The 288,358-nt window shown below is 45.2% G+C and overlaps 1 protein-coding gene across 2 annotated transcripts; it reads left to right on the top strand.

Moving 5' to 3' along the window:
• Positions 1-62,569: 62,569 nt before the first annotated feature.
• LOC128782887 (Golgi phosphoprotein 3-like) lies at positions 62,570-236,799 on the top strand. Of its 2 annotated transcripts, none has more exons than XM_053933397.1 (4): positions 62,570-62,904; positions 125,505-125,636; positions 199,846-199,960; positions 234,078-236,799. In XM_053933397.1, the coding sequence occupies exons 1-4, from the start codon at positions 62,728-62,730 to the stop codon at positions 234,500-234,502; spliced, it is 849 nt and encodes a 282-aa protein (XP_053789372.1). In that variant the 5' UTR covers positions 62,570-62,727; the 3' UTR covers positions 234,503-236,799. The 2 variants fall into 2 exon arrangements, with proteins under 2 accessions (XP_053789372.1, XP_053789371.1); XM_053933396.1 differs by having other exon boundaries at positions 62,570-62,934.
• Positions 236,800-288,358: the final 51,559 nt, after the last annotated feature.

Genomic DNA, 288,358 nt, shown 5'->3' with positions numbered 1-288,358 from the left:
AGATTGGGACTCAAACCACAACTACAGGAATTGCCCCAGAAGGGAAAAATTGGAAAAGGACAACCAAGGAGGAATCCATATTACTGATTAGAAATGGAGGAAGAAAAAGAGTCAAATCAAGAAGCCAGTTCTTCAGCAGAGAAATTGGAGGAAGGAGTGAGAGTACTTAAAAGGGGAAAGGTTTTAAACTAAAAGATGAGAGATTCGAATTGCATGTTAAGAAGTGATTTACTTGGAGGGTAAATCAATCCCCAATGGTATCCTGGGGTGCATTAGGAAGAGCTTTTCCAGCAGGTCATGGGAGGTAATCCTGCCCCTCTACTCAGCCTTAGTGAGGCTGCATCTGGAGTACTGTGTCCAGTTCTGGGTTTCTCAATACAAGAGAGACATGGAGATCCTGGAGCGAGTCCATTGGAGGACAACAAAGATGATTAAGGTGATGCCTTTTTGGGGCTACCTAAAAACAGAGGCTAGAAAAAATTAGTAGAATAACAAGTGGGTATATTTATTGAAGGGCCTTCAGGCACACTTAGGGCAGACGAAGCCCACTCGGGGGCTACACCGAAAAAATGGATGACAGGTCACTGGTTTTCACACTTTTATAAGTTTGGTCCATTTGCATATTGGGGGTTAATCTTCTAATTACAGCTTCAGGTAATTAAGTAATTTACCCCAATTTTGCCCCCCCAACTCACTTTTATTTACATTTCTCAGAGCCTGAGACAGTAAGGTGTCCTTGATTCCCAGGCCTAGAGAGGAATTGTTTTGTCTGACTAAAATGGGAAAACAGTAGCTAACACTCTATATGGAGTTTAGAGTTATACACTAAAGTATTACAGGATTACAAATACATGAAAAATAGAAAAGCTAAAATCCTATGGCATCAAAGGGATTGGAGCATCTCTCTTATGAGGAAAGGTTGAGGGAGTTGGGCCTGTTCAGTCTCAAAAAGAGATGACTGAAAGGGGACCTCATCAATGTGTATAAGTATCTGAAGGAAGGGTGTCACCGTTGGGTCAGGAATGGATAAATGAGTGACACCCTCCATGCATTTTCAGAAGGCTAATAATAATTTTATTAGGAACCCATTCATTTTTATACTCTATTCTGACACAGGTGGACCTGATTGGTCCTTTAATCAACACACTGTCACTACTGGCTAATTAAGAAACCACCCTTCGGTAAACATCTTTCCATAACACATTCCACATGTTCACACAGACCAGGTGCAGAAACTTAAGAATTGTTTTCATTCTTTTCTCTGAGCTTCTCACAGCTTTTCCCAGAATGATGCCTGGGAAACTATCCATTTCTCTCTCTCAGCATTCACAGAAGGGTACCAAGAGGATGGAGCCAGGCTCTTCTCAGTGGTGCCAAGCAATAGTACAAGAGGCAATGGGAAGAAATTGATGCACAGAAAGTTCTACCTGAACATGAAGAACTTCTTTACTGTGCAGGTGACTGAGCACAAGAACAGCTTGACCAGGGAGGGTGTGGAGTCTCCCTCACTGGAGATATTCCTGAACAGTTGGACACAATCCTCTGCAATGTGCTCTAGGATGGCTCTGCTTGAGCAGGTAGGTTGAACCAGATGGGCCACTGTGGTCCATTCCAACCTGACCCATTCTGTTATTCCCTGGTAGTAAGGCACTGGAACAGGTTCCCCAGAGAAGTTGTGGATGGCCTATCCCTAGGGGTGTTCAAGGCCAGGTTGGAACCTGATCTATTGGGTGCCATCCCTGCTCATGGCAGAGGGGTTGGAACTAGATGATCTTTAAGGTCCCTTCCACCTCAAACCATTCTATGATTCTAAGATTCTATGAATTCAAACAGGAAGCAGAAATTACCCAATTCCTGACCTCATAAGAACTTTAACACGTGAAAATATTACAGCTGCCAGCCAGGTGAGTGGATTTCTGCCTGGCCTCTTATGTTGGCATAATGGGACCAATGATCAGCAGTTGTAAGGTAAGGAAGCCAAATAGCTGTGATTCCTTGCTAGAAATCAGAGAACTGAAAGAGGAATTGGAAAAGAGGCATCAATTTGCAGTCTCTGGAGATGACTACTCTGAAGTGTGAGGGCAAGATATTAATTTAAGGAAGATCTTGTGAACTCCCCAGGAAAGTGGACCGCTGTAGATGAAGGTATCGAGTACCTGAGAGAATTAGCAGTGCTGGAAGTCATCTATGGTGATCTAAATGATGATGAGGTCTCTAAAGATCCAGAGAATGTCCTGTGCACACAGGCTATGTGGAGGAAGATGATTCAAAATACCCCAGTGTCATATTCTAATAGCTTGACAGCAATGTATTGCCCAGATATGGATACAACAATTGTGGAGGGAGTGTCTTCTTGGCTCCAAATCTTTGAAGAAAATCTTTGTACCTCCACATCCCTACAGGCCAGTACCTCAGCTCTCAGGGGCAGCCCAAGACATCAGTCCTTTCCTGCCCTGATCAGAGGGAAAGGAAGCCCCAGGCATATGTCATGTGGTGCACTCTGGTTCTTTTTGTGTGACCAGGGGGAAGGACAGGAGGAAGTGGGATGGTGAACCCACCTTTAAGCTGGAAGCCCGTGTACATGAACTGATAGGGAAGAGAGCTGTTAAGAAGGGGCCAGAGAAGAAGGCTGTCAGTGTCGACAACTGAGAGATGGGACTCCACTTAGTGCAAGCAAGAAGTCGTTTATTGTTTCTAAAGCTTGGTTTATATACTCTTACAGCTTTAGAAAAAAATTTCCACTGCCAAGCAATAACCACATTATTAATGTTTCTTAGCAATATTGCTTAACCACAATCTTACACCTGCAGTCTTACATGACTTCCTTAAAACAAAGCACAACATTCCTTTTATTTCCTCCCTCAGATTTCTGTTTGATGTTCCCAGGGCTTTTGGCTCATCAAGGCCAAGATGTCCACATCATCCATTAACTCTGCAGTACTCTCTGCTCCATTGCCCAGCTGCGTCCCCCTTTCTGTTCAACCATCAAAATCCTTTTCATGGACTTATCTATTAATCTTTGAAGACATTGCAAAACACATGGCAAGCAAATCATCAAAAGCATTACTATAGCTCAAACATAAATCCCCATCTTTATCAAGTTTTTAAGTCAGCCAGTAAGCCTACATCCCCCAAGCATCTGCCCAAGCCAGTCCCCATTGCTAACAACCTGTAATTTAGTTACACTCTGTTGTAGGGCCTGTATGCTAGCATGGATAGACTGAGAATGGTCAGACAGGTTCATGCAGCAATAGTCTTCAAAGTCTTCACAGCCATGTTCATGTGCTAAAAACAAAAAATCTATGGCAGCTCTATATTGCAATGTTGTATGCCTTACATAATCAATATCCGTTAATAAGCCTGATAAAGCAGAGCTAGTAGCATTAGTTTGTTTTGCAAGCCAGTAACTATGCTCATTTAAATTTTTTAGTGAATGTGCTGTGCCAATAGATGGAATAATTGAGGCAAGTACTCGCGCCCCAGTGTCCCATGACTGTACGTTATCATCACAATCTGGGGTGTATGTATATGTGCTGCATTTCACCCGTCTTAGCTTATGCAAAGATGTTAAGTTTATCTGTGAGGAGTGAAACACAGTCGCCCAAAAGTGCAAGGGCCTCCTATTGCCTCTCCTGGTACTACTTTCCAAACTCTAGTTCCACAAATAAAAAATATATTGTCTAATAGTCTGATGGCAAATTCTCCTGGAATAACTTGGTGCGGTAAGGTGTGATGACACCAAGCAGAGGCATTGGCATAAATATCTGTACCTGAAACATCAAAGCCAGGGTTTATTTTTTCTCTGTTAATGTGAAAAAAAATGCATATTATATGATTGGCTCTTCGCAAATATTGAAATGAGTACTATATGTGTTATGTTGGAAAATTATGCTGTATTAATCTCTTTTAAGTAGTGTGGTAAATACAGTTTTTAGGCTATAGCATAATATTAAAATAGAAACTATGTGATGTAAGATACTTTTTGTAACTAGCTCAAGGAATGGATAAGATAATCAAGAAATTCTTCTCATAGAGATAACAGCAACAAGACGCTAAGATCTCAAGAGAAGAATTATTGCCTCCTTATCATGAAGACCCAGACTTCGAGGGACACAGAAAACGACTGATTTACAAGATGAGGTGGGGAGTTGAAATTAAGCAGAAACACCCTTAGTTTGAAAAGGAATGTTTGAGTCATGTATGAGATCTATGAATATGCAATAGGCTATTGCTTTTAAGGGTTGATCCTTTGTTAGCAAGGTGTACTTTGTGGCAGAGTGCAAGGCACCCGGCTGTCAGTAATTCTTTGCTTTTTATTGTCTCTTTTTATCCTAATTTTCATTACTATTTTCATTACTATTAAACTTCTAAAATTTTGACACAAGTGATTGGCGTTTTTTGCAATTAGTGCCGTGACTCGGATATAACACCTCGCTGCCGAAGTCTCAGAGGATTCCGAGTGAGGAAGGCACGCCCTGCCAAGTTTGGCAGCCTCGCTCTGTTTCTTCTGGCGTGATTGGCAAATGCAGGTTCCTACCCGGTGGACAAAAAGAGACAATAAAACAAAGAAAAAGGGAAAAGATTCCCTAAAACCGTGGTAATTGGCCCCCTAAGACTAATGTACACAAAGACCCGGAAAGGAAAAAGGACTGTAAGTACTTTTTTTTGGGGGGGGGGGGGAGGGGCAGGTACGGGGGAGATGAATGTGTGTGACTGAGAAGTGGGCTGGTTATTCCAGACCTGCGAAGTGGGACATGAGTCTCCCATGCTGCGGTTCTGTCTTTTCACGAGAAAAACAGTCAGTAAAGAGACAAAGCAAGAGATAAAAGGAGTGAGAGAATCCCCCCCAGGGAAACTGGGACTGGGTCTCAGGGAAGGGCTGGGACCCCTTCGAGAGAGGGAGCCGAAGGTTTTCCTGGCACAATCCACTGGGAAACCAGAATTTTAAAAAAAATTCTAAAATTCCCTAAAAATTTTGCTGGATTGAGGGATAAAAATGCCCAAGAGCATCTGAAACATGGATGAAAAATCAAAACCCCACAATTCCTATAAAGATTTGTAGGGACAGTATGTTTATTACAGTGCTGGATGCATGTGAGGGATCATTCCCCTTCAAAGGACATGAGTGCCCCTGAGGACTCTCAATCCCTTTTTTATTCCTCTTTACTAATTTACATATTCGTAGAATTTCACAATAGGTTTATGCATATTCATTCTGCTGATTTCCCGTTACACCTACAGCTAGTTACACTTCTACTAAGTTTTTTGTCAGAAAGTACAGAAATAACTCCTGGGTCATTCTGCCCTGTCTGTTTCAAGGTCCAAGGAGTTTTTCTTATCTCTTCCGCTTGGAGATTCACATTCTTTCTCCTCAGCTGGGGCAGTTTTACTAGTGTTGCAAAGTTACCACATTAAACAGCATATTTTACTTATGCTAGCAAGCTCAAAGCAGCACATTTCACCTAAATCGAAATGGATTTCTACCCTGTTAGATTTTCACTCTGTCTCATTCCCCCCTTTCCATAAGATGATAAGTAAATTCTTTTACTTAATGGAAATCCTTATGTTAATAAGTGTCCCTTAATGCTTTACTATGCACATTTGACCTACTAGACACAATTACAAAAGCACAAGGAGTTCTCAAGCATACACAATCTTTACTAGTATATACAAGCACAGTTTTCTGATCAGTTACTGGATGAATCTCGAAGTGGCAGATACTTTGTTTAGTGTCAATACACACATCTTGAGCATTAATAGTATTGCTTTCACAAATGTATCCTAGTTGTTCCCTAGTAGCACAAGACTGTAAGTTTACTGTTTTCCATTTTTCATTCACCTTTCATGCCCACACCTTATGTTCTAAAGGGTAGACCACCATTTTTCATTATTTAATCCTAGTGTGATGATGGGGTGGATAACATAAACAGTGGCATTGCGTACAGTAAGCACAAAGGCAGGGGCCACATTTGGAAGCAGGATCATAGGTCACAGATGCTTCTGAGATTTCTTTATATAATCATAAAATTTACCATCGTCTACCAGGATTGGAACTTTCTCTCAGAATCAATCGCATTATCCCAGACAATCCTTCGAATTTCAGCTGGAAAATTATTTTCACCTCCTCCCGTATGATCAAAGCTGCTGTTGCCTGCATCCAAAACTGTGCTTGTATAAAACTGAAAGCTAAAGACACGTTATCTTGAACCATACCAAGCGCTTCTACTATTAACTTGTGATCTTGGACCCCGGCCTTTTAGGGATAACTGTAGGGGTTGTTTTAAGTTTGCCAGTCCACCTGCTGCAGTGGCCAGCTCTCTCATAGATCCAGTGTACTGATTAGAATCTGGGACCAGGGCCATTCAGCATTGTTTTGGATAGAGGTATTCCAGGACTTCAATTTAAATTATACACAAAACAATTCTATAACTAAAATTGCAAACTACCCCCCCCCTCCCCAATACACTCATTTTGCCTGAATAAGTTTTAGTCTCAGTTCATTGTCTTCTCTGGGTGTCAATTTCCAAGGGGCTTCTGCGGCCTGCTTCATTCGAGTGTGGTGGATCCAGGCATTCTGCTTCTTAATCTTGATTGCGGTGAAGGTGGTGAGAAGCATCTGGAATGATCCTTCTCACTGTGGTTCCAAAGTCTTTTCTTGTTCTGGTTTGAAAGCAAAACCAGTGAGAGACTCCAAGTCAGAAATAAAATTTATTGGGAAAAGGGAAAACAAAAGACAAAAATACACACAATGATACAAAAGGAAGACCACTGGCAAAGTCAGAATACAACCTGACACCCGCTTTGGCCAGCGTGCTGGTAGCAGTCCAAATTGGAGTGGCTGCAGTCCTCTTGGAGTGGCAGATGTGGTTGCTGTGTCTTCTTGGAAACCTGTGGAAAGGCTGCCTTTCTGTCTAGAAATTCCTGGATTTATCCAGGTGGGAATGCCTAGCTTCTCCCCCTGGGCGGAGCATCTCACAATGGGCTGATGTTATTTTGAGTCACAAGGTGTGTTCTTAATCATCTGTTAAACAGAACTGGCTCTTGGAGAGTGTTATCTCTGAGTCATGAGGCAAGACATTGATGGGCCTATTAACAGGAGATAAGGAAAACTGTCCAGATGCAACTGCTACTCGGATGGTAATAGGAAACATCTTGGTGCTCAGTCTTGGACATTTCTGTAAGAGACTTAAGGTATACTTAATTCCCAGGCTGTATGTTATGTACTGGTTCACTTAGCTCCCTGCTCTGAGTTGCAGCCATGTCTTTTCATTTTCCTTGACCTGTCTACTTAAAGCCACCATATAGGTCTCTTGCACTATTCTGGAAATAAAATGTGATTCTTTGTCTGGGAATACTGTGATTGGAACTCCAAAAGTGGTATTATTTACTCTGGTCATCTTGACAGTTCTGGCGGGGAATGCTTCTAGCCAGCCTGAAAATACTGACACCCCCCTTTCCATAGGAGTTTTGAAAAGCCAATTTACCACTGCTGTCTGAGTCCATGGCCCCTCCCAATCTGACCAAGTTTTGGTCTGGGGGTATTCTTGGGGTTAGTCTGGAGGCAAGGATCACACTGCCAGTTCACCTGAGTGATAGTGGCATATAAATTCCTGGCAATGATCCTTTCAATCAGATATGTGTTCTAAAAAGCCTGTGGAAGCTACCACTTAAAAGTCAACACTTCATTTTGATGCACTCTGTAACACTGGCAACCTTGGTCATTCTGGGAAAGGAGCCACACTTTATAAAGGCTTTTAAGTAGTTAGGCCCCAGTGTGCTTTTTGGTGCTCCTCCCTTACTAGTGACCACACGTATGGGAAGGGATTATCAGCTCCCTTTCAATGGTAGACAAACCCCTCTTAGTTAGATGTCCCTTTTGATTAGTATTATTATTATATTCTGGCTTACCTTTAAGGGAAATCTGTCCATAATTACCTCACCTTTTGCCGCTTTCTTTGCCTTTCCATCCACCAGCTCACTTCTTTTTTTCCCAATTCTGAGCTCACTCTCTGGTGTGCTTTAATATGCATACTTCCAGCATCCAGATTATCTCTTCAGCAGTCCCCTCTCTCTCCAGATAGCTCTATGTGTGTGCACAGCAGTGAATACATTTCCAAGGCACGGGTCAGTGCAATAATCTCGGCCTTCTGCGCAGAGGTGCCTGTTGGTAAGGGTCCAGATTCTATTACCTCTCTGCAGGTAGTGACTGCATATCCAGCATGTCACTTTCCACTGGCAACGTAGCTACTCCTGTCGGTGAACCAGGTCTCTGCATCGTCCAAAGGAGTGTCCTTTAAGTCTGGGCAGCTGGAATAAGTAGCTTCAATAGTCTCCAGGCAATTGTGGTGTACTGCTTCTCCTTGATTTCCACTGAGAAAAGAAGCAGGGTTGACAATGTTAGTTACCACTCTCTCTATATCATCTTGTTCTACCATGATGGCCTGGTATTTCAGGAACCTCTGTGGTGAGAGACAGTGGTTGCCCTTTACTTCCAGTACTGTGGACACTGTGTGGGACACTAGTACAGTCAATTTCTGTCCCAGGGTAAATTTGCATGCTTCTTGTATATTCAGCACGACTGCTGCTACAGCTCTGAGGCAACCTGGCCATCTTTTGGCATTGCATCTAGTTGCTTGGAAAAGTAAGCAACTGCCCTCCAGTATGAATTCAAGTCCTGAGCCACATGGGAGAAGAGAAAGAATAGTTTACTTACATCTGGAAGCCCTAAAGCAGGAGTTGACATGAGGGCACTCTTTAGCTGGTGAAAGGCCCGTGTGACTTCTTTTGTTCATTGGAGATCTCTATCTGATGAACAGTCCATAATTACAAACCCACAGCCGGCACCACCCTGCCATGCCTGTGCCTTTTCTTTAATCTTCCTTCTTCCTGTGGAGTTTCCTAGGACTCTGGATCTTTGCAAGTTGTTTTCCAAACAGAGTGGGGGAATTTTTGAAGCCTTGAGGCACATGGACCATGTGAGCTGGGTTTCGCGCCCATTTTTAGGGCTTTTCTATTCAAATGTAAAAATTTTCTGGCTGGCTTCATGGAGAGGGAGGCAAAAGAAAGCATCTTTCAGATCTAAAACAGTAAACCAGGTTAGTTCATGTGTTAAACAAGTTAGTGAGGTGTATGAATTTGCTACCACAGGATATAAATCCTTTGTTATCTTACTGACAGCCCTCAATCCTGTACTATCAATTATTGGGCTGATTTCTTACCTGTCTTCTTTTTCAGGGGGTACTGCTTAATTCTCACTGGTTGTGTCCCTTCTTTAAGCTTAATTACTATAGGGAGGGTGTTCTTCGCCCTCCCTGGTACATCAGAGGCCCATACCCCTGAAAATACTTGTCTTAATATCTCTTCACTAATTTCCTCCTTATTTTCAATGGCTGTTAATGTTAAACTTAATAATTCTATGTACCTTTAATCATTTACCTCTAGAGTAACCTCCCCATTTTAGAATGTTTAGCGAATTGGGCATATACAAAAACTTGTAAATACCCCATTGTTACTTTAAAGGTTTGCAAAAGTATGCCTTCTCAGATTGGCTAGTTGTTCCCCACACTACAACATAATCCTTCTCCACAGGTACTAAAGCTTTATTTAAAACTGAATATATGGCCCCTGTATCAACCAAAATTCTACCCTTGTCCTTTCTTCTGGTCCCACTGCCTCTCGCAGAGGGGTCTGTTACCTCCTAGTTCTGGATGAGATTGGACTGCCAGGAGGGGGATGCGTCCGAGTGGGTATACCTTCGGTGCCTGAGTCCTGTTCCCTTTTGGGGAGGTCCTCCTCGTCCTCCGTTACCTTAGGAGGAGCCTTTAACAAATCATGTATTTCATTTTTGCGTTTCAGCATGATAAACTGTGTCTGATTTCATACATCTCTGCCTAATACAGGATGCTGAACAACACGTTTGATTTGCCTTCTCTTAGCTCTGATTTCGTTTTCAAGAGCTAACACCAGTGGATCAGAGGGAACTCTGAACCCACAGTTACTCTGCCATTCTGGGTGATTCTTTAAGGCAAAAAACATATGAGCATACAAGACCTCACCTTATTTGCTTTCCTGTCTTAAAACAGTATTGATTGCAATAAGGTATTATAAATCTTTTTATTTTCCGAGCCGCCCCTACTGGCGGCTTTCTCCCAGTGAGCTCCCCGCAAAGGGGCTAGTTCGGGAACCTCTTTGCTCTGGTTAGTTCTCATACTTTATACTATATTGTTTCCACCCATGCCTCACAGTCTTTTCTCAGTTTTTCTCACATGCAGACCTTCGGGTGGCAGATATCAGAAGCGATCCTTCACACACAAGCTTTAAGATCTCAGGTTCTGAATCGGCTTGATCAGGAACCTTCAATTTACACTTGGGGCATAGAACAGCAATACCAGCCCCTCTCACAAACTCTGCATTGCAATAGTACTCACGCAAGGTACCAGCTTCTCAATGCACCAAAAACTTCCGGGAATTGCCTGCAGGCTATTCTGTTTATCACTTCAGTGTTTATCACTTAACCTCTATGGCAGGTTGTTTTCAGTCCAGACTTACTATATTACCAGCTGAAGTCCTATAAAGCCCCTTTATATAAACTCATTTGTCTCCTTTATTTAAACTCTCTTTTACAAAATCTCAGTCTTTTCTAGTTCTCTTCCTTCACAATCTAATTAATGCATTTTTTCTACTGACACTCTGCTGCCTTGCAAAAGGCTGTGCCTGCTACAGCAAAAACTCTGATATGCCCACAAACACAGACCCCCCCTCCTTCTCTCAAATTCATGAGAGTCAGTGCTTAAGTTGCTGTGGGAGGGGAATTCCTGGAATTCCTTTAATTTGTTTGACCACAGTTAAACATAAATCATCATACTGTAGCTTTTCTGCAGAAAATGCTACACTTGTTGCAAACAAAATCCTAAAATCTCCACCAACACAACCCTACAATCCTGAGAATCAAATTACCACAATGTGGGGGAAGAACCACACAAACTCACTGGGAAAGGTGATACCTCTTAAAGTGCCCACTTTTCCAACACAACACAGCTGTCGTGGTTTGATATAGAAGTGAATTTTTTCTAGGAAGTTAGGTTAAACTAATCAGTAGTCAAGTTTAGATATTGGCACCTGGAGTGACCACTGAAAGTATAGACACGCCTCTGAGAACACAGGGGGTTAAAAGCAAGAACTCCCAGGAGAACTCTCTTCTTTAGTTCCGGCACCTAGAAATCTGCCAGCAGAGGAGAAAGAGAAGGGGGGGGAATGCCCAGCGTAAGAGGCGGAATGCCAGACTGAGATATCAGCCGTCCAGAGAGTCTGAACTTTTAACCCTTCCGAGAGAATGAGGGCTTTTTAAAAGTATTACTCCTCCTTAATTTGTAGTAAAAGAGAGATAGTCCGGGACCTAAGATGTTAGAAGAAGAAATATTTAAGTAGGAAGAAATGAAGAAGTAACTTTTAGCTAGACTTTTCTTGTTAACCATGGACTGAACCAAAATCTCCTGCAATAGAGACTGCATTTTAGGGAAATGCAGTAGTGACCCAGGGAGACCTGTTTCAGCTTCGAACAGCACAGGAATGGCGAGAAATGAAGAGAACTAAAGAGAGAATGGTGATACCCTCTGTCTTCGGAAAGAAGATAAGTCCTGTTTTTAGACCCCTCGGCCCCAGGGGAAAATGGGAGGGACTGTAGTCCCAGGATGAGAAACTGAACTGTTGTATCTTTAGGTCCGTAGCAAAGCATCCTTAAAGGAGCCCTATGAGCAGTCTGTCCATGCACGGTAGTGAGAGCACTGTGACATAGAAAAGAGAGTGTCACACTGGCAGATTTTTTTTCTTCCAGGCGGTTACCATGTGTGACAGGGAAACACAGAGAAGCAGCTGTGTTTCCTGGGGGGGCCTGTAGTGCAAGAAAGACTTCTCTCTCCCTTGATAGTTTAAGCATAAATTACCTGAAAGATAGTAATTTGATCAAGAATCCCGGGTAATGTTTCATGGCTAAGTGTGTTTAAAATTGAAAAAAAGAGAAGTAGTTTTAAAAGGTCTTCATCCTAGATTTAGTTTATGTGTTTTCTATATTAGTAGTAGTTTAATAAAGTTTTTTTTCCTTTGTTATTAAGCTTAAGCCTACTCTGCTCTGTCCCTGATAACATCTCACAACATTTATTTAGAAAAGGTACATTTTTATGAAAGTGCTAGCATTGCGCCAGTGTCAAACCATAACAACAGCATACAACACTTCAGCATCTACTCACATCAGCTTCCTCTGGTCCTCACACACTCTGGACACAATCAGAATAACAGCACACAGTAAAATTCCAGGAATCAAGTCCAAACCACTGGGGCAGAGGAACCCCCCTAAGTTTGTCTAGCCACGGTTAAAATGTGCACAGTCTACACAAATCACCACCTTTAAACACAATAAATGTCCTCACCCACATTTCTCCACTTGTTCCACTTCGCTGCGTGGCACTCCCTGCCCCCACAGCTTGTCCCAGCCGGTGCCTCGGGCTTCACCCGGCCACCTCAGATGCAAGTAGAACTTCGCCCCTGCGCCACGGGTACACTCACTCGTTCGCTTGTTCACTCTCTTTATACACCACGCACTGACATGAATACAAACACATTAACCACACAATGTCCGGACACCACAAGTACACAAACTTCGGGTTCACTCGTGTCGTGGTTTGACATGGAAGTGGAGTTTCTCAGGAAGTTGTGGTCAAACCAATCAGTGGTCAGGTTTGGATACTGGCACCTGGAGTGACCAATGAAGGCATGGACATGCCTCTGAGAACACAGGGGGTTAAAAGCAAGAACTCCCAGGGGAACTCTGTCTTTGGTTCCGGTCGTTGGAGAGTGCAGACTCTCCCCTGCCCAGCCACAGGCTGGGTGGGGAGGGGAAGCCATGTGGCCTGGTAGAGGTAGGCCAAGGGCTGAAGGACTGGAACCGGCCGGGCCCCCTGCGGACGGAAGGGTGGAGAAAAATGGAGATGCCTTTGTTCCCCCCACCACCAGAGGGAAAGAGACAGACAGCCTGATGGCACCTGGAATTTGCTGGCAGAGGAGAAGGAGAAGGGAGGGCAAGGTGCCCAGCCATGGGAGTTGGAGTTCTGGGCCGAGATTTCAGCCGTCCAGGGAGTCTGAGACTTTTAACCCTTTCCTGGGAAATGAAGGCTTTGTAAAATAATACTCCTCCTCGATTTGAAGTAGAAGAGAGACAGTCTGGGGTCTGAGATGTTAGAAGAAGGAATTTTTTGGTGGAAGGAGATAATGGAATCACTTGTGGCTGGACTTTTCTTGTTAGCCGTAGACTGAACCAATTTCTCCTGCAACAGAGACTGCATTTTTAGGGGGATGCAATGGTGAGCCAAGAGACCTGCTTCAGCAACTGCAAGCACAGGAATGGAGTGAACAGAGAAAAGCTGAGGAGGGTGTGGTGATGCCCTCTGTCTTCAGGAAGAAGATGATCTCTGTTCTTGAGACCCTCGGCCCCAGGGGAGGAAGAAAATGGGGGGGACTGTGGTCCCAAAATGAAAAGCTGAACTGTTGTTTCTTTTGGTCCTTGGCAAAGCATCCCTAAAGGAGCCCTATAGGCAGTCTGTCCATGCATGGTGGTGAGAGCACTGTGACATGGAAAGGAGAGTGTCACAATGGCAGGTTTTCTCTGGGCAGTTGCCATGTATAACATGGAAACACAGAAGGGTGGCAATTGTGTTTCCTGGAGGGGGGGGATCTATGGTGCAAGAGAGCCTCCTCTCTCCCTTGATGGACTGAGTATTGATTATCTGAAGGGTGGCAACTTGATCAGGAATCCTGGGTAGTGTCTCACTGTGTTTTGGTGGAAATTGGGTGGGGGGAGGAGGAGTGTTTTGAAGGGTTTTCATTCTGGATTTAGTGTGTGTGTCTTTTATATAGAAGTAGCTTAATAAAGTCTTTTTCCTTTATTTTTACGCTTGGGCCTGCTCTGCTCTGTTCCTGATCACATCTCACAGCATTTATTTTGGGAAGGTGTATTTTCATGGGGGGCACTGGCATTGCACCAGCATCAAACCATGACAACTCAACTCACCCCCAGAGTCGCTAGTGGTCGTTCTATCGAACAATGAACCCGTCTCCAGTCCAGTCGCCCTATCGGCTGGACTGCCTGCAGGCACAGGAACGAGGCTGCACACTCAGACGTCTCTTGAGGGACTTACCAGCAGTCCTGTTTCTCTCTCCCCCGGGGCCCTTTGATATACATACCGTTTATCCGCACACCAGCAGGTCACTGTCTGTCTCCACAGGTGGCAAGCCAAGGCAGAGCAGAGCCCCCTCCAGGGAAATTCCCCGGGGTGCGCCAAGGAGGTCCATTCTCCCCTCTGCCCCTGCCAGGACAGAAACCCTCCTGGCTGGCTTGCCATAATGAAACGCGGATGAAAAATCAAAACCCCACAATTCCTATAAAGATTTGTAGGGACGGTATGTTTATTACAGCGCTGGATGCATGTGAGGGATCATTCCCCTTCAAAGGACATGCATGCCCCTGAGGACTCCCGATCCTTTTTTTATTACTCCTTACTAATTTACGTATGTTTAGAATTTCACGACAGGTTTATGCATATTCATTCTGCTGATTTCCCATTACACCTACAGCTAGTTGCACTTCTACTCAGTTTTTTGTCAGAAAGTACAGAAAGAACTCCTGGGTCATTCTGCCGTGTCTGTTTCAAGGTCCGAGCAGTCTTTCTTATCTCTTATCTCTTCCGCTTGGAGATTCGCATTCTTTCTCCTCAGCTGGGGCAGTTTTACTAGTGTTGCAAAGTTACCAGATTAACAGCATATTTTACTTATGCTAGCAAGCTCAAAGCAGCACATTTCACCTAATTCCAAATGGATTTCTACCCTGTTAGATTTTCACTCTGTCTCACATCCAGGATTAAACCTGCTGTGTTGAGGGATCAATATGCCCAAGAGCATTCAGGATTAAGCAAAATTCTGCCAGATTGAGGATATGCCCAAGAGCATCCAGAGTTGGACAACACAGCTGTATTGAGGGATAAAAATGCTCAAGAACATCCAGGGTTGGACAACACAGCTGGATTGAGGGATACCCAAAAGAATCCGGGGCTGGCCAATAACATCTGAGATTGTAACAAGTAATTTGAAAGTAAAAGGTACCTTATTGTTGTCTTGTTGTATGTGAGAGTGAGTGAGAAATAAAAGTGAGTAAATGTAGATGAATGAAAGTATATGTAATGTTGATTGTTTATTTTAAGCTTCACTTTATCTCCTTGGTGGGAGGTGTATTGTATTAAATTGTATTGTGAGACAAAGGGGTTTTTTTCTGTGTGTCATGGTTTGACGCTGGCGCAATGCCTGCGCCCCCATGAAAATATACCTTCCTAAATAAATGCTGTGAGATGTGATCAGGAACAGAGCAGACCAGGCCCAAGCTTAATAACAAAGGAAAAAAAAACTTTATTAAACTACTACTACTATAAAAAACACACACACTAAATCCAGGATGAAAACCTTCCAAAACATTCCTCCTCCCCCCCCCCCATTCCAACAAAACCACAGTGAGACACAACTCGGACCCTCAATCAGGTTCCCACCCTTCAGTTAATCAGTACTCAGTCCATCAAGGGAGAGAGGAGGCTCTCCTGTGCCATAGACCCCCCAGGAAACACAGTTGCCACCCTTCTGTGTTTCCATGTCACACATGGCAACCGCCCAGAGAAAATCTGCCAGTGTGACACTCTCCTTTCCATGTCACAGTGCTCTCACCACCGTGCATGGACAGACTACCCATAGGGATCCTTTAAGGATGCTTTGCCAAGAACCGAAAGAACAACAGTTCAGTTTCTTGGTTCGGGACTACATTTCCCCCTCCCCATTTTTTCATCCCCTGGGGCCGAGGGTCTCAAGAACAGAGATCTTCTTCTCCACTCCTGCACTTGCAGCTGCTGAAGCAGGTCACTGCCACTTTCGCACTTTCTTGGCTCCAACCATTGCATCCCCCTAAAAATGCAGTCTTTGTTGCAAGAGAGATTGGTTCAGTCTATGGCTATACAAGAAAAGTCCAGCCAAAAGCCACTCCATCATCTCCTCCCACCTAGAATTCTTTTCCCCATCTTCTTCTGATATCTCAGTCCTAGACTGTCTCCTTTCTCTTCTACATTGAGGAGGAATAGTGTTTTGAAAAGCTTTCCCTTCCCAGGAAAGGGTTAAAAGTCTCAGGCTCCCAGGACTAGGACTGCTGAGATCTCACAGCAGGCTGCTGAACTCCCACACTCCAATGCTGGACAGTTGTCTCCCCCCACACCTCTGTCTTCTCTGCAGCGATTTCCAGGTGCCTCCAGGCTCTCTGTCTCTTCCTCTCCAGGGGGGCTGCCTGGGACATCTCAGTGTTCTTCCACCCTTCAGTCCTGGGCGGGGGGGGGCAGCCTGGTTTCCTTCCCTTCACCCCGCGCTCCCTTCTCCCTCTGGGGCTCCGGCCTACCTCTCCCAGGCCGCATGGCTTCCCCTCCGCCCAGCCTGGGCGGGGGAGGTCTGCACTGCACTCTGACCAGAACCAAAGAGACAGTTCCCCTGGGAGTTCTTGCTTTTAACCCCCTGTGTTCTCAGAGGCGTGTCCATGCCTTCAGTGGTCAGTCCAAAGGCCAATATCCAAACCTGACCACTGATTGGTTTGACTACCAACTTCCTGAAAAAATTCACTTCCATGTCAAACCACAACAGTGTGTAGTGGGAAGAAGGTGGTATTCAGGTTGTTAGAGAAAGTGGGAAGCAGAGGCAGGGGATGAATAGACGAGATCTTGAAAAATGGGACAGAAAACCAGTAAGATGGATAGAGGAAAGAAAAAAGGGAGTAAAAGGGTACCAGCAGAGATACCCCAAGATAGCCCTTTGGGAGTTATGTTAGCTAACTGGGATAAAAATCCTTGTACAAGGAGAAAGGACAAGGTAAAAACGATCCAATTTTGTATGATAGAATGGGCAAAGAAGGAAATAATATCTGACCATGTTTATTGGCCTAGATATGGCTCTTTTGAAGTTTGGATTTGTCAGGCTCTGAATTTATTTGTAAATTCAAAAGAGCCATTTAATCCAGAAGAAAGAGAATATGCCACATGCTGGACAGGAGATCTTAGGAGAATAAAAATCTTTAAAATATCAGAAGAAAAGAAAAAGGGGAAAGAAAAGTGTGATAAGTTAGAAGTTCATCAAGACAGAAAGGAGAAGCCTTGTGTAGATAACAGAAAACCAAAGGAGAAGCCTTGTGTAGATAACAGAAAACCGCCAGACAGAAACTAACTAGTATGTTGATTACTTAAGCTGGTTGTGTAATTAGAACTTAGGTGCATATAACATATAACCTTATATGGAAAAGACCATTACAGGGCCGTGGACTTTCACCAAGGAAGAAGAGAGGAGCCTTCGTCAAACGACCACCAGAGAGTAGAAGACGACCCCCTAGCAACAGAGGGCGCAAGCACAGAGTACACCCAGAGATACCGCGGACACGGAAGAACGAGAGTATAAAAAGACTGTGGGAAGGGGGAAACAGTGTGAGCCGTTTGCGGAGCGGGGATTCCCCGGCTGCACCCAGCGCTGTTTGCTTGCCATCACTTGCTGTAATCAATAAATTTCTGATTGACTCTTGAAAGGCTGAACAAATTATTCGCCTCTATTTATAACAAAAAGGGCTGGGAACAAGAGGTAAAAAAGAAAGAAAAACATTGGGATCTGAAATGAACAGGGCTAATGCCTTTATTAATGTTTAGCTCTTTATTAAAAAGATCAGCTGGGCAGGGGGCTCGATGCAGAGCTCGCCCCCGCGGTCATAACTTTCCCAGGCAGCCAAAAGGAAGGAGGCGTGCAGAGTCTGTCACTGGAGTCCAGAGCAGCAGCTGTCCTTTCTTGTTTCCTTGTGGCACACCGGTGGCCCGTGGATGAGGAGGCGTGGTGTGCAGAGTCTGTTGCTGAAGTCCAGAACAACAGCTGTCCCCGCTCCTTCCGTGGTGGCAGCACCAGGGCTCTCTGTCCCTATCTCCCTGCTTCTCAGAGCCTAATATAGTCTGTTCTTTCTTAGGTGATGGCGACGGTTAAAAGCCAGTCAGGGGATGTGTTTCCCTCTTCCTCAGCTAGGGCATTTGTCTAGACTCCTCTACTGTGTTCAGTTTTCGATTTTTATTCCTTTTTATCTCCTAAAAATACTCCCATGATCCTAAGGGGTTTTTATTTGCATGTTAGTCCCAGAATGGCAGCGTGGAGGGGTGGGAGGCCAGTTATCTCCAGGTAGTTTAGAGAAAACAAACAGGGCAATTATCTAATTAGCATTTCAGTATGGGTACTTAGCTAGAGTTAGTAGTTTCTGTTAGTGTTGCCATGGGAACTAGGAAGGCCCTGCCCGCGTCTCTGGGGAACACGTGGAAACTGTTCATAACAGGATCCTTTGCAAGTATTGCCTCCTCCGTTCACGTTTGCTCACCTGCCACTCGCAGCTGCATCGTCGGCCTCTGCCCCCGTCCCGCGTCTGGTCTCGCCCCTTGCAGCTCCACCATTGGCCCCCGCCCCTGTCCCAGCCCCGGCCGTACCGCTTGCGGCTGCACCACTTGATTCGGCCCCTGTGCCGGCTCTGGCCCCACCACTGATTTTGTCTGCCCCGGTCCCGGCCGCCTGGCCCGCGGCCACTCCCGCTTGCTGTGTGGTCTGCGGTCACTGCACCGGCTGTGTTGGGGGTCCTTTTTGTTCCAGCCGCTCCATCCCCGACTGCTTCTCCCATGGCTGTCCCCACTGCCGCACTTCCGGCTGCTTTGCCCGTGCTGACTGGACTGGGCGCCACCACTGATGCCGCCCCCACCCCACCTGCTTTGTCTACGCCAGCTGCGCTGGGAGCTGCCGACCTGGGCGCCATGAGCCATGTGCGGGCACTCCACGCCCTGGTTTTTTTTCCACCAGAAGACCCCCCTCCTTTGGGGGTTCTGGCAGCAGATCCGCCTAAGCCCTCCCCTTGGAGGACCAAGCCTCGGCACGGATCCCTCCCCTCACCCCCCTTCCTCCGACACTTCCATCCGTCACTACCCTGGGTCCCGTTCCCTTGGTAACGACAGCTCCTGCTGTTCAGGAAAATTTTCTCCCTGAAGAAGATGCACCTTATCGAAACACAAGAAGCTCAGTTAAAAAACAGCCCTCCCCTGATCCTTCCTCAAAACATGGGAGAAATGTTATAGAAGATAAAGAACAAAAAGAGTGGGATGAAGAAATTGGTTTATTCCCACTATGAGAGGTTCCAGTGGGAGGGGGAGGGACAGGGTTTGTAAACACCCCTTTGACTTCCTCTGAAGTCAGAAATTTAAAAAAAGATCTCATAGGCACAGCTGAGCAATTAGACCAATTCTTAGGTCTGAACATTTTTACTTGGGAAGAGATGCAATCTACAATGAAAATAGTTTATTTCTCAGGAGGATAGGCAAATAATCTGGGCTGCTGGAATAAAAATTTGGGAAAGGGAAAACCAGCAAGGCCCCCCAGGAGATCAGAAAATGCCAATAGCACCTCCTAATTGGGGTCAAAATGATGAGGAGGGGAGGAAACAGATGAACGATTATCATAATTTGATTATCAAGGGAATAAAAAAGGCGTCACCCTGAGGGCAAAATGCTAAAAAGGCTTTTAAGGGACAGCAGGGGAAAGAAGAAACTCCAACTGAATGGTTAGACAGACTTAAGAGAAATATGAAACAATATTCTGGAATAGACCCTGAGACTATGGTGGGACAAGCTCCATTAAGAATTAATTTTGTCACTAATGCCTGGCCAGATATTAGAAAAAAACTAGAAAAAAATGAGGACTGGCATAATAGATCGTCAGATGATTTATTAAAGGAGGCTCAAAAGATTTATGTCTGAAGAGATGAAGAAAAAGCTAAAGTGAAAGCAAAAATTATGGTAACCACAATGCGAGAAAGTAATTTCCAAAGGAATCTAAAACACCCAGGCACCACTCCTAGACATGAAGGTCATAGAGACAGGGGAAAGGAAAAGAACAGAACCCCAGTATAAACCAAATCTCAGGAGCATTCTAGAAATACCTCTTTCTACTGTGGCGTCAAAGAACATTATAGAAGAAATTGCCTGAATCAGATAAATATCTGAAAATCTTCCGAGAGATGGGCTCAGGGGAGGAATAGGGAAGTTATAGGGTCTATTTTTTAGGGGACAAATACCATCTGGAGCCTGTGATAACTTTAAAAGTGGGTCCCCAAGAAGAAAAATTAAAATTTGTGGTAGACACAGGGGCAGAAAGAACCTGCCTGTTAAATATTCCAAAAGGTTATAGTGTAAGCAAAGACACCATTGTTGGAGAAGATGAAACAAGAAAGTCTTATAAATATGATTGCCTGGCAAAAGATTTTGAGAATATGGAAACTATAAGTGAGATTGAAATGAAAGCAATCTTTGAGATACCAAGCCTTAGTTACTGAAAAACTGGAAAACAATGGTATGGCCAGCTGGAGGTAATCCCCTTTTGATGAAACAATACCCTCTGCTTGCAGACAGGTCCAAGGGTCAGAGCAGACCCTACTAGCTTGGCAGAAGGGGTCTAAAGAGTAGTTTTTAGGGTTTAAAATGTAACACAGTATGGTAATGTAATGATTCTTTTAGGCTGAAGGTAAATGCTATAGGATTCGTATCTTGAACTAGATTGGTTAGTGAAAATTAGAATATTCAGCACAGAAGAAGATTTATTGTATTGTAACAGGAACTTCCTTGTGACGCTGTTGAGGCAGGGACCAACGAAAAGACTCACTCGGTTCAGAAGGCAAAAGAATGTTTATTAGCAGGAAGTAGCATCTATTTATAACCAGGACTGCTAAGGTGAAATATGATTGGTCTCAAAGTGAAAACCTTTCACACCATTGGTGCACTATGAATAGCACACTGTGGTACAACATATCTATAAACAACATGAACAGAAAGAGAGATAATGATTGTTTTCATTCCTTCTCATAACTTTCGCTAGCTAGGCCTGGAAGAATTCTGTCTCATTTCTCTCTGACTGAACTGAGAATATCCACAATTCCCCCTTTTTGTTTAAAGGAGGAGGCGGTGTTTGTTGCCCTCCTGCAGGACCCCCTGCAGGAAGGAGAACAAACACAGCTCAGAGGTTTATTGTCGGGATCTGTGATATTTAAATGATCCTGAGATTGTAGAAAGTCTCTGTCTTTCAGCCCCGCTGCCAAAGAAGGAGTCGTAATTCATCTGTGCTGGTTTTCAAGGTTGTTTATTTCTTCTTATCTAAAATATTTTCTCTCTGACCTGCAGCAGGTCTGTCTCGCAGGACAGTGTGCGAGGCTCTGCCCCTCAGTGGGATGTTACAAACATTATATACTAGAAACTACGTGTGCTATATTTACAATAACGTGCCAATATCTATCACCCATGTTGAACAGTGTGTCCCCAGCCTAAACCAATAGAAAAATGCCAACACCACAGTGAAACATGGAGGGCATGAAGAAGAAGAAAAAGGACAAGGCACGCCCGATTTTCCTCCATCTTGCCCCCTTTGAACCCCTTATCTAGAATCCTAAAATTCTACTTTTGCACCTGTGCCACACTAATTACTAATTATATCCAAACACTCAGAGCTTGTAATTCATCCTGTAAGATTGAAAACTCTTTTCCATGGACAGAGATCAGAGACAGTGTTTCTCGGGGCTCTGTACAGGGGGGTTTCTGACCTCCTGCCAGGGTCCCAGACCTTCCAGGGCAGCCAGAGAGGGATGCCCTGGATTCCCACAGTTTATCAGCTATCAATCAAAACCTCAATCGGATATTGGCTCAGAACAGTCGAAGAGATCCCAAACTTATATATTCTCTACCATTACATTTCCTTTATAAACTTAACTATTAATTCTAAGAAATCCATCACCAACTCCAGTATAGTAACAAAACATTGTTAGTCTGCTCGTAACACAGGCAGTCTAACTCATCAACATTCTGTTTCCAGAAACAAAGAAAGATAAAATGTTCATTCCCCACTCATAGAGGGGCCAGCTGGCTAATGGTCGGTGTCTTGCTCTTTGTTCGAAGACTGTGATGGATGGTCGGCACCTTGGTCACCGTTTGAAGGTTGCCTGCCAGCCACATTCTGTTTCTGATGTCGCAAGTCAGGGTGAACACACCTTGCAGGTATCCATCATACCCCGGTACCTGTGGAGACACATGCATACCCACGGCCCCAAGTGATAAGGTCACACGGGCCCTCCCACTTATTGGTGGCAAGGTCCCGCACCCAGACCTTCGCTCGAGGCAGGTGCGTCTCACCTGCTGAGTGCAACAAAAGAAAGTGATTTAAAATCACAGGGGTTTCAGAATTCTGTGGCACCGTCAGATGGTTTATTGTGTATAAGGCTTTTTCCAACTGACTGTGTGGCGTCTCTCCAGGCATTCCCCTTTTTGGTCTCCCCAGAACACACGTCAAGGTGCCATGAGCCCGTTCAACAATAGCTTGACCCGCTGGCGAATGTGGAATACCAAGTTTGTTTGGGACTCCCCACAAGCGTAAAAACTGACGTGTCTTCTGTGAGACGTAGGCAGGGACATTGTCAGTTTTCACACTCGAAGGTATTCCCAAGACTGCAAAAGCCATCCTCCAACGGGCAATCATGTCATGACCCTTTTCCCCCTGTGAGCAGATGCCCACATGGCAGAGGAGAATGTGTCAATAGACACATGCACATACTTGAGTTGACCAAATTCGGCAATGTGTGTAACATCTGTTTGCCAAAGCTGCAAGGCCTTTAGACCTCTGGGGTTCACTCCCGCTGGTAAAGGTGCAGCAAGCCTGTGACAGTCAGCGCAAGAGCTGACAGTGTCACGAGCTTCAGTCGACGTTAATTCAAATTGCTTTTGCAGAGTATGTGCGCTTTGATGAAAAACATCGTGCGACGCTTTGGCCTGTGCGAACTTGTCAGGCTGAGGCGCCACCCATGCAGGGTTAGCCAACCTGTCAGCCCTGGCATTACCTTCAGTTATGAAACCTGGTAAAGTGGTGTGACTCCAAATGTGGAGGATGTAGTACAGATGAACCCGGGTTTGAATTGCACACCACAAGGCTTTCAACAACTGAAACACAACTGCGTTATTGACCTCCTTCAGATGTGAGCAATCCAACCGCTTGGTTATGTCTGTGACATAGGCAGAGTCAGTGACCAAACTCAGAGGTACCTGAGAAAATTTCTGGAACGCCATAGCAACAGCCTTCAGTTCAATCAATTGGGCTGAGTCAGACACGTGGCCTTCCAGCACTTGCCATCCAGACTCATCCTTCCAGGTCACAATGACCTTTCCTGTTTTTCCCGAGCCGTCAGTGAAGACGGTGGATGCACTGGCACTCGAGTATTTTTCGGTCATAAGGTCAGACTGGTTATTTTTGCCGGTTGGAGCAACTTGTGACTGGGCAGATTTGCTCTGAAAAGTTTTGCAGCGCGCTTTGCAAAGGAACGCTGCTAATGAAACCCCATTCAAAAGTGTCCCGCTCCACTGGAAGAACAATTCTCGTGGGATAAGCTGCCATCAATTGCAAACACTGCTGACAGCATTTGATTATCAAATGGGCAAACAAGTCAAGCAGCATTATCGCGTCCTGGAGTCCCGGGGGTCCGTCTGGCCCCCAGGGCAGCAGCCACCGTAGGTGTCCCGGATAGCACTGTGCTGATGAGGCGCAGCCTGTCTGGGCCCCCCAGCTAGCTCCGAGCTGCTGGCTACTTTAGCGAGCACTTGTGGAGTGATTTCAGCTCCAGTGATTTCAGCTCTTAGTGATTTCAGCTCTGTGCTCGCAAAGTGCCTCAGCAGACGCAGGGATGGAGAGAGGTGAAGGCTGTGTGGAGTTCTGCGGAGATGTCTTTATTGGCAGCTTCTGCAAAGGGTTCCAGTGACAGCTCTTCCGCTGAAGAGGGCAAAGGTATGGATTTAAGTAGGCTGTTGAGGGATCGGGAATTGTCCAATGGCTGGGGTCAAGGAGAATACGACCTATAGCCTTACAGAAAGATAACAGGGGTCTGAGTGCGGAAGAGGGGCAGCTCTGGTCCACTCATCATGACTCTGCATTTCTTATCTTAGGCTAGTGACCGCCATGGAGGCCTTGCAGGGCCTCTGACTGCTACACTCCTACACCCAGAAGATGCCCCACGGTTTGCCTTCTCGGTTCCTACCATCACTCGAGAAGCCCCGGTGAAGTGCTACCACTGGAAAGTATTGCCTCAGGGAATGAAGTGCAGTCCTTCCATCTGCCTTCATTGCTGTCCCTGGTGTGTTCCCAGAAAAGGGAAGCCATCATCCTACACTACATGGATGATGTGCTTGTGTGTGCCCCGATGACACTATACTCCAAGATACACGTGACCTAGTGGTTAAAGTTTTAACGTCTGCTGGATTCCAACTGCAGGAAGAGAAAGTTCAAAGGATGCCACCTTGGAAGTACCTGGGCTTGGAGATCACTGCGTGGACCGTTGTTCCGCAGAAATTGGAAATTGATAGTGATCCCAAAACCCTAGCAGATCTCCATTCCCTGTGTGGGTCTTTGAACTGGGTCAAGCCTTGGCTAGGCCTCACCAACGAGGACCTAGATCCCCTCCTCAATTTATTGAAGGGGGACAGAGAGCTAGATTCTCCCAGGGAACTTACCCCAGAGGCAAAATCCGCAATCCAAAAAGCACAAAAGGCTTTGGCCAAGAGGCAGGCTCATCGTTATCAGCCCAAGCTGCCTTTCAAATTCATTGTTCTGGGAAAGCTACCACACTTACATGGCTTGATATTCCAATGGATCGAAGGGCAGAAGGATTCACTCTTAATCATAGAATGGGTTTTCCTCTCCCACCAGCGATCTGAAACCATCACATAGCTACAAGAGCTGATAGCTCACCTCATCTGGAAGGCCAGGGTGAGACTGTGTGAGCTGTCTGGTTGTGACTTTAAGTGTATTCACCTCCCGGTCAGACTTTCAAAGGAAGGAAAGAACTCTCCCGAGAGGTTGACTAAAGAGATGTTCGAGCACCTGCTCCAGAGCAATGCCAATCTCCAGCTGTCTCTGGACAGCTACAGTGGACAAATCTCAGTCCACACCCTGTCACACAAATGGTTTAATGAGGAATTCCACCTCATTCCTCCTGAGAAAAGGAGTCGTAGGCCACTCAAAGCTCTTACAGTATTTACTGATGCATCTGGCACATCCCACAAGTCGGTGATGACTTGGAGAAATCCCCAGACTCAGCATTGGGAAGCTGATGTTGAGTTTGTGGAGGGGTCGCCCCAGGTCGCCAAACTGGCCGCAGTTGTGAGAGCCTTTAAGAAGTTCTCGGAGCCAATTAATTTGGTCACCGACTCAGCCTACGTGGCGGGAGTAGTGTCCAGGGCGGAGCAGGCAGTTTTCAAAGACATCGAGAACGAGCATCTCTTCAGGTTGCTCTCAAAACTAATTTATTTAGTTTCAGATCGGGATCATCCGTTTTATGTGATGCATGTGAGGTCACATACTGATTTGCCAGGCGAAATCGCAGAAGGTAATCGCAAAGCAGATTCCCTTGCCGCCCCAGCAGAAATGGCACGCCTTCTGGATGTCTTCCAACAGGCAAAGCTAAGTCACCAGCAATACCATCAGAATGTGCCAGGTCTGATCCGTCAGTTCCAACTAACATGGAGTCAGGCTCAAGCCATTGTGGCCACCTGTCCCAGTTGCCAGCTACAGGCCATGCCATCACTGGGTGTTGGGGTTAACCCCTGAGGCCTTGGAAACTGTGAAGTGTGGCAAACAGACATCACACACATTCCCAGTTTCAGTCGCCTAAAATATGTCCATGTAAGCATAGACACATATTCAGGTGCAGTTTATGCCTCTGCCCATGCAGGGGAAAGGGCTGTGCATGCCAAACAACACCTGGTGCAAGCCTTTTCAGTGTTGAGGATCCCTAGGGAAATTAAGACCGACAGTGGCCCAGCATGTGCCTCCAAGGAGTTCCTAGAGTTTGTCCAGCAGTGGGGGGTAGAGCATAAGACAGGCATTCCCCATTCTCCCACAGGTCAAGCTGTAATTGAGTGTGCCTACCAGACACTCAAACAAGTCCTGACTAGGCAGAGCAGTGTAGCAGCCAGAGGCCCTGCAAGGCCTCCCTGGCGGTCACTTGCCTAAGATAAGAAATGCCTAGTCATGATGACTGGACCAAAGAAGCCCCTCTTCTGCCTTCGGACCCTCGTTATCTCTCTGTAAGACTATAGGTCATATTCGCCTCGACCCTTACTATTGGACCATTTCCCAAAACCCCTACAACCCTATATAAACCCCCATTTCTGCCCAGTTTGGCAGAAGAGCTGTCACTGAAACCCTTCACAGAAGCTGCCAATAAAGACACATCTGTGGAACCTCACACAGCCTTCTCCTCTCTCTCTCCCCACGCGTCTGCCGAGGTACCTTAACAAGCAAAGAGCTGAAATCACTGAAGAGCTGAATTCACCAAAGAGCTGATCTCACTTAAGAGCTGAGCTGCTTGCTAAGATTGCTTGCGGCTGGAAGCTTGCCTGAGGGACCTGGACAGGTTGTGCTCAGCGCTATCCGGGACACCTATGGCAGCTGGGGTCGGATAAACCCCGAGAACCCCAGGCCGTAATAGAGCAGTTCTACAGTGCAGATGTCACCACAACAAAAGCTCTGCAAAGCCCTGTTTACAATCAACTTTCTGAATTGTTAATTTGAAAATATGAGTCCTTCAGTGGTACGTCATTTTCACAGTAATAATCACTTTAAATTGTCACAGCCTCCACCAGTCCTCATTAAGGACCCAGAAACTTGGGAAACCAAGGGTCCTTATGAGCTCGTTACCTGGGGGCGTGGCTACGTGTGCATGTCCACCCCTGCAGGCCCATGTTGGATACCCCAAAAGTGGGTAAAACCTTTCGTCCCCAAAAATCCAGCACCAGCAGAAGGGGATGAAAAGCAAGCAGCTGTGGCCTCAAAAAGAAGATGCCGCCAGAAAGAGGAAAGCCTTCTTACAGTCCCGCAGACCCCTGACTTTTAACATGCTTTAAAATGTTTGGTTTTCCTTTTAGAAAAGAAAATCTGCCTCCCATTCTACCTCACAATGAGTCCTGTCCAAATTATCATCCTGTTTGTGTTGAGCAGTCTGACAGCCACGTGGATCATCCCTCAGCCACGCCAAAACATCTGGGTGACCCTGGCACAGACTCTCTAACAAGAAAATATATGCCTGTCCACTGCAGCAGCAAAGACACCCTATGTCTATCAGCCTGGTAGGGATTCCATTGCAAGCTGGAGAGTATCCAGCCAGCTTTGACACACCTATGCCGGACCCAGGTCTAATTTGTGGAGATCAGGCATGGGCAGGAATCCCATCTCGGCTTTTAGAAGGGCCATGTACCATCAGGTGGTTGTCCCTGTTGGCACCCAACCAAACCTTGATTGACAAATGGACTCAAAAAAACACTTCAGCCCACAAAATCCAAAAGAGAAGTGCTGACAATTTGGACCCAAATTGCGATTCAGAAATTTTTCATTGGGCCAAGTCAAAAAAGAGTTGCTGTATCCCTGTTCCTTCCATGAGTCGCAGCAGCCAAAGCTCAAGGTGAACTGGGCCACCTAGAGTGATGGGTGGTCAAACAAGCGAATTTGACATCCACCGCCATCAGCTCCCTCCTAGAGGATGAGGAGATTACCAGGCAGGCCACACTCCAAAATCGTGCAGCCATAGACTTCCTCCTGCTGCTGCATGGACATGAGTGCCAGGAATTTGAAGGATTTTTTTGCTTGAACTTAACATCAAAAGCACCCAACGTCCACGCAGCTCTCCAAGAAGTGAAAAGCTTGATCGGACAAATGAAGCAAGAATCAGAGGACTGGTTCAGCAATCGGATGAAGACTGAGGACTCTCGGGGTGGTGGACCTCCATAGTTAAAACAATTCTGTTGGTTTTTTTTGTTGTTTTTCTAATTGTACTAGCGTTCGGAATTCTACGTGGCATAATTTTAAAAGCCATCAACAGTATAATCCTCACTACCTCAGAAGTCAACCGCACAGAGTTTGTGGACCAAAGGCAAACTAATAGGCCTGCAAATCATGAGTGGTGGACAAATTCACATTCTGTATCAGAATAAGTCCGACGCTTTTCTTTTAACTTTGTTTTAGCAGAAAAGGGGGAGGTGCTGTATTGCACTAAGTAGTTTATTTAGTTATTATTTTGCACTGGGTGACTGGAATAGTTTTTATATTGCACTAAGTGGTTTGTTTGTATCACATGGTTTGTTCCGCACACCCCTCCTCCTCCTAGGTCCTGTGGTGGTGGTCTTATCCCGGGTTACTTCCTCCCCTCGCCCCTCCCATCAATTGTATCCCATTGGCTGTGGTCCCTCTCCTCTGCCCCCCACCCCCTGGGTTTAAAATCCCCCACCACGAGACCCTTGATCTCTTTTTCCTCTGAGACGCCCCTTTACTCCTTGGAGGTGTTCCACAATAAAGTTGTGGGACGTTCGTCCTGAGAAGAAGAGCGCCTCACATCTTTTACCTTTGTTCTTGTCGGCGAAGCTGGGGTCCAGAGCTAGCCAGGGGACCCCACGAAGGCTTACCTAATGGCACTCACTGACTTAAGTTCAGCACTCCATACATTTCCCTTTATTTTATTGGACAGAGGAAGGAAACATTAGCAAACCTCTTAGACTTACACGAAGCGGACCCCTGTTGCCAGAGAATCACTGGTCTGTGTAGGCCCCCACCCTGACCCCTTCCACCTCCCCTGAGGTTTGGCTATCCCTCTTCCCTAGAGATAGCCTCAGAGTCAGGGGTTCAGACTTCCGCACCTTGCCCAAGCTGGACTTCCCACCCCCTGTACCTTGAGCAAATGGACTACACGACTACCCCTCGCAGTCGCGGTGCTAAAAAGTCCTATGATACTGTAGGCCCCCTTGCCTTGGGGTCAGCGTCTCTGGGCTTTAGTACCGCTGGGCCTCTGGGAAAGGCCCTGAATCTGCTCGCCTCTGGTGCCAGTTCTCTTATGAGTCTGTCTGCATGTGACTCTCTGTCTCCACAGTCCCCACACACCCGGGGAACAATGGCTTGTTTGCGGGTCACATACACCTTTTGCCACAGCCCCACACCTGCTGTGTTGTCCAACCCTGGATGTTCTTGGGCATTTTTATCCCTCAATCCAGCTGTGTTGTCCAACTCCGGATGCTCTTGGGCATATCCTCAATCCGGCAGAATTTTGCTTAACCCTGGATGCTCTTGGGCATATTGATACCTCAACCCAGCAGGTTTAATCCTGGATGTTCTTGGGCATTTTTATCCCTCAATCCAGCAGAATTTTTAGGGGCCCCCTCCACTTTTTTTTTATCCTGCTTTCCCAGTGGATTGTGCCAGGAAAACCCTCAGCTCCCTCTCAACAAGGGGTCCCACCCCGTCCCTGAGACCCAGTCCCAGTTTCCCTGGGGGATTTTCTCACTCTTTTTTTCTCTTGCTTCATCTCTTTAGTGGCTGTTTTTCTCGCAAAAAGACGGAACTGCAGTGTGGGAGGTTTCTCACTCACGTAGCAGGTCTGGGATAATCAGCCCGCTTCTCATACACACGCACATTCATCCTCCTGTACCTGCCCCCCCGAAAAGTACTTACAATCCTTTTTCCTTTCTGGGTCTTCATTTACACTTAGTCTTAGGGGGCCAATTACTGCAGTTTTAGGGAGCCTTTTCCCTTTTCTTTGTTTTACTGTCTCTTTTTGTCCACTGGTTGGAACCTGCGTCTGCCGATCACGCCAGAAGAAACAGCGAGGCTGCCAAACTTGGCAGGGCACCTCCCTCACTCGGAATCCTGTGAGGTTTTGGCAGCGAGGTGTATTGATTTGAGTCATGGCACCAAATTATGAAAAACGCCAATCACTTGTGTTAAAATTTTAGAAGTTTAAGAGTAATAAAATAGTAATAAAAATTAGGACAATAAGAATTTGGTCAATCAAGGTTAGGACAATAAAAGACAATAAAAAGCAAAGAATTATGGATGCTCTTGGGCACTAAACCACAAAAGCATGCCTTGCTAAGAAAGGATTAACCCTTAAAAGCAATAGCCTGTTGCATATTCATAGATCTCATACATGATTCAAAAATTGCTTTCAAAGAAAGAGTGTTTTCTGGTTATTGTCAACTTCCTCCCTCATCTTGTAAATCAATGTTTTGGCTTCTCGAAGTCTGGAAGAAGTCTGGTTCTTCCTGATAAGGAGGCAATAATTCTTCTCTTGAGATCTTAGTGTCTTGTTGCTGTTATCTCTATGTGAAGAATTTCTTTATTATCTTATCCGTTCCTTGAGCTAGTTATAAAAAGTATCTTACATTGCATAGTTTATATTTTAACATTATGTTATAGCCTAAAAACTATAATTACCACACTATTTAAAAGGATTAATACAGCACTACAAAAAATTAATACAACATAACTTTCCAACATAACACATATAGTATTCATTTCAATATTTGCAAAAAGCCAATCATATAATATGTATTGATAAGACCCTGGGTTCTGTGAATTTGGATTGTTGTGTTAATTTTAAATGCACAGGAAGAAATCAGTCTAAAGCTTGGGATGTTTCTCTCTATCACCCCGTGTATAAGAATCAAACCTTTTGGTGCAATTATAATTCTGGCAGCCTTTCTGTGGGAATCCAGGGCATCCCTCTGGCTTCCCTGGAAGGTCTGGGACCCTGGCAGGGGGTCAGGAGCCCCCCTGTACAGAGCCTTGAGAGACACTGTCCATGGAAAAGAGTTTTCAATCTTACAGGATGAATTACAAGCTCTGAGTGTTTGGATATAATTAGTAATTAGTGTGGCACAGGTGCAAAAGTAGAATTTTAGGATTCTAGATAAGGGGTTCAAAGGGGGCAAGATGGAGGAAAATCGGGCGTGCCTTGTCCTTTTTCTTCTTCTTCATGCCCTCCATGTTTCACTGTGGTGTTGGCATTTTTCTATTGGTTTAGGCTGGGGACACACTGTTCAACATGGGTGATAGATATTGGCACGTTACTGTAAATATAGCACACGTAGTTTCCAGTATATAATGTTTGTAACATCCCACTGAGGGCCAGAGGCCCACACGCTGTCCTGAGAGACAGACCTGCTGCAGGTCAGAGAGAAAATATTTTAGATAAGAAGAAATAAACAACCTTGAAAACCAGCACAGACGAATTACGACTCCTTCTTTGGCAGCAGGGCTGAAAGACAGAGACTTTGTACAATCTTGGGATCATTTAAATATCACAGATCCCAACACCTTTCTAAATCCAGGAATGTCCCCCCTGCAGATGCCATCAGGAATGTTTTTAGTTTATAAAGATCAAGTCTGAGCCTTTAGTGTCTGGAGTTTTTAGCTAAAAGATTCTTTTTAGGTTGAGTATTTATGTGATAATTTTGATAATAATTGTATTCATCATGATACCTTGCTTGTTTCAATGTGTGCAGATATTAATTAATAAGACCATTAAAGGAATGTTTTGGTTGAAAAGAGAAGGGGGAGATATTCGGACACACAAGACAGATGATGGACTTTGGACCTGGTTTGCATTAAAAATTTGATAATCATGATGTCTTGGCAAGAACAAACAGCTTTGAAGATTGCAAGAAGATTAAATCAGCCTGACTTACAGGAAAAGAAAATTACATCAAAACTTCTGCAAGCAAGAGATGTTGTAAAATGTATGTTTGTTAATGTGATTTTTAACCCAATAATTGTAGTAAAACATTACTCGCCTTCCTAAAATAGTATATAAGCATAGGTATTCCACAATAAAGTTGGATTCTTCTGACCATCTGACCGTTTCCCCGTCTCTCTCATCATCACCAATATATAAGCACCTTGTAACTTTGACCTAAGTTATATAGGCATCATCCTGCAAAATGAAAGAAGTCCTGCTGCAGGTTCTGGCCCTGACCGAGTTTCCAGCTGCCATCGGAGCGTTCCACTTGTTAGTAAACTGTTATTTTTTTTACTTACATTTACTCATTGCTTGGTTGATATAGTCTGCGATAACAGTTTATGTAAAGATAGAATCAGAGGTAGTGAGGATTATGTGGGATGTATATTTGCTGCTATTTGCCTGTCCTGGTCTCGTCTGCTACCTCTGGGGGTTTAGTAATAATCGCACCCAGTCAGTTGGGGGAAAAGTAGGGTATGATTTTTCCCAGCCTTTTACCTCCTTCTTGCCCTTCAGGTTTGACACATCACCTTCTGAGAATATTCATTTCCCTCTGAATGTTCAAGACACCCTATTTTTGTTGTTAATTCTGTTAACTCTCCTCTATATGGCCTACAGAACATTTAGAATCAAGGCCTGGACTTCCAGGGAGGTTGCCCAGAGATCTGCCACAGTGGTGGAAAATCCTGAGTGGCATAGCATGTGGGAGGATACAGGCCAGATCCTGAAGAAATACTCTGCCCCAGTAGTGTGGAATTTTCCCCCTGAACAAATTCAGAACCTAGCTGAGGTAGAGAAATATCTGAAAGAAAATTGCAATGACATCTCCAAAGAGAGGAAGCTCACTGCACTGTGCTGGGCCCTGGCTAAATGCTTTTCACACACTGCTCGATACTGTATAGCAGCAGCTACAGCCAGAGGGAAAGAAGAACAAATTGGCAGATGCCACAATCACTTAGGCTGCAGTTAAACCAGAAGGGCAGCCTAACCCAATAGCAGTCACCCCTGTCAAGAGGAGGATATATAAGACCAAATCCATTCACCCAGTGGATGACAATAGGGAGGTAGGACCCTCACAGCCAGCAGAGGAATCAGAACCAGAAATAATAACTGAATCTTTGTCTCTAGAAAATCTCCACAATCTGAGAAAAGACGTTACCTGACAACCCAATGAGTCTATATTGAGTTGGTTGATCAGATTCTGAGATGCTCCAAGTGATGGTACAATTTTGGACAGTACTGAAGCGAGGTACTTGGGATCTCTGTCACATGATGTGGGTATCAACTAGGGGATTGCCAGGAGGCCAGAACCTCTCAGCTTCTGGACGCAACTCTTAGCAAGTGTCAAGGAGAGATACTGATGCCCAGAAGATCTCCAACTGCAGCAAGGCCTTTGGAAGACCATGGAGCAAGGAATCCAGTGCTTGTGAGAACTGGCCGTGCTAGAGATGCTTTTCTCAAATGATGACCAAACCAATAAGAGTCCAGACCTGAGAAAATGTACAATACTGATGTGGCTCAAACTCTCACAATTTGGGACATATGCATACACCCATTTCCTAGCATTCCTGCAATGGAATGAGAAAAATTAGACACTGCATACTATGACAAGAAGGGTCTGGACATACAAAGGCACTGTCCACACCCCAACATGAGCCCAAATCTCAGCTGTGGAAACAGACTTGATTGAGTGTATGCGGAAATTGGAAGACAATATTGAAGAGATCCATCAGAAACTTGGCAACAAACTTAAAGAGGGCCTCTTTCAAGATTCATCAGTACAGACTAGAGCCCCTAATATCAGAAGCAGATGTCTCACAGCTAGGGAGAGAGGGTACATCCCACGAGCTGACCTGTGGTTCTTCCTGTGTGAGCATGGAGAAGACATGAGAAGATGGGATGGAATTCCCACTTCCATACTAGCAGCACAGGTGTGGGTGTATAAGCTAAAGGATGAAACTACTAACAAAGGGAGTTCCACAAGAATGAATGTAGCTCCAGTTTCCAGTGACTGAGCTCCTACACATAACAAAAGGGAGAATTATATGTCTGATCCCCTTAAATGGACCTGAAGAATGCATGCCTAGGGAGGGAACAACAACCAGAACTAGAGGGATCCTGCCTCTAGCCACGTAGAGGCCAGGGAAAATCAGATGTATTGGATTGTGTGGATCTGATGGCCTGGCATGTCAGAACCTCAAAAATACAGGGCTTTGGTCGACACTGGCATGCAATGTACTTTAATACCATTGGGACAAGTGGGGGCAGAACCTCTTTCCATTGCTGGGGTGATGGGGGGTCACAGCAGTTGACTCTGTTGGACGCTGAGGTGAGCTTAACTGGGAAGGAGTGGAGGAAACACCCTATTGTGACTGGTCCAGAGGCCACGTGTATTCTTGGCATAGATTTCCTCAGGAGTGGGTATTTCAAAGACCCAAAAGGACTCAGGTGGGCTTTTGGGACAGCTGCTGAGGAAAGAGAGGTCATTAGACAGTTGAACACCTCACCTGGTCTATCAGAGGACCCTTCTATCAGTATCAATAGGACTCCTGAGGGTGGAAGAACAGCAGGTACTGATTACCACCACTACGGTCCATTGTTGGCAATATCCCACAAACCAAGACTCCATGATTCCCATCCATAAGATGACCCATGAACTGGAGAACCAGGGAGTGCTCAGCAAGACTTGCTCACCCTTCAACAGCCCCATATGGTCTGTGCTTAAGTCTAATGGGGAGACTAACAATGGACTACCGTGGGCTGAATTAAATCACATAATCACTGAGTCCTGCCATGCTAGACATGCTGGAACTTTGGTACGAACTGGAGTCCAAGGCAGTGAAGTGGTATGCCACTATTGACATTGTTAATGGGTTTTTCTCCATTCCTCTAGCAGCAGAGTGCAGGCCAGGTTGCTTTTACCTGAAGGGGCATGTAGTATACTTGGAATTGACTACCCCAGGGGTGGAAGCACAGTCGGACCATTTGCCATGGACTAATGCAGACTGCATTGGAAAAGAGTGAGGGTCCAGAACATTTGCAGTACATCAATGACATCATTGTATGGGGGAACACAGCAGAGGAGGTTTTTGAGGAAGGGGAAAAAAGATCATGCAGTTTCTCCTGAAAGCAGGTTTTGCCATCAAACGAAGTCAAGGGACCTGCCCAGAAAATTCAGTTCCTAGGGGTGAAGTGGCAAGATGGATGCAGACAGATTGCAACAGAGGTAATTAATAAGATAGCTGTTATGTCCCCTCCAACCAACAAGAAAGAAACACAGGCTTTCTTAGGTGCCGGGGGTTTTTGGAGAGTGCACATCCCGAAATATAGCCAGATTGTAAGTCCTCTGTACCTCATGACACAAAAGAAAAATGATTTCAAGTAGGCTCCTGAACAACAGCAAGCCTTCGAGCAGATAAAGCGAGAGATTGCCCATGCAGTAGCCCTTGGGCCAGTCAGGACAGGACAGGATATGAAGAATGTACTCTACATTGCAGCTGGGGAGAATGGTCCGTCCTGGAGACTCTGACAGACGGTATCTGGGGAGACTCGAGGATGACCACCTGGTTCTGGAGTCGAGCATACAGAGGATCTAAGGCCACTTTAATTGTGAAAGAGATTCTTGCAGCCTATGAAGTGGTTTGAGCTGCCTCAGAAGTGATTGGCAATGAAACACAGCTTCTTTTGGCACTCTGACTACCAGTGCTGGGCTGGATGTTTAAAGGAAAAGTCCCTGCAACACATCATGCCACTGATGCTACCTGGAATAAGTAGATTGCTCTCATCACACAGCGAGCTCAAATAGGAAATCCAAATCACCCTGGGATCTTGGAAATCATCACAAATTGGCCCGAAGGTAAAAATTCTGGACTGTCATCTGAAGAGGAAGAAGAGCAGGTGATGTGCTGAGGAGGCTCCACCATATAACCAGCTACCGGAGAGTGAGAGGCGATATATTCTCTTCACTGATGGATCCTGCCGTATTGTTGGGACCAGTAGGAAATGGAAAGCAGTTGTATGGAGCCCAACACAGTGAATTGCTGAAGCTACTGAAGGACAAGATGGATTGAGTCAGATTGCAGAGCTGAAAGCTGTACAACTGGCTTTGGACATCACCAAGCAAGAGAAGTGGCCAACACTCTACACTGACTCCTGGATGGTAGCAAATGCTCTGTGGGGGTAGCTGGAAAGGTGGAAAAAGGCCAATTGGCAGTGGAAGGGTGTGCTGGTTTTGAATTAATTGACATTTGGTGAGGAGGGAAGAAGCTATCCATGGAAATTATTTTTCTGAGAGGAGCTGCTGAGAGCTTCCTCTGTCTCTAACTGAATCAAGGGTTTAAAGAAACTGAAAGAGTTAAAAGTTTAGCTAGATTTATTTAGGGGAATAGAAACAATTAAGAATATAGCAAGAAGAGTAGAAGTAATAAGGGATAGTTAATTATTAAAAGATAAAGTAGTTAAGACTAGGGTAATATATCACCTGCCTGTCTTTACTGTGTTTAAAGAAGTGGGATTGCATATGGAGCTATTGTGAAAATGAAGAAACAGTGACCTGCACTTGGGCCCCGAAACTTGAGCTATAGCCAAAGGGTCCAAAAGCCTGCCAACAAGGCAAAAGTAAAAGGTCACTTTGATCTCAGAAGACCACTGACCCATTTGAAGTGAAGGACTGCGCAAGTGTGAAGGAACTTTGAACTCAATTATAATATATTTTAATATGAAGCGGGGGTAGGCGGGGTTAGGTAATAAATATGTATTAGGCATTTTGGGTAATTATATGAATATGTAAGACTTTTTTTGATAAATAAGGGAGCTGGGGCTTCTGTGATTCACACATGCCTTTGGGAGATTACTCTCCATGTGCCTGATGCTGGCAATAAACAAACCACTTTCTAACTTTAACTAGTTGGAAAGTTCTATTGCAGGCTTCATAACAACACCAATCAGTGACTCGTTTTGAATACTGACACTGTTAAACCATTAGAAAGATGAACACATCTCTATCTGTTATAAATAGAGGCGAATAATTTGTTCAGCCTTTCAAGAGTCAATCAGAAATTTATTGATTACAGCAAGCGATGGCAAGCAAACAGCACTGGGTGCAGCCGGGGAGTCTCCACTCCGCCTACGGCTCACCCCGTTTCCCCCTTCCTGCAGTCTTTTTATACTCTCTTCCTTCCATGTCCGCGGTATCTCTGGGTGTACTCTGCGCTTGCGCCCTCTGTTGCTAGGGGGTCGTCTTCTACTCTCTGGTGGTCGTTTGAGGAAGGCTCCTCTCTTCTTCCTTGGTGAAAGTCCACGGCCCTGTAATGGTCTTTTCCATATAAGGTTATATGTTATATGCACCTAAGTTCTAATTACACAACTAGCTTAAGTAATCAACATATTAGCTAGTTTCTGTCTGGCAGTTTTCTGTTATCTACACAAGGCTTCTCCTTTGGCTCTCTGTTATCTTACACAAGGCTTCTCCTTTGATTTTCTGTTATCTACACAAGGCTTCTCCTTTCTGTCTTGATGAACAAAGAGTCTTCTCTAACTTATCACATATCAACATACATGTTAAAAATGAACAAGTCCTGGGAAAAGCTTTTTTTCTTCTGGCCTTGAACAGGTAACAAGATGCAGCCCAGGCCAGGCCCGCTCCACTGCAGCCTGCGCGGCCCAGTGGGAGGGAAGGCCGGGCTGGGCCCCAGTGGCTACCGGGCAGGGGGCAGGGGGAGGGGAGGCCATCGGCCACTGGGTCCTAGCTTGGCTGCTGAGATCTTGGCTCTTCCCCCAGGGTGGCCGCCAAAAAAACCCAGAGGCAGCTTGGCAGCCCACACAGAAAGCATCCCCACAGCTGGAATTGAATGCAGCAGGGGCCAGAAAACAGCCATGTGGCCAGAGTGGCTGCTGCTGTTCTGGCCCAGACCCCCTGAGATTCTAACACAGCACCCCCAGCACAGCCTGAAAATCCATCACCGGTGAGTGCTCTGGCCACCACCTGGCAGGGATCACATGACCATCTGCAGGCCCCAGGTGAGATATTAACTCTTTCAGTGCACAGATAAGACTTGAAGACCTTCAATCCTCCCTCGGATGAGAGAAAAGGACAGAGTGAAGACACATAGAGAACATGAGACATGAAGGTCAGTAAGAAGAAGTCAAGTCCCAGATGGGAGGGTTGAGGAGATGCCTCAAGTCCTGGGCTGAAAGCCTCTTGTAAGGCTATGGAGAAGATATAATTGATACATCAGACTCTTTTTCCCTGTAACTCATTGAAATTATGGGGGGGTGAAGTGTTCAAATTGTAGATATGAGCAAAGACATCCATGCTAAAGTAATCAGATGCTGAAGTAGCTGTGATCCCATGAGAAGTTTGAACAGAGAGAGAAGAGTGATGAAGACCCTTTGCCCCCAGGGAAAGAAGAAGAAGACCTCTGTTTCCAAAGATGAAGATGATCTCAGAGATAAAGAGAACCTTTGCTCTTGAACAGCTCATCCTCAAAATAGTACCTCATAAGTTGACATGTCCCATAAACGCAGCTGTGGGAAAGCTGTGAAAGGTGGGGGGGACTTCACGATTGCAGGTCCCCAGGCGGCTGCTATTCGTGGAAATTAAAAGCCATGAGAGAACTGTTTTCTTGTGGAGAAGTCTCCATAAAATGACAAGAGGGACTCCTCTCCTTAAGTGAATTGAAGAAAGACTATTCTGGACTGAATTGTTTCTGTACATTGCTAGTGAAAAACACAGGGTTGTAGGGGGGAGGAGGAGTGTTCTAAAGGTTTTATTCTGATTCCTATTATTCTTTCTTTTAGTTAATGTTAATAAACTCTTCTTTATACCCTTTTAAAGTTTTGAGCCTGCTTTGCCTTTCTCCTAATCCTATCTCACAGCAGGAAAGGAGTAAGTATATTTTAGTGGGTGTACTGGCATTTGGCCAGCACTGAGCCCACCACATTAATCACTGCGTTGGCTGGGAAATCTCAAATTGGCAAACCAAAACCACTACACAAAATTGGTGTTTCTACCCAGTCTGAACTGAAATTGCCACATCATCTGGTGGAGAATGCGGGCAATTGATGAAAGCTGGGAAAACCCATTTGGGCTGCTGAAGAGTAGCAAGACATTGCTTCCCATGTTGAGAAGCTGACAGTGAACGTCCATCATGTAGATGTGCATGTGCTTAAGAGTCAGGCTAATGAGGAGCAACATAACAAGAAACAGGCTGCCAAAATCAAAGTGTCTCAGGTAGATCTGGACTGGCAACATAAAGGAGAGTTATTTCTGGCTTGGTGGGCCCATGAAGCCTCAGGTCATCAGGGAAGAGATGCGACATACTGATGGGCTACCAGCAAATCAACCTCCTCTTCCTCTGTGGAAACATACTTTATACAACACTGCCCAATACTACAAACTGAGCAGCATTGCTTAGGCTTTTTTCTTGAACTTTCTCTAAAGCTAAAATCATAGGATCACTTGGTAATGTTACACTTTTATTTCTTTTCCTTCATGGATGATTTCACAGTGTGAAAAACAAATCTACATATGACACCTCATTCAATTTCTCTTACTCATGACAAAACAACATCAATTATTGTTGCCTTTTTTCCTTGTTTCCACTCGGCTTCTGTTTCCTGGGGTGCCGGCTAGCGGCTTCCGGGAGCGGCCGGTGGGAGCAACAAACACCTTTGTTGTTCGTTGTGATACGGACAGAGCTGTTCTGAGAGTGCTACTATGACCGAGACAAAGAGACCAGAGAGGAAACTTGTGTGCAGTTTGAAGAACGTTGTATTGCTCGAACGCCGCAGGGACAAGTGACCCCGGGCGGAGGTTTGGTTACAGTTTTTATAGGGAGTACATAGGTGATAAGGTAAAACCAATAGAAACAGTGTCCAGTCTGAATACATTTACAGGTCAAATCCAATGCGAATAGCTCCAGGGGGAGGAGTAAATATACAGAAAAATACAGAAATGAAACTCCAACTTCAGATTCACAAAGCTTTTTGCCCCTTTTGCGTAGCTATGCACCACCACATCTCCCTCTCCTTTTTTTAATAAGATGAACAGAGCTTTGGGGAAACATGAAACTGCGGCTATTAAACTGCAGTGTTGTCCTGTTCGTCATTTTCCCACCATTCTTCTCCAGTGGTGGCAGCAGCAACTACGACAGGTGTGGAGGTTGCAAACTTGGAGGAGGCAATGCTAGAAATGATTAGCTTAAGAATCCCAAATGATAGCAAAACTAAAAAAAATGCAACTAACAAATAACAAATGTCTTTTAGAAGGGACATCACCCACCCAGAAAGATTCCAGTCTTTAAACATGCCCTTAAACCAGTCTTCATTCTCCTGCTTCACGCTACTAATGAGGTTTCTCATTTCCCGGATGGATGAGTGAACACTTTGGCCTTTTGATGACAAATCAAAGCAACACAACCCCTCAAATTCCTTGCATCCATGCCCATATGCCAGCAGCAGGAAATCAATAGCTGCCCGATTTTGCAGGGTAGCCTTCCTGGTTATTTCCTCGTCTTCAAGGAGGTCACTCAAGGCTGCCGATGTTAAATTTGCCTGCTTCATCACCCAGCATTCTAGATTGCCTAATTCATTCAGTGCTTTGGCTGCTGCTACCCATGGTAAAAACACAGAGACGGCAACCCTTTTCGATTTTGCCCAATGGTAAATTTTGGCGTCACAATGTTTATCAAATTGACTTGCACTCCGTTTAGTAATTTTTGTTTCACCTTTTGTTTGCCCGATTGGAATTTGAGTCATGTTGGGGGAAGCAAGGGAAAGATGCCCCAGAGTGCATGGACCTCCAATAAGATGAGAAGGGATTCCTGGATATGCTCTATCCCCACAGATGAAAAACATTCCCTTGTCCAGCTTGCAGGGATAGAAATCCATGGTGGTAGGGAGCTCCAAAATAGAGACAGCTGTGCACTATTGGCCTGCTCTGAATTCTATCTTGTATTGTCTGACCTGCTCATATAGGTTTATTTCTTTAACTGGTGAGAAATTAAATTGAATGCAGAATTCAGCTTTTGTGGAGCCTAGTAGTTCTAATTCTTGGGGCTCCCCATCAGCAGTGGGCAGGTCTAGAACAAACTTCTGCCACAGGAGCAGGGGATTCTGAACAGGTATTTTAACACGTTCTACAACTCCCTGGTGCTTGTAGAACTGTGCCTAAATATTTGGTGGATTGTTTTCATTTAACTCTTTCTGCAAACGGACCAAGGACTTTGGGAATTCTTGCCCCTTACTCGGAATCCCTAACAAGCATGTGGACATCGGATTTTCTGCTGAGGTAGTAGCTAAACACAAGTGTTCTTGTTTCAAGGCTTGGGCAAGGGTGACCCACACATTTTTCCGGGGCTGAGGGATGATCCATGCGTCCACTGTGAACGGGTAGAGGGTCATTTTCTGGAGCCAAAAGAGGAGCAGGAACGTGGAAATTGACATCCTGCTAGTCTGAAAGAAAAATGAAACCATACAACAGGGTAAACCAACTATAAAAAAAGTCTGCCAGTATAAAGGAAAACAGGAATTAGGGGTCTCTTCCTCCCTTGTGGTGTTTCCTGTTTGACGCAACTGCGTCGTCTGTGGGGTCTTCTAAAGCATCGGGGGGGTACTCTGTGTTGGACTCCCTCCCCTTTCAGGAGTATAGGGTTTGACCCATTTCTTAGGGATCCACCTGAGTCCGGAGGGTGTGGACACTCACGCATACCCCTGTCCCCAAGTGATAAGCTGGTGTGGACCCTGGATTTCTCCAGAGTCTGGGTCCCTAATTAACACAGGCGGTCTCTCTTCGGGCCTTAGCTGTTGATGTTGCTTAAAATGACGCAGAACTGGCGGTTCAGGCCTATCAAAAGAACAGTTTTTAAAGTTAATAGTAAAAAGGGCTTTGCAGAGCCTGTGTTGTGGAGATAAAACTCGAATATCTCCCCGCTGGCAAAGGAGGACCTTTTTCAGGGTCTGATGTGTTCTTTCTATCACAGCCTGGCCTGTGGGGGCGTGTGGAATTCCAGTCTGATGATTCACCCTCCATTCCTGTAAAAACTCACCAAACACCTTTGAAGTATAAGCTGGGCCATTATCAGTTTTGATAGTGGTGGGGACCCCCAAGGTCGCGAATGCTTGCATGAGGTGTTTTTTTTGCATCTGCGGCTTTTTGTCCTCTGTGGGTTGAGGCGAAGACTGCTCCGGAGAAAGTATCTACTGAAACATGTACATGTTGAAATCTCCCGAACTCCTGTATATGTGTTATGTCAGTTTGCCACACTTCACAACTGCGGAGTCCCCTTGGGTTCACTCCAGAACTCAGAGTTGGTAAAGTGGACTCCTGACACTTGGGGCATGCAGCCACAATTGCCTTGGCTTGGTCACGCCACAGGTATAATTGGCGGACCAGACCTGGTGCATTCTGGTGGAACAATTGATGGCTTAGTTTGGCCTGTTGTAAGATGTTTGGTTGGCCAGCCAGCTGTAGAGGAGCGGCCAAAGCATCTGCCCTGCGGTTACCTTCTGCAATAAAACCTGGGAGGTCAGTGTGTGATCGCATGTGCATTACAAAAAAGGGCTGCTCTCGATGGGAAACTAGATGGATCAGTTTCAAGAGTAAGCTGAATATTGCTGGGTTGGAAACTTCCTTGAGCACTGCATGTTCTGCCCTGGACACAACACCTGCTACATATGCTGAATCTGTAACTATATTAATTGGTTCTGAAAACCTCTCAAAGGCCCTGACAACAGCGTCCAGCTCAGCAATTTGTGGGGAACCCTCCACAACCTTTACATCAGCTTCCCACTGCTGAGTCTGGGGGTCCTTCCATGTGATCACAGACTTGTGGGACCCTCCGGACGCGTTGGTAAAAATGGTCAATGCCTTCAGTGGTTCACTACTCTGAATACTATTTGGAATCAAATCAAACTGTGTTTCAAACAATTTGTGGCCTGGATGGTTAATGAAAATTTGTCCAGTGTAGCTGTCTAGAGAAAACTGCAAGTTTTCATTGGTCTGAAGCAGGTGCTCAAGTGTTTCCTTAGAGACTCTCCCTGTAGATATTCTAATAGGGAGATGAATGCACATGAAATCACACCCTGCCAACACTTGCAGGTGAGCCCTGGCCCACATGATCAGCTGGGCCATCAACTCTTGTGGCTTGGTGATACTTTTGGACAACTGATGACCCAGGAACACCCACTCTGTGATCAAGAGAGGATCCTGCTGGTCTGTGTCCCATTGGAAGATCAACCCATGGAGGTGTGGCAACTTACCAAGGATGATAAATCAAAAGGGCAAGCCCTCACAGCACCTGTGGGCTTGTCTGTCTGTTAGGGTGGACTGAATTTTCTCCAAAGCAGCCCTGGCCTCTTGGGTCAGAGCCCTTGGGGAGTCTAACTCTTCTCCCCCCTTCAATAAATTGAAGATGGGGGATAGATCTCCCGTGGTGAGCCCCAGCCAGGGTCTGATCCAGTTTAAAGACCCACACAGCTGATGGAGATCCCTTAATGTCTTTGGGTTGTCATTTATCATTGGCCTCTGGGGTATGATGGTCCTGTTGTTAATTTCAAGGCCCAGATATTTCCAAGGTGGCAGGTGTTGCACCTTTTCTTTCTGCAACTCAAATCCAACTGCCGACAAGGCTGGGATAGTGTCCTCCAACGCCTCTGCAAGTACATTGTCACTGTTAGCACGGACAAGGACATCATCCATATAATGATAAAAAATGCAGTTTTCCCACTTGGCACACACTGGGGACAAAACTCTGGGGACATACTACTGGCAGATGGTAGGAGAGCATTTGAGGCCCTGAGGTAGTACTTTCCAGTGGTAGCGTTTCATGGGAGCCTCTCTGTTGATGGAAGGTACAGAGAAGGCGAAGCATGGTGCATCATCTGGGTGCAGGGGAATTTGAAAGAAACAATCTTTGATGTCTATCACTGCCAATTTCCAATCTTGGGGGAGCATAGATGAAGAAGGCATCCCTGCCTGGAGAGCTCCTAAATCCTCGATTACATTATTAATTTTTCTGAGATCGTGGAGGAGTCGCCACTTGTCTTTCCCCGGTTTCTTAATAATGAAAACTGGTGAATTCCAAGGGCTGTTGGTTTCTACTATATGTCCTTTTGCCAATTCATCTTTCACAATCTGAGTGAGCGCTCTTAGCTTTTCTTTATTCAGCGGCCACTGCTCTACCCAAATGGGTGTATCTGTGAGCCACTTGAGTTTTTTGGTAGGGCGCTCTTCAGTGGCCGCACCTAAAAACCCTGGGGGGCTGGTAGTTCTAATTTTGCCCCCCACTGAGTCAAGGCATCTCTTCCCCAAAGAGTGAACTTTGAATCTAAAATGAACGGGCGTAGAGATGCTAATTGCCCATTCGGCCCCCTAATTTGGACTGTGTTCTTAGACTGTTGTGCCAATTGTGGACCCCCCACACCTAAAACTGGGTTGCCTACACTTTCCAGCTCCCACTGTTGCGGCCATTTGTGTGTGGGAATGACTGTTACATCTGCCCCTGTGTCCATCATCCCCTGAAGTTGAATGGAATGCCCCTCGCTCTTAAGGCCACACCATACGAGAGGCTTCTCCTCTCCCAGTGTCTCGGTGTAAAAGACTGACAGGTCTAGATCATCACATAAAAGCTCAGGCACTGGGATTGCCTGCGCAATGATCTGTCCCTGTGGCAGGAAGAGGGGGGGTGGACACAACGTGCCATGAGATAGAAGGTCCTAGGATCAAGTGAAAGGATGGCAGGAGGGATCTCTATCTCTTGTGGGGTGTACTTTGTGTCACCAATGACAAGGTACTTGCAGTTTAGTAGATCATTCCGTCTGCGAGTTTCACATTCCCGAATGCGGGGTAGCAGCTCTGCTGTTGCTATGATGAAATGCCAGTCCTGGTTAGAGAAATGAATAGGTTCAGTGAGTAGCAATTGGTAAGGTTCAGTCTTATCAGTGGTGTAAACTTGGCTGCTGACACTTGGCACAATGCAGTGTACAGCAGCTTTGGCAACAACGCCCTGACCCACCCCATTTGTATCATCATGCGGGGTAGATTTGCGCTCCCCAATTAGTTTTTTTGCTGGATGGAGAACTCTCCCGCCCCACCCTCCCCCCCTGAGGAGGCGCTGTCCCCTGAAAAGGGCATTGGCTACTGAGGTGGCCTTCCTGATTGAAGTAATAACACCTGCGTTTGGGTGGAGGAGGTCTCGATGCTGGAGTTTTTGGGGTTGCCGATATCGGAGCAACCACTTTTTCTCGAGGCCTTTTCACCAAGTCCTCTGCCATTAGTGTGGCTTTTCTTGTGCACTCCTCGATGAGCTGATCCAGCGTTGGTGGAGGGGATGCTGGAACAGCCATGATAAGTCGCCGACAGGCTTCATTTGCATTTGTGGTGACAATTTCTAACGTGATTTCGTCTCGTGCTTCTTGCCCTTCCACCCTCTTCTCGACAGTGTCTCTCACTCGATCAACGAAATCCATGAATGGCTCTGAAACAGATTGCTTGAGAGCAATATAAGGTATTACAGGTTCCTTAGAGGGCATACTAAGGAAAGCCCGCTCTTCTGCGTCTTTTGTCAGGTTTAACATTGGTTTGGGAATTCCTGCCGCCTGCCTCTGATCCTGGTTCCAATCACCCTCACCCACAAGATGTTCTAGGGTGATCTCTCCATCCTCTATATCTGTGGCATAATCGGCACTCTGCAAAATTTCTGGAAGAAGGTCTCCTGCCAACCTTTTCCAAGTTCTTTCCCACATTTTATATTCTGATTGAGGGAGCAAGCAACTGAACAAACGCTTTAAATCAGCAGGGACCAAGGTGTTAGAACTGAAAGTTGCTTTTAAAATGCTCTTAAAAAATTCACTTTTCTGCCCAAATTCACACTTTGTTTTGCAGAGTTCCCTTATGCATTCATAGGAAAGGGGTTCCCATCTGGGGTTTTGTCCTCTTGCATTGTAGGTTACCGGAGCCAGGAACAGAGAATCAGGATCCCTGCCTGTTTTCTGTTTCCCGGGCTTGGTTCCTCCGCCCTTCACGTTGCCATGGGAACCAGAGGCCAGGGCATGGGAAACAGGAGGGGGGGTGTAGGGTTCGGTGGATGGAGGGTGGGGACTTGTATGGGAGTGGCTGAGGCTGGTGATGCCGTGTGGAGCGGGGCGGGACCGGGTGATGCAACCTCGAGGGGTGGAGCTGTGGGTACAACCTGGAGGGGCGGTGCTGTGGGTGGAGCCATACAACAGCACCTGGGATGGGGTTCATTGTGTGCCGCAAGAGAGGAGGAGGACTCGGGACAAGGGAAAGGTGGGTCTGGGGTTGATGTGGGGGAGGGAATGAAGGGATTCTGGGAAGGAGAAGTCCCCTCAGTGCTGCTCTGGGCATCTTGAGATGGGACAAAGACCCCCGCCACGTGGCTGCCACCATCTTGTGGCGGGTCTTCCCATGGGGGGTGTGAGAAGGGGTTAGAAGGAGTACAGCATTTTTGGGAACAGCCAGAACTGTGAGCCGCGTGAGAAGGATCAGGAAAGGGGATAGAAACGGAGGTTTCAACAGAGCGATCAGCATTTTCAGACCAAGGAGATCGGGGAGGCACAAGAGGTAAAACAGATGGATTCCTTTCAGTTTCCCACGCTTCCCGACTGTCCGCACCATCTTTTACAATGTCATAAAGTAACAAAAAGATCCTCATAAAGCTTTCTTTGACTGAAGGATCTCCCTTCTCAGTGCCCTCAGTTAAAACTGCACCGACACACTTACAAAAATCCTTCTGTCTCACATCCTGGGCTGATACATTTGGGAAGCTTAAAACCAGCCACTTAATAAACTGTGACACAGAATTCTTAGAAAAACTTTCTCCTGACTCTCTCAGGGTTCCTTTTACTTGGTTATAAATCTCTTGCTGCTGCGTGGACATCTTACAAACCATTCTGATCACGAGCAACGTCCCACCCACTGACTGCAGGAAAAAAAAGCAAAAAAAACTCAAAAGGTCTAAAAACTGACAGCGGCACCGCCCATGCTGTGCGGCCCTTTCCCTCTCCGGGAACGCAGGTGCCTTCCCCAGTAAGTTCCTAGCTGTTATAAATTGAGGCGAATAATTTGTTCAGCCTTTCAAGAGTCAATCAGAAATTTATTGATTACAGCAAGCGATGGCAAGCAAACAGCGCTGGGTGCAGCCAGGGAGTCCCTGCTCCGCCTACGGCTCACCCCGTTTCCCCCTTCCTGCAGTCTTTTTATACTCTCTTCCTTCCGTGTCCGCAGTATCTCTGGGTGTACTCTGCACTTGCGCCCTCTGTTGCTAGGGGTCGTCTTCTACTCTCTGGTGGTCGCTGGAGGAAGGCTCCTCTCTTCTTCCTTGGTGAAAGGCCACGGCCCTGTAACGGTCTTTTCCATATAAGGTTGTATGTTATATGCACTTAAGTTCTAATTACACAACCAGCTTAAGTAATCAACATACTAGTTAGTTTCTGTCTGGCAGTTTTCTGTTATCTACACAAGGCTTCTCCTTTGGCTCTCTGTTATCTTACACAAGGCTTCTCCTTTGATTTTCTGTTATCTACACAAGGCTTCTCCTTTGGTTCTCTCTTATCTTACACAAGGCTTCTCCTTTGATTTTCTGTTATCTACACAAGGCTTCTCCTTTGTGTCTTGATGAACAAAGAGTCTTCTCTAACTTACCACATAGCCAGGTCCTTCCCGCGCTAGTATTGAAACTTACTAAACAGTCGACTTTTAGAAAACCAAACTGTAGCAGCAGTCCTCTGATTTGAAGCCGTCTTCCTGGGTGTGTGGAAGCTGCATCTTCCCCCGCTGATAGCAGCACCGGACAGAAATCGGCACTGTTTCTCAGCGGCGATAGTGCTGCCGAGCTGAACGGAAGGGGGCGTAAACCCCCCACGAACGGCGTGGTCCAAGGGCTTTTCCCCGCTGGGCTGACTCTGGCGCCAGCGGCTTTTCGGCGGTGGCGCCGGCGGCTGTGTCTCCCGCTGTGACGGAGGTGGGAAAGGCGTCTGGAAAAGCTCAAAGTCGGAGCACTATCTGTAGCACATTTAAAACAGCTGCCGTATCAGCCCCACAAGTTGGGTGCCACTTGTTGCCTTTGTTCCTTGTTTCCACTCGGCTTCTGTTTCCCGGGGTGCCGGCTAGCGGCTTCCGGGAGCGGCCGGTGGGAGCAACAAACACCTTTGTTGTTCGTTGTGATACAGACAGAGCTGTTCTGAGAGTGCTACTATGACCGAGACAAAGAGACCAGAGAGGAAACTTGTGTGCAGTTTGAAGAACGTTGTATTGCTCGAACGCCGCAGGGACAAGTGACCCCGGGCGGAGGTTTGGTTACAGTTTTTATAGGGAGTACATAGGTGATAAGGTAAAACCAATAGAAACAGTGTCCAGTCTGAATACATTTACAGGTCAAATCCAATGCGAATAGCTCCAGGGGGAGGAGTAAATATACAGAAAAATACAGAAATGAAACTCCAACTTCAGATTCACAAAGCTTTTTGCCCCTTTTGCGTAGCTATGCACCACCACAAATTATAACACTGTATTATAACTTAAAGTTCCATTCTTTGGCCATTTTTCACCATCTTCCAAAGAGCACAAAGATCACCAATTATTACAGTATTCAATTAACTGTTTTCTGGAGAGATAGCCTGCCATTGCACCTCCCATCTCCCTCCAATGTTTCAAAATACATTCTAGGGGTGATTTCTCTAATCCCCCACTTTTGATGATTGACTGGAACTCATCACAGAATGTAATAAAACATAATTAAATTTCCCTTTGATAGGGGTATGCAACACCTGTTCACACTTTTTAACCTTCCAAAGGGCTAGCACTTCAGGTGTCCCCATTGTAATGTGCAAACTAGACAAAAACCTAGTTTTTAAGTTCCCTTGACTTTAATCCAGGGAAATTTTCCAGCCTCATTATACCTCCTCCCCTCCAGTAATGCCTTAATAAACCCAGAGGCTGTGCCCTGAACTCACTGTATCAGGGGACTGGAGGATCTCCCCAAAAAACCTTTGGTGCACGCTGGAATCCTCTTGATCCTGTGAGTCTGTCAAGCATCAGATGCAGGGTCCCATCTAGGTTGCCAGAAATTGTCATTGAAAATGTCAGGAAAATAAAACTCTCTAACACTATAATTTCAGTATTAGAAAGCAGGCATTACTTTATTTTGGCACTGGGTGTGTAGGGGAATTGATCCTCCTAACATATGCACACCAATTATCAAAACGTTTAACTAATTATATATTTTAGCAAACAAAGAAATTTGTGTTCATTGGCTACAAGTGACATAGTTCTCTTATTAATTAGCAGTCTATCTTCTATGGGTTAATGGTTCTCTCACTTCTTATGCTACTTAGCCTGCATGCTCAGTTTCTCTCTTCTTTTGGGACAGTAGGTTTCTTGGGTTGTGGGTTGGCCTGTTGGTTGCTAATCGCAGATCTCCCCTTGCTGGAATTACATTTTTGCCAGTTGAAGCTGATTTCGGCAGTTGCTGAGTTTCTTCTGAAACAGAGTGGAAATTTAACAGGGTGGAAATCTATTTGGATTTAGATGAAATGTGCTGTTTTGAATTATTAGTAGCTTGCTAGCATAGGTAAAGTATGCTGTTTAGTCTGATAGCTCTGCTGCGCTCATAAAAACTGCTTTAGCCGAGGAGAAAAAATGTGAACTTCTAAGCTGAAGAGACAAGAGAGGCTCCTTGAACTTTGAAACAAAGGAAAAAAAAACAAAACAAAACAAAACAAAGTTGAGTCTGCAAGAGACAGACAAAGTGACCAGAGAGTTCGCTGTACAAAGACTGTTCTCTGTACAAGGACTAATTGCAAGTTGTAACATGAAACCAGTAAAATGAATATGCATGAACCTATTGTGAAACTCTATGCATATGAACTAGTAAGGGGAATAAAAAAGGATCAGGAGTTCTCGGGGGTACACATGTTCTTTAGGGGGGACGATCCCTACATGCATCCAGCACTGTAATAAACATACTGGCTTTACAACTTTTACAAGTTTTGGAGTTAGGTTTTTTTCCGCAAATCATTTTGGTGAGCCAGGCAGGAGACCGTCTCTGTCCTCAAAGGGGTGGAGGGGAGCGGACCTCCTAGGCACACCCCAAAATTTTCCCTGGAGGAGCTCCACTCTGTCTCGGCTTGCCTCCTGCAGAGACAGACAACGACCTGCTGGTGTGCAGATAAACAGTATGTATATCAAAGGGCCCCAAGGGAAAGAGTGATAGGGCTGCTGGTAGGCCGCTCAGAGACGTCTGAGTGCACAGCCTCGTCCTTGTGTTTGCAAGCAGCCATCGGCCGAGAGCACAGTCAGCGGCAAAAGTCCCCGGTTGATAGAGCGACTGAGGACGGGTTCATTGTTCAATAGAGCAACCGCTAGCAACACTAGGGGGTGAGTCGAGTGAACCTGAATTTTATGTGCTTGTGGTATCCAAACTTTTTGGTTAATGTTAATGCGTTTGTAATCGTGTAAGTGCATGGTGTATGAGAAAGCGAGCGAGTGAGTGTACCCGTGGCGCGGGGGAGTAGTTCTACCCACGTCTGAACTGCCCCTAGTGAGGCCCGGGGCACCAGCTGGGACAGGCTGTGGAGGCAGAGAGTGCCCCACAGAGAAGTGGAACGAATAGAGAAACGTAGGTGAAGACATTTATTGTGTTTAAAAGTAGTGATTTATGTAGATTGTGCACATTTTAACCGTATCTAGATGAACTCAGGGAGTTCCTCTGCCCCAAGAGTTTAGACTTGATCCCTAGGAGTTTGTGAATCCTGTAAACTATTAGATAGATAGAGGAGACAAATTAGTTCATTTAGAGGGACTCTGTCAGACTTCAACTAGTAATATAGTAAGCCTAGACTGAGAACAACCCGCCATAGAGGATTTAGAAATCCCCGAAGTAATAAACAGAATAGCCTGCCTTTGCAAGCAATTCCCGGGGAGCCTTTGGTGCATCGAGAGGCTAGCACCCTGCGTAGGTAGTATTGCAGTGCAGAGTTTGTGAGAGGCGCTAGTATTGCTGTTCTAGTAGGCGTCAAAGCATATGCCCCAAGTGTAAATTGAAGTTTCCTAATCAAGCTCATTCAGAACCTAAGGTCTTAAAGCTTGTGTGTAGAAGATCACATCTGATACCTGCCACCTGGGGGTGTGTGTGAGAGAAAAACTGAGAAAAGACTGTGAAGCTCTGTAAAGAGAAGTTTAGGTAGAAATGAGATAGGACAAGGAGATAATGAGAACTAACCAAAGCAAAAAAGTTCCTCGAATTAACCCCTTGGGGTGTATCTTAGCCCACTAGAAAGAAATCACCAGTAAGGGCAGCTCAAAAAATAAAAAAGATTTAATTCAATATTGCACACGCTAGTAGCCATTATACAAGTTAAAAGATAGAGCAGAGTAGCCACCCGCTATAACTTTAGATTATAATACCTTATTGCAGTTAATGCTGTTTTTAAGACAGGAAAGTAAATGAGATAAAGTTTCGTATGCTGATATGTTTTTTGCTTTAAGAAATCACTCAAAATGGCAGAAGGACTGTGGGCTCAGAACTCCCTCTGACCCACTGGTGTTAGCTCTTAAAAAGGAAAACAAAGCAAAGAGAAATCAAATCAAATGTTGTTGTTCAGCATACAGTATAGGACAGCGATATATGAGATCAAATAAAGTTTATCATACTGAAGCGCAAGAACGAGATATATCTGATTTGTTAAAAGGTCCTCCTAAGAAAAGGGAAGATGAAGATAAAAAAAAATCCCAAAAGGGAAGAAGATTTTCCCAAAAAAGAAGAAGGCTCAGACTCAGAAGACACATCCAGTCAAACCCATCCCCCTTTTGGCAATCCAATTTCATCCAGAACTAGGAGGCAAGCAGTGTTACAGGCCCCACTGTGAGAGGCAGTGAGACCAGAAAGAAGGAAATTAACAATTAAAGTGCCATTTACCACTCTTAATTTAAAAGCATAGGAAAAGATTGCTAAAAATTATCACATCAATCCAATACTTACTACCAAATGTCTACAATATGTTATCAAGCAACATAACCCAGATTAAGCTAACATGCAGTTACTACTAGATGCTTTCACTAAAACAGAAAAACATCTGATCTTAAAGACAGCAAGAACTTTAGCAGAAGATGATTGCAAGAACAAGCAAGTAGGTATAAAAAATATTTGCCCCTCCAAGACCCAAGATGAAATCCCAATGTATCAGCAGAAATAAAGATATTTAACAGATTATCAGGAGTAAATGACAACAAGAGTAGAAAGAGCTACTCAAAAGACCATAAATTAGTCTACCTTATATTCCCTTAAGTAGGGGCCTTCCAAGACTCCATCCAAGTTTCTAGAGCGTTTAAGAGATGCTATGTGTCACCATAAATCATTGGATCCAGGGTCTAAGATAGAGATGAGTCAGCTAGTTAATTCATTTTTGAGACAGTCAACTAAAGATATTAAGCGTAAACTTCAGGAAATCCGAGGGCCAGAAGAGAGAAACCTCAAAGTCTTGCTAGAAGAAACAAAGAATATTTAGTAACCAAGAAAAAAGATATAAACAAAGAATGAAAAAGCTAGTGGCAATCGTACAGGAGGAAAGACAAGAGAGACGCAAGCAAAGACCACCCAGACAAGGTCCACCTCAGCTAAGCAGAAACCAGTGTACAATCTATAAGTCACTAGGAAAACCAATACCCAGAATGAAGACAAAGTGACTGACAAGTAATTGCACATGTACAAAACAACTGAAGAAGACCGAGAGATTCCACCCAAGCGGATCCACTAGTTATAACAATTAAGCTAGGAGAAGGGAAAAGAAGAAAATTTTTAGTTGATACAAAAGCCACATATTCAGTTTTAAATAAAGCTTTAATACCTGTAGAGAATGATTATGTTGTAGTACAGAGAGCAACTAACGAGTCTAAAAAAGTATACTTTTGCAAACCTTTAAAGTATAAATTAAAGAAACAATGAAGTATTCATAAATTTTTGTATATATCCAATTCACCAAAGACACTTTTAGAGAGAGACTTATTAGAGCAGTTACAAGCAACCATTACATTAAAAAATAAGAAAGTTACTCTAAAAGAGAATAATCAAAAGTACATAAAAGTGTTAAGTTTAACATTAACAGCCACTGAAATTAAAAAAAAAAAATTAGTGAAGAAATATTAAGTCAAGTATTTCCTGGGGTATGGGCCTCTGATATACCAAGGAAAGTGAAAATTCTAATTTAAATACTTCCTTTTTACCCGTTCAGAAACCTAATGAGTCATATCAGATAGTACAAGATTTAAAAGTTGTCAATAAGATAGCAAAAGATTTAGATCCTGTAGTAGCAAATCCATACACTTTACTAACTGGTTTAACACCTGAACTAACCTAGTTTACCATTTTAGATCTGAAAGATATCTTATTTTACCTCCCTATCCACGAAGTCAACCAGAAAATTTTTGCATTCAAATAAGAAAGCCCTAAAAACAGGCACAAAACCCATCTCACATGGGCTGTGTTACCTCAAAACTTAAAAAATTCCCCCACTCTGTTTAGAAAACAACTTACAAAAAATCAAAAATCTTAAGAAGCTCCACAAGAAGAAAAAAAGCTATTACAGTATGTAGATAATCTTCTAATAACCACTCAGACAAAAGAAGCATGTATAGCCTAGACAGCAAGCCTTTTAAATTTCCTAGGGCTCCAAGGATACAAAGTACCAAAGAAAAAAGCACAAGTAGTACAACAAAAGATAATCTACCTAGAGTATGAAGTCAGTACTAGGCAAGAGACTTTAAAACAGATTCACAAAGAAATAATATGCCAAACCCCGAAACCCCAAACAATAAAAAAAACTCCGAACCTTTTTAAGCATGTTAAGGTAGTACCAGCTATAGATTTATAATTATAGACTACTCGTCAAACCCCTCTATACTCTTATTACCAATAGAAATAGAGATCTCCAATAGACAAAAGAAGCCACACGAGCTTTCACCAGCTAAAAAGTGCCCTCATGTCAGCTCCAGCTTTAAGACTTCCAAATGTAAGCAAACCATTATTTCTATTTTCCCATAAAAAAACAAGGAATTACCCTGAAAATATTAGCTCAAGACTTAAATCCATATCAGAAGGCAGTGACTTACTTTTCCAAGCAATTAAATGTAACAACCAAAAAATAACCAAGTTACCTCAGAGCTGTAGCAACAGTTGTGCTAAATAATCAAGAAGCATGCAAGTTTACCCTAAGACAGAAAATGACTATACTAGTGTCCCATACAATGTCCGCAGTACTAAAAGTAAAGGGCAGCCACTAGCTTTCACCACAGAAGTTCCTGAAATACCAGATCATCATAGTAGAACAAAATAATGTAAAAGTAGTAGTAACTAATATTGTCAACCCAGCTTATTTTCTCAGTAGAAATCAAAAAGAAGTACACCATGATTGCCTAGAGAATATTAAAGCTACTTACTCCAGCCGCCCAGACTTAAAAGACACTCCTTTAAACAATACAGAGACCTAGTTCACTAATGAAAGTAGCTATGTTACCAGTAGAAAGCGACATGCTAGATATGCAGTCACTACCTACAGAGAAATAATAAAATCTGGACCCTTACCAACAAGCACCTCTACGCAGAAAGCCAAAATAATTGCATTAACCCCTGCCTTAGAAATAACAAAAAGAAAAAGAATAAACATCTGTACAGACTCAAAGTATACATTCAAAGTTGTGCACACACATGGAACCATCTAGAGAGAGAGGGGACTACTGACCTCACAAAGAAAGAACATCAAACATGCACAAGAAATAATCCAGCTGCTAAAAGCAGTTCAACTACCTGAAAAAGTAGCAATTATGCATATTAAAGGACACCAGAGAGTGAGCTCAAAATTAGAAAAAAGAAATGAGCTAACAAATAAAAAGACAAAAGAAGCAGCAAAAGGTAATTATTAAAAGATCTCAAATTCCAAATAAACAAATTTCCCTTAAAAGCAAGCCAAAATATAATAAGAAAGACGGAAAACTAATCAAAGATTAAAAAAACCATACAACCAAGAGGGGTGTGCTAACATTAAAGAGAATCTAGTAATCCCTTCCCATTTGTTGTAATCACTAGTAAGAGAAAAACACCAAAAAACACACAAAAAATATAAATGCTCTAAACACCTATTTAATTAAAAAAATCGTTACCAAGAAATTATATACCATTATTACTCACATAACCCGACAGTATAATCTTTACCTCCAGACTAACACCAAAAATACCCCCAAACCAAAACTTAGATTAAGAAAAGCCATAGACCTAGACAGCAGTAACAAATTAACTTTTCAGAACTCCCAAGGAAAGGGGGGGGGTATCAGTATTTATTAGTATTAACAAATACATTTTCAAAATAACCAAAAGCACTCCCCACCAGCACTGTCAAAGCTCAAAAAGTGACCAAAGTATTATTACAAAAAATAATGCCATGCTTCAAAGTTCCAGCCACAATATCCTCAAATAAAAGATCACATTTCATTTTCAGAATAGTACAACAGATTAGTAGCCACCTGGGCCTAGATTGGGAACTTCATACTCCATACCACCCCCAATCAAACAACCAGGTAAAAAAAATAAACCATTTAATTAAGCAGCAAATCGCAAAACTAAGGCAAGAAGTTAATCTATCCTAGTCTCAAGCTCTTCCACTAACACTGTTACTAATTCAAACTAAACCTAAAGCTAAAGAAAAAGTCCCTTCAAAATGCTTTATAAAAGGCCATATAGAATACAAAAGAAAATGTCAACCCACATTAAAGAAGTAACATTAGCCACCTATATGGTGGCTTTAAGTAAACAGCTCAGAGAAATTAAAAAACATGTAGCTAGAAGTCAAAGCAAAGAACTAGATAGACCAATACATAACATACAGCCTAAATACTATATATATATTAAGTCTCTTACAGAAAAAACTTTAAAACCACAGTAAGAAAAAACATTCCAAGTACTTCTCACCACCTTCACTGCGATATAGGTCAAGGAGCAGAATACCTAGGTACACCACTCTCAAATAAAAAAAGCCCCAAAAGCCCCTTAAAAAGTGACACCAAGAGACAAAGAACTAAAACTAAAACTTACTCAAGCAAAATAAGTCTATTACAGCCAGGGGTAGTTTGTAATTTCATTTACAAAATTGTTTTGTGTATAATTATAATTAAAGTCTTAAAATTAAAGAGTACCTCTATCCAAACCAATGCTAAATAACCTTAGTCCCAAGCTTTTAATCAGCATGCTAAATCCATAAAAGAACATTCCAGGATAAAAGATTTAAACCTATCCACTGTAGTAATCCACGAGAAGAGATCTAACTAGAATATTAGAGACAAGATTAAGAGTTTTAAATATAATTAATTCAGAAATACTCATAAACAAGCTAGCCACTACAACAAGTAGTCTAACAAAATTAAAACAACCCTTACAATCATCTCTATTAGCATTAAGAACTAGCCAGTAGCAGATTTCAAAAATACTACCAAAGTGGGAGAAGGTCAAAGATCAAGACCACAAGTTAATAATAAACACACAATACAGTTCAAGATAATGTCTTTAGCTTTAAGTTGTATACAAATACAGTTATAAATACAAGCAACAACAGCTTTAATCATACGGAAAGGGGGTGAAAGTAATTTTCCAACTAAAATTCAAAAGATTGTCTAAGATAATACAATTTATTTTAAAAGAAAATTTCAATTCTAGTAAACTACAATAAATTTTGCCTATGATCCTACTTCTAATATAACCACTACCTTTGTACTTACCATACGCAATACCACTACTTATGTTATCCACCTCATCATCACACTAAAATTAAATCATAAAAAACCAGTACTCTACCCCTCAGAACATAGTGTGTAAGCTCGAAAAGTAAATGAAAAGTAGCAAACAGTAAACTTAAAAATCTTATGTTACTAAAAAAACCCTAAAATTCATTTGTAAAAACAATACTATTAATGATCAAGATGTGTGTCTTAACACTAAACAAAGTATTTACCACTTCGAAATTCATCCAGTCACTAATCAAAAAACTGTGCTTGTATATACTAGTAAAAGTTATATATACTTAGAAACTGCTTGTACTATTACAAAATCAATAACAACAATTTTGTTTTACCTAGTAAAAATCATTCTAATTTTTGTATTTGTAATTTTATTAAGGTTATCAAGTGTGAGTTTTCATATTTAGCCCCAGTGACATCCCACCAGCTAATTAAAACCAATTACACAATATATCATAAACTATCACCTACTACTATTAAAATAAACCTCACATTAATAAAACAATTAATTAAACACCAAGACCTATTAGAAACTTAAAGATTCCAAGGAAGACCAGGCCCATCTACACCACCACTGGATCTTCAGAGAAAGACTACACCCTTCTACAGGATCACTGCTTCAACAGAACCACATCTGCCACTCCAGGAGGACTGCAGCCACCATTTCAATTCGACTGCTACCAACACCCTGACCAACAGGGTGTCAGGTCGTATTCTGACTCTGATAGTGCTATTTTGTATTACTGCATTGTGTATGTTTTTTAAAATTTTATTTTCTTCTCTAATAAAGAACTATTATTCCTGCTCCCATATCTTTGCCTGAGAGCCCCTTAATTTCAAAATTATAATAATTTGGAGGGAGGGGGTTTACATTTTCCATTTCAGGGGAGGGTCCTGCCTTCCTTAAGCAGACACATGTCTTTTCAAACCAAGACACTTATTTGATAAAAATGAGAGTGATAGCTATATCCTTAAGCTTTGTTTTGACATTTGACCTGGTACAGTAAAACATTTGTGTTGGTTTGTGTGAAAAACACGTTCACCCTCCTGTGAAAATTTAAAAGGTTTAATAAAGGACAATAGGAGACAGACAGTAAAGCAAAGATTACGGCCCGCTACGTCTTGGTACTCAGGCAAGAGCATATCGTCACCTTTGGGGATACCCCTTAAATACCTTTTCTATTACATCAACCTGCTGCATGTTCATAGACGCTTATGCATATCCATAAACTAGTTTACATTTTCCAGGAAGTATTTTACATGGCCCCTCATTGGGTCTGCCTTTTTAGAGCATGCATGTTTCTTGGCTGTGGTTTTGGCTCCTTTTCCTTATCACTTCCAGTTTGGGCCTTGGTCCACACTGTCTTCAGATGGTAAGTGCTGATAGTTGGCATATCTGTAGCAGGGTCCACATTACACGTTCGCTGGATGTTATCCTGACCAAACAAACAGTTCACTCATAACTATCAGCTACCACTACTACTATGTCTAAGTTTTTGTTAATAGCAGAAAGAAAAGCAAAGTTATTTTAACATTATACATATAACATTCATTCTAGTATTTGGGAAAAGCCAACAACATAATATGTGTGAAAAACACCAATCACTTGTTTTAAAATTTTAAAAGTTTAATAGTAATAAAATAGTTATAAAAATAGTAATAAAAATTAGAGCAATAAGAATTTGGATAATCAGAGTTAGGACAATAAAGGACAATAAAAAGCAAAGAATTATGGATGTCTGGGTGTCTGGCACTCTGCCATAGAATCACACCTCAGTAACAAAGGATTAACACTTAAAAGTAATAGCCTGTTGCATATTCATATATCTCATACATGATGCAAACATTATTTTCAAACAAAGGATGTCTTCTGCTTAATTCCTGTGTCCCCCGTCCCCCGTCCCCCCCCCCCCCATCTTGTAAATAAATTTCTTGGTTCCTAGAAGTCTGGAAGAAGTCTGAATAGTCCCGATAAGGAGGCAATAATTCTTCTCTTGGAATCTTGGTGCCTTGTTGCTGTTATCTGTATGCGAAGAATTTCTTGGTTGTCTTATCCATTCCTTGAGCTAATTACAAAAAGTATCTTACATCACATAGTTTCTATTTTAATATTATGCTATAGCCTAAAAACTATATTTACCACACTACTTAAAAAGGATTAATACAGTACTACAAAGAAATTAACACAGTATAACTTTCCAACATAACACAAATAGTTTTAATATTTGCGAAGAGCCAATCATATAATATGCATTTTTCACAATATGTATTTATAACAGTTTGGCACGGCCTGGTTTTTTGGTAGCAGGAGGGCCACAGAGGTGGCTTCTATGAGAAGCTGCTAGAAGCTTCCACCATGTCCAGCAGAGCCAATCCCGGATGGCTCTGAAGATGGACATGCTACTGGCCAAAGCTGGGACAATTGGAGATGTTGGTAATGTCTCTATGATAACATATTTAAGAAGAAAATCAAAACAAAGTGAGGCACAGTTTTTTCTTTACCCAGAGAATAGGAGGAGGTGAGAACATGTGAGGGAAACTGTTGCATCCCGGGTTGCGTTCAGATTAGGGGTTTTATAATGTTAAGTTAGCCGGTTCTGTGTATCCCTTTGTACACCCCTGTTCCCCCCGCAATGGTTCGCTCCAGGCTGCCTGCCATTGGAGCTTCCCCACGTCACTCCAGTAACCACCCCCTGTTCTTTCCTGAAACTTCCTTGTCAGTTACCCCATCCCCGTGTCCCCATTCGTCCCAGAGCCCTGTGTCTGCCCCTGTTGCGTCCCCGTTGGTTGCCGTGGTCCACGTCACCCCCACAGTGCCTGTCCCCATTGGGCGGGAGGGCTTCTGCCCTCCTCGGCCTGTCCCCTATAAAATCCCATGCGCCCCCGGTCCCAGCGCCATTTTGTCCACGCGGCGCTAGGGAGCGAGCTTCACTTCTCCCTCGCAGCTCCACGCAACAATAAAAGCTCTCCAGCTAGCCATGCGGACAGACTGGACATTCCTTCCCTCTTTGTCTTGCCCCTCGCACTGGCAACAGAATGCAGCCAGCCCCACCCCGGTGCGCGGAACACAGCAGCGCCCGGGACAAGTGGCACCCCGGTCCCGCTGAGAAGCAGCGCCTTTGCCAGGCTCTCCAGAGCTGCCCAGGACCGGGGAAAACAAAGCAAAGCCGCAGGAAACAACATGGAAAAACCAAGGTCAGTTGAGGAGGGGGATAAGGTGCTCCAGGCACCAGAGCTGAGATCCCTCTGCAGGCCATGGTGATGACCATGGTGAAACAGGTTGTTGCCCTGAAGCCCATGGAGGTCCATGGGGGATGCAAAGACTCACCTGCAGCCTGTGGGGGAGGTGCCCATGCTGGAGCCAGTGGATGGCTGGAGGAGGCTGTAATCCTGTGGGAGACCTGGTGGAGGGAGGGGGCCCCTGCTTCCAGGCTGGAGCAGCCTGTCCTTGGAGGACTGCACCCCGTGGAAGAGTGATGCACGCCACAGCAGTTTTGGGAGGACTGTCTGCCTGTGGGAGGGACTCATGTTGCAGCAGTTTTGGGAAGACTCTGCTCATGAGATTGGAGCCATGTCGGAGAAGTTCTGGTGTACTGGCTCCCGTGGGAGGGACCCCACGGCACAGCAGGGGAAGGACTTCTCTCCCTGAGCAGTGGAAGAAAACCTTGGGCAACGAACTGGCCAAAACCTCCATGCCCTGTGTCCCTGAGCTGTTGGTGGGAAGGAGGGAGGGATTGGGGTAAGAAAAGGTGTTTTTGAGGACTTATTTTACTTCTCATTATCATCCTCTGACTTTGTTAGCAATAAATTCACTTTGTACCTCTAAGCTGAACCTGTTTTGCCCTTGGAGTGTTTTCTCCCAGTCCTTATCTCAACTAATGAACCCTTTGTTAAATTTTTTTATCTCTCCTCTGCCCAGCTGTGGCAGGGGAGGGTGAGCGAGTGACTTTTGTGGGTGTCTGGCATTTGGCCAGTGTCAAACTATGACATTTTAATTAAAAAAACTAGAAAGATAAAAAAATCAGAATGCCACACACTAAGTGAACTTTGAATAATTGGCAGGCCTCCAAACAGAAGAGGAACAATCAGCAAACATTTGTGTGAGTGATTCAGATTCTCTTGGGATCAGTTTTGTTGGTCTGCTATTCTTTTTTATCAATGGTCTTGAAGAAGCTATACTGAATTATCACCATGTCACATTAGCAGATTATGCAAGAATTGAGGGTGTGAGAAATAATGGAGTGACTTGCAAAGTGACCTGGAGCTCTTGGTAAAGAAGGTGCACCTAAATATATATTTATATTTATATAAATAGTTTATTTATATCTTAGATACATATTATACATATTATGTTTAAAAATCTATATGCCATCTTAAAATGGCCTATGGGTATTCTCAGTTCAGTCAGAGAGAAAGAGAGACATTTCTACCAGGCTGCACCTGGGAGAGAGCTGGAAAAGAATGTAAATAATTCACTATCTCTCTTGTTGTTCACATTGTTTACAGATATGTTTTGCCACTATGCGTCATCCAGAGCGCACCAATGGTGTGAGATATTTTTACTTTAAGACCAATGAAATTAGTCTGCACGATGTTCCCTATAAATAGAGCAGTGCATTTGAAATAAATCAGTAGAGTTCTCTTTGCCTTTTGATCTTGGAGTTCTTCTGTTCCCATCCTGCCTCAACAACGAAAATGGCCAAAGAAAATATCTTAATTGTAGACTGTGAAAATTGCATATTAAATGATTGGCTCTTTGCAAACATTAAATTGAATATTATACGTGTTATGTTGGAAAGTTATTTTCTAGTACTGTATGAATCCTTTTTAAGTAGTGTGGTAGATATAGTTTTAGGTTATAACATAATGTTAAAATAGAAACTATGTGATGTAAGATTTTTAACTAGCTCGAGAAAGGGATGAGATAATCAAGAAATTCTTCGCACAGAGATAACAGCAACAAGACACCTAAGAGTTACTGCCTCCTTATCGGAAAAGACAAACATTCTTCCACCTCCTCTCCGTCTTTAAGGAGCCACCAGGATTAAAGGGAAGAAGTTGACGATAACCAGAGAACACCCTTTGTTTGAAAAGAATTTATGCATCATGTATGAGATATATGAATGTGCAACATCCTATTGCTTTTAAGGGTTAATCCTTTGTTAGCGAGCCATACTTTCAAGAGGAAAGCATCCGAACATTCGTAATTCTTTGCTTTTTATTGTCCTAACTCTGACTGTCCAAATTCTTATTGCTCTAATTTTTATTACAATTTTTATAACTATGTTATTACTATTAAACTTTTAAAATTTTAAAACAAGTGATTGGCGTTTTTCACATAGACTAAAAAGTACAGGCAATCCTTGCATCTTAAGCATTTTTAATCTTTAATAAAATATGCTACCTAGAAACATATATAGGATTCAGCCTTGATAAGTAGTTTTCAGTTTTTGGCATGCCACACTCAAAAGGACTCAAGGTTTGAAAAGATGCCTCATTGACAGCAGAGACAAGGGACTCCATTTACTCAGTTTAAAGACAAGACTGTTGAGAGCTCTGTGTGCTCATCTAAATTTAGTTGCTGAGTTTGGATATATATATCTATATATATAAATATAGTCCTGGGGGCTGCACTAGCAATCAGACTTGGGGCTACAAGTGAAATCTAGCAGACTTAAGGTTGTAAATGAGAGTGTACTACCCAGCCCTCAGCTTATGCTGCGGCGGGCACCGGCTCTCCAGACCCCCTTCCCCTCCGCCCTGAGCGTTGGATTAATCGTCCTCCACAGCCCCGGCTAACGATTAGTAATAGTCAATAACAGCCGGCATCACCCGCACTCCCTGAGGCTGAGGGGGCCGCATCCCTGAGGCTCTCCGTCCACAGCTCCGGCCCTATGAGGGGCTCCTCCCGTCCACAGCACTTTCCGGTCATACCCCTCCGCCTGCCACTACCACATCCTCCGCTGACATCAGCCTACGCCGCCATATTGGAGGAAAAGTCACCTCCGCCAGCTCGGCCGCAGCAGGCGGGGAATGCCGGCTTCCACCGCCACTGCCTCGGCCGAATCCCGCTCCCTATGATTCTCCGCGGCCGGCCGCTGCCCCCGTGAGGATAGGGCGGAGGTAGGAGCGGCTGCCGTCTCTCCTTTCTCCCTCCCGATCTGTCGCCAATTTCCTCTCCCCGTGGCGGGCCTTTGACCTTCCACCGCCTCCAGCCATGACTTCCTTGACCCAGCGTAGCTCCGGGCTGGTGCAGCGCCGGACAGAGGCCTTCCGCAACGCCGCCAAGGAGCGGGAGGCGGGAGGCAGCTCTGAGGATGAAGGCCGCCGGGACGAGCCCGGCGACGATGAGAAGGGCGACTCCAAGGAAACACGCCTCACCCTCATGGAAGAGGTGCTGCTCCTGGGTCTCAAGGACCGTGAGGTGCGGCCGGGCGCGCTGAGTAGGGGGTGGCTGACGGGATACCGCTTATTCGGGGGCTTATGGAGGTTGTTGATGGGAAAGGGGAACGTAAGTGGCGCTAGGGCGCGGGTGGGATGGGATGGGAGCAAGGATGCTGCTGGGTGAGTGTTGCTGTAGGTTTGGGGCAGAAGCGTTGTGAGGGACGGTGGACTGTTATGTAGCTTAGGGGTAGGAGCGCATACTGGAACAGGCTTGGGTTTTAGGAGAGGTGGGGAAGGTGATTGGATGTTGAGCGGAAGGAAACCTGTAGGAGATTTTGGATTGCCCTTTGAATGCAGGGTTTGCAGAGAGGCTCTAATATTTGTAGCATCTCAAGGAAGGCAGAGTAGGGCTTGGAGGAGGAAGACGACCTGAAGCCTCTGATAGCGTTGGTAGTTGACTTAGAGGCCCTGGTTAGACCTCTAATATTTTTGTACTCTTGTACTTACCTGTAATTGTAATGTGGAAGGCTTATGTACTCCTATGTATTTTGTCAGACACAACTTTATACTGCTTATGGGGTTCTCAGGTGCTTTAGTATGTTTAGTGGCCCTTTTTAAAATAAGACTTTCCAGAGTACTGTTGTGTTAAAAATGTCTTCAACTTTGGGGAGATACATTTGACAAAAATGGGCCTTGAATAATGAGAAGTTTGTCAAAATGAGGAAATGGCATTATTATGCAATTCCTTTTTTTTTTTTTTTTTTTTTTTTTTTTTGCTGAATTTCTAGCTTAATTAGGTGACATGAAGCTGTTAATAACAGTCATTGAGGAAGGTATACTTCTACCAGTGTGCTGGATTTTTTGTTTGATTTGAAAGAGGTAATCAATATAAAAAGCATGCACACTACAGAAAATCCTGTCAGTTTAGTTTGATGCAATGTATGGTGAAGCATAAAATACATTTATTTATGTATTATGAATTTTACTAAGCGACCTGCTTTTTTTTTTTTTGGTGAGAAGTAAACTAATGAAGCAGTTCATTGATTCAGGTGGAAGTCTCCTAAAACCATGTTTGTGAGTGCAGAATAATGGGGGGAAAGCTCCTAAGTTATGTGTTCTTTGACTCTACACTGCATCTAAAATAGATTTGATGGTTGATAAAGAATTGGTTAAAGAGTAATTTTCCTAGTTAACATTTGTTTTTTAATGCGTGTTTGTATATCTGTATATATACTTGCCACAGTAGCATATTTTATTTCTCCTTTAGATTGTGTATTTTGGGCTATATTCCTGTAATCACTTTTTTTTTTCAGTTGGACCTTGCCACGGCATCCTAACAAAGTCAGTAGATATTCAGTGTTGTGTTCTTCCATCTGCTGAATCTGAAGGCATGTGTTTATGCACATTTCTCTTTCTACATACCTGAATAGCTGCATGAAAGTAAGTTAAGCATGACAAGACAGATATCTGTCAGGATTACCTAGGAGGTCTTGCCTTGAGGAAGGTAGGATAGACTGGATGATCATTCAGCCTTTTTTTTCGCCCCCTCATGAGTATGTGCTAAATCTTCTGAATTTTGCAGGCATTAGGTTGTAAAGATTTCAAGGCAAGGAACAATCTGTCTGCCTAGAAAGAATATATGGTGCAAGTATACCTAGTATATCAAACACTGGGCCTAAAAATCCAGCTTTGCATTGGTGTGCATCAAAATTATAAATCATCCAACATTGCTACGTGCAACAGTGGCAAACACTGCAGGTAATCTATTTATGTGCATGCAAAAAGTAACTAAGTGATTACAGTGGCACATATGTTCGTGACTCCCGTGAGATTTTGCAGTTGAGATGTCAGACAAAAGGGATGATAATGTCTCTAGGGTAGGGATCTTATGTGCACAAACCTCAGCATGCACCATTTCTGTGCTTTGTTAGACGTGACTCATTAGGGTTTGTATTTTGATTTTGCATCTGATTGTACTCTTTTTTTCTAACACTATGTAAACGGCTTTGTCTTCATGAGTTAAAATCTCCATGATTTAATTTTTTAAATAAAACTGTAGATTAATTTTCAAAGATTTTTATTTTGTTCTCTGTTGTTCTAATGATAAGTTAGCAAAACTTAGGTACTTCATGCATCTGGAAATGCTTTTAATAAAATTTTTACTACTGATAAAATTTATTTTCCATGACATTTGTGTGAGATTTTTGTCATGACAACAAGCAGAGAAAAGTAATATAAGGTCTGTAAAGTATAATTGTGAAACTTCATGAAGTGTAAGGGAAAGGCAAAGAAAAGCCAGTAAATTTAAAGCTGATAATGTCCTTCCTTTTTTGTACAACAGGATAAAATAATTAGTGTTGAGTTTAAAATAAATAAATAAATAAAATAGTCTGAATTACCTAAGAATGTTTCCCTAAAAATAGTTTTTTTTTCTCAGAAAAGTCACTGAGAACTGCATTGATAACTTAGTTTTGAGTGGTTTTTTTTTTTTTTTTTTTTTGTAATTTCACTTCTAATATTAAACACTGATGAATATGGCTTAATACTACATAAATTCTATTAAAGAAGCTTTGCATGTAAGGACCTGCCATTAATAATTTTAATTGTAAATTGCAGAACCTTTACTCATAGGAGAGAGAATTTCAGGCAGATTTAGATAGTGATGGATTGATTACTTTAGTGTTTCTAGGACACTTATATATTGATGTGAATCCTGTTTTCAGGATAGTGGAATGGCTGTAACAACCACAGACAAAAGTTTTGTGTTGTTGCTGCAGTATGGGTACAGTCATGCAGTCATGGGAATGTCCAGCTGCCCCAAAACAAACACAGCACACCTCAGTCCCATTCTCAATGCTTGAACAAAATTAACTTTTTTTTTTTTCATTTGGCCTAATTAAATGGTAGTTTATGTATATGGGCTGGTTGCTCTTTTTTTTATTTTCACCAATGGTTCTTCCATTTGTATATTCTGTGTATATTCTGTGTATCTATAACTATTTCTGTATTTCGAGATCAAGATAGGTTTTAAGGGATATGTGCTAAAATATGTTCATGACAGATCTGGTGTCCTTAGAGGAACAGGAGCACTGGAACAAAAGGAGCATCTATAATTTATTTGGAAACCCCTCAGAAACATGACTGGGAAAGGGAATCATGTTCCTCTATTTAGAATAGAGCAATAGCCTGTTGCTGTAGGAATAAAAAATACTGAAACAAAATACTTTGTTGTGTTAGGTTAAAAATAATATTGCAGTAGGACCGATCAAAGTCATAGCAAAAGGGAAGTTATTCTGTAGAACTACTGAAACTTCTGAGGTCACCTCTCCCAAAAGAAGGAAGTGGTAAATATTGTTAGCTGATTTAAAAACTACAACTGAGATGAGTACAGGTCACTCTTTTCATTACAGTTCTTTCAGACATCTTGTAACTCAGTCCCATTTAAAACTGAGAGATTGCTAGGTTCTTTGTAGCTGTCACTCCATTTAAGTTTATACATGTAGGGGGGTTTATGGTTTGTTTGTTGTTTGGTGTTTTGTGTGTTTGGTTTTTTTTTGTTTGGTTTTTTTTTTTTTTTTGAGTTCTCATTCAGTACAAGTTGGGAATCTATTAAAATGCAGTAATGCAAAGAGCTGATCTTGTCCTCTAAAAAATGTGCCACAACTAAGCAAATTGAAGCAGCTATAGAGACACAACACCTTCTGTAGTTCAGATAATTATATTTAGTAAGATAAAATACTTATTTGATCTGTAACTAATTCCTTATTTGCTGAAAGAAAACTCACATAATGTACACTGAAATAATTGTCATGTACTGCAGTCTGCTACAACAGTAAATATTTTTAGTTTTATTTACACTTTCATTGGTGAAAATTAAAATGTCCTTCGTGAGAGTGAAGTAATGTTAATTCACTTTGGTACAGAAATTGTCTTGGACCTTAGCTACTCATGTTTGGCTTTTAGAAACTTCATTTATTGCTGAAGATTTAGTGTTACAGCATAGTTTTTTGTCATGTGAAGGTCTCTAGTTTATGATACTTTTCATTGTATTGAAATATGTTATTAGGGAGCTAGTTTGCCTGCTTCAGATGTGCTGTATTGTGTTGATTAGATTAATTCTAAAATGTAGTTTCTTTATTCTTACAAAATCAGAGTAGCTGGATTTCTTACTGAGTTTTATATTTTAATCCTAAAGAGATTTTTTTGGAAAGGTGAAATAGGAATTTTGAAAACATTCAAAATATAAGTGGTATTTTCCCTGATTTTAAGATTTGCCTTTGTGAAATTCATATTAGGATTCAGAAGTCTGTGATTTTTTTTTGCCCATGTAACAAACGAGTTTTCAGAAGGCATCTTTGTATCTTTTTTTTTCTCTTCCTCCTCTCTTCCCTCCCTCCCCTTAAAAAAGTTTCGGCAACAGCCTGAATGTCAACTCAAAAGCTCCCACGTTTTTTAAAAATTTCTGAGACAAATGAGTGAAACATGAAGAGGCATCTACTGGGAATTTGCATTTCAGTTGAAGAATGATGTATGAATGTGTTGAAACTTTGACAAAGGCATGCTTTATCTCAAATCTTAAAATCATTTAGGTTGGAAAAGCCTTCTAAGATCATAGAGTCCAACCATTAAACTAACACTACCAAGTCCACCACTAAAGCATGTCCCTAAGTCCTGCATCTACATGTCTTTTAAATACCTCCAGGGATGGTGATTTGACCACCTCCCATGGCAAAATGTTCAGGGCCTAATAACAACAAAGTATGGAATGAATTTTTTTTTCTTTTATAGTATAGGCCTTTTTGGTCCTTTTTAAAATTTCATGTCCATACCTAAATTACAGGCTAGCAGAAGGTAGGAGGTATGTGCTACAAGATGCAGTGAAGTGCCTCTTTACTGTGATGCTGAGTAAATCCTGCTTTTGTGCTCTTTGGAGAACAACATGCTGATTTGGAAGCAGCACTTTGGATACAAGTTGACTTTGTGTTGAAATGGTGTTTATATTTCATGGTTCTGTATGCAGCTAATATGGTTATCTAGCATGGCTAATCTATAACCTATATTATCTATTCATGGATAACTGAGTATAGTGTAGTCCCTTCTTTCATGTCAAGCTGTCTAGTGTAGGACAAAGGCAAAAACAATATGTTACTACATGTCCTGGTTCAGGGCAAATTTGGGAGAGAACCCCCAAAGGGGTTCCTCTAGGAAGCAGATTCAATTGGCACCTCCCCCAACTGGTTCAGGAAAAAATACCTCCTTGGAGAAAAGTGGAAAAAACTGTTTATTAAACAAGAAAACCTAAACAATATTAAACAATAAAACCTCTTGCCGCTTCAAAAGAGAAACAAACTGAGAAAGTCCCCTCCATGGGTTGCAGCTCGGCTCACTCAGTCTCTTATCAGTCCCTCCGGCGCTGGAAATTCTGCGGCCCAGGCTCGGCCTGCTGGGCCACAGGTGCGAGCTGCTGCTGCTCTTCTGGGTGTTCAGTCCAGAGTAGTTTTAAACAGGTCCAAATAAAAGGAAAAAAAACCACAGTCCAGGGAACTTCTTTGCCTCGGCTAGCTAAAACTAACTAAAAAGCAAAGGAGAGCTCTGTCCTGCTGTCTGTCCATCTGCAGACAACACAGTCCAGGAGCAGGAATGTGGAAGGAGTGAGTGCAGTTTTCTGAAAACAAACTGCGCGCTTCTTCTCTCCCCCCTTCGCTATCGGAACAAGTCTTAAAGGTGCAAAACTTATTATTCAGCATAAACAGAACAGACAATTGGGGATAAAAGCATCATATAGTCAACCCAGGACATAAAGCCTTTCTAGTGATACTTCTCAGTATTTTTAAGCACTCTTTAAAAAACAAAACTGTAACCTTTTCCTCGCCTGTAGCAAGCTGTTTTTATAAAACATTTTACACAAAGTATAGCTGAGAAAGTATTGCTGTTAATTGCTAGAAGTTGAACTAAAAGTTAACATAATTTTATGTCAAAGAAAAAGTGATGTTATTTTAGGTGTTCTTTGATCCTAAAGTAGTCGAAGTACTGGAGCATTTATCTCAGTTACTTAAGCTTCACAGTAACTAGCCACCTTTGCAATGCTAAATTGACCAGGCTAAGTGTTACAGATAGTATATTCAAGAATGACTTTGGTACTCGAGGAGCAAATAATTACTAGAGCACATAATCATTTCTGTTTTGCATTACTGAGGAAATTATACAATGCTTTTAGTTGAAAGGGACATCTAAAAGTCATTTCATCCAACCCCCCTGCAATGAGCAGGGACATCTACAAGATCAGGTTGCTCAGAGCCCTGTCCAGTCTGACCTTGAATGTTTTCAAGGATGGGGCATCTATCATCTCTCTGGGCAACCTATGCCAGTGTTTCACCACTCTCATCATAAAAAAATTCCTATATCTAGTTTCTTATTTCTTCCTTATAGTCTTTCTTATATCTACCCTCTTTTAGTTTAAAACCATTAGCCCATGTCCTATTGCAACAGACCCTACTAAAGAGTTTGTCCCCATCTTTTTTATAAGATCCCTTTAACTACTGAAAGGTCACAATGAGGTCTTCCTGGAGTTTTCTCCAGGCTGAACAACCCAATCTCTCTCAGCCTGTCTTCACAGGAGAGGTGCTCCAGCCCTCTGATCATCTTCATGTCCCTCCTCTAGATCTGCTCCAACAGGCCCATGTCTTTCCGGGCGGACGACTCCAGATGGGGTCTCATGAAAAGAGATTATACGGGGAGAATCACCTCCCTCGACCTGCTGGACACACTGCTTTTGATGCAGCCCAAGTTTGGCTTTCTGGCCTGCCAGCACATACTGGCATCTCATGTTCAGTTTTTCATCCACTAAAAGGATGGGAAAGGAAAGCTAGTCTGGAGTAAATGTGTGGCTCAGTTTCCTCTGCATAGACAGCATTCTCAATCTGTTTTCTCATAACTTTTAATAAAGAAAGAAAAAAATAGTAGTCAGTTAATCATGTGCCACTTTTAACTGTGTTTTTTTACAGTTTGCAAACAGGTCTTGGATCAATTTCAGTAATTTATTTTCTTTCAGAAATATTCATAAAATGTTACTGCAGAATGATTTCACATACACATATTGACATTAAAACATTTTGTTTTCTGTTTGTGATGGATCATTAAGATAATAAAATAGTATGTCTTTTAAGCTCGATCTTTGTAATTGGAGAGCTGTTAAACACTCATAGGTCTTTTACTATTTGTGGCTGTTACAGGATTTATTCATCACAATAGGAAATTAAACTATCACGCTCTTTGCATATCTTTCTGTTCCTGATATTCTTTTAAGCACTTGTAAGTTACTGCCCTGGTTCTGGCCAGGACGCAGTTAATTTTTGCAGCAGCCAGGATGAACACAGCCAGGTCCTTCAGGTCATTTAATACCACCTCATGCCATTTGCAAGGGGGAAGGAGTGGGGTGGGTGTGGATATTCTCAGCTCAGTCAGAGAGAAAGAGAAAGGTTTTCTAACCAGGTGAGAGCCTGGGAAGCAGTTGGGAAAGAATGTAAATAATTCTCTAATCTATCTTGTTATTCACATTGTTTATAGATGTGTTCTGCCTCTGTGAGTCATTCACTGCCCGCCAATGGTGTGGGATGTTTTTACTCTAAGACCAATGAAATTAGTCTTCTCGATGTTCTCTATATATAGAGCGGTACATTTGAAATAAAGAGAGTTCATTTTCTTCGCCTTCTGATCTGGAGTTCTCTGTTCCCGTCCTGCTTAACGGCATCAGGTGGGTACCCTTCCAATTTGGCCAGGGTGTGTGGAGTGTGCAGTCCAGGTTCCCCAGTGAGCAATCGTGTGTGAATCGTTCACCTATCTTGTACACTCTGCTATTAGTATTGTTGCTGTTACTGTTGGTTTTCTTATCTCATTGCTGTTTCTGGTAAATTGTTCTTATCTCAACCTGTGATCTTTGCCTTTTTATGTCTCCAATTCTCCTCTGGGGGGGAGAGTGGAGAGTGAGTGAATGAGCCAGAATGGGTTGGAAACAAATTTGATCTAAGCATTTGTTGTATTAGGTATGGAGCCACTGGTCACAATGTTGCTTGATCTGTTCATGTGGGTGTGGTACCTAACCCTGTATATATTCCTGTATGTGCTCCTCATGGTGCTCTTTTTCAGAGCAGGGAGAGGAAACAGGATTACTTTGTTGCTGTACTGTGGGATATCAGTTTATGACATGATAACATCAAGGGCAATGGGGGTCATTTGTGATATGTATTCAGTGTTGTTCTTCTGCCCTTATTCAAGTGCTACCTCTGGGAATTCTTTAATAATTGTTCCCAGTGTGTGGGGGAACAGGGGAGGATGATTTTCCCCAGCTTTTCACTCCCTTTTCATTTTTCAGGCCTGTTACAGCAGCTTTTGAGAATTTTGAATTCCCTCTGGATGTTAAGGAAAGCATGTTCTTGTTGCTAAGTCTGCCAGGTATCCTCAGTGTGGTCCACACTGTGTTTAGAGTCAAGAAAGATTTCTAGGGAGGTTTTTCAGAGATCTGCCCCAAGGGTGGATAGTCATGAGTGGCATGGAATGTGAGAGGAAATGGGCCAGCTTTTGAAGGATTATTCTGCTCCAATGGTTTGGAGGTTCACCCCTGAAAAAATACAGAACCCTGATAAAGTGGAAGAATATTTCAAAGAAAATCACTGTGGCAGTTCCAGAGAGAGGCAACTTATTGCAGTGTGCTGGGCCCTGGCTACTACTTACTGGATACTGCTTGTCATTAGATGGCACCCTCAGGGGGAGAGGAAGGAAAGCAGATCAACAGGCACTGTGTCCACTCAAACTGCAACTGAACCAGAGGGACAACCCGTGCCGGCAGCAGTCACTCCTATAGAGAAGAAGAAATCCAAGACAAAATCAGTTAATGTAGTGAGTGATGAGGAGGAAATAGGGCCCTCACAACAGGAGGAAGAGGCAGGGCCAAAGAAAATCACCCAATCCTTATTCCTGGGTAAGCTGCAAGATATGTGAAAAGATTTCAACTGCCATCTGGGTGAGCCCCTGGTAACCTGGCTGCTCTGATGCTGGGATAGTGTAGCCCACAGTTGGAAACTATATGGTAATAAAGCCAAGCAACTGGGATCCCTGTCCAGGGATGCAGGCATTGACAAGGGGTTTGGGAAAAAGATAGAAATCTTCAGCCTCTGGAGGCAACTCCTGTCAAGTGTGAGGGAAAAGTATCTTTTCCAGGACAATCTATCAGTGCACCAAGGCAAGTGGAACACCATGAAGAAAGGTACCTGGTACTTGAAAGAATTAACTGTGTTGGACATACTCTATAAGGATTCAAGTAACGAGCAGTCCGCTATAGATCCAGATGAAGTCCAGTGTACATAAACCATGTGGTGGAAGTTCCTGTGGAGTAGAACACACTATCATCATATGCTAACTCATAGGCAGTGATGTCATGGAAAGAAGACCAAACAGTGGATAATTTGGTTGTCTAACTCCAGCAATATAAAGAAAGTCTATCTTTTCCCCTTTGGGCCTGTGTCTCGTCCATGGAAAGACTGTCCAAGGACCTCCAGCAATTTAAAGAGGAAATGTCCCATGCCCTGCCAGTACAGACCAATGTCTCTGCTATTGGGAGCAAGTTACTTCCTGCTCAAGAGAGGATTCACACGACAAGGTAACCTGTGATTTTTACCTGCATGACCATGGAGAGGGTATGAGGAAGTGGGATGGAAAACCCACCTGTGCCCTAGGAGCATGGATATGTGAGTTGAAAGGAACAACAACCACTGCAGGAAAATTCTTTAAGTATAAATGCTGCTTCAGTTTCCAGTGGGCAGGTCCTCAGACAAAATAGGAGGGCTGATGTTACTTCTGATTCTCTTGAAGGGACCTCCAGGTCATATTTACAAGAAGTGAGTAATGAGTACTATGACCAGGAATAGAGGGGTCCTGCCTCCATCCAGGTGGAGGAAGGGGACAATCGGATCTACTAGACTGTGTGGACCTGATGGTCTGGCACATCAGACCCATAAGAGTATAAGGCTTTAGTTGACACTGTCACACAATGTGTCCTGATGCCATTGAGATATATAGGGGCAGAATCCATCTCTGTTTCTGGGGTGACAGAGGGATACCAAGAGCTGACTGTACTGGAAGCCAAAGTGAGCTTGACTGGGAAGAAATGGCAAAATCACTCTATTGTGACTGGCCCAGAGGCCTCAGGCATCCATGGCATAGATTACCTCAGGAGAGGGTATTTCAAGGACCCAAAAGGGCACCATTGGGCTTTTGGGATAGCTGTTGTGGAGACAGAGGGAATTAGACAGCTTGCCTGGTCTCTCAGAGGACCCTTCTGCTATTGGACTGCTGAGGGTTGAAGAAAAACAGGTAGTGATCGCTACCACAACAGTGCACTGTCAACAATATCACACCAGCCAGGACTTGACTCAGGGATATTAATTGAATTTATTACCAATAAAATCAGAACAGGATAATGAGAAGTAAAACAAATCTTAAAAACCCCTTGCCCCAACTTCTCCTTCCTTCCTGGGCTTAACTTTATTCCTGATTCTCTACCTCCTCCCACCCCAGCAGTGCAGGGAGACAGGGAATGGGGGTTACAGTCAGTTCATAATCTGTTATTTCTGTCTCTGCTTCCTCTCCAGGGAGAGTCACAGAATCGTAGAATCAACTAGGCTGGAAAAGACCTTTGAGATCACGAAGTCCAACCTATGACCTAACACCACCTTGTCAACTAGACCATGGCACTAAGTGCCATATTCAGTCTTTTCTTAAACACCTTCTAGGGACAGTGACTGTACCACCTCCCTGGGCAGCCCATTCTGATGATCAGTTACTCTTTCTCTGAAGAACGTCTTCCTAATGTCAAACCTAAACTTCCCCAGGCACAGCTTAAGATTGTGTTCTCTTGTCCTGTTGCTGGTTGCCTGAGGAGAAGAGACTGACCCTCACCTGGCTACAACCTCCTTTCAGGGAGTTGTAGAGAGTGATAAGGTACTTCCCCTGCTCCAGCGTGCCGTCCCTCCCATGGGAAGCAGTCCTCCATTAGCTTCTCCAACATGAGTCATTCCCACGAACTACAGTTCTTCATGAACTGCTCTAACATGGGTCCCTTTCCACAGCACCATCCTTCAGGTACAACCTGCTCCAGCATGGGTCCTGCACAGGGTCACAAGTCCTGCCAGCACCCTGCTCCAGCACAGGCTTTCCATGGGGTCACAGTCTCCTTCAGGCATCCACCTGCTCTGGCATGGGTCTCCTCCATGGGCTGCAGGTGGATCTCTGCATCCCCATGGTCCTCCATGGGCTACAGGGTCACAGCTGCTTCACCATGGTCTTCACAACAGGCTGAAGGGGAATCTCAGCTCTTGTACCTGTAGCATCTCCTCCCCTTCTTTCTTCACTGACCTTGGTGTCTGCAGAGTTGTTCCTTTCTCATACACTCACTCTGCTCTTCTCTGGATGCAATTAATTCTGTGCAATCATTTTTTCACCTTCTTAAATATGTTATCATACAGGCATTGCTACCACCTCTGATGGGCTTGGCCTTGGCCAGTGGCAGATTTGTCTTGGAGCTGGCTGGCATTGGCTCTGTCAGACATGAAGGAAGCTTCCAGCAGCTTCTCATAGAAGCCACCCCTGTAGCCCCCCCTCTCCCAAAACCTGGCCACTCAATCCAGATGTTCTAATCTGTCATCGATGAGTGTTGCAGTGAAGGTTTTCCTTTTTCTCTTCCATCATTATTTTCTGTTGTCTGCATTTTCCTCAACTTCTTATGAGTATGTTTCGTTTTTCTGGTGAAAAGACTTTTAATTGACTCTTACTAGAGTTTAAGGTGCTTTATATGCTTGCAGTCTGTGATACACAAAGGGATGAGACCCACCAGCAGAGAGAGAGTGAATTTGATATTTTATTCAGAAGCATCAGTGTATATATCTTTACTCCTAAGAGCTTTTTTTTTGGTTACAGCTTACAGATGTAATCACAGTTCTACAAGAAATCTGTCCTCTTGACATTTTCCAGTGTTCTCTCCAAAGCCATGGTAAAGGAGGGTGAAGAGTGTATAGTTCTATGTCGATGTAGAAGTAGAAACTAGTTTGTCCAGTTCTGTCTCAGGTACAGCTGTCCAGAGATACGCTGCTGCTGCTGCTGGCATTGCTGCTGCTGCTCTCTGTTTAACTCTTTCCTTACACCAACACCTGTTACTCCAACAATTCCCCCTTTTCTATATTTTGGGGTCATGGACAAAGCAAGTGCAACCATGGCTTGTTTTTGTGTACCTTTAACAGCTCTGAATATGTTGGAAAGGACTAGACAAAATTTAAAAAGATATCACTGCCAGACAACCCAATCTAATAAAAACCCAGACTCGTAAATTTATTCCTGAAAACCAGTCTTTCAGATTTAACCAAGTAAGATCATTTTTTAAGTCTGTCAGCACCTTTTGCTTCTCCAGAGTTTGCAAATCTCTGAGTTGATCTTTTAATTGAGTGTGAAGTGAGTGGATATCTTGTATTAGGGTTTTATCAAAGGCTCCTTGGAGGTGGTTTTTGATTGTTTCCTAATTTTGTTCCATTTCATTCCATGAACAAGGAGTGACACATAAAGAGTTATGTATGTGTTCCCAATCGCAATGTAAAGATATGCGGGTTTTTTGAGCCTCAACTCTTTCGCCAATCCACAAAAGAGCACTTTTTAAGGCATCCTAATCTGGTCATTATTTCCTTGTCAATTTGCTCTCCTGTTTGTAACTCTTTCATAATACTGGTTAGAGCTTGTCCCACAGCGTGGGCAGTTTGAATGGGATTAGTTAAAGCTGCAACAGCTGCAGAGGCTGCAGTTAAAACTATTACAGCAGAAATGATGGCAAAGATCAGCCAACCGAGAAATTTGCGAACTCACTTCTTACTCTTTTGAATTTCCTCCTGGAATAGTCGAGCCAATTGTGAGAGTCTGCTTGTCCTTCCCAAGCCCTAGTCAGATTTACAAGTACCCAAATTTCTGGTCTTCTCTTAAATGTAAGAAGGACAGAAAAGTTATTCATATCTTCATTGGTTACACGATTTAAAAGCAAAAGAATTAGCATACAGAAAATACAAGCCATTCCTATAATCACTTGAAAAATCATTACCTAAAGCAAAAACATATGGGTGCCAAGTACAAGTCATTAGTGATTGTTTCTTTAGCACTGTCAAATTTGCGAGGGTGGCACTCTTGAACAAGTTCACCTGGTATATGGTATTACCAAAGGCAGGTAACAGCATTTTCCACAGATGCTTATGAACATGTGATTGATTACTACCTAGATAATATTGAATCAATGGTCTGGCCATTCCACCATCATGCCAAACAATGCTGTAGTTTGACTTTTAGAAGGGAAGAATGATTTTATTTGTTCCCTTTTCTCTAATGATACTGTGTGGTCCCCAGTCAATTATTTTCCCATACTGTAAGAACTGTTGTTATAGATGTTGTCCTAAACATGATGTCCATTCCAAACGTTGTAAATTGGAAATGGATGTAAAACAACATTTGGGATAATGAGGTGGAGTGGCATCCATAGGATTGTTGGAGATGAACAGAATGGTTGGTGATGTAATAGCAGTCAATTTTTTTCCTGAGGATTCGTATATCAAGTGGAATTGCATAGAAAAATTGGTACAAGGTAAAGGTGAAAAGGTACTCGTTTGATTCCACATAAAGTAAATAGGTGGTAAACTAGTAACATAAGAAGCATTGGTAGCATATGTATTTACAACATCCTGATCTAGGGAAGGGAGCCAAGTTCCTCCTACCCATTCTGTTCCATTGTTGCTGAGGGGAGGTTCTGGATCCCATCTGGTCAGAGGCTGAAACAGCAGTGTGTTGAAAATGTGTGCCCAGTAGGTTGTTCCTTCCACCATATTCTTCTGCAGTATAGCAGAAGAAAGATGACAAGACTCATTGTTGTCATCCTTGGCTGGTTTTGATGTATCTCGCTGGAATCCAATATGGTCCTATGGGCAAAAAACCCACATCCATAGCCTCTTCCCCAAGCTAACAGTGGAACTGGACCTTTCCACTCACCACTGTGTACATTCTTGTATGTAACTTCTGGGTGAACTCCTTCTCTATCAGTTGTCTGACCTGGGCACCTTTGATGTGCAGTGAGGTCATCCCTAGTGGAAAGATTCAAAAAATTTAAAACATAGGTTGCTTTATCAAGCTGCTCCTGAGGGAGCATGCCTATGGGATTCCCTCTTTTTTGTTTCAGTGGCATGTTTTTCAATGTGCAATGTGCCCTCGTCACTATGACCTGGCCTGTTGGAGAGTGGGCAATACCTGTAATGTGCTTGAGCCTTCAAGTGTGGAAAAAAATCTCGTGTTTTTCGAGATATATATGCAGGTCCGTTGTTTGTTTTTATGTGTTGAGGAATGCCCATAGTAGCAAAGGCATGTAGCCAATGTCGGGTGGCATCTCTTGATTTTTCACCTTTGTGAGCTGTTGCTACTATGAAACCTGAAAAAGCATGAATGGAAACATGCACATATTTAAAAATTCCAAAACTCGATATGTGGGTAACATCTCTTTGCCAAATATCATTAGGTTTTAACCCTCGTGGGTTTGTACCTAACGTTTGTGGTAAGGAAAAAGTTTGCTGGCATTGTGAACAAGCATTCACTATATCTCGAGCTTGTGGCAAGGTTAAGCCAAATTGTTTTGCCAGTGCTCAGGCATTTTGATGATAGAAATAATAAGAAAGTTTTGCCTGCCCTAATTTTTGTGGCATAGTGACTGCCATAGCAAGAGCATCTGCTCTTGCATTACCTTCCACTATACATCCAGGCAGAGTGATATGTGACCTAAGGTGCAGGATGTAGTATTCATGAGACCTGTGAAGTAAAAGGTTATACAGAGTGGTTAATAACACAAAAATATATTTGTTAGAGACTTCCTTCAGAAAGGAATGTTCTATTCTCTTGACAATTCCTGTAACATAAAGACAGCCAGAGACAATAGGTTCTTGTGAAAAAATACGAAATGCTTCTACCACAGCTGCCAGTTTGACTAGCTGGGTAGATCCAGGTTGGAAAGTTTTTGAGTGTTCCCATTGTCCTGTATAATTTTTCCAAAGGGTCACAGCTTTGTGTGTTTTCCCTGATCCATCAGTGAAAACAGTTTTTGCATCAGGAATAGTTGTTTTTGACTATAGACACCTTGGTTGGAAGGGAAGTTCTTTGAAGGACTGCAACAATGCATGTCGAGGCATCATATGAATAAACTGTCCATTGTAGTCTGCAAGGGCAATTTGAAATGACAGTGATTCCCTGAAAAGATTCTCTAATTCTGCTGCAGTAATAGGGAGATGTATCATTGCCAGATCGTATCCTGTTAGGCTCTAACATCGGAGTTGTCCCATCAACAGTGATTTGTGGAAAAAAAACTGACTCCACAACTTGTAAAAGTTGTAAAGCCGGTATGTTTATTACAGCACTGGATGCATGTGGGGATCGTCCCCCCTTAAAGAACATGCGCGCCCCTGAGAACTCCCGATCCTTTTTTATTCCCTTACTAGTACATATGCATAGAGTTTCACAATAGGTTCATGCATATTCATTTTACTGGTTTCGTGTTACAACTTGCAATTAGTCTTTGTACAGAAAACAGTCTTTGTACAGAGAACTCTCTGGTCACTTTGTCTGTCTCTTGCAGACTCAGCTTTGGTTTTTTTTTTTTTTTCTTTATTTCAAAGTTTAAGCTCTCTTATCTGTTCAGCTTGTAAATTCACATTCTTTCTCCTCGGCTGAGGCAGTTTTTATGAGTGCAGCAGAGCTACCAGACTAAACAGCATATTTTACCTATGCTAGCAAGCTACTAATAATTCAAAGTGGCACATTTCAACTAAATCCCAATGGATTTCCACCCTGTTAAATTTCCACTCTGTTTCAACAGCAGTCGAATAATCATTTCAAGTTGAGTTGTTATAGTTTTTGAAAAGGTGTGTGGCAAGAAAATACATTCTAGCAACCAGAGATGACGTTCTTGCACATCACATTGTCCAATAAGAGCATAGGGTTGGAAAGATTGCAAAATCAGGAACAGCCGAAAAGGCAAATCTGGGTTTCAACATGTGGTAAAGGATTTGTTGATTTTATCACTTAGAGTTTGCCTTTTGGGCAGTTTTTGTCAACTGCCTAGGGCAAGAGAGGTCTGGGTCCCCTTTTAACAATTGAAATGAAGGAGATAATTCTTCTGTTGTAATTCCCAACAAAGGGCGAATCCAATTAATGGTTCCCAGTAACTTTTGCAAGTAATTCAACATGTGTATGTTAGTTTTCAAAGGTACTGGCTGGGGAGTGACTGTTGTTTCAAGCAGTTTTAAGCCCAAGTATTTCTAAGGGGGTTCTGTTTGAATTTTGTCTGTGGCTATGCATAGACCTTTGCTGGTGAGTGTTATTTTTAAAGCTGCAAGGCAATCACCCAATAGTGTTGAGCTGTCAGAGGCAATTAAAATATTATCCATATAGTCATACAGCAAAACAGATGGATATTTGTGCCATATTGGCTGTATTGCTGAATGAACAACAAACTGACAAATAGTTGGACTGTTTTTCATACCCTGGGGTAGGACAACCCAGTGGTATAATTTCATGAGGGTTTCATGATTGACAGATGGTAAAGAAAAAGCAAATTTAGGTGCATCGTCAGGATGTAAAGGAATTGTGAAAAACCAGTCTTTTAAATCAATTATTGCCAATTCCCAATGTTTGGGAGTCATTGTGGAGTTAGATATTCCTGGTTGTAATGACCCCATAGGTGACATGACTGCATTGACTGCCCCGAGATCCTGTAAAAGTCTCCACTTTCCCAATTTCTTAGGAATAACGAAAATAGGAATATTCCTTGGGCTGGTGGAGGGGACTATGTGACCCAGTTGTAGTTGTTCTTGTACAAGGATTCAGGCTTGGTGAAGTCGCTTGCCTCTTAAGGGCCACTGGTCTTTCCATACAGGCTTATCAGTAAGCCAGGTAAGTTTCAGGAGCGGCATTTTGTCAATGGCCCCAATCAACAATGTGTTGAAATGATCAAGCCCCATTGAGTCAGTAGATCTGGCCCCCATAGAGTGCCCAGGATTGGGAGTACATACTCTTGCAAGGTGGCTGTCTTGCCTTCTGGTCCAACAATGTGTAGTTCTTTGGCCAATTGCCACGGTATCTGATGTCCACCGATTCCAGTGGCAATCGCTGTAGAGGGTGCCAAGGGGCAGTCAGGAGGCCACTCCTTCCACGCTATGATGGATACATCGGCTCCAGTATCACCCAATCCTGTAAAAGACAAGAGTCTACTTGGCAGGTAATGGCTGTTGTGTTCCAATTACTTCGGACCAAAAGATCTGAGGAACACCTGTGCTTCCACAGTTCCCATTGTTTTGTTGCCTCTGCAGTATTGGCACTGGACAAGCAATTGCTAGCAGTGGTATGAGTTGTGCCAAGCATGTCCCTTCAGGCACAGTGCAAGGGGGGTTAGGAGTCCAAGCCATAATTTTGATTTCCCCTCTATAATCTGCATCAATAATTCCCAGTAAAATAAACAGTCCAGTTTGAGTGGTAGAAGAATGACCCAATAATAAAGCATGAGTTTAAAATGGTAGTGGGCCAAAACCAGCAGTAGGTAATAGATGGACAGAAGCGTCTTTTAAGACTGTTGTAGAGCTGATTGCCAAGTCCAGGCCGGCAGAGCCTAGGATGCCCCTTGCCAGACCTGAGTTTGCATTGGGGGTTGGCTGAATTGGGCCCCATTGGGTTGAGGTGCACTGGCCTGCATGCCCCTGTTCAAGTTTCCCTGCTTTTGGAGTGCGTTGCCATCCTTGTCAAACTTAGAGTGGCATTGGTTACTCTAATGAAGGCCTTTTTTGCAGCGAGGACGGGGTTTATTTGTCTTTTTACTAGTTTTCTGTCCCTTTGGGCATTGTTTCCAAATATGCCCCTCATCTCCGCATGCAAAGCACTTAACAGCTACTTCAGCTGCCTGCAATTGCTGGGCAATTGTGGTAGCAATTAGTTCTTTTTTATATTGTTCTGAGCTGATATTAGCACATGCTTTGATGTAATCACCAAGTTCAACATCGGCACAGTTGTGTATTGAATCTAGGGCTTTTTTACAGTCATTATTAGCATTTTCATAAGCGAGGGATTTTAAAACAGCATCGTCTGCTGCTTGCATTTCAATTTGCCACCTGACCACTGATTGCAGTTGGTGGATGAAGGAGATATATGGTTCCTGGGCACCCTGATGAATGGCCGCAAATCCTGGCTCTAGGTTTTTTGTATCAGGTACTTTCCTTGGAGCACACAGCATAATAGCTGTGCTTTGGTCCCATACCTGGGGTTGTAATTGCAGCTTGGCACAGGCAGTGGCATACATGCCAGTCCCTGAGAGCTGGGATGCTGTAATATTAAGTGGCACATTTTGATTACCAGTATTTAATGCCTGGGTTTGAGCCAAATCTAAAAATTCCATCCACCACACAGAGTATTGCCCCCTGTTAAAACAGTTTTAAAAAGAGATTTCCAGTCCACTGGTAGCATGGTATGCAATTCAGCTATAGCATCTATTAAATTCACAGTAAAGGAGAAATGCAAGCTCTTTTCCTTCACTGATTTCCTTAGTTCTTTAACCATTTCATAGGACAATTGTTCATTATGTGGGTTTTTATTGCAATGTATTACAGGCATAGCTTGTAAAAATTCAGTATCTCCCTCTTGTAAAGCTCTTCTGCGGCAGCTATGTATAAGCCATTTTGGCTTGGGTTCAGCAGTTAACATGTCCTCATGATCATTAGCAAGGTGAGATGTGGCATAGGGAGGAGGATGAATGGGTGAAATGGTTGCAGCTGCTTTTCGGCGTGCTGTCTGTAATATTTCTTCTGCGCTAGGAGTGGTGGCTGCCATAATGTTTATTGGGGTCAGAGGAGGGTATAAATCTGGTTTTTGGTCAGGATCGACTGACCCTGGATCAAACGGGTCTTGGCATTCCAAATCATCATTCTCAGAAAGGATAGTGGTGCATCCGAGGGTAGATGATCCACTTCCTTAAATTGCTGCAAGGCAGAATAGATGACACGCCAAGTCACAATATCATCGGGGTGAACATCATCTATACCTTATTTCTTCCTCCAATTCTGAGCTCACTCTCTGCTGTGCCTTAATATGCATAATTGCTTCCGGCAGCCGGATTACCTCTTGCGCATGTTTCATGTTTTTTCCTTGTGAGGTCAGCAGTCCCCTCTCTCTCCAGATGGCTCCATGTGTGTGCACAACTCCGAAAGCATACCTCGAGTCTGTATAGAGGATTATTCTCTTTCCTTTTGCCATTTCTAAGGCACGGGTCAGTGCAATTATCTCGGCCTTCTGTGCAAAGGTGCCTGTTGGTAAGGGTCCAGATTCTATTACCTCTCTGCAGGTAGTGACTGCATATCCAGCATGTTGCTTTCCACTGGCAACGTAGCTACTCCCGTCAGTGAACCAGGTCTCTGCATCATCCAGAGGAGTGTCCTTTAAGTCTGGGCGGCTGAAGTAAGTAGCTTCAGTAGTCTCCAGGCAATTGTGGTGTACTGCTTCTCCTTGATTTCCACTGAGAAAAGAAGCTGGGTTGATAATATTAGTTACTACTATCTCTACATCATCTTGTTCTACTATGATGGCCTGGTATTTCAGGAACCTCTGTGGTGAGAGCCAGTGGCCACCCTTTACTTCCAGTACTGCGGACACTGTGTGGGACTCTAGGACAGTCATTTTCTGTCCCAGGGTAAACTCGTGTGCTTCTTGAATATTCAGCACGACTGCTGCTACAGCTGAGCCAACCTGGCCATCCTTTGGCTGTTGCATCTAGTTGCTTGGAAAAGTAAGCCACTGCCCTCCAATATGGACCCAAGTCCTGAACCAATATTCCCAAGTCAATTCCCTGTTTTTCAGGGGAAAATAGAAAGAATGGTTTACTTTCATTTGGAAGTCCCAAAGCTGGAGCTGACATGAGGGCACTCTTTAGCTGGTGAAAGGCCCATGTAGCTTCCTTTGTCCACTGGAGATCTCTATTTCCATTGGCAATAAGAGCATAGAGGGGTCTGACAAGCAGTCCATAATTATAAATCCACAGCCAGCACCACCCTGCCATGCCTAAGAAGGCTCGGAGTTCCTTTATCGTCTGGGGTTTCGGGGTTTGGCATATTGATTCCTTGCGAGCGTGCCCTAAAGTCTGTTGCCCAGCACTGACCTCGTACCCCAGGTAGATTACCTTCTGTTTCACTACCTGTGCCTTTTTCTTTCATATTCTGTATCCTTGGAGCCCTAGAAAATTCAAAAGGCTTACCGTCCAGGCCACACATGCTTCCCTCATCTGAGTGGCTCTTAGAAGATCATCCACATACTGCAATAGCCTTCCTTCTTCCTGTGGAGCTTCCCAGGACTCTAGATCTTTTGCAAGTTGTTCCCCAAACAGAGTGGGGGAATTTTTGAAGCCCTGAGGCAACATGGCCTACGTGAGCTGGGTTTTACGCCTGCTTTTAGGGCTTTTTCATTAGAATGCAAAAATTTTCTGGCTGGCTTCACGGATAGGGAGGCAAAAGAAGGCATCTTTCAGATCTAAAACGGCAAACCAGGTTAGCTCAGGTGTTAAACAAGTTAGTAAAGTGTATGGATTTGCTACCACAGGGTATAAATCTTCTGTTATCTTACTGACAGCCCTCAAATCCTGTGCTATCCGATATGACCCATCAGGTTTCTGAACAGGTAAAATGGGAGCATTGAAATCAGATTGGCATTCCTTCAATAACCCTAACCGCAGAAAATTTTCAATTATCAGGCTGATTCCTTCCCTGTCTTCTTTTTTCAGGGGGTACTGCTTAATTCTCGCTGAATATTTTGATGGTTTGCATTTCATCATCTTATTTCTAATATAAGAAATTTCTGCTCTGATAAAGGACGTGGTTGAAGTTTTTTAGTATTGGCTTGAAAAGTCTGGTATCAGATTTGTTGGACAAAGATTTTATAAAAGAGTCTCAAGGTAAGCATATATAGCATCAATCTTGATGACTTTCACTCCCTGCAAGAGATTCAGAAATTGTATTAGTTATTCCTTATAGAATGATGAAGTTTCTAAATAAAATACTAGCTTTTAAAAGTTTTTCTTATTTAAAGAACACATAAACTTATTACAGTAACAGTTATTGACTGATCTAACTGCTTATAGTTACATTATCACAGAGATTTATTAACCTACAACAATAGCAGGCAATTTTTCAATTTTTCTTTTTTCTAATCAGCAATTTTGCTTTCAGCTAAAAGGGTAGGAGCCATAGAATCATGTAAAAGTGTCAGAAGCTGATGTTCGCTTCTTCTTTGTCCTACCTATGTCTGATAGAACCTCCATTTCATTGTATGACTTGATGTGAATATTGAAGAGGATGTAGTGTTTCTGTTGTAAAGTAATACTGATCTATGAATTTGGAATTCATAAAGTGAAGCTTTTGGGTCAACAGAAAGGATTGAAATTCTATGCTAAAGCATAATTTATAATAAACCAGGTACTTTCATTATCCTTTATATAGGATGCTGCTTGTATTTTGTATTTTATCTCTTTGGATTTGGGAACAGTTTTAAGAAGATTTTTTTAGAAGTTCTTCAGGTGATCTCAGCTGCTTTCAAAAAATAAAAGAATATTAGTAACTGTAGAGAGACTACAAAAAGAAACAGTATATTAATACAGTTATCGTCTTTTGGGAATATGATAGTCCTATGCTCCTCAGTCTGCTAGTACTCTTCATTAAAATCAAAATACTTAAAAGCAGTGTTTGTCATCAATAATCATAGCTATGAAGCAGATTAAAGTTGTAAAGTTGCTTCCAGCAGATTCTTATGTTGGCCATAGGATGCAAGGGGAAGGAAACAGCCATCTTTGACATGAAAACTATGGCAGATCAAAATTCCTATTAATTTTTAACCTGGTACAATGTACTTGGACAGTATATGCTGTTATTCCTTTCCCCTCTACCCTCCCCAGCTGTCTTTCTATAGATCCAAAAATTACTACTTCAAACTGGAACTCCTTGACTAAAAACATGAGAGCTCTGTCACAATTATGGTCAAGTCCATTATGAAATACAACTTGCCACAGCTCATATTTTGAGAAAAATCATCTATGCCTGTCTTTTTAAGTAGGTTTCAAATGGGTGACAGATGATGATTTTGTATTATTATGTTCTGTCTTTTGTGCTACTAGTGCTGCCCTGTCAGATTTAATGAATAAAACTTCAAATTAATGTTGAATAAGGTAATCATTACTGAGGTCCAGAATAGGAAGCTCAAGGTAGCAATGAATATAGTGCATATCTTAAGCATTATGTCCTTTGTCTTTTCTGAGCAGATGGTGCTCATGTACGACTTCGGTATAGGTAGCCCAATATTTTTTTTTTTAGTAATTTTTTTGAGCTCTTTATCACAAAGACTAACTTAATAGTTCTATCTGTAACTATTCAGGTTGTGAAAACTATTCAGTTTTTGAAGTAGGTTTGTCCATTGAACTGTGGAGTTTCACAGAAGGGGATGCTTTTGCCTTTTGCTATCCCAACCGTGTTCCTTCCTTTTTCCATACTGCCTCTGCAATTTGCTCATCTTCTCACTGAATCAGGTGAAGAGACTGAACATTAGCTTTCAGGCAGGTCATGTTCTCATTTAGTTGAGTACATAAATGCTACTGAGGTGTCAAAAGGGATAGCAGCAGTGGGGTGAAAAAATAAATTATTTTCTTTAGAAGCAGTTCATGCTTTCTTGGACTTCATTGTTTGGTTTAGCCCTCAAATGACTAAAAATTAAGACATGAGGGAGGGAGGGTATACCTTCTCAAGTTACATGTTTTTTTACAATGTTAATATGAGATGTGCATCATCGATTTGAAAGGTCAATAAAACTGAAATTATTCTCTCAAAGAATAGTTGAAGTGGTGTGCACAGAAAGTAATGGTTCAAAAGAGATGCTTATACCTTGAAAGTAATTAAACACTGGGGTATCATTATGTCTTCAGTTCATTTTCCTGTTCCCCCTCCCCCTCATCATTTCTCTCTGCCACGTTAAGTATCTCTAAGAAAAGATATCTGAATTTATGTGTATACAAAACATGAGTCTTTTTCTCAGTATTGAGATAGATGCTCAGAGCAATCATTTGGGTATTCTCACTTCATGACACTGCTGTGTAAATGTTAGAAGCAAGCATATTTTTGCCAATGGTGCTATGCAACATGAAAATCATTGCATATATAATTTATACCAGCAGACTACTCAATTTGCTTTGCTTAATCCTACAAATGACCTAAACGGATTTTCAAAGTTTTTCCAAGTTCTGTATTTGTTTTAGTACGTCCATCTCAGGCTATGCATCTGTTGACAATTATTTCTTCTCATTTTAAAAGAAGAACTGAACCTTATATGTTTTACAGGTTTCAAGTTGTATTTTTATTATGCTGACACGTAAATTTTGTGAGGATGATTGATGAGACCTGGAGATAATTGCTCTCAATTGCAATACTTACCCCCACAGCCCCCTGGAGTTACAAGGCTAGCCCAGATCTGAGAGAGCTTTGGGGGGAAATATTTCAGGGTTAAGGCAAAAGATTCCAAAAGAGGCTCTAACCCCTGATGTGGTCCAAGACGTTTATTCCATAGGAGGAAGAGGGAAAGAGAGGGAAAGAGAGCGAAAAATGGAAGAGCATGGCCTTTTCTACCCTCCTGTTCAGGAAAGGACAATTGGCTCCCAGCCAATTGGGTCCAGAAAGGAAGGAAGGGTTAAACTAACATGGTTACAGCTACAGGGGTCTCTGGGGGGGGAGGGGGGGGAACCATTCCCCAGAGCGATGCAACACCTCCCCTTTTTTTGTTTAACAAGGTTACAAGAAAAACATCAGGTTCATTTTGACAATGAGTGTGGGTTTTCCCACCACCTACAATTGGTAGGGAAATCAGATTGCTTTAGGTTTGCCACCTCTATGTGGTTGACTTCTGAGGTAGAAGGTATGAGACCTTTTGATGCCGTTGAGCAGGATGGGAACAGAGAACTCCAGATCAGAAGGCTAAGAAAATGAACTCTGATTTATTTCAAATGTACCGCTCTATATATAGAGAACATCGAGAAGACTAATTTCATTGGTCTTAGAGTAAAAACATCTCACACCATTGGTGGGCAGTGAATGACGCACAGCGGCAGAACATATCTATAAACAATGTGAATAACAAGGTAGATTAGAGAATTATTTACATTCTTTCCCAACTGCTTCCCAGGCTCTCGCCTGGTTAGAAAATCCTTTTTCTCTCTGACTGAGCTGAGAATATCCACATTTCCCCCTTTTTGTTTAAAGAAGGAGGCGGTGCTTGTCATCCTCCTGCGGGGCCCCTTGCAGGAAAGAGGACAAACACAACTCTGAGGTTATCAGTTGACAATTGAAACCCCCAACGGACATTAGCTCAGTTCAGTCAAAGAGATTTTAACTTATTCTTATATTATAAACTCTCTATCAACTTAACTATTAATTTCAAGAAACCCACCACCAACTCCAAAACATTGTTAGTCTACGTGTTACACAGGCAGCCTAACTCGTCAACAGTCTGTTTCCAGAAACAAAACAAATGTTCACTCTCCACTCGTGGAGGGACCAGCTGCCTGATGGTCGGTATCTTGATCATCGTCTGAAGACTGTGATGGATGGTCGGCACCACGGCCACCGTCTGAAGGCTGTCTGCCGACCACCTTCTGTTTCTGCTGTCTCAGGTCAGGGTGAACACACTTCGCAGGTATCCATCGTACCTCTGTACCTGTGGAGACACATGCATACCCGTGGCCCCAAGTGATGAGGTCGCACGGGCCTTCCCACTTGTTTGTGGCAAGGTCCCCCACCCAGACCTTTGCTTGGGGCAGGTGCGTCTCACCCGCTGGGTGCAATGAGAGAAAATGATTCCAGATAACAGGAATCTCTGAATTTTTCGGCACTGTCAAATGGTTGATTGTATATACAGCTTTCTCCAGCCTACTGTGTGGGGTCTCCCCTGGCATTCCCCCTTTTTGTTTTTCCAGAATGCGCTTTAGAGTGCCATGAGCACGTTCAACAATGGCTTGACCAGTTGGCAAATGCGGAATGCCAAATTTGTGAGAGATTCCTCACAAGCGTAAAAACTGACACGTCTTCTGTGAGACATAGGCAGGGCCATTGTCAGTTTTCACACTTGAAGGTATTCCCAAAACTGCAAAAGACATCCTCCAATGGGCAATCACATCACGACCCTTCTCCCCCGTGTGAGCAGATGCCCACATGGCGGAGGAGAAGGTGTCAATGGACACATGCACATACTTGAGTCGACCGAACTCGGCAATGTGAGTGACATCCTTTTGCCAAAGCTGCAAGGCCTTTAGGCCTCTGGGGTTCACCCCTGCCAGTAAAGGTGCATCAAACCCATGACAGTCAGCACAAGAACTGACAATGTCATGAGCTTCGGTTGACGTCAGATCGAATTGCTTTTGCAAAGTATGTGCACTTTGATGAAAGAAATCATGTGACGCCTTGGCTTGCGCAGTTCTGTCAGGCTGAGGAGCCACCCATGCAGGGTTGGCCAACCTGTCAGCCCTGGCATTACCTTCTGTTATAAAACCTGGTAAAGTGGTATGACTCCGAATGTGCAGGATGTAGTACGGATAAACCCGGGCTTGAATTGCGCACCACAAGGCTCTCAACAATTGGAAGAAAACTGCATTGTTGACCTCTTTCAGCAGTGAGCAGTCCAACCGCTGGGTTATGTCTGCAACATAAGCAGTCAGTGACCAAATTCAAAGGCATCTGAGAAAATCTCTGAAATGCCATTGCAACAGCTTTCAGTTCAACCAATTGAGCTGAACCGGACACGTGGCCTTCCAACACTTGCCATCCAGACTCATCCTTCTAGGTCACAATGGCCTTTCCCGTTTTTCCCGAACCGTCAGTAAAGACGGTGGGTCCCCGCACTGGCACTCAACTGTTTTTCGGTCCTAAGGACAGACTGGTTGTTTTTGCCAGTTGCAGTAATTTATGACTGGGTAGATGGTGAACAATTTGCCCTGGGAAATTTTGCAGCGCACTTTGCAAGGGAGCGCTGTTAATGAAACACCATTCAAAAGTGTTCCGCTCCACTGGAAGAACGATCCTCGTGGGATCGGCTGCCATCAGTTACAAACACCGATAAACGGCATTTGATTATCAACTGGGCAAATAAATCAAGCAGCAAAGACGCCATCTTTTTCAGTTGATGGGGCAAAAAGACCCATTCCAAGATGTGCAAAGGATCAGGCCATTTGTCATTCCATTGGCCAATGACACCTGTGGGATGACCATCTGGACAGGTAATGAAAACAGTGATATCAATGGAAGGGTCTACTCTATAAAATTGACGAGCAGGCAAAGCCTGTTGGACCTCCTCCAATGCTTGTCGCGCTTCAGGAGTCAATTTCTGAGGTTAATTCAGATCTGGGTCCCCCTTTAAAAGGTTGAACAGCGGGGACATCCGCTCTGTGGTCAGTCCCAGATAGGGACGTAACCAATTGATGAGCCCAAGCAGTTTTTGAGCATCATTCAGGGTCGCAATAGACTTTGGGAATTGCACCTCTTGATGCTGAATAGTTCGTTCAAGAATTTTGACTCCTAAGTATTTCCAAGGAGGATGGCTTTGAACCTTTTCCGGAGCCACTTGCAGTCCATAAGAATGCAAGGCGGCTGTCCTAGTTTAGGGCAAAATTTGGGAGAAGACCTCCGGAAGGAGCCCCCAGAAAGCAAACCCCCCACGGCCCCTCCCCCACCTGGTTCGGGAAGGATTTCCTCAGAGAGAAATAGAAAAAACCTGTTTATTTAACAAGCAAAAACACTCCCCAATACAAAAAAAAAAAAAAATCAACACCAGATGACAAAACCCTTTCACCGTTCTGAAGAGATGACAAATTCAGAAAGTCTCTCCTGGGAGTGGTCGCCCAGCTATCAGTCTCCGGCGCTGGGGATGGCTGCTGCAGGTCACAAAATGCAGACTCTCGGTGTTTCTTGATGTTTCCCAGGTCCAGGTCCAGAGCAGGTTCAGATGATATTCAGGAAAAGGAAAGGGAAGGGAAAAAAGAAACAGTCCAGGGTAAAAATTGGACTGCCTAGCTAAAGTAACTAATAAGCAGAAGCAAAAGCAAAAGCAAGCAAGCCAGCAAGCAAGCAAGCAAGCAAGCCAGCAAGCAAGCAAGCCCAAGCCAGCCAAGTCTCTCCTAGACACAGACCATGGGGGGAGATGAGCCGGCTGATAACAAGACAAAACAATCCTTCACTTTCAGAATCAGTCCTGAAGGCACAGAACATAATATCAGGCATAAACAGAACACACGATTTGGGATACAAACACCATACCGTCACCCTAGGACATTCCACCCCTTATCTCCAAATCGTCAACATAACTACCAAACATCATGTAAAAACTTCATCAAGTAAAACTTCCATCTTTCACTGACTCAGACCTTCAACACTTACACATTTCCTTCTATCTCATGTCTGTGTGGTTTAATGTACAAACAATGGCAGTAACATCCAGCAAATTGAGATATTTGCATATGAGTCTCACCCCACAATCAGGTCTCCCTGAGGTACACATCGTGTTCTTCCACCTTTCTGCATTATCCACCACGTACAACCTGGTCCCTGAGCAAAGACAATCCCACAAATGGGTTTGTCTGTACTCGAGGCAGAATTGGTCCACACTGTCTTCCCTAACAAACCTCTGATATGTGCCACTGGGACTTTATCTCCGTCTACTATATTCAGGGACTCAGACTGGGCAGGACCTGCTCGATTGGTGGAACCTCGGGTGTTAACTAACCAGGTGGCCTTTGCCAAATGCTGCTCCCAGTTTTTGAAAGATCCCCCACCCAATGCTTTCAAGGTGGTTTTTAACAGTCCATTGTACCTCTCCACCTTGCCTGCAGCTGGTGCATGGTAGGGGATATGGTACACCCACTCAATGCCATGTTCCCTAGCCCAGGAGTTGATAAGGCTGTTCTTAAAATGAGTCCCGTTGTCTGACTCAATCCTCTCAGGGGTACCATGCCTCCAAAGGACCTGCTTTTCAAGGCCCAGGATGGTGTTACGAGCTGTAGCATGAGACACAGGGTAGGTTTCCAACCATCCCGTGGTGGCTTCCACCATTGTGAGCACGTAGCACTTGCCTTGGCGTGTCTGGGGCAGTGTGATGTAGTCAATCTGCCAGGCCTCCCCATACCTGTACTTGGACCACCGTCCCCCATACCATAGGGGCTTCACTCGCTTGGCCTGTTTTATGGCAGCACATGTCTCACAGTCATGGATAACCTGAGAAATACTGTCCATGGTTAAATCCAGCCCTCGGTCTCGTGCCCACTTATAGGTGGCATCTCTACCCTGATGGCTTGAGGCATCATGGGCCCATCAAGCTAGGAACAACTCCCCCTTATGTTGCCAATCTAAATCTATCTTTGACACACCTATCTTTGCAGCCTGATCTACCTCCTGATTGTTTTGCTGCTCTTCATTAGCTCTACTCTTGGGGACATGAGCATCTACATGGCGAACCTTCACAGGTAGTTTCTCTACCCGGGTAGCAATGTCTTTCCATTCTTCAGCAGCCCAAATTGGTTTTCCTCTACGCTGCCAGTTAGCCCCTTTCCATCTCTCCAGCCATCCCCACAGAGCATTGGCTACCATCCATGAATCAGTGTAGAGGTAGAGCTTTGGCCATTTCTCCCTTGCTGCAATGTCCAGGGCCAGTTGAACGGCTTTGAGTTCTGCAAGTTGACTTGATCCACCTTCTCCTTCAGTGGCCTCTGTGACCCGTCGTGTGGGGCTCCATACAGCTGCTTTCCACTTCCGATTCATCCCTACGACGCGACAGGAACCGTCAGTGAAAAGAGCATAGCGTGTTTCCTCTGCTGGCAATTGGTTGTAGGGTGGAGCTTCTTCAGCCCGTGTCACTGGTTCTTGTTCTTCATCTGTGACACCAAAGTTTTCACCTTCAGGCCAATTTGTAATTACTTCCAAAATCCCAGGGTGATTCAGTTTACCAATACGGGCGCACTGCGTGATGAGGGCAATCCACTTGCTCTATGTAGCACTGGTGGCATGGTGGGTAGTAGTAACCTTTCCTCTGAATATCCATCCCAGCACCAGTAGTCGGGGTGCCTGGAGGAGTTGTGCTTCTGTACCAATCACCTCTGAGGCGGCTTGGACTCCTTCGTAGGCAGCCAAAATTTCCTTCTCTGTTGGGGTGTAGTTGGCTTCAGACCCTCTGTAGCTCCGACTCCAAAATCCTAGTGGTCGGCCTCGAGTCTCATCAAGCACTTTCTGCCAAAGGCTCCAGGACAGACCATGGTTCCCGGCTGCAGAGTAGAGCACATTCTTGACCTCTGGTCCCGTCCTGACTGGGCCAAGGGCTACTGCATGAGCAATTTCCTGCTTAATCTGGGCAAAAGCTTGTTGCTGCTCAGGGCCCCAATGGAAATCATTCTTCTTGCGGGTGACCAGGTAAAGAGGGCTCACGATCTGACTGTACTCAGGAATGTGCATTCTCCAAAAGCCTATGGCGCCTAAGAAAGCTTGCGTTTCCTTCTTGTTGGTTGGTGGGGACATCGCTGTGATCTTGTTTATGACATCGGTGGGAATCTGACGCCGTCCATTTTGCCACTTCACTCCCAGGAACTGGATCTCTCGAGCAGGTCCCTTGACTTTGCCCTTCTTGATGGCAAAGCCAGCTTTCAGGAGAATCTGGATGATTTCCTCCCTTCTCAAACACTTCTGCTGCTGTCTTCCCCCACACAATGATGTCATCAATGTACTGCAGATGTTCTGGAGCCTCACCCTTTTCTAGTGCAGCCTGGATCAGTCCATGGCAGATGGTAGGACTGTGCTTCCACCCCTGGGGCAGTTGGTTCCAAGTGTATGGCACGCCCCTCCAGGTGAAAGCAAACTGAGGCCTGCATTCTGCTGCCAGAGGAATGGAGAAAAACATGTTAGCAATGTCAATAGTGGCGTACCACTTTGCTGCCTTGGACTCCAGCTCGTACTGGAGTTCCAGCATGTCCGGCACAGCAGCGCTCAGTGGTGGAGTCACTTCGTTCAGTGCACGGTAGTCCACAGTCAATCTCCATTCTCTGTCAGATTTACGCACAGGCCAAATAGGGCTGTTGAAGGGTGAGTGGGTTTTGCTGACCACCCCTTGGCTCTCCAGCTCTCGAATCATCTTATGGATGGGAACCACAGCATCTCGAGTTGTTCTGTATTGCCGGCGATGCACTGTTGAAGTGGCAATTGGTACCTTTTGCTCTTCTCCCTTCATAAGTCCTACTGTAGTTGGATTCTCAGACAGACCAGGCAAGGTGTTCAATTGCTGGATGCCCTCTGTCACTGCAGCTGCTATCCCAAATGCCCACCTGAGTCCTTTTGGGTCTTTAAAATACCCCCTTCGGAGGTAATCTATACCCAAAATGCATGGGGCCTCTGGGCCAGTCACAATAGGGTGTTTCTTCCACTCATTACCGGTCAGGCTCACCTCAGCTTCCCCCAAGGTAAAGTCCTGTGATCCCCCTGTCACGCCAGCGATGGAGACAGATTCTGCCCCTACATGTCTTGATGGAACCAATGTGCATTGCGCACCAGTGTCAACCAAAGCCTTATATTTCTGTGGTTCTGATGTGCCAGGCCAACGGATCCACACAGTCCAGAAAACTCGGTTTTCCCTTACCTCTACCTGGCTAGAGGCAGGGCGCCTCTAAGCCTGGCTATCCTTCTTTCCTTGGGCATATGTCTTAGAGGTTCCTTCCAGGGGATCGGACATGTCATCATCATACCTGGAGGCTTGGCTACGGGCAAGTGGGGCTGCTTTCCTTTTGGTGGAACTTCCTCTTTGAGTCTTACCTTCCTTCAATTCACGCACCCGTTGTGCCAGAGCAGCAGTAGATTTTCTGTCCCATCTCCTCATGTTTTCTCTGCAATCACGCAAGAAGAACCACAGCTCAGCTCGTGGTGTGTACCTTCTCTCCCCATCTGGGGAACGCCTGCGTTGGATACCAGGGCCTCTAATTTGTACTGCCGATATTTGGAGAAGGTCCTCTTTAATCTCCTCCCTGAGTTTCTGGTGATTCTCCTCTATCTTGTCTTCTAATTTCTGTAGACGTGTTTCCACTGCTGCGATTTTGGCATGTGTCGGGCCATGCACAGCATCTGCATATGCTCGGAGCTTCTTTGCCGTATCGAGCACGGTCTCATCCCTGTCATCCCGCTTCATTATTGCTAAAGCAGAAGGGTATTAATGTGGCCCAAGCCGTACAAGTTTTCGCCACATCACATATGTACATGGTACCATGTCTGGATTCCTAGTTGTTATTTCATCAGAGAAGATAATCTCTGCCACTGCCATTTCTCTCAGGCGTTGGATCCCTTGTTCTATAGTCTTCCACTGGGTCTGCTGCATGTAAAGATCATCTGCACACAGGTATCTTTGTGCTACACTTTCCAGGACCCGTGCCCAGAGGCTGTGAGGGTTAGCTCCCCTCATCATTCCTTGGTCGATGACAGGATCATGTGACAGGGATCCCAAATGCCTCACTTCAGTGCCATCCAGGATTGTGGCTTCATCTGCAGCATCCCAAAGACGGACCAACCAACTAATTATAGACTCATCAGGTCATCGAGTGTAATCCTTTCTCAGACCACGGAGGTCCTTTAGGGAAAAGGACTCAATATTGGCCTCTGACCTTGTACCAGTTGCTCTGACTCCTGATTTTATGTCAGGAGGCGTTGAGAGTCCTTCTCCTGCATCATAATCATCATTGTCATCCACTGGTTGATCAGTCTTCTCTGTGCACTTTCCACTTCTCGTGCTAGTAGCAACAGCCATTGGTTGAGGCTTACAGTCTGGTTTAGCTGCTGGCTTCGAGCCTGGGCTGTTGGCTGCAGCCTGAGTGACTGGGATAGCTGCTGGTTTATCTCCCTGTCCCCCTTCCTCCGTCTGCTGCCCTACAGTATCAAGCAGAGTGCGATAAGCATATGCCAGGGTCCAGCTCACTGCAATGATCTTTTTCTGCTTAGGGGTATCATGGCACTTCTCTTTCAGGTACTTTGCCACCTCAGCTGGGTTCTGAATTTGTTCACATGAAAAGTCCCAGACTATAGGGTCAGAAAACTCCTTTAAGATTTGGCCCATATCCTCCCATTTCCCACACCACTCAGGATTTCTCACACCTGGGTCTACTCCTGGGTCAGGGGTCTCATCAGCCCTTCTAGGAATCTCAGCCCTCATTCTAGAGAAGCTGCAGACTGTATAGAGAAAGCTTACCAAATTAAATACCAGAAAGATGGTCTCTTTAACATTCAGGGGAAACTGAACATTCTCCAATAGGGATGTAACAGATTCAGAGGAGAAGAAGGAAAGCAAAGGCTGAAAAGCCTCATCTCCTGCTTCTCCTCTAACAAACTGGGTGCACAACCATAACCACAAACCATACATTCCTGGAACAGACTCCAGCACCTTTATAAACCTCCTGCAAGCCATTACAACCAAACCCAGCCCGATGGATATTCTGGTCAGTGCCCCTCTACTGCAAAAACTACCTATTAGGGACAATACTGAAGCTACTTCTGGATAAGAAAATAAACCTAAGGACCATAGAGGTATTAAGACCTCAAAAAACCCTAGGGACCAGAAACACATGCAGGCCTGCACCCCAAGAGACATTATGAATTCAAACAACATAGCCAGTAACTGCTCTATACCAGCCCAGAGTAATTGCAACCAAAATATGATTAGAACAGGGTTTTTTCCACTCTCTCGAGCCACGAGTTGGGCGCCAAAATATTTGTCCTAGTTTGGGCAAAATTTGGGAGAAGACCTCCGGAAGGAGCCCCCAGAAAGCAAACCCCCCACGGCCCCTCCCCCATCTGGTTCGGGAAGGATTTCCTCAGAGAGAAATAGAAAAAAACTGTTTATTTAACAAGCAAAAACACTCCCCAATACAAAAAAAAAAAAAAATCAACACCAGATGACAAAACCCTTTCACCGTTCTGAAGAGATGACAAATTCAGAAAGTCTCTCCTGGGAGTGGTCGCCCAGCTATCAGTCTCCGGCGCTGGGGATGGCTGCTGCAGGTCACAAAATGCAGACTCTCGGTGTTTCTTGATGTTTCCCAGGTCCAGGTCCAGAGCAGGTTCAGATGATATTCAGGAAAAGGAAAGGGAAGGGAAAAAAGAAACAGTCCAGGGTAAAAATTGGACTGCCTAGCTAAACTAGCTAATAAGCAAAAGCAAAAGCAAGCAAGCCAGCAAGCAAGCAAGCAAGCCCAAGCCAGCCAAGCCTCTCCTAGACACAGACCATGGGGGAGGTGAGCCGGCTGATAACAAGACAAAACAATCCTTCACTTTCAGAGTCAGTCCTGAAAGCACAGAACATAATATCAGGCATAAACAGAACACACGATTTGGGATACAAACACCATACCGTCACCCTAGGACAGCGGTGAACAACTGAGGCTGTACCCTCAGCAGTTCCTCCTGACTGGGTGCCGCCACCAGGATGTCATCCATGTAATGGTAACAATACATGTCAGGGAACTGCTCGCGGACTCCGGACAAGGCCTGAGCCACATACCATTGACAAATAGTCATACTGTTCTTGCAGCCCTGTGGCAAAACTTTCCATTGATATCTCCGTACAGACTCAGCATTGTTGATGGCAGGCATGGTAAAGGCAAACTTTGGCCTGTCATCAGGATGCAATGGGATTGTAAAGAAACAAGCCTTTAGATCAATGATTAAAATTTTCCATCCTGCAGGAAGCATGGTAGGTGAGGGCATGCCAGGCTGCAATGCCCCCATACTCTCCATGACTGCATTAACTTTCCAGAGGTCTTGTAACAGCCTCCACTTCCCCGACTTTTTCTTAATTACAAAAACAGGAGTGTTCCAGGGACTGGTAAAAGGTTCAATGTGTCCCTGGCGAAGCTGATCCTGAACTAAATCATGAAGGGCGACTAATTTTTCATGTGGTAGGGGCCACTGGTTCTCCCAGACAGGTCTGGTCACCAGCCGCCATAAAGGCAGCATAGGATATTCTGCGCCCTTCTGCGCAGTGACCCCTATCAAAAACCTGTTCCGATCCGTACCCCCCAGGTCGCCAGCACATCCCGCCCCCAAAGAGTGATTGGAGCTGCAGTAACATAGGGCCGAACCTTAGCGGTCTGCCCTTCTGGATTTTTGATCAACACGGCCTGCCGGCTCAAAAATGTCTGCGCTGCACCCACCAACCCTTCAATGGCCGCTCCCACAGAGTCCAAAGGCCACTTAGGCCACGCAGAAGAGGAGACGACTGTCACGTCGGCTCCGGTGTCGATCAAACCTTGCAGCTGAATCTGAGGTGGACTGGCACCTGGTAAAATCATGGAGCACGTCATCTGCAGACGGTCGGCAGAAATGACCGCGGACCAGAAGATTTGCGGCAGTCCTGTGGATCCGAAACCACCATCCCCACGCGTCCACTGATGTGCCCTGGGAACACATGACTGGAAAGGCACAAGTTGAGCAATGCGGGTCCCTGCTGGAATAATGATGGGGGGGGGAGGGTGTGGAAACCATGGCACAAATTTGGCCCCTAAAATCAGAATCAATGACACCCGGGTGCACAAAGATTCCCAAAAGGGTAGCACTAGATCGTCCTACCAACAATGCACTCAATCCATGGCCTAAAGGCCCGAATGCATTCAGAGGAATCTTATGCACCTTACTAGAATCTAAGATGCCTGCTGCTGCGGTGCGTACATCCACCCCGGCAGAGCTGCGGGTGCTTGCACTGAGTTGGCTGAGACACCCTGTGCTGGTGCCGTGCCCTGGGGGACCACTTGTGTCGGCGCGCAGTACCCCTGTGCGCTCTTTTCCCCGTTTCCCTAGCCCGTCAAACGCTTACCGTTGGCATGGTAAGTAGACTTGCATTTGTTTGCAAAATGACCTGGATTACCACACCTGGAACACAAAAAGTTAGAGTCTGGCCCTTTCCTCACTTTTGCCCCCTGTACCTGCTTGCCCTTCTTTTTTTCCCTTCTTGCGTCGACCAGTCCCTGAGGATGGCAGGCCTGCCTGCAAGGTCACTGCCAGAACAGACATTTTATGGTCCACCATACCAACCCTGGAACAAGCCTCGACCATGTCTGTCAACTATGGGTCACCTGGCAGCGCATTTATAATTTTCCTGCAGTCCTCATTTGCATTGTCCCTTGCCAAAGTCTTGCACAAAACCTGCCTCAAATTTTCATCCTCGATCTGCTTTTCCAAAGCAGCTGCAAGCCTTTCAACAAATGGCAAGAACAATTCCTTGGCTCCCTGTATTATCTTCACATATCGTTGCTTGGGAGCGGCCGTCTCCATAGTTTTCATCAATGCAGCAAAGCCCACCTTCTGGCCCTGCTCAAGGATGATGGGGTGCCAAGTAGCCTGAACATCAGGATTGGCAAAGGCATTCTGCCCCATGAGCGCATCCACCCCCACACAGAAACTAGGGTCCGTCTGAGGGTAATGTGCATTCTCAATTGCAACCCTTTTGGCCAGCCTCCTCCAGTTGTTCATAAAAACGTCAAACTGCACAGGTTGGAACAACACAGAGGCCAGATGTTTAATATCATAGGGAGTCAGCAGGTCAGTGCTTATCACTCTGAGGACCTGTATCAGCGGAGCAGAGCCCAACCCATATTTTGCCACCTTATCCTGCAAATCCTGAACAACCTTCCAGGCCATCACCTCGTGCCTGTCCTGCTGTCCTGAATTCGGGACCACCTTGTGCATGGGAAAGGCCTGAAACTTAGGTTGCGGTGATGCCTCTTTGCCCTCATCCTCTTGTGCCACTTCCGGAGAGGCCAGAGGAACCGACTGACCAGTAGCTATGGTCTCCCCGCTCTATCAAATCCCAGTCACAAGCCTCCAAAGCCCGCTTTCTGACCGCTTCCCAGAAGCGGCGGGGGTTTTTCGGCCGCACAGACACTCAACAGGGAGGCAGCGTCCACAGATTTCTCTGAGACGCCTGTCCCCTCCGGCGGTGCCGACGTTCCGACATTTGGTCACGCCTCCTCGGCGGAGTGGGGCAGGACAAATCTTCACTGTTGCTGCCAGCCCCCTGGGACGGGGCCAAGCGGGACAGCCTGCGATCTGCATGAACAGGCGGGCTGACGGGAGGCAGTGAGGCCGGAGAAGCGGCTGTTGATCATGAAACAGAAGAACTGGGCACAGCTTCTGAGCCCGCAGCCCCAGAGAAGGAGGGCGCAGCCGCCGGTGACAGGGCGGGGACCGGAGCCATGACTGGCAGTTTGGTGGATCATCCAATCGCCGGCAGCAGCATGAAGGGATCAGCCGGAGTCTGCGACACAAGGGGTAGGGTGTGCGCCAAAGCTGCAGTCATTGGAGGCAAAAACGGCGCTGGCTGCTGGAACGCAGCAGGCAGCACAGGCACCGAAGTCGCAGCAGTCGAAGCAAGAGGCAGAGCTGCCGCTGCTGCTGGAGCGACAGGCGAAACGAGGGACAGAGGTGATGCTGTCGCTGCCACAGTGGGCGGGGCAGCGGGTGCGGCAGCGGGCGGAGCAACGAACCCTGCGGTTAGCAGGGGTGGCGCCATGGCTGGCGGGGCGGCGGTTGTTCCCTCCCCCAGTGCAGGAGCCAGTCCGACAGAGGGCAGAACAGAAAACGTCATGGTGGTCTCACCCAGCACATGCTGCTGCACAACTGACGCCAGCACCGCAAAAGAAATTAAGTCAGCCAGTGCACCTGGCGCGCCATGGGGCCAACCAAGAGGCAACTGCGCTTGCCCCGTTGGCAGAACCGGGGCCTCCACAGGCGGCGGGGGGCATGCCAGGGCCTGGGTCAAAGAGTCCATCACCGATCCCGGCGATGCTTGGGGGTGGGACCCATACATCTGCACAGGCTCCAAAGTTAACAGAGAAGGAGCCAGGGGGGCTGTAGCCCCTGCTGTGTCATGTGCTGCGGGCCGCACCACCCCTCCCCTCACCTGCAGTCCAGAAAGGGGGACCAGCAATGGCTGAATCAACGGAGCCGTCTGATCCACCACCGGCCGGGCTTCAGGCTGTTGCGGTGAAGGCGGCACAGCCCCTAGTAAGCCCGGCAGTGTCGGATGTGCCGAAACCGATGGTTGCGGCAAAGGCACCCCGCTGCTGCCTGAAAGGTGGCCGATGTCACCGGCACCGCGCCCACAGTAGAATGCGCTTGCATTGCTGGCCACGGCACAGACTGCTGCACAATCAGCGGCCGATCTGTCCGCAAAGAATATCTTGGCTGAATGTAGTCACAGGGATGGGAATACTTGGGCTTAGCATGAATTCCTGGCGACATGTAAAGTCTCTCGCTGCCCCACTCTGCGCCGTGGCGGGCCTGGGCACCGCCCCGCCCGCCTGCCACTCACTGATTTCTGAAACGCCGCTGCATACCGAAGCAGCATCCTCAGCTCCCAAGAATTCCCATTCAGAGTCACTGCTCCTCTGTGTCTCGCAACGCAAGGCCATATAAATGCGTCCCCAGACTGCAAACAGAGCAGACGCTGTAGCGTCCCCCTTCCTCTCTTGCTTCATGAGGCACCGGCCCAAATCATTCCAGACTCTACGATCAAAGGCGAGTCTAAGATCCGCAGGGAATCCATGGTCCAAAGCCCAACCCAAGAGCTTGGTGAAGTCATCATCCAAGACTTGGATACCCAATTGTGGGGCGCAGCCTTGCCAAGCGGTCAAGACTGCCCGTTCAGCCACAGATGACTGGTTCCCCATTGTTAGGAAACCCTCCCTTAGCAGACGTCCACTTCAAGAGACAGACAGTCCACTAGTTCAGGGAAAACCATCCCGCTCAGTTCTCGGCTTCTAAGAGCCGACCCGCGATCCAGACAGGACCAAGCCTTCTCCAGAAGGCACGCGGTTTCAGCATTACCTCTCTCAGGAGGCCAAAGGTGTCCGGCCAGAGCCTCCAGGCTACTGGCGTGGAGGCTGCCACAGAGCCCCCCCGCAAGATGCTGGGGTTCGGGGCTTCAGCCAAGGCTGCGATTCCACAAGGGGTCACCAGATGATGCCATTGAGCAGGACGGGAACAGAGAACTCCAGATCAGAAGGCTAAGAAAATGAACTCTGATTTATTTCAAATGTACCACTCTATATATAGAGAACATCGAGAAGACTAATTTCATTGGTCTTAGAGTAAAAACATCTCACACCATTGGTGGGCAGTGAATGACGCACAGTGGCAGAACATATCTATAAACAAGGTGAATAACAAGGTAGATTAGAGAATTATTTACATTCTTTCCCAACTGCTTCCCAGGCTCTCGCCTGGTTAGAAAACTTTTCTTTTTCTCTCTGACTGAGCTGAGAATATCCACAACCTTTGATAGCTTTAAAAATCAAACACCGTAGGATCCCGAACGCTATAGTTACAAGGAAAAGAATAACAAGAAATGACACAATTGTTTTAATTATAGAATTCGACCACCCTGTGAATCTCCAGCCCTTGAACAGTTCTTTGACCCAGTCCTCAGATTCTTGCTTCACTTGTCCAATCAGGTTGTTCATGCTTCGAAGGGCAACATGGATGTTTGGAGCTTTTGCGGTCAGGTTCATGCAACAGAGTCCTTCGAATTCCTGGCATTCATGTCCATGCAGTAACAAAAGGAAATATATAGCAGCACGGTTTTGAAGCGTGGCCTGTCTGGTAATTTCCTCATCTTCTAGGAGAGAGCTGATGGCGGTGGACGTCAAGTTTGCCTGTTTGACCACCCAGCACTATAGACGGCCCAATTCACCTAGAGCTTTGGCTGCTGCAACCCACGGAAGGAACAGGGACAGAACAACTCTTTTTGTCTTAGCCCAATGAAAAATTTCTGAATTACAATTTGGGTCCAAATTGTCCGTACTCCTCTTTTGAATTTTTCTTGCCGATTTGTTTTTGTGAGTCCATTCACCAATTAAAGTTTGGTTGGGTGTCAATACGGACAACCGCCCTATGGTACATGGCCCTCCTAAAAGCCAAGACAGAATTCCTGCCCATGCCCGATCCCCATAAATCAAGAACAATCGCTTAGGGAGGCTTTTGGGACTTGAGTGAGATGGATTGTCTGCCCCAATATGGCTTATATTATGACACCACCTCTTTGCAGTAAACTCCCCACAATATTGTCTTATGATGTGATACTCGTTAATGTTAGAAGGTTTTGGGAGAACGGAAAAATGTATGCAGTAAGATGCAGGGGAAGAACCCAATAACTCTAACTCTTGGGGTTCCTGAGCTATCTTGGGCAAACTCCGCAACCACTCCTCTAAGGGGTTCATGATCACCACAGCTTGCTTCTGATGATCTTTGTGTGGTCGGGGGGTGTGTGGTTCCAGAATTTCGTTGGACCTATATTTGTCCATACCTGCTAGAAACTCTCCAGCCTGCAATGGAATTCCTACCAGACAGGTAGACATAGGATTCTTTGCTGCTGCAGTGGACAGACATATGTTTTCCTGCTGAAGTGTCTGTGCCAGGGTCACCCAGATGTTTTGACGCGGCTGAGGGACAATCCATACAGCTGCCAGACTGTTCAGCATTAGCAAGATGACAACTTGGAAGGGGTTCATCACAGGGTTGAGTGGGAGGTAGGTTTTCTCTAGAAGGGAAAAACAAACATTTTTAAAACCTGTTAAAAGTTTCTATTTCTGCCGGAAGGAATTCACACCTAGGAAAATTCTCTTTCCTCCATCCGGCGGCGTCTTCTCTTCGAAGCATCGGCTACTTGCTTCTCATCCCCTTCTGCTTGAGCTGGATTTTTGGGGACAAAAGGATTTACCCACTTCTGGGGAATCCACTGAGGGCCTGAGGGAGTAGCCACGCAGGCATAGCCACGACCCCAGGTCACGAGATCATAGGGACCCTTGGTTTCCCAAGTTTCTGGATCCCTAATCAAGACCAGTGGACGCTGAGACAATTTGAACTGATTGCCACTGTTAAAATGATGGACCACTGGTGGACTCATGTTTTCAAATGAACAGTTCAGAAAATTGATAGTAAACATGGCTTTGCAGAGCTTCTGCTGTGGAGACATCCACACATTTGAGCTGCTCTGTCTATTCAATACCTGCTTGAGCGTCTGGTGTGCATGCTCAACCATAGCTTGACCTGTGGGGGAGTGAGGGATGCCAGCTTTATGTTCCACTCTCCACTGCTGGACAAATTCCAGAAACTCCTTGGATGCATACACTGGGCCGTTATCAGCTTTGATTGTTTTTGGGATTCCCAACACTGAAAAAGCTTGCACTAGGTGCTGTTTGGCATGCACAGCCCTTTCTTCTGCATGGGCCAAGACATACATTGCACCTGAGTATGTGTCAATGCTTACATGAACATATTTGAGGTGACCAAAACTAGCAATGTGTGTGATGTCTGTCTGCCACACCTCACAGCTGCCAAGGCCCCGGGGGTTAACCCCCATGCCCATCGATGGCATGGCTGGGAGCTGGCAGTTGGGACAGGTGGCCACAATGGCTCGAGTCTGACTCCGTGTTAGCTGGAACTGTCGGATCAGACCTGGCACATTTTGATGGTAATGTTGGTGACTCAGCTTTGCCTGTTGGAAGATGTCAGGGAGACGTTCTTTTTCGACAGGTGCAGCAAGGGAGTCTGCTTGGCGATTCCCCTCTGCTATCTCACCTGGCAAATCAGTGTGTGACCTCACATGCATCACATAAAACGGATGCTCTCGGTGAGAAATCAAATAAATTAGCTTTGAGAGCAATCTGAAGACATGTTCATTCTCTATTTCTCTGAGCACGGCCTGCTCCACTCTGGACACTACGCCCGCCACGTAGGCAGAGTCTGTTACCAAATTAATTGGTTCTGACAACCTCTCAAAAGCTCTTACCACTGCAGCCAGTTCAGCCACTTGGGGGGATCCCTCCACAAACTCAACATCAGCTTCCCAATGCCAAGTCTGTGGATTTCTCCAAGTCATCACCGACTTGTGGGAAGCCCCTGATGCATCTGTGAACACTGTGAGAGCCTTTAGTACTCTCCGACTTCTCTTCTCCTGAGGAATGAGGTGGAATTCCTCATTGAACAACTTGTGAGACGGGGCATGGACTGATATTTGTCCCCTGTAGCTGTCCAGAGATAACTGGAGACTGGCATTGCTCTGGAGCAAATGCTCCAACATCCCTTTGGTCAATCTCTCAGGAGAGTTCTTTCCCTCCCCAGAAAGTCTGACCAGAAGGTGAATACATGCAAAGTAGCAACCCGCCAATTCACACAATCTCACCCTGGCCTTCCGAATCAGCTGAGCTATTAGCTCTTGTGGCTCAGTGATGGTCTTGGATCTTTGATGGGAGAGGAAGACCCACTCTGTAATCAAGAGTGAATCCTTCTGCCCCTCGATCCATTGGAAAATCAAACCATGCAAATGTGGCAGTTTTCCTAGAACAATGAAATGGAATGGCACGTTTGGCTCACACCGATGAGCCTGCCTCTCTGACAAGGCCTTCTGTACCTTTTTGATTGCCATCTTTGCATCTGGGGTCAGTTCCCTGGGAGAGGCCAGCCCCCTCTCCCCCTTCAATAACTTGAAGAGAGGGTCTAGATCCTCATTTGTGAGGCCTAGCCGGGGTCTTACCCAATTCAAAGACCCACACAAAGAGTGGAGATCTGCTAGTGTTTTGGGATTGCAATCAATTTCCAATTTCTGCGGAACAATGGTCCTGGCAGTGATTTCCAAACCCAGGTATTTCCAAGGTGGCATCCTTTGAACTTTGTCTTCCTGCAATTGAAATCCAGCAGAGGTTAAAACCTTAACCACTAGGTCAAGTGTGTGTTGGAGTATAGAGTCATTGGGGGCACACACAAGCACATCATCCATGCAGTGAAGGATGATGGCATCCTTTCTCTCCACGCGTACCGGAGACAATAATGAGGCTATGTATTGTTGGCATATGAAAGGACTAGATTTAAGACCCAGAGGCAAGACCTTCCAGTGATAGTGCTTCATTGGGGCTTCCCGATTGATGGTGGGAACCGAGAATGCAAACCATGGGGCATCTTCGGGGTGCAATGGAATTTGGAAGAAACAGTCCTTGATATCTAGGACAGCCAATTGCCAATCTCGAGGGAGCATTGTTGGACTAGGCATCCCTGGTTGGAGTGGTCCCACGTCCTCTATAATTTCGTTTATTTCTCGGAGATCACGAAGCAACCTCCACTTGTCCTTTCCCGGTTTCTTTATTACAAAGGCTGGGAAATTCCAAGGGCTATCTGTCTCTTCTATGTGTCCTTGAGCCAATTATTCCTCCACAAGCTCCTCAAGCATCTTGAGCTTCTCTTTACTCAAAGGCCACTGTGCTACCCACCTTGGGGTGTTATCCAACCACTTTAACTTGTGGGTAGGACGCTCCACAGCGGCTATTTCTAAAAATCCTGGGGTGTCTTAGGAATGACCAATTGGACTCCCCACTGGGACATGGTGTCTCTCCCCCACAGGGGGGGCCTTATCGTCTGCAATGAATGGACAGACACTTGGCAATTTTCCATCGGGTCCCTCAATTTGCACAATGCTTTTTGAAATCTTTGCCAATGTGGTTCCTCCTATGCCCTGAAGTTTTCCAGCCACAGGTTGCAATTCCCACTGGTCTTAGGTATTACTGTGATGTCCGTGCTCGTGTCTAGAATCCCCTCCACATGGAGGCGGTCTGACCCACAGGCTAGGTTGCATGCCACTGAGGGTTTATTCTCTCCCACCACCTCTGCCCAGTAGACTTCCAGTGATTTTCCTTCTGCTGTGCTTTCTACTGTAACGGGAATAGCCTGGGCAAGAATTTGCCTCTTTTCTAGGTAAAATGGTGGGTGCATGCAACATGCCAACAACATAAGGCCTGTTATCTTTCCCTTAGTGGTCATGGGAGCTACCTCAATCTCCAAGGGTGTGTGTGCTGTGTCCCCAATAACAAAATACTTACTTTCCACTCCCTTGTGGTAAACAGTCAGGTCCTGTGAGGTGTTTGACAGGTTCACTATAATGACTTCCCAATCAGTAGATCTGAAAGGAAAACCTTTGGTAGTCACCAGCTGAAATCGGCCTAGCGGCTGCCAAACCTTGTTAGTTGAACATTTGACATTTTTATTTTTCTGGCCCCCCCCCACCGTGGGTCCCATCCTCCCCCTTTTTTGTTGAGAGAGAGGCGTTTGCCTGTGTGGGTCCCGCTATATTTGTATCTTTGCACGTGGTTGTATTAACAGCGGGTACGCACTGTAAAATCAGGTTTTTTTTTTTGTTGAACTTTTTCTGTTTCTGGTTTAGGGGCAGGTTCTGGCGAAATGTCCTGATTTCTTGCAACAGAGGCAGATTATGTGCTGTAGCTGGTCTGATGACATTGGTTGCCTCTTTGGACCTGGTACCGCAGCTGCCACAGACTGTGGGTATGGCGATCCTGTATTTCTGTCAGGAGTACTGAACAATTCTGCTTTCCTGGTACAGGCTTCTATCATCTGTGAGAGACTAGGTGATGGGTCAAGGGGAACGCTGAGAATTATTCTACAACAGGTCTCATTAGCATTCCTCTGAGCCATTTCTTTAATCAATTCTGCCTGCACCACTGGATCTTGTACTTGTCCCTCCATTTGTGTTCTCAGACGGTCCACAAACTGCAAGAAATTCTCTGAAGGAAACTGTTTAATGTTAACATAACTGCCCTTAACTTCAGTTGTTGGTAGCTGATAAAATGTTTTCTCTGCAACATTACAGATCTTATCTAAAACTGACTTAGATAACACTCGAGTTTGTTCTTCTGGGCAGTGCCAGTGCCCTTCACTACACAGGTGGTCTTGTGTAATAGAGTTACCATCACTGTCTTTTGCTTCGTCAAGAGTTTGTTGAATCTCCTGTAATAGTGCTCTTAAAGCCCTTTTCCACCTGCCTTCCCACAGATCATACTCTGAGGGAGTTAGCAAGCATCTAAACAAATCTTTGATATCACTGGGTACCATCTCATTTGAATTAAAGTTTGCCCTCATCATTCCTTGGAAAATCTCGCTCGATCTCCCGAATTCTCTCTGAATTTTGCAGATTTCTTTTTTATCTTGATAGGATAATGGCTGGTAAGCCCTGGTGCCGTTTCTCTTACCAAGATAAATGACAGGTGCTACTGAGGGTGTGTTTTCATCAACATTTTTCTGAGTTGCTAAAAATTCTGCTGCTCTTCCAGTGCCCAGGGAGGCAGGGGGTATGACTTCCCCCACCCCTTGGGGTCTGGCAAGAGGCAGCTCTGGTCCCCTTGCCGCGAGGAAATCACCCCCGCCGCCGGGGCAGTTGGCTGGGCTCACATAAATTTACGAACTCCTAAGGGTTCAATCCAAACTACTGGGAAGGAAAGAAAAGGAGAAAAGAAAAAAAAAATTGCCTTAGTTCTTCCTTTTAATGTTAAGGCTGTGCCACTCCTTTATCCTTTCTCAGTCTTCTTCAAACACGACTCAGGTTTCAGGGACTAGGTGGCTTTTCCCACAGATTAAATTCACTATTTCACACCTTGCTTGTTCAACCCCTGGGTTATAGTATCTCGGTACTTCAGGGGTACATGTACGGCATGTGGATCTCTGTCTATATGAAATACAATACCACCTCCTCTGATACTTCAAGCATCGGAGGAGAACCCAAGCTGTGTGCCAGTCTGGCTTCTAGCAAAAGGTTGTCAATCCACACACGAAGCAGGGGATTACCCCTTCCAGACTCCACTTCAAGGGGTTCTTAAGTGCCCATTCAACTGGCGGTTGTTCCCAGTCAAAGGCTAGATAGCAACTTGTTGAACTTTGCTATATCCCTCCCAAGAATACTCTGTCTCTCTCTGTCCTCCCGTTCTATGACTACCCAGTCCCCTGATGGATGAAGAGACTGACTTGGTTCAAACTGAAACCACCTGTGGAGAGCCTGTCTGGGAGGCCGGGCTCTCTCAGTCCGGGCTTGGAGTTCTGCAGCCACTGTGGACAGATCACCTCTCACTTGTAACAAGAACCAAACAGCAAACACTGTAATTCAAAGGATCTCCCAGTGACAGCTTTTAACACTAAAGGGCAGTGCTATCGCACAACAAACAGTTCACTCTTAGCCCAGCCGGGTTCGCTGGCTACTTTTGCAAGCCCTTTACTAACCAGCGATGCTTTTAAGTGGTGCTTGTAACTCCCAACTTGTACCACGCTCCCACTAGCTGCACTATTGGGAGCGGTGTTCAAAGCAGCTCCTCAAACCGCGGCTTGTGCCCATGCACCCGCTGCGCTATCAGCTAGGCTGCGCCTAAAGCACTTTTGCAAGCCCCGACTTAAGCCCCGCGCCGCACTCCCCCGCTCGCCAGAGCCAGCCCATGCCATGCATGCGCACCACCTGCTCCATCAGGTAGTGTGGGCTGAGAGCTGCCCCGCGCATGCGCACCACCTGCTCTATCAGGTAGTGTGGGCTGAGAGCTGCCCCGCGCATGCGCTCCCCAGCACCGCTGGGCCGCGTCTCTGTATCTTAGTAACACCGCACCGCGCTTCACACACACACACACACACACACACACACACAAGCACGCACGTCCGGATGTAACAGACACACCACACCGAAACTGGGACACACCACACTGCAATCGGGACATAACACACAACACACTGAAATCGCGATTTCTCCGTTCCTGAGCCGCGCTATCAGCTGGGCAGGTCCTCCCGCCTTTTCCTAGTCTGGCTTCTAGTTACCCGCTGGTTATTCCCCTGGAGCTCAACATTCAACTCATCCCCCTCCGAGTCATCTTGTACCGAGTCATCTTGTACCAGGGCAGAGGGTTCAGGATGTTGTGGTGAATGTGGAGTGGGGGGGGGGGGGGGGGTGGTGGTGGAGGAGGTGGTGGAGGGGTGAAATCGGGTAGGTCTGTATCCTCTTTCAATCTTTTCTTCTTCTCCCTAGTACTAAGTGCAAACAACTTAGTGCGAGTTTCCCGCACCATTGAGAGGGAGGTGTACTCGCTTTCCTCTAAGTTCAAGGGCTCTTTAGAATTCACATAAATATTTAAAGCCTGACATATCTAATCCTCAAATGAGCCAAACACTGCCCAGTACAAATGGTCCCTTCTTATTTGTTTCCCTCCTCAAACCTCAATGCAGTAGTGCACCATTTTCACCTTGTCCTTTCCTTTCCTGGAGGGGAAGGCATCCCAATTTTTAATCATTAGTCCTAAAGGACTATCTGGAGGAATTTGGGGAAGCTTTACAGGGGTTCCCCCACCCATGGGACCAGAGGGCTTGCTTTTCCTCTGTCCCATCTTCCGGAGTGCCTTCTTACACACACCTCTACGCTTCCCTCAATTCGTGGCCCAGCCCGTCGCCGGGTGTGGGAAACGCACTACTATGAGGTCCACATTCACGTCGTCTCAGGAGACGTCTCACTCATCACACTCCGGGATACCAACCCCAACCGAGCGGCCCCCGTTCCCTTTACACGGGGCAACCTCAGTAGCCCCGAAGGACCACTGAAAGGTACTTACACAATCCTGTGTCTTCGCCCGGGACTTCGTGCACAAAGATTAAGGGGTTGCCAGCTATTCTTTGCTTGCCACCGAATTTGGGTTCGTCGGTAAGGGTCCCAGAGAGAAGACTCCTGAGCGGGGCTCGCTGCCAAGGCAGCGAGGGCGCCTCCCCGTGAGAAGCTTCCAACGGATAGCCCTTATCCGAGTCACGGCACCAGATTGTTATAAATTGAGGCGAATAATTTGTTCAGCCTTTCGAGAGTCAATCAGAAATTTATTGATTACAGCAAGCAATGGCAAGCAAACAGCGCTGGGTGCAGCCGGGGTGTCAGCGCTCCGCCAATGGCTCACACCATTTCCCCCTTCCCAGAGTCTTTTTATACTCTCTTTTTTCCGTGTCCGCGGTATCTCTGGATGTACTCCGCGCTTGCGCCCTCTGTTGATAGGGGGTCGTCTTCTACTCTCTGGTGGTCGCTTGGGGGAGGCTCCTCTCTTCTTCCTTGGTGAAAGTCCCCGGCCCTGTAATGGTCTTTTCCATATAAGGTTATATGTTATATGCACCTAAATTCTAGTTACACAACCAGCTTAAGTCCTGTTATCTACACAAGGTTTCCCCTTTGGTTTTCTGTTATCTACACAAGGCTTCCCCTTTTTGTCTTGATGAACAAAGAGTCTTTTCTAACTTATCACAAAAATATTGTTAAGGTGTTTTAATGTACTCTTTTGGTGAACAGACAGCTTTGCACCCATGATACTGCTGTTTTAAAAGCTGTTTGTCCAATATCTACCGCTAGACACAACGCAGCATGAATCCCCGCTTGCACAGAGAGCACAGGGAGTGGCGGGCGGGGGGGTGGGAAGAAGCCGCGGCGCCGGGAAGCACGGCTCCCGCCGCTTTTTCTCGGCTCCCGGAGTCACGGGGGGGGCGGGGGGGGGCGGGGGTGGTGTCCCGCCATCTTCCTGCTTCCTGGCTTCAGGTACCTGTCCCGTGCCTTCCCCACCCCGAAACACGGGCTCACGGGCTCTGCTGGCTGGGGTGGCTCCACCCGCCCCCGGGCCCTGACCGGCAGAAAAAAAAAAACACAAGCCCACTTGTAACACAAACTGTGAGCGCTGGGTCCTAGCGCCCCCGGCAGGCACAGTTTCCACAGTGGCAATGGTAAAACTTTCCCCTCCCAGCTAGGCATTTTTTTCCCGGGATAACACGGAGGGATCTTACCGCTCCTATTGGATTGTGGTCCGCTCCTATTGGATCGTGGTCGCCCTGGGTCGGCTTGCCGCAGGCGCTGGCAAGGTCTGGACCTCACCCCCGTCACTTACGGCCACTCAAAAAGCCACTCAAAAAGCAGCTAATAAGTAACAGCGTAGTTGAACTTTCCAAAGAGCTTTTGAGACCCTCAGTTAAGGGCTCCAGCTTCTGCGTGGGCTTTTAATATTTCATAAAACATCCACGTTGGGGGCCAACTGCAATACTTATCCCCACAGCCCCCATGGAGTTACAAGGCTAGCCCAGATCTGAGAGAGCTTTGGGGAGAAATATTTCAGGGTTAAGGCAAAAGATTCCAAAAGAGGCTCTAACCCCCGATGTGGTCCAAGACGTTTATTCCATAGGAGGAAGAGGGAAAGAGAGGGAAAGAGAGCGAAAAATGGAAGAGCATGGCCTTTTCTACCCTCCTGTTCAGGAAAGGACAATTGGCTCCCAGCCAATTGGGTCCAGAAAGGAAGGAAGGGTTAAACTAACATGGTTACAGCTACAGGGGTCTCTGGGGGAGGGGGGGGAAACCATTCCCCAGAGCAATGCAACACTCAATAACTTCCCATGATGTCAGTAAGCACAAAGTATTTTTCAGTATGTCATTTGTAATTTCTGAGAACTGTGGTAGATTGACCCTGGCTGGATGCCAGGCACCCACCAAAACCGCTCTATCACTCCCCTGCTCAGCTGGACAGGGGAGAGAAAATATAACAAAAGGCCCATGGGGCAAGATAAGTACAGGGCGGGATCACTCACCAATTACCATCATGGTCAAAACAGACTCAACTTGGGGAATAAAAATTAATTTAATATCAATCAAATTGGAGTAGGATAATGAGAAATAAAAAAATCTTAAAAACAGTTTCCCCCACCCCTCCCTTCTTCCCAGGCTCAATTCCTGAATTGTCTACCTCTTCCTCACCCCAGCAGCATAGGGGAATGAGGAATGGAGGTTGTCATCAGTTCATCACATGTTCTTTCTGCTGCTCCTTCCTCCTCAGGAGGAGGACTCTTCACACTCTTCTGCTCCAGCATGGGGTTCCTCCCACAGAAAACAGTCCTTCACAAACTTCTCCAACATGAGTCCTTCCCACAGGGTTCAGCACGGGTCCCTCTAATGGGCTGCAATCCTTCAGGCACAGGCTGCTCCAGCATGGGCTCCCCCACAGGGTCACAAGTCCTGCCAGCAAGCCTGCTCCAGCAGGAGCTCCTCTTCCTGCCACGATCCTGCTCCAGGGCAAGCTTCCCACAGGGTCACAGCCTTCTTCAGGCATCCACCTGCTCTAGTGTGGGGTCCTGTATGGGCTGCAGGTGTATCTCTTCTCCCCTGCGGACCTCCATGGGATGCAGGGGGGCAACCTGTGTCTCCATGGTCTTCACCACGGGCTGCAGAGGAATCCGCTCCAGAACCTGGAACACCTCCTCCGCCTCCTTCTTCGCAGACTTTGGTGTCTGCAGAGTTGTTCCTCTCATATTCTCACTCTGCTCTTCTCTGGCTGCAATTGTTTCTCCACAATAGCTTATTTCCCTTTCTTAAATATGTTATCACAGAGGTGTTGCTACAACCATCACTGATTGACTTGGCCTTGGCCAGTGACGGGCTCGCCCCCAGATTGGGGTGACCCCGGGAGGTGGTAAAGTCTCTCCTCCAACCCGGGCCTTCAAAGAAGCACTCAGTAGTCTTCAGTCGTCCGGTCTCAAGGTAGTTTATTGCATGCTATCTCAAGGCACACACACTCCCTGACATTCTCTCTGACTCCTCCCTCTACGTCTCTCTCCGTCTCTCTCCGTCTCTGTCTCTCTTCGTCTCTCCGTCTCTCCCGCCCAAGGGGCTGGTGCCATCTTTTATATCACACATTACATATTAAATGTTTATAGTTTTTCCCCAATGCCTATCACCTATATTGAACAGTGACTTTCTACTCTAAACCAATCTGTGAGTGCCAACACCACCAAGAACATGGAGGATAGGAAGGAGAAAGAAGGAGGACAGGGCACGCCCAAATCCCTCCATCTTAGAACTTCTGACCCCCATGTACAAAACTCAGACCCCTCTGTACAAGGCCTAAAACCCCCCTGTACAGCACTCAAAAATCCTTCCTTTCACTTTGTGACTACTTCTATTATAATATCTAAACTTTTGTGATTTCTTGTTCTTCCTGCAAGGTTGGTAAATTGTTCCATGGGTCAAATTCAAAACCACAGGGGTTTCCGGCTGCCTGCCAGGGTCTCAAATGCTTCTGACCTGGGCCCAGAACATCCAAGAGTGTCTGAGGGACACCTTGGGTTCCGACAGGCCAGCGGTGGGTCCCTGTTGGAGCTGACTGGCACTGACTCTCTCTGACATGGGGGAAGCTTCCAGCAGCTTCTCACAGAAGCCACCCCTGTAGCCCACCACCCTAACCTTGCCATGCAAACCAAATGCAAGAACATATCATAAAAATAGTCTGCCACATATCAGAAAGAATAGATGGCAAGGAAGAAACCATTGTTTAAGAAAGTTAACTAGTTGTTTATGTATAAACAAAACAATAGTTTTATGTCTCACAACTTTTATATTGCTAACATTGACACAGTATTTGAATGCCATCCATGCAGAATTAATAAAAGTAAAATCAAACTCCAGCACAGTTCAGGAACTCTAGGTTTTCTATCTTTCAACATCCAAGTAGAGCTGGCTGAAATTTTTCCTCTGAAATATTCTTCTAAGGGAAAACAGTCTATCTGTATTTTCAGAATGTACTCTTTGCTGAAGCGAAAGCTTTCTCTAACATACTTTGTGCCTCCTAGCAGAGAAACCCTGAAGTTTCATGTCTTCTTGATAGACTGTCAGATAGATTGCCTTAGAACTAGGACTTTCAGATTCCTCAGGAGCTGTGATTGTCTATCTTGGCTTTCTGTTTCTTTCCAGACTGGCCACCTCACTTTCTGATGGGACTATCATGGCTAAAAAGGGTTAAAACATTTTATTTCTGCTCTCTAAATGACATTTCAGAAATTGCATTCATTACTAAATTTTGAAGTCTTTTTGTTTGTATCTTTCATAAAAGAAGAATTTGGAATTTCCTGAGAACAGGTTTTGGGTAACTCTGGTGATATTTCTCCTAGGAACAAGTATATATTTATCATGCCACAGCTGTAAGTTCGCTTGTGTGTTATCTGATTTAAAAAATTATTTTTATGCAAAGAGGCTATTTAACTGAAAATGGTAGAGTGTAGGAGTCTTTCTTTTTGTATATATTGCACACCATCTTGCATGTTTTTTGGCAAAGAAATGTCTGGTGCCAACCAAAATCTTAATTTACAGAATGGCTGACTTCTTTGAGAGTAAAAGCTACTTTCATATCAGCTCTGAGTTGACTTATCCAAATTCTTAAATGCCTTTCCAACCTTCTATTTATGGCCCTTAAAAAAAAAGTCTGTGACATATTTCAGTAATTACTTTCTAGAGATCCAGAGCTTTTTTATAACTTTCCAAAGTATTGGTCATCTATATAATCTATATTATATTCCTAGAAATATATATTTAATGACATACATGTGTGTTGTGCGCGGTGTTTCTGTTGGTTGGTAGGTTTTAGCATTTCTGGTAGTAATGGTTTGTATGCGATCCAAAACTGTAGTTAGTACGAGTGTATGTAATCAGATAGAACCCTCCAAAAAGGATGTGTCTGTTCAGACCCATTCCTGTGTGAACTGTTTGAGCTTATAGTAGTTTCAGGGGGCGTTGTGGAGGAAACCTGCCTGTGGTGTGAACAGGTGAACGATCTCCTTTTACTGGTGGCTGAGCTTAGAGAGGAAGTTGAAAGACTAAGGAGTATCAGGGAAAGTGAAAGGGAAATAGATTGGTGTAGTTCAGCCCTTCCATCCTTGAGGGAGGCCCACCAAAAGTCAGAGGAGTCCCATGCCTCTCACTGTCAGACAATAGGACACCTGGTAGATGAAGGGGAATGGGAGTGGGTACCTACTTGAGGAGGTAATAATAAAAATTCCTCCTGACCCCCACTCCCAAGCCAGGTGCCACTTCAGAATAGGTATGAACCCCTGGATCCAGAGAGAGTCAGCCAGATGATTTAGAAGAAAATTATCTGCACAGTGACCCTCCCAATTATGATTAATCTGTGAGAAGGATCACCACCTCTAACATCAAAAAGGAAAGAAGGGTAATTGTGGTGGGTGATTCCCTTCTGAGGGGAACAGAGGGCCCCATATGTTGACCGGACCCACCCCACAGAGAGGTCTGCTGCCTCCCTGGGGCCCGGGCACAGGATATTACTGAGAGACTTTCTGGGCTGATTCAGCCTTCTGATTATTACCCACTGCTGATACTCCAGGCTGGCAGTGAAGAGATTGAAAAGAGGAGTGTCAGGGCAATTAAAAGAGACTTTAGGGCACTGGGACAAGTAGTTGGTAGGACAGGGGTACAGATAGTCTTTTCCTCAGTCCTTTTGGTGGTTGAGAAAAACGGTGAAAGGAATAGGAGAGCTCACATTATCAATAAGTGGCTCAAGGGTTGGTGCCATCGTCAGAATTTTGGATTCTTTGATCATGGGGCAACTTTTACAGCACCTGGCCTACTGGAACCAGACAGACTCCGTCTCTCTGTTAAGGGTAGAAGGTTTTTAGCTTGTGAACTGGCAGAACTTGTTGAGAGGGCTTTAAACTAGATTTGAAGGGGATGCTGTTGGGCTGTCTGGAAGCAGGCCCAAGGGTGGTAAGCCTGAGATAGGAGTGAAATCAGCAGCCCAGCTGAGTTGCATGTATACTAATGCACGCAGTATGGGCAATAAACAAGAAGAGCTGGAGGCCATGATGCAACAGCAGAGCTATGATGTAATTGCCATCACAGAAACGTGGTGGAATGACTCACATGGCTGGAGTGCTGCACTGGATGGCTACAAGCTCTTCAGGAGAGATAGGAAAGGGAGAAGGGGTGGAGGGATGGCCTTTTATAATAAGGAGTGTCTTGGTTTCAAAAGACAGGTGTCTGCTTAAGGAAGGTAGGAGCCTCCCCTGAAATGGAAAATGTAATCCCCCTCCCTCCAAATTATTATAATTTTGAAATTAAGGGGCTCTCAGGCAAAGATATGGGAATAACAGTTCTTTATTAGGGAAGAAAAGGAAAAAAAAATAAACAATGCAGTAATACAAAACAACACTGTCAGAGTCAGAATAGGACCTGACACCCTGTGGGTCAGGGTATTGGTAGCAGTCCAATTGAAATGGTGGCTGCAGTCCTCCTGGAGTGACAGATGTGGTTCGGTTGAAGCAGTGATCCTGTAGAAGGGTGTAGTCTTTCTCTGAAGATCCAGTGGTGGTGTAGATGGGCCTGGTCTTCCTTGGAATCCAGTGGGAAAGGGCTGCTCCTCTGGGAATCCAGTAGAAAAGGCTGTCCTGGTGTCCCAAAATCTCAGATTATATCCAGTTAGGAATGATTGGCTCCTCCCCCTGGGCAGAGCATCTCACAATAGGATGATGTAATTTTTCATCAGTCATGCAGTGAGACTCAGTGGCCCATTAACAGAACATATTTCCCAGAGGGAGGATTGGTATGGAAGAGATAAAGAAAACTGCCCAATTAACAGAAGATAACTGCCACACCTCTAACAGATGGCAAATAGAAACACACTTATCTTGCAATCCAGGACAGGGAGGCTTTGGACGCCATAGGTATTGAAACTAATGATGACGAAGTTGAATGCCTATGGGTAAGAATTAGGGGGAAGGCCAATAAGGCTGACATCCTACTGAGAGTCTGTTATCCACCCAACCAGGAAGAAGTGGTGGACAATTCATTCTATAAGCATCTAGAGAATGTTTCTGGATCATCTGCTCTTGTTCTTGTTGGTGATTTCAACCTGCCGGACATTTGTTGGGAACTCAGTACAGCTGAAAAGAGGCAGTCCATTAAATTTTTTGAGTCTGTGGACGACAACTTTTTGTCGCAACTGGTGGGTGAGCCCACCAGGGGAGGGACTATGTTAGATTTGTTATTTGCAAATAGAGATGGGTTGGTGGGAGATGTGGTAGTTGGCGGCCTCTTGGGGCATAGTGATCATGAAATTATAAAATTCACAATATTTGGTGAAGTCTAGAGGAGCATTAATAAGACTTTTACATTGGACTTTCGGAGGACCGACTTTGGCCTATTCAAGACACTTATTCAGAGTTCCTTGGGAAGCAGTCCTTAAAAATAAAAGAGTTCAGGAAGGGTGGACATGCTTCAAAATTGAGATCTTGAGGGCACAGGGACAGACTGTCCCTGTGTGCTGAAAGACAAGTCGACGAGGCAAACATCCAGCCTGGATGGGCAAGGAGGTTTTGGAGGAACTCAGGAATAAAAAAAGGATCTATTATCTTTGGAAGGAAGGTCGGGTTTCTCAGGTAGTATTTAAGAGGGCTGCTAGAGTATGTAGAAAAAAAAATAGGGAGGCTAAAGCTCAGTTTGAACTTAAAATGGTGACTTTTGTAAAGGATAACAAAAAATGTTTTTATAAATATATTACTGGTAAAAGGAAGAATAAGACTGACCTTTGTTCTTTATTAGATGTAGAAAGGAACTTTGGTACTGCAGATGAGGAGAAGGCAGAGGTGCTTAATGCCTTCTTTGTCTCAGTTTTTAGTGAGAAGACTTGCCTTCAGGACAACTGTCGTTTTGGGTTTCTCAATGATATCAGGGAGCAGAATGGTCCCCCCATTATCCAAGAGGAGGCAGTCAGAGAACTGCTGAGCCACCTGGACATTCATAAATCTATTGAACCAGATGAAATCCATCCCAGGGTGATGAGGGAGCTGGCAGATGAGCTTGCAAAGCCACTCTCCATCATTTACCAGCAGTCCTGGCTCACTGGTGAGGTTCTGGATTACTGAAAGCTGGCCAATGTGACACCCATTCATAAAAAGGGTGGGAAGGAGGATCCTGGCAATTATAGGCTGGTTAGCCTGACCTCTGTACCAGGTAAGGTTATGGAACAGTTTATATTGAGTGCCATCACACAGAACTTACAGGATGACCAGGGTATTAGAACCAGTCAGCATGGGTTTAGGAGGGGTAGGTCTTGTTTGACCAACCTGATTTCCTTTTATGACCAAGTGGATGCAGGAAAGGCTGTTGATGTTGTGTACCTGGACTTCAGCAAGGCCTTTGACACTGTCTCCCACAGCATACTCCTGGAAAAGCTGGCAGCCCACGGCTTGGACAGGTGCACTCTTTACTGGGTTAAGAACTGGCCCAGAGAGTGGTGGTGAATGGTGCTGCATACAGCTGGTGGCCAGTCACCAGTGGTGTCCCTCAGGGGTCTGTGCTGGGTCCAGTTCTGTTTAATATCTTTATTGATGACATGGATGAGGGGATTGAGTCTTTCATTAGTAAGTTTACAGATGACACTAAGCTATGATCGTGTGTTGATCTGTTGGATGGTAGGAGGGCTCTGCAGAGGGACTTGAAACGGTTGAATGGATGGGCAGTCTCTAACAGGATGAAGTTTAATAAATCCAAGTGCCAAGGCCTGCATTTTGGCCACAATAACCCCCGGAACATTATAGGCTGAGGATGGTGTGGCTGGCCAGTGCTCAGGCAGAAAAGGACCTGGGGGTACTGGTCGGTAGCCAGCTGAACATGAGCCAGCAGTGTGCCCTGGTGGCCAAGAAGTCCAACGGCATCCTGGCTTGTATCGGGAACAGTGTGGCCAGCAGGAGCAGGGAGGTCATCCTTCCCCTATACTTGGCACTGTTGAGGCTGCACCTTGAGTGCTGTGTCCAGTTCTGGGCCCCTCATTTTGGGAAGGATGTTGAGACGCTTGAGTGCGTCCAGAGGAAGGCAACTAGGTTGGTGAGGGGCTTGGAACACAAGCCCCATGAGGAATGACTGAGAGAGCTGGGGTTGTTTAGCCTGGAGAAAAGGAGACTCAGAGGTGACCTTATCGCTCTCTACAGCTTCCTGAAAGGTGGTTGTAGTCAGGTGGGGGTTGGTCTCTTTCTCCAGGCAGCAACTGACAGAACCAGAGGACACAGTCTCAAGCTGCGTCAAGGGAAATATATGTTGGATATTAGAAAGAAGTTTTTTACAGAAAGGGTGATAAAGTTCTGGAATGGTCTGCCCGGGGATGTGGTGGAGTCACCATCCCTGGATGTGTTTAAGAAAAGACTGGATGTGGCACTCAGTGCCATGGTTTAGTTGAGGTGTTAGGGCATGGGTTGGACTTGATGATCTTTAAGGTCTCTTCCAACCTTGTCATTCTGTGAATTCTGGGATTTAGTGAGTGGATTGTGTTTAGCAGACTTCAGATGCATGCATCTGATATCTCTATACATTGACAGCTTTTATTTGCAAAAAGAATAAAATTATATTGCCCTTGATTTAAGTGAGCCTTTGCTACTGGTTAGGATAAATTTTATGAAAAGGAGTCTTTTTTTTCCCTGAATTTTTCTCTGAAGATGCACAAAGTAGATGCTTTCACAGAGATGCAACAACACGGGAGTTTTGGAAAGTGTGAGAAATGAACCTCACTCTTGAAAATTTTTGAAAGTTTAATAAGGGATAATAAGGGACAAAATAACAGTGCTGGGTGGTTGGTGATGGCTGGAGGCACATCGGCTAACCATAGCAACTCTTATATACTTTTTCTATAGTATTGGTCAAATACATATACATAAAGATTATACATATTCAAACATTTCTTTGAGCTCATTTACATGTTTCAGGAATTCTTTAGCTTAGTTTGAACCCTGACCCACCTTTTTAGAGTACATGCAGTAATCGTGGATGTGGTTTTGAAGGTCACGTGTCACTTCCTCACAATGATCCCCCTGTTCTGTGGTTTCAGCAGGCAACAGTTATTGATAGTCGAAGGGTCCTCATTACATTACAGTAGCAGGGGTCCTCATCACATCCATTCCTTAAATGTTATCTGATCATGCAGACAATTTTAGCTATTTCCATTATTGTAAGTTTACCACAAGTACTTTAAATCAACATCAGCTATTTCACAAATGTCTGAGTTATTTTCATTATTGTCAGTTAGTTACAAAAATAAAAGCATTAGTTATTATTTCACAACTACAGCTACTTCTGCAAAAGTTAACATTGTAATGCACAACACATAGCATCCACTTTAATATTTGGGAAAGCCAAAACTATAATATATGTTTATCACACTGTCCACAAACTAAAATATCATCCATAAATGATGTTCTGAGGATACGAGCTACACAGGGGCGAGGGCATTGGCCACAAAAAGCTGACAAATTATACTATATCAAAAGCAGTTATAAGTGATTAAAAACAACTATATCAAAATTGTTATGATTAATAATAAATTGCAAAAGCCAATACATAATAGTGAAAGCCAACAACTACACAGCTATTTATAACAAATTATTTCTGGATTGTAATGTGAGAAAAGACTGCTCACTTAAAAAAAATTAAAGGGTTGATTAAACCTCAACAAAAATACAACAAAAGGACTAAATAAGGAAAAGTAGGCCCTTGTGGCTGCCCACCACATGGCTGGCTCATCTCTTCACCTTTTATATCTCTAGCCCATCCTAGAGCCTTGTCAGTTAACTCCTTCCTTGCTGTCCAGTGGTAGAAGTCACTTTCTTACATTCTGATTGGAGGTCAGGTGATGCCTTAGTAACAAGACAACCTTCCCAAATCCCCGGATTACTAAGACTGTCCCATGATAACACATACTGGGGGGAGCACATTGCAGTAACATAACTATACATTTATAAAACTTGTTTTACCATACATATAAAGTTTACCCCTGAATTGTGAGAGCCAACCATTTACTCATCTATAACAAACCCCCCTTTTTTCTTTTTATAAGTAATTTGGCTTGAACAATTAACCCTTATCTTTAATTCTGATAATTTACTCTTACTTCTCAGAAATAAAAATTTGAATGAGTCATGCTAGCATCTGTTGATGTGGGTAAGGACAGAGGGAACACTGACAATCTCAGGTTCTCTTTAGGCCCACTTATTGGTGAATTGGTTGGAGCAGACAACAAGGAATCATAGAGGTTTGGTATGGCTTTTTACTCACATCTACCATGCCTATGGGGTTGCTACCCATAGCAGGTATATCTTAGTGGCGAGTAGAGAGGCCAATTTGGTCTTGCCCTCCAGTCCTTGTTGTTAATTACACCTGTAAGGAAAAGACAGCTGAGGAATGATAGAGGTCTGTTATGGCCTTTTTGCCCCCACCTTACCATGCCTACAGGATTGCTGCCTGCAGCAGGGCTATGGAATCTTCTCAGTGGCGAACACAGGGGTCAACCCAGTCTTGTCCTCTCTTTCTTGTCTTTCCAAGCATATCACCCCAGCATCTCTTAAGGTTCTCTGTGTACCTCCCCTCAACAGATGCTTGCAATCTCCATTTATTAAAGCAAGACAATTACATCAATGGCAGATATGGTTTAAACTCCCCAACTAAAGTGCAAAACAGTCCTTAGGCTGGCTGGTGGGACGATTGATTTCTTTTTTTTTTTCCTTCTTCAAAGTTCTTTGGTTATCTCTCCGTCTCTGCTCGAGAGTTGCACAGCCGATGCAGTGGTTGGCAGTACCTGGAAGGGACCTCCCCACAAGAATTTACATTCTTCTTCCTGAGGACTTATTTTATTAAGGGTTACTGATGATATTTTGTCCACAGAAGGTATAGCCCTTGACATCTCTAGTCTTCTACCTCCCCTCTTTGCTTGTTCTTAAAAATCTTCAGGTCCTCTTCCCTTTGGGGGCAATTTCTCTTGAAATGTCCATTTTCCTTACAATAAAAACAAATTTGTCCTTCTCTAATGGCAGTTAACATTACTTTGGCTTTTTCCTTTGCTTTCTCTTCATCCCTCCTGATGTATACTTTCTGTGCTTCTCTTAAGAGATCTTCTAATTCCCTTTCTTGCCAATTGTCTAATTTCTCCAATTTTCTCCATATATCTAGCCATGCATGGGTGACAAAATATTTTTAATAAGATCTGTCCAGCTGTTGTTTCAGGGTTGATACCTGAATATTGCCTCATATTTTTCCTCAATCTTTCTAGCCACTCTGTTGGGGTTTCCTCTCTCTTTTGTTGTTCATCAAATGCTTTGCGAGCATTTTGGCCCCATGGGGCCGCTTCTTTAATACTCCTTATAATTAATGTTCTATATTCCTCCATGTTTTGCCTTCCCCCAGTGCTGTTGTGGTCCCAACTAGAGTACACTGTGTGCATTTTCAGATCCCCAGGAGGTCCTTGCATGTGTTCCCTTTCCCATATCCATACCCCAGCTGCCTGGATCATCTGTCTTTCCTCTGGTGTAAATAACATGGCCATTATTGATTGCATTTCTTCCCATGTATAAATATTGGGGCCTAAAAATGGGTCCAATTGTTCTGCCAGTCCAATGGGGTCCTCTAGTAATCCTTTTAATTCCTTTTTGAACATTCTCACATCAGAGGAATTGAGAGGTACAGTTACAAATCAAATTCCTCCCTGCATCCCCCCTAGGGGTACTTCTCTCAGGAGATATAATCCCGCTGTTTGGTTCCCATCCCCTGATCTGCTTTCCTCCAATTGTGCCATTCTGTTTCTGGTGTTTTGGCTAGGCCCATCAGAGTGTAGAGGAGGCGCCGTTGGGGCTACTGGAGGTGGAGGGGGCAAGTGTTCTAATGAGTCCCATTCTTTATTTTCTGATACCTTAAACATGCTCACCCTTGAGGGTAAAATCTCCCCTTCCCAGCAGGCAGCATAGTCACTCTCTTCCTGATTGAATGGTTTCTTAGCTCCTTACATAGACATTTAATGCCTGACATAGCCATCCTTCATCTGATCCATATCTCAGCCAGTATACATGATCTCTCCTAATTTCCGTTCTGGTCCATTCTAACATGCAGTACTGAACCATTTTATTCTCATCCTTATCTCTAGTTTTGGGGTCATATTTCCACTGGGCAAATTTCCTTCCCAAAGGACTACCTGGGGGTATGCCCATTGGTACCTCTTCAATTTCTGCTTCTTCCTTTGGGGATTCACTACTCACCCATGATCCCATCCTGACTGGTGGATCAGAGATCTTCCCCCCACAGAGCCTGCCTTTCCAACCACAGGCTCTTCTGACAGAGCCCACCACCCCCAATCAGCCAATCTCACACTCTCCCAGCAGGGCCCGCCTCCCTAAGAAGGGAGAGGGAAAAAGAAACAAGAAAGGAGGCTAAAGAAGAAAAGGAAAGAGAGAGAAAAAAAGAAGAGAAAGAGAAGAAGAAAAAAAAGAGAAAAAGAAAAAAAATTTACCTCTCTTCCGAAAAGTAAAAAAAACTCGCCTACCATCCAGGGGCCTCCATATAACCGGATTGGTATGGCTCGTTGCTCTGGTCCCACAGCCTTATGCCAGCGAGTGTCAAAGGGGAGCTGGTCTGCAGCCAGTCAGGCCCATCCCCGGCTTGGTGAGTGGCAGCTCTGCCCCATTCCCCGGTCTGCGGCCGGCCCAACCTGCCCCCAGCTTGGTTAGAAAAAGAAAAAGAAAGTAAAAAGAGACAGAAGAAGAGAGAGAGAAAGAAGGAGAGAAAAAAAAAAACCTTGCTTTCCCTCTGGCAGGATGGAACAAATGAAAAAACACTCCACCTGCAGAAACCCGCTCCACATGACTGGATGTACCCTTCTACTCTTTTCCCAGCCAGGGTCTGACACCCCAGTGCTTTTCGGTGCATTAGGGCAACCGCAGAAAGACGTCCCTCATGTGGGCTTCCGCGGCACCCCGCCATGCCCCCAGCGCCGCTCATGGTCCCTGACCCCTGCTCCACCGGGCTCACACCAAACCCGAGCTGCGCCTGGAACCCGGCACCGCTGCCGCTCCTGGCAAACCTCCCTCATGTGGGCTCCCGCAGCACCGCCCCGTGCCTCCAGCGTTGCTCGCGGCCCCTGGCTCCACTCCGCCAGGCTGACACCAAACCCGAGCCGCACCTGGACCCCAGCGCCGCTCGCAGCCCCTGGTCCCCCTAACCTAAGCTGCGCCTGGACCCTGGCACTGCTGCCGCTCCCGGCGAGCCTCCCCCACGCGGCCCCACTCTGCTGACCTGGGCTGCGCCGGGACCCCGGAAAAAACTCCCCCAAATCCAATGGCTCTCAACCTGGCAACCCCAGGTGTTCTTGAGCACCCCAAGTCCAGCAACTCTTACACACACACTCCAAGCACACTCTCGGACTCTCACGCACATGCAAATACAATTTTCATCTGCTTTTTCTTCCCCCTTTTCTTTTTCATTATTTAGTCATCTATTGTCCCCAGTGCTGACCTGCAATCACTGATGGTCACAGGAGAACTTGATGGAGCTGCTGAACTTGCAGCAGAGTGCGCTTCTCCTTCGAGATCTCCTGCAGCCACAGAGACGAGGTGTTGATCGTGTATGAGCCCCCATTTGTGAGAAATGACTGCTCACTTAAAAAATTTAAAGGGTTTATTAAACCTTAACAAAAATACAACAGAAGGACTAAATAAGGAAAAGCAGGCCTGAGAACTGCCCTCGTAGCTGCCCACCACATGACTGGCTCATCTTCAAGATGGATGCTTTGCCTTTTATATCTCTAGCCCCTCCTAGAGCCTTGTCAGTCAACTCCTTCCTTGCTGTCCAGTAGTAGAAGTCACTTTCTTACATTCTGATTGGAGGTCAGGTGATGCCTTAGTAACAAGCCAACCTTCCCAAATCCCCAGATTACCAAGACTGTCCCATGATAACACATACTGGGGGGAGCACATTGCAGTAACATAACTATGCATTTATAAAACTTCTTTTACCATACATATGAAGTTTACCCCTGAATTGTGAGAGCCAACCATTTACTCATCTATAACAGTAACAAGTGTTTTCATAGTAATTTCTCAAAAAACAAATAATTTCTTAGAAATATTTTGTTTTGTCTTAGATACTGTTCTTGCATATTTTTTAATATTTAACTGTTGCTACTCTTTTGAGAGACTGTAATGTTATGGTTAATGGCTTAAACATTGTTATGAAGTACTTTTTGACCATTATGGCAAAACCGTATATAAAAATATAGTTGAAAAAGTGTGGTAGTGTGGTTCATACAACAAATGTAGCTTGAAGTTTGGCAGTCCATATTAGAACAACCGTATTGTGTTTGTGTGGCCAGGTTTTGGCAGCAGGGGACTACAGGGATGGCTTCTGTGAGAAGTGCTGAGAGCTTCCTCTATGTCCAGCAGAGCTAATGTCAGCTGGCTTCAGGACAGACTCGCTGCTGGCCAAGGCCGAGCCAATTAGAAATGGTGGTAACGCTTTTGTGATAACATATTTAAGAAGGGGGGAGGAAACTTCATAAGAGCAATTGCAGCCAGAGAGGAGTGAGAGTATGTGAGAAACAACTCTGCAGACAGCAAGGTCAGTGAAGGAAGGGGAGGAGGTGCTCCACATGGTGGAGCAGATTCCCTTGCAGCCTGTGCTAAAGACCATGGTGAAGCAGCCGTGCCCCTGCAGACCATGGAGGTCTTCTGACTACGTATAAACTGCACTTTATATCTCCAAGTTCTTGATATCTTGCTGGTTTGTTTTGCATCTCTTTCCTGAAGTTTCCCTTCTTTTTAAAGAGCAGAGACCATGTGTCAAAATTAATACTGGATGAGTCTGTTTTCTCTTTCATGTTTCAGTATAAGAATGGTAGTTGACTAGTGATGCTAGTGTATGAAGGCCAGACAACTATTTAGACAAAGCAGTAAGCCTCATTTTCTATTTGCTTTCAGGTGGAAATGGAAGTATCTTACTGCCTTTCATTCTTCACAGGGTTACACATCGTTTTGGAATGATTGCATCTCCTCGGGATTGCGTGGCTGTATGTTAATTGAATTGGCATTGCGAGGACGTCTTCAGTTAGAGGCTTGCGGAATGAGGCGTAAAAGTCTATTGACAAGAAGGGTAAGTGGAGGAAACTGGTCACATTTACTTTTGTGTCATGCTTCAGTCAATATAGTAGCTATAAATTAAGGGTGATTGTAACAAATACACTTTTTTTTTCTTTATATGGGTGTTGAAGGTTAGGATTTTTTCTTTTTTTTTTTTCTTGGTGTCATGGAATTTTGTCCTATTTGTTGCTAAGAGACAATAATGACCAGTACTTAAGAGAGACAAAATATGTAGCCAAGGGGGAGGGGGAGGAGTGCAGCTGGAGGCACTATCTTGGCTGGGGGGCTTTCTCTTGGGAAGGGCAGTGATATTGTGAGATTTTGGCTGGGGGGTGAGGGGATGAGCTTGGCTTGTCTCTTGCTCTCCGGATTGAAGGGGAGACAGGTCGCTGTAGGAAGAATTCGCCACCACTGCGGGGTTCCATCTCCTGCTGTCTTCTCCTACCGTGAGTGAAGCTCTGCTCATAAGAGCAGCCATTGGACTGGGACCTTATTAACACCCTACCTCACTGGAAAGGACCCTCACCATCTATTTGGGTGCCTCAGGGGAAAACCCAGTACCCCTCCCCCCTCCAAGGGAGCTTCTCCCGACCATGTTTGGGAGCCTGGCTGCTGCTGCCCAGCCCCACCCTTTCTCTGCCACTGCTCTGGGTTTTTTGCTACACTGTAACTCCTCAACTCCTGCCTGCTGGGACACTCTGTGGCTCCTGCTACAGCTGCAGAGTTTCTGTTACATTTTGTTAGCCACTCCAGGGTCTGCTCGCCTCTGCCATTCCAGCTTGCTGCTTCCAAGCTTCCTGTTACAGCTAATTTCGCTATCTGGAGGGGCACTTGGACTGGCTGCCCCTGTCAGATTGTAAAGGAAGCCCCTTTTCAGTATCTTCCACTGGCTGTGCCCACCATTACCCACATAAAGAAGCAACTGAGCTTGCACCACAGTGCCCCCTGCAGCCGCAGGAGAGTTATCACACCTGCCTGGCCAGGAGCCAACAGTGCCCCTGCCAGCTTTGATCATAACTACACCAAAGGGAAAAGTGCTTGACAGCTGAGAGAAGGCTATGGTTGGGTTTCTGTTCTTGTTTGTTGTTGCTGCCACTGTTGTTTGTTTGCCTTGTTATAAATATACCTACTAGCAAATAACTGTTATTCTTTTTCGCATATCTTTGCCTGAAAGCCCCTTAATTTGAAAGTTAGAATAATTTGGAAAAAGGGGCACATATTTTCCATTCCAAGGGAGGTTCCCACCTTCCTTGGCAGATACCTATCTTTCAAACCAAGACAATAGGGATAGGGATTCTGAGTAGTAACCTAAGGTAGGTGCAGAGTTATTACCTAAAAGGTTTTAATGGTGAGCTGAAGTACCTTGTAAAATCTTCTGCATTTGTTCTCTGTTCCTGTTTGTTCTCCTGATGTGTTCATGCTGCACACAATCAGTTGGTACTGGCTCTGGCCAGGGTGCTGTGGCAGCATTTGCTGCAGAGAAGCCAGTAGCACTAGTTGTAATCTGATGAAGGAACTGCATTTTGCAATGTTCATGAGATGTTGGTTGGGGCTGAGAGACTCAGGTGTATTCTGCAAGTCACCAGTTTAATACTGGTGTACACAGTATTGCAATTAGTGCTTGCAGTGCATGTGTTGGGGTTTAGGAGTTCTCCTTTTGTTTCTTTCTCTTTGAGAATTTTCTCCCATTTCTTGTTGCTAAGAGACAATAATGACTGAGTACTTAAGAGAGACACAAGAAGTTTCCCTGGGAAGGGTGCAGCTGGCTTCCCTCTTATCTGGGAGGTTTCTTGTGGAGGGGCAGAGATACCGGGATAATTGGGCTGGGGAAAAGGGGTTGGGTGCAGCTCCCACCTCTCTTTTGCTCTCGACTTTGAAGGAGGACAGTTGGAGCTGCTGCCTGGGGGGGAATTCGCTACCACTGCAGGAGCCCAGCCAGGTCCTCCTTCTTCTGCAGTGGGCTGAACTTTTGCTCATGAGAGCAACCACTGAACTTTGAGTTTATTAACACTCTACCTCACTAAAAAAAAAGGACTTTCACCATCTGCTCAGGTGCCTCAGGGAAAAACCCTGGGCTCCCCGAGCCCCCTCCCCCTCCAAGCAAGCCTCTCTCTCAGGGCCGTGTTCAGGAGCCAGGTGGCCACTGCCCAGCCCCTGCTGTTTTCTCTGCCACTGCTCCGAGGTTTCTTTGTTACACTGTAATTTGCACCCCTTGCCTGCCCAGGCGCCCTGCGGTTCCAGTTACAGCTGCTGAGTTTCTGATACATCTCATCTACCACTCTGGGACTTTGCTCATCCCTGCCTTCCCAGCTTGCTACTCCGAGATCCCTGCTACAGCTCCTTTTGCTATCCATAGGGGCCACTGGGATTGGCTGTCCCTGGGCGTTCATAGAAGCCCCTTCTCCATCCCTTTCTGCTGGCTGCATCCACCATTGTCCACGTGGAGAAAAGATGGCTGACTAGTGCCACAGCGCCCTCTGCAGCCATATGGGAATCATCACACCTGCCCAGACAGCACTCCTGCTGGCTGCAACCATAACTACACCAAAAAGCCTGCAGCTGAGAAGGCTGTTACTGGGTTTCTGGTTCTGTTTTTTGTTGCTACCATAGTCGCTGCTGTTTTTTTGCCTTATTATACATACTAGTAAAGAACTGTTATTCCTTTTCCCATATCTTTGCCTGAAAACCCCTTAATTTTGAAGTTATAATAATAATTTGGAGGGAGGGGGTCGTATTCTCCGTTCCAAGGGAAGTTCCTGCCTTCCTTAGCAGACACCTGTCTTTCAAACCAAGACAGCATGGAAAGGAAACAATCCTTGTTCCTTGGGCCCATGACAACACAAAACTAACTGTATCTAGTTTAAGCATGTGACCACTGTATTAACTTTCTTCTACTCACTGACCTTTAAGATGGGCAATTTTTTGAGGTTCTTTACTGAATTACACTGAATATTTGAGGCACCTTAGTTTATTACTTTTGGCACTGGATCTTTTTTCTTAGTACAAAATATGCAAAGTCACACTGAAGAATTTTTACTTTATCAGCATTAGAAGATTCTTGAGGTTCATAAGGAGCCTCAGGAAGAAATTTGATCCAACACCTCAACAGTCCACTGGATTCAAAATGAATTGTGACAGTTTCAAAGGGATATTTTCTGGAATTGGCCATTTGTCTACCGGTAAACCGACCAAACATGTTGAGAATGGCTTCCTCGGCCTTGAGTGAGTCAAGCAAATGGTGTCCAGACCTGACACATCGGCCAGAGTTTCCCAGACATTTTCCCTTGGTTGACTCATGAGCAAGGCCGCATTGCTTAAGGCAACCAGTGAGATGATAAGGCAGAAGCATAATATCTGACCGAGCTTCATGCTCATCTCTCGCAAAAATCCCCAAACCTCAACACAACCCTCCCTCACAAAAGCCAGTCCGCAAATTTTGCACGCAAGATGAAAAGATGACTGGTGTCTGTGATGTCAACCACAGTGTTGACACTGGTTCACGTCTGCGTACTTGCTTCTCTGTTTGCGGGGTCACCACCTGCTTGCTTCTGGACTCGATAGGGTTTCACGTGTTTTGCCGGAATCTATTTTGGTCCTGCACCTGTGGAGACACAAGCATACCCTTTGCCCCAGGTTATTAGTTGGAATGGGCCTTCAATCTGCCCTGTCTCTAGGTTTCTGATCAAAACTAAGGTATTTTCCCTTAGTTTCGCTTGGGTACTGTTCGAAAAATGCCTGACGATTGGCAGAGTGGGTTCTGTGAAGGAGCTGTTCAAGAAGTTCAAAACATACAGAGCTTTGTTCAACCGCATTGGAGGCATGGCCTCCACCTCCCCCCTTTTCTGTTTATCCAAAAGAGATTTCAAAGTGTGGTGCATCCTCTCAGTGATGGCCTGGCCCATAGGAGAATGAGGGATGCCGAAACTGACAAACACCCCAATTTTTTAAGAATGTGTCAAGGGTTTGTCCCCTGTAAGTTGGGACATTGTCTGTTTTGACTTCTTGAGGAACACCCAATGATGCAAAAGCCTGCAAAAAATGCTGACATGCATGCTTTGCTGTTTCACCTGTGTGCAGAGAGGCAAAGATGGCGCCTGAGAAGGTGTCCACTGGCACATGAACATTTTTGAATTTCCCGAAGGACGGATATTTTGTGACATCTATCTGCCACAACTGCAGACTCTGCAATCCTCTTGGATTGACTGCTCCTGTGGAAACAGGAGGGTGCATGAGCTGACAATCAGAGCAAGCACTTATGATGACCTTCGCTTGGTCTTTGGAAATGCGAAATGTGCGCATCAGTGCTTGTGCATTTTGATGAAAAAATGCATAACTCAGTTTTGCCTGCTCAAAAATGTTTGGCAAGGTGTTTGAAATGATCATGGTCAATTCATCTGCTCATACGTTTCCTTCTGCTAAGAATCCTGGAAGAGAAGAGTGTGCTCTGATGTGGGAGATTAAGTATTTGTGTTTTCTCTGCTGTAGCATTTTCTGCATGCTTACAAGATAACAATACAAATCCTCATTATCAACCTCTTTCAGAAGTGACCCTTCTATTCTTTTGACTATATTTGCTACATAGGCTGAATCTATAATTAGATTGAGAGGTTCTTGGAACAACTGAAATGCTCTGACCACTGCTGCTAATTCTACAATTTGAGGTGAGCCCTGTATTGTTTGGCTGTTTGATTCCCACTCTTTTGTGGTTGTATTTTGCCAAGTTATTACTGATTTATGTGTTCTCCTTGAACCGTCGGTGAATAATGTTATTGTGTCCAACGGTACTTTGCTTATCACGGGTTTTTCTCTAAGGCTTAATTTTGTTTGCAGCAGCTTGTGACTCGGGAAATGAATTGAACAAACACCTGAATAATTTAGCAATGCAATTTGCAAATCCTCTGATCTTTGCAATGCCTAATCAAAATATTCTTTTTTCAAAGGCAGGTAAATTATCGTGAAATCTTTGCCTGCCATTGCTAACAATCTGGCTCTGGCTCTGATTATAATCTAGGCTGTCATTTCTAATGTGGTAAAAATAATTTTGGGAGATCTGTAGGGTAAAAAAATCCATTCTATTATCAACAAAGGGTCTTTTTCTGACGAGTCCCATTGAAATATGAGACCATACAGTTGTATTTTTTCTCCCAAGACTGCAAGTTAAAAGGGTTGTGTCATTAGGAAACGATGGGCTTGTCTCTGTTGAAGAGCTTCAGCAATCTTCTCAAAGGCATCTTGAGCCTCAGGTGTGAGAGTTCTGGGGGATTTGATCTCACAGTCTCCTTTCAACAGATTGAAAAGTGATGAAAGTTCATTGTTCATGATCCCCAAAATGGACCTGATCCCATTGATCTCTCCCAAAAGTCGCTGTAGGTCCTGTAGATTGTTGACTTGAGTCCTAATTTGTCTCTTCTGTGGTCTTATTGTTTGTTCTGTGATTTTCCATCCCAAGAAGTTCCATGGTGAGACTTCCTGAATTTTTGAGGTGGAAACTTCCAACCCTGCATTCTGGACTTCCGCAATCACGCTGCCATGAGCCTCTCGCAACTCTTGATGTGTTGGCACTGCAATGAACAGATCATCCATATAATGAATGATTATCACCGGTGGATGTTTTTTCCATGCTGGAGACAAGGCTTGTGCCACAAACCATTGCCAAATTGTCAGCGAATTCTTGAGGCCTTGTGGAAGAACAACCCAATGATATCTTTGCAAAGGTTCCTGTCTATTGATGCTTGGGACAGAAAATGCAAACCGAGGAGCATCTTTTGGATGAAGTGAAATGTTGAAGAAACAAACCTTGAGATCGATGATCACAAGTGGCCAATCTCTCGGAATCATCAAGAGAGATGGGAGCCCAAGTTGAAGTGGTCCCATTTCTTCAATGACCTCATTGATTTTTCTGAGGTCATGGAGCAATCTCCATGAATCAGAGGATTTTTTGTGGGTCATGAACACTGGAGAGTTCCAGGGACTAGTTGTTGGTTTGATGTGACCTTTCTGCAATTGCTTTTCAATCAGTTTCTTGAGGGCACTCAGTTTCTTTTGTTCAAGGGGCCACTGATCCATCCATATGGGATCATCCATCTTCCAGGTCAACTTCAAGGTGGTGAGTGCCACAGTGACCCCCACTAAAAATCCATCTCTATCTTCACTCCCCATTGTGATAAAATGTCTTTTCCCCTACACTGTGATGGGTTTCTGCACAACAAAGGGACAAATGATGCCTGTCTTTCTTCCTGGCCCTGAGACGATGATGCGGTTCTCACTCTGCAGGCACAATGTGTTCCCTCCGATACCTGAGAGGGCGCCCAAGGGTGTCCTCAAGTTCCATTCTCTGGGCCAAAAGAGGTAGGAAATGACTGTGACATCTGCACCTGTGTCCAGCATGCCTGTGATTGAAATAATTTTGTCGCCGCACGTCAAGCTGCAGATGATCACGGGTCGATCATGATCTATTTGCTTCACCCAGGAGGCATGAATGTCCCCATCTTCGTTGACAGATAAAACCTGCCAACCCATCAGTGGCATGATCTGCTCTGTTGCATGAGGTGGTAAGGCAATGGCTTTGGCTATTGGAGTATTTTCTGGAATGATCAATGGAGGACGTAAAGGTAGAACCAAAACTGTTAATTCTTCATTTTGATCTGCCGAGACAATTGATGGATAAACAATGAGCCCTAAAATGCTACATCTGTCCTTGCCTATGATTAAAAAGTCTTGTCTCTTCCATGATGTTCCAATGATCCCCGTGGGAATCGCTGCATGATCGTCATTCAAAAAGCATACTAATTTGGATGCTGCCAATTCACATTGTGCACCTGGAGGTAATAATTCTGGGTCACTGGGGAACTGGCAGATGGTCCTGATGATGGAATCTGATTGACGTTCCCCAATGGTTGCGTTCCCACTGGGAACCCCTGTGGGGTTTCTGGCTGAGGCATCGCCATCACTTGTGTCGTGGCGTGTTGGCGTTATGCACTCTTCTTCAATTTTCCCGGAAGGGGTAGAGGTCTTCTGTCTACATTTGTTTTGGAGTAACACTGATTCGCATGATGTTTTCCTCTTCTGCATCTTGGACAAAGGCCTTGTGCTTTTGTGCTTTTTGCTGGTTCTGGGCAGTTCTTTTTCATGTGTCCATATCTTCCACATTTGAAGCGTGGTCCTCCGGCAATTGCTGTTGCCATCACTTCTGTGGAACCGGCTTGTTGAAGAGCTGGGTGAAGTGCTTCGAGAGTTTTTGAGAATTCTTCATGCTGCTCTTGAAGAATTTTCCCAACCTGTTCCATCCAAACGCCTGCTTGAATTGCTGTGATGTGCTGAGGTGTGCCTACCTTGCTGCATGCCTCTGTCATCTCAGTCATGGTTGGTTGACCAGGCTAATTATATGTTTGCACTCCGCATTGGCATTTGCAAAAGCAAGACTTCGAAGCAAATGTGGCTTCGCCGCTTCATCACTCACTTGTCAGTCCACCGCTTGTGTGAGACAATCAATGAATGAAGTGAAAGGCTTGGAGAGACCTTGCTTTACTTCTGTATAAATACCTTCTGGAATTCCAATTGGTTGAATTTGCAAAATTGCCCTTTGGGCTGCCTCTCTGATGTCTGCCATCACACCTCGGGGCAATTCCGCTGACTGGTCTTCAGGTTTATCATGAGGTTCATCTCCTGCCAATTGAGCCAATGTGAGACCTGCGTGTGACCCTCCTGCATATCTGTTTCTCAGTTGAGTGAGAGCCCTTTGCCATCTCACATCACACAGCAGGAGTTGTGAAGCTGTAAAAATTGTTGAGGCAATGTACCTACAGTCAAAAGGCACCAAGTCATAATTGTTGAAGATGCTTCTCAAAAGCTTCTTGAAATATGGTGAACCAAGTCCTTATTTTCTTGCAGCTTCTAATAAGTCTTTCAAGACCTGATGGTCCAAAGGTTCCCATCTGGGGTTTTCATTTCTTCTTCTGTACCTCACTAGCATTGCAGTGCTGTCTGTATCTAGTATATCATAGTCTCTTTCTTGCAGTGCTGTCCTTCTGACATTTGCCCAATTCGTGGATGATGCATCTTGCAGAATATTTCTGGGAATTGAAACCAAATCCATACCTGTATCCGGTGGATTTTTAATTCACCTAGATGCACCTTCTTCTGCTCTGAAGGGTGCATTCATCCCAGGCACCCCTCCCCCTTCTGTTTGAGGGGAGGTAAAAGGGGCTGTTGGCCGTGGCTGTTGGGGAACTGAAGAGGCAATAGTTGAATCTGCTGTCTGTGCTGACAATGAAGAGGGTGGAAGAAAGCGTGCATGGCGTTGCTGTGATTGGAATTGATGAGCACGTTCCTGAAGCTGGAGAAAAAGCTGCGTTACAAAGTCTTTAGAAAATGAAAATAATCATGGGTGGGTCAAGGAACTGGATTGTCATCCTGAAAGCCAAGTGTTTGGAGCAGGCATGTAAAAGGCTGAAGTGCCTGATGAAGTCTAAAAGCCAGGTGGGTCTTCAGATGACATAGGAATGCCTTGTCCTGCCGTGATGGATATAACATTTTCGCTGCTAACATCCTGGGCTTCAGGGAGTTGTTGTTCTGGATCATCCCTGGATTGAGCACTGTTCTCCTGCTCAGCGTGTGCTGTGTCTTGGTCAGACAGTCCCCATTTACCTGGGAATATGACTACTGTGTCATGGTCTTCTTCTGAAAGGGATGCTTTGAGGGCTTGGATTGACGGGGCGAGGCGGAGGGTCCTTCATTACAATAATCTTGTAACTCTTTTGGAGTTGTTGTAATGCTTGTTGTAATTTTGCTGTTGTCCCACAAGGTGGTAGTGTCGCCCCACAGATCGACCGCGAGCCGCTTTTTGCAGCGACAGTGGCAGAGGCTGCCACAGCTTGGGATGCTTTGAAAGCCTCCGCTTGGCGGGGACGGGATGGGGCAGGACGTGCCTCCTCGGGAGATGATGGCTCGCCGAGCTCGGCGATGCTTGACCGCATTGGCCGCTGGCGAGGCACAGCCGCCGCTGCAGTGGAGGAAGGGGGGGAAGCTGCGGCTCCGGTGGAGGAGGGAGGGGCAGCGGGTTGGCTTGGGGGTGCGCAGGGAGTATGCGCCGTCCCTGCGCGGACCGTCGGGAGGGGCGGGTGGTGACGTCGACCCATTTGCCGTGGGTCCCGCTCTTCGTGCCGCAGTCTGGGCCTCAGGGGCGGGCGGGGGTGGGACATGGATGACGTCGGCCGGCTCCGAGACCGCTCTTACCGAGCGAAGGGGCTGGGCGGGCCCTTTTGACGTCATTTTCAGAGTCTGGGCGGTGGCAGGGGCTGTAGGTGGCCCGCTAAAAACGGGAGGCGTTGCCACCGAAGTCTCGGGTGCCTGAGACGCCATCAAGGGTGGGGAATGGGGCAGCTCCTCAAACCCCCCCCCTTCCACCTCAGGAACACGCGCAGGTGTAAGGATTTCGAAAAACGACCTGTCATCTTCCTCCTCTTCACCGAGGAGTAGTTTAAACTTGGGAACTGGTTCCCTCTCGAGGTCTGCTTGAGCCGCAGTCTCCCGATGATCCTCCTCTCCCTCCGAGTCCCCCTCTGCCTCCCCCTCCTCGGGCAAATCCCCTTGCTCTTGCTCCTCAAAGGGAGTGGCTTCTTCCGGGACCTAGGGGGGCACGCGGGGGGTCACGAGCTTCAGGGGACATTTCCGGGGATCCGGGTGGGGGTGGGGGAGGGGGGCAGCGGGCTCCTGCCCTTCTGCCCCTGGGGAAAAGCCCTCAATCACTTGGGGGGGGGTCTGTAAGGGTGAGTGTGCAGCAGATTCTGGATATTTCGCATCGTATGTAGATTCGTAACGAACTCGGCAAGCAGACAAAAGCGCCCCTGCCTTGGGGTCCCGCAAGGTGGCACAATCATATAACTTCGAATTAGCATCCTCCCATAGACAGGGATCAAATAAATCTTTCTCTGTGAGAGTTGGGTAGGTTTTCCTCGCCCACAGCAGCAGGGATTCAAACTCCTTTTTGGGGACTTTAACTGGGTGCTGTTTTACTAAGATTTCTAATTTCTGGAAAGCGTCTGCCTCTTTTTTCGAGAGATTCCCTCCCATCCTGGTCCCTTTGAGAGCTTACTGAAGCCGTTGTCACCGGCTACCGGTCCTGAGATCCGACCTGCAGCTGACGGGAACCCGATCCTCTGGCCTTGAGGTGTCAGGATGTCTGATAGCAGAGTTTTTTCACCTCCGGAGGAATTTGCTGGCTTCTGGGTCTGCTCCACAGGACTCTTGGCAGGATCTCCTCGTAGTTGAGTCACACTGACACATGGGGCACCAGTTATGGGTGTTTGCCCCTCTTGTTGGGCCCCACAAGGGGGTCCCCTAATGGGGGAAACCCTCCTGTAGAAGTTCTGTGCCAGGAAAGAGAATGCACCGGACTTTTTCGGTCTTCAGCTTGTTGTTTATTGTTATCAAAACTTCAGCACACCGTCTGCACTAGACTTTGCACGCAGGAAAAGCACCGCAAAATGGCTATAAGATGTACAGTTTCAAGGTCTTTTAAAGCTGTTTCATCCAAACATGGTTTATTTCTACTTTTCTACCAATAACTCATCCTTTGTCTGTCCACGTAACCTAAGACTGCAGCTTTCCTTGACCAATCACCCTGTGCCACCAACACTGCAGAAAATGGAGTAGATGAAGAAGAAGCCTGAGACAGTGCCCAAAATCCTCCATCTTGCTTCCTATCTACATCCATACAAAAAAATCCTAAAACCTAAATCTCTCACCCAGTGACAAACTACACTATTCTCTATTATCTATTTCACACTCTGGTAGACTCTAGTCTATCTCAAAGTCTTGGAAGCTTTCTCCATGGGCGAAGGTCAAACTCAGTTCTTCTCTGGAGGCCAGGACCCCTCAGAGCAGACAGAGAAACATTCTCTGTGCCCTGGGATCCAACACTGTAAAATATGTTTATTGAAAACATGGTCAAATGTTGTCTATCCATTAGAAATAAATTCTCTTTTATGACACATTTCCCTTTTAATATTATCCCTTGCTAAATTCCCCAAGCTTCTCCCAGCTTCTTCCTCTTCTGAAGAATTGAACCTCTGTTCAGACAAACAGCTCCTAATTTTTTTAGCTTCATTTAAGCATATTCAGCATTGATTAGTGTCCTGGGGTGACTTTATGAGGCTGAATTGTATCCCCATTCGTCTGTTTAGCCCAGAAAAAAGTTTTGCACCTTTAAGACTGGATCCGAGAGTGAAGGGGGGGAGAAAAGAAGCATGGAGCTTGTTATCAGAAACTATGCTTGCTCCCCCACATCCTTCTCGTGGACAGTGTTGTCTGCAGCATGGATAGAAAGTGGGACACAGCTCTCCTTTATTTTTTTTTAGTTAGTTTTTAGCTAGCTGAGGCAGAGAAGTTCCCTGGACTGTGGTTTTATTTTTTTTTTTTTTTGGAACTGTTTAAACCTGCTCTGGTCTGAAAACCCAGAAGAGCACCGGCAGCTTGCATCTGTGGCCCACCAGGCCTGGCCTGGGCCTCAGCATTTCCAGCACCGGAGGTACTGGTAACAGACTGAGTGACCCAAGCTACAACCCAAGAAAAGGACTTACTGAGTTTGTCATCTCTTCAGAGTGGCGAGAGGTTTTGTTGTTAAATATTGTTCATGTTTTGTCCTGGTGAATGCTTTGCCTGTTAAATAAACAGGTTTTTTTCCACTTTTCTCCAAGGAAATCTTTTTCTGAACCACTTGGGGGAGGGACTACTTGAATTTGCTTTCTAGAAGAACCCCTTTGGAGGTTTTGGAGGTTTTCTCCCAAATTTGCCCTAAACCAGGACAAATACATTTTTTGGCACCCAATGTGAGGCTTGACAAAGTGGAAAAAAGCCTGTACTGATTGCATTTTAGTTGTACTTATTCTCTATTGGGATAAAGCAGTCAGTAGCCATGTTGCTTGAATTCATAATGTCTCTTGGGGTGGAGGCCTTCATGTGTTTCTGGTCCCTAGGCTTTTTTGAGGTTTTAATACTTTTCTGGTCTCTAGGCTTATTTTCTTATCTGGGAATAGATGCAAGAGATGCTTCATCTTTAGCATGGCTTAATTGCAAAGCTGTATTGTGGAAAATGAAAATTGAATATTCTGTATAATTGAAATGTCAGCAGTTGAATACAAGGCAAATGTAGTACATGCTAAATCACTGAAAAACTGGAATAAAGAAATATTAACTGCAGTAAGGCTAAGGACCATCATCTGAATAAACAGTATGGCGGCCTGGAATCCCGGGGGTCCATCTGGCCCCCTGGGCAGCAGCTGCCGTAGGTGTCCCGGATAGCACTGTGCTGATGAGGCACAGCCTGTCTGGGCTCTCCGGCTAGCTCCCAGCCGCAGGCAACTTTAGCGAGCACTTGTGGAGTGATTTCAGCTCTCGTGAGTTCAACTCTCAGTGATTTCAGCTCAGTGCTCGCAAAGTGCCTCGGCAGACGCAGGGATGGAGAGAGGTGAAGGCTGTGTGGAGTTCTGCGGAGATGTCTTTATTGGCAGCTTCTGCAAAGGGTTCCAGTGACAGCTCTTCCACTGAACTGGGCAGAGGTGAGGGTTTAAGTAGGCTACTGGGGGATTGGAAATCGTCCAATGGCTAGGGTCGAGGAGAATACGACCTATAGCCTTACAGAGAGATAACAGGGGTCTGAGTGCGGAAGAGGGGCAGCTCTGGTCCACTCATCATGACTCTGCATTTTTTTATCTTAGGCTAGTAACCGCCATGGAGGCCTTTCAGGGCCTCTGACTGCTACAACTCCACTTTCTGTATTTAGTAAAAAGGCGTGCCCTATAGTTCTTTTGAAACAGTGGACAAGGCATGAGAACATAGTTAACACAATGACAATAACAATGAAAATCCACAAAATTCCCTTAACCAAAGATGCAACCCATCCCATTAATCCCCATTGCTTTCTACTTTTAAGTCCTTCACAGGTTCCTTCAGTTTCTGGATGTTTGCGTGGATGGATTCCGAGCGTGAAGAGAGGTTGAACCAACACATCCCTTCAAAGTCTTCGCAGCCATGTCCGTGGGCTAGCAGTAGGAAGTCGATTGCTGCTCGATTTTGAAGTGATGCATGTCTCGTGGTTTCTTCTTCCTTTAAAAGATCGCTTAGGGCGGCAGAGGTAGCATTGGCTTGCTTGCTGAGCCAGCACCCTAAGTGATTTATTTCCCCAAGAGCTTTAGCTGCAGCTACCCAAGGTAGGAATAGGGAGACTGCTCTGAGTTCAGCTCTCAGTGATTTCAGCTCAGTGCTGAAGAAGTGCGGAAGAGGGGCAGCTCTGGTCCACTCATCATGACTCTGCATTTCTTATCTTAGGCTAGTAACCGCCATGGAGGCCTTTCAGGGCCTCTGACTGCTACAAAACAGGATCCTCTTTCTCTATATTAGCTCATTTATTAAAGAGAGAAAAGATATCCTCTTAAAGATGCTTAATCCTAGAATCATCATAGAATCATGGAATGGTTTGAGTTGAAAGGGACCTTAAAGATCGTCTCATTCCAAACCCCTGCCATGGGCAGGAACACCTTCCAACTGACCAGGTTGCTCAGGACCCCATCCAACTTGGCCTTGAACACTTCCTAGGATGGGTCATCTACAACCTTTCTGGGCAACCTGTTCCAGTGCCTCACCACCCTTACAGGAAATAATTTCTTCCTAATATCTAATCTAAATCTATCCTCTTTCAGTTAAATCCATGCCTCCTTGTCCTACCACTACATGCCCTTATAAAAAGTCCCTCTCTAGCTCTCTTGTAGGTCCTCTTCAGCTATTGAAAGGCTGTAATTAGGTCTCCCCAGAGCTGCCTCTTCTCCAGACCCAATTATTTCAGTCTCTCCTCATAGGAGAGGTGCTTCATCCCTCTAATCATCTTCATGGCCCTCCTCTGGCCTCACTTCAACAGGTCTATGTACTTCCTGTACTGAGGACTCTGTAGCTGGATGCAGTATACCAGGTGTGGTCTCATGATAGCGGAGTAGAGGGGCAGAATATCCTCCCTTGCCCTTCTGCCCACATTGCTTTTGGTGCAGCTCAGGATACATTTGGCTTTCTGGGCTGCCAGCCCCCACTGACAGCTCATGTTCAGCCTCTCATCCACCAACACCCCCAAGTCCTTCTTGGCAGGGCTGCCCGCAATCCCTTCATCCCTGACCCTGTATTGATACTGGGGGTTGCCCTAACACAGGTACAGCATCTTGCACTTGGTCTTGTTAAATCTCATGAGATTCCCATGGGCCCACTTCTTGAGCTTGTCCATGTCCCTCTGGATGGCATCCTATCCTTCAGGAATGTCAACTGCACCCTCATATTGGTGTCATCTGCAAACTTGCTGAGGGTGCACTTGATCCCTTTGTCTATGTCATTAATGAAGACATTGAATAGCATTTGGTCCCAATACAGACCCCTTGAGGGACACCACTTACCCCCAGTGCCCATTGTGACTCTGAGCTGTTGACCACTACCCCGTGGATGCAACCATCCAACGAATTCCTTATCCACCAAACAGTCCACCCATTGAATCCTTCTTTCTCCAATTTAGAGAGAAGGATATGGGGGACCATGTCAAAAGCTTTACAGAAGTCTAGATAAAGGACATCTATAGCTCTTTCCTTTTCCAGTGATGTAGTTACTCCATTGTAGAAGGCCACTGGGTTGGTCAGACAGGACTTCCCCTTGCTGAAGCCATGCTGATTGTCCTGAATCAGCTCCTTGTCCTCCACGTGCCTTAGCAGAGCTTCTAGGAAAATCAGTGGCATGATCTTCCTAGGCACAGAGGTGAGGCTGACAGGCTAGTAGTTTCCAGAGTTTTCCTTTCTACCCTTTTTAAAGATGGACACAATTCCTTTTTTCCTGTCACCTAGGACTTGTGGCCCAAGTCGTACAAGTTTTCGCCACATCACGGATGTACGTGGTACCAAGTCTGGATTTACAGTGGTTACATCATCTGAGAAGACAATCTCTGTCACTGCCATTTCCCTCAAGCGTTGAATGCCTTGTTCTATAGTCTTCCACCGGGTTTGCTGCATACAGAGCTCGTCTGCACACAGATATCTTTGTGCCACACTTCCCAGGACCCGTGCCCAGAGACTCTGAGAGTCAGCCCCCCTCATCATTCCTTGGTCAATAACCGGATCATGTGACAGGGACCCCAAATGCCTCACTTCACTACCATCCAAAATTGTAGCCTCGCCGGCAGCATCCCAAATACGGACTAACCAACTAACTATAGATTCATCAGGTCTTCGAGTGTAATCCTTTCTTAGGCCATGAAGGTCCTTCAGGGAATAGGACTCAATAGTGGCTTCTGATCTTGCATCAGTTGCTTTAAGTCCAGCTTTTGTGTCAGTAATTGGCTTCTCTCAGGTATTTCCCCACCTCATCTGGGTTCTGAATTTATTCACGTGGAAAATCCCACTCTACAGGGTCAGAAAATTCCTTCAGGGTTTGGCCCATATTTTCCCATTCTCCACACCACTCAGGAGTTTCCACACCTGGGTCAGGGGTGTCATCAGCTCCTCTGGACATCTCAGCCCTCACTCTAGAGAAGCTGCGGACTGTATAAAGGATGTTTACCAGAAAAGATACCAGAAAGATGGTCTCTTTAACATTCAGGGAAAACTGAACATTCTCACAAAGTGACATAACAGATTCAAAGGAGAAGAAGGAAAGGAGAGGCTGGAAAACCTCATAGCCTGCTCCTCCTCTAACAAACCGGGTATAATTACTAATAAACCCCCAAAACATACTACTGGAACTAGGACACAGGGTAGGATGAAAAAAACCATAAACCATACATATCTTGAACAGACTCCAGTATCTTTGTAAACGCCCTAAAAACCACTATCTCCAAGGCCAGCACAATAGCTATTTTAATCAGTGCTCCTCTACTGTAAAAACTACGTGCAAGAGACAATAATCCTAGTGACCAGAAAAGTACTAAAACCTCAAAGAACCCTAGAGACCAGAGCCACATGAAGGCCTCCACCCCAAGAGACATTACAAGTTCAAGCAACATGGCTACTGACTTCTGTAATCCACTACAGAGCAAGCACAGCCAAAATGCAATCAATAAAGGTTTTTTCCACTTTCTCAAGCCACGTTGGGTGCGAATAAATGTATTTGTCCTGGTTCAGGGCAAACTTGGGAGAGAACCCCCAAAGGGGTTCCTCTAGAAGGCAGATTCAATTGGCCCCTCCCCCCAACCAGTTCCAGGAAAAATACTTCCTTGGAGAAAAGTGGAAAAAACCTGTTTATTTAACAAGAAAACCTAAACAATATTAAACAATGAGACTTCTTGCCGCTCCAAAAGAGGGACAAACTCAGAAGAATCCCCCTCTGCCCAGGCTGCAGCTCGGCTCACTCAGTCTCTTATCAGTCCCTCCGGGGCTGGAAATTCCGCGGCCTAGGCCCAGCCCGCTGGGCCACAGGTGCGAGCTGCTGGTGTTCTTCTTGGTGTTCAGTCCAGAGCAGGTTTGAGCAGGTCCAAAGAAAAGGAAAAGCCACAGTCCAGGGAATGTCTTTGCCTCAGCTAGCTAAAACTAACTAAAAAGCAAAGGAGAGCTCTGTCTTGCTGTCTGTCCATCCGCAGACAACACAGTCCAGGAGAAGGAATGTGGAAGAACGAGTGCAGTTTCTGAAAACAAACTCCGAGCTTCTTCTCCCCCCCTTCACTCCTGGAACAAGTCTTAAAGGTGCAAAACTTATTATTCAGCATAAACAGAACAGACGATTGGGGATAAAAGCATCATACAGTCAACCTAGGACAACTTGGAATGGTTCTCTCCACTTGGCTTGTAGAGGATCACTGTCCTATTATGTTTAAATATCCACATGTTCTGTGGGGTCGGTGGTCGAAGACAGGGACAACACACACACACCAAAGCTCCATGCGACAAACGTGTTTTATTGTTGAGAGCTTTCTTTTATAGGGAGTTCAAAACTCCTGGGTCTCAACTGCTCATTGGTCTGATTCCCACACTGCCCAGCTCCTGATAAGTGAGATGTCTGCAGCCCAGGATGGAATGTAATTCAGTGAAGTCCCTCTAGGGATTTAAATCCAACCTATCCCTGCCTCGTCTGAGGACCTGTTTTACCTCTAGGCTGGCCAAGGTTGAAGGTCTGATTTATTTGGCACCTACAAGCTAGCTGCAAATCGTGACAGAGCACCCTTTTCGGTTACATTAAAAAATGTAAAAGTGTTCTTTGTTAGCTTTCTCATTTAGCAACGTTTTTTATGTATTACTGGATCTGCAGCACTCACGTCTCACAGCTATAAGTTGAGAACTCAGGCTAGCATGTCAGGCTATTTGCTTAGAATTTACAAAGTTACAACTTAACACTAAAAAAAAGAAACTATTTAACCCTTAAACCATTTAACCCTTAGGACTGTTAGAGAAAAACCCAACTACTAGAAAAACAATATGTAAATAGAAAAAACAGTTTGTAAACAAATAGCCTTTTTGTTGTGAAGAGAACATGAGAACACCCAAGACCTTTGAGAGGGGTGTACGTCTACCCCTCTTTTCCCCTTTCTTTGTTTTAACAACCGCAACAGGAACAAAACATGTACCTTTGAAGAAAATCAATAAGGTGAAACTTACAATTGCCTATATGCTTTACCATCACGCAGGGTCTGCCACCGCTGAGGGGCGTCTTTCTCACAATGAGGACTTGGGGGGCTTCTTCCAGATGAAGCCTCCATGTTTATTTCAAAGGAAAAGGGTTCAGCTTTTGCAAAGCAAATTTAGCTAGTACAGAAACACTTCGTTTTGATAGCTTTCCTTGCCAGTCAAGGCCATAGCCTGGCTGGCCAGGGCTATGACCAAGACTGGGAAGGCCTGATGGAACACCCCTCTCACTAGGTAAGGGCACAGCTTGGCCGGACCTGAGACCTAGACTGGATGGGCTTTCCCATCATATCTCCAAAAGAAATCCTTTTGTGATAACCCATAGAACAGGTGATTCTGCTATTTACCCTTAGCTAAACAATCAATGATGCTATAAAGAAGCTATAAACAGGTATAACTACATATACACGTAAACAAATCTCTTGTAAGCACCATTTACCCTCCTGTTACAAATAAACCAATTTAGAACTATACACACAGATAGTCTGTAGTACTACAGAATAGAGATAATAAAAGTGAATCACTTTGACATTTGACATCTAAGGACACTTATGAAGTTGTCTCTTGAGGTCAGAGGGAACCTAAGTTATTTATTTTAGATTTTGAAATCCCACAATTGAAATTGTAAGATTTTTGGGAGAGGAAAAAAGATTAAACATGATGCTTGCAGAGTGTACAAAACCACCACCAATAAGCATTCTACCACAAACCTTAGGACATATTCTTTAGTGACTGTGAAAAACACCAATCTCTTGGTTTTTAAAATTTTTAAAGTTTAATAATAATAAAATGGTTATAAAAATAGTAATACAATTAGAGTAATAAAAATTTAGAGTTAGGACAATTACAAGACAATAAAAAGCAAAGAATTACGGACGTCCGGATGCTCTCGGGCACTTAAGCCCGATAAGCATGCCTTGTGAACAAAGGAATCACCTTAAAAGCAATAGCCTGTTGCATATACAAAACACTTCATGATTATGCATATATTTTATTTAAAACAAGAACTTCGTCTGGTACTTGTCAAAAAGTTTCTGTGAATTCCCAGGCGCCTTTGAGTCTAAGTCAGGCTTGAAGAAGTTCGTTTCTGTTGATAAGGAAAGCCATAAATTCCTCTCCTCTGGAAAATGTAGGGGTTTCTGTAATTGTTATCCTTGTGCGAAGAATTCCTTGATTATCTCATCTCTTTCTTGAGATAGTTAAAAAGTATCTTACATAGTATAGTTTCTATTTTAACATTGTGTTATAACCTAAAATACATTCAACACACTACTTGAGAGAATTAATACAACATAACTTTCCAACATTACACATATAATATTCATTGTAACTATTGCGTAAAGCCAATCATAAAATATGCATTTTTCACAGTGACTGCAATAGACTTAATTAACAAAGACATGCCATATGAATCAGTTTCAACCCTAGCATATGCAAATCCTGCAGTCTTCCCTGTTGAGGAAGGGGCTATTAAACTAGCCAAATCCTTTCCTTCACTTAACATCAATTTATTAGAGTCTGTAGGGTATGAGAACCTTGGTAGAGTTAAAGCAGTAGCAAGCGGGGCGGCTGTGGGGCTCTGCTGAGGTATGTGGGGTAGGAACTCGGCACTGCCTTTGTTGGTATTGCTTCGGCTGGTGCTGTTAATTTTTTTATTTTGTTTCTTCACTGCTCACACACTGGGAGTTGTAGACTTCCCACCAGGCTTGGTGAGAGGGTGGCCCACTCTTATCTGCCTGTCATGGTTTGACACTGGCGCAATGCCAGCGCCCCCATGAAAATGCACCTTCCCCAAATAAATGCTGTGAGATGTTATCAGGAACCGAGCAGAGCAGGCCCAAGCTTAATTACAAAGGGAAAAAAAAACTTTATTAAACTACTACTACTACTGAAAACACATAAACTAAATCCAGGATGAAGACCTTTTAAAACACCCCTCCTCCTCCCAATTCCTGAAACACCCACCATGAAACATCACCCGGGATTCCTGATCAAATTACCACCCTTCAGATAATCAATACTCAAGCTATCAAGGGAGAGAGAAGTCTTTCTTGCACCACAGACCCCCCCCCAGGAAACACAGTTGCCACCTCCTGTGTTTCCTTGTCACACATGGCAACCGCCTGGAGAAAATCTGCCAGTGTGACACTCTCCTTTCCATGTCACAGTGCTCTCACCACCATGCATGGACAGACTGCTCATAGGGCTCCTCTAAGGATGCTTTGCCACGGACCCAAAGATACAACAGTTCAGCTTCTCATCTTGGGACTACAGTCCCCCCCATTTTCCCCTGGGGCCAAGGGTTCAAGAACAGAGATCATCTTCTTTCCCGAAGACAGAGGGCATCACCATTCCCTCCTCAGCTTTCTTCTGCTCTTGCCATTCCTGTGGTTTTAGAAGCTGAAGCAGGTCTCCTTGGGTCACCACTGCATCCCCCTAAAATGCAGTCTCTATTGCAGGAGATTTTGGTTCAGTCCATGGCTAACAAGAAAAGTCCAGCCAAAAGCTACTTCATCATCTCCTCCCACCTAAATATTTCTTCTTCTAACATGTCAGGTCCCGGACTGTCTCTCTTCCACTACAAATCAAGGAGGAGTAATATTTTACAAAGCCCTCATTTCCTGGAAAGGGTTAAAAGTTCAGACTCCCTGGACGGCTGATATCTTGGTCCAGCGTTCCGTCTCCCACGCTGGGCATCACCCCCCCCTCCTTTCTCCTTCTCCTCTGCCAGCAAATTTCCAGGTGCCGCCAGGCTCTCTGTCACTTTCCGTCTGTGGGGGGGAACAAAGGCATCTCCGCTTCTCCCCACCCTTCCGTCCACAGGAGCTGGCTGGGTTCCAGATCTTCAGCCCCTCGGCCTACCTGGACAAGGCCGCGTGGCTTCCCCTCCCCCACCCAGCCTAAGGCTGGGCAGGGGAGAGTCTGCACTCTCTGACGACCGGAACCAAAGAGACAGTTCCCCTGGGAGTTCTTGCTTTCAACCCCCTGTGTTCTCAGAGGTGTGTCCATACTTTCAGTGGTCACTCCAGGTGCCAATATCCAAACCTGACCACTGATTGGTTTGACCCAACTTCCTGAAAAAAAATTTCACTTCCATGTCAAACCACGACACTGCCAAGTGATGGCTATGCCAAGTGGCCAGCACCATGTTTTTGGACAGGCTTGTTTGCTACTATTCGCATGGCACAACACCCTCACATGCTTTCTCCCTCCGCTGTTTGCTCGGTGAGCCCCTCACAGGGGCTTTCCCCACGCTCTGGGAAACTTACAGTTGATGTTCGGAGATGTAGAAAGGCTCGAAGAGGCTGCGACAGTGGCAGGATCTGGCAGTGCTGTCAGCAACAAAGCAGCTGTGGAGTTCTCATGGTGTTCCGCAGGGGGATGATGGCTTTGGGTTCCTCTGTTGGTATCCCTTGAGTCCCTTGCTGGCATATATTCCAGGGAAGGCTGTAGCTCTGGCAGAGGTGGTGCTGTGGGGATAGTAGCCCTGCTTCCGGGTTTGACATCTGCAGGAGCTCCTGGTGATGTAATTCCCTGACCCGCCCATGGAAGCAGGGTCGGGGGGGCCACGTCCCCTAAAGGCATGGCTATGTTCTATGGAGGTTGGCTTGGGAACGGAGCCCTGCCCCCTGACATAGGCTGGATCTCGCATGCAGGCATGTCCCCCGACAGAGATGCGGTCAAGCTCCATGGAGTTGTAGGTTTATCTTTGGGGTCGAGCCACCCGGCCTCAGGAGGAGGCAGTCCTGGCACAGGTGTGATTCCAACATGGCGGCACAGGGCGGTGCCAGAGCGGCCACTACGTGGTCTGGCACTGCGGAGCGGGGCGGCATAGTGTGTCCCCCTAAGGCGGCAGTATCACGGCTCGATCTGGGACAGCAGCCTCGCACAGCTGTGTGGGGGTCTGGCGCCACTCAAAAGGTCTGCGGCACTGCCACAGGGCAGCTCAGCCTGGTGCAACGGCTCTGTTATAAATTGAGGTGAATAATTTGTTCAGCCTTTCGAGATTCAGTCAGAAATTTATTGATTACAGCAAGCGATGACAAGCAAACAGCGCTGGGTGTAGCTGGGGAGTCCCCGCTCTGCAAACGGCTCACACCGTTTTCCCCTTCCCAGAGTCTTTTTATACTCTCTTCTTTCCGTGTCTGCTGTATCTCTGGGTGTACTCTGCGCTTGCGCCCTCTGTTGCTAGGGGGTCTTCTTCTACTCTCTGGTGGTCGTTTGAGGAAGGCTCCTCTCTTCGTCCTCTGTGAAAGTCCACGGCCCTGTAATGGTCTTTTCCATATAAGGTTATATGTTATATGCGCCTAAGCTCAAGTCCTATTATCTACACAAGGTTTCCCCTTTGGATTCCTGTTATTTACACAAGGCTTCCCCTTTGGTTTTCTGTTATCTACACAAGGCTTCCCCTTTTTGTCTTGATGAACAAAGAGTCTTTTCTAACTTATCACAATCCCCCCTTTTCTTTTTCTTTATTTTGTTCATCAAACCTTTTTAGTTCTTGTAAGCTAAGGGCTAAGGTTTCATTAGTCTCAGGATCTTCCGGTGTGGGTTCATATTTGGCTTTTATCGACATGAGGTGAGTGGCTTGTAATCTCCTCTTTACTATGTTTATGATCTTATTAAAAATACACAGGCTAAAGGTTAATCCCAAAATCAGCAAAATTAGGGGCCCTGCAATTGTGGGCAATAGGGTAGTCAGCCACGGGGAACTGTTGAACTAGGTTTCCCTGACTACCCCTGTGTGATCTGCATAGATACAACACTCTTCTCTGAGTGCTGCACATAGTCCTCTTTGCTGTAGGAACAGGAGGTCTAATCTCTTCTATTTTGCAAAACTATTTCAGACAGGGATCTCACTGATTTCTTTAAGGCTGATATTGATTGCTCTATTTGCTTCGTCTACTGCTACCCTTAGAGAATGAAATTCTTTCATTTGTTTTCCTAAGGAGGCCACTCCTGTGCTTACACTCGCTCCCCCCCCATGAGCATTCTTGAGGGTGATATATAATTTTTGGGATTATAACTACTTGTATGCAGTAATTTGAGGTCTTACTGAAATTTCTAGGGAGATGCAGGGTGTGAATCCTCTTTTTGCACAGATCTACCTTGTGTTTTTAGCAGGGAGTAACCACTTGGTTGGCTTATCCTCTCGTTTTGCTGTAGTCATTGTTCTGCACAGGAACTCTATGTGCTGGGGCACTCGGCTAATGCATCTCCCCTTCCCTGTTACTGTGGCTAATGTGATTCCTTGCTCTTGCGAATCTTTCTAATTACATGAAGGGGGTTACTGCCATTTGCACGTCTTGCTTTTTCTGATATTCTAACAGTGTCATAAAATGGGGGTTTAACATCAAAACTAAGCCAACAATGCTCTGTAACCTGGCGGTTAGGTACGCTCCCTCTACTAGCTTCTAAAGGGTGTTAAATTGAGAATCCTCACAAGTGGGTATTATTGTCTGGTTATCAATAGTTGAATTTTTTATTCCTGAGTTACTTTGATTACTGATTATTTCAACATAACCGGGCTCTCCATCTTTGGCACCGGGTTAGCGCCTACTGGTCGGGTATCTGGTGGGATAGGCTCCTTCTTTATGGTAAACATGTTACCTCTGTCCTTACTGGGTTCTACGTACTGAAAACCCCATGTCTGTCCCACTGTCCATCCTGGATCTGATGGTTTAGTTACATTCAGATACACAAATTAGCAATTCCCCTGCTTGACTATGCTGCCCGACCAGTCCTTCTGCGGAGCTTTACAGCCATGGGGTCCCCAAGAAACAGTAAGCTATTGATCTCTTTCTACTGACCAATCCGATGCTATTGTTTTACAGCCCCAATACTCACAGAAGTATTCCCCAGGGTAATTGCAATATCCCTTTCTTGGATTTGATGCTGGACACATCGATGGGGGCTATTGTGCATAATGACGATGTAAAATTAGGAGATCTGGACAATATCTGAGTTTGAATTTCCTTCTTATCTACTCAGGTTAATATCTACTTAAAGGGTTGATGTGAAAATTGAGAATCTCCTCCTGGCAATAACATAATCAGAATTACAATAAGGATAACATGCCAAGGAGGATGGAGTCCTGGTTTTGCACTTAACTCATAATTCTCTACCATTCCCCTTTTAGCTTGTTGCCCTTTTTGTCTACCTGGGGTGGTTGAGTCAGTACTTTTGGGGAGATTATCAATACCCAGTCAGTAATATTTGGAGTATTTCTGCATTATTCTACTTGGGATTGGGAAGAGCCTGGTTCTTTCCCCTCTGCCTCGCCTGCTGACTCGGGTGCTTCGAGCCACGGGGATTACCATCTTCTTGGCAGCAGCGGTACTCTCTAGCGCATCCATTCCCTTTTCCCCTTCTAGCCTTATACTGCTCCCAGTTCTTATCCTTGACCGGGGATGAGTCACACGGGATTTCTTTCAACTCTTTCCGATAACACTGGTTTACAATATGGGCAACAAAGGGATCAGGTTCATTCAGGTGGAAACAAAAATTCTCAGGGTTAACCCCTTTTCTGTAAGCTTCCCACCACTCTTCTGATTTGAACTTTACCCACTTATTCTCTAATTCCTCTAACTCTAATATGATTCTTGTTAATCCTCGCTCTAGCTTGTAGCAGCTGGAGCAAATCCTAGTAGGTGGCTTTCCTTTGCGGCAATGGACCCACCACCATTCTTGGCAAGTTTTACAAACAAAGCACACAAAAAGATAACAATCACAACGTATTTCTTTACACACTACTCCATAATCATCAGCCAAGGGGTAAGTGTATCCTTTCTGTTCTCCTTCTCGGTCTATCTGGATTACCCACACTGAGTCTGTCAGTTTTTCTTCAAGGTGACCTTCGGGTTTCCGGGTTGGCTTGTTACTCTCCAATGGTCAGCTGCAGTCCTTTTGTCTATCGGATCGTAACCTGCGTCTGTCGGTCACACTAGGGGAGTACAGTGAGGCTGCCTAACAGGGCAGGATGCATACTTATACTTTCATTCGTCCACATTGACTTAACTTTATTTTTCACTTACTCTCACACACAACAAAACAACTACAACAACAAGGTACTTTTTATTTTTCAACACACTTATTACACTTTTAGGTTTCCCTGGCCAGTCCCAGTGTTCTTGGATACCCCTCAATTTAGCTGTGTTGTTCCCAACTCTAGATACTCTCAGGTTTATCTTCAAACCGGCAAAATTTTTACTCAGTTCTGGGTGCTCTCGAATATTAATATCTCAACTCATTAAAACTTAATTTTGGGTGCTCTCAGAATATTAATCCCTCAACCCAGCAGGTTTAATCTTGGATGTTCTTGGGCATTCTTATTCCTCAATCCAGCAGAATTTTTAGGGGCCTGTCTTATACATTTTACCTTTTATTTTCCCCAATAGATTATGTCAAGAAAACCCTCTTTTTACCTTTTATTTTTTTTTTCTAATTAATTACCTTTTATTTCCCCCCCCCCCTACTTAGGGGTCCCACTCTTTCCCTGAGACCCAGTCCTGGTTTCCCCAGAGGGGAATTCTCTCACTCTTTTTATCACTCGCTTCGTCTCTTTACTGGCCACTTTTCTCGCGAAAAAGACGGAAACGCAGCCTGGGAGACTACTGCTCTCGCTTAGCAGGTCTGGGGTAATCTGCATGGCTCTCATTCACACACATTCATCGCCCCCTTTGTTTACTACTTCTTTCTAGTGTGCTAAAACACTTTTTTTTTTAATTAAAAAATTAATAATTATTTAAATTAAAATATTAATAAAATTTATAGTTATTCAAATATCCAAATTAAAATATTAATAGCCAAATTAATAATCAAGAGTCCTTCTAATATTGAAATATTATTGTATTAATTAATTAACCATCAATTGTTGTTAATTTGTTGTTTGCCCAGTCCCACATAAATTTACGAACTCTTAAGGGTTTAATCTAAATTACCGGGAAGGAAAGAAAAGGAGAAAAAATTTTGCCTTAGTTCTTCCTTTTAATGCTAAGGCTGTGCCACTCTTCTATCCTTTCTCAATCTTTTTTCAAACACGACTCAGGTTTCAGGGACTAGGTGGTTTTTCCCACAGATTAAATTCACTGTTTCACACCTTGCTTGTTCAACCCCTGGGTTATAGTATCTCGGTACTTCAGGGGTACATGTACGGCATGTGGATCTCTGTCTATATGAAACACAATACCACCTCTTCTGACACTTCAAGCATCGGAGGAGAATCCAAGCTGTGTGCCAGTCTGGCTTCTAGCAAAAGGTTGTCAATCCATACACGAAGCAGGGGATTACCCCTTCCAGACCCCACCTCAAGGGGTTCTTAAGCGCCCATTCAGCTGGCGGTTGTTCCTAGTTAAAGGCTAGGTAACAACTTGTTGAACTTGGGTATATCTCTCCCAAGAATACTCTGTCTCTCTCTGTCTTCCCGCTCTATGACTACCACGTCTCCTGATGGATGAAGAGACTGACTTGGTTCAAGCTGAAACCACTTGTGGAGAGCCTGTCTGGGAGGCCGGGCTCCCTCGGCCCGGGCTTGGAGTTCTGCAGCCACTGTGGACAGATCACCTCTCACTTGTAACAAGAACTGAACAGCAAACCCCGTAATGCAAAGGATCTCCCAGTGACAGCTTTTAACACTAAAGGGCAGTGCTATCGCACAACAAACACTTCACTCTTAGCCCAGCCGGGTTCGCTGGCTACTTTTGCAAGCCCTTTACTAACTAGCGATGCTTGTAAGCGGTGCTTGTAACTCCCAACTTGTACCACGCTCCCACTAGCTGCGCTATCAGCGAGCGGCGTTCAAAGCAGCTCCTCAAACCGCGGCTTGTGCCCACGCGCCCGCTGCGCTATCAGCTAGGCTGCGCCTAAAGCACCTTTGCAAGCCCCGACTTAAACCCCGCGCCACGCTGCCCCCGCTCGCCAGGGACAGCCCGTGCCGCACATGCGCACTACCCGCTCTATCAGGTAGTGTGGCTGACTTCCCTGCGCATGCGCTCTCCGGCACCGCCGCGCCGCGTCTCTTAATCTTAGTAATGCCGCACCGCGCTTCACACACACACACACACACACACACACACACACACACAAGCACGCACGTCTGGATGTAACAGACACACCACACCGAAACTGGGGCACACCACACTGCAATCGGGACACAACACACTGAAATCGCGATTTCTCCCTCCCCGAGCTGCGCTATCAGCAGGGGAGGTCCTCCCGCCTTTTCCTAGTCTGGCTTCTAGTTACCCGCTGGTTATTCCCCTGGAGCTCAACATTCACCTCATCCCCCTCCGACTCATCTTGTACCGAGTCGTCTTGTACCGGGGCAGAGGGTTCAGGATGTTGTGGTGAATGTGGAGGTAGGGGTGGAGGGGGAGGAGGTATGTAGGGTGGAGGGGTGAAATCGGGTAGGTCTGTATCCTCTTTCAATCTTTTCTTCTTCTCCCTAGTACTAAGTGCAAACAACTTAGTGCGAGTTTCCCGCACCATTGAGAGGGAGGCGTACTCGCTTTTCTCTACGTTCAAGGGCTCTTTAGAACTCACATAAATATTTAAAGCCTGACATATCTAATCCTCAAATGAGCCAAACACTGGCCAGTACAAATGGTCCTCTCTTATTTGTTTCCCTCCCCAAACCTCTGTGCAGTAGTGCACCATTTTCACCTTGTCCTCTCCTTTCCTGGAGGGGAAGGCATCCCAATTTTTAATCATTAGTCCTAATAGACTATCTGGAGGAATTTGGGGAAGCTTTACAGGGTTTCCCCCACCCATGGGACCAGAGGGCTTGCTTTTCCTCTGTCCCATCTTCCGGAGTGCCTTCACACACACACCTCCACGCTTCCCTCAATTCGTGGCCCAGCCCGTCGCCGGGTGTGGGAAACGCACTACTATGAGGTCCACATTCATGTCGTCTCACAGAGACGTCTCACTCATCACACTCTGGGATCCCAACCCTGACCGAGCGGGCCCTGTTCCCTCTGAACGGAGCAACCTCAGTAGCCCCGAAGGACCACTGAAAGGTACTTACACAGTCCTGTGTCTTCGCCCGGGACTTCGTGGACAAAGATTAAGGGGTTTCCGGCTATTCTTTGCTTGCCACCGAATTTGGGTTCGTCGGTAAGGGTCTCAGAGGGAAGACTCCTCAGCGGGGCTCGCTGCCAAGGCAGCGAGGGCGCCTCCCCGTGAGGAGCTTCCAACGGATAGCCCTTATCCGAGTCATGGCACCAGATTGTTATAAATTGAGGTGAATAATTTGTTCAGACTTTCGAGAGTCAATCAGAAATTTATTGATTACAGCAAGCGATGACAAGCAAACAGCACTGGGTGTAGCTGGGGAGTCCCCGCTCTGCAAACGGCTCACACCGTTTTCCCCTTCCCAGAGTCTTTTTATACCCTCTTCTTTCCGTGTCTGCTGTATCTCTGGGTGTACTCTGCGCTTGCGCCCTCTGTTGCTAGGGGGTCTTCTTCCACTCTCTGGTGGTCGTTTGAGGAAGGCTCCTCTCTTCTTCCTCTGTGAAAGTCTACGGCCTTGTAATGGTCTTTTCCATATAAGGTTATATGTTATATGCGCCTAAGCTCAAGTCCTGTTATCTACACAAGGTTTCCACTTTGGATTCCTGTTATTTACACAAGGCTTCCCCTTTGGTTTTCTGTTATCTACACAAGGCTTCCCCTTTTTGTCTTGATGAACAAAGAGTCTTTTCTAACTTATCACAGCTCTGTGTAGGTACGGAGCATCTTGGCGCCGCCAGAGATGCACAGTTCGCCGGGGCCATGGCAGTTGTTGGGGAAGGTGAAATAGCAAGGCCCTATAAATATGAGGGCCTGGCAAAAGAATCAGAGAATACAGATATCGAGATGAAAACGAGGTTTGAAATACCAAACCTTCATTACTGAGCATCCCGAAAACAATAATACAGCCAAGCTGAAAGCAATCCCCCCTTTCTGATAGATCCTAAGGTCAAATGGAATGTCCTGTCTCACCCCCCAATGTATGGTTCATCCCATACCTGTAACCCTCCCCTGAAGTATCAGATGTCTGTAACCCCATTGGCCCAAGTCCTGTCCCAGCCCACCTTGAAGCCCCCTGATAAGGTGTGGCGGAGGGACCGGACGCTCTCTCTCTGGGACCTTCCTGCTGGGACACCCACCTGGCACCATCTCTCTCTCTCCCTCTCTCTCCCCGGGCCTGCCACGAGTTGCGGCTAGCAACTCTAAGCAGGGCCCTTCATCCTTTACAATAAACCATATGCTCTAAAGACCGGGCTTCAGAGATCCTTCGCCACCACCCATCCAAACCGTCCTGGAGTCCAGCAGTCCCCGCAGCAGTCGCCATGACTCCACATGGCTTGATTGCATAATTTGTTTTATTGCCTCTCTGGACATTGTTGGTAGCCGTGGCATGGGCAGCCCACGGATTTTCTCCGTGTGCCAGACTCCCACCTCTTTCCAGGGCTGTGCCACCGGCTGGGGCACTGCCTCTGCACGCCAAGGTATCGTCTCCACGTGGGCTCTTGCCACCCGCCAGGACCTGGCTGCTCTTCTCGGCACCCCTGCACGTCTGGGCTGTTGCATAATCTTCCTCATGGCATCTGTTCAGCGCCTCACGGTATGGCATGGACGCTTTTCCCAGCACCCAGTCCTCGCCACGCATCTCGGTTTTTACCTGTATTATTAAATTCAATATCAGTTTCCAAGCTCTTAGGATTTTAACTGCATTTTTGTCGCCTTTATAAGCTGCATCCATTATACATTTACCAGTCTGTGTCTATGTATGTATATTTAATGCATTCTCTTTGGTAGGTTCCAATCCCCGAGTTTTAGTCCATATTATCGAATCTAATAAATTCCCTTTTTCAAAATCTATGTCCCATTTGCTTAGCAAATAGGTCCATACCTGCATTGCAGAATATTTCTCCATGGAGACGGATCCCCCATGATTTCCAGTGGAGTTTTTCTTCTATTTAAAAGGGGTATATACAAAGGAAATCCGTATCTTTTAGCAGCTTTCCGCCACAAAACAGCTCTGGTTGCTGTATAATTTGGGCTGCTCTGCACACACCTCTCTGGTTATTTCCACCTTTTTGCTGTTTTTTCTGGTGGGTCTGCTGGCATACTGGCCTGTCTTCTCCCATTGTGCCCACGGGATCTGGCTGAGTCATATCACGTTGCTGTGGGTCACCACATAGTTCGTTTAAATATCCACATGTTCCGTGGGGTCCGTGGTTGGAGACAGGGACGACACACAACCCCCGTTGCAGTGTGTTGCAACTGGGTTCATCGTGTTCAGGGAAAGTGCAGCTGCCGGTGCTGGGCATGGGAACAAATGAGACAGGTCCTCATTTCAGAAAGCTCGAGAACCCATTTATTACCCCCGGGGGGGAGGGGTGGGACGGAACCAAAAGACCAGGCAAAGGTGGGGTCGTGGGGTTTTTATAGGGTATCGCAAGGGTGGAGTTAGGGTTCGGGTCAAGGGAGGAGTTATTAGCAACACAAGAATGGTAAGATCAAATTCCTGCCTCTTAAGAACAGGGGCATTCCACACACCCTAAAGCTCCACACAACAAAAAGCGTGTTTTATTATTGAGAGCTTTCTTTTATAGGGAGTTCAAAACTCCTGGGTCTCAACTGCTCATTGGTCTGATTCCCACACAGCCCAGCTCCTGATCAATGAGATGTCTGCAGCCCAGGACGGAATGTGATTGGGTGAAGTCCCTGTAGAGATTTAAATCCAACCTATTCCTGCCTCATCTGAGGACCTGTTTTACCTCTAGACTGGCTGAGGTTGAAGGTCTGATTCATTTGGCAGCTACAAGCTAGCTGCAAACTGTGATGCTGTCCCACCACTTAACATAGACCCAGTCTCCAGGTTGGAAGGGATGTGCAGGTGTGTCCAGTCCTATGGGTCTGGATAGCACAATGTAATTCTGGAGCTTCTGCAAAGTGGAACCTAAAGCCACTAGATATCTCTGTAAATCAAGTTTTCCCCTCATATGAATTTCACCTGGAACATGCAGAATCTGATATGGCCTACCATACAGTATTTCATAGGGACTGATGTTATCCCTCCACCTTGGATGTATGCGAATTCTCAGTAAAGCTATAGGCAAGGCCTGAACCCATGTCATGGGTGTTTCCTGACAAATTTTGCTAATTTGTGTTTTGAGAGTCCCATTCATATGTTCAACTTTACCATTCGTTTGGGGTCTATAAGGTGTATGCAGATCCCAAGAAATTCCCAAAATTCGGCTAACTTCCTTAACCACTGTTGCAACAAAGTGTGGTCCCCTATCTGATGATATCCCCAAGGGAACCCTGAACCTTGGGATTATATGACTGAGCAAAACTTTCACCACTTCCTTGGCTGTGTTAGTGCAACAGGGGTAAGCTTCCGGCCATCCACTGAAGGTGTCAACTAATACCAGTATGTACCAGTATCCCTCTTTGAGTGGTAACTCCACAAAATCTATTTGCCAGTAATCTCTAGGAAGATCCCCTGTCTTTGTTACTCCTAATACAACTCTTTTTCTAGCGTCAGAGTTGTTTTTACAGCAGATTTCACATTTACTCACTACTGATTGTACAACATCAGTCATTCCCTTTCCTATTACTATCTTTTTAGATGTTTCAAAAGATTTTGAACCCCAAAATGTGTGCTTTCATGTTCTCTCTGGGCTAGCTCCTGACGGATCAGGGGTAGGACTACAACCTGATTTGCTGGTGTTACAGACCATCCACTTTCTGTGATATCAGCTTTAAGAAACTTCATTAGTTTGTGGTCTGCTTGATCATATTTTAGGATGAATCCTGACAAAACAATCTGTTTTTGTGGAATTACTGCGAGAATACATTTTTCTGCAATTCCTCTTGCTGCTTTATCAGCAAAGTGATTTCCCAATTCTGGAGTGGTTTTCCCTTTTTGATGACCTTTACAATGCATGATAGCTACTCCTGTGGGTTTTTAATGCTCTCTAAGAGGGAAAGTATTTGTTCAGCATGTCTGATTTGATTATCTTGAGCGTTCAGAAGTCCTCTCTCCTTCCAGATGGCTCCATGGGCATGGACAACACTAAATGCATAGAGTCAGTCCATATATTTACCTTCTTCCCTTCGCTCAGGTCTAGGGCTCTCGTCAGTGCAATCAGTTCAGCTTTCTGTGATGACACATCTGCTGGCAGGGCCTTTGCCTTGATCACCTTGTCCTGCGTGGTCACTGCATAGCCTCTCATCCTTTTGCCATTTTTCATGAAGCTCTCAATCTGGATTTTCTACGGGCACGTCTTTCAGGTCTGGTCGCCTGGAATAGACCTCTTCAATTGTCTGCAAACAGTTATGCTCAGGCACATCATCAATTAAGGTGGAGGGCAGAAACATCGCAGGGTTAACAACAGAAGTTGTTTTCAAGGTAACATCATCCTGTTCTAATAACAGTAATTGGTATTTAAGCATCCGGTTGCTGGGCAGCCAATGTCCCTTCTTTTGTTCCAGTACAGCTGCTATGGCATGGGGTACACACACTACAATGTGTCACCCAAGGGTGAGTTTTCATGCTTACTGGATCAAGATAACAGTAGCTGCCACGGCTTTTAGGCACCCTGGTCAGCCTTGACTAACATTGTCTAGCTGTTTGGAAAAGTAGGCCACAGCCCTCCATTGGTTCCCGAGGCGCTGTGCTAGTACCCCCAAAGCCACATCCAATCTCTCGTGTGTGAAAAGTTCAAAAGGTTTAGTTAAGTCTGGCAGTCCCAGTGCTGGAGCTGACATTAGAGAGTGTTTCAGCTGTTTAAAAGCTGCTCTAGTGTTTTCAGTCCATATGGTAATTCCTTTTTCGTCTGCTTTTAATGCTCCATATAGGGGTTTTACCAGCAGTCCATAATTTGCTATCCACAAATGACACCAACCTCCCATTCCCAGGAAAGCTTGCATCTCTCTTACAGTATGGGGCTCTGGGAGTCAACAGATGGCTTCTTTCTGTTCTTTGTTGAGCTGTCGGTGTCCACAGAAGATCTCAAGCCCCAAATAAACTACTGCTTCTTTGGCAATCTGTGCTTTGTCTTTAGAAACTCTGTACCCACTCAGTCCCAAGTTTAATAAACTTACGGTAAATCATATACAGTCATCTCTGATTCTAGCTGCAACTAAGATATCGTCCACATATGGAAGAATAACTCCCCCTGCCTCTTGTCTTTTCCAATCTTCTAATTCCTTTGCTAGCTGGTTTCCAAATATTGTTGGGCTTTTCTTGAAACATTGGAGTAAAACTGTCCACGTGAGTTGACTTTTCCTCCCTGTCTTGGGATTTTCCCACTCAAAAGCAAAGAGATCTTGGCTGGTTTTGTGCACAGGAATGCAGAAAAAGGCATCATTCAGGTCTACAACAGTAAACCACCCTAATTTGTCCGTTAGTGTGGTCAAAAGGGTGTAGGGATTTGCTATCATTGGGTGTATGTCCTCTGTCATTTTGTTAATTGCTCTTAAATCTCGTACTAATCAATAATTCTTATCTTCTTTTTTTAACAGCTAAAATGGGGGTGTTGTATTTGGATTCACATTGCAGTAATAACCCATGTTGTAGGAATTTTTCAATTACAGATACCAGTCCCTTATGATTCTCTAATTTCAAAGGGTATTGGTTTTGTCTTACTGATGTGGCATCTGGTTTAAGTGCAATACTCACTGGTTCTGCCTGTTTGGATCTTCCTGGGATATCACTGGCCCACACTATTGGATTGACATAATTTTCAACTTCAGTGGGGATTTCACCACATTTTTCCTGTATAAAAAGTGCAGCAACTTTGACAAATTTAGATTCAGGAATTACAACTCATACACCCTTTCCCTTCTTGAATTTATTCTCTGCTTCCAATTTTTCTAACAAATCCCTCCCCAGCAATGCTTTAGGGGAGTTAGTCATATAGAAGAATTGATGAGTTACCCAGTGCTTCCCCAGTTTGAGTTTTAAAGGTTGGAAGAAAGGCCTTGTTTTGTTCCCCAGTTTGAGTTTTAAAGGTTGGAAGAAAGGCCTTGTTTCGCTTACCCCTGTTGCCCCAACAACATGTACAGTATCTTGACTCAGTTTCCCTTCTAAGGTATTTAACACAGAATATGCTGCTCCAGTATCTACCAAAAATTCAATGTCACCTTTCCCCAGCTTAGCTATAACCAAAGGCTCTGCTGGGGGAGAAGCCTTCGGTCCCCATCATTCTGAGCTTGAGCTTTGTACTACTGGGAGTTGGGGAACTGGGGATTTTTGTTTCGACACTGGACAGTCATTCTTCCAATGTCCCCATTTTTTACAATAGGCACACTGATCTCTCTCCATAGGGGAAGTTTTCTTAGATGACTTTTCCTGAGTTGCCTTCCTACTAGGTTGGGGTCGCTTTCATTTGGGCCCATCTCGAAATACCTTCCAAGCCACTTCTACCAATTTATCTGTCTTGAACTCTTTTGCAGCTTTCTTCTTATATCATTTGTAGCTTGACCCATAAACAAGAGAACTAGATGTGCTTTACCATCAGAGGATTCAGGATCTAGATTAGCATATTTGATGACAGTTTCTCTTAACCTATTTAAAAAATCAGTGGGTGATTCATCATAATTTTGCTTTACTTCCTAAAGCTTTGACCAATTTATAGCTTTAGGGACACCATGTTTTAACCCATATACCACAAGACTTTGATATCGTTTTAACCTCGCCATATGTTCTGGAACGTTGGCATCCCATCCAGGATTTTCTAATGGAAATATCTGTGTAACTGTGCCTTGGATCAACCCATTTGCTATATTTGCCTCTACCGATGTTGTAATAGCTTTATTAACCATTTGTCTCTCAATGTGATCAAGTAATGTGTCTAACATAGAGTTCAAATCAGTCCAGTCAGGGTTTTGTGTGATAATTGCCCTTTCTACTAATTTTGACACCTTATCTGGATTATCTTTATATTTCCCCACAGTAGTTTTCCACTGTTCTAACTCGATAAGGGAGTATGGAATCCTTACATATATCGGCCCCTGGTTGCCGACTGCTTGCCGTAACGGGGCTTGCAGAACCGGTTCTTTTTCTTTTTCCTTTTTTGACCTAGTACGTTTTGCTATTGGGCTACGTTATTTTATGGCCCTTCTCGCTATCTTTCCTTTCTTTCGCCTGCTCAGGGCATCTATGATCTCATCTCTCTCTTCAGAAGAGCTACTTGAGAAAGAGCTGTCTGACTCTGTTGAGTCTGCTGTGGTAGACCTACTTCGACTAATCCTGATATTAGAAATTGCCAGGCACGACTTAGACAGCCGTGGGAGCTGGACTGGGTGCCTGCTCGCTTTGATGACGTTATCTCCTGAGGCAGCTCTGCAGGATGCGGTGTTGCTATGGAAACTCACAGGCCTAAGAGAGGGAGAGGCACCACTCCCTCCATGGGAGGGCACCTCGCCACCCTCTCGGTAGAAGGCTCTGCCCCCCAGCTCCACCTCTAGGGGCGGTGCTGTTGGCTGCACACGCTGGCTATGCCCTCCCCTCACCTCCGCCTCCCCAGGACCAAGCGGGGAGGGGAGGGGAGGGGAGGGGAGGCGCAGCTGAAGCATATGTCCATGGTTGCAGCAACAGTGGCTGCAGTGGTGTCTATGGCTGCCAAAGCCCTCCTCCCTCCTCCTTCACTGGCTGGGACCCAGCCAGAGCCATGTCCTCCCTGCTGCCAACCCCCTCCCCTCCCATTGCTGTAACAGTGGTGGCAGAGGCTGCGGTGGCACCACTGGTGCGACCAGTGTGGGTGGGAGGGCCATGGCTGGGACTGGCCCAGCCCTCAAGGCAGGAGGGACTAGATCTAACTCTGCCTCCTCCTTTTTTTTTCACACCCACTGTTCAATATTGGCTGTTCTTTTTTTATTTTTCCTGTCTTTTTATCCTTAAAAGCAATATATGTTGTTCTTTTTTAGGTGCTGATAGGCTTTGCTGACATGCTAAAACCATAAAAGGTTAGCATACTCTAATTCTTCAAAATACTTGTCTTAGCATATGTGAGATATCAAGCTTGATATTAATTTCTTATCTAAGCTACCAAATTCAGGCCACGTCTCATCATTATCTAGTTCATAAGTTTACCAATTTTTTTCTGAGAATCTAATAAGTCTGGATTTTAAAAGTGATGACTCTCCACCAGTTAGCTCATGCCAAATTTTCAATACTAATCCTAAGGGAGTATCTCTCGAAATATGACTATTATTCTCACAGGAGAATACACACCCCATGTCTTAACACTTATGAGTAAGAAAGTCCGCAGAAATCAAAATAACCAGGGAGAGAGAGAGGGCAAGAATGAGGAGCAGCAGCGCGAGAGCTAACCCACTGAGCTACCACGGCCCCAGGCCAACACTTACCACTGCAGTGCTAAAACTCTGCTTTTTCAGAGAGCGTCCCCTCCTACAATAGCGGATGAGGTGGAGATTGACAAGAGAATGTAAAAGTAACTCCACCTGGACCCACTGGGGTCCTTCCACACTAAACAAAACTATAAGAGATCTCTTAACACCTAACTCAGGTGCTAAAACAAAATACCACCTTTATTCAGTTACTCATGTGCCTCTGTGCTAGATCTGAGGATTCTTGGGCTCTGATACCTTCTGAACCACAGCTGGGGCCCCCTGGGAGTGCTGGCAAGAGGGGGGGGGGCAGCTGGGTGTTCCTCTGTTCCAGGGGTTCTCCAGACGCCTTGCCTGTCACAGCAGAGTCCACAAAAAATGATACCTTGAGAGGCTATCTAGAACAGAGGCTAGACAGTGTTAAAAGAATAAAGTAGGTATTTATTAAAAGGCCTTCAAAGGATACACCTTGGGCAGTACAAGACCCCAGCCGTGACTCTATGCAAGATGGACCAAGAATGACGATGAGTCATGAGTTTTCACACTTTTATGAGTTTTGGTCCATTTACATATTGGGGTTAATTGTCCAATTACAGCTTCAGGTTATGAAGTTTCATGTTCCCAGATTGCTCTCCTCAATTCGCTGTTGTTTATACTTTTTGGGCCTGAAGCTGCAATGGTGCCCTTGGTTCTCAGGCTGAGTTCAGGCTGTCAGGCCTGTAGTTCCCCATATCCTTCTTCCAGCCTTTCTTCTAGATGGGTATCACATTTGCTAACTTTCAGTCAACTGGGACCTCCTGGTTGGCCAGGACTGGTGGTAAATGAAAGTGTCTTGGTGAACCACTGTCAGCTCCCCCAGTACCCTTGGGTGGATCCCATCTGACCTCATAGACGTGTGTGTTGAAGTGGTGTAGCAGGTCAGTGACCATTTCTCCTTGGATTATGGGGTTTTCATTCTGCTCCCCATCCCTGTCTTCCAGCTCAGGGGGCTGGGTACCCGCAGACCAACTGGTCTTGCTATTAAAGACTGAGGCAAAGAAGATATTAAGTACCTCAGCCTTTTCCTTATCCTTTGTTGCTATGTTTCTCCCTCATCCAGTAAAGGAGATTTTCCTTGGCCCTTCTTTTGTTGACAATGTATTTAAAGAAACATTTCTATTGTCTTTTATGGTAGTAGCCAGATTATGTTCTAGTTGGGCTATGGCAGTTCTAATTTTCTCCCTACGCAACCTCATAACATCCTTGCAGTCCTGAGCTGCCTGCACCTTCCACCAAAGGTCATAAACTCATTTTTTTTCTGAGTTCCAGCCAAATCTGTCTGTTAGCCAGGTGTAGTGGTTTTGGTTTGCCAATTTAAGATTTCCCCAATTTTGAAATTTTCCCAGCCAATGCACCAAAGAATGTAGTGGGTTCAGTGCTGGCCAATCATCAATACACTCACTTCCTGCTGTGAGATAGGATTAGGAGAAAGGCAAAGCAGGCTCAAAACTTTAAAAGGGTACAAAGAAAATGTTATTAAAAGTAACTAAAAGGGAAAAAACGGTAGTAAGAATCAAAACAAACCCTTCAGAACACTTCTCCACCCACAACCTATTCTTTCCCACTGACAATGTAAAGAAACCAAACCTAAGATTTCCAGTCAGTTTACCACCTCTAAAATAGTCTTTCTTCAGTTCACTTGGGGAGACAAGTCCCTCTTGTTAAGGTTATGGAGACTTCTCCACAACAGGAAAAACAGTTTTCTCGTGGTTCTCAATTTCACCACGAATAGCAGCCGCCCAGGGAACCCTGCCATTGTGAAATCCTTCCCATTTCCACAAGCCTTCCCACAGCTTGTCTATGGGCCGTGTCTACTTACGGGGTATTGTTTTAATGATGAGCTGCTCAAAGGCAAAAGTTCTTGTTATAAATGAATCAGTCAATTTAATAATTAAAGGAATTTATTAAATCAAAGTAAAACTGGAAAAGCCACAAGCAAATCAACACCGAGCCAGGCGATCAGTACTGGGTGAACTGGGTCCGGACTAATGCAGCATCGTACCCTAGCAGTTCACAGGGTACTGATAACAACAGGGTCTTTTTTATACTGTTTCCAGACTTAGTGGGATTCTGGGGGGGTCCTCCTGTTTCCTTTTGTCCTTTTTCACATATTCATGCATGTTCTTTTCTTGTGGTGCTTCTAAACGGAGGTTTTCCTGGAATACGCTGTTTGCTAAAATCCTGTTAGATGGTAATCCCCTCAAATATCTTGTTCTGGTGACAAATATTCATCTTATCGTTCAAGGTATATCTTCTAGACAGAATAATCCTTCAGAATAACCATCTTTTGACAGAGGAATTCATCCTGTGCATATTGCTCTTTCCCGTCACTTGGTTCCATTAAAAAGGATACTGTATTTTTTAGTCCTGAGCATGAATTTATTCTAAATCATATATTACAATTCCTCCCCGTCACCAGATGACACAAGGGAAAACGACGCACCACAGCAATGGTCACGATGAAGAGACTAATTTATTTCCTCTGACTCCAATCATTTATAGTTCTCAAAAGGTGCCAGTGGATTGGAGGGGGAACGTGCCACCTCTCCAACGACAATGGACAAATTACCAGTACATCAAATTTTTCCACCTCTATGAAAGAATGCAAAACAATAGGTTGTTTACAGAAAGTTGTGTGAGAAAGTTCTCTACAAGAATGTAAACTCAGAAGGCTTTAGAAAACTTTTAAAAATCAGGGCGACATCTCACCCTTCTCAGTTAAAAAAAAAATAAAAAGGAAAAGAAAAATGAACAATGTTCAGTGTCCATTCATGGAGGACTCAGAGTGATCACTCGTGTTGTCTGCATCCAAGTCATCACTCAATGATTCACCCACTTGATGCCTTTCAGGTTGGCCACGGCTTCCATGTTGCCCTTTGGCCAGATCCTGTCTCTGCGGTTGCAGGTCAGGGCGAACACACTTCAAAGGTACCCAGCATGTCCCAGTGTCTGTGGACACACAAGCATACCCGCGCCCCGAAGCGATAAGGTCATAGGGACCTTCCCACTGTTTGGTGACTAAATTCCGCACTCGAACCTTCGCTCGAGGCTGATGTGCCTCGTCCGCAGCCTGCAACGAGAAATGATGATTCAGAATGACAGGGTTATTTGAGTTCTGCTGCACCGTAAGATGACTGATGGTGTACAAAGCCTTTTCCAACCGACTGTGCGGGGTTTCACCCTGCATTCCCCGTTTTTGTTTTTGAAAAACCCGCTTCAGAGTACCATGAGCACGTTCTACAATAGCTTGACTAGTCGGAGAATGAGGAATACCAAACTTGTGTGACACACCCCACAACTGCAGGAACTGCCGCACCTTTTGCGATGCGTAAGCAGGACCATTGTCGGTTTTCACAGCAGAAGGTACACCCAGAATGGCAAAGGCCTGCCTCCAGTGGGCAATGACATCGCGGGCCTTCTCTCCAGTGTGAGCAGAAGCCCACATCGCAGAGGAGAACGTGTCCACCGTGACATGCGCATACTTGAGCCGGCCAAACTCGGCAATCTGGGTGACATCGATCTGCCAAAGCTCCAAGGCCCTAAGGCCTCTGGGGTTTACCCCTGCTGGTAAAGGTGGAGCAAGCGCATGGCAGTCGTCACAAGACTCGACAATGTCACGAGCCTCAGTTGGCGTCAGCTGAAACTGCTTCTGCAAGGTATGTGCGTTCTGATGGAAAAACCCATGCGATGCCTTGGCCTGTGCGAGTGTATCAGGCTGAGGTGCTACCCACGCTGGGTTAGCCAACTTGTCAGCCCTCGCGTTACCTTCTGCCACAAACCCTGGCAAATTGGTGTGACTCCTCACATGCAAAACGTAAAATGAATGAACCCAGGCCTGAATGGCACACCACAAGGTCTTCAGTAAATGAAACAAGGCAGGATTACTGACCTCCTTCAGGACCAAATGACCCAATCACTGTGCAATGTCAGCCACAGAGGCGGAATCCGTGACCAAATTGAAAGATTCCTGGGAAAATCTCTCAAATGCCATGACAGCAGCCCTCAATTCAATCAATTGGGCTGACCTATCCTGATGACCTTCCAGAACCTGCCACTCAGAGCCATCCTTCCAAGTAGCAATGGCCTTTCCTGTCTTCCCCAAACCATCAGTAAAGATGGTGGGCCCTTGCATGGGTTCCTGACTGTTGCTTCTTTTCTCTCCGACTTCCTTGTTTTCGCCCGGCTCCTCTTTCGCGGGGCGCTGGCCAGGCGCTTCCTGGAGCAGCCGGAGAGAAGCAACAAACACCTTTGTGGGTTCGTTTGATACAGGCAGAGCTATTTAGAGAGCGCGATCAAGACCAGGATAAAGAGACTCAAGAGATTGAATACTTGTTGTGCAGTCTAAAGTAGGTTGTATTTGCTCGAATGTCGCACATACAAGTGACCATGGTCTGGGGTCGAGTCACAGGTTTTATAGGGGAAAATAAGAGATAAGGTGAAACCAATAGAACAATGCCCAGTATGAATACATTATAGGTAAAATCCAATGGGAATAGCTTCAGGGGGAAGGATGAATACACGTAAAAAACACAGAATAGAAACTCCAGCTTTAGGTTTAGGAAACAGAAACTCCCATTTCAAATTCACAAAGCCTTTTTGCTCCATTTGCCTAGTTGTACATGACAACACCTGACTACTTTTGGGCCGCAAAGAAATTAGTGTGGATTTCGCCACCTGCAGTAGCTTGTGGCTGGGCAGATGATAAGTGATCTGCCCTGTAAAATTTTCCAGAGCACATTGCAGGGACACGCTGTGTGCAAAGCTCCAGTCAAAGTCCTCCTGGGATACCGGGAGTATGATCTTTGCGGGATCCGCACCCATCAATTGCAAACACCGTTGTCGGCATTTGATTATCAAACGAGCAAGCAACTCAGTCGCCGTCTTCTGTGGCTGATGGGGCAGGAAAACCCATTCCAAGATCTGCAAGGGATCAGACCATTTGTCACTCCATTGGCCAATGATACCTGTAGGATGCGAATCTGGAGTGGTAACAAATACAGTGACATCAACGGAGAGATCAATGCGATAAACTTGGCGGGCAGAAACAGCCCGCTGAACCTCCTCCAGCACCTGACGCGTCTCAGGGGTCAATGTGCGAGGCGACTTTAGATCAGAGTCTCCTTTCAGCAAATCATACAGAGGACACAGCTGTGCATCGGTTAGTCCCAGGTACAGACGTAACCAAGTGATGACACCCATCAATTTCTGGGCATCATTCAGTGTCTTCACCGAATGCACAAATTGCACCTCCTGGTGTCGGATTGTCCGTTCCAGAATTTTGACCCCCAAATACTTCCAAGGAGGTTGTTGTTGAACCTTTTCTGGAGCCACCTACAGTCCATGCACATGCAAAGCATCGAGCAACTGAGGCTGAACCCTCGGCAGCTCATCCTGGGTGGAAGCAGCCACCAAAATGTCGTCCATATAATGATACAGACGTGCACCAGGAAACTGCTTGCGAACTCCAGACAAGGCACGAGCCACATACCATTGGCATATGGCTGGGGAATTGCGCATCCCCTGGGGTAAAACTCTCCATTGATATCGCTGTGCAAGTTCAGCAATGTCGATTGCTGGCACCGAGAAGGCAAATTTCGGTCTGTCATCGGGATGCAAAGGAATTGTAAAGAAACAATCCTTCAAATCCACGATGAAGATCGGCCAACCTGCAGGAAGCAGGGTAGGTGATGGCATGCCCGCCTGCAATGTTCCCATGCTTTCCATCACGGCATTGACCTTTCGGAGGTCTTGTAACAACCTCCATTTCCCAGACTTCTTCTTGATGCAGAAGACAGGAGTGTTACAGGGACTGGTAGAAGGCTCCAGATGACCCTGGTCCAACTGCTCCTGCACTTTCTTCCCCTGTTTGGTGCTGGTCCGAGCATTCCCCCACTGCTGCTGCCAGCCCTGCGGCACCGCCCAGACTGGCTGCGCAGCAGTAGCCCAGGCAGCCATCTTTTGAACCGAGGGGCTGAAGTCTGCACAGGCCTCTGCCATCTGTGAGACAGTAGCCGCACCAGGAAGAGCCCGTATGACTCTCTTACATTCTGCGTTACAGTTGCTCCTGGCCAGGTTCACAAGCACAATTCTCCTTGCCTCAGGATCTGCCAACTGCCTCTCCACAGAGGCAGTCAGCCTCCCTGCAAATTTCATAAAAGGCTCATCGACCCCCTGAACAATGGTCACAAATGGCTCCAACAGAGCAGCCATTTCCAGAGTCTGAACCAGTGCTGCCAAGCCTAGCGTCTGGCACTGGTCAAGCACAAGGAGACCGTATCTGGCTTGCCCCTGAGGATCAGCATAATTGCCTGTGCCCAGCAACATGTCAGTGCCAATCGCACTCCTGGGATCCTGCGGCCCTCGCGTACCATTCCTTTGCACTGCGCTGGCCACCAAATGAGCCCACTTGCCCTCAAAAATGTCAAACTGCACAGGGTCAAAAAGAGCATGTGCCACAAAACAGATGTCAGAAGGTGTCAGCATCTCAGCAACAAGCATTCGGAGCATCTGCATAACTTCAGCAGACCCAACACCATGCTGGGCAACGGTATCACGGATTTCTTTCAGTATCTTAAACGATAAAGGCTGATGGGTGTTGTGAGTAACACCCCTGAGCACAGGGAAAGCCTGGGGAGCCCCTGGTAAGGTTGCATCATCTGCCGTGTACTGTCCCGTGGGTTCCACAGGGACAGCGGCAGCCGCCTGACTGCGGGACAGTGCAACCTTACTTGACACCATGCCCCCCCGCAGCATCAGCAGAGCCAGAGGAGCCTCCTCCACCATCCTGCAGACGCTGCGAGGAAGCAGAGTCGCACATCTCCTCAGCCTTATCTAGGATCTCCTGCCAAAACCGCCCCTGGTCCCTCGGACGCACGGTCACCTGGCAGGCGGGGAGGGTCCACAAAGCCGATGGGGAGGATCCGCGGCCACGGGAACCTACCGGTCTCCCGCCGACCGCGTTAGCAGTCGCGCTAAAGGTAAACACCTCAGCGCCCCGCTGCTCCGCAGCGTCAGCCCCCGCGGCAGGCGGGGAAGGCGGAGCCGAACCAGCCGGCAGCTCGGCTGTGCCGTCCACCGCAGCACTGGCAGAGGGCACCGCGGCGGACACAGGCGCCGGCCGAGACCACAAACCCGGCTCAGCACCCCCCTCCCCCGGCGCGGGGGAGGGATGGGGCGCAGAGAGAGACGCGGCGCGCGGAGTCACGTCACCGCGGGACAACACAAGGGAGTCCGGCACGCCCCCAAGGAGCGTCGGACCCGTGCCGCGCAGCCGCGCAGCGGGCACCGCCCCTGCCGGGCGGAGCGGGGCGGGCTGCCCGCCTGCTGGGGCGGGGCCTGAAGGAATACTGACCAACGCCCCGCCTCCGGCGGCTTCCACTGCCAGCGTATGCCCAGCAGGCTGCGCCGGCTCAGAAATGGGAGACGACCTCCCCCCAGAAGACGAATCCAAGATCGAAGCGGGTGAGCCCGCTCTCGCCGCCCCCAGGGGGTATGTCGTAGAAACACCGCAGTTCGGACAAAGCGTCGTCACCGAATCAGACGCAATCAGAGGCAGGGGCTGATCCCCGGACCCCACTTCGCCCACGAGCGCTGGGAAGACGCAAAGATAGGGCCGTTCTGCCCCCGGTTCACTGCGCCTGCGGCGCGGGGCGGGGCGGGGCGAGGCGGCCGAGCCGGCTCCGCCGGCTCCACCGGCTCACTGCGTCTAACAATTTCCATTGCACCAGCAATGGCCCAACGTCCACAGAGCAGTCATCAAACAGGGCTTCCATGAGACTGCCCCCCACTTGAGACCACACCTCTCGGGACATCGCCTCCCTAGGGTCCGAAAATTACCCCTGCTGCCTTGCCCACAAAAACAGTCTTTCAAAATCACTTCAGGAGACGGAAACACGGTTCCTCTCCAGGACATCCCTCCAAAGATCCAACATCAGAGATTCCATCCCGAAACCGATAGAGGTTTCCATCACTAACACAAGCAAAACGCCAAAGAGGAGGGGGGGTAAGCACACTCTCAGCCGACCTAAGCTGTAGTACACGCCGGCGGCCACCAGATGTCACCAGATGACACAAGGAAAACCGACGCACCACAGCTATGGTCACGATGAAGAGACTAATTTATTTCATCTGACTCCAATCATTTATAGTTCTCAAAAGGTGCCAGTGGATTGGAGGGGAAACGTGCCACCTCTCCAACGACAATGGACAAATTACCAGTACATCAAATTTCTCCTCCTCTATGAAAGAATGCAAAACAATAGGTTGTTTACAGAAAGTTGTGTGAGAAAGTTCTCTACAAGAATGTAAACTCAGAAGGCTTTAGAAAACTCTTAAAAATAAGGGTGACACCTCCCCTTTTATATTAATTTATTAATTCATGCTTTTTTGTGACAAGTTTCACTTAGGTTTATTCATTACACATTTTCAATTTCATTTCTAACATTTGTAAAATCTAACAACTACATTTCTTAAAATTAACAAATATTTTATGTGACAGATTATTCTAATTTTCATCATTTTAAATATCTATTATTGCATGTATCTTAGAATCCTTATTTTATTACGACGTAGCTTAAGGTTTGCAGTGGCTTCTTATTAAGCAAGATATTGGTAAAAAAACTCTGCATGCTTTCTATGTCTGCTACAGCTCATGTTTGTAGCTATCTCATGATACCTGTGCTTTACACATTTCATAATTATCTTTGGCTTGACTTATCTGGGCTTTAAACTTAGCTAAAGCTTTAGCGGCTCTACTTTTCTCATCTTCTTCTCTTAATTTTATTATTCTAGATAACTTGTGTGCTTCCACTGATTTATGATCTACTGGCATTGTTGCTATTTGCATACTTTGGACAGCAGAGTGGATTAACTGGATGAAACACAGTATTAGACAGGGTAAAAACAGTAATCTAGCTGTTGAACATAGTATTAAAAACCACACCTCCTTCCACTAAGCTCCTCCTCCTAACAATTGATCACTTAATGCTTTTAACTGTTCTTGTTCTATTCTTTTTTTCTTGCTTCTGATTCCTGTTTTCTCAATTCTTGAGCTATTTGCTTCGTTTTACTCCCTGGATCTATACTTTCTTTATCTCTTGCAAAGTAAAAGGTTTTGCCATATTGCAAGCAATCTTGTTCATAAGTTACCTTGCCATGTTTTGAATTTTCTCCAACTCAATATATCTTTCTTTTTATAGTGCACATTTTTGATTGGCTATGATCATAACATGCTGTATCAACCTGGGAGTATGCTAAAAATGTTAGTTCTATCTTTTCTCCGATCCATACAGTATGGTTGCAGTCATTACAGATGGGAATTATAGTTTCAGCAGATCGTTTGTGTAACATGTGGGTTACTACTTTTTTACTTTCTTGGATAGACCGTACTTCTAACCACCGATCCTTAGGTGTCATCTTCAGGTCATGGCAGACTATTTCCCTTTCTAATTGGCACATTTTATGTCGAGTGTTATTATATACGCAGTTTCTTTTTTTTTGTTGCCAATTTTGCAGTCACAGTGGGTATGGTATATCAAGGTTTTGTAACTACTTGTCTCCTTCGAGTGATCTTAAAGCACTACCTGCAGTCTTGGACTGGGCTTTGCTTGTCAATATCGAGGTAATTTTTGGTGAGCAGACTGGTCGTTCTGCTTACCATTAGACTCAGAACTATCAGGGCTCCCCACAAGCGTACCCCTCTGCCTCTGCCCATGCCCACAGGGTTGCCACCTGTAGCGAGGGAATTAATTTTCTTGGCAGCAGGAGTACTTTTCAGGGGACCCATGAGGGGAACGAGCCACATACTTCTTCTTAAAAGCATCCCACTTTGATATTCTGACCGCATCAGCACTACAAGGTACTTTGTTTGACTGTCAACACTCGATTGTGAGGACTTGTGCCTTCGATCCTAATTTGCCCCTTGCTCTCCCTTGAAACAACTTATACCACTCTGGGGAGTCTAATTCTAATACGCCTATGTTAGTAGCGACCACTAAGGAATGGGTGGTTAGAGTGGTTTCTTCCTCCCAACACGTTGGACAAAGCCTTTTAGGTTTATATCCTCGCCTACAGATTTATTGACAATAGTAGCACTCAAAATGAACAAATGGATAACACTCACACCCAGGTACTGAACAACATATCCCTTTCAGTCATTTAGTATGCTGGTGTAGTCTTACCTTTAGGCTTCCTGGGGGAGATGTCACTTTGCATTCAGGTGTCTTCTTCTGGTGTTCAGTCTTCTTAACCCGGGAAGCATGTGTCCAGCCTTTTTCAGCCGTTCATACTGCTGTATCTGTGGTTAGAAGTACAACGAAAGGACCCTCCCAATGAGGAGTTAGGGAGATTTCTTTCCAAGCTTTAATCAATATCCCATCTCCTGGTTGTATTTTATGTATGGCAAACCCCAAAGGGGTGCTTTGCATTATTAATCCCTTCTTTCTTAGCTGTTGCAGATTCTTATTTATTGCTATTAAATATGGCTGAATTTGACTGTCCTCCAGCTTGGGGTGTCCAACTGGCATCCCATGTTCATATGTCATTCCATAAAGCATTTCAAAGGGTAATACTCCACTTTTTGAGTGAGGCATAGTTCTTCTATTTAGTAGGGCTAAAGGAAGGCATTTGATCTATGACATTTTAGTTTCCAACATCAATTTTGACAACTGGGCTTTTAGCATCTGATTTATCCTTTCTACTCACCTTGAACTCTGAGGGTGCCATGGAGTATGATATTCCCAGCGGATTCCTAGGGCTTCTGCCAACTGCTTGATAATTTTTGATGTAAAATGCGTTCCCTGATCTGAACCTATAGAATCTACTATACTATATCGAGGTATAATATCTTCTAACAGTCTCCTAGACACTGTCTGAGCTGTAGCCTTGTTACTTGGAAAGGCTTCTACTCAATGTGTCAATTGATCTACCATTACCAACAGGTATTTTATACCTTCCCACTTTAGGTAGTTCAGTGAAATCTACCTGAATCTTTTCAAATGGACAATATGCCAATGGCTGGCCTTCGAATTGAGTTTGCTGTGACCTGGCCTTATTTATCTTTTGACAGGTCACGCATCCTTGTACCTCCTGTTTAGCTAACTCATAAATTCCTCTGCACCCAAAGAATTTCAAAAATTGTTCTGTAAGTGCTTGTGCCCCCCAGTGGGGCTGCTGGTGAAGCCTATTTAGAATTTTCCTTGCGTACTCTTTGGATAATAATTCTCTTCCATCAGGCAGTTTCCATTTACCTTCCTCCCACTTGCCTCTTATTTTCTCATACCATTCAATTTCCTTCGAGGAGGGACAGGAGGGATAGTCCTGGGTTTTATCTCCTCTAACTTCCGGAATATTAATTAGCAGTAATGCTGCCTTTTTAGCTTCTCTGTCTGCCAGATTGTTTCTACGAGTCCAAAATTGCATCCCCAGCTGGTGTCCCTTAACATGTACTACAAAAATTGCCTCTGGTCTTCTAATAGCCTCTAGGATTTGTCTTATTAATTCTTCATGAGTGCTGTAAATAGAGACAAGCCAATCTAAAACAATTAATAGCATAAATTTATTTTGCGATCACGTAACAATTTAGAGTTCGAATTTCCCCAACTGCAGCTCGGTTGGGTCAGCCCACAGTCTACAGAGAAGCTCTAGGTGCAAAACGGGAGCCCGACAGAGTCAGTGCCTCCTTTGAGTTTTTGCACCCCATTGTATTTCTGCAGAGGGTTTTTATACTTTTTATTCTGCCTTTGGCTATAAGTCATTGTGTCAAGCTGCATATTCATGCAGTCTTCTCTCACAGAGAAGGCATTTTGGCCGCTGATGTCTTCTGAGCAGCAGATCATCAGCCAGTGATGAGTCCAGATGTCCCCCTCCTTGTCTTCCCTCCTGGTGTTGAGTCTGGGTCCCGGCCTCTATGCCACCTGCCTGTGATTCGCTTGGGTGTGACCTAATAGCCAGATTTTTGGGGTCATTGTTTTCTGCTGGCTAGGGCTTTTTAAATGCTAATTAGGTGCCCGGCAACTTAATCTGTGAATTTCCTTTTGCCTTGGTTTTTCCAGTAATTCTAAAACATTTTGTGGCCACAGTGTATAATATCTATAACTACAATTTATTACATACAACCCCAACTGCACAAATTATACATATATAACAATGAACCAACCCACTTCCACAAGTGCTGATCAAACCTTTTTCTTCCTAAATTTTTCCAAAGGTGTGGACTACCCCAAAGATGTATTTGGAATCAGTAAAAATCATCTTTCTCTTCCCTTTTAACCTTTTGAGTGCTTGTAAGACTGCACACAGTTCACAAGCCTGTGCTAACCAACTGGCACCTAGAGGTCCGACTCTACTACTTTTCCTGACTTCCCATCCACTACTGCATATCCTGACTTCCTTTTTCTTTCTATAACCCTTTCTGATCCATCTACAAACTATTTTTCCCCATCCTCTAACTCTTCTTCTTCCAAGTCTGGCCTTATTACATTTTTCCAGTGCCTTTCTTTTAACTTCCTTAATCCTTCTGCTTTTCCTCATCTCTTCTTATATAAACTTCTTGTGCTTCTCTCAATAATTCCTGTAATCCCCTCTCTTGCCAGTTTTCTAATTTCGCAATTTTTTTTTCATATATCTCCCCAAGATTTCGCTACAAATTGTGTTTTTAATAATACCTCCCCTACTGGTGAATTTGGATCAATCCCTGAATACATTTGCAAAGCCTTTTTTAATCTTTCTAACAACTCTGTAGGAGATTCGTCTCTCCTATAGCACTCTCTAAATACTTTACTAATGTTTTGCCCTCGGGGCACTGCTTCTCGAATTCCTGGTATTATAATGTTCTTTAAATCGGCTACATTTCGTCCACTCTCTTCTGTTTGAGTATTCCACCCGGGTCTTTGGTTTGGCTACTTCCGATCTCCGGGTAGATCTTGTGGATTTCGGTGTTCTCATTCCTGTATGCTAGCTTGCCTTATCATCTCTCTTTCCTCAATAGTAAACAAAGTTCTCAGTCTGGCTTGTATGTTATCCCATGTATAAACGCTGGTTCCCAGAAACTGGTTTAACCCGTCTGCCACCCCTAGGGGATCATCTATTATGCTACCCATCTCTCTTCTGAAGGCTCTGATGTCCTGGTGTTAAGTGGCACATTTACATATCCAATAACTCCTGGTGCAGTTGGTATTTCTCTCAAGGGGACAAGATTGTGCCCCCTGTTTCTCTCTTCTTCACCCCCACCGCTTTCCCCGTTTTACTCTGTGTTCCTCCCGCAGCAGGAGAAAGAACAACCCTGGGGGGGAGTGGGAGGCAGCCGGTCCTGCAGCCTCTGCAGGCTGGGATGGAGGCCAGGGCTGCTGCACCTGCACAGGCTGGGACGGGGGCACAGGGACCGGATGTGAGGCCCGAGGCTGCGGCACCCACGCTGGTGGGGGCAGGGGCGGGGGTGCCAGTATTGTATATGGAGGTAGTAAGTAGTCTAAGGGGTCCCACGATTCACTTTGAGTTCTTGTTCCTTTCCTGATTTTTACTGTAAATAACCAAACTGCTGATCCCACACAGATTTCTGGTTCCTTGCTATTTACATAAGCTTTCAGGGCGTGACACACCCATTCCTCAAATGTCCCGAACATGGGCCAAATCAAGTGACTCCTAATCTCTTTTCCTCCCCACACATCCATGCAAAAATGGATCATTTTTTTCCTTTGATTTCCCTTTTCTTGAAGGACATTCCTCCCAATTTTTCACTAAAAAACCTAGGGGACTCTCTGGGGGAATATCTGGTATGTTGCTTTCCTTTCTTCCCAGGGGGTTTTCCTGGGTTTCCCTTTGAGGTTCGCTTTTCCTCTGTCCCATTTTACGAGGTACTATGGTATTATTTCTCAATCGCTTCTCTCCCTCGGTGACCAGAACCCTCGTGGGTGGCTGGAAATGCACTACTTGGAGAGACTCTCTCAATCCGCAACTATTGTTGCGTCTCAATCACTCACACATTCTCACACTTATTCTCAACTGTGTTTAGCAGTTTTACAGATTTACCGATCAGCATCCAGCGAATGAATCGTTTCACAACGTTCAATCTGGTAACAGCTCCCTTTTATTTCTTCTGTCCTGCATGCTCCCCGGACCTGTCCCAGTCCTAGACAAGGTAGGCTTACCAGTCCCCCGACTCCTGAGGGCGTACCTTTCCTCCCCTTGCCTTCCTGTGGCCAACGTCCAAACCTGCCTCGAGTTTTGGATTTTACATATGCAATGGGTTTTAGGATCCCACACGCCCAATCACCCCACTCAACCATGCGGTACTTATGATTTGTCTTCCTGCGTGGATTCTTTCGTGCACTTAAAACTTTATGAGTGAAATTTTCCGTGGTTTCAGAGGGCCCCCCCCTCTTGTGAGTCTTTCAGGAGCTTCCGAGCTCATTTTTGAAATGAACAGGGCTAATGCCTTTATTAATGTTCAACTCTTTATTAAAAAGATCAGCTGGGCAGGGGGCCCGAATGGAGCTTGCCCTGCTGTTGTAGCTTTCCCAGGTGGCCGAAAGGAAGGAGGCGTGCAGAGTCTGTCGCTGAAGTCCAGAGCAGCAACTGTCCCTTCTTCTTTCCTTGTGGCACACCGGTGGCCAGAGGATGAGGAGGTGTGACGTGCAGAGTCTGGTGCTGAAGTCCAGAACAATAGCTGTTCCCGCTCCTTCCCTGGTGGCAGCACCAGGGCTCTCTGCCTTTTTTGTGTCCCTGCTTCTCACAGCCTAACCTAGTCTATTCTTTTTTAGGTGATGGTGACAGGTAAAAGTCAGTCAGGGGTTGTGTTTCCCTCTTCCTCAGCTAGGGCATTTGTCTAGACCCCTCTACTGTGTTTAGTTTTTGATTTAGGGGTGTCTTTATCTCCTAAAAATACTCCCATGATCCTAAGGGGGTTTTATTTGCATGTTAGTCCCAGAATGGCAACGTGGGGGGTGGGAGGCCAGTTATCTCCAGGTAGTTTAGAGAAAACAAACAGAGCAATTAGCTAATTAACATTTCAATATCGGTACTTAGCTAGAGTTAGTAGTTTTTTTTTTTTAGTGTTGCCATGGGAACTAAGAAGGCCCTGCCCACATCTCTGGGGAAAAGGTGGAAACTGTTCATTACAATTTTCTCTTTTGCTTGTGGCTTTGGCTGATTTTTCTGTTCGATTTTTCCAACAGGGTCTCTCGGTTTCACTTTTGATACCTGGTTGAATTTTCCTGTAGCACATCCTGGATCCGTGGGCAGGGCCGCCACTTGCATCCCCTGCACTACCGAGTGGATTAACCTGATAAAACAGGGTATTAGGCAGGGCAAGAATATGATTCCAGCCACGGAACATACAATAAAAAATATTAATTTTTTCCACCAAACTCCATCAAATAAATGATCCCACCAGGACGCTTGGAGTATTGAATTCCACTTTTGTACAGGAACATGCGCTACGCGTTTGATCTCAGTTGCCAGGTCTCTAATAGTTTCTCCATCGTCATCAATTTCTATGCAACATTCCGATTCATTAAATTTCCCACAAACTCCTCCTTCCTCAGCCAGCAAATAGTCGAGACCTATTCTATTTTGGTATACAAAAGCTCTTATCTGGGAGTGCTGCTTGGACAGCAGTTCAAGGGCATCCGAGATGTGGTTGGATACAATTTCCACCACAGCCTGTAGTCTTATTAGGCAGTTTAATAAGTAGATCGGGGTCCTGTACCCCCAGGTCCCATCCTGGGCCCATGTAGCAGGACCATAGTATTCTATTATCCTTTCTGCGGGCCACTCTTCCTCACCCCAGTTCTGACCCCCACTAAAGGTAGGGAATTTATTTTTCAAACTCCTCTTTCTCCTGCTTAAGGTCTTGTATAAGGGAGCCCCTAGTGAACTGCGTTCAGAACGAGGGAGGGTAAAGAAAACAGGTCTTATTAATCCTACCGTACATGATCCCTTCCATCGCTGAGGTAACTCACTATAAGCCTTCTTTCCACAAATCCAATATAAACCATTTGGGGCTTTCCACTGAGTTTTTGTGCTTTCAGGTTCTTTCCAGAATTTACTCAATCCATTTAAGGACTGGTAGGGGTTAGCTCCGGGGCTTTTGTTCCAACAGAGTCTGATCTTATCACTCCATTCACACTGACCCCCTTTTTCTCGACTCCAGTATCCTGTCGGACTTTCTGGCTGCCAGATCCAGCTTTTATTAAAAGAATTCACAGTTAAAGTGGACATACATGGGGTGTACCCCACCACTTCAGTGTATTCTTTCCCCTCCCGACTGAGGCAGAATATTCCAATTACCCTTTTGTCCAAGATCCATCCCTCAGGTCTCTGAATTATGCTGGGGGTTTTGGTATCCTCCCATTTTAACAATTGCTCTGGTGCTAAACCCTCACCTTTCCATGGCCACTTCTCTGCGGACTTGAGTCCTCTGCAGATCCAGCAATTAGTCAGACCTAATTCTGTGGCAATTTCTTGCATCAGATCTACAAATAAATTTTGATCTGATGCGGGTAAGCCCCCGTTAGTGTATTGTTTCTCTAACTGGTCATATTGTTCACTTAAGGTTTTTAGCCTTTCCTGTTCCATTCTTCTCTTTCTCACTTCTGCCTCCTGTCTTTTTAACTCTTGTGTGACCTGTTTTATTTTGCTTTCCGGGTCCACCCCTTCCCTATTCTTTGAAAAACAAAATATTCTGTCATACTGGAAGCAGGCTCAATCATCCCGATCTCCTAAAAGATCAAGGATAACGGGTTCATTTCTAAGGGACTTCTTGTTCTCATAGTTCAAATTCTTCCCCACACAGTATGTCTTACCCCCCATTACACACATTCCTAACTGGTTGTTGTCATAGCACAGGAGGTTTGCCTGGAAATAAGCTACAAACACAGATTCCATTTTTCCCCCAATCCATACAGTATGGTTGCACTTATCACAGGCTGAGAGAGACACAGGTTCGGCATTCCTCTTATGCATTTTATGTATTGGCTGCCCGTCCTTAGGGGTCGCTTCTTGAATATTGAATTTGGTTCTTTGTATTTTGTTTTCCCCCTGTTGAGTGCCATCCTGGGAACAAAGTTCCTTTATTCCATCCCTGCCGCATTTTCTTGGGTCTGGGGATATTGGGTTCTCCAACTCCCCCTGTCCTTCTTGGACAGTAAGTATGCTTTGTCCGCACCTACCGTCGGGGCACCGCCCCTTCAGGTCGGAAGTGTTACTTATTGGCATACTAATGCTCAGGCACGTTGCTAGACTCTGGTACATCAGGATTACTCCCACCACTAACATTCCTCTGCCTATACCAACGCCCACTGGGTGGCAACCAGCGGCGGGGCAAACCATCTTCTTGGCAGCAGGCATAGTTTTCCGTGGTTTCATGCCAGGACCGAGCCACATACCTCCGTTTGAAAATGCCCCACCAGTGTAGCTGAACAGCATCTGCGCTGCAGGGTACCTTGTTTAACCTTCGGCACTCAACAGCAATGATTCGGGCTTTTGACCGTAGTTTACCCCTCAGCCCGTCTTGAAATAATCGAAACCAAATTGCAGAATCTTGCGCGATTATCCCCAATCTCATAGCGAGCCCTAAGGCACGGCTAGTCAAGTACTGTTCTTGTTCCTGACACTTATCACACAAACCTCCCAGCCAGTTTCCCCTTCTGCAGTGCTTCACCCAAACCTCACCACAATATTCACAAATAAAATGCACGAATGGGTAACACACACAGTCTAGTACAGAGCACCTTAACAGGTCCCTATTGGTCATTTACTTGGCCGGCGCAGGGTTAATTTCATGTCTCCCGGCGGGGAAGGTGACTCTCCACTCTGGTGTCCCTTTCTGGAGTTCAACCTTCTTCACTCACGATGCATGTGTCCACCCCTTCTCTGCCGTTCGTATTGCCGTATCTGTGGTCAGGAGAACGAGAAAGGGGCCTTCCCAGTGAGGTACTAGTGTAGCCTCCCTCCATGTTTTTATGAGTACCTTGTCCCCAGGTTGTATTTTGTGTATGGAGAAGCCTAAGGGGGTGTTTTGCATTATTATTCCTTGTTTCCGTAATTCCTGAAGGTTCTTGCTTATGGCTGTGAGGTAGGGCTGTAGCTGCCCATCCTCTATTTTTGGATGTCCCACCGGCATGCCATGTTCATAAGGCATTCCATATAACATTTCAAAAGGGGAGAGCCCTGTCTCAGAGTGTGGCATAGTCCGAATGTTTAGCAGAGCTAAGGGGAGGCATTTTACCCAGGACATTTTGGTTTCCATAATTAATTTTGCCAATTGAGCCTTTAATGTTTGGTTCATTCTTTCAACTTGTCTGGAGCTCTGGGGGTGCCATGGGGTGTGATACTCCCAGCGGATCCCCAGAACCTCGACCAGTTGCTTAATCACCTTCGAGGTGAAGTGAGTCCCTTTATCTGAGTCTATACAATTTACTACCCCATATCGAGGTATGATTTCTTCCAGCAGGAACCTTGATACTGTTTGGGCTGTAGCCCGGGAGCATGGAAAAGCTTCTACCCAATGGGTCAGCTTATCCACTATAACCAATAAGAATTTATATCTCCCTGCTTTAGGTAAATCAGTAAAATCAACCTGAATCCTCTCAAAAGGCCGGTATGCTATAGGGCGGCTTCCCAATGCCACATGCTGGGCTTTTGCCTTATTAACTTTTTGGCAAATCAAACACCCCTGTACCTCTTGCTTTGCCAATTCATAGATTCCTTTGCACCCAAAGAATTTTAAGAATTGTTCCGCGAGTGCCTGGGCCCCTCAATGTGTCTGTTGGTGCAACCTCCCCAGTATTTTTCTGGTATAATCTTTGGACAGTAATTCTCTCCCATCTGGAAATAGCCACTTACCTTCTCTCAGCTGACCCCCGATCTTCTGATATCCTTCAATTTCTTTTTGAGAAGGATGGGGGGGGTATTCTCGGACTTCCCCTCCCCCAACCTCCAGAGTGCTTACCTTCAGTAAAGCTGCACTCTTTGCCTCCTTATCTGCTAGGTTGTTTCCTCGGGTTCTGAACTGCATCCCGGTCTGATGTCCTTTTACGTGGACTATGGCAATTGCCTCCGGCCCCCTGATGGCCTCCAAGATTTTTCTGATTATTTCCTCATGTACCAACCCTTGCCCCCAGGTATTAAGCAGTCCCCTTTCCTCCGAAATTTTCCCGAAGGTGTGAACTACCCCAAATGCATATTTTGAATATGTGAAGATTTTTCCCCTTTTCCCTTTTAGTTTCTGTAAAGCCCTATATACTGCATAGAGCTCGCAAGCTTGGGCTGACCAGCTGGCACTCAGAGGTCCTGATTCTACCACCTCCCCAGTTTTCCCATTTATTACAGCATACCCAGATTTCCTTTTCCCATCCACAACCCTTGCTGACCCATCCACAAACCATTTTCCCCCCTCCTCTAGTTCTTCCTCCTCTAAGTCAGGTCTGATTTTGGTTTGTAACTCCACTATCTCAGCACAATTGTGAGAAGGAACTCCTGTGGCTTCCCCAAACATGAACTGGGCAGGATTTTGTGCCGAAGTAGTTCGTAGCTCTAATTCATGGGAGTGAATTAGGATGGCTTCATATTTCAGGAGCCTAGCGTCTGTCAGCCACTTATCTGCCTTCTGCTGTAAGATACTCCTTATATTGTGGGGGGTGTAGACTACTAGTGAGGCCCCGAAGGTTACTTTCTTGGCCTCTTCTACTAAGACTGCTACTGCCACAATGGCTTGCAGGCAAGTGGGCCACCCCCTGCTCACAGGATCCAGGAGTTTTGATACAAACGCAACCATCTTTTTGGCCCCCGCCCAGTCCTGAGTTAGGACTCCGTGGGCAGTGTGATTGCTAGCATCCACAAATAATTGGAAAGGCCTTTTTACATCTGGGAGGCTTAATACTGGGGCTGCCATGAGGGTTTCCTTTAATCCTTTGAAGCCCTCCGCATCCTGTTCTGTCCACTTAAGCCTGTCTGTGGTAAGCTTCTCATAAAGAAATCTTACCTTCTCGCTGTAACCTTCAATCCATTGCCTGCAGTAGCCCAAGAGCCCCAGGAGTTGTCTGACTTCCCTCTTTGTGGTGGAGGCAAGGTGAGGATCCCTGCTATCCTGTCTGGGTCTAATTTCTTTTTACCCTTTGTCAGCCAATGTCTGAGGTATTTCACCTCGGGCTCCGTGAACTGTAGTTTAGATTTTGAAACCTTCAGTCCTTTCTTTCCCAGAAAATTTAACAAAGCTATAGTGCCAGCCCTTACATCCTCCTCTTTGGGACCAGCTACCAGCAGATCATCTACATATTGCAGTAATTTGGTCCCCTGTACTGGCACAAAATCACTTAATAGTTTTTCAAGGGCCTGTCCGAAGAGATTTGGTGAATCAACAAACCCTTGTGGCAGGGTGGTCCACCTTAGTTGCTGCTTCCTTTTTGTCTCCGGATCCTCCCACTGGAAGGCAAAATAGTCCCGACTTTCCTTGGCTAAAGGGCAAGTCCAGAAGGCATCCTTTAAATCTATGACACTATACTAAGTGTCTTCCAGAGATATGTTATTTAACAAGGTGTAGGGGTTTGAGACCGTAGGGAACAAGGTTTTTGTTCTCTGATTTACGGCTCTCAGGTCCTGCACCAGCCAGTAACTCCCATCTGATTTTTGTACTGCCAGTATAGGGGTGTTATGCCTCGACATACAAGGCTCCAGCATACCCCTTTCAATTAAATCCTCTTATAGGTTTTAATCCCCGTCTGCCTTTCAGGGGGATGGGATATTGTTTGATCCATATAGGATCCTCCGGCCTCTTGATTTCAATGTGTATGGGTTCCATATCCAACCTCCCTGCCTCCCCTTGAGTGTGCCAGACCTTGGGGTTTATTTCTTTTTCATCTTCAACAGTTAACTTATATAGACTCACTGTGAGCTGTGATTCCTGTACAATTAGACTGATTCCTAGGACTACCATCAAGTCCCGCCCCAATAAATTATAGTCCGCTTCTTCTACCAATAAGATATTCCTGAGGCAGATTTTATTTTCAGATTCTATTTCCACATCTTTTAGTACTGGTACCTTGAAAGGTTCCCCTTTTGCCCCAATAACCACCATTGAATCTTTACTTTTTGTACACCCGGGTGGCAGTTTTTGGACTGTAGTCCTTTCTGCCCCCAAATCAACCGAAAAAACAGCTCCTGTTTCTGGGGTCCTACTTTTAATTTTATCAAGGGCTCTCCAGGTGTTCTGGACCCCAAATTATAGAGCCCCTGACACCTCTAATCCTCCTGAAAAATGGTTTCATCCCTTATCCTTTTCTTGCACTCCCTCTTAAAGTGCCCCCTCTGTTTGCAGTAAAAGCACTCGGGGCCACTTACCTGTTTGCTCGTGTCCTTCTTTGGCTTTCCTTGGGGCCGGTGGGCTTGTGCTGGCTTCCCCGGGTTTTTGACTTGCTCCTGCTTTTGGGCTTCCTGACTGCCGCTACCAACACCCTCACCTGTGCCTTTTGCCTCTCATCTTCCCGTCTCATATAAACCTTCTGGGCCTCCCTTAGCAATTCCTGCATGCTTTTCTCCTGCCAATTTTCAATTTTCTCCAATTTCTTCTGAATATCCTCCCATGATTTGGCCACGAATTGAGTTTTTAACAAAATTCCCCCAACGGGAGAGTCAGGGTCCGTCCCCGAATACATTTGGAGGCTTTTTCTAAGCCTCTCTAGCCATTCGGTGGGCGTCTCGTCCCTCCCTTGACACTCCCCCAACGCTTTACTGATGTTCTGTCCTTTTGGCACAGCCCCCCGGATACCTTGTATTACCATGTTCCTCAGTCCTATCATTTTGAATCGATCCTCCTCCGCCTGGGCGTTCCACTGTGGCCTCTGTTCAGGTCATTTCTCAGCCCCACTCCCGCCCTGGGTGTTCCTGAATTCCCAGTCCTTTATAGCCTGTTTTATCATATCCCGCTCCTCGGCATTGAACAAGGACCTTAGTATAGCGGTGATATCATTATATGAATAAATGCTGTTTCCCAAGAACTCATCCAACATCTCCGCCACTCCCAGAGGGTCATCTGTTAATTTTCCCATTTCCCTCTTAAAAGCTCTCACATCCCCCGTGTTAATCGGTACGTTTACGTATCCGATAACTCCTGGAGCGGTGGGTACTTCCCTTAGAGGGTAGAGGTTGGGTCTATCATCCTCATCCTCATCGGTGTTATCCCTCCTCGTTTTCCGCCGGGTTCTACTGGCGGGAGGAGATGCGGATCCCCCAGTGTGGAGTGTGTGGCTAAAGTCACCTGTGTGTTGTGTGGGGAGAGGGGGTTGGGAAGGTCCCGGTGCATCCAGGACCGCCGGCGCTGCAGGCTGTCTACTAAGTGGCGGTGCCGATGCCTGTGTGGGTTGCGATGGGCGGACTGCTGAAGCGGGTATGGGGGCTTGTGCCTGAGGAGGGACCTGATATGGTGGTGGAAGATTCTCTAGGGGTTCCCATGCATTGCTAGGACTTACCTTGTTGCCAGAGGTCTTAACCGGGAATAGTCTTGTACTGGCGTATTCCCATAACCTGGCATATTCCATTTCCTCACTGTCCGGCCCGTTTTCCCCGTATAGATAGTCAAATAGGGCTTGGCACATTCTAGTGTCAAAAGTGCTGTGCATGGGCCAAAACATACACCTCCTGATTTCCAGCCCCCCCCCAATACTTCTACACAATAATATATCATTTTCTCCTTTAATTTCCCCTGCCTTGCAGGACACTCCTCCCAATGTTCCAACATCCATCCCAGGGGGCTTTCCCTTGGGATTTCGGGCACCCCATCCCTCTTTCCCTTGTTTGACCTCCCTGATTTCTCTGGGGTTTTTCCCTGGATCTTACTTTTCTTTTGACCCATTTTTAGAATTTCCTTACTGTACCTCTGTGTTGATTCCCGAAAACTACTCCAAAACCAGCCCATCATCACAGCGCGTGTGGCTTGACCGAGTCTTATCAGCCTACTAGCCACACAGCGAACCGATCTGTGGGGTTTTGGCTGATAAAAATGAGCTCTCTTATCTCTTTTTCCGGACTCCCAAGTCCCTGGTCGAAGGGGTTTTCCAATCCTCGAGTATCCGAGAATGCTCCTTCCTCCTCCGATCCTCCCGTGATCGAACCCCTGAACCCCCCTTTGAGTTGCAGGCTTTATTATGTGATGTGAGTTCACCCGGTTTCAATCGCTTCCCCCGCAACTGACCACTTTCCTCGCGGAAGAGTGGAACTGCGATTTTGGGGTCTGCTCTCGCCCCATGACGATGTCACGTCTCACACATACATCCGATCACACCCCACCCAACCACGCAATACTTACGGTCCTTTTTCCCACGTGGACTCTGCGTGCACGTAGATTTTTACGAGTGAAGAAAATTAACTGCGGCCTCGGAGATTCTGCTCCGGGTTCCCGAGAGCTCTGGGCCCGCTTTTACCCCCTTTCTGATTGTGGCTTTCCCTTTGGCTTTTAGTTCGGGGTCTGATTGGTTCTGCGGGTTTCCCGATCCCGGGATTTTAGTCCTGAGCACGAATTTATTTTAAATCCTATATTACAGTTCTCGTTATCTAGTTCTAAAATCATCTTCATCCCTGGGAACAGACATCTTCTTCTCCTGGAAGCACAGGACTACTCTTCTCTCTTCCTCTGTTCAAACTTCTCATGGGATCACAGCTATTTCAACATCTGCTTATCTTAGCATGGAGGCTTTTGCTCAATATCAATTTGAACACTTTCATCTCCCCATAGTTTCATGAGTTATAAGGAAAAGGAGTCCTTTCTCCATAGCTTACGAGAGGATTTCAGTTCTAAAACAAGACATCTCCTCCCTTCCATCTGGGACTTAACTTCTTCCTCGCTGACCTCGATGTCTTCATGCTGTTCCTTTACATGCTTGCATCTCGTTCCTTTCTCTCACTCGAGGGAGGATTGAAGCACTGAAAGGGTTAACATCCTGCCTGAGGCCTACCTGACCTGCCGGGAACTTGTGGCAGGGAGCTGCAGCTGGGCTGTGTCAGGATCGGCCTCATGGTTGGTCTTTGGCTCTCTGCATGGGCTGCAGGGGTCTCTGATCTCAGCCGTGCTGGGAGGAGGGAGCCTGACGGCAAGATGTTCACAGTCGCGGCCAGCCCTGCTCTGGCCAGGGCTCTGCAGCCTCCCCCGCCTTCCTGCCTGGCAGCTGCTGGGGCCCGGCCCGGCCAGACTGGGGAGCCGATGGGGGGGGCCGGCGGGCAGCCCGGGGAGGGGGTAAGGGGCCCGGCCCGCGGTAGGACCGCCTGGCCTGGCCTGGCCTAGATGGGGGGGCCGGGGCCCGCCACCTCCTCACTGACCGGAAAGAAAGAGTTCCCGTTTTTTTTTTCGTCTTTAACATGTGTGTTTCACAGAGGCATGTCCAGCTTCTCAGTGGTTCAACAGACTGTCAGTTACACAAAAAGCTTTGCATCACTTCCCTGAATTTCCTCCCATTCCAAACCATGACACTAGGCCATTCTTCTTCCCTGCCAACTTGTCTGTTTGGCACATGGGGACAGCCCTTTCCCGTGTCTTTGAGATTTTCTTCTTGAAGAATGTCCAACCTTCCTGGACACCTTTGCTCTTCAGCATCACCTCTCAAGGAACTCTGTCAACCAGTGTCCTAAACAGGCTGAAGTCGGGCCTCTGGAATTCCAAGGTTGCAGTGCTTCTAACAATTCTTGTGCTGTTAGGACTCTGGAGTTAACCAGGAAGCATCTGTCAATACATCTCTCTTTAAGAAAGAGCAGATTCTTGAGCATAGGAGAGAGGTGGATGGGCTTCCCCTGTTGTCTATGTGCATGTGCTGGGAAAAGAAGGGCAAGGGAAATACAGTGAAAGTATGAACAAAAATACTTTTGTTTGAGAGTAGGGTGTGCTGGTTTTAAAACTCAGCGGGAAAATTAAGCCCACTCAAACCACCCCCTTTCAATAGTGGAGGAAAAAGACTAGGAGAGATTATAAGTTGGAGTCACAATTTACTGAAGAAATTGTAATGAACATACCAGTTGTACAAAAGATTGGTTTACCCACAAAAAAAGGGTATTCACCACTGAAAGATGTCACCTGGCCCACTAAGACAAAACCAAGATGGTGATTGTTCCCAAGCTGCTGGCTCCATGTAGTTTCCCCAGAAAAAGACAAGATGGTGGCTATTCCCACACTCTGCACCATGTGGCCCTCTGGGAACAGTGGCAAAATGGTGGGGGGCTCTCGCACTGGACCAGTGGCTCAAGAGAACAAAGGAACAATGTGGCAAATGAGTTTCCATGGTTTAATGCCCTCCCCTAGCCAGAAAACAATGGAAAACAGGGGCAAAGCAAAACCTGAAAACCTATTTTGTCCAAAAAGAGTTATGCTGCTGAGCTGCTCACTCCACATCACCCAGCAGGGTTCTCCCTGGTGGCGGGGATGTCAAGTGGTGGCTGGGGTCTTGCAGGGCATCTCCCTCTCCTGAGTGAGCCTGACAAAAGAAAGACGACCCCTCCATTTCTGCTCATGTTTTTTAAAGGGGACAAAACCACTACCTTCCACAACCGGGGCAAGAAAAAAGTTCTGGTTCCTTGCCAAAAACTGCTCCCCCTCCAATGAAGTTGGTGGTGTGGAATAAACAGCGCTAAAACTCTGTCCCTTATCCCTGTACCTAGGACATAAGGGTAATTAGAAGAATCTGTGCAGTGAATATGCAATGTAGCAGAGATGTGAGAAAAAACAGTGCTGTATGCCTGGTTGCAGAGAACAGTAAATTTAGAAACAAAATCACTGTGTATTGTGGCTTCCCAAGAGCTTAGAGAGCCCTGAGTTGAATAGGAGAGTCTAAACTCCTTATAGGTCTTTCCTCTAAATGCCTGTATGTTTAGGCTCATACTGTCATGGTGGATTATATTAAAAAGAGCTTCATAATCTTCTTTACAGTGGTAAAAAAAACATAACCCCAAATAAGCAAGAAAAGCTGTTTTCTAAACTTTTTTTTAAAATCTTACTTTAAAAAATGCTTTTATGTTTGGGATACATCTCTAGTGAGGTTTATGTTTGTGTTTGTTTGCTTGATTTTAATAAAGCAGGTCAAAAAGATGACTTCACACCTTACCTGTTAAAGTGAGATGATGAGTAGTAGGTTACCAACTGCAGTAAACTGGAGTGATCCAGTGTAACCAAGGCTACTGTGAAACAACTCATATGAATCACATCAAAGAAATTAAAATACTGATGGAACATAATTTTAAAAAAGAAGTTAAGATAAATATGTTGGGTGGTTTTAGGCTAATTATTGAAGGGTGGTGTCATGGTTTGAAATGGAAGTGAATTTTTTCTAGGAAGTTAGGTCAAACCAATCAGTGGTCAGGTTTGGATATTGGCACCTGGAGTGACCACTGAAAGTATGGACACGCCTCTGAGAACACAGGGGGGTAAAAGCAAGAACTCCCAGGAGAACTCTCTCTTTTGGTTCCGGTCGTCAGAGAGTGCAGACCTCCCCTGCCCAGCCACGGGCTGGGTGGGGGAGGGGAAGCCACGCGGCCTTGTCCAGGTAGGCCGAGGGGCTGAGGGTCTGGAACCGAGCCAGCTCCTGTGGACGGAAGGGTGGAGAGAAGTGGAGATGCCTTTGCTCCCCCCCGCCCCCGCCAAGAGGGAAAGAGACAGAGAGCCTGGCGGCACCTGGAAATTTGCCGTCAGAGGGGAAGGAGAAGGGGGGGGAATGCCCAGCGTGGGAGGCGGAACACCGGACCGAGATATCAACCGTCCAAGGAGTCTGAACGTTTAACCCTTTCCAGGAAATGAGGGTTTTTTAAAAGTATTACTCCTCCTTGATTTGTAGTGGAAGAGAGATAGTCCGGGAACTGAGATGTTAGAAGAAGAAATATTTAGGTGGGAGGAGATAATGAAGTAGCTTTTAGCTGGACTTTTCTTGTTAGCCATAGACTGAACCAAAATCTCCTGCAATAGAGACTGCATTTTAGGGGGATGCAGTGGTGACCCAGGGAGACCTGTTTCAGCTTTGAACAGCACAAGAATGGCGAGAAACGAAGAAAGCTGAAGAGGGAATGGTGATACCCTCTGTCTTTGGGAAGAAGATGAGTCCTGTTTGGACCCCTCGGCCCCAGGGGAAAATGGGGGAGACTGTAGTCCCAGGATGAGAAACTGAACTGTTGTATCTTTAGGTCTGTGGCAAAGCATCCTTAAAGGAGCCCTATGAGCAGTCTGTCCATGCACGGTGGTGAGAGCACTGTGACATGGAATGGAGAGTGTCACACTGGCAGATTTTTTCCGGGCGGTTGCCATGTGTGACAGGGAAACACAGGGGGGCAGCTGTGTTTCCTGGGGGGTCTGTGGTGCAAGAGAGACTTCTCTCTCCCTTGACAGTTTGAGTATTGATTATCTGAAGGGTGGTAATTTGATCAGGAATCCCGGGTGATGTTTCATGCTGGGTGTTTTTGGAAATTGGGAGGAGGAGGAGGGGTTTTTTAAAGGGTCTTCATCCTAGATTTAGTTTATGTGTTTTCTGTATTAGTAGTAGTTTAATAAAGTTTTTTTCCTTTGTTATTAAGCTTGGGCCTGCTCTGCTCTGTTCCTGATAACATCTCACAGCATTTATTTAGGGAAGGTGCATTTTCATGGGGACACTGGCATTGCGCCAGTGTCCAACCATGACAGGTGGCTATTAATAACCACAGTTTAGCAGCTTAAAAACTCAAAGTATGCTCTTGTATAATTAGAGAAACTCCAAAAAAATCAGTCTTGATATAAATCTGGAAGATATGCAATATCATTATATGGAGTTAATAAAGGTTGGTGCAAGCTTGTAAATCAAAGATAAGTATGCATCATTGTGTGTTTAGTTTTAAAAAGGGACTGCCTGGATTAAAACATTGCTATGTTCTTGAAACTAAATATCTGATATTTATGGCTGGAGTGATCTCCAGCTTCAAAAAGTGTAGGTCAGACCAGTATCTCAAGGAACCATTTAATCTTGATGCAGTAACAGAAAATGATGTTTCTCTGGTTCCTCCCTGGCAGATGTTTAGTCTTAAAATTCTCCACTGAATGCAATTCAACAACCTCCCTGAATGTTTCATTTGCCTGCTGAAGTTTTTCACAATACATCCTGCATCTTCTGTATATCTAGAATAAGCTGGTATCTTTTATTTCTCCCAAAGTAGGCAACCTAAACTACTGTTTGATACCCTCTTTGTAAAAATATCTTTGTGTTGGTTTTGATTGGGGTAGAGTTCATTTTCTTCCCAGTGGCTGGTATGGGGCTGTGTTTTTGATTTGTACTGAACACAGTGTTGATAATATAGAGATGTTTTAATTATTGCTGAGCAGGGCTTACACAGAGTCAAGGCCTTTTATGCTTTTTGTACTGCCATGCTGGCAAGGAAGTTGAGGGTGCATGGGAGGTTGGGAGGAGAGACAGTTGGGACAGGTGACCCAAACTGACCAAAGGGATATTCCAGACCATATGACATCGTGCTCAGTATATAAAGAGAGAAGAAGGAGTAAGGGAGGGACATTTGGAATTATGGTATTTGTCTTCCTGAGTAATGATTATGCGTGATGGGGCCCTGCTCTCCTGGAGATGGCTGAACACCTGCCTGCTCATGGAAAACAGTGAATGGATTCCTTGTTTTGCTTTGCTTGTGTGCATGGCTTTTGCTTTACATAATAAACTGTCTTTATCTCAACCCATGAGTTTTCTGGTTTTCACCCTTCCAATTCTGTATCCAATCCTGCTGGTGGGGGAGTGTGTGAGTAGCTGCAAGGGCTTGCTTGCCAGCTGGGATGAAACCATGACAATCTTACATGCTTCTTTTTAGATCTAAACATCATTATTTTTAGCCTGGCATTGAGGACTGGTTCATTCTTGCTGATTTTTATTTAAATCTTATTTTCTGTGCTTTATAGACACCATCTAAATTGAACATAGTATTCTAGCTATGATGTGTTAAGTATTCATGAAGATCTCTCCAGCAATTTCCTGTTAATACAGCTTTGACTGAAAATCTTACTTTGTTGAAAGACTTGGCTTTTGATGATTCATTTGGGTCGTAGTCAACTGCTAGAATTACTAGATGTTTTTTTCTGTCATTCTGAACTATATAATCATTTATTACATCTTTTATATTTGTCATCTGTTTTCTCATACTGACTATACTATTTGTGTTTCATTTTCATTTCATTTAATTGACTTTGCACATATCTGTGTTGGTTTTGCACAGCCTGGTTTTTGGTAGTGGGGAGGGGCATGGAGGTGGCTTCTGTGAGAAGCTGCTAGAAGCTTCCACCATGTCTGGTAGAGCCAATCCCTGATGGCTCTAAAGATGGACATGCTGCTGGCCAAGCCTGGGTCAATTAGAGATGATGGGAACACTTCTGTGATGACATATTTAAGAAGAAAATCAAAGTGGGCACAATTTTTTCTAGCCAGAGAAGAGGAGTAGGTGAGAACATGTAAGGGAAAAAAACATGGTGACACCAAGATCAGTGGAGAAGGAAGGGGAGGAGGTGCTCCAGGTGCCAGAGCCAAGATTCCTCTGCAGGCCATGATGATGACCATGATGAAACAGGTTGTCCCCCTGCAGCCCTTGGAAGTCCACGGGGAATGCAGAGATCCACCTGCAGCTCATGGAGGAGGTGCCCATGCTGGAGCCGGTGGATGCCTGGAGGAGGCTGTGATCTAATGGGAGACCCAGTGGAGAGAGGAGGCTGGTGCTTCCAGGCAGGAGTAGCCTGTCCTTGGAGTACTACACCCTATGGAAGAATGACCCACACCACAGCAGTTTTGGGATGACTGCCCGTGGGAGGTACTCATGTTGCAGTAGTTTTGGGAGGACTGCTGCTCGTGAGATTAGAACCACGCTGGAGAAATTCACGGAGAACTGTTTCCCATGGGAGGGACCCCACAGAGTAGCAGGGGAAGGACTCGTCTCCCTGAGCAGTGGAAGAAGATCTCAGGTGACGAACTGACCAAAACCCCCACACCCTGTGCTGTCGGTGGGAAGGAGGGAGGGGCTGGGGGAAGAAAAGTTTTTTTTTGAGGACTTATTTTCTCATTATCCTCTTCTGACTTTGTTAGTAATAAATTCACTTTGTACCTCTAAGCCGAGCCTATTTTGCCCTTGGAGTGTTTTCTTCCAGTCCTTATCTCAACTCATGAAGCCTTTATTAAATTTTTCTCTCCTCTGCCCAGCTGTGGCAGGGGAGGGTGAGTGAGCAGCTTTGGTGGGTGCCTGACGTTTGGCCAGTGTCAAACCATGACATCTCCAGTTTGGAATCATCTTGTCAGTATTTAAGCTGTCTTGAAATTGCAACTCATTTCAGTGTCGACCTGAAAATGTATTGTGCTCCTCTATTGTTTGTAGTAAGGATTATTAGAACTACAGAACAAAACTGAACTCAAGATGCATTTCAGTAGGACACTTCAAGCTTTTCCAGGGCACCTTTCTGACTAGTGTGAAGCTTTACCAAAATGAAGATTTTTCACTTGCTGCTTCCCTTGTATATGTGGAACAGTTTTGATGTGTTCATTGTTCCATCAATTGCCTGTTATCTTTTTACGTGATGCTTATAAAGTCCTACCTTGTAAAACCATTTAAATTGCTAGATTAAATAATTATTTTCATAAATAGCTGTGAAACAGTAGTAATTCTTCTTTTCCTAAAGAAAGATAGAATTTTGGTTTTGTTTTACTTTTATTCAAACATATTGACTTGGGCTAGACTAGATTATGTCACGACAATGATCTGCTCAGCCTAGTGGTGGAACTGAGAGATGAAGTAGAAAACCTAAGAAGTATTAGGGACTCTGAGGAGATGGACTGGTGGAGCTGCACTCTACCATGCCTTAGACAATTGGACCTACTATCGACTTCGCAAGAAGCAATGCATCCCCTACCTTCTCATGACCAGGCAGAAGGAGGACACCTTAGAGAGGGAGGGGAGTGGAAACAGGTTTCTGCTCAGGGTGGCAAGCAAATCCACTCCCAATCTACCTCACCTTCCCAGGTGCCCTTATACAATAGGCATGAGGCCCTGGAATCTGAGGACCAGGAATATGAGGAAATGGATGAAGGTTCATCGAGGTTGGAAGGGTTACGTAGGGCAGGGCAAGAAAGGAGGGTCTGATATGCCAACCAGACCCAACCCATAGGGAAGTATGCTGCCTCCCTGGGGCCCAGGTAAGGAATGTGTCATGGTTTGACACTGGCCCAATGCCAGGCACCCACGAGAGTTGCTTGCTCACCCTCCCCTGCCACAGCTGGGTAGAGGAGGGGAAAAAAAATGAACACTTAATGAGTGAGATAAGGACCAAGAGAAATATTTCAAGGGCAAAGCAGGCTCAACTTAAATTGCAAAGTGAATTTTATTACTAACAGAATCAGAGGAGGATAATGAGAAGTAAAATAAGCCCTTAAAACACCTTTTTCCTCCCCAGCCCCTCCCTCCTTCCCACTGACAGCACAGGGAGACAGGACGTGGGGATTTGGTCAGTGCATCACCGAGATTTCCTTCTACTGCTCTGGGAGAGGAGTCCTTCCCCTGTGAGGCTGTGGGGTCCCTCCCACGGGAGACAGTTCTTTGTGAACTTCTCTGGCGTGGGTCCACTCTCACGAGCAGCAGCCATACTGCAACTGCTGCAACGTGAACTCCCCCCACGGGCAGACAGTCCTCCCAAAACTGCCATGACATGGGTCTCTCTTTCCACGAGGTGCAGTCCTCCAAGGAAAGGTTGCTCCAGTCTGGAAGCACCAGCCCCCTCTCTCCACCAGGTCTCCCACTAGATCACAGCATCCTCCAGACATCCACTGGCTCTGGCGTGGGCACCTCCCCCACGGGCTGTGAGTGGATCTCTGCATTCCCCATGGACTTCCAAGGGCTGCAGGGGGACAACCTGTTTCACCATGGTCATCACCACAGCCTGCAGAGGGATCTTGGCTCTGGCACCTGGAGCACCTCCTCCCCTTCCTTCTCCACTGACCTTGATATTGCCATGTTGTTTTCCCTCACATGCTCTCACCTACTCCTCTTCTCTGACTAGGAGCAAAAACTCTGTGACTTTGTTTTGATTTTCTTCTTAAATATGTCATCACAGAAGTGTTATCAACCTCTCTCATTGGCCCAGTTTTGGCCAGCAGCATGTCCATCTTAGAGCCATCAGGGATTGGCTCTACCAGACATGGTGGGAAGCTTCTAGCAGCTTCCCACAGGAGCCATCTTTTTTGGCCCCCTCCTGCCAAAAACCAGGTCATGCCAAACCAATACAGGATGTCACCAATAAACTTCCCAGCCTGGTAAGGCCCACTGACTATTACCTGCTACTGGTTTTCCAGGTGAGTACCAATGAAGTCCCAACAAGAAGACTGTAGAGAGTCAAGGGGGACCTCAGGATCTTTTGACAACTGGTCAAGGGATCTGGAGCACAAATTGCATTCTCTTCTGTCCTGCCAGTTGCAGGGAATGATGGGGCAAGAAACAGGAAGACCTTGCAAATGAATACCTGGCTTCAGGACTGGTGTTACCAGCAGAATTTTGGGGATTTTGGTCGTGAGTCAGTTTATACAGGACCAAGCCTGCTGGCAACAAACACGGTCCACCTATCTCAAAGGGGAAAAAGGATATTAGCTCAGGAGTTAGAAGGGCTCCTTAAGAGAGCTTTAAACTAGATTTTAATGGTATGGGGACAGGGCAGGCTCAACAGAGATAAGGTGTGGGAAGGGGAGAACTTTAGCAACCACTCAAGTAGCAAAAGGAAGTTTAAGAGGGAATACCCCATTCAAGCACAAGCAGCCAAAGGCATAACCACAAGACAGGACTATGGGCCATCCCTTTGCACCCCCACTAGGATATTAACAAACTCAAATACCTCTGTAAAGTGCCTGTACACTAATGCACACAGGATGGGGAAAAAGCAGAAGGAACTAGAGATCTATGTGCAGTCACAGGGCTTTGATCTCATTGCGATTACAGAGACGTGGTGAGATAGCTCACGACTGGAATGTTGTCATGAAGGGCTACATGCTGTTTAGGAGAGACAGATCAGGAAGGTGTGGTGGTGGAGTTTTCCTCTATGTGAGACAACACTTGGAATGCATTGAGCTCTGTCTTGGGGTGGATAACGAGTGGGGCAAGAGCTTATGGGTTAGGATAAAAGGGCAGACTAGTAAGGATGACACTGTTGTGGGTGTGTGCTACAGGCTGCCTGAGCAGGAGGAAGAAGTGGATGAGGCCTTCTACTGGCAGCTTGAAGCAGCCTCACAGTCACAGGTCCTGGTTCTTGTGGGGGATTTGAACTACCCTGACATCTGCTGGAGAAGCAACATAGTGAAGCACAAAGAGTCCAGGAGGTTCCTGGAAAGCATTAATGGCAACTTCCTGTCACAGGTAGTAGCGAATCCCACAAGGAAAGGTGTGCTGCTTGACCTTAAACTAACAAACAGAGAAGGGCCTTATTGGAGATGTGAAGGCTGGGGGAAGCCTTGGCTCTAGTGACCATGAGATTGTGGAGTTCAGTATCAGGAGAAGAGGAAGCAGAGTAGTAAGTAACATTACAACCAAGGACTTCAGGAGAGCTAACCTGAGCCTCTTCAGGGATCTTCTTGGAAGAATCCCATGGGAACAGGCCCTGCAGGGAAGAGGGGTCCAAGAGAATTGGTTGATATTCAAGAATCACTTCCTCCAGGGTCAAGAACAGTGCATCCCAATGAGCAAAGAATTGGGCAAAGGGGGCAAGAGACCTTCATGTATGAATAAAGAACTCAAGCATAATCAAGAAGTACACAGGAGGTGGAAACAGGGTCAGACCGTTTGGAATGAATATGGAAAGGTTGTCAGAGAAGGTAAAAATGAGACAAGGAAGACCAAGGACCATCTGGAATTAAATCTTACCATGGATGTCAAGGACAACAAGAAGGGCTTTTTCAATAACAAAAGGAAAACTGTGAGTTTGCGGGCCCCGAGTTGGGCAACTCCCTGGGGGCTCCCCTGGTAGGGGAGACCCTCCTAGAGCAGTTCTGTGTCAGGAACAAGAGACGCATTGAACTTTTTCGGTCTTCAGCTTCTGTTTATTGTTATCTTATCAAAACTTCAGCATACTCTGCACCAGACTCTGTGTGCAGGAAAAACAGCACAAAAATGGCTAACAATCTCTTGTTAACAAGGCCTTTTAAGTCTAATAAAAAACTAAACTACGCAATTAAGAAGTGACACATAAATTATTTTCCTTTCTAACCCAATAACTGACCCCTAAAGACCCGCAAGGTGGATTTTTCTACCCAATTACAAGATACCACCTAAACCCAAGAAGAAAGAGGAAGAAGAAGAAAGAAGAAGGGAACTCAAGACAACACCCTATATCCTCCATCTTGAACCCATCTATAACATACGAAAAATCCTAAAACCTAAATTTCTCACCCATGTGACATACTACACTACTCTCTACAATCTCTACAATCTATTTCACACTTTTGTGGTTTCTCGTTTACCTTGAGGCTTTGGAAGTTTTCTCCATGAATGAGGGTCAAAGTCAGTGCTCCCCTGGGGGTCAGGACACCCCAGAGCAGAGAGAGAAATATTCCCGGTGCCCTGGGTTTCCACAGAAAACAAAGGATAATGTGAGGCCATTCCTAAATGGAGGGGGACCCTAGTGACAGAGGACGCAGAGAAGACAGAGTTACTGAATGCCTTCTTTACATTGGTCTTCACTGACAAGATCAACCCTCAGGGATCTCTGACTCAGAAGACCAGGCTTAAGGAATGCTGGAAAGAAAACTTTCCCTTGGTCAAGGTGGATTGGGTTAGAGAACACCTAGGCAAACCTGACATCCACAAGTCCGTGGGCCCTGATGGGATGCACCCATAAGTACTGAGAGAGCTGTCAGACATCATTGCTAGGCCACTCTCAATCATCTTTGAAAGGCCATGGAGATCAGGAAACGTGCCTGAAGACTGGAAGAAAGCAAATGTCATTCCAGTCTTCAAAAAGGTCAAGAAGGAGGACCCAGGGAACTACCGGCCAGTCAGCCTCACCTCAATCTCCAGAAAGCTGATGGAGCATCTCATTCAGAGGCCATCTCTATCCACATATCCACATGGACAATAAGAAGGTGATCAGGAGTAGTCAGCATGGATTCACTAATGGTAAATCATACTTCAATAGCCTGATTGCCTTCTATGATGAAACAATTACCTGGATGGATGATGGGAGAGCAGTGGATATTGGCTACCTGGACTTCAGCAAAGCTTTCAACACTGTCTCTCACAACATACTCATAGGCAGACTCAGGAAGTGTGGACTGGATGAGTGGACGGTGAGGTGTATTGAGAAGTGTCTGAACGACAGATCCCAGAGGGCCATGATCAGTGGCACAGAGTCTAGTTGAAGGACTGTCACTAGTGATATCCCCCAAGGTTCTATACTGGACCCAGTATTGTTTAACTTATCCACCAATGACTTGGACAAAGAGGCAGATGTCTCCTCAGCAAGTTTGCTGATGACACAAAGCTGGGAGGAGTGGCCAATACTCCAGAGTGCTGTGCTGCCCTTCAGAAGGACCTTGACAGGTTGGAGAAATGGGCAGAGAGGAACCATCTGAAATTCAACAAAGGCAAGTGCAGGGTCGTGCATCTGGAGAAGAATAACTCCATGCACCAGTACAGGCTGGGGGTGACCTGCTGAAAAGCAGAGCTGCAGAGAAGGACCTGGGAGTCCTGGTGGACAACAAGCTGTCCATGAGCCAGGAATGTGCCCTTGTGGCCAAGAAGGCCAATGGTATCCTGGGGTGCATTAGGAAGAGCATTGTCAGCAGGTTGAGGGAGGTGACCCTGCCCCTCTACTCAGCCCTGGTGAGGTGCATCTGGAGTGCTGTGTCCGGTTCTGGGCTCCTCAGTGCAACAGAGAGATGGAGTTCCTGGAGCAGGTCCAGTAGAGGGTGAGAAAGATGATGAGGGGATTGAAGCAACTCTCTTAAAAGGATGGACTGAGAGAATTGGGCCTATTCAGCCTCAAGACAACTGAGAGGTGACCTTATCAATGTCTATCATTATCTGAAGGGAGGGTGTCAGAGGATGCAGCCAGGCTCTTCTCAGTGGTAGCAACCAGTAGGACAAGAGGCAACAGGCAGAAGCGGATTCACCTGAATATGAGGAAGAACGTCTTTCCTGTGTGGGTGACTGAGGACTGGAACAGAGACCAGAGAAGGTGTGGAGTCTCCATCACTGGAGATATTCAAGAACCATCTGGACACAATCCTGTGCCATATGCTCTGGGATGATCCTGCTTGAGCAGGGAGTTTGGATGAGATGAACCCACTGAGGTCCTTTCCAACCTTACCCATTCTGTGATTCTGTGACTTAGGTTACTAGTTAAATCTGTATGCTTTAGTTTGGCATTCTTGTTTTTCTAACCAGAAAAAAAAAGGGTATCTGTGCATGGTTTATACAACTACTTATACTGGTAAACAAGCAGTTACTCACATTCTTAAAATTTATTATGCTACTGTAAATTATTTTTTTCTCTCTCTCCTGTGCTCTCTTGAGGGAAAAATAATTTTCAAAGTTATTTAATAACAAACTGAAGTGACGTTTCATTTATGACTGCATATTAAGAGGTTTATTGGTGACACGTTGGTGTTCCTGTGTCTGAAACTTAACATAAGACAGACCACTCATGTTTCCTCAGACAAACAGCCTCGTTTATGGAATCCAACACTCTTTTATAGACAATTCAAAACTCCCGGTGCTATGCAGCCATTGGCCTATGTCTGTGTGCCCCCAGACTCTGAACCAATCAAATGCCTACATGTCAGGAGAGCTGCCACTGGCTGAAGACTCCGTCAGTCAGCCCAGAGGCTAGTTCATAGAGCTGGGCTGGACTTCTTATCCATAATTGGATTAATGCTAACTACAGATCAGCTTGCAATGCAACATATTGGTACATACATATTTTGCCTAATATGTGTATTTTAACTGTTAGTGAATGGAACTTAGTGTTGCTGGTTAAAATGTTCTTCAGAGCTGTAAAACCGATAGATGCTGTCTTGAACCTATTTTATTCATCAACATACAGAAGAAGAAAAGCATTTTTCCTGCCTTTTCACTTTTTAATTGATTTCTCAATTTCACACGGCCTAATTGAAGCATGGACAGACGACTCTTCAACTAATTAAAGTTGAAAAGAAGGGTATTTATTACAGTGCTGGACGCATGTGGAATCGTTTCCAAAGACATGCGCAAGGAGTTGCAGACTCCTGCTCTCTATTTATACAGAAAAGGTTTTGCATATTCACATGGTTTCTAAGGACGCATAATACATAATCATTACCTGCCCACTTTGTATTATAATCAGCTGAATATCCATTATGGCTGCGCAATTGTACTCCCTTAATTGGGTGGGTGGGATTTTGAAATAAGGGAGTGGTCATACGGGAGGAAGAAATGCATCTTCCTTATCGTGAACTCTTTACCTATAGCTAGTTGGCAGGACCTTTTGACCTGCTGGTCACAGTCCAAGCCTCTCTTAACTGTTTGATTATTCTTGAGGTAAGGTATTTCTATAGTTTCTGCTCCTTCACAATAGTTCCATCTATTCCTGTCACTCCTAGTTTCTCTTTCTTAATATATTTGTTATTCTTTAACTAAGGTACGTGATTCTTGTTAGCTATATTACTAACTTAGCTTCTTAACTGAAATATGCAGTCTTTTACTATCCTAATTATATTCCCGGCTGGCCCCTCGACTCATCTACAGTTTTCAATTGTCCTAATTACATTTCTAGCTGACTCCTTGACTCATAATTGTCTATCTGCACTATTCTGAATAAATTGACTTGAAGCAGTAAAATGGACTGTTATCAGAGAGCAGTTTAGCACAGTAGTATACTTTGTTTTGGGGAGAAAGTAAAGGACCTGGCCATGTTAGTTGATTATCTTCCTTAAAAAATTAGGTATTAAACATGTTATTAATACTATAGCTCTGGTCAGTTAAGGTTAATAGAGATTATAGGTAACTTAAGACATAACACACATAACATAATTAAAATCCTAAATAGTTTTTCTAACAACTAGGTATTTTTTAAACTTGCATATTCTTTGAGAACATTCGTCGCTCCTTAAAATTTTATTTGGTTCTGATAACAGGTAGATTTTTCAAGTTTTTATTGTTGGATGTTTATGGTATAGTATATGAATTAAGTAAAAATACCAACTACATTTTATTCTATCCTAGGTAATTTGCAAGTCAGATGCTCCTACAGGGGATGTTTTGCTTGATGAAGCTCTGAAACACATAAAAGAGACCCAACCTCCTGAAACAGTACAAAATTGGATTGAACTGCTGAGTGGTAAGCCTTGAACATAATGTATTTGATTTTTCCCTCCCAAATAAAGCTAATTATCTGGTATCACTAGAAATTACACTGTTAGATTTTTGTGGAGATAGCATGCAAAAAAGTTTATCACCCTGTCCTCTAGAGTAGTCTTTTGCTAATTTTAGCCTTTAATCAAATATAAGTTAGTTGCTTTTGACTTAACTTGGTACAGAAAGGATCTAGATGGAAGTGTCAGAGGACATTTCTACTCTGTGGAAGAGGTGTCTTCGATATCCCCAACTCCCATCTTGTGTCCATGTGGCTGACCCATATACTTCCAGAATGTGTTCAGGGGGCCATTCCTCTTCTCCCCATTTTTTAAATCCTCCAATCATTTCCTTTTTCTTTAAGTCTTCATAAACTGGTACTCCTAGTTCATCCCCATCTTGCCCTGAAAAAAGCAAAAATCCTGGCTGTATGATTACCAGAGTAATCCACCTTTCCACCAGGTGGGGAGTTTTAGGTAAGATCTTTTCCTACATATCCAAAATAAGCCATCTGGTGCTTTCCAATAATCATTATCCTGTTGATTTATATTTTCCCAAAATTTGGATATTTCTGGGATTCCAGAATAGGGATTCCTGCCTGTATTTTTACATTGAAAAAGTTTGGTTTCGTTATTATATTTACAATTTTTCCTATTTTTTTGTACTCTGGGCCCAATACAGTTTTGGTTCTTCTGGGACCCACCATGTAAAAGTCCCATTACTAACTTTATATCTCTTACAGGGAGTACTTCCTACTCTGCTAAGAAAATTTTTCCCAGTGTGCCGGAGGCATTCTTCTCCTCTTACTGTTGAACTTAAAACCCACCCTTCTGGCTGGTTCTTCCCTCTTATATTTGTACTGTTCCATTTAAGAAGTTCAACAGGGCCTAGGCTACTGCCTTTCCATGGCCATTCCTCTGTCATCAAGACCCCCCACAGACCTAACTGTTGGTTACATTTAGTTCTTTACTTATTCTTTCCCCCAAATCTACAAACAAGCTTTTCCCTAATCTGGGGATTTTTAATTTCATTTTCTAATTGTTGTTTCAGTTTTGTATACAAATCTTCATGTGGGGTTGACCCAGGATTAGATTGCGGCATTGGCTTCATAATTTTGTTTACTATCTGTTTCTTTACCAAATCCTAGACCCCACCCCTGAGAGCAAATGTAAAGTAAACCCATCTTTCTCCCTTTGGACATTCACTTCCCAATCTATTACCACTTGTTCCTAAGTTTTCTGCGATTCAGTATGTTTGCCCATCTTGCGTACAGGTATCAAATTTGGATGGGTCATAACAGTAACTGTCGACATGGGTGTGGGAAGTAAAAAAGGAACCTTGGGGTTTTCCCAAATAAAGCAATTGGTAGCATTTGTGACATGAATTTGCTTGAATCCCAAAAGGGAATAGACAAAAAAGGAGTGACAGCTGAAAAAGGAATAGCAGAGGTTCAGTATGGCTTATATCCCCATCTCCCATGCCTATGGGGTTGCCACCCATAGCAGGTGTATATGATCTTCTTGGCGGCGAGTACAGTGGCCAATCTGGTCTTGCCCTCTATTTCCTTGTCACTTCCTATTTGCTACCTTCCAGGCAAATTGCTTTTGACACTACTTAACTGTGGTTTCCCACTATTCCTCAGGGACTTCCCACTCAATTAGTATCAATAATACTGACCCACAAAGTAAATTAACTATTTCTGCATCTGATAGCTACTGTCTGTTCAAAATTGGTGAGCCACGCTTGCGACATATCATACAACACAAGTGTCTTTTATAAGAACTACAGTACCATTTTCATTCACAATCTCTACAATTACATATAACCCAGCTAGCATGTCCTGTATTGGGGTTTATAAGGCACAGTATATGCATTGGTACAGAGGGTGGCTGCAATTCAACCCTTAGGTCGAGATATAAGAAATTATCTTATTTATATAAATCACAAGCTATACCAAATATTCTCTGGGTCTGACATCTATATAAACCAGATCCTCCAGTTTGAAGAGGAAGTATGTCTTCCCAGGGAGGGTATCTGAGTTTACTCAGAGTTTCTCCAGGGGGTACTTGAAACCATTCATATAAGCTTCTCCTTACTTCCCAGTTGTCTGTTATCCATGGGAGATTATTTGGATCATCCCAGACAATTACCACCTGATCCAGGCTTAACAGTCAATTTTGTATCACCTAGCGCTGATGTTATAGTTCACTCCTTAGGTTCTTCCACAGGTCCTTTGATTCTGCTGGCATGGATCCACCCTCTTTCCTTGGTCCGGATCGCTGCTTCAGTCGTCAGCAGTACCGGAAAAGGACATTCCCATTGTGGAGTTAAAGATTGCTCTTTCCATGTTTTAACCAGTACCCATTCTCCCGGGTGGACACTATGAATTTTAAATTTTAAAGGTGCGGTTTGAGGGATTATCCCTTTCAACCACAAATTTTCTGGAGTTCATGCAATTGTGGTGACATATTTTCTAGCACTCGCTTCCCCTTCTTTGTAAGTAGCGGTTTCATGTTGAGTGGTCAAAAAGGGCAGCCCGAACATCATTTCATAGGGTGATACTCCCAGGTCTGATCTGGGTTGTGTCCGGACCCTTAGTAGGGCCAAAGGTAAATACTTGACCCATGATATCTGGGTTTCAATCATCAGTTTATTTAAGGTCCTTTTTAAAGTCTGGTTCATCCTCTCTACCCGGCCCATACTCTGTGGGTGCCATGGAGTATGTAATTCCCATTCTATTCCCAGGACCTGAGTTACTTGCTTTAAGACCCTTGACGTAAAATGTGTTCCTCTATCTGAGTCTATCTTGTTAACCATTCCATACCCGGGAATAATTTGTTCCAAAAGGGTTTTACATACCACATTAGCTATAGCTCTAACAGCTGGGACAGCTTCTACCCACTGAGTTAAATGGTCTATTATTACTAATAAAAACTTCTATCTCTGCACTTGGGGAAGCTCAGTAAAGTCCACTTGGATGCTTTGAAATGGGCTAACTCATGACCTCCTGGTGTTGTTTTTCTCATAACCTTTTTATTTACCTTTTGGCAAGTTATACATGTCTCAGTTACTTGCTTTGCTAATCCAAAGATCCCAATGCACCCATAATTCCTTAAAAAGTGATCACACAAAGCCTGAGTACCCCAACTGATGCCGTTGAGCAGGATGGGAACAGAGAACTCCAGATTAGAAGGCAAAGAGAATGAACCGATTTATTTCAAATGCACCGCTCTATATATAGAGAACATCGTGCGGACTAATTTCATTGGTCTTAAAGTAAAAACATCTCACACCATTGGTGTGCAGTGAATGATGCACGGTAGTAGAACATATCTATAAACAATGTGAACAACAAGATAGATTAGAGAATTATTTACATTCTTTCCCAACTGCTTCCCAGGCTCTCACCTGGTTAGAAAACCTTTCTCTTTCTCTCTGACTGAGCTGAGAATATCCACACCCAATGAGTCTTCCGATGTATGTGTTCTAATATTTTCCTAGTAAGGAGCTTATTAAGTAACTGCCTCCCATCAGGGAGTTTCCATTTTCCAGATTGATCTTGTTCTCTCCCTATCTTGCTTAACTCCTTCTCTTCTGCTTCAGTAAATTTTGGAATTTCCAATTCTTCCTTACTTGGAGTCAAAATTAACCTAACTTTTTTGCTCCCATTTTCTGCTGCATCTCTAGTGTCTTGATCTGCCAAATTATTTCCTCTTACTTCTGGGGTCATTCCCTTTTGGTGTCCTCTAACATGTACTACAGCTACTTCTTCAGGCAATTTTAATGCTTCTAAAACCTCTCGAATGAGTACCTCATGAACCAGCCCTCTTCCTTTTGAATTTAGTAACCCCCTTTCTTCCCAAATTTTTCCAAAACTGTGCACTACCCCAAAGGCATATTTCTAATCGGTATATATGGTTCCTTTCTTATGTGCTAAATATTCCAATGCTCTCTTTAGAGCATATAATTCACAAGATTGAGCAGAACAATTTGTAGGTAATTTCCCTTTTTCAATTGTCTGTATATTTTTCCAATTGACTAAAGCATATCCTGACATTCTTTTTCCCTGTAAGCATCTAGATGAACCATCAACATATATTCTTTCCCCTTCCGGGAGGGCCTGTTCTGCTAGATCTTCCTGAACTTCAGTTTGGTACTGTATAACTTCTAAACAATTATGTGTTAAGTCCCTCTTTGGTTCTCTGTATAAAAATTGTGCTGAGTTGAGACTTTTGTCTACCTCCAGGGTCAAGTCATCACTGTTTATCAGAATTGCTTCATATTTCAACATCCTGGAATCTGTTAACCATTTTTCAGCATTTTGATTTAATACATTTTGGACTGCATGAGGTGTGTACACAATTAGTTTACTTCCGAAAGCAAGTTTACAGCTCTCCTCTACTAGGATGGCAGCAGCTGCTATGGCTTGAATAAATATTGGCCAGCCACAGCTCACTGGATCTAGCAATTTAGATAAATAGGCTACTGGTCTTTTCACTCCTCCCCATTCCTGGACTAAAACTTTGTGAGCTACTCCATTTTCCACATTCACATACAGATAAAAAGACTTTTCTAATGAGGGTAAACTCAAAGCTAGTACTGAAGCTAGTTTAAACTTTAGTTCCTCTAATTTATTGTCATCTTCTCAAGTCCAATTTGCCTTGTCTTCCTCGGTCAACTTTTCATATAAAAACTTCACTGCCTGTGTATATCCTTCAATCCACAGCCAACAATACCCCAATAATCCAAGCAGTTTTCTAACTTCTTTATTTGAAGAAGGGAGGGGAAGGCATAAAATTCTGGCAATCCTCTCAGGATTTAGCTTTTAGCTACCTTTACTTATTAAGTGACTGTCCTAGATTAGAGCAAATTTGGGAGAAGACCTCCAGAAGGAGCCCCCAGAAGGCAAACCCCCCCCACGGCCCCTCCCCCACCTGGTTCGGGAAGAATTTCCTCAGAGAGAAATGGAAAAAAAACTGTTTATTTAACAAGCAAAACACTCCCCAATACAAAAAACAACACCAGATGACAAAACTCTTTCACTGTTCTGAAGAGATGACAAATTCAGAAAGTCTCTCCTGGGAGTGGTCACCCAGCTATCAGTCTCTGGCGCTGGGGATGGCTGCTGCAGGTCACAAAAATGCAGACTCTCGGTGTTTCTTGATGTTTCCCAGGTCCAGGTCCAGGTCCAGAGCAGGTTCAGATGATATTCAGGAAAGGGAAAGGGAAGGGAAAAAGAAACAGTCCAGGGTAAAAATTGGACTGCCTAGCTAAACTAATAAGCAAAAGCAAAAGCAAAAGCAAAAGCAAGCAGGCAAGCCAAGCCAGACAAGCCTCTCCTGGACACAGACCATGGGGGGAGGTGAGCCAGCTGATAACAAGACAAAACAATCCTTCACTTTCAGAGTCAGTCCTGAAGGCACAGAACATGATATCAAGCATAAACAGAACACACGATTTGGGATACAAGCACCATACTGTCACACTAGGACAGTGACCGAGATACTTCACGTCTGACTCTGCAAATTGTAATTTCCCTTTTGATACTCTTAATCCTTTTTCCCCAAGAAAATTCAGAAGTTTTAAGTAGCCTCCCTAACTTCAACTTCGGCTTCTTCTGATAATAAAAGGTCATCTACGTATTGGGTAATCTGTATTCCAGGAGGAGTAGGGAAGTTCTGTAATATTTCTTCTAAAGCTTGCCCAAATAAATTTGGAGACTCAGTAAATCCCTGTGGCCGTTTTGTCCATCTTTATTGTTGTTTTCATTCAGTAATTGGATCTTCCCCTTCAAAAGCAAAAATATTTTGACTATTTTCTGCTAACGGACAAACCCAAAATGCATCTTTAAGCTCCACCACACTAAACCACTGATGTTGAGGCAGGACTTTACTTAAAAGGGTATAGGGATTAGGTACCACTGGGTAGCGGGTCTGGGTTCTTTTGTTAACTTCCCTTAAATCTTGAACTAATCTCAAAGTCCCATCTGGCTTCTTTATTGGGAGAATAGGGGTATTATGAGGAGGCATACAAGGTTCCAATGTCCTATCCTTTATCAATATTTCTATTACCGGCTTTAAGCCTTCTCTTCCTTCTAATGGTATAAGGTACTGACACACATGCATGGGACATGCTCTCTCAATCATTACCCTTATGGGGTCAATATCCAATCCTCCCCTATTTTCTTCCCCAGCCCAAACTTTTGTTAATCCTTCCCTCATCTTCTTGGCAGAGTTTTAGCACTTTGGCTACCATTTTTCCTTCTTCAGGTATAACCGCTATTCCTAATTGTACCTGCAAATCTCTCCCCAATAAGTTGCAACCTGCTCCAGAGACTAATAAGACATCTCCCACCCCTATTCTAGTTTCCCCTTCAATTACCACGTTTTTGATTACAGGAACATTAAACCCTTCTCCTTTGGCTCCCGTTACTTTTATAGTGTCATTACTTACATTACACCCCTTCAGAATAGTAACTACACAAGTTCTCTCTGCCCCAGTATCAACTATAAATTCTAATGCCTCCCACTGGGGGCCTACTTTTAAAGTTATCAAAGGCTCTAGGTGGTATTTATCCCCCAGGAAATAGAACCCCTGACATCCCTAGTCTGCTGATTCTTCTGAATGTATCTCTTGGAATACTTTCAGGTTCTTCTTTAGGTGGGGGCAATCTCTCTTATAGTGTCCCTCTTCTCCACAATAAAAACAAACATTTTTTGTTTGCTTCTGAGATTTTGATTGTACCGGGGTTCTGTTTCCCCCCCTTTCCCTATCTCTAAAGCCTGAATATCTGGGAATGGTACCTGGGGTCTTCAGATCCCTTGGGGAGTTACTCTCTTGCATGGTGGCTATCATAAATTTAGTTTTTGCCTTGGATTTTTCTTCATCCCTTCACACATAAACTTTTTGGGCTTCTTTCAATAATTTGTTTAACCCCTTATCTTGCCATTCCTCAATTTTTTCCAACTTCTTCCTAATATCTGGCCAGGCATGGGTGACAAAGTTAACCCTTAATAGGGATTGTCCTGCTATACTATCAGGGTCTATCCCAGAGTATTGCCACATGTTCTTCTGGAGCCTCTCTAACCATTCAGTTGGAGTTTCTTCCTTCCCTTGCTGCCCATCAAAAGCTTTGTTAACATTTTGCCCTCAGGGTGCTGCTTCTTTTATCCCTTTGATTATCAGATTGTGATAATCATTCATATTTCCTCCTCCTGCTGTGTCGTTATGATTCCAGTTAGGAGATGCTATTGGCATTTTCTGGTCCCCTAGGGGACCTTGTTGATTTTCTCTTTCCCAAATTCTCATTCCGGCAGCCCTAATCATCTGCCTGTCCTCTTGGGAAAATATAATGCCCATTATTGACAGCATTTCTTTCCAAGTAAAACTGTTGGGGTCTAAAAATTGGTCTAATTGTTCAGCTAAATTGGGGGATCTTCTAATAACCCTTTTATTTCCCTTTAAAAATTTCTGAAGAGGTCAAAAGAGCATTCACAAATCCTATCCCCCCCTTGAGCCCCTCCCGTAAGTACTTCCCTTAAAGGAAATAAGCCGATTTCTTGATCAGACCAGCCTTTCTGTTCCTCAGTCATCATAACCTTAGGAAGGACTTTTTTCACTTGCTGTGGAGTGGTGGTAGGGGCGGAATTATTAAGCAGCCCTAGAGATCTTGCTGAACTTCCCCTAGTGTTGTAACAGGGTCCTCCATTGAAAGGGAGGGGGCCAATGGAGCAGCGGGAGTCGCCGGAGGGGCGAGGATTGTTGGGCAGGGGCAGGAGCCACTGGAGGGAAAGGGGCGGGGGCGGGGGGAATGCCTCCAATGGCTCCCACCTCTTTTCCTTCTTTTTATCTGCTTGCTCTGTCTCTGAGGCTCCTGATACCTTAAAAACATTTACTCCCAGAGGCCAAATTTCACCCGTCCAGCAGGAGGCATATTCACTTTCCTCAGGATCGAAAGATTCTTTTGCATTTACAAATGTTTAAAGCTTGACAAATCCAACCCTCAAAGGACCCATACTTAGGTCAATAGAGATGATAGGATCTTATTTTGTTTTTTGTCCACTCTGTCATACAATAGTGAATCATTTTGACTTTATCTTTTCCTTTTGTACATAGATTGCTATCCCAGTTAGCTAACTTAATTCCCAGTGGACTATCCTGGGGTATATCCGCTGGCGCCTTTCTGGTCCCCTTTTTCCTTGGACCCAACTTACTTATTCCTTGTCCCATCTTCCCGGGACCTGACCTGCTTGTCCCTGATCCCTATTTCTTTGCTCTAACTCACTCCTCTGGCAGCTTGGACACCACTCACTCCTCACAGTTGTTTCTCACACTAAGCACAGAAAATCTTTCCTCTCCAGTAATACAATCCACCTCCTTCCAATCAACAATTGATATAACGTCTACTCATTCACTCATCTCTCGCTTTGTGTGTATGACACGTTTCACTCACTCTCACTCATTCCATTACCATGACAAAGTGACAACACAACAATAAGATATCTTTATTTTCAAATCTCTTGTTAACATTCACCCACGGGTATTACTTATCACATAAAATGCTTTAATTTGGGGCATATGATCTCTGTCTGCCCCTTCATATACTAAAGGACAGCAGAACTCCAAAACTCTTAGGGTAGCTGTCTAGAGATCTGCTTTTCCCCAGATCTGGCAGCTGAGCAGAAAGTCTTACCAATAAAACCTCAAATGTTGTTGGCCAACCCCAGATGCTCTTGGGTACAGGATCCCTAATGTATTTTCCTCTTAACCTCCACGGATCCCAACCCTCAATCTGACACACCTTTTGGGACTAGAGACCTTGACTCTCGTCCCCTATTTCCTAGTGGATTGCCTAGGAAATCCTTTGCTCCCTTTCCTGGGGTCCAACCCCTCCCTGGGACCCAGTCCCAGTTACACCGGGGGATCACTCACTCTACCTTTTGCTTCATCTCTCCTCTGGCTGGTCTCCTTGCAGAGACACTGGAACCACGGCTAGAAGGACTCTTCACTGGCTTTGCAGATCCAGTCTGTCCAGTCCGTGTCTCACACACACCAGTCAATCCCCCTGTACCTGTTCTAGATTGCAAGGCAAGATGTAATCTATTTGACATCTGTTAGAGGTGTGGAAGTTATCTTCTGTTAATTGGGGCAGTTTTCTTTATCTCTTCCACAAACCAATCCTCCCCCCAGGGAAACATCTGCTGATAATGGCCTTTTGAATGTCACTGCATGACTGATAAAAGTTACAGCATCCCATTGTGAGATGCTCCGCTCAGAGGGAGGAGCCAAGCATTCTTAACTGGATATAATCTGAGTTGTTGGGACACCAGACTCAGCCTATTCCACTGGATTCCCAAGAGGAACAGCTGGGGTTTTTCCACTGGATCTTCAAAGGAAGACTACACCCTTCCACAGGATCACTGCTCCGACAGAACCACATCTGCCACTCCAGGAGGACTGCAGGCATTCCAATTTGGACTGCTACCAACACCCTGACCAAAAGGGTATCAGGTTGTATTCTGACTCTGTCAGTGGTTTTTCTTTTGTATTATTGCATGTATTTTGTTTTCTTTTCCCCTTTTCCTAATAAATTGTATTTCTGACTTGGAGTCTCTCACTGGTTTTGCTTTCAAACCAGAACAGTACCTTATCCCCGGCGTACAGATACTTACAAAGTTTTTTCCTGTCTAGATCTTTGTGCTCAAGAATTGTGGGCTAGTTGCCATGGTTTCTTAGGGAGCCTTTTTTCCTTTCTTTTGTTTTATGAGTTCCTTCTTGTCCACGGGATGTCAGCCTGTGATCGCTGATGATGCCAGAAGAAGCTGAGCGAGCCATCAAACTCAGCAGGATGCGCCTCCTGCTCAGAATCCCCCAGGGTCATAGAGATGAGGTGTTCATCCCGAACGATCACCCAAGTAAAAGCACTGGGTGTGCAGCCGTAGCCAGGGCCACACTGGCTAACCGTACCAACTCTTCTTATATACACTTTCTATTGCATCAGTCAAATATATATTCATAAATTATTATACATATTCAAACATTTTTTGAACTCGTTTACATGTTCCAGGAACTTTTTAGCATAGTCCCTCCTCTGATCTGCCTTTTTAGAGCATGTGCAGTAATCTTGGATGTGGTTTTGAGGGTTGTGTGTCACCCCCTACAATGGCCCCCTGTTCCGTGGTTTCAGCAGGTGACAGTTATTGATAGTCAAAGTGTCAGTAGCAGGGGTCCTTGTCACGCCCGTTCCTCAAATGTTATGCGACCATGCAGATAGTTTAGCTATTTCAGTTATTGTAAGTTAACCACAAGTACTCTAAATCAACATCAGCTACTTCACAAATATGTCTGAGTTATTTTAATTATTGCTATTTAGCTACAAAAATAAAAGCATTAGTTATTATTTCACAACTATAGCTACTTCTGCAAAAGTTAACATTATATTATAATGCACGGCACATAGCATCCACTTTAATATTGCAAAAGCCAAAACTATTATGTGTGTTTATCACATTTCCCCACCTGCCGAATCAGAGTTACCCCCACCAGGTAGGAGCTGGGTTCCACCCAGTGCCATCCCGGAAGCACTGGGGTATGCATAGGAAGCTGGCCAAAATGTTGGCCCAAAACTGGGTTCCATTCCCCCATCCTGGGCTGTGTAGGTGGGGGAGAGGGGAGGGGCAGACAGGGGAAAGCCAGGCTCCTGCCCACCGCCTCATTCCCCCTTTGCTGTGGCACAGACTACCGCCCTCAACCTGAGCACCATAGACAGGCGGGAAGAGGGAAGCAGCTGGGATGGCCCCTCCCACTGCAGGAGCCAGGCTCTTGACATCCCCGCCCTGGACCGTTGGCAGTGCAAGGGCCCCACCCTTACTGGCAGAGGGTACATCCACACTGCTCACCATGACAGTCACAGCTGCACCACCCACAAGAGTTAAGTCATCCCCTTGGGCGGGCTGCTCCCTGCCCCTAGCCCCTCCCTGCAGCAGTAGCAAAGGCAGTGGGGCTACCGTGGGCAGCTCAGGTGGGGCTGGGGAGGTCACCACCAATGGCAGTGGTGGCCAGGATTATAACAAAGGTAGCAGAGCCAGGCCCAGAGCCACCCCTGGCAGCACGGGCTCTGCCCCCAACCTCGCCTCCACCCACAATGACAGTGCCCACACAAGCCACCCCAGTAGCACTCTCGGGACCCACATCCCCAACTCCTATGTGGGCAGCATAGAAGGGTCCCCGGGGCAAGAGGTGGATTGGGCTACGACCATGTTTGCGCAGCTGGGCAGCTCTACCTGGCAAAGGCTGTGAAGGAACCAGCAGCAACTGCAAAGGAGCAGGTTGAGGCAGTGGCGGCGGCAGCAGTGGCTGCAAAGGGATGGGTTGCGGCTGCAACAGAGGTGACGGTGCACTGGGAGCCACTCTTGCGGGTCCCTGATTCCCCAGTCCCCTCAAACTCAGAACTATCAATAAACCTAAGTCTAATATATCCGGATCTCTGACACAGATTTTGCTCTCTAGGGGCTCTTTACACTGTTTCTCCTCTTTCTCTTTCTTTCCTTTCAAAACCATAACAGGCTGCTGCTCCACCAGAGTTTAATTTGATTTGTAACATTTCCGCTAGTCTGGGTGGTTTATAAGGAGTAAAAATAATTCTGAATACAAAATTTCCTGCCATCTTTGTTCATGGCGGAGAATAGACAGAAGTTGAGACACCATAATGTTTTCTGGGGTTCCATATCATGGCCAAGCCTTTCTTCCCTCCAAATTATGTAAAGGCCAAGGCTGCGTAGACAGTTTAATTAATTCTTGGCTTTCAAGAGATGTCTTAGAGCCAGTCAATGCCCCCTAATGTTGTAATGCCAAACCTAAGGCAGAATTATCAGGAATTTTTTCATCTTTTGAAAGCCCACACCCCATATTCTATTTTAGGCAGGGAAAAGAAAAGAAAAATAGCACTTCCAAGAGCACGAGTTGAACCCACTGCCTTGAGGTGTTAAGTCAAATTCCTAACTCTGTACCATCTGCTTAGATCAGCATGAGCAGGCTACTGCAGTCTATGAAGCACTGGTCCAGAGCACCCTCCTCCTCCCCACCTCTTTCCACAAAACCAAGATGGTGGCTGCTATGTGGCTCACTGCAGCTCAGCTGAATGTCTGCCTACACGCAACAAGGAGACCAAAACTGCGCAGTGTGGATTATGAAAAACCGAACCAAAACAGGTTAAACTCTGACTGGAGAGGGTGAAGGAAAAAAAAGAGAGGAAATAACTCCACTTCCCTGAGTCAGGAGTAGAACTGGCATACCCGAGGTTGTGATGCTGGTGGCTAGTGCTGGGCACCACCACTAGAGCCGGGTATTTCTTGCTGCACTATAAAACTCTTGTCTCAGAACCAAGCATGGTTCAGCGCCCCAACTCCCTCCCTCCTTTTCCACAAGCCGAGCTGAGCTGGGGTTAACCTGCAGTTCCCTGGGCAAAAGCACAAAGGGGAGAAAAGCCTCTAGGAGCCTCAAGTGGGACCTCTAGACCCCCTCCCCATGCTGGGGTGAACCTTCAAAGACTGAACAAACAAATGACCTCCTAAGACCACAAACAAAAGGATCCCACAAAAAGGTCATATTCCAGTCCCCAAAACATGTCTATTTCTGGAAAAAACAAAAATTACTAGCACAATTAGAAAAAATAAATTGCTTTTATATTACCTTCTGCTTCTGTGTGGGATCGAGACTCACAGAGCCTCTCAGATTGCCACAGGAAACTCCTAAAAGGTGCTGGCAGAAGAGCTTCTAGCAGAATGTAACTCGATTCAGAGGCGTTCCATAGGGTCCCGGAGGTCTTGTCTGGTGGTGCCAAAACTGTTGCCTGGAATAAAACACAGATCTTTTCCAAACAGTGTTAAAATTATAATATAAAAGCAAATCTTTAATCAAAAGCCTTCAAGGTGCACAATTTGGTGATATGCACATGTGATACAGTATTTCTACAATTTTTATAAGGTTAGTTGATTAGTATACCTATCAAATATTGTCCAATTAGAACAGCATTTGGCTAGGTAATTTTCCCCCAGGTACTGCCCCATTGGAATTGATCCAGGGGCTTCTTTGCCCCATTTCCTGCTGTGTCTTCTCAGATTCTGGTTGGAAAACAAAATGTCCTTGTTGTAGGTTCTCTTCTTGAAAATAAGACTAAACAGTATTTCAGGATTGTATTAGAAGGTTAGCTTATTGTTCTAAAATGTAGGGGAAAAGGGTAGGAAAAATGCTAGAAGCTACAACCATGTATTAGCAGTCTACAAAGCTAAAAATATATGAAAAATATATAGAAAGCTAAAAATCTTTAGGCATCAGTTGCTTTCCAGTTCTTCTTCCTACAGAATAAGCACTGTGGGGTTCCATAGGTCTTATGAATGGAGACAGGAGAGCTTAGACGAGTCCTGCCTTTGTCTCATATTTCTGGCAGTAGCTCTGTTTGAGGTGGCCTGCACCCCAAATGTCTCTCATTTGCAAGTTCTTAAAAATGGCCAATTAGGTCTATTACAAAATGGATTATTTATTGAATAGACACAAGATTAACAAACTAAGACTTTAACCAGACTACTTACTACACAGGATAAAACAAAAGAAACACTACTAGTAGGTTCATAATACAGTGCACGATAATAAAGGTACCTATGTTATAGCTAGCAAAGAAATAGTGTAGATTAGGAGCCAATGACTTACCAACAAATTATAGTGGTGTACAGAAGTCTCCTTTCACTCAACTTCCAGAAGAGCAACTCGAGGCTGACGTCTCAACTTTGAGAACTCCCCACACACTCAGAGTGTGTGTAAGACATTTCTGATTTTATGAAAATTATAGTGGTCTTTTATAGTTTGTAAAAGTGCTGTGTCTGTCAGTCACGAATCTTTGCTTATCCTTTGCCCTGAATTCAGGGCAGGATGTTTATTGCTGGCTAAAGATGTTTTTCAGCCGGGATAATTCACCACAAGGCAAGCTATTCTGGCTTGACTGAGCCATGGGGGAAAAACAGATAAGCTTTTGCTGTATCAGGGGTGAAAGGTCCTGTCACAATAGGCCAGTGGGTTTTGAAGAATAAGCATGGTATTAGCCCACCAGGTGCAAACAATTTTTCGTGTGGCAACATTCCCCCCCTTTGAGGCTTGTGAAGCTAATGTTCCCTTCAAGCCTTCATAAGCCTCACTTTGGTTTTTTACTAACATCATATAAGTTCTTTGTGTTGCATTAGCAATCAGTTTTTATGCAGCTTAAAGCAAGTATCCTAATCACAATTATTACTGTGATCACAATTATACTTTGCAAGAATGAGGTCAACCAACCAGTCAGAGAAAATACGAGTCTTTAAATATTTTATTCAACCATTTACTTTCTAATCCTGCCCTTAATTCTCTGCAAGATGCAGCAACCTGTCGCTGTTGAGCAAGAAATGACACAGATTCACCAGTAGGCTGGTTTGCACAACAGCCACTTTAATACGAAAAACTCTCCTCTTTTATAGACAGCTTCAACACATTCTACTTGATTGGCTAATGAACAAAAACATCTTTCTCACAAACAGTCCTTGAGAAGAACAGAAAAACAGAGTAGGAAAACACTATCTGCAGGTTGTTTATACTAACAAGCTATCATCATTTCTCTACAACTCCCTAAAAAGTCTCACAAGTCTGCTGTGAGAAAATGAATCTCATTTTCTCGCTCTCTGACCAGGCTGTCACATCCACAGCAACCAATTTTATCCTCTCTATCTGATCATCCAATTTAGCAATTGCATTTAGAATGTACACACAAGAAGTATTTTTTAAATTCACATAACCACATATTCCATGTTCATGTAACAGCAATAGGTCTAAAGCCAGTCTTGCAATTGTTCCTTTATTTCAGTAAACCCTTGTTATAGATCGAGTGAGAGCCTTTAGACCAGCCCTGCCTTCGGTTCAGATTTTTGGCAGCAGCTTTACTCAGGTGACCTGCACCTAAATCACTCTGGCTTACACGTTCTCAAGAATGGCTGATCAGATGTATTAAAAAATTAGTTATTTATTGAATAGACAGAAGATTAACAGACAAAAGGCCTTAAACAGAGTTACTTACTACACAGGTTAAAAACAAAGAACTACTAGTAGAGTACATAAAACAGTTCACAACATAAGAGTATCTATATTACAGCTAGCAAAGAAATAGTAAAGATTAGTAGTCAATGTAACTTACCACCAATTGATGATGGGGTACACATAGAGTCCTTTCATTCAACCTCCGGAAAAGTAACCTTGACGTAGGCGTCCCAACTTTGGGGAAAAGCCCCATAGTTTTCCAGGGAATGTGCAGAAGACGTCTGCTTTGTGAAAGTTTTGTGTAGCTTTTATAAAGTGAACTGTCTGTCAGTCAGAAATTCAAGCTTATCTTCCTTCAATCTCACTCTCAAGGCAAGATATTTATTGTCAACTGGGAATGCCACCTTCATGGCACCAGAAATAACTCACTAGCAGACAGATGTCCTGATTGTGTTATCTCACCAATTAGCAAATTCATGTGAGGGGGAAGATGCCCTTAGCTATCCCACCAGCTGATAGGCAGAACAGATAAACCCTCCTGTGGTAGGGGAATGTCCTGCTACAACCCCAATTGAGTTCCAGTTACTAAAGTTTCCATTTGTAGAGTCAAAATTTGTATGCCTATTCTGTTCCTAAAGGTAGATATTTGAGGAGTAAAGATGGATTCTAAAATCCATCCCATTATAGTTCCCATACTGGGATGTTTCCAAGTTTCATCACATTTAACTTTCCTCCATAGTCAGGTTCCCAAGGGTGACTCCTTTCACAAGGGACATAATGTTAATACTCTCAGTGTCCATTGCACTCTTGATTCTCCCATGGGCAAATGTGTGGTCCAAATTCCATTACTTTTTACCCATACTGTGGGTCCTAATGATTTTACTGTGTCCTCCTGACAGTCTATATCTCTCCAAGTCTCGTTGTTTGTTAGGTGAGACCAGGTGTCATTAAGAAAGGTAGAATAATTTCTACAAACACATCCCAACCTTAGAGCCTGGGCCACAGTCGTGAGCTGCTATACCTCAGGATTCCTACTAGTACAAGTGTATATTTGAGTGCAATTCCACTTTTCCTTTGTCCTTGGATCCTTTTGCCTTGATCTTATTAAATCAGGATATTTTATACCTACCTGTAAGGGGTCCTCTGGGAGGCCCAGACTTACTTCCCAGTCTAGACACCACTGAACTGGCTGGATATATTCCCATTGTCCTGTTTGAAGTCTATTCCATACTTCTGGTATTTGACATCCTCAAGGTGTATTAGTTCAACCTGTCAGCCAATAAATAGTTCCTGAAATTATGTTCAGATCCAAATTTGAGATATTGCAATTCTCAAGAGTATCATTCTTATGTGTCCATTTTATTCTCTTTCTATCCCTGTCCAATTGGCATGGGTACTATTTCTTTCCCACATGTGTTCCCATATTTTTGTCAGATTGCTGACTAAGACACCCCACAGAACTGGATTTTCTGCAGACATTGGTATTGGTAATCAACCTGTTACAAAACTCTAAGCAAAAACCAATTAATACAAATTCCCCCCCATGAGAAATAAAATAGAAAACTTCCCAGTGTTAGTTAATCTTGTTTCCTTCATATTTTCATGCATAAATGATTATCCACCAGTTCACAATATGTGATTGCTTTACCCATGTGTGATGAACCCAGTGCTTGAATCCTTCTACCTTGAGTGCAGTGTAGGTGTTATGGATGAGAGTTTGTAATCACTTAAAAAATTGCTGGCAAGGGTATGAGCAAAAGTCAGATTTAATATTAAGCAACAAAGCATGACAAGTTCATTGGCAAGATTGACTCTATTACTTACAGAACAGCTAAGGCACAACAAGAGAAAACAAGCAACAACAAAACCAAACAAAATCTAGGCAATCAAACCAGAAATGAATGGAGAACTATCTAGGGGTCTGTGTGTGGATGTGTGGGTGTGGGGGGCTGTGTGTGTCAAAAGAGTACGGGCAAGGATAAAAAGGAACATGACCTAAAATCTTAACAGTCAAACTTAGCAGTACTTTAAGTTAACTTACACCTTAAGCCTAACAATTTAACATAGGAAAAACACTTAACTTATACCTAACTTAATTTATAGCTTACCCATAACAATCTAACAGAGGAATAATGCTTAACAGCAGTTAACCTAACTCATAACTTCGAAGTTATACTTAGCAACTCAGTAGAAGAACACTTAGCTTATAAATTGTTTAACAACTTAGCAAAAGAACAACACTTAGCAGCATTTAAGTAAGTTTATAACTTAACCTTACTGACAGACCAAACTTAGTTGGATATCTGAGGTACTTAAACATCTAAGAAAGCAGTATTTCTCTCAGCTTTGCTATAGCATATGCACAGGGGCATGCATGCACCCAGGCAGAAACAGTCAGTGCAAGGAAGGTACCTGTGAAAAATTCCCCTCAGAGGTCAGTGAAATACTCACTTTGGATCCTTTTGCATATCCCGATGGGTGAAGGATCTGGCCTTGAAAAGTGAGGATATTGGTTCAGGATACATTGTGTTTCGGTGGTCCTCCAAGTATAGCAAACCTGAGGGTTTGCTGGCTCTGAGAGGCATCCCACTCAGAGGGAGGTTGCTGGTCAGAGCCTGCTGCATTCCAGGAGAGCTCAAAAGGTCTCCTTTCGGACCACTGTTTCTAGGGTTGCAAGAGTGGGCTTTACTTGCAAAAATATTTTATCCTGGCCACAGTTTGAGTCATCGCTTTCTTTGAAAGTGTGAGAACAGAAATGTGTCTCGGTTTAAAGACAAATTTAGGAGAAAAACACTCTGGAAATGAGTGTTTCTGCATCTGGCTCTCAGCGGCCAAGGGATGGAGGTTCGCTGACTAGCTGTCCCGCTTGTGGCCAGAGGGCAGACACACGAGTGGCCACTTCCAAGTCTCTGTTGAGACTGTTGCGGGTGGCGGGTAGCACAGCAGAGGCACAGAGCATGAGGAAACCGAGGCAAAGGAATAAGAGAAGGATACTTGTCTGCGTCTCCAAAGATTTAATTCCCGAAGTGGGGGCAGAACAAGTGACAAATCTGAACCTGAACGGGCTACTTTTAAAGGGTAGAGGGAACACGGGGAGAACACAACCTTTGACCAATAGGAAGGCATTAGGGGAGGAGTGCAGGGTAAGGGCTCCCCAATAGAAGCCAACATGGGGAGGGAGCAAACCTTACAACCCAATTCTGCTTCGAGGAAGGGATGAAAGACAGGGAACACTCCAGAAACAAAGGAGTGTGCTATCTTTGACTGTCGCTTTTCTTTTCGTTCCTGGTTCCTTTTGTTCCCGCACGGCTGCTTTTCCCCATGCGCCTGCCGGCTTCCGGGAGTGGCCGAGGGGGAGCGACAACCTCGTTTGAGGTTCGGTTTGACCCGGACAGGGCTGTTTTAGAGCACTATTGTGACCGAGATAAAGAGACCGAGAGGAGCCTTGTTGTGCAGTCCAAAGAAGATTGTATTTGCTCGAACGCCGCACGTACAAGAGACGGTGGGAGGGGGTTGGGTTACCGCTTTTATAGGGAATATAAGAGATAAGGTAAATCCAATAGAAAGAGAGTCTAAACTGAATACATTACAGGTGAAATCCAATGGGAATAGCTTCAGGGGGAAGGGTAAATACACGTAAAAATACAGAATAGAAACTCCAACTTCAGATTTACAAAACAAAAACTCCAACTTCCGATTCACAAAGCTTGTCTGCTCATTTTGCATAGCCACGCACCACCACATTTGACAGACAGGGGTAAGACAAGGGAACAAGGGAGGTATACAAGTGGATTTGAAATGAACAGGGCCAATGCCTTTATTAATGTTCAGCTCTTTATTAAAAAGATCAGCTGGGCAGGGGGCTCGACGCAGAGCTCGCCCCGCGGTCGTAGCTTTCCCAGGCAGCCGAAAGGAAGGCGGCGTGCAGAGTTGGTCACTGGAGTCCCGAGCAGCAGCTGTCCTTTCTTCTTTCCTTGTGGCACACCGGTGGCCCGAGGATGAGGAGGCGTGGCGTGCAGAGTCTGTTGCTGAAGTCCAGAACAACAGCTGTCCCCGCTCCTTCCGTGGTGGCAGCACCAGGGCTCTCTGTCTCTGTATTCCTGCTTCTCAGAGCCTAATATAGTCTGTTCTTTCTTAGGTGATGGCGACAGTTAAAATTCAATCAGGGGATGTGTTTCCCTCTTCCTCAGCTAGGGCATTTGCCTAGACTCCTCTACTGTGTTCAGTTTTTGATTTATATTCTTTTTCTCCTCCTAAAAATACTCCCATGATCCTAAGGGGTTTTTATTTGCATGTTAGTCCCAGAGTGGCAGCGTGGAGGGGTGGGGGGCCGGTTAGCTCCAGGTAGTTTAGAGAAAACAAACAGAGCAATTAGCTAATTAGCATTTCAATATCGGTACTTAGCTAGAGTTAGTAGTTTTTTTAGTGTTGCCATGGGAACTAGGAAAGCCCTGCCCGGCGTCTCTGGGGAACACCTGGAAACTGTTCATAACAGATTGAGATGTGGATTGACATAAATTTTGGCGGGGAAAACTGTGGTAAACAACTCAGGACTGAACCATTAGGGAAGCCAAATGGGGTACATAGACTGAACCATTACAAACTTATAACAAGGAATATCAAAACATACTAGAGAAGAACAAACTGTAAAATAACAGACTACCACATGTTTCCTCTAAAGAAAAGGGTTCCAACAATCCCTTTCCACCAATTAAAAAAAAAAAATTAGTGGATGAAAGTGGAAAAACCAACCATTTATTGACAGAGTGCCCACACGGCACAGGAAAAAAAGATGAATAAATGCTAGATATTGAATTTTCAGAACTTTACCCCCCACACACCAGAACAAAAAAACCCAAAATACCAGGGAAAGAAAAAAACCCACAATGGCTGGCCACATGGTGGGGAGGAAAAAAAATGGCACCAGCTCCAGTCTCAGGGAAGGAAAAAACCCCAAAGGGTTCACACAGCAGCTCGGGCAAAACAGATGAGAAGCTGGTGAATCTATGGTGTGGGTGTCATCTTCATAGCAGATGAAACTGGTGGATTTGGTGTCCTTTCTCTTGTTGGTTCAGCTGTTCCAAGGTCTGGGGCCTGGCCAGAGCGGCCCCTCGCTGTCCCACCAGTCCCCAGCTGATTCATCTCCTGTCGACTGTTCTCTCTGATCTTGGATCAAAACCAAACTGAGCAGTTCAAGGGGAAAAAAAAAAAGCCAAAGGATTGTCATTGCAGTCTCCAAGGCCAGGGAAAGGGAAAAAACCTTCTTGCCTAAGCTAGTGCCACATGGCACCACGGATGCCTGAGAGTGAGACTTTGAAAAAAGCCCACCTGAGACCCCCCAAGGCTTCCCCCTCCCCTGGGCCCACCTTAAAGCTATAGCAACCATTTCTGAGCATAGAGCAGACCACCCCAAGACATTCCACCCCTTATTCCATATCATCTGCTTAATGCCCAAAGTAATACACTTCAACTCTAAACACACACATCTATACATATATCCATATAACTATATACAAATAGTGGCAGTGACATTCAGCAAGCAGTGGTACATAGGCATTCCAACATTACAAACTGTTCTCACCCAAAATCAAATCCCCCTGAGGTACACAATGTGTTTCCCCGTCTGTCTGCCTTACCCACCAAGTGCAACCAGGTCCCTGAGCAAAGAAAACCCCACAGATGGGTTTGTCTTTACTCGAGGCAGAATTAATCAAAATATTCTTCCCTAACAAACCTCTGACATGTACCACCGGAACCTTGCCTCCATCTGCTGTATGCAGGGGTTTGGATTGGGCAGGGCCTGCTCAGTTAGTGGAGCCAACCAGGTGGCCTTTGCTAAATGCATCTCTTAGTTTCTCAAAGTCCCCCTGCCCAGTGCCTTCAAGGTGGCTTTTAGTAGTCGGTTGTACCACTCAACTTTCCCAGCAGCTGGTACATGATAAGGAATATGGTACACCCACTCAATGCCATGTTCCCTAGCCCAGGTTTTGATAAGGCTGTTCTTGAAATGAGTCCCCTTGTCAGACTCAATTCTCTCAGGGGTACCATGCCTCCAAAGGACTTGCTTTTCAAGGCCCAAGATGGTGTTCTGGGCAGTAGCGTGAGGCACAGGGTAGGTCTCCAACCATCCAGTGGTGGATTCTACTGTTGTGAGCATGTAACGCTTGCCTTGGCGGGTTTGGAGCCATGTGATGTAATCTTCCAGGCCTCCCCATACTTATATTTGGACCACCTTCCCTCATACCACAGGGGTTTCACCTGCTTGGCTTGCTTGATTGCAGCACACATCTCACAATCATGGATAACCTGGGCGATACTGTCCATGGTCAAATCCACCCCTTGGTCGCGTGCCCACTTATAGGTGGCATCTCTGCTCTGATGGCCTGAGGCATCATGGGCCTATTGAGCTAGGAACAACTCTCCCTTGTGTTGCCAATACATACCTATCTGTGACACCTCTATTTTTTCAGCCTGATCTACCTGCTCATTGTTTTGGTGCTCCTCATTAGCCTGACTCTTGGGGACATGGGCATCCACATGACAGACCTTCACAGGTAGTTTATCTACCCAGGCAGTGATGTCCTTCCACTCTTCAGCAGCCCAGATTGGTTTTCCTCTACACTGCCAATTGGCCTTTTTCCAGCTTCCCAGCCACCCCCACAGAGAATTGGCTACCACCCATGAGTTAGTGTAGAGGTAGAGCTTTGGCCGCTTCTCTCTTTCAGCAATGTCCAGGGCCAGCTGGACTGCTTTGAGTTCAGCAAGTTGGCTCGATCCACCTTCTTCAGTAGCTTCTGCAATATGCCGTGTGGGGCTCCATACAGCTGCTTTCCACTTCCGATTCATCCCTACGATGTGACAGGAACCGTCAGTGAAAAAAGCACAGTGTGTTTCTTCTTGTGGCAGTTATTGTACAGTGGTGCTTCCTCAGCCTGTGTCACCTGTTCCTGCTCCTCTTCATCTGTGACACCAAAACTTTCACCTTCGGGCCAATTTGTAATTATTTCCAAAATCCCAGGGCGATTCGGGTTTCCAATACGGGCACACTGTGTGATGAGGGCAATCCATTTACTCCATGTGGTCTCAGTGGCATCAGAGCCTAAGAGCCCCAAGGCTACCCTCTGCCCTGGACCCACCTTAAAGCTACAGCAACCATTTTGGGGCATAGAGCAGATGGTCAGGGAATAGGAAACCGTCCCAAGACAGAATGCTATGCCTTTCAGGCATGAAGAATATTTTCCAAGGCTGGTCATAAGGAAAACAGGAGCTTGTTAGTAATTCCTGGGAGCAGACAGTATTTCTCATAAGCCCAGAAAGAGCTGAGCCCAGGTGCTGTTTTCAAGGCCAAAGCCTAACAAGCATTTCTCAGCTCACACTTCAGCCTGGAAAAGAGGAGGGGGAGGGAGAATGCCCCACCACAGTAGGTTACCAAGCGGACTTGATATGGTCCCTTCCACTTCTCCTGGATTGGTCAAAAATTTCAGGTTCTGACGCACACCATATCTCCTGGTTGGAAAGGATGTACATGAGAGTCTAGTCCCAATGATCTGTTGATAACGATGTGCCTTTTAAGACTTAAAAGAGTTACTCCCAGTGGTATTAAATATTAATTTCCGCAAAACTTTTGAGACTTCCCTTGCCTTGTTGGTGCAACATGGGAAAGCTTTTGGCCATCCAGAAAAAGTATCTACCAATACCAAAATGTACCAGTCCTCATTCTGCCTGGGCAGTTCTGCAAAATCAATTTGCCAATAATCCCCTGTTTTACTAGCCCTGGAGGCGGCCTTCTTCCTTTCTTGGGATTATTTTGCAAACAAATCCCATATTTTTCAGTAATTAATCTATTAATTTCTGTCATTTTTGTGCTTATTATATTCCTTGGTAAACTAGTTACCATATTCTTTATTTCCTAATGTGTTTCCTGATGTTTCAGTTCTGTTATACATTAATTGTGGAGGTACAATTACCTGCCCACATGAGGTTACCAATCATCTGCTGGAATTTTCTGTAGCTTCTAATGATGGGGCTAACTGACTGTCCTGAGTACTATAATTTGGTTTTTGTTCCAGGACATTCAACTTTTTGCTAGGTATTAGTGCAAGGATACCTTGTTCAGTAACCTCTTTAGCTGTTTTGTTAGCTAATCGATTCCCTGTATTAAATGGGGAGTCTCCAAACTGATGGGCTTTACAAGTGCATCAGGGCCACTTCTTTTGGCTTCTGCACACTCTGTAGTAGTTGACTAATTTCTTCTTTTTACTCCGTAGGAGACCTCTGTGCTGATAACAATCCCCTTTCCTTCCATATGGCTCCATGTGTGTGTATTATTCCAAAAACATATTTTAAATTGGTCCATATGTTTATCCTTTTTCCTTCTGTGATTTCTAGCACTCAGTGTAAGGTCATTAATTCTGCTTTTTGTGTGGATGTGTTAAAAGGTAAAGCCTGGGATTCTGTTACCTGGGTCGAGATTCCCACTGCATACCCAGCTGCCCATCTTCCATTTTGTACCATGTTACTCCCACCAGTGTACAGGTCCAGTTCCAGGTCATGGATGGGATCGCTCTTGAGATATGGTCTGCCAGAGCACACTTGTTCAATGATTACCAGCAGTCATGGCACAAAGGTCTCTGGGCTTCTTCTGAAGCCTGAAGAAACATGGCTGGGTTCAAAGTAGTGGTTACCTTAAGCTCAACATTGTATTGCTCCAACAGGGCAACTTGGTATTTCAGCATCCTGCTGGCGATATCCAATGTCTTCCTTTTTGTTCCAAACCAGTTGTTACCATGTGGGGCTCATTTCAGCTTTTGTGCTTCCTGGATTCAAAGCTCTGCAGCTACCACTGCTCTCAAGTATCTGGGACATCCTTTACTTGCATTTTTCAGTTGTTGGGAAAAGTACCTCACAGGCCGCTTCCATGACCTCAAATGCTGTGCCAGTACCCCTAGTGCCAGGTGCATCCTTTCATGCACAAATAACTCAAATGGTTTGTTTCAGTCTGGGAGTTCCAGTGCAGGGATTGCCATTAAGGCTCTTTTTAGGGCTTTAAAGGCCCTCTGACTATCAGGAGTCGATACCAAGTATTTTTTGGTGCAGGATCATACAAGGGTTTCACCAGTACCCCATAATTGGCTATCCATAACTGACACCATCTGGCCATACCTAAGAAAGCTTGTAGAACTCTTGTAGTCCTTGGCTCTAGAGTGTGGCAAATGGCTTCCTTTCAGCTGCTGCCCAAGCTTCTTTTTCCTTGCAAGGTCTCAAAATCAAGATATATTACTGCTTCTTTGCCTATTTTTGCCATTTGCTTTGACACCCTCCATCCAGATTATCCCAAGAAATTTAACAGACTTACAATAGCATCCAGGCACTTCCTTTCAGTCTTGGCTGCTGGCAGAATATTGTCTACACATTGTAGTAAAGTTCTGTCCAGATTTTCCACCTTTCCAATTTGTTTTGCCAACTGATTGCCAAATATAGTGAGGCTCTTTTGAAGCCCTGGAGTAGCACAGTCCATGTTAGTTGCATCTTCCATCCATTGTTTGGATTCTCCCACTCAAAAGCAAATGATTTTTAACTATCTGGGTCAAGAGGTACTATAGAAAAAGGCATCCTTAAAATTGAGCACTGTGAACCATTTGTATTCCCCTTTCAGTGCTGTCAAGAGTGTGTACAGATTAACTGCTACTAGATGACTATCTGCTGCGTCTTGTCCCAACTTCGCAAGAGCAGATCTATTGCTAGCCCCGGCTAGCTCCACAGGGCGATAGGGCAGCGAGAGGCACTCCCTGCTGAACCCAGCAGGGCTTTAGAGAGTGCCTTCGTGGGTCCGAGGACACTGCTGATCCCACCAGCAAGGAAGGAGGCGACACTCTTCTGGGGATAGGTCCAAGATTTATTGTGACTCCGAGGAGAGCCCCAGAGCCCAACAGCACTTGAAAAGGTCCCAGAAGAGAGTGAGCTCTGGGCCTCAAGCAGGCCCTGATATAGGGTGGGCAGGGAAACCCAATCAGCCAATAGGAGAAGACATGGGAGTGGCCCTCCAAGGGAAGGACAACCGGGGTATCCACTTAGGAAGGAGGAGGGGAGGAACCCCAGGCCATTGTCCAGTCACCCAGCGACCCTGTCAGAAGCCTCCAGACAAAGGGGAAGGATGGACAAGTCACCTGGGAGCAGTCAGGGGCCTGAGTCAGGGTTTTTGGGATTGATGGACACACAGGTGCTGATGGGAAAACCTGGGATGAACCAAAAAGGCACAAGCGGGGGGTACAGAGGGATAAACCATTTTGAACATACATACAGTGGAACCTAAAAACACAACTCCACATCTATCAGGTACTATTTTATTAATGGCCCTTACCAAGTCAGTATTCTCCATTTTGCTTTTTAACTTGTAATATTGATATATTATATTCTGATTCACACTCTTTCCATAACCCATATTCTAAAAATTTTTCTATAAGCTTCTCCAACTTTTTCCTTGCCTCCTACTTAATAGGATATTGTTTTTGCATTACCAGTCTGGCTTCAGGTTTGAGAGCAATCCTCACCAGTTTGGCCACATTTGATCATCCAGGCATCTCAATTGCCCATGCCAGTGGAGTTATAGCATTCTCTACCTCCTCTGGTATTTCTTCCATTTCATTTAATTCCTGTAACATAAAAATCTTTGCCTCAATGACTTTTGATTTGTGTATTTGAATCTGTATTTCCCCATCCTGGAAAGTTATTTGAACATTCAATTTTCCCAATAAATCTCTCCCCAACAAGGGGATTGAACATTCAGGTTTATACAAGAATTGGTGCGTCCCCCACCATTTTTTAAAATTTAAATAGCAATGGTTATAGAAAAGGACTGTTCTCTTTCCCCTGTGTCACACTCACAACACAACAGTTCCAAGCTAAATTTTCCTCTGCATGTATTCAGTACCGAATAAGCTGCTCCTGTATCAATTTAAAAATTTACATTTTCATTCCCCAGCAACAATGTAACTAGCGAAGCGATACGTGGAATAAATAGACTCCACAACCTGATGTTGTTATGAAGTGGGTATGTATGTCAGCGCCCAGGCCCATGACCCTTCCCAATCTGGCCAAGTTTTGGTTTGGGAATATTCTTGGGGTTGGTCTGGAGGCAAAGGTCACATTGTCGAGCCATTTGGGTGATAGTGGCTCGTAAATGTCTAGCTATGATCCTTTCATTTAGATATTTATATAGGGCATTAATTCCCCAATGTGTTTTCTGGTGTTCCTCCCTTATTAGGTACCATAATAAATAGAAGGGTATAACTAATTTTCCGTCTATGGTGGCCCATCCCTCTTGGTTATAGTCTCCTTTTTGCTCTGATGCATGTTTAAACTCACTGATGCATGTTTAAACTCACTGACCTCCCTCAGGGAACAGCAGTTACGTGGAATATTTTTTCTCTTGAGAGTTCAGCAGTTCTCTCTCTTTTCAAATGGCTCCATGAGCATGCTCTACTCCAAATGCATACTTTGAGTCCGTATATATGTTTATTTCTTTCCCTTTTGCCAATTCTAAGGCCCCAGTTCTTTTATGCAGAGGTATTTGTTGGCAGGGGCCCAGATTCTATTACCTCCTTGCAGGTAGTAATTGCGTACCCAGCGTGTTGTTTTCCACTGATGATATAACTGCTTCCATCAGTAAACCAGACTTCGGCATTCTGAAGAGGGGTGTCCTTCAAGTCAGGGCGGCTGGAATAGGTGGCCTCAATGGTCTCCAGGCAGTCATGTTCCACTGGTTCTCCTTGGTTTCCACAGAGGAAGGAGTCTGGATTGACAGTGTTAGTCACTACTATCTCCACATCCTCTTGCTCAACCATAATAGCTTGGTATCTCAGGAACCGTTGTGGGGAAAGCCAATGCCTGCCTTTCACCTCTAGCACTGCAGACACCATGTGAGACACTAGCACAGTCATTTTGGGCAAATCTCTGCCCAAAAGTGGCTCAGGGGAGTTGGGCATATGTAGAAATTTGTGGATCCCCCACTGCTTTCTTAGTTTGTATTTTAGTGGCCTAAAGAAAAATGCCTTTTCAGTTTGGCCAGTCACTCCTGTAACTATAGCATAATCATCTCCTATGGGCATCAAGGCTGTATTTAGAACTGAGTATGTTGCCCAGTATCGACAAGGAACTTTACTTGTTTCTCCATTTCCCCCAGCTTCAGATTCACAACCAGAGCCCCTGCTGGTGTAGTCTCTTCTGGTCTCCCCTATATAACATTAGTTGTAACAAGGTATTATATTCCAATGTACCTGTAGGAGGCTATCTTGCCCCCTCCTCTAGACAATATAATGGCCACCAATGGGAGCAATATTTGATTAAACTTTTTCTTTTTTTTTGTTATAAAAAATTTAATATTTTCAAATTAAAATAGTAATAAAAATTTATAGTTAATCAAATAACCAAATTAAAATAATAATAGCCAAATTAATAATCAATAATACTTTAACTATTTACCTATAATATATTAAATATATTAATATTAAAATATTAATGTATTAATTAATAGATCATAATTAACCATTAACTTTTATTAATTTGTTGTTTGCCCAGTCCCACACAAATTTACGAACTCCTAAGGGTTCAATCCAAACCACTGGGGAGGAAAGAAAAGAAAAAAATTCTTTAGTTCTTCTTTTTAATACTAAGGCTGTGCCACTCTTTTATCCTTTCCCAGTCTTCTTCAAACACGTCCCAGGTTTCAGGGACTAGGTGGCTTTTCCCACAGATTAAATTCGCTATTTCTCACCTTGATTGTTCAACCCCTGGGTTATAGTAGCTCGGTAATTAAGGGGTGCATGCACGACACATGGATCTCCGTCTATATGAAATACAATACCACCTTCTCTGACACTTTAAACATCGGAGGAGAACCTAAGCTGTGTGCCAGTCTGGCTTTTAGCAAAAGGTTGTCAATCCGCACACGAAACAGGGGATCACCCCTTCCAGACCCCACCTCAAGGGGTTTCTAAGCGCCCGTTCAACTGGCGGTTGTTCCCAGTCAAAGGCTAGATAGCAACTTGTTGAACTTTGGTATATCCCTCCCAAGAATACTCTGTCTCTCCCTCCGTCCTCCCGCTCTATGACTACCCAGTCCCCTGATGGATGAAGAGACTGACTTGGTTCAAGCTGAAACCACCTGTAGGGAAATCACCTCTCACTTGTAGCAAGAACCAAGCAGCAAACCTTGTAATGCAAAGGATCTCCCAGTGACAGCTTTTAACACTGAAGGGCAGTGTTATTGCACAACAAACACTTAACTATTAGCCCAGGCGGGCTTACTGGCTACTTTTAGCCCCTTACCAACCAGCGATGCTTTTAAGTGGGGCTTGCAAGTCCCAACTTGTACCATGCTCCCACTAGCTTCGCTATCAGCTAACGGTGTTCAAAGCAACCCCACAAACCGCGGCTTGTGCCCACGCACCCGCCAGCTGCGCTATCAGCTAGGCTATGCCTAGAGCACTTTTGCAAGCCCCGGCTTATGCCCCGCGCCGCCCTCCCCCCGCTCGCCAGAGACGGCCTATTCTACACATGCGCGCTGCCTGCTGTATCAGGCAGTGTTGTTTGGGACCTGCCACGTGCCGCACTCTGCCCGCTCTATCGGGCAGTGTTGGCTGGGACCTGCCCCGCGCCTGTGCTTTCTAGCACCGCCACACCACATCTGCACTTCTTAGCAACGCCGCACCGCGTCTACGCTCCTTAGCAATGCCGCACCGTACCTGCGCTTTCCAGCACCGTAGCTGTCGCGCCTGCGCCTCCCAGCAATGCCGCTGCTGCACTTAAAGCAGCGATCTCTGAGCAGTGATCAGCGTGCTTCACTGTTTCACTCACACCCACACAAGCACACACATCCAGACGTAACAGACACACCACACCAAAATCGGGACACGCCACACCGAAATCAGGATTTCTCCCTCCCCAGGCTGCTCTATCATCTGGGGACTGAATTGCGGTAAAAAATCAAGACCCCACAATTCCAATAAAGATTTGTAGGGAACACTATGTTTTATTACAGCGCTGTGCGCACATAGGGATTATTTCCCTTCAAAGGACATGTGCGCCTGTGGGGATTCCCGATCCTTTTTTTATTACCCCGTACTAATTTACATATACATAGAATCTCACAATAGGTTTATACATATTCATTCTGCTGATTTCGCATTACAATTTGCAGTTGGCCCTTTGTACAGAGAACTCTGATCCCTTTGTCCATTTCTTGCAGACTTAGCTTTGTTTTTTTTCTTCTTCGTTTCAGAGTTCAAGGGGCCCCTCTTATCTCTTCACCTTGGAGATTGCATTCTTTCTCCTTGGCTGGGATAGTTTTACAAGCACAGCATAGTTAACAGACTAAACAGCATATTTTACCCATGTTAGCAAGCTACTACACAGCACATTTCACCTAAATCCAAATGGATTTCTACCCCATTAAATTTTTACTCTGTTTCAGGACCTCCCTGCCACCGGTCTCACCCCCGGCAGGCGGTCTGCTTGCAAGCCCCCTGGGCAAAACTGCAAGCAAAGACGTCTTGATGCGACTTACCAGGACCCAACCTTAAAAAAGAAATTAATGCATACCGCTTCCGTCTGCTGTCGACGGGCGGTAGTCTACTCCTTGCAGTGTACAGCCGAGGTGCAGAGTCCCTCCAGGGAAAAGCCCCTTGGTGCCTGAGGGCGTCTGCCCCCAGTTGGACCTGCGGGTGAGCAGAGTCGTCCCTTTGTGGTCGCCAAATGAAGCGATACGTGGAATAAATAGACTCCGCAACCAGATATAGTTATGAAGTGGGTATGCATGTCAGCACCCGGCACAAGCGAGATATCTCTCCTAAAACTTGTGCCCCGAGCCTCAGTCTGACCCACGTCTTTATTCATAAAGGTGTTCCATATGCAATGCATTACACAACTTTTCCATGCATATTCAACCTCTGGCCCCGCCTGTCCTCACCTCTCATGCTAAATAGGTTCACGCCCTTCTGGGCATGTGTGGTTTGCTGTGGTGGTCGTATGGGGGTCTCTCGGTGGTCTCTGAGGCTGAAGATTGTGGTCATCCTCATGATTGAACTTTTGAACTTTTCCCCTTTGCGCGTGCGCTTTTGGTCCTTTGGTGCTTATCTGAGTACGTCTGTCAGTCTTGATAGGCTTGGAGACAGAGGAGCCCCTTTTTCTGGACTCTCTGCATCTTTTGGTATCCTCTGGTATTGTTCTTTATGCAAGAAGCTTCAGAAATTTGCATTTTCCTATGCCCTTTGTACCATGGCAGAGGTTTCTTAAGTAAAAGGTTAAAATTCAGCACATAACTCTACAAGCTAAAATTTAAATGCTTAATTCATTTTATTAACTCAAGTGAACTCCAAAAATCTATTTCACTAGAGGCTCAGCCGAGGATGATTCTCTCGATCCCCTTCAGGGAAATTCTTCGTCTTTGCTTAAGGTCATGAACTTGATGGTTTGAAGAGCCAGGTTTTGGTTTCCTGTCTGATTTCCCCTGACCTTTTCCGATGTTCCCCTTCTTTACAGATTGCCAAAGTGTACTTCAGCCACCAATTATTACAATACAAAATGTCAAAGTATACTTCGGCTGCCATCTATTACAATACTCAACCAATTTTTTCTGAGTGAGGGGTCCTGTCTTAGGTATAGTTTATTATCCCATATAATTTTGGGGGGGGTTGTTCTGTTTTTTCTTATTTCTGGGGTGGCTGCTGACCCCTAACCCCCCCCCCCCCAACCTCCCTGGCTCTGGGACTATTGAGATGAGTGGGGAGCTAGGCCAGGCCAGGGTTTCAGGAGAGAGATGAGGGCGGGGCGAGGGGCAGCCCCTTCCTTCCAGGCAGGCTGTTCGACTGGCCATGCGGCTGGTATCTCTGACCAGGGATACTGCTGCTTCTGTGGGTTTTGCCTGTTTCTTTTTGTTTCTTTTGCTTCGGCACTGTGACTGGGCTTGCCGGCTTACTTCTCTGCTGCTCTGCTCTTGGAAAGCCCAGAGCCAGTGGTGCCGTGCCAGCATCCAAGAACACCCTCGTTTCCTGCTGGAGGCTGGCCCCCTCTGCTCAGCCCGGACCCAGGGACCAGCCAGCGCCACTGAGAAATCCTGAGGAGCCTCTCACTCTCATGTTCAGGAGCCAGGGTTCCACTGCCCAGCCCCTGCCGTTTCTCTGCCACTGCTCCGGGTTTTTTGCTACACTGTAGCCTTTCACCCCCTACCTGCTGGGACGCTCCACGGTTCCAGCTACAGCTGCAGAGTTTCTGATACATCTCATCTACCACTCTGGGATTTTTCTTGTCCCGGCAATTCCAGCTTGCTGCTTCCAAGGTTTTCTGCTACAGTTCCTTTTGCCATCCAGAGAAGGCACCAGGATCAGCTGCCTCTGTGTGTTTGTAAAGGAAGTCCCTTTCCCATCCCTTCTGCTGGCACGCCCACCATTGCCCACGTGAGAGAGATGGCCAAACTCGAGCCATAGCCCCCCCTGCAGCCGTGGGAGAATTATTGCACCCCCCTGCCCGGCTGGGGAGCCACCAGCGCCTCTGCGGCTGTGACCAGAACTACACCAGAGGGGAAGGTGCTTGGCAGTCAAGACAAGGCTGTTGATGGGTTTCTGGTTTTGTTTGTTGTTGCTGCCATTGTTGGTTTTGTTTGCCTTCTTATACATACTAGTAAAGAATAGTAAAGAACTGTTCTTTCTTTTTTCATATCTTTGGCTGAAAGCCCCTTAATTTCAAAATCATAATAATTTGGAGTGAAGAGGGGAATATTTTACATTCCAAGGGAGGGTCCTGCCTTCCTTGGCAGGCACCCATCTTTCAAACCACGACAGGTCCTCCCACAATTTTCCCCAATGTTTTAAGATGCATCCCGGGGGGAATTTTTCCAGAATGCCCCCTCTTCACTCTATGATCCATTCCCCATTTAAACCATGTGGTATTCCAAACCACTTACTATTTAGCAGCTCCTAGAAGGAACCTTCCTTGTTCCCACCTTAGGTACCTTTAAACTTAACCCTGTGAAGCTTTTGCTGCACTTTATATGCAGGTTAACATCTTTAAAGTAAAGAATGCCTTTTTCTTACCAGGGATATTGCCCTGACTTCCTTTGGTCCAGGGATTGCATGTTATCCCCAACAATCTTTCAGTACCAGCTGGAGGTCCTGCGATCCCTTGGATCAGTTGAAATCCAAGAGTTGGTAATTTGGAGTCTACAAAACTGCTACCAAAAATCAGTTTAAAAAACCCTCCTTAACACCAATGTAGCATTAAGAAGCAGGCATTCTTTATTTGGCTGGATGCACAAGGGAATATCTCCTCTAAAAATTGTGTATGCTGAGTACAGAAAAAGCTCCTGTTTATATACTATATTTTACATACATATTAATTGATTTTTCCTGGAATAAACACACATATGATAACCATTTCCCTAAAATCATTAACATATGTTCCCTCCCCATTACGCATACATTCTTCTGTCCTGGGGGTCTCTTTGGTGGTCCCTGGTGGTCGGCGACCCCAAAATCATACCTGACCACCTGGTGAGCTGGTAAAAGCTGGCACAACTGGGCTGGTTGCTTTCCAGTTTTTCTTCCTACAGAATAAACGTTGTGCGGTTCCATAGGTCAGTGAGTTTTGAAGAAGCATTGAATTAACCCACCAGGTGCAAACAATTTTTCATCTGGAAACCTTAGCTTTCTCAATAGATGTTGATGCTGATTTTGTGCTTTTAAAATTCCCTTCTCTAAGCACACACATTGAAGTGCCCAGTTCTCCTGCCTTTACAAAAAAAACATTTGAGAAAATTTTTATTGAAACATCAAAGTCTGTGCCAAACATGTCCCTGTGTGTAATGCACACACCTACACTCACACAGTGCATGTTACTGTTTCATCCAGTGGGGGCAGAAAGGGAGAAAATAATGTAAACATGAAGAAATAGAAAAGTGAGTAGGATATATAGTGCAGGTATTGCATATTCCTGTGGCAGAAAGAATGGCAATGATGCTTCTTCCAGCTTCTGAATTGATAAAATCCTGTAAGTAGACAAATGGACAAGCTTGGAGGAGATGCTTATATTTTTGTTAACTCTTTCTTCATAGCTGTGTGTGGTGTTTTGTTTGGTGGTTTGTTTTGGGGGTTTGTAGGGTTTTTTCTTTCCCTTCAGTACAGGACTGGTTATTTATCATATCCCTAATCAAGACATGGTGAAATGGAAAATGTAAACATCCAAATTATTAAAATTTTTAAATTAAGGGGCTCTCAGGCAAAGATATGGGAATAAGAATAACAGTTCTTTACTAGGAAAATTAACAATACAAATGCAATAATACAAAAAAAAAAAAAAAAAAAAAAGAAAACAAACCACTGACAGAGTCAGAATACGACCTGACACCCTGTTGGTCAGGGTGTTGGTAGCAGCCCAGTTGAATGGTGGCTGCAGTCCTCCTGGAGTGACAGATGTGGTTCTGTTGAAGCAGTGATTCTGTAGAAGGGTGTAGTTTTCCTCTGAAGGTCTGGTGTTGGTGTAGATGGGCTTGGTCTTCCTCTGGGAATCCAGTGGAGAAGAAACCTGCTCCTCTTGGAATCCAGTGGGGAAAGGCTGCTTGTAGTCTTCCAAATCTCAGATTATATCCAGGTAGGAATGCTTGGCTCCTCCCCCTGGGTGGAACATCTCACAATGGGATGATGTAATTTTATCAGTCATGCAGTGAGACTCAATGGCCCATTAACAGAAGCTATCTCCCCAGAGGGAGGATTGGTTGTGGAAAAGATAAAGTAAACTTCTCAATTAACAGAAGATAACTGCCCCACCTCTAACGGATGGGAAATAGAATACACACATATCTTACAACCCAAGACACATGGCTTAGTAGCATTTTGTCCAAACTTTAAGTACTGTCATGGGTACAATATCTTAGTGTAATTAAGCTATATTAATTTGACAGCTCATTCTGCAGCGGGCAGGGGAGACAGCTACTGTGATAATACAGTTTAAACACTTTGCCTGACTCTTGGCTTTTTTCTTTTTTTTTTTTTTTTTAGGTGAAACATGGAATCCATTGAAGTTGCATTATCAATTGCGAAATGTCCGTGAACGGTTAGCGAAAAATCTAGTGGAAAAAGGTGTACTGACCACAGAAAAGCAAAACTTCCTTCTTTTTGACATGACTACACACCCTCTCACCAACAACAATATCAAGCAGCGCCTCATTAAGAAGGTTCAAGAAGCAGTTCTTGACAAATGGGTTAACAACCCTCACCGCATGGAGAAGCGCTTGCTAGCACTTGTTTATTTAGCCCATGCCTCAGATGTTCTGGAGAACGCTTTTGCCCCCCTTCTGGATGAGCAGTATGATTTAGCTACAAAGAGAGTGCGGCAGCTTCTAGATTTAGACCCTGAGGTTGAATGTATGAAAGCCAACATGAATGAGGTTCTATGGGCTGTTGTAGCAGCTTTCACAAAATAACTGCATTCAGACCAAAGTGTTCTCTTTTCTCTCATGTAAACCAGTTTCTCTTTTATTGACTATTCATGTTTTCTGTAATTTGTACCTTCTCACATGATGAATCAACTCTTGTTTAATAGAAATTATGTGGTGAATTCCCTCCTTCTCTATTTGCATACCGGATTCTGCTGGTACAAGAGACCATCCCATTTAAAAACAACAGAAAAAATATTTACTGGCATATCGTCATTCTAATTCCTATTCCGTTTTGAGTTATCTGAAATACTTTGTTTAGTCTATTTTTCATCTTACTGTTATTGAAGTGGTTTAAAATGAAAAATACCTCAAGAAGGAAATGTGCGTACAGTTGGATCATTAGTCTCAGCTGACACAGATGTGTGCATGCATCAGTGCTTCTGCTGTACAACTCCTAACAGATTGAAGAAGGGCCTTTTAAAATCACCAAAGCTTCATGTTGAAGTATCTGTCAGGACATTTTATATACAGATGTTGTTTCAATTATATCTAACAAAATTAACAGCAAAAATGCCATAAAGCAGCTTTTTCAATAGTTCCTGTAAAATGCCCCATAAATTTTACTTTTCATTAAAGTCTCTCACATACTTATGTTTACATTAAAATAATATCTGAGTCATAAGGCTGGAGTTGAAAGGACCAGTTTTTTCATAAACCCATTTTGGGATGGGATGCATTCCATTATATTGTATATATAGTTCAAATTGTAAATTTAAAACTGTCCCATCTTAGTATTTTGCAAGTTTTACACCTGGTGCCCCTGATTTGCCATCCGTCATTTGATGGGAAAAAAAGCTGTTTTTTTCCAGTGTCTATAGTTTGCCATCCAGGTATTCTAAGTCTATGCATTGTCTTTGAGAATTGCTATATAGAATGAGACCACTTTCCATCATCGTATCATCATTTGTACTTCTTTTTTCTTCTCTTCTTTTCCCCTTCTCTATGGAAGAGGCTTGTGACTAGCACAATTCTTGACTGCAGTTTTTATGTTTGTTTGTGCACAAATAATTTGTCTCAAACCTCGCAATCTATTTTACACTTTAAAACAAAAAGTCAGTTCTAGTAGGTGTTGCATTTAAATGGTTAGCAAGTAATGACTGCAGTTCAGATTATTAAAATTTCTGTAATGGGATGATGTGCTATATTTTATTTTTTTAATATAAAATTATGCTGATTAGCACACTATTGTAAAAATATATATATAAGACTTTGTCTTTTAAAAAATGAATTGTCTTTTTGCCACTGCTTATCTCCCATTTGTTTCACAGTGCAAATATGCATTGAACAAATTATGCATCAATCTGTATTTTTTTCCTCATAACAATGAAGATCTATGGTGGGGCTTACAGGTGTCTAGAAACTTTTTTTGGTTAATATTCAGAGTAAGAATACTAGATGGTATATAACTTGGGAGTTGAAATTTAGGAGATCCCTTAGTCTGTATACTAGCTTTTTACCTACAGCAAATAAACTATGATCTTAAAAGTGCCTGAAACAGAGCAAGCATGTAATTTTTTGTTGTTGTTGCTAATTAGAAAGGTTTTATTGCTTAACTGAAAGCTTTAGTTAATATTCTTCTTAGAAAGAGAGAGTTTATATTAAGTAGATCAAACTGACCCAATCAGCAGTGTCACTCAGATCTGCAGGATTCATGGCTGGGTCAGACTGAGTTAACTTGTGAGTGTTCAGTTGTGTCTGCCATAGGTAGGCTTCTTCTATCTTGAGCATTACTCTACAGCCTCATCTGTGACTGGACTTCCAATTTTGCATTTAATTTTAAATAATTTAAATGCTTAGGTAGTTGACTTGAAAATACAACTTAAATTCATCATAGCTATTGAACCTCTTTAAAATAAAGATTTTAAAAATATAGTCCTTAACTTTTAGTGGTGCATTGTTCTTTCAGTTCTTGAATTATGTTTCTTCATAAAAATTAAAGTATAATATAAGGTATTTCAAACTTTTGTTTACAAATAAAATGATAAACAGTGTTCTCCTAGCTGTAAGATGCTGTGTTTAAAACTTTGAGGAGCTTGGGCATGAATTTTGGATATTTTCTTTCAAACATTTTCAAAATGTGATTGTTTTAAGTGGAGGAAAAATGAAAATTGCTGTGTTACTCTTGTTAAAAATGAGGTTCACTGTCCTGGCAAAATTTAAAAGTTTAATAAAGGACAAAAGGATTCAAAAATAAAGCAAATTTTAACGACCGGGTACTTGGCATTCTGCCAAGACCACACCTGCTATTTCGGCATCACCCTTTACATACCTTGTCTATTACATCAGCCTACTGCATATTCATAAACAATTATGCGTATTTAAACTTTTCCCCAAACTAGTTTACATGTTTCAAGAACTGTTTAGCATGGCTCCTCCTCAGGTCTGCCTTTTTAGAGCGTGCGCATTTCTGGTCTGTGGTTTTAGTCCGCTCTTATTATCACCGCCAGCTTGGGCTTTGATTCATACTTTCTACAGATGGTAGGAGCTGATAGTAGCAGGGGTCTTCATCATATGTTCATTGGATGTTTATCCCAGGCAAGCAGGCAGTTCAATTACTACAACCATAAATATATCAGCTATTTCACTACTATGTCTAAGTTTAGTTAATAGCAGAAATAAAGACTACATCTTTATAGCAAACTTATTTTAACATTATACATATAGAATACATTTTAATATTTGTGAAAAGCCAATATTATAATAGGTATTTATAACATTCATATTTGAAAACTTACAGAATACTTTCTGCACTTGATAGTATATGTTAACGCTTTGCTTTCATCGTCTCTCCCTCTGGTGATCTGTTTTCTCATTTTCTGTTGCTGTTTAAGAGGAGAGAAAATTAATTAGGCAGAAAAATCAGAAAAAAAAATAGTGGCGTATTTGGGAGCAAGTTGAGTGCACAAAACCTTTAAAATGGCTTTGAAAATCTAAGGTACTTGAAACATTCTTCAGACTAAAAATATCTTTCATAGTCCCTTTTCTGTCGTCTCATTTTCATTTTGTCATGTTCCTGCTAGGTTCATTTTGCATTAATACCCTACCTCACTGGAAAGGACTCTCACCATCTACTTGGGTGCCTCAGGGGAAAGCCCAGGACCTCAAGCACTCCCCCTCTGAGGGGGCCTCTCCCAGTTCAGGAGCCAAGCTGCCCCTGCCCAGCACCGCTGCTTCTTTGCCACAGCTCCGGGTTTTTCGCTACACTGTAACCCCACACTCCCTGCCTGCCAGGACACACTGCAGCATACCAGTAAAGAACAGGTATTCCTTTTTGAAAATCTTTGGCTGAAAGCCCCTAATTTCAATGTTATAATAATTCGGAGGAAAGGGGGTCATGTTCACCATTCCAAGGAAGGTTCTCACCTTCCTTAGCAGACACCTGTCTTTCTGTCCTAGATTGACTGTATGATGCTTTTATCCCCAATCGTCTGTTCTGTTTATGCTGAATAATAAGTTTTGCACCTTTAAGACTTGTTACAGGAGTGAAGGGGGGGAGAAGCACGGAGTTTGTTTTCAGAAACTGCACTCACTCCTCCACATTCCTTCTCCTGGACTGTGTTGTCTGCAGACAGACAGACAGCAAGACAGAGCTCTCCTTTGCTTTTAGTTAGTTTTAGCTAGCTGAGGCAAAGAAGTTCCCTGGACTGTGGCTTTTCCTTTTCTTTGGACCTGCTCAAACCTGCTCTGGACTGAACACCAAGAAAAGCACCGTAAGCTCGTACCTGTGGCCCAGCGGGCTGGGCCTGGGCCGCGGCATTTCCTGCGCTAGAGGGACTGATAAGAGACTGAGTGAGCCGAGCTGCAGCCTGGGGGGGAGGGGGGAAGGGGGGAGTTCTTCTGAGTTTGTCCCTCTTTTGGAGTGGCAAGAAGTTTCATTGTTTAATATTGTTTAGGTTTTCTTGTTTAATAAACAGTTTTTTTCCACTTTTCTCCAAGGAAGTATTTTTTCTGGAACTGGTTGGGGGGAGGAGCCAATTGAATCTGTCTTCTAGAGGAACCCCTTTGGGGGTTCTCTCCCAAATTTGCCCTGAACCAGGGCAAATACATTTATTGGCGCCCAGTGTGGGGCTTGAGAAAGTGGAAAAAAACCTTTATTGATTGCATTTTGGTTGTCCTTGCTCTGTTGTGGGTTACAGAAGTCAGTAGCCATGTTGCTTGAATTCGTAATGTCTCTTGGGGTGGAGGCCTTCATGTGGCTCTGGTCTCTAGGGTTCTTTGAGGTTTTAGTACTTTTCTGGTCACTAGGATTATTGTCTCTTGCACATAGTTTTTACAGTAGAGGAGCACGGATTAAAATAGCTATTGTGCTGGCCTTGGAGATAGTGGTTTTTAAGGCGTTTACAAAGATACTGGAGTCTGTTCAAGATATGTATGGTTTATGGTTTCTTCGTCCTACCCTGTGTCCTAGTTCCAGTAGTATGTTTTGGGGGTTTATCAGTAATTATACCCGGTTTGTTAGAGGAGGAGCAGGGGATGAGGTTTTCCAGCCTCTCCTTTCCTTCTTCTCCTTTGAATCTATTATGTCACTTTGTGAGAATGTTCAGTTTTCCCTGAATGTTAAAGAGACCATCTTTCTGGTATCTTTTCTGGTAAACATCCTTTATACAGTCCGCAGCTTCTCTAGAGTGAGGGCTGAGATGTCCAGAGGAGCTGATGACACCCCTGACCCAGGTGTGGAAACTCCTGAGTGGTGTGGAGAATGGGAAAATATGGGCCAAACCCTGAAGGAATTTTCTGACCCTGTAGAGTGGGATTTTCCACGTGAACAAATTCAGAACCCAGCTGAGGTGGGGAGCTACCTGAGAGAGAAGTGCCATGATGACTCTAGGGAGAAAAAGCTCATTGCAATAAGCTGGGCCCTGGCCTATGCTTATCGCACCCTGCTAGATACTGTAGGGCGGCAGATAGAGGCAGGGGGGCAGGGAGATAAATCAGCAGCTACCCCAGTCATTCAGGCTGCAGCCAACACCCCAGCTACTCAGGTTGTAGCTAAACCAGACAGTAACCCTAAGCCACTGGCAGTCTCTGCGTGAAAGAAGCACACAAGCAAAACTAATCGGCCAGTGACTGATGATGATGATGCAGGGGAAGGACCCTCAAAGCCAATTACTGACACAAAAGCTGGAGTTAAAGCAACTGATACAAGATCAGAAGCCACTAATTAGTCCTATTCCCTGAAGGACCTTCGTGGCCTAAGAAAGGATTACACTTGAAGACCTGATGAATCTATAGTTAGTTGGTTAGTCCGTATTTGGGATGCTGCAGGTGAGGTTACAATTTTGGACGGTAGTGAAGCGAGACATTTAGGATCCCTGTCACATGATCCTGTCATCGACCAAGGAATGATGAGGGGGGCTGACTCTCAGAGTCTCTGGGCACGGGTCCTAGGAAGTGTGGCACAAAGATACCTGTGTGCAGACAAGTTCTATATGCAGCAAACCCAGTGGAAGACTATAGAACAAGGAATTCAACACTTGAGGGAAATGGCAGTGGCAGACATTGTCTTCTCAGATGATGTAACCACTGTAAATCCAGACTTGGTACCATGTACATCAGTGATGTGGCGAAAACTTGTACGACTTGGGCCACAAGAACACGCTTCTCCTTTAGCAATAATGATGCAGGATGGCAGTGAGGAGACCGTGCTTGATATGGCCAAGAAGCTCCGAGCACATGCAGATGCTGTACATGGCCCAACACATGCCAGAATCGCAGCGGTGGAAACATGTCTGCAGAAATTAGAATACAGGATGGAGGAGAACCGCAAGAAATTCAGGGAGGGGATTAAAGAGGGTTTTCTCCAAATCTCAGCAGTACAGATCAGAGGTTCTGGTACCCAACGCAGACGTTCCTCAGATAGAGAAAGAAGGTACACCTCGCAAGCTGAGCTGGGGTTTTTCCTGCGTGATTGAGGAGTAAACATGAGGAGATAGGATGGAAAATCTACTGCTGCTCTGGCACAACGGGTGTGTGAATTGAAGGAAGGCAAGACTCCAAGAGGAAGTTTCACCAAAAAGAAAGCAGCTGTAGTGGCCCATATCCGAACGGCCATATATGATGATGATGATGACAATATTTTCGATCCCCTTGAAGGAACCTCCAAGGCATATGCCCAAGGAAAGAAGGATAACCAGGCTTAGAGGGGCCCTGCCTCTAGCCAGGTAGAGGCTAGGGAAAACCGTGTTTTTTGGACTGTGTGGATTTGTTGGCTTGGCACATCTGAACCGCAACAATATAAAACTTTTGTTGACACTGTGTAAGAGGCCGTCTGAAGCCCCTTGTTCTCCATTCTGCCTTCCGATTGCCACGAGAAAGAATCCCTTCCCCCACTGCAGCTCCGGCTTAGAACAGGACACAGTGCAGGTGGAACCACTGAACCGTCATGCTAGCTGTTCTGAACAAGGCCTGGCAAGAACTTGGCAAGGACTTGGCAAGGACTTGGCAAAGACCTGACATGGACCCAGCACGGGACAGCCTGATGCGCGGCCTGCTTCTAATCTCCGTTCTTAAGGCGAATGAACTTTTGGGGTGACTCCCGTGGTCCTTCATTGAAGACCCCTCATCTGCCTCCTTACCACTGTGACAAACAAAGAATGAGAACCCTCCTCCCAAGGACTGAGACTGAGACCCCTACTATAGGGAGGAGGGGAAATTGGTGGTCTGACCACTAATGACATGACCTGTTTCCCTTCAGTAATTTCAATGGACTTATTCTTCATTGTATTAGTCTTGCTTTGGTGGTTTCTGTGGACTCACCTGTTCCCTCGTGGCGATTACAATGGCCTTTCATTGTTACACTTGTTCCCCCCTCTTTCCTCTGTGGACTATAACTGGACCCCTGAGTCGACCAGAACTTCGAAGACTTCCCCAACACGACAGACGGATCCCCATCGTCCGGACCACTGAGGATCTCGCCTGTGTTGGTAGCTATTCCCATACCCCTCTTCTCTCTCTCTCTCTATCCTTTTATCTCCTTTCTGATCCCCACTCTCGCATTTACTGTTTTGGCCCCTAATAAAGGTGCATTGGTTGTGATTAACTGATAGTCCCTTGTTGTTTGCCTTTTTGCACTTTTGGGATCGGTGAAAAGAACCATCACGACACCCCGCAATAAGCAGATTGTGACACACTGGTGCGCAGTGCACATTAATCCCATCAAGATATGTGGGGGCAGCATCTGTTTCTATTGCTAGTGTGACAGGGTGATCACAGGATTTTACTTTGGTGGAAGCTGAGGTGAGCCTGACTGGAAATGAGTGGAAGAAACACTATTGTGACTGGCCCAGAGGCCCCATGCATTTTAGGCATAGACTTCCTCCGAAGCGGGTATTTCAGGCCCAAAGGGACTCAGGTGGGCGTTTGGAATAGATGCTGTAGAGACAGAGGGTGTCCAGCAATTGAACAGCTTACCTGGACTATCAGACAACCCATCTGCAGTAGGACTCGTGAAGGTGGAAGAGCAATGAGTACCAATTGCCACCTCAAAAGTGCACCGCCGGCAGTACTGAACGAATCGAGCTGCCATGATCCCCATCCACAAAATGATCCGTGAGTTGGAGAGCCAAGGGGTGGTCAGCAAAACCCACTCACCCTTCAACAGCCCCATCTGGCCTGTGCGTAAATCTGAAGGAGAATGGAGATTGACTGTGGACTATCGTGGCTTAAATGAAGTGACTCCACCGCTGAGCACTGCTGTGCCAGACATGCTGGAACTCCAGTATGAGCTGGAGTCCAAGGCAGCAAAGTGGTATGCCACTATTGACATTGCTAACACATTTTTCTCCATTCCTCTGGCAGCAGAATGCAGCCCTCAGTTTCCTATCACCTGGAGGGGCGTGCAGTACACCTGGAACCGACTGCCCCAGGGGTGGAAGCACAGTCCTACCATCTGCCATGGACTGATCCAGACTGCACTTAAAAAGGGTGAGGCTCCAGAAAATCTGCAGTACACTGATGACATCATTGTGTGGGGGAAGACAGCAGCAGAGGTGTTTGAGAAAGGAGAGAAAATAATCCAGATTCTCCTGAAAGCCTGCTTTGCCATCAAGAATGGCAAAGTCAAGGGACCAGCTCGAGAGATCCAGTTTCTAGGAGTGAAGTGGCAAGATGGATGGCATCAGATTCCCACCGATGTCATAAACAAGATCACAGCGATGTCTCCACCAACCAGCAAGAAGGAAACACAAGCTTTCCTACGCGCCATAGGTTTTTGGAGAATGCACATTCCTGAGTACAGCCAGATTGTGAGCCCTCTCTACCTGGTCACCCGCAAGAAGAACGATTTCCGCTGGGACCCTGAACAGCAACAAGCCTTTGCCCAGATTAAGCAGGAGATTGCTCATGCTGTAGCCCTTGGCCCCGTCAGGACAGGACCAGATGTGAAGAAGGTGCTCTACTCTGCAGCCAGGAGCCATGGTTTGTCCTAGAGCCTTTGGCAGAAGGTGCCTGATGAGACTCGAGGATGACCACTAGGATTTTGGAGTCGGAGCTACAGAGGGTCTGAAGCCAACTATACTCCAACAGAAGAGGAAATTTTAGCAGCCTACGAAGGAGTCCAAGCCGCCTCAGAGGTGATTGGCATTGAAGTACAACTCCTCCTGGCACCCCGACTACTGGTGCTGGGGTGGATGTTCAGAGGAAAGGTTCCCTCCACCCACCATGCCCCCAGTGTTAAATGGATTGCTGTTATCACACAGCACGCCCGGATTGGAAAACTGAATCGCCTTGGGATTTTGAAGATGATTACAAACTGGCCGGAAGGTGAAAACTTCGGTCTCGCTGATAAAGAGGAACAAGAAGTGACACATGCTGGAGAAGCGCCACCATACAACCAAGTGCCAGCAGAAGAAACACGTTACGGTCTTTTCACTGATGGTTCTTGCCATATTGTGGGAATGAAACGGAAGTGGAAAGCAGCCATATGGAGCTCCACACGGCATGTTGCCGAAGCTACCAAAGGAGAAGGTGGATCAAGTCAACTTGCTGAACTCAAAGCTGTTCAACTGGCCCTAGACATTGCAGAAAGAGAGAAGTGGCCAAAGCTCTACCTCTACACTGATTCATAGATGGTAGCCAATGCTCTGTGGGGATGGCTGGAGAGATGGAAAAAGACTAATTGGCAACGTAGAGGAAAACCAATTTGGGCTGCTGATCAGTGGAAAGACATTGCTACCAGGGTAGGGAAACTACCTGTGAAAGTTCGCCATGTAGATGCCCATGTCCCCAAGAGCAGAGGTAGTGAGGAGTACCAAAACAATCAGAAGGTAGATCAGGCTGCAAAGACAGGGGTGTCAAAGATAGACCTAGATTGGCAACACAAGGGAGAGTTGTTCCTAGCACGATGGGCCCATGATGCCTCAGGCCATCAGGGTAGAGATGCCACCTATAAGTGGGCACGAGACTGAGGGGTGGATCTAACCATGGACAGTATTTCTCAGGTTATCCATGACTGTGAGACGTGTGCTGCCATCAAACAGGACAAGCGAATGAAGCCCCTATGGTATGGTGGATGGTGTTCCAAGTACAGGTATGGGGAGGCCTGGCAGATTGACTACATCACGCTGCCCCAGACACGCCAAGGAAAGCGCTACATGCTCACAATGGTAGAAGCCACCACAGGATGGTTGGAAACCTACCCTGTGCCTCACGCTGCTGCCCATAACACCATTCTGTGCCTTGAAAAGCAAGTCCCTTGGAGGCATGGTACCTCTGAGAGGATTGAGTCAGACAATGGGACTCATTTCAAGAACAACCTTATCAACACCTGGGCTAGGGAACATGGCATTGAGTGGGTGTACCATATCCTCTACCATGCACTAGCTGCAGGCAAAGTGGAGAGGTACAATGGACTGTTAAAAACCCAGTTGAAAGCACTGGGTGGGGGATCTTTCAAAAACTGGGAGCAGCATTTAGCAAAGGCCACCTGGTTAGTTAACACCCGAGGCTCTACCAATCGAGTGGGCCCTGCCCAGTCTGAGCCTTTGCATATAGTAGATGGAGACAAAGTCCCAGTGGCACATGTCAGAGGTTTGTTAGGGAAGACAGTGTGGACCAATTCTGCCTCGAGTACAGACAAACCCATTTGTGGGATTGTCTTTGCTCAGGGACCAGGTTGCACATGGTGGATAATGCAGAAAGATGGAAGAACACTATGTGTACCTCAGGGAAATTTGATTGTTGGGTGAGAACTATGTGTAAATATCACTGTTTCCTGAATATTACTACCATTGTCTTTGCATAGCTGTATATTCAATGTGTTTGCTGAGTTGGAATATATATTAGTTTTAGGAGTAAGATGACGATATGGGGATAAGGGATGGAATGTCCTAGGTTGACTGTATGATGCTTTTATCCCCAATCATCTGTTCTGTTTATGCTGAATAATAAGTTTTGCACCTTTAAGACTTGTTACAGGAGTGAAGGGGGGGAGAAGCACGGAGTTTGTTTTCAGAAACTGCACTCACTCCTCCACATTCCTTCTCCTGGACTGTGTTGTCTGCAGACAGACAGACAGCAAGACAGAGCTCTCCTTTGCTTTTTAGTTAGTTTTAGCTAGCTGAGGCAAAGAAGTTCCCTGGACTGTGGCTTTTCCTTTTCTTTGGACCTGCTCTGGACTGAACACCAAGAAAAGCACCGTAAGCTCGCACCTGTGGCCCAGCGGGCTGGGCCTGGGCCGTGGCATTTCCAGCGCTGGAGGGACTGATAAGAGACTGAGTGAGCCGAGCTGCAGCCTGGGGGGGGGGGGGGGAGGGGGGAATTCTTCTGAGTTTGTCCCTCTTTTGGAGTGGCAAGAAGTTTCATTGTTTAATATTGTTTAGGTTTTCTTGTTTAATAAACAGGTTTTTTCCACTTTTCTCCAAGGAAGTATTTTTTCCTGAACCGGTTGGGGGGAGGAGCCAATTGAATCTGTCTTCTAGAGGAACCCCTTTGGGGGTTCTCTCCCAAATTTGCCCTGAGCCAGGACACTTTCAAACCAAGACACCCAGTAAGTCTTTTCTTGGCTGTCAAGCACCTTCCCCTTTGGTGTAGTTACGGTCACAGCTGGCAAGGCAGGTGTGATGATTCCCCCTCGGCTGCAGGGGGCACTGTGGCGTAAGCTTAGACGTCTCTTCATGTGAGTAATGGCAGGCACGCTGGCAGGAGGGATAAAAAGGGCTTCCTTTACAACTTCACAGGGGCAGCTAATCTCGGTGCCTTTCCAGATGGCAAAAGGGGCTGTAAAGGGAATCTCAGCAGCGGCTGGAATGGCAGAGGCGATAGATACACAGTTTGTGGTAATTGGGAGTGGGGCTGTGGTCGAGCCTCATCCCTAATGGGCTACAACTGTGAAAAGCAGGTGAACAGTATTGAAAGCAATGAGACATGGAGTGCCAAGGTGTACTAACCAATCACAAAAGGGAACAGAAGGCACACAGGTGCAATGCATGAACGATGAGGGGAATGAAAGATTGGGCTAAAGAACGAGAAGGGCAGATACTTGAAGCCTTCTGAAGTGGTATTGTGTTACTCTGTATGGGTTGAAGCTTTCTGATATTGTATGGTGATACTCTGTGTATTGTGGCCCTCTCAACTGTAACATATGCTGTGACATATGCTGCGACAGAGGTGGGCACACCTGGGGTAGCAAACAAGATGTAGCAGAAACTCTGCAGCTATAGCAGGAGCCAGAGGGTGTCCCAGTAGGTAGGGGGTGCTGGGTTACAGTGTAGTGAAAAACCTAGAGCAGTGGCAGAAAAAAAAAAACAAAACAATGGGGCTGGGCAGTGGCATCTGGGCTCTTGAATGCTGCTGAGAGAGGCTCCCTTGGAGGGGAGAAGGGGGCTCAGGGTTCCAGGTTTTTCCCTGATGCACTTGAGTGGATGGTTGTTATAGATACATATTATAATATTGGCTTCTCGCAAATATTAAAATGGATTCTGTATGTGTGGTCTTAAAGTAACTTTGTTATAAAGATATAGTTTTTATTTCTCTTGATAACTAAGCTTAGTTATGGTAGTGAAATAGCTGATATAAGTATGCTTGTGTTAAAATGCCTGCTTGAATGGGATTACATCCAATGAACATATGATGAGGACACCTGCTACAGATATGCCAACTATCAGCACTCACCATCTGAAGACAGTGTGGGCCGGGGCCCAAAACTGAGGGTGATGATAAAAATGGACTAAAACCACAACCAAGGAATATGCATGCTCTAAAAAGGCGGACCCAAGGAGGAGATATGCTGTTACAGTGCGCTTGGGCTATGCTATAGCCCTTTTCAGGGACCCCTGTGACTGGAATCAGATAAACAGGGTCCCTTCCTTCCTGCTCCCCTGGGGTTGGCGGAAAGCCAGAAAGCCCTCCCTGTCCAGAGCCTAGATAAGGCTATGACCCTTCCTGTTTGGTCTCTCTTTTTCCCCTCCATCCCATGGATTAAACAAGCTTGGAGAACCACATCGGGAATTGGAGCCTCTTTTGTACCTGTGCCCATCTCCTGACTGCCTTCCCTCAAGGCTCCGTATATCTGGGATGGCCTGGTGATTCGAGGGGCTGAGAGGGTAGGCTTGTCAGTTGGCCCCCAACGTGGGTTTGCTAAAAGCCCACGCAGGAGCTGGAGCCCTTATTTTAGGGGTCTCAAAAGCTCTTTGGGAAAGTCAACTACCCGGTTCATAATCAGCTGCTTTTGACTGGCTTTGAGTGACAGGGATAGGTCGGGACCTTGCCTGAGCGCCCCAGGCGAGCCGCCTGGAGCTGGGACCCCAGACCCTTCCACGCACGATCTCACGGTTCTACAGGATTGGTAACAACCCCTTCGATTCGCGTTTCCCGGGTACGCGCCTAGCTGGGAGAGGGTTACCATAGTGACCGTAGGACGCTGCGAGCACGGGTAAGCTAGGACCCGCACGCAGCTTGGAACGGGATGGATTGTGTACAAAGCCCGCGTTCCCGGGGTGGGGAAGCTACGTGAGGGGTATCTAACCCTGGGAGGGCGGCAGGGCAAACCCTGTGCCCCAGGGGCGCCGAGAAAAAGAGCAGGAGCCGCCCCGGCAGCACAGCGCCCCCCGCTCCCCGTCCCCCCCCGCCATTCCCCGTGCTTTACGAGCGGGGAATTCAAATTCCGTGCTGTGCTAAGTCTCTGGTGGTGGATAAGTGCACCGATACGAAAAAAAAATGGGTGCAGAATTATCGGTGGACCAAAAGAGCACACCAAAACACCTTAACAATATTCTAACCAATGTTACATTCCCAAACAAGCTTCTATTGCGTTTTGTATGCTGGCTAACAAAGGAAATGTGATAAGTTAGAGAAGACTCTTTGTTCATCAAGACAGAAAGGAGAAGCCTTGTGTAGATAACAGAAAATCAAAGGAGAAGCCTTGTGTAAGATAACAGAGAGCCAAAGGAGAAGCCTTGTGTAGATAACAGAAAACCGCCAGACAGAAACTAGTTAGTATGTTGATTACTTAAGCTGGTTGTGTAATTAGAACTTAGGTGCATATGGAAAAGACCATTACAGGGCCGTGGACTTTCACCACGGAAGAAGAGAGGAGCCTCCCCCAAGCGACCACCAGAGAGTAGAAGACGACCCCCCAGCAACAGAGGGTGCAAGCGCAGAGTACACCCAGAGATACCGTGGACACGGAAGAAAGAGAGTATAAAAAGACTGTGGGAAGGGGGAAACGGGGTGAGCCGTTTGCGGAGTGGGGACTCCCCGGCTACACCCAGCGCTGTTTGCTTGCCATCGCTTGCTGTAATCAATAAATTTCTGATTGACTCTCGAAAGGCTGAACAAATTATTCGCCTCTATTTATAACAATCTGGTGCCGTGACTCGGATAAGGGCTATCCGTTGGAAGCTCCTAACAGGGAGGCACCCTCGCTGCCTTGGCAGCAAGCCCCGCTCAGGAGTCTTCCCTCTGAGACCCTTACCCACGAACCCAAATTCGGTGGTGTCATGGTTTGACAGGTGGCAAGCAAAGAATAGCCGGCAACCCCTTAATCTTTGTGCATGAAGTCCCAGGCGAAGACACAGGACTGTGTAAGTACCTTTCAGTGGTCCTTCGGGGCTACTGAGGTTGCTCCGTTTGGAGGCAGTGGGGCCCGCTCGGTCGGGGTTGGGATCCCGGAGTGTGATGAGTGAGACGTCTCTGTGAGACGACATGAATGTGGACCTCATAGTAGTGTGTTTCCCACACCCGGCGATGGGCTGGGCCACGAATTGAGGGAAGCGTAGAGGTGTGTGTGTGAGAAGGCACTCCGGAAGATGGGACAGAGGAAAAGCAAGCCCTCTGGTCCGATGGGTAGGGGAAACCCTGTAAAGCTTCCCCAAATTCCTCCAGATAGTCCTTTAGGACTAATGATTAAAAATTGGGATGCCTTCCCCTCCAGGAAAGGAAAGGACAAGGTGAAAATGGTGCACTACTGCATAGAGGTTTGGGGAGGGAAACAAATAAGAGTGGACCATTTGTACTGGCCAGTGTTTGGCTCATTTGACAGACCTACCCGATTCCACCCCTCCACTCTACATACCTCCTCCCCCTCCACCCCTACCCCCACATTCACCACAACATCCCTCTGCCCCGGTACAAGACGACTCGGTACAAGATGAGTCGGAGGGGGATGAGGTGAGGATGAGGTGAATGTTGAGCTCCAGGGGAATAACCAGCGAGTAACTAGAAGCCAGACTAGGAAAAGGCAGGAGGACCTCCCCAGCTGATAGTGCAGCTCGGGGAGGGAGAAATAGCGATTTTAGTGTGTTGTGTGTTGTGTCCCGATTGCAGTGTGGTGTGCCCCAGTTTCGGTGTGGTGTGTCTGTTACATCCGGACGTGCGTGCTTGTGTGTGTGTGTGTGTGAAGCGCGGTGCGGCGTTACTAAGATACAGAGACGCGGCGCGACAGTGCCGGAGAGCGCATGCGCGGGGCAGTCAGCCGCACTACCTGATAGAGCGTGTGGTGCGCATGCGCAGCACGGGCTGTCCCTGGCGAGCGGGGGCAGCGTGGCGCGGGGTTTAAGTCGGGGCTTGCAAAGGTGCTTTAGGCGCAGCCCAGCTGATAGCGCAGCGGGCGCGCGGGCACAAGCCGCGGTTTGAGGAGCTGCTTTGAACGCCGCTAGCTGATAGCGCAGCTAGTGGGAGCGTGGTACAAGTTGGGAGTTACAAGCACCGCTTACAAGCATCGCTAGTTGGTAAAGAGCTTGCAAAAGTAGCCAGCGAACCCGGCTGGGCTAAGAGTTAAGTATTTGTTATACAATAGCACTGCCCTTTAGTGTTAAAAGCTGTCACTGGGAGATCCTTTGCGTTACGGGGCGAATAAAGGGAGAATGAATGTGTGTGAATGAGAGGCGGGCTGGTTACCCTAGACCTGCTAAGCGAGAGCGGCAGTCTCCCATGCTGCGTTTCCATCCTTTTCGTGAGAAAAGCGGCCAGTAAAGAGACGAAGCGAGTGATAAAAAGAGTGAGAGAACCCCCCCCCGGGTCTGGGTCTCAGAGAAAGAGTGGGACCCCTTGGTGGGGGCGGGGGGGGATAAAAGGTAATTAATTAGAAAAAAAAAATTAATTAAAAGGTAAAAAGAGTTTTCTTAGCATAATCTATTGGGGAAAAATAAAAGGTAAAATGTGTAGGAGGGGCCCCTAAAAAATCTGCTGGATTAAGGGATAAGAATGCCCAAGAACATCCAAGATCAAACCTGCTGGATTGAGGGATTAATATTCCAAGAGTATCCAGGGTTGATTCAAACCTGCTGGATTGAGGGATTAACGTTCCAAGAGCATCCAGGGTTGATTCAAACCTGCTGGATTGAGGGATTAATATTCCAAGAGCATCCAGGGTTGATTCAAACCTGCTGGATTGAGGGATTAACATTCCGAGCGCACCCAGAATTAAGTTTGCTGGGTTGAGATATTAATATTCAAGAGCACCCAGAACTGAATAAAAATTTTGCCGGTTTGAAGATAAATCTGAGAGGATCTGGAGTTAGGAAGAACACAGCTAGATTGAGGGGTATCCAAGAACACTGGGACTGGCCAGGGAAACCTAAAAGTGTAATAAGTGTGTTGAAAAATAAAAGGTACCTTGTTGTTGTGATTGTTTTGTTGTGCATGAGAGTAAGTGAAAAATAAAGTTAAGTGAATGTGGACAAATAAAAGTATATGTATGCATCCTGCCCTGTTAGGCAGCCTCACTGTACTCCCCTAGTGTGACTGACAGACGCAGGTTATGATCTGATAGACAAAAGGACTACAGCTGACCATTGGAGAGTAGCAAGCCAACCCGGAAACCTGAAGGTCACCTTGAAGAAAAACTGACAGACTCAGTGTGGGTAATCCAGATAGACCAAGAAGGGGAACAGAAAAGATACACTTACCCCTTGGCTGATGATTATGGAGTAGTGTGTAAAGAAATACATTGTGATGGTTATCCTTTTGTGTGCTTTGTTTGTAAAACTTGCCAAGAACGGTGGTAGGTCCATTGCTACAAAGGAAAGCCACCTACTGGGATTTGCTCCAGCTGCTACAAGCTAGAGCGAGGATTAACAAGAATCATATTAGAGTTAGGGGAATTGGAGAATAAGTGGGTAAGGTTCAAATCAGAAGAGTAGTGGGAGGTTTACAGAAAAGGGGTTAACCCTGAGAATTTTTGTTTCCACCTGAATGAACCTGCCCCCTTTGTTGCCCATATTGTAAACCGGTGTTGTCGGAAAGAACTGAAAGAAATCCCGTGTGACTCATCCCCGGTCAAGGATAAGAACTGGGAGCAGTATAAGGCTAGAAGGGGAAAAGGGAATGGATGTGCTGGAGAGTACCGCTGCTGCCGAGAAGATGGTAATCCCCGCGGCTCGAAGCACCCGAGTCGGCGGGCGAGGCAGAGGGGAAAGAACCAGGCTCTTCCCAATCCCAAGTGGAATAATGCAAAGATACTCCAAATATTACTGACTGGGTATTGATAATCTCCCAAAAAGTACCGACTCAACCACCCCGGGTAAACAAAAAGGGCAACAAGCTAAAAGGGAAATGGTAGGAAATTATAAGTTAAGTGCAAAAACCAAGACTCCATCCTCCTTGGCAAGTTATCGTTATTGTAATTCTGATTATGTTATTACCAGGAATATATTCTCAATTTTCACATCAACCCTTTAAATAGATATTAACCCGAGTAGATAGGAAGGAAATTCAAACTCAGATATTGTCCAGATCTCCTAGTTTTACATCGTCATTATGCACATTCGCCCCCATCGATGTGTCCAGCATCAAATCCAAGAAAGGGATATTGCAATTACCCTGGGGAATACTTCTGTGGGTTTTGGGGCTGTGAAACAAAAGCATCAGATTGGTCAGTAGAAGAAAATCAATAGCTTACTGTTTCTTGGGGACCCCACGGCTGTAAAGCTCCACAGAAGGACTGGTCGGGCAGCATAGTCAATCAGGGGAATTGTCAATTTGTGTATCTGAATGTAACTAAACCATCAGATCCAAGGTGGACAGTAAGACGAACATAGGGTTTTCGGTACATGGAACCCAGTAAGAAAGAGCCTATCCCACCAGATACCTGGCCAGTAGGCCCTAACCCGGTAATAGCCAAAGATAGAGAGCCAGGTTATGTTGAAATAATCAGTAATCAAAGTAACTCAAGAATAGAAAATTCAACTAGTGATAACCAGACAATAATACCCACTAGCGAGGATTCTCGATTTAACACCCTTAAGAAGCTAGTAGAGGGAGCACACCTAACCCCCAGATTACAGGACATTGTTAGCTTTGTTTTGATGTTAAAACCCCCATTTTATAACACTGTTAAAATAACTAAAAAAGTTTGATGAACAAAATAAAGAAAAAGAAAAGGGGGGATTGTGATAAGTTAGAGAAGGCTCTTTGTTCATCAAGACAGAAAGGAGAAGCCTTGTGTAGATAACAGAAAATCAAAGGAGAAGCCTTGTGTAGGTAACAGAGAGCCAAAGGAGGAGCCTTGTGTAGATAACAGAAAACCGCCAGACAGAAACTAGTTAGTATGTTGATTACTTAAGCTGGTTGTGTAATTAGAACTTAGGTGCATATGGAAAAGACCATTACAGGGCCGTGGACTTTCACCAAGAAAGAGGAGAGGAGCCACCCCCAAGCAACCACCAGAGAGTAGAAGACGACCCCCTAGCAACAGAGGGCGCAAGCGCACAGTACACCCAGAGATACCGTGGACACGGAAGAAAGAGAGTATAAAAAGACTGTGGGAAGGGGGAAACGGAGTGAGCCGTTTGCGGAGCGGGGACTCCCCGGCTACACCCAGCGCTGTTTGCTTGCCATCGCTTGCTGTAATCAATAAATTTCTGATTGACTCTCGAAAGGCTGAACAAATTATTCGCCTCTATAACAGAAATACCAAATTTTACTGTGCAAGAAATGAATTCACTCTCATTTTGGGACCAAATTGGACAAATATTAACTTTAAAAGTCGAAAATGGTGAACATAAAGTTTCTCTATTTATTCTAATATTTTTACAAGCTCGAAAACAGATTTTAGAAGCAGAAAAAAGCATACAGACACAGACTAACAGTCTGACTAACCCTTTTTCTCATCCCGAAGTACCCCCCTGATACTTTAGCCCTGATATCACTTTACCCACCCTCTATCCCCCTATAACACCTGTTTCTTCTCAAGAATATAGTCCGTCTTATATGTAACAGATATAATTCGTGCCATTTTTTTGCATTATATATATATATATAATATTAAATAGTTGTTAGAATGTACCCTTTGGCATTAGAAGCCCCCCTTCTCAGGCAAAACCAGGTGTGTTTTGAAATCCGATTTACAAGCAAAAGGATGTGGCTCGCCAGGAGATGGGCCTTATCTGAGGCGATATGGAGACACCCAGGCACTGATCATCGCGTGAACGACCCGAGATGGACATCAGGAACATCCCCTGGGCCAATACATGTGAATACCGTGTTCCCGTAAATTTCATCAAGAGTTTCAACAACACCGGACTTCGAATTGTTCTGCCTTGTCACCGAGAAGGAAATCTCATCAACTTATGGGACTCTGAATGAAACAAAGGACTGAATGCCGAAATCCTGGCTTCAGGCAAAATTTTCCCTATAAAAATCGCTTGTACCAGGATGGTGGTGTGGGAGCATAGAGTGAAACCTCTGCGGAGGCTGACTTCTGTGTCTCGCACCCAGCACCGATCCCGGGCTCGGTACTGTCCTTTTCTCTGTGACTGGCTAAGTTAGATCTCTATTACTAAAATTTTTTTTTTTTTTTAATTCGGCTGGATGATTTTTCATTTATAACATGCCTAATGCTCCATCTGCACTTTTGGGCAGGGATCTGCTGGAGCAGCTGGAAGCAAGAATAATATTCAAAAATGGGGAAATTAGTTTGGAGGTAAAAGATCAACAATATGTAGAACTGTTAAGTTTAATGCTAATAACCAAAGAAATTGAAGTTGCAAATTAAGAGGAAAACTTTAAGAAAATAATGGATTGGGTATTTCCTGGGGTGTGGGCTTCTGATATACCAGGAAAATCTAAGAATGCACTAACAGTGCACGTCAGGCTCAAAGAGGGAGGACAGGGGATAAAGATTAAACAATACCCTCTTAAGAAAGAAAATAGAGAAGGGATTAGTCCAATTATTGAAAACTTTTTGCAGATAGGACTGCTGAGAGAGTGTCAATCTGAATTTAATACTTCTATTTTGTCGGTAAAAAGCACGATGGGTCATACAGGTTAGTACAAGACTTAACAGCTGTTAACAAGGTGTCATGGCTTGACGCTGGCTCAATGCCAGTGCCCCCCATGAAAATACACCTTCCCAAAATAAATGCTGTGAGATGTGATCAGGAACAGAGCAGAGCAGGCCCAAGCGTAGAAATAAAGGAAAAAGACTTTATTAAGCTACTTCTACTATAAAAGACACACACACTAAATCCAGAATGAAAACCCTTCAAAACACTTCTCCCCCCACCCAATTTCCACCAAAACACAGTGAGACACCGCCCAGGATTCCTGATCAAGTTGCCACCCTTCAGATAATCAATACTCAGTCCATCAAGGGAGAGAGGAGTCTCTCTTGCACCATAGACCCCCCCAGGAAACACAATTGCCACCTTTCTGTGTTTCCATGTCACAAATGGCAACCGTCCAGAGAAAACCTGCCATTGTGACACTCTCCTTTCCATGTCACAGTGCTCTCACCACCATGCATGGACAGACTGCTCATAGGGCTCCTTTAAGGATGCTTTGCCAAGGACCAAAAGAAACAACAGTTCAGCTTTTCATTTTGGGACCACAGTGCACCCCATTTTCTTCCTCCCCTGGGGACAAGGGTCTCAAGAACAGAGATCATCTTCTTCCTGAAGACAGAGGGCATCACCACACCCTCCTCAGCTCTTCTCTGTTCACTCCACTCCTGTGTTGGTAGTCACTGAAGCAGGTGTCTTGGCTCACCATTGCATCCCCCTAAAAATGCAGTCTCTATTGCAGGAGAAATTGGTTCAGTCTATGGCTATCAAGAAAAGTCCAGCCACAAGTCACTCCATCATCTCCTCCCACCCAAAAATTTCCTCTTCCAACATCTCAGGTCCCAGACTGTCTCTCTTCTACTTCAAATAGAGGCGGAGTAATATTTTACAAAGCCTTCATTTCCCAGGAAAGGGTTAAAAGTCTCGGACTTCCCGGATGGCTGTAATCTCTGCCCAGGACTCCAACTCCCACAGCTGGACACCTTCCCCCCTCTTCTCCTTCTCCTCTGCCGTCAGGCTCTCTGTCTCTTTCCCTCTGGGGGTGGGGGGGTGGGAACAAAGGCATCTCCGTTTCTCTCCACCCTTCCGTCCGCAGGAGCTGGCCCGGTTCCAGCCCTTCAGCCTCTGGCCTACCTCTACCAGGCCACATGGCTTCCCCTCCCCCACCCAGCCTGTGGCTGGGCAGGGGAGAGTCTGCACTCCCTGACAACCGGAAACAAAGAGACAGTTCCCCTGGGAGTTCTTGCTTTTAACCCCATGTTCTCAGAGGCGTGTCTATGCCTTCATTGGTCACTCCAGGTGCCAATATCCAAACCTGACCACTGATTGGTTTGACCCTAACTTTCTGAAAAAATTCACTTCCGTGTCAAACCATAACACAAGGTAACTGAAGACTTATACCCAGTAGGTGCCAACCCTTATACCCTATTAACCCGTTTAACACCTGAATTAACCTGGTTTACCGTTCTAGATTTAAAGGATGCTTTATTTTGCCTACCTCTTCACTAAGCCGGCCAGAAAACTTTTGCATTTGAGTGGGAAAGCCCTAAATTTGGATGTAGAACTCAGCTCACATGGTGCGTATTTACCGCAGGGGTACAAGAACTTGCCCACTATATTCGGGGAGCAGCTTGTAAAAGGATTTGGAGTCCTGGGAACCTCCTCCAGGAGAAGGACAGCTCCTTCAGTATGTGGATGACCTCCTAATAGCCACCCAGACTCAGGAAGCATGTCTGGGCTGGACGGTAAGCCTCCTAAACTTTCTGGGCCTGCAAGGGTACCGAGTATCCCAAAAGAAGGCTCAAATGGTAAAGCTAACAGTTATTTACCTGGGCTATGAAGTGAGTACTGGACAGAGGACCTTGGGACAAGATCGCAAAGAGGCAATATGCCAGACCCCAATATGCTCAGACAGTGAAAGAACTGAGAACTTTTCTGGGCATGACAGGGTGGTGCAGGCTATGGATTTATAACTATGGGTTACTTGTTAAACCTCTGTATGCCTTGATCACAGAAGGGAGCAGGGATCTCCAATGGACAAAAGAAGCAACTTGACCCTTTGACCAGCTAAAGAAGGCCCTTATGTCAGCACCAGCCTTGGGACTTCCAGACGTGAGTAAGCCATTCTTTTTATTTTCTCATGAGAAGCAAGGAATTGCTTTGGGAATACTAGCACAAAACTTGGGCCCGTACCGGAGGGTAGTTGCCTACCTCTCCAAACAGCTGGATACAGCAGCTAAGGGATGTCCAGGGTACTTCAGAGCCATTGCAGCAGTGGCAGTGAATAATCAAGAGGCACCCAAATTTACCCTAGGCCAGAAGATGATTGTGCTAGAATCCCACACAGTGTTTGCAGTCCTGGAAGTGAAAGGGGGACGTTGGCTCTCCCCACAGAGATTTCTGAAGTACCAAGCCATACTGGTAGAACAAGATGATGTTGAAATTTTGGTAACTGACTGTCCTGGTTTCGGGCAAATTTGGGAGAAAACCTCCGGAAGGAGCCTCCAGAAAGCAAACCCCCCCACAGCCCCTCCCCCACCTGGTTTGGGAAGAACTTCCTCGGAGAGTAGTGGAAAAAGCCTGTTTATTTAACAGGCAAAGCACTCCCCAGCACAAAAAAAATGAACAACACCAGACGACAAAAACTCTTTTACCGCTCTGAAGAGATGACAAATTCAGAAAGTCTCTCCTGGGAGTGGTCACACAGTTCTCGGTCTCCGGCGCTGGAGATGGCTGCTGCAGGTCACAAAATGCAGGCTCTCGATGTTTCTTGGTGTTTCCCAGGTCCCAGTCCAGAGCAGGTTCAAATGGTATTCAGGAAAGGGAAAGAAAAAACAGTCCGGGGAAAAAAATGGACTGCCTAGCTAAACTAACTAATAAGCAAAAAGCAAGAGTGAGAGCAAAGTGAAAGCAAGCAAGCCAGCAAGCAAGGAAGCAAGCAAGCAAGCCCTAGCCTCTCCTAGACACAGATCGTGGGGGGAGGTGAGCCGTCTGATAACAAGACAAAACAAACCTTCACACACAGAACATAATATCAAACATAAACAGAACACACGATTGGGGATACAAGCACTATAACATCACCCTAGGAGACTAACATTGTGAACCCAGCTTCCTTCCTCAGTGAGAGTATTGGAGAACTGGTAATCCACGACTTCCTGGAGACCATTGAAGCCACCTACTCCAGTCGTCCGGATCTGAAGGATACCCCACTTGAGAATGCTGAAACCTGGTTTACGGATGGAAGCAGCTACGTCATCAGTGGAAAAAGGCATGCTGAGTATGCAGTTACCACAAGCAGAGAGATAGTAGAATCTTGACCACTACCAACAAATACCTCTGCACAAAAGGCTGAAATAGTCGCCTTAATTCAGGCCCGAGAGCTGGCAAAAGGAAAAGCAATTAACATCTACATGGACTCAAGATATGCATTTGGGGTGGTTCATGCACACAGAGCCATTTGGAAGGAGAGAGGACTATTGAACTCACAAGGGAAGAGCATTAAACATGCCCAAGAGATACTGAGACTATTGGATGCGGTACAGCTACCCAGGAAGGTAGCTATCATGCACATCAAAGCGCACCAAAAAGTGAGCTCTGAACTAGAAGAGGGAAACATGCTGGCGGATAGGGAGGCAAAAGACGCAGCAAAAGGTGAGATACCTGATGAGACAGTAGAGGCAGCATTGATTCCAGATGGAAAAATTTATATTGAAGGTAAGCCAATATACAATAAGAAGGATAAGAAACTTATTAAGGTAGAAAAGGCAAGTTATAACCAGGAGGAATGGGCTGTAACAGAAGAAGGGAAATTTGCCATACCCTCCTATTTGTTTTGGTCATTAGTACAGAGGGAACATGAGAAAACACACTGGGGAATAGATGCTCTGTATAACCATTTGAAAGAAAGAATCATGACTAGGAAATTGCAGGGCACAGTAATACAAGTAACTCGTCAGTGTAGCCTTTGCCTCCAAACTAACCCTAAAAATACCCCAAAGCCTAAAGTGGGACAAATTGGGAAAGGTTGTGGACCTGGGCAACAATGGCAAATTGATTTTACAGAACTGCCCAGGAAGGGAGGGTACTGTTACCTATTGGTGTTAACTGATACCTTTTCAGGATGGCCAGAAGCCTTTCCTGCCAGGACAGCTAAGGCCTGAGAGGTGACCAAAGCACTGTTGCAGGAGATAATACCACGATTTGGAGTTCCAGCCACCATATCCTCAGATAGGGGGCCACACTTTATTTCAAAAATTGTGCAGCAAATAAGTCACCACCTGGGAATAGACTGGGAGTTGCATACCTCATACCACCCTCAATCTAGTGGCCAGGTGGAAAAGATGAAACAACAAATTGTGAGATTGGGGCAAGAAGCAAATTTGCCCTGGCCCCAGGCTCTCCCTTTGAACCAAGGGCAAAAGAGAAACTAAGCCCTTTTGAAATATTGTATGGGAGGCTGTATGTGGTTCAAGAGGGAACAACACCCATTCAAGTAGGGGAAGAAACCCTACACAGATATATGGTGGTCCTAAATAAACAACTTAGAGAGACTGAGAAATATGTGGCTGGAGCTCAAAACAGAGAACTAGATGGGCCCATACATGATGTACAACATGGGGATTATGTGTACGTTAAGTCTTTTGCAGAAAAGACTTTGGAACCGCAGGGAGAAGGACCATTCCAGGTGCTCTTCACTGCAATCAAGATCAAAAAACAGAAGGCCTGGATCCATCACTCCCGAGTGAAAAAAGCCCCTGAGGGAATTTGGAAGGTCACACCAGGCGATAACGAAATGAAGCTGAAGCTCACTCGGAACAACAAATAAATGGACTTATTGTGGACATTATGTAGAAGGTTATAACTATTGTAGTAATTACCTTAGCCATAACAAGAGTCAACGCAATACCACGTAGGTATAATGTGACAGGGATATACCGGTGCCAAGGAAGAGCTTATGATCCTTATTCTCTTAAGACTTTAAACAAGATACTAAAAGTTACAAATGCAAGCTTGTGGGAAGGAAGAGATGTTTGGGGATGTAAGCATGCATTCATACAGGATGGGTTCCACGAGGCTTATCATCCACCCATGAGACTCATCCGGATTAGTCCTGAATGCTGTGACAAATGCTTGAGTAAATGTCCTGAGTTTAGACTCAGAGCCCTGTACTGAGATATGTGAAGGGACATTAGAAGGTGACAAAGACACTTGTTTGGATACAGACCAAAGTATCTGTCACTTTGAAATGCATTCAGGCAATCAGACAACTTTGCTTGTGTATACAGGACAAGGTTGTGTCTGTCTTAGGACAGCATGCCCCATCATAAAGATAGACAACCAAATTGTTAATGAGACTCAATTCAATTTGTGTATTTGCAATTTTGTTAGAATTAAGGGATGTGATTTTTCCTATCGGGCACCCGTAATATCGCATCAATACATAAAGGCTAACCTAGTCACTGCAGAAGATACTGCCCGTGCCCATAGGAATGAATTTGACTTTAGTTGCCCAGTTGTTCAAACATCCGGAATTGAGATAAATCTTAAAAGAAATTAGAGATGGAGGGAAAAAGACATTAATTACGATACACCATGACACAGAGACCATCAAAGGGTTTTTAAAAGGCTTGAGGAACATTTGTCTCATCATTGGTGGGATGTGCTTTTTTGTGTCGTCACCAACAGCAACCAGTATTCGGAATGCCTTAGTCCACCCTATAATTGTGTTGTTTATTTTGGTGAGCATAAGTTTAGTGTTATCTGTTGTAATACTTGTTTGGAATTGGAGGATGCTACGACGAGTGGCAGCCATAACATCACTATCAAAGGCATATGGCTTGATCTTGAGAGACACTAGCTGTACGTCTTGGATAGATGAGGAAGACTGTATACTGAGTAAAGGAATTTACTAATTTCAAAGAAGTGGGGAATGAGACATTAATTTTGAAGAATTAAGAATTTTAGGAAAGTTCAGATGATAGTTAAATTAGATGTTGCTGAGTTAGCGGAAGTAGATAAATAGGCTTTGCTCATAGTTAACAGTAGCCGGATCTTAGATAAGATATCCAGGATCTAGTAACTCATTGCTTGTCAACTTTATGCTTGGGTAGCTGTGCTTATCATGAAAAACAGAATGTGATAAACAGATTTCAGGGACACAAAAACAGTTGCAGACCTCCCATACTTAAGGAATCCATTGAACACAGGAAAGCTGCAAGGATTCATTTGTCACGTATGCATTGAAAAGGTAGAAAGGTCAGAACGAGGAAGACTTATTTTACTTCTTCATTTTGGAGACCCCTCCCCAAAATGGACACCCGACTCATTTCAGGGAAGAAAACTATGCATGCTTAATAGCCTTTTTGCCAATTAGCATAGGAAGCGGAGCAGAAGAAGTGACAGGGATATGAATATGCATTCATATTTTGTGTATTCAAGACTTCTGTAAATAAAAGGGCTTTGTAATACCTGTGATTTTTGCAGTGCGCATTAGGGAATTACCCCACGTATGCCCAGCTGTTGGAATAAAATATACACTTTCTAACTTTAAACTCTTAGACAGTTTTTTGTCCGTCTCAGTTGGATATCGATATTAGATCGATATTCATATTTTAGTAAATCAGCCTCCTTATTGGGAATGCTCAGACTTCGAGGGACCAACACAATTGATTTACAAGATGATGGGGGGAGTTGAAATTTAGCAGAAACACCCTTATTTTGAATGGGAATGTTTGAATCATGTATGAGATATATGAATATGCAATAGGCTCTTGCTTTTAAGGGGTAATCCTTTGTTAGCAAGGTGTGCTTTGGGGCAGAGCAAAGCATCTGGGCATCCATAATTCTTTGCTTTTTATTGTCTTTTATTGTCCTAACTTTGATTGTCCAAATTTTTATTGTCCTAATTTTTATTACTATTTTATTACTATTAAACTTCTAAAATTTTAACACAAGTGAATGGCATTTTTCACACTATATTTTTAGCTAGCAAAGAAATAGTATAGGAGACAATGTCATTTACCAATGAATGATAGTTGTGTGCAGAAGCCTCCTTTCACTCTACTTCTAGAAGAGTAAATTGATGTCAATGTCTCGACCTCGAAGAGAACTCCCCACACACCCAGAGAGTATGTAACAGATTTCTGATTTTATGAAAATTATAATGTGTCCTAGGGTGACATTGTGATGCTTGTATCTCCAATCGTCTGTTCTGTTTATGCTGGATATTATATTCTGTGCCTTCAAGACTGGCTCTGAGAGTGAAGGCAAGGAGAAGAAGAAGCATGGAGTTTTGTTATCAGCCTGCACTCACTCCTCCACATTCTACTGGACTGTGTTGTCTGGGCACAGATGGGGCAGAACAGGGCCCTCCTTTGCTTTTTCGTTAGTTTAGCTAGCTGAGACAGAGAAGTTTTCCCGGGACTGGTTTTCTTTCCCTTTTCTTGGCACTGTTCAAACCTGCTCCAGTCTGGGACCCGGGGAAACACAGAGAGCTCACACTTTGTAGCCTACCAGGGCCTACTCTGGGCAGCAGCCTTTCCCAGTGCCAGAAGGACTGATAACAGAGTCACCACCCACCAGAGAGACTTTCTGAATTTGTCATCTCTTCAGAGCGGCGAATGAGTTTTGTCACCTGGTATTGTTCATTTTGTGTGCAGGGGTGTGCTTTGCCTGTTTAAATAAACAGGTTTTTTTTCCACTTCTGTCTGAGGAAATTCTTCCCAAACCGGTTGGAGGGGAGGGGACGTGTGGGTTGGCCTCCTGGAGGGGGGGGCCTTTTGGAGGTTTTCTCCCAAATTTGCCCTAAACCAGGACATAGTGGTCTTTTATAGTTTGTAAAAGTGCTGTGTCTGTCAGTCACAAATTTTTGCTTATCCTTTCCCATGCATTCAGGGCAGGATATTTATTGCTGGTGTCAGGATAATTAATCCACAAACATCCGAGGTTTATGTCTAAAAAGGAGACAGAGGAGTGTTTTTTACTTTATTTGAATAAAGGGAAAGGCCATGGGGCATTTCCCTGGCGTCTCTCAAATTTTTGGAGGACACAGCCTCCTTTTTATTATAATTTCCCAGCTGCATTTCCCTTGTCTCTTTCCCCATTGGCTGAGGTACTTGAGAGGTACAGACTTCCCGGAACACTTGATACTGAAGATTTCCCTGTTATGTATAACCCTCCCTTTTAATTTTTAATTCTTATGGAATTTAGGGGTTTTCCCCATAATTTCTTTCATCTTTCAATATCCAAATTCATTTATCAGCAAACCTAGAGTTTATTTGGAAAAGCAAATATCTTTTTCTATTCATCAATCAGTGGAATCCTTCCCATTGTTTCTTTTATCTCTCAGTGCTAGTTTTATCTACCAGCAGACCCACAGCTTGTTTGTAAAGACAAATCTGTCATTCCTCTCACTGGCTAAGGGTGTTTTCAGATGAGATAAATCACTACAAGACAAACAATTCTGACCTGTCTGAAATGGAGATTTTTGGAGTTCACTTGAGTTAACAAAATGAATTAAGCATTTAAATTTTAGCTTGTAGAGTTATGTGCTGAATTTTAACCTTTTACTTAAGAAACCTCTACCATGGTACAGCAGACATAGGAAAATGCAAATTTCTGAAGCTTCTTGCATAAAGAACAATACCGGAGGATACCAAAAGATGCAGAGAACCCAGATAAAGGGGCTCCTCTGTCTCCAAGCTTATCAAGACTGACAGATGTACTCAGATAAGCACCAAAGGACCAAAAGCACATGCGCAAAGGGGAAAAGTTCAAAAGTTCAGTCATGAGGAAGACCACAATCTTCAGCCTCAGAGACCACCGAGAGACCCCCGTACGACCACCACAGCAAACCACGCATGCCCAGAAGGGCGTGGACCTATTTAGCATGAGAGGCGAGGGCAGGCGGGGCCAGGGGTTGAATATGCATGGAAAAGTTGTGTAATGTATTGCATATGGAACACCTTTGTGAATAAAGATGTGGCTCAGACCAGAGCTTGGGGCACAAGGTTTTGGAGAGCTATCTCACTTGTGTCGGGCGCTGACATGCATACCCACTTCATAACTACATTAGGTTGTGGAGTCTATTCATTTCGCGTATTGCTTCATGGCTGAGCCATTTGGGGGGGGAAGCAGATAAGTGTCTTGGTTTAAAAAGACAGGTGTCTGCTAAGGAAGGCAGGAGCCTCCCCTGAACTGGAAACTGTAAACCCCCTCCCTCCGAATTGCTATAAATTTGAAATTAAGGGGGGCTCTCAGGCAAAGATATGGGAGCAGGAATAACAGTTCTTTATTAGGGAAGAAAATTTAAAAAAAATAAATAAACAATGCAGTAATACAAAACAACACTGGCAGAGTCAGAATACGACCTGACACCCTTTTGGTCAGGGTGTTGGTAGCAGTCTGATTGAATGGTGGCTGCAGTCCTCCTGGAGTGGCAGATGTGGTTCTGTTGGAGCAGTGATCCTGTAGAAGGGTATAGTCTTCCTTTGAAGTTCCAGTGGAAAAAACCCAGCTGTTCCTCTTGGGAATCCAGCGGAAAAGGCTGAATCTGGTGTCCCAACAACTCAGATTATATCCAGTTAAGAATGCTTGGCTCCTCCCTCTGAGCGGAGCATCTCACAATGGGATGCTGTAACTTTTATCAGTCATGCAGTGACATTCAAAAGGCCATTAACAGCAGATGTCTCCCTGGGGGGAGGATTGGTTTGTGGAAGAGATAAAGAAAACTGCCCCAATTAACAGAAGATAACTTCCACACCTCTAACAGATGGCAAATAGAATACATATTGCCTTGCAATCTAGGACAATAAGTTTCTAGTGTGTCATGGGTGAGAGGTCCTGTCACAAACCACCAACTATTACAACACTCAACCAGTTGTTTCCAAGTAAGGGTGTCCTTCCCCATTACTTTTGGCATTCTGGATGATTTCTTAGGGTGAAAAACAAGTCAACATAAGGAACTTCATCCCACTTATTCTACCGTCGACAAAACAACATTAATTGCAATATGGTGTGAAACAGAGTGAAAATTTAGCAGGGTAGAAATCCATTTGGATTTAGGTGAAATGTGCCACTTTGAGCTTGCTAGCATAAGTAAAATATGTTATTTAGTCTGGTAACTCTGCAGCACTAGTAAAACTGCCCCAGCTGAGGAGAAAGAAGGCAAATTTCCAAGCTAAAGAGATAAGAGCTAAGAGATAAGATCTAAGAGATAAGAGAAGCTCCCCAAACCTTGAAGCAGATAGGGCAGGGTGACCCAAGAGTTCTTTCTGTACTTTCTGATAAAAAAAAAAAAACTGGCTACAAGTGTAACTAGCTGCAAGTGTAATGCAAAATCAGTAGAATGAATATGCATGAAACTATTGTGAAATTCTATGCATATGTAAACTAGTAAGTGGTATAAAAAAGGATTGGGAGTCCTCAGGGGCACACATGTCCTTTGACGGGGAACGATTTCCACATGTACCCAGCACTGTAATAAACATACCATCCCTACAAATCTTTATAAGGAATTGTGGGGTTTTGATTTTTTGTCCACATTTCAGGTGTTATACTGTAAGGTTACATCCTTAGGCTACTTCTCTTGATCTTCTAGTGTGAAAAGTGGCCACCACTGATTACAATATTTTATTAGTATTTCTCATGTAAGGAGATCACCCCCAATTTGTTTCCATTGTTTCAAGATACATTCCAGGGGTGACACCTGTGATACTTCTTTTGAGGTTTTGTTTCCCATTATAAGCAATTAGCATTTTGGAGCTCCTTGAAGGGACTCTAAGCTTTCTCTTAGAAGGGACTCTAACCCTTTCCTGTTCCCACCTTAGGTACCTTTAAACCCAACAATGTATATCTTTTCATGGGCCTTACAGGCAGGTTAACAGTTAACACCTTTAAAGTAAAGAATGCCTTTATCTTACCAGGGGTCTTGCTTCAACTTCCTTCAGACTGGGGATTGAAGGTTCTCCCCAAGAATCCCTTGGTGTTGGCTGGAGGGCCTGTGATCCTTTGACCTCCCCTGGGCCTCCTCTCATCTACACCTGAAACAGTGGGTCTATGGGCTTTCGTTCCTCTAGACAAAACTGTCATTCTTTTCCAAGAGCCCATGACCAAAATTTGGATTGCATCTCCAAAATTCAATGCATTAGAGGGTTACTCCCGGACACAAGCTACTAGGACATATGGGTCTGGCTGACCTTGACCTCCCCTGGGCTGCCTCTACATCTGCACCCAAAAGAGTGGATCTATGTGCTTTCCTTCCTTCCTATGGAAAAACTTGTCATTTACATCTAGCAGCCCATGGCTGAAATTTGGATTGAACCTCCAAAATTCAGTACATGCAAGGATTGCTCCCAGACAAAAGCTGCCAGGACTGATGGATTGGGCTGGCCTTGACCTCCTGTGGGTGGCCTCTCATCTGCTCCTGAACACTGGGACTGTGTGAAGGCCCTGAGAGACGTAGATAGAGAATGCAAGGCATGGCAAGTCCAGGAAATGCCAGGGAAAAAGGGAATTCAAGGTACAGAATGGGCAAGGAAGGTAATGGAAAGCAAGGGAAGCTTTGCAGGGCAAGGCAGGTAAGGGGTTCACTTTGATAGTCAAGGAAAGTGCGAGGTAGGCAAGGCAATGAGAATCACAGAAGGAGAAGAAAAGGCAGGGGAATGAGTCGGGGGTCAGCTGGAAATGTAATTAGGATAACTGAAAACTGTAGATGAGTCAAGGGGGCAGCTGGGAATATAATTGGGATAGTAGAAGATTACATATTTTAGTTAAGATTTTAAAATTAGTTAAGAAGCTAAGTTAGTAATATAGCTAGCAGGAATCACACACCTTAGTTAAAGAGCAACAAAGATATTAGGAAAAGTAAAGCTAGGAGTGACAGGGATAGAAGTAGCAATTGTGAAGGAGCAGAGACCACGGAAGTACCTTGCCTTAAGAATAATTGAACAGTTAGGAGAGGCTTGGACTGTGACCAGCAGGTCAAAAAGTCCTGTCAACTGGCCATGGGTGAAGAGTTCACCATGAGGAAGACAGCTTTCTTCCTCCCATATGACCACTCCCTTATTTTAAAATCCCACTGACCCAGTTAAGGGAGTACAATTGCACAGCCGTAATGGATATTCAGCTGATTATAATACGAAGCAGGCAGGTAATGATTACGTATTATGCATCCTTAGAAACCACTTGGATATGTACAACCTTTTCTGTATAAATAGAGAGCAGGAGTCTGCAACTCCTTGCACTTGCCTTTGGAAATAATTCCGCTTGTGCCTGGCACTGTAATAAATACCTTTCTTTTCAACTTTAATTAGTTGGAGAGTCGTTCTGTCTGTACTTCAGGAAGACCTGGACAAAAGGGGTATGAAAGTCAAGTTGGGGGATAGGTGAGAAATTCAGTGTAAGGCAGTGGATGGAAGGAAGGGCAAAGGAAAGTTGCAGAGGGGTCCATAATGCAATATAAGGTGTGGGGAAGCAAGGCAAAGCAAAGGAATGGTCAGGAATGACAAGGAAATGCAAGGTTGGGGAGAAATGGCAAGGCAAGGCAAGGCAAGGGAGGGGTATGCAAGGCAATGATTGTCAGAAGAGGAACAGGCAATGCACAGCAAGGCCAGGAAAAAGGGTAGGGAAATCAACACTGGGGATGTGTGAGCAAGTCAATGCAAAGCAATAGTGTTGGATGAAGGGCAAGGGAAGGACCATGGATATCTGCCTCTAAAATGGGATTCTGCCTCCAAAAATTAAGAATGTCAGAGGATTGCTCACAGGTGAAAGCTGTCAGGGCAGATGGGTGTGGCTGATTTTGGCCTCCCCTGGACTCGCCTCTCATCTGCACCTGAAACACTGCAGCTACGTGCATTCCTTCCTATGGAAAAAAACTGTCATTCGCATCATGGAATCCATGGCAGAAATTTGGACTGCAGCTCCAAAATTCAATACATCCAAGGATTGCTCCCAGACAAAAACTGGTAGGACAGATGGGTTTGTCTGGCCTTGACCTCACAGGGCCCTACCCCTTTTTTCCTGCCCTTGCCTTGGCTTGCCTGCTCCTTCTTTGACTTGCCTTGGCATGCCTTCCCCAGTCTTGCGTTTCCTTACTGACACATCTCCTTCCCTTGTCCCTCCTGCCACTCCTTTGCCTTGCATTGCTTTGCTGACCCATCACCAGCCTTAACTTTCCTACTTTTGTAACCTGTCCCTGCTTTGCCCTGCAAGCCTCTCCTTTGACATGTGTTCCCTTGTCTCCCTCAGCCTTGTCTTGCCTTGCAAACCCACTTCAGGCCTTGCCCTGCCTACTTTTCCTTTCCCTTACATTGCTTTACTACTCATCCTCCACCTTGACTTGCCTACCCCCTTTCTTCTCTGTCCTTGCCTTGCCTTTACTGCCCTGCAATTGACTTGCCTTGCTTTCCTCTGTCCTGCCTTGCCTACAGGTTCTGGGCCTTATCTTGCCTACCACTCTATTGTCTTGCCTTGCCTTCCTACCAGACCTTGCTTTTCCTTGCAATTTGTGTCCTTCCCTTGCCTTGTCTTGCTTTCCTGCCCATGCCTTGCTTTGCATTGCCTTTCATACCTGTCCCCCGCCTTTAGTTGCCTAGCCCTCCCTTCCCTGGCCTTGCCTCACCTTGCTTTCCTCTCCTTTGACATGTCTTGCCTTTCCTAGCTCTCTCTAGTCTTACCTTCCCCTCTGTCACCCTGTTGTTTTGAAAGTTTTAAAGTTCTTCTAAAAGTTTTCTATGCCTTCTGATGTTTGCATATTTCTACTGGAGTTTCTCACACACTGTTCATATAAAAAATGATTGTTTTGCATTCTTCTTTCTGGAAGGAGAGAATTGATGGAGTGTTGATTTGACCAGTGTGGTTGGAGAGGTGGCAATTTCACCCTCCAACCCACTGTCACTTTTGGAATTCTATATATTGCGGAGTCAGAAATAAACTTCCTCTTTTTTCCCCTCTTTTGCACCTAGTGTGCGTGCATGCATTATTTCGTGTCGTAGTGTGACATCTGGTGGCTGCCGTGTGTAGGACAGCCGTGGGTGAGGTCTTTTAATTCTTGACCCTCTCTTTAATTCTTTTTCCCCTCTTTGCCTCTTTCTGCCTGCAGTGCTTGTGGTCAAGGCAACCCCTGTGATTTCTATCGAGGACTTCCCGGTCTTGGATGTCTGGGAAGCCCTTCTGGAGCGAAAGAGGGCTTCTGTTCTTTGGGATGGCTTTAAGGAACTGTTTTACTGGGGCAAAGATCATGGGTTCTTTTCAGCCCCTGAGGAGGCGTTCTCCAAAGAGGCGTGGGATCGCCTGGGAGAACACCTCATGGGCTCTCTCTCTGTTGGTTATAGTGCAGGCATGGTGGCAATGGTCTTGAACTGGAGACGGATTGATAAGCTTTGGCAGGACTCCAGCGCCCCAGCCTCTGAACAAGGTGATGCTGAGACAGAGTGAAAATTTACCAGGGTAGAAATCCATTTGGATTTAGGTGAAATGTGCCACTTTGAGCTTGCTAGCATAAGCAAAATATGCTGTTTAATCTGGTAACTGCAGCACTAGCAAAACTGCCCCAGCTAATGAGAAAGAATGCAAATTTTCAAGCTAAAGAGATAAGACATAAGAAAGACTCCTCGGACCTTGAAACAGACAGCACAGAGTGACCCAGGAGTTCTTTCTGTACTTTCTGACAAAAACTGAGTACAAGTGTAACTAGTTGTAAGTGTAATGTGAAATCAGAAGAATGAATATGCTTGAACCTATTGTGAAATTCTATGAATATGTAAATTAGTTAGAGTAATAAAAAAGGATTGAGAGTTTTCAGGGGCACGCATGTCCTTTGAAGGGAAATGATTCCCCACATGTGTCCAGCGCTGTAATAAACATTCCGTCCCTAGAAATATTTATAGGAATTGTGGGGTCTTGATTTTTCACCACAATTCAGTGCTGAAGTCTTTTTGGAGGCTGAGGTGAATGTTGAGTTTTTGCACGGATCAGAGCCTTCCCCTTCCCCCCAGGACACTGCACTGGGTGACGGTTTTGAAATGAACAGGGCTAATGCCTTTATTAATGTTCAGCTCTTTATTAAAAAGATCAGCTAGGCAGGGGGCTCGACGCAGAGCTCGCCCCCGCGGTTGTAGCTTTCCCAGGCAGCCGGAAGGAAGGAGGCGCGCAGAGCCGGTCACTGGAGTCCCGAGCAGCAGCTGTCCTTTCTCCTTCCTTGTGGCACACCGGTGGCCCGAGGATGAGGAGGCGTGGCGTGCAGAGTCTGTTGCTGAAGTCCAGAACAACAGCTGTCCCCGCTCCTTCCGTGGTGGCAGCACCAGGGCTCTCTGTCTGTCTATCGCCCTGCTTCTCAGAGCCTAATATAGTATGTTCCTTCTTAGGTGATGGCGACGGTTAAAAGCCAGTCAGGGGATGTGTTTCCCTCTTCCTCAGCTAGGGCATTTATCTAGACTCCTCTATTGTGTTCAGTTTTTGATTTATATTCATTTTTATCTCCTAAAAATACTCCCATGATCCTAAGGGGTTTTTATTTGCATGTTAGTCCCAGAATGGCAGCGTGGAGGGGTGGGAGGCCAGGTAGTTTAGAGAAAACAAACAGAGCAATTGGCTAATTAGCATTTCAATATCGGTACTTGGCTAGAGTTAGTAGTTTTCTTTTAGTGTTGCCATGGGAACTAGGAAAGCCCTGCCCGCGTCTCTGGGGAACACCTGGAAACTGTTCATAACAATGTTGACCCCAAATGGGAGAGCAGGGGGACAGGAGCATCTGACTCCACTCCCGCTGCCCCCAAGGGATACGTTGTGGAAACCTCGCAGTTTGGACAAAGTGTAGTCACCAAATCAGGCTCCAGCAGAGACAGAGGCTGAGCCAGGGACTCCTCGCAGCCCCCAAGCGCTGAAAAGGCAGAGAGAGAAGGAGTTCCCGCCCCGCTCCGTCCCCCCCCAGCGTGAAAAGGGTCAAGACCAGCACCGTCGACTCTGCAGGACCCCCAGAGGCTCACGGGGCTCTGACCATCCGCTGGCCAGGAGCCCAATCCACCCCAGAGGAACCAGAGTCGCAACCCGAGCTGAAACTGTTATGAACAGTTTCCAGGTGTTCCCCAGAGACGCGGGCAGGGCTTTCCTAGTTCCCATGGCAACACTAAAAGAAAACTACTAACTCTAGCCAAGTACCGATATTGAAATGCTAATTAGCCAATTGCTCTGTTTGTTTTCTCTAAACTACCTGGCCTCCCACCCCTCCACGCTGCCATTCTGGGACTAACATGCAAATAAAAACCCCTTAGGATCATGGGAGTATTTTTAGGAGATAAAAATGAATATAAATCAAAAACTGAACACAATAGAGGAGTCTAGATAAATGCCCTAGCTGAGGAAGAGGGAAACACATCCCCTGACTGGCTTTTAACCGTCGCCATCACCTAAGAAGGAACATACTATATTAGGCTCTGAGAAGCAGGGCGATAGACAGACAGAGAGCCCTGGTGCTGCCACCACGGAAGGAGCGGGGACAGCTGTTGTTCTGGACTTCAGCAACAGACTCTGCACGCCACGCCTCCTCATCCTCGGGCCACCGGTGTGCCACAAGGAAGGAGAAAGGACAGCTGCTGCTCGGGACTCCAGTGACCGGCTCTGCGCGCCTCCTTCCTTCCGGCTGCCTGGGAAAGCTACAACCGCGGGGGCGAGCTCTGCGTCGAGCCCCCTGCCTAGCTGATCTTTTTAATAAAGAGCTGAACATTAATAAAGGCATTAGCCCTGTTCATTTCAAACATCATTGATTGATTTTGCGACTGCGCAGCCTGCCGGGCATACACAGGTGGAGGAAGCCGCCAGAAGAGGGACGCTGGTCGACTTTCTGCTGGACCCCCCCCCGGTGGGCGGGCGGCCCGGCCCGCTCCTTCCCCGTGAGGCGGTGTCTGCTATGGGCTTCCGTATCATGGGCGGGACTCTTTTGGGTGCAGTGACTGATGGCCCCGTCCCCGCGAATCCAGGGCCGGGCTCCGGGGCCAGGGCGCGGAGCGATGACACGGCTTTGCTAGCTGCATCTCTCTCTGCGTAACGCATTCCCCCTGTGCAGGGGGAGGGTGGCCCTTGGGGGGGCCCCGGCGGTGGCTGGTGTGTCTCTGCCACCCGCCCCTCCTGCGGGTAGCGGGGCTGCAGTGAGTGCGGGCAGTGCAGTGTTTACTTTTGCCGCGAAAGCTGACATGGCCGGCCGGAGACCCATGCCTCCCCAGGGCTGTGGGTCTTCTTCTTTGGCCTTGTGGACACTTCCGCTGTGTCAGGTGACCGTACGTCTGAGGGAACACAAGCGGTTTTGGTGAGAGGTCAAAGCTAAGGTCGAGAATGTGCTTGATTGTGCCTCTGTGTGTAGCCTCCCAGGGTGCGGAGATGGCTGCTCTGGCCCTACTGATGATGCAGGGGATGCGATATCGGGTGATGTTGAGCCTAATCCCAGTCAGGCATCTGCTTCTGTCCCTGTGGAGACCATGGTAAGGGACTTAGCAGGTGCTGCCACCTTACCAGGGGGTCTCCAGGCTTTCCCTGTACTCAGGGGTGTTACTCACAATGCCCATCAGCCATTACCATTGAAAGCTTTGATGGAACTCTGTGATAAGATTGGAAAATATGGTCTGGGCTCTGTGGAAGTCATGCAGATGCTTTGAGTGTTTGCTGCTGATTTACTGACACCTTATGATATTAAAAGCTTGGCTCATGTTCTTTTTCAGCCTGCAGAATACGACCTTTTTCAGTCTAAATGGACTCGGCTGGCAGCCAGAGCAGTGGAGTGAAATGCTATGTTGGGCCAACAGGATCCCAGACGTGTGATTGGTACTGATGTGCTGCTAGGCACAGGCAATTATGCTGATCCTCATGGGCAGGCTGGCTTTGCTCCCCTGGTGCTGGATCAGTGCCAGACAATAGGCATGGCAGCATTGATTCAGAGCATAGAAGTGGCTGCTCCAAAGGAATCATTTGTGACTGCTGTCCAGGGAACTGATGAGTCTTTCCTGCGATTTGCCGACAGGCTGTCTGCCTCTGTGGAGAAGCAGGTGGGAGATCCTGAGGCAAGGAAGCTTTTGCTTAAACACCTTGTGATAAGTAACGGCAATGCCGATTGTAGGAGAATCATAGAGGCTCTTCCTGGTGATCCTTCTGTCCCTCAGATGGCAGAGGCCTGTGCAAAGGCAGGCACCTCAGGTCATAAAATGGCTGCCTTGGCTACTGCTGTGCAGCCTGCCATGGCTACTGCAGTGCAGCCTGTCTGGGCAATGCCGCAGGGCGGGCAGCAACAGCAGGGGAATGCTCAGGCCAGCAAGAAATGGAGAAAGAAGGTACAGCCAGTCGCAACTCCCTCGTTTTTTTATGGTCGGTGTGGTAGTCCAAACCATGCTGCAAATGTCTGTAAGGCGACTGTTCATGCTAAAGGCCAAGCGTTGCCAGGCTCGGGAAATGGGAAGTGGAGCTCAAAGGGGAGACGCGGCTGGATACAAGCTTGTCTCCAAGCCCGGCTGCCAATGGAGGACTGCTTAGCCGGCCTGCAGCCAACACCCGCGGCTCAGCAGGTGTTGATGTCTGCACAGCAGCAACAGTTGTCATAGATTCTTGCGAAATACACAAGGTTCTCCTGGATGTCATTGGTCCCTTGGGTGAGTGCATGCATGCTCTCCTTATGGGGAGATCTAGTGCCACCCTGCAGGGCATCATTGTGCACATGGGACTCATTGATGCAGATTTCATGGGACAGATTTGTGCCATGGTCTCCACACCCACTCCACCATCATTATCCCAAAGGGGACACGAATTGCTTAACTTGTGCCTTTTGAGTCTTCTGCTCACAGGACATTTCATTGGTCGAGAGGTGACGGCGGCTTTTGATCCACTGGGCCCCCTCAAGGTCACTGGTCTGCTGTCCTGACCGAAAAACGTCCCGAGATGCTGTGTACCCTGTCCATCCCTGCCGGGACGCTGCCAGAGATCCATCTCCCCAGGCTTCTTGACAGCGGCACAGATGTCACAGTTCTCTTTCTTGCCGCCTGGCCCCCGGAGTGGCGTGTGGATCTGGTGGAGATGCCTATAGCGGGATTGGGAGGAACAGTGTGTTGCTACGTGACTCAGCAACCCATGCTGATTGCGAACCCAGAGGGACAGACGGCCATGATTCGGCCACATGTTACTTCAACTAGTGTTAACCTCTGGGGGAGTGATGTTTTGTCTGTGTGGGTGGTGCATCGGGACGAATTTTTGATGGGGGCCACTGCGATGAAGGGCGCAGTGTTTCCTACGCCTCCTTTACGGTGGTTGTTGGACAAACCCGTCTGGGAGAAACAGTGGCCCCTCCCTCCCTTAAGACAAATAAGTTGCCCTTCGAAACCTGGTGCAGGAGCAGTTGGACCGGGGTCGTCTGGAGCCTTCTACCAGTCCCTGGAACACTCCTGTCTTCTGCATCAAGAAAAAATCTGGGAAATGGAGGTTGTTACGAGACCTCTGAAAGGTCAATGCCATGAGGGAAAGCATGGGAGCATTGCAGGCGGGCGTGCCGTCGCCTACCATGCTTCTTGCAGATTGGCCGATCTGCATCGTGGATTTGAAGGACTGTTTTTTTACAATTCCTTTGCATCCTGATGACAGACCAAAATTCGCCTTCTTGGTGCCAGCAATCAAACAATGCTGAGCCTGCACAGCATTCAGGCTTCTGCTCCTGAAACCACTGGAAAAGCAGACTGTTACATATCAGGTGATGTGGTTTGAATTGTTCTTTTTGTGCCTGTTATCTGCACAGTTGGAACCATGACTCAATTTTCGTCCCAAAATTTGCATGTGACTGTAGTCCAAAATGTACCCAAGGCTCTTCATAAAAGCAGCTTAGGATTTGTACTCAATTGCAAACCATGGATGGGAATGGTAGCTGGCCTCTGTTTGGTGTTTTGATGAAAACAAACCATTCTGAAAAGCGGGAACAAGTCAATAAGGCCTATCAGTCTCCTATCTCCTGAGCAACCTAATTGATCAGGAAAACTATACAGTTCCCTGCTCAATCGTTAATGCTACAGGAATGATCATTCTTCCTCCATATTGTATAAGACCAAATTCATAGAAAGAGTGAATCCAAAATCTGCAAAAAAAAATGGCACAGACACCATGGAGAATAATTCCCCCACATGGGTCAAGGTGGTATTAGATATGTGAAAATGAGGTCTGGAAAGTTTTGCCCTTAGATAGAGATCGGGCCTGTGCCCCTGGGCTGTAGTTCCAAACATAACAATATTTGATCACACTGAGGATCCAAATGGATGGATGAGGAGAGCAAAAAGATTAATTAATCCCCTCGTTGAGCATCCCACACTTTTCCATAGTACAATCAGAGGTCTCATTCCTTCTTTGTGAGTAGTTGAACTGGAGAGAATAATTGTTAACATCTCAGCCATTACTGAACATATTGAACGGCAAACTTCAGATGCAATTTCGGCCTTACAAGAAGAAATCCATTAATTGTCTCATGTGGTTTTGCAAAACAGAATGGCTCTCAATTTCCTACTAGTCGCACAAACAGGCGTGTGCGCAGTCATTTACACCAGTTGTTCTTATGTGGATCATAGTGGAAGAATTAAGAAGGCTTTGGTTGAAATTTGGACGCAAATTCAAATTTTACATAAGGGAGCTCTCAAAAATGACTCATTGACCTTTGAATATATCTTCCATACACTCACTTCATGATTACCAAACTGGACCTGGATAAAAGAACTGTTCATAGTAGCTGTAGCTATAGTTGGTTTCTGTATGATAGCTGGTTGTGTAAGTCAGTACTGTGGTTAAATATACAGAGTAGAAACTAGACATGGTAGAGTCTTGTCAAGTCTCTAAAGGGGGGAATGATCCCAAACTGATTTTTGCTTTATATATTCTTCATATATATTTGTAGCTCTGTAGCCTATTATTGTATAACTATATAGATTTGTAGCTAGCATTTTTCCTACCCTGTTAGACAGAAGGACAAAATACATTCCTAAGACCCTATCCCAATCTTGCTTCTTCTGAGAACCAAGGTTGAGCCTCCTTCCCAAGACACTTTCTCATGTGTAAGACATAAACAAAGTAGAGCTAATAGCAAGGAAGAGGGTTGAACCAAGAGGGGGAATTATTTCATCATCTGTGTTTCTAATTGGGGATTCTTGTAAATTATGCTAATTTGCTAAACTTATAAAACTGTACTTGCCCTGTGTCACTTGTGCATCTTCGACACATTTTTGGCGCATATTTTGGCGTGTTGTGCACCTGAAGGGACCTTAATTAAACAGTAACCACATTGTATCACCTAACCTGGTCTGGCTCTTGATTTTAGGGGCTGAAAAGGCAACACCTAAAAGTGAGCCTACCAGTCATGGTCAAATTACCCCAAACTGGGATCATACCTATGACTCTGATGGACAGTCAAAGACCAACAGCCTGGGTGGCTATTGATTCTAATGGTCACCAACACAGAATCAGTTCCTGATGGATATTCCCCACATTCTTAAACTGCTCTTGTCTTTCTACAAGTTTATTTTATGCTCTCAACAAAACAAAGGTTTGTCAGTGAAGCTTTGTAAACTGCTTGTACATTGCCATCATCATGTGGTAGTGAGTATAGTGCTTTGTTTGCAACTAGAGGCCAGAGACAGAATTGCTGTTGTAACTCTCTGTGGAAAAGATACCTTTAGCATTGTGTAAGTTCTGTTGTTTTAGCTCCTCTAATAACCTTGGATGTTCAAGTATATCCTCACTAGACAGTGAACTGGCTATATATCCGGATGTGAGACAAGGAGCTGTTAGAGCATTGGTAGAAAAGACTGTTGACTACCTAAACAGCTGTGGAAACTACTGACAGAGACTCCTGGACTCCTATAAGTAAATAAAGCCAGTTCTGGATACAGAAGAAACTTACTACATTCCCCTCACCCCCCTCTCTCTTTCTGGGGCTCCAGCCTACCTCAGCCACAGGCCGCATGGCTTCCCCTCCCCTGCCCAGCCTGTGGCTGGGTAGCGGAGGTCTGAACTCTTCACTGACCAGAACAAAAGAGAGGGTTCCCCTGGGAGTTCTTTGCTTTTAACCCCCTGTGTTCTCAGAGGCGTGTCCCATGCCTTCAGTGGTCACTCCAAGTGTCAATATCCAAACCTGACCACTGATTGGTTTGACCCCAACTCCCTGAGAAAACTCACTTCCTTGTCAAACCAGGACACATGGTTAGGACTACCCAAATTGGAAAAGGCTCCAGTGAACATATCCGGAGTTATTGAACAAATAGAAAACGGGACAAATGATGCAACTAGCACTTTGTAACAAGAAGTTACCAGCCTTTCAAAGGTCGTTAAACAAAACTGAATGGCTTTGGATTTGCTTTTGGCTTCCAAAGGTGGTATATGCACAGTTATCAACACCAGTTGTTGCATATACATAGATCAGACTAAGAATACAGACTGATTTGGAAGACATTAGAATGAACACCAAAATCTTTCATGAAATAGAAAAAATCAAGGAGAAGTTATATTTGATTGGATGACATCATGGACTCCAAATTTAAATGTGATCGTAAGAAAATTGATTGGCATAATTATCATAGTTGACATTAATGGCTGGTACATGGATTTTATTCAAAATCTGCAAAATAGGATATAACAAGATGTGTAAATCTTACAAAATTTTTTTTTTCTAAAAGGTCTCAGAAGGATGGGCAACTATTCTACTTAACTTTGTTTATATAGTGTTAAAAATCTTGATTAGTATTATTAAGGTGCTAGATAATTTGATAGCTTTCAATTATTTTGATTAATATTTGTATATGTTTTGTCTCAATGGTTTTGCAGTGTATGAGTTTTCTGTGAGTATTGCTTTAAAATGCTTCTATATTTGTCACCAAATTTCTGAAATATCAGAATAAGACTCCTTAACACTAATTTGGTGTTAAAGAGGGCATAATTTATTCAGACCTGAGGTCCAATGGGGGATGCTCCTAATCTTATGTGGACACCAGATTCTACAAGTGTGTTGCTTATATACAGTCACTACATGCATATTACAATTTATCCATCACCATAACTCCCACTCCAAGTTCCCAGATTCAGTCCTTTCTTTTGTCTATCACTGCATTCTTGAGGCAGATGTCTTCTTATTTTCTCACCATCCTTGCTGGAAGAGCAGTGTTTGCATGCCATGTTTCTTTGCTAAAAGTTTCACAGGCACAATAAAAATTGAATTAACCCTTTTGGTATCACTGCCTACTGCTCCTTTACCTTGCCTTGCCTTCCATGCAGGCAAGGCAATGCAATAGAAGTGTAGGCAATTCTTGGCAAGTCAAGGAAGAGGTAGGGAGGCAAGGCAAAACCAGTCAGGAGAAAGTAAAGCAAAGCAATGGAGTGGTAGGCAAGAGAAGGCCCAGAAGTTGTAGGCAAGGCAGGGCATAACAAGGTAATTCCAGGGATGGGTGGGCCAGGCAGGGACAGGCAGGGCTAGGCAAGGAAAGGCTAGGCAAGAAAGCAATAGGCAAGTGAAGGCACACAATGAGTATACAAGGCAATGCAAGGCAAGGAAGGGGTAGGAAAAGCAAGGCAAGGCAATGTGGAGGAAGGTAAGGCATGGTAAGGCCAGGGAAGAAAGTGATGCCTTTTCACTGGTCCTAAAATTATGAGCCAGACACAGTGAGGTGATAAGAAGGGGCTACCTTTATAAGGATGCTTATGATGCACAGCACGCTGGATGGAAAATGCCAAAGATGCACATGCAACATAAAGCAGATACAATTCTTATATGTATAGCGAATTAGCATAACTGACAAGAATCTCCAATTAGAGACATAAGTGATGAGGTAATTTCTCCCTGGTTCTACCCTTTTCGCAATCCTGCACCCCCTCCCCTTAGATAGGAACTAATTTTGTTTATGAAAATGTGTCTCGGAGAGCTGGTTTAAACCTTGGCTTCACAGAGAATCTAACCTTGGACCCCCAGGGCTTGGAGCTGCTGGGAATTTATTTTGTCTTTCTGTCTAAGAGAATAGGTAAAATGCTAGCTGCAAATACAAGAATAGGCTATGGAGCTACAAATATATATTTAAAGAATATAGAGAATATAGGAAAGTAAAAAGCACGCCCACCTGCAATGCTCCCATGCTTTCCCTCATGGCATTGACCTTTCAGAGGTCTTGTAACAACCTCCGTTTCCCAGATTTTTTCTTGATGCAGAAGACAGGAGTGTTCCAGGGACTGGTAGAAGGCTCCAGACGACCCTGGTCCAACTGCTCCTGCACCAGGTTTCGAAGGGCAACTTATTTGTCTTAAGGGAGGGAGGGGCCACTGTTTCTCCCAGACGGGTTTGTTCACCAGCCACCGTAAAGGAGGCGTAGGACACTCTGCGCCCTTCATCGCAACGGCCCCTATCAAAAATTCATCCCGATGCACCACCCACACAGACAGAACATCACTCCCCCAGAGGTTAACACTAGTTGAAGTAACTAGGGTGACAGTATGGTGTTTGTATCCCAAATCGTGTGTTCTGTTTATGCCTGATATTATGTTCTGTGCCTCCAGGACTGACTCTGAAACTGAAGGATTGTTTTGTCTTGTTATCAGCCGGCTCACCTCCCCCCATGGTCTGTGTCTAGGAGAGGCTTGGCTGGCTTGCTTTTGCTTTTGCTTGCTTGCTTTTGCTTTTGCTTTTGCTTATTAGTTAGTTTAGCTATGCAGTCCAATTTTTACCCTGGACTGTTTATTTTTCCCTTCCCTTCCCTTTCCCTTTCCTGAATATCATCTGAACCTGCTCTGGACCTGGACCTGGGAAACATCAAGACACACCAAGAGTCTGCATTTTGGGACCAGCAGCAGCCATCCCCAGCGCCGGAGACTGATAGCTGGGCGACCACTCCCAGGAGAGACTTTCTGAATTTGTCATCTCTTCAGAACGGTGAAAGGGTTTTGTCATCTGGTGTTGATTTTTTTTTTTTTTTATGTATTGGGGAGTGTTTTTGCTTGTTAAATAAACAGGTTTTTTTCCATTTCTCTCTGAGGAAATTCTTCCTGAACCAGGTGGGGGAGGGGCCGTGGGGGGTTTGCTTTCTGGGGGCTCCTTCCGGAGGTCTTCTCCCAAATTTTGCCCTAAACTAGGACAATGAGGCTGAATCATGGCAGTCTGTCCCTCTGGGTTCGCAATCAGCATGGGCTGCTGAGTCACGTAGCAACGCGCTGTTCCTCCCAATCCCGCTATAGGCGTCTCCACCGGATCCAAGGTCCAATCTGGGCGCCTGGCGGCAAGGGAGAGAGAACTGCGATGTCCGTGCCTCTGTCAAGAAGCCTGGGGAGATGGATGTCTGGCAGCGTCCCGCCAGGGATGGACAGGGTACACAGCATCTCGGGACGTTTTTCGGTCAGGACAGCAGACCAGTGACCTTGAGGTGGCCCAGTGGATCCAAAGCAGCCGTCACCTCGCGACCAATGAAATGTTCTGCGAACAGAAGACTCAAAAGGCACAAGTTGAGCAATTCTTGTCCCTTTTGGGATAATGATGGTGGAGTGGGTGTGGAGACCATGGCACAAATCTGCCCCATGAAATCTGCATCAATGAGTCCCACATGCACAATGATGCCCTGCAGGGTGGCACTAGATCTCCCCATAAGGAGAGCATGCATGCACTCACCCAAGGGACCAATGACATCCAGGAGAACCTTGTGTATTTCGCAAGAATCTATGACAACTGTTGCTGCTGTGCAGACATCAACACCTGCTGAGCCACGGGTGCTGGCTGCAAGCCGGCTAAGCAGACCTCCATCGGCAGTGGGGCTTGGACAGAAGCTTGTGTCTGGGCGCATCTCCCCTTCATGCTCCACTTCCCATTTCCCGAGCCTGTCAACGCTTGGCCTTTAGCATGAACAGTCGCCTTACAGACATTTGCAGCATTTACCTTCTTTCTCCATTTCTTGCTGGCCTGAGCATTCCCCTCCTGTAGCTGCCCGCCCTGCGGCATTGCCCAGACAGGCTGCACCGCAATAGCCATGGCAGGCTGCACAGCAGTAGCCAAGGCAGACATCTTATGACCTGAGGTGCCTGCCTTTGCACAGGCCTCTGCCATCTGAGGGACAGAAGGATCACCAGGAAGAGCCTCTATGATTCTCCTACAATCGGCATTGCCGTTACTTATCACAAGGTGTTTAAGCAAAAGCTTCCTTGCCTCAGGATCTCCCACCTGCTTCTCCACAGAGGCAGACAGCCTGTCGGCAAATCGCAGGAAAGACTCATCAGTTCCCTGGACAGCAGTCACAAATGATTCCTTTGGAGCAGCCACTTCTATGCTCTGAATCAATGCTGCCATGCCTATTGTCTGGCACTGATCCAGCACCAGGGGAGCAAAGCCAGCCTGCCCATGAGGATCAGCATAATTGCCTGTGCCTAGCAGCACATCAGTACCAATCACACGTCTGGGATCCTGTTGGCCCAACATAGCATTTCACTCCACTGCTCTGGCTGCCAGCCGAGTCCATTTAGACTGAAAAAGGTCGTATTCTGCAGGCTGAAAAAGAACATGAGCCAAGCTTTTAATATCATAAGGTGTCAGTAAATCAGCAGCAAACACTCAAAGCATCTGCATGACTTCCACAGAGCCCAGACCATATTTTCCAATCTTATCACAGAGTTCCATCAAAGCTTTCAATGGTAATGGCTGATGGGCATTGTGAGCAACACCCGTGAGTACAGGGAAAGCCTGGAGACCCCCTGGTAAGGTGGCAGCACCTGCTAAGTCCCTTACCATGGTCTCCACAGGGACAGAAGCAGATGCCTGACTGGGATTAGGCTCAACATCACCCGATATTGCATCCCCTGCATCATCAGTAAGGCCAGAGCAGCCATCTCCGCACCCTGGGAGGCTACGCACAGAGGCAAAATCAAGCACATTCTCGACCTTAGCTTTGACTTCTCGCCAAAACCACTTGTGCTTCTTCAAACGTACGGTCACCTGACACAGCGGAAGTGTCCACAAGGCCAAAGAAGAAGACCCACAGCCCCAGGGAAGCATGGGTCTCCCGCCGGCCACGTCACCTTGTGTGGCAAAGGTTATCACCGCACTGCCCACACTCACTGCAGCCCTGGTACCAGCCGGAGGGACGGGCAGCAGAGATAGGTCAGCCACCACTGGGGCCCCCCCAGGGCCAACCTCCCCCAGCACAGGGGGAGTGCGGTGCGCAGAGAGAGACGCAGATCACAGAACTGCACCATCGCTCTGTGCCCTGGCCCCAGGGCCTGTTGAAACACTGTGAAAATTTAACAGTGTAGAAATCCATTTGGATTTTGGTGAAATGTTCTGCCTTGAGGTAAAATATGCTGTTTATTCTGGTAGCTCTGCAACACTAGTAAAAACTGCCCCAGCTGAGGAGAAAGAATGCAAATTTCCAAGATGAAGAGATAAGAGATAAGAGATGAGAGATAAGGGATAGGGAGACAGCAATCTTTTTTGGTTTGTTCCAATCCTATAATTTGGGGTCGCTGTTTTCATCAAATTCCATGTAGTATCTTTTGTAGCGTTTTAATTAGCTTTCTTTTTTTCCAATTATGTAACAAAGTGATATTTGGAGTGAGGGTAGAAAGTTTTCCAAGGCTACAGGAACCTCCCTGGAGATGCGATGTGATCTCCACCCATACTTCGCCACCACAGATGAGAAACGTTCCTTTGAGTAATACTTTGGGGTGGAGAGAGGATACAGAGATCTCCCAAACAGTGTAATTACACCAATCCGTATAGTTATAGGCTTTGTTAATGGGTGATATGTCTTTTCTGTGTGTGTTTTTGTCTGGTCAATTTCTGGCCAATTGTTCTTTGGACGTCTAAAGTAAAATTTGACACACTATGTTGTCTTGGAGGACCCCAACAGGTCCAATTCTTGGGGTTCCTCTTGAGCATTGGGCAACATTTTTGTCCACTTGTCCGAAGTATCTACCATGTTGGGTTTCTTACCTGTGGTGCGGAGAAGCTCTGAATTATAGACGGGCCAGTCATCTGCTACGAATGGAATCCCTACCAGACATGTGGAAAGTGGGTAATCAAGGCTTCCCATGGATAAGCACATATTATCCTGTTTTAATGTCTTTGCTAAGGTTACCCAGTGTGGGAGATGGTCCAAAGTTCCCTTCATTTTACCTCACGACTGTCGCAAGGTCCCTGAAGACCCTTGACAGGAGTTCTGGCCTGACTGATGTGGACGTGGACGCTTGCCAAGTGACTGTTAGCAGGTGCACTTGCTGTGCCTCTACAGAACGTTGCATTCGTACAGGTTTTGACAAGCAGCAGCTTGTCCCTGCATGCCTGCGCCTGCTTCACAGACCAACGGGCTCTTCGCAATGGCCCATCAATCTTCCCCACCTTCTGGCCAGATGCCACTCGCTTTGGCTAAAGACTATATAATCTGTAACTTTTTGGGAAGACTTCAGTGAACCCCCACGGACGACGATGATGAATCCATGTGGCTGGACCATTGGGGACCTCGTCTCGGCAAGTGGTAGCTATTTCCCTTTCCCCTCTTTTCTCTCTATTCTTTATTTCCTTTTCTGTCCCGTCTATCGCATTTGCTGTTAGTACCAAAATAAAGGTGCATTTGTTGTGATGAAACTGATAGTCCCCTGCTGTTTACCTTTTTGCACTTCTGGGATCAGTTAACAAAGCATCATGACACCCTGCACGAGCAGATCGTGACATAAAATTGGCATCACGGACAGGATTTCTGTCTAGACAGAAGGGGTGCAGGTTACAAGGCACACACACTGTCTTTGGAAAATCACAAAGGATCTCTTAATGCAAAAGGCGGGACACTGTTGTTTTGTTGTTGTTGTTGTGTGTATCTGGACTGTCTGGGAAGGAAGGGACAACTTGAGGAAACTAAGCAGGGCCTTTCAGGCAGATTTTGTCTGTTCACCCACCCAGAGAAGTGAAGGGAGACACAGCGAAGGCTGTGTGGTTTGTGTGACTTAAGTCTGTACCTCACTGTCATGGTTTTGATCCTTTCACAAAATGACTGAAAACTCTAGTGCAAAAGTTAAAGTTGAATTTTATGCTCTACTAGCTAAACACAATGTCAAACCTAATCTGGGAGGAGAGGAATGGGCACAAAGTAACTGGTTTAATTTGGAAAATGTTATTGATAGAGTATGTTCTTTACAACATGAAACAAAATTCAAATTAGGCAGAAATAAAACTATTATCTTTCTCTGCCCAGTTTTGGGAGCTTGTCTCACAGTAGCTGTAAAAACTTGCTTAAAGCAAAGAAGTGAGGAAGAAACAATAATAGACTCCCTTCAAAACTTAGTTGAAATTTTGCAAACACAATTAGATGAAGAAAGGAATGAAAAACAATTGTTGAGAAATGCCCTTAGAGAGGAACAGGTTAAAAATTCAAAGCACACTAACACACCAAAAGAAACAGAGGAGAATGAAATTCCCCACATCAATCAAATTTACCCCCACAAAGAATTAACTCTAGTAAAAAAATGTGGGGAACACTGTTGTCCTAACTTGAGACCTTTAATTAAAACAGAATATGACTATATTAATGATGAGGATTTTGAGCCACACATAAACCACTAAAGAAATCCCGTACACTGCTACTAAACTGGCTAAATTGAAAAAGGAGTATGGGCGTCTCCCTCATGAAACTGAAAGAGAATATATATTCTGATTGTCTCCTAACGGGGGAGATCATATACACTTGTCAGAACAAGAAGCCAGTGGGTACTGGGGACATGGGGTGTTCTTAACCACGGGGGACAGACGTAGCCCATGGTCCCTAACTCAGCATGCAGCTTACTGGGCAGAGGGGCTTAGCCCCTTGGAAAGGGGAGACCCTTTAGCCCTGATAGGTACCCCCGACCAACTCCTGGAAAACATTCACAAAGCTGCCTGCTGGCAAATGATACATGAGAGAAAATTGACTGCAGGCTATGAGTCACCAATGCAATTACCAGTGAAGCCTGAAATTATGACTCCTTTAATTTGCGGTCTCCCAGAATCACTTAAACCTACAGCAATTCTCCTTCAAAAAGCCATAGCAGCTATATCTTCTATAGAAAGACTGGATAGATTTCTTAATAACCAAAATGACCCCTCTGTTTCCACTGATCCTGGGTTCGCTCCCTATGCTACACCTTCTAATCCACCAAGCGCACAATCACATTCTTCCACTCCTACCAGTAAACATAAAATTTGGACATGGAGTGAAGTGGCAGAGGAGCTGATTAATTACAGTAGAAAATATGGACCTGTAAAGCTCCCAGAAGAAAAATCAGAAAAATCAGAAAAACCAAAGGGTGTTAGACACATTGCTTCTCCTAATGTAAAACCAGAAAAGGATAAGCAAATCTCTAACCACCAGTTTTGGTGGCTGCTGGGGATAAAAAAGGGTGTCCCTAAAGACTTTATGGATGGCTTACCACTTGAAAAACTGAGCAAAGTAGTTTCTAATTAGCACTGTCCCAAATCCATTGTACCAAAATCCCCCACTGTACAACCCAGCACACCCCTTCTTCCACAGATTCTGGGCAGTGAGCCAAAGTAAACACCTGTACAGGTACTTGGCAGTGAACCAAAGTCATCCCCTGCACAGGGTCTAGGCATGGAGCCTAAACAATCCCTTTCACAAATTTTGGGAATTGAGCCAAAACAGCTTCAGGGAAACTGAAAACTCTGTCTCTCAAGGGTGAACGGAGAGGTGGGGACTGGTTATTTTTAAGAATGCTCACTAGAAATCACAAAACTGGGGACATATTAATTACAGCAATAGTTGGTCCTAAAAGGGCATTTATTACTTTTGTAGTTGATACCGGAGCCCAGATTTCTGCATCAACAAATATAGCTGCCCAGAAATGTGGAATTTTCCCAATTAGCAAAACAATGTTATGTTTTGAATGCATTAGGAACTACAGAAACTATGAATGTGCCTTTAAGTAAAACTCATACTCCCTGGAGAGGAAAATCAGTTAGTTGTCAAAATGGTAACTGGGGACATTCCAAACAATTTACTAGGGATGGATGTTCTTGCTGGGAGGCAGTGGGAAGATTCTGAGGGATTTTTGTGGTCTTTCGGTATACCACACCTTAACATTGGACTGCTCCAAGCTGCACTATCCCTACCATTCAGCAAAACTACTAATGTAAAATACCCTCTTCCTTCTGGTGCCAGAGAGGGTATCAAACCGGTCATACAGGATTTGCGAGATCAAGGAGTAATAGTCAATGCCCATTCTGCTTTCAATTCACCTGTATGGCCAGTTCCGAAACCCAACGGGAAGTGGAGGCTGACAGTTGATTTTCACAGGCTTAATGCCAACACAGACCCTCTCACGGCAGCGGTACCAAATCTAGCTGAATTAATAACATCAATTCAAGAAAAACCTCACAAAATCATGGCAACTATAGATGTCAAAGATATGTTTTTTTATGATACCTATACAGCCAGAAGACACGGACCACTTTGCTTTCACATGGGAAGGTCAGCAATACACCTTCACTAGACTTCCCCAAGGGTACAAGCATTCCCCCACTTTAGCCCACCATGCTTTAGCCAAACAATAAAAAAAAATACCCAAACCTGACAATGCAGCTGTTTATCAATACATTGATGATATTCTTGGGGATGGGGGGGGGGGAGGGGGGCGGATGAAATACAGGTAGTGGGGGATACCCAGATAAAGATAATCTTCTATTTAGAAAGCCTTGATTTAAAAACTCCCTCAGAGAAAATTCAAAAACCCTCTCAGGAAGTGAAGTTTTTGGGAATTTGGTGGAAAGGAGGCATGACATGTATTCGACCTGATACCTTAACGTCTTTAGATCAGATTAAAATGTGTGAATCCAGGAAAGATCTCCAACAGGCTTTAGGATTATTAGTGTTTTGGAGAAAACACATTCCAGATTTTTCAATTATTGCCAGACCCCTTTATGACTTGCTGAGGAAGGGGGTAAAATGGGATTGGACTCCTTCTCAGGAGGAAGCACTGCAATTGCTGATTTTTGAAGCAACAGCTCATCAAGCACTGGGTCCCATTAATCCTACAGATCCTTTTCAGGTGGAATGGGGATTTGCCTCCTCTGGGCTGTCAGTACACATAGGGCAGCGGGGTCCTGAGGGTCCGACAAGGCCTGTTGGTTTTTGTTCCTGTGGTTTCAAAGATGCTGAGAAAAGATACACTGCCTGGGAAAAAGGATTGTTTGTGGTTAGCATAGCTCTCATAGATGTGGAAAAAATTGCAAGACAACAACCAATTGTATTGAGATGCCCTTTCAAAGTTATTAAGACAGTCACTACTGGGACCCCCCCCACCTGATGGGGTGGCCAAGAGGGCATCAGTTAGGAAGTGGCATGCTCAGATTGAACATTACTGTAACATTTTCTAAAAAACAGAAGGAGTTATAAAAATTGTAGCGATCCAAGAAACTGAGAATTTGGATAGCAGCCATGACAAACCTGCCTCTGTGTCATGGTTTGACACTGGCGCAATGCCAGCACCCCCATGAAAATACACCTTCCCAACATTAATGCTGTGTGATATTATCAGGAACAGAGCAGAGCAGGCCCAAGTTTAATAACAAAGGAAAAAAAACTTTATTAAACTACTACTACTGTACAAGACACACACACTAAATCCAGGATGAAGACCCTCCAAAACACTCCTCCCACCCAATTTCCAAAACAACCACCGTGAAACATCACCCGGCATTCCTGTTCAAGTTGCCACCCTTCAGATAATCAATACGCAGTTCATCAAGGGAGAGAGGAGTCTCTCTTGCACCATAGACCCCCCAGGAAACACAATTGCCACCTCCTGTGTTTCCATGTCACACATGGCACCGCCCGGAGAAAATCTGCCATTGTGATACTCTCCTCTCCATGTCACAGTGCTCTCACCACCGTGCATGGACAGACTGCCCATAGGGTTCCTTTAAGGATGCTTTGTCATGGACCCAAAGAGACAACAATTCAGCTTCTCATCTTGGGACTACAGTCCCCCCCCATTTCTTCCTCCCCTGGGGCCAAGGGTCTCAAGAACAGAGATCATCTTCTTCCTGAAGACAGAGGGCATCACCACACCCTCCTCAGCCTTTCTCTGTTCTCTCCATTCCTGTGCTGGTAGTTGCTGAAACAGGTGTCTTTGGTTCATGATTGCATCCCCCTAAAATGCAGTCTCTATTGCAGGAGAATTTGGTTCAGTCTATGGCTATCAAGAAAAGTCCAGCCACAAGCCACTCCATCATCTCCTTCCACCCAAAAATTTCTTCTTCTAACATCTCAGGTCCCAGACTGTCTCTCTTCTACTTCAAATCGAGGAGGAGTAATATTTTACAAAGCCTTCATTTCCCAGGATAGGGTTAAAAGTTCAGACTCCCCGGATGGCTGAAATCTCTGCCCAGAACTTAACTCCCACTCTGGGCACCTTCCCCCCCGCCCCTTCTCCTTCTCCTCTGCCAGCAAATTTCCAGGTGCCGTCAAACTCTCTGTCTCTTTCCCTCTGGGGGTGGGGGAACAAAGACATCTCCGTTTCTCTCCACCCTTCCGTCCGCAGGAGCTGGCTCGGTTCCAGTCCTTCAGCCCCCTGGCCTACCTCTCTCAGGCCACATGGCTTCCCCTCCCCCACCCAGCCTGTGGCTGGGCAGGGGAGAGTCTGCACTCTCCGAGGACTGGAATCAAAGAGGCAGTTCCCCTGGGAGTTCTTGCTTTTAACCCCTTGTGTTCTCAGAGGCATGTCCATGCCTTCAGTGGTCAGTCCAAATGCCAATATCCAACCCCGACCACTGATTGGTTTGACTACCAACTCCCTGAAAAAATTCACTTCCATGTCAAACCACGACACTCTGTAATTAAAGTAGCCCCTCCTTTCTCCCCTGAACAATCAGCAATTTCTTGGTTCACTGATGCCTCTGCTAAATGAGAGGGGAAGGTGTGGAGATACAGGGCAGCAGACCTCCACATTTCCTCTGGTGAACTAATTATTACTGAGGGAGAAAGCAGGGCTCAGGTTGGGGAGCTGATAGCTGTTTGGAGTGTTTTCCAACATGAGGCACAGAATGCCTCTCTTGTCTGCATTTACACTGATTCCTATGCTGTGTACAAAGGCTTTATTGAGTGGCTTCCTTTCT

Source organism: Vidua chalybeata (assembly GCF_026979565.1).
Source record: "Vidua chalybeata isolate OUT-0048 chromosome W unlocalized genomic scaffold, bVidCha1 merged haplotype SUPER_W_unloc_3, whole genome shotgun sequence".
NCBI lineage: Eukaryota > Metazoa > Chordata > Aves > Passeriformes > Viduidae > Vidua > Vidua chalybeata.
This window is presented reverse-complemented; position numbering and strand designations above follow the sequence as displayed.

Excerpts from the sequence above, each read along its gene's own strand:
- LOC128782887 (XM_053933396.1), top strand. The coding sequence starts at position 62,728 with ATGACTTCCTTGACCCAGCGTAGCTCCGGGCTGGTGCAGCGCCGGACA. Across the intron at positions 62,935-125,504 it reads TGGGTCTCAAGGACCGTGAG|GGTTACACATCGTTTTGGAA; the intron begins GTGCGGCCGGGC and ends CATTCTTCACAG. Across the intron at positions 125,637-199,845 it reads AAAGTCTATTGACAAGAAGG|GTAATTTGCAAGTCAGATGC; the intron begins GTAAGTGGAGGA and ends ATTCTATCCTAG.